The sequence below is a fragment of the Ovis aries genome, chromosome 5, assembly GCF_016772045.2.
Source record: "Ovis aries strain OAR_USU_Benz2616 breed Rambouillet chromosome 5, ARS-UI_Ramb_v3.0, whole genome shotgun sequence".
Lineage (NCBI taxonomy): Eukaryota > Metazoa > Chordata > Mammalia > Artiodactyla > Bovidae > Ovis > Ovis aries.
This window is the reverse complement of record NC_056058.1, coordinates 90,468,317-90,756,674: the sequence shown is the minus strand read 5'-3', so window position 1 is coordinate 90,756,674 and position 288,358 is coordinate 90,468,317. Positions and strand designations below refer to the sequence as shown.

General features: G+C 40.2%; 2 protein-coding genes and 3 long non-coding RNA genes across 25 annotated transcripts in view; 2 read left to right on the top strand and 3 right to left on the bottom strand.

The window, feature by feature from the left end:
- The window catches only part of ARB2A (ARB2 cotranscriptional regulator A), a 407,046-nt gene extending 377,333 nt beyond the window's left edge, over positions 1–29,713 (top strand). For 4 of the 10 annotated variants that reach the window (XM_042250753.1, XM_042250755.1, XM_042250754.1 and 1 more), the window contains 2 exons: positions 17,161–17,237; positions 26,539–29,713. In XM_042250753.1, coding sequence (XP_042106687.1) covers positions 17,161–17,237; positions 26,539–26,643 — 182 coding nt within the window. In that variant the 3' untranslated portion in view covers positions 26,644–29,713. Of the gene's footprint in view, positions 1–6,498; positions 11,703–17,160; positions 17,238–26,538 lie in introns of those variants that run through there. The other 6 variants (XM_060416002.1, XM_027970518.2, XM_027970515.2 and 3 more) reach the window with 3 other exon arrangements.
- Positions 7,017–49,111, bottom strand: LOC121819679 (uncharacterized). Its single transcript, XR_006060035.2, has 2 exons — positions 48,756–49,111; positions 7,017–14,261 (listed from the first exon to the last, which is right to left on the bottom strand). It is a non-coding gene; the product is annotated as an uncharacterized LOC121819679 (long non-coding RNA).
- On the bottom strand, positions 44,500–47,094 carry LOC121819680 (uncharacterized). The gene is made up of 2 exons (XR_006060036.1): positions 46,751–47,094; positions 44,500–45,957 (listed from the first exon to the last, which is right to left on the bottom strand). It is a non-coding gene; the product is annotated as an uncharacterized LOC121819680 (long non-coding RNA).
- Positions 49,112–52,867: 3,756 nt separating the features above from the next.
- NR2F1 (nuclear receptor subfamily 2 group F member 1) lies at positions 52,868–66,974 on the bottom strand. Its single transcript, XM_012179315.5, has 3 exons — positions 62,157–66,974; positions 59,119–59,646; positions 52,868–53,952 (listed from the first exon to the last, which is right to left on the bottom strand). The coding sequence occupies exons 1-3, from the start codon at positions 62,620–62,622 to the stop codon at positions 53,672–53,674; spliced, it is 1,275 nt and encodes a 424-aa protein (XP_012034705.3). The 5' UTR covers positions 62,623–66,974; the 3' UTR covers positions 52,868–53,671.
- Positions 66,975–76,872: 9,898 nt separating this feature from the next.
- Positions 76,873–228,179, top strand: LOC105607625 (uncharacterized). 12 transcript variants are annotated; one of them, XR_009600937.1, is made up of 10 exons: positions 78,207–94,746; positions 95,709–95,810; positions 97,004–97,099; positions 114,785–114,921; positions 116,560–116,699; positions 151,345–151,426; positions 183,662–186,337; positions 187,301–187,377; positions 226,562–226,611; positions 226,782–228,179. It is a non-coding gene; the product is annotated as an uncharacterized LOC105607625 (long non-coding RNA). The 12 variants fall into 12 exon arrangements; XR_009600931.1 differs by lacking the exons at positions 151,345–151,426; positions 183,662–186,337 and adding an exon at positions 205,660–205,738; XR_009600934.1 differs by lacking the exons at positions 151,345–151,426; positions 183,662–186,337 and adding an exon at positions 205,589–205,738.
- Positions 228,180–288,358: the final 60,179 nt, after the last annotated feature.

Genomic DNA, 288,358 nt, shown 5'->3' with positions numbered 1-288,358 from the left:
TATCAGCAGGTTAGAAGCAAAACCTGCATTATCTTGTCATTTTTAGTATTTGGAACTTTGCATCTACATTTTTCAAAAAGCATTTAAAGAATTTTTTATTTTTTTATTTTTTCATAATAGTATATTTCTTTCTCTGGAAAAGAAAACATTTGAAGTTAAGTACTTAGCTCAGAAAATAGCTGTATCTCATTTTTTAAAATTCACCATTACTGAATTCCCACTATTCAGAAGACTCTACCAGTCAGTCATTCACTCAGCAGATGTTCATTGCACTTCCGAGGTGTGCCGGACACTGTTCTAGGCACTGGGATGGATACAGCAGGACACTCAGCAAAGCCTCTGCCTTGAAGGAGCTTGCGTATCACTCAAGGAAGATGGACAGTTAATGTAAAAGCCAAAAAACAAGCTAGTAAGTAAAGAAAAAAATAAGTATTATTTCAGATGTTACTAAGTGTTGTGGTATACATTTAACAGGGTAGAAGATTGGGAGTGACTGGGCAGGAACTAAAGGAGCAGAGATGCTCCTTTAGCTAATTTTTTTTTTCATGCTTCGAGCCTGCCCAGTCCTGCTGCTGCTACTGCCCTTCATAAAACTTTTTGGAAACAACACGTTCTCCTTGGGCGTGCGCGCATGCTCAGTTGTTTCAGTCATGTCCGGCTCTGCGGCCCTGTGGACTGTAGCGCGGCAGGCTCCACTGCCCATGAGATTCTCCAGGCAAGAATACTGGGGTGGGTTGTCATGCCCTCCTCTAAGGGATCTTCCCGAGCCTGGGATTGAACCCACCTCTCTTATGTCTCCTGCATTGGCAAGAGGGTTCTTTACCATTAGTGCCCACACTGGGACGCCCCATTCTCTTTGTACCATAAAGTAGTGTGACATCACTGACTGAGTCGTTTTCTCCAGAAGTGATGAAAACACACTCGTCCAACCACGTTTCCTGCACCTTCCCTCGTACGCTGGTAACTGGTTGAAAAAGATACTTCACACCTATACCCCCTCACTACTTACACACTGTGGTTTTCCCTAAGACTCGGAAGAAGAACCAGATCCTGGACTGCAAAAAAAAAGCAATCTCAAGTGTCCACTATAGATAACAAGTTGAGAATATTTGAAGAGGATACCAGATTTAAAGACTCAAACACTTAGAATGATAGAGTCACTGAACATAGTAAGAAAAGTGAGGGAAATGGATTGGATTTGAGGCAAAGCATTAAGTTTTCCATTGCTAATATATTCTAACTGTAAATCTGTCCTATAAATTGGCTCAAGCCAGTCTCCACTTATATATATACATAGTCATTTATATGCAAATGATAATATAACTGAAAAGTAAGCTCTTAGAGGGAATGTATCTAGAGAGTAAAGAACACAAATATCTCATCTTATCTGAAACTGGCAGATAATATTTCTGTTTGGATCTTACTTTAAAATGTATAAAATGCTTTCACATATAACATCTCATAGAGCCATCAAGAACAATGCTGTGAAATAGGTATCGTGATTATCTGCATTTTATACATGAACAAACCGAGGCTCAGCAAGGTGATCCACACAGAATCGTAAAGCTAGAATGTTAGAATTAGACATTTCACCCAGGGGTTATATCTACAAGCCTGTTATGTTCTCCAGAACACTACAGTTACAAACAGATATTTTCCGGAGGAAGCAGACACAAAAGGAAGGAGTCAGCGAGAAGATAGGATTGAGTCTGAAGCTATGGCTCTCAGGTCAGTGAGAAAGTAATCAACGGTGTCTTTTAGCAACAGAAAACCAGAACAGAAAAAAATGGATCTCACGTTTTAGAACAGAAAAAATGGCTCTCACATTCAGTTAGAAAACTAATCAGTGATTTTTGAAAGGAAAGTTTCCAAACAGCCAAGTGATGGTGATAAAAGTTTTGCAGTTATCAAGGAGGGATTTGATTTAAAAAAAAAAAAAAAATGGAGGGTTCTTATGCCAAGGGTGTGTTCAAGTAATTCTATGAGCAAACAGGTATTAAGAATCAATGTATAGCTAAGATAAGAAATAAAGTTCGGGAAGCATGAGCATGCCAAAAGGAATGAGGATAATGTAATAGAAACACAAAGACATCAAAGAGAGGAAAATACATTTTCGTGTGATTGTCTCGCAACTAAGCATTCTAAAGTACAAAATGCATTTCTGTGATCTGTTGTGGAAGGAAGAATAGGCACAAAGAAAGGAAGATATTTCAAGCTGGAGTTATAGAAACCATAGCAAATGCTTCCTCAGCATTCTCCATTAGCGTGTGGTAGAATACTATGAAGAGGCATAGAGAGGACCACAAGCTTCATCACAGGGGAAGCTCTCCAGATTTTCTGTCTTACACAAAGCCCTTTCTAGGGTCACCAAAACTCCCTTCCAGTGGCCTCTGGGGAAGTAAATGCCAAGAAGCATTAAAGGTCATTACATAGAAAACTACTCAGAATCACCAATTTTCTTTTTTCCTCCCTGTGTTTTTTTGTTTTGTTTTTTTTTCTGAATACAACTAAATGATAAGCTCTTCAAGGACAAAGACCAACATGTCTGATTGATTCATCCTCACACTTGGCACAGTGTATATAGCATTATAGGAGAAACTCAATCCATGTTTACTAAACTGAACTGAATTATTTTAAAATGTAAAATCAGAGTCACTCATTCATTCAGATACTCAGCATACTGACACTAAAGTCAGAAACACAAGTTTGAGTCCAGACACTGCCCACTTGCCAGCTTTGTGACTTTGGGCAGTTCATAATATTACCTCTCTGGGCCTCAGTTTTCATTTCTGTGACTTAGGAATGTTGACTTCTCTATTATTAAGCTCACTAGATTGTTATAAGGACAGAATCTGATAATGCATATGAAGATAAAGCAGAAGTTATCAAGTCCTATACCAAAAAGTGGCATTTTCCTATGGAACCAGTAGTGTCAAGATGCTCCTGTGATTGACAGGTTTCTTCGTCAAGTCTAAAGGCTGAATTCAATAAAGGTAAGCAGGCTTATTATGAGCAGATGTTCTTAGAATCTTTCAGTTGCAAATAAACTTTGTGAAAGTATGAGAATGGGTGAGAATGAATGTCTTTTTAAGACCGAAAGAAAGACTTTTGGTCCCAGTGGGAGAGGGAGAGGATGGGAAGCCTTGAGAGAGTAGTGCTGGAACATGTATATTACCATGTGAAATAGATAGCCAGTGGAAAATTGCTGTATGGTGCAGGGAACCCAAAGCCTGTTTTCTGTGACAACCTAGAGGCATGGGGTAGGGAGGTTTAAGAGAGAGGGGACATGTATATGCCTGTGGTTGATGCATGTTGATGTATGGCAGAAACCATCGCTATGCTGTATAGTAATTCTCCTCCAATTAAAAATCTTTTAAAAAAAAGCATCCAGTTCATGTGAAGTGAAAGTCGCTCAGTCGTGTCCGACTCTTTGCGACCCCAAGGACTATACAGTCCATGAAATTCTCCAGGCCAGAATACCGGAGTGGGCAGCCTTTCCCCTCTCCAGGGGATCTTCCCAACCCAAGGATCGAACCCCGGTTTCCCGCCTTGCGGGCAGATTCTCTACCACCTGAGCCACAAGGGAAGCCCAGTTCATGTGAGTCACATCAAAACACTCAGTAACAGTCGGTCTTATTTTTCAAGGAGCGTCATGTGCCGGGCACTGTCCTTGCATTTTATGTACATGTACCTAAGTTCTCATCACAGACTGCAGTGAATGTGGTGTTGTGATTTAGTCCCATTTTTATGGATTAAAAAAGAAAGAGGAATTAAAGGACTTGCTCAGGATTACAGCTGGCAAATAGCATTTTTACATTTAAGGAAACTAGCACTAAGATAAGTGACTTAAGCAATATTTGCTCTTTCTTTTATTCTCTTTTTTTCACCCTGCTACAACTCTAGTTCATATCTATATTTCCTCAAAGTATTCCAAAGTGTGTTCTGTGAAATAAAATCCACGCAACTCTGCCCAGAGAAGCACACTGGTCAGATATGTTTGGGAGATGGTACACCCTGAAATCCTCCTTTTCTGTGTCACAGGGCACATTAATCCCTCTGAGAAAATCTGCTCTAAGGAGCCTTCCAAAACTGTTAACAGAACCTTAAATCAGCAGCCCTGTTGCTGTCCCGCAAAGTCAGAGGTTGACGGAACGAACTTTTAGAAAGGTTGAGTGTTGTTAATTAGTAAATGCAATAATCATAATGCTAGTTTGTACCAAAAGACGTGGAGCACCATCTTCACCATAAAACATGTAAAGTTGTAAACGCACAGTTGATCTGATAATTTTCCTAAATGAGTTCAACCAATTTCCTAAAGATTTTTCCATGTAATGTTTTCTTAACTTTGATCACAGTTGGGGCTATAACAAAAGATAACAGAAATTCAGATCATTTCTTCAAGTGAGAAACTATACCCTAGTAGACGGTTGGATTTATTCTGTGTTACTGAGAAGTATTACCTTGATTATTAAAAACAAGTGTAAGTCAGTGATTTTAATCTAATGGAGTAAACATTTCAACTTGGAGGAAAAGACAATGACAGAACTATTTCTTCCTCTTCTAAAACCAAGAGGAGAATAAAGAATGTTAATTCATTTAGCTCTGTCAGACCAAGATCCTCAATTGCTTGAGTCATTTAAAACTTCTTTTGAGTAAGAATAGCTTGGTACCCAAATTCATTTGAACATCAAATACTTGTGGATCAACTCGAATAAAAAATACTGTTTTGTCTCTTTTTCTCCTTGGAAAACATAATATGCATTGCCTGTTTTCGTTACTTCGTTGTCGTGTATTTTGTTAAAGTGGCATAGAGTTTAAATTATTATTATATGCCCATTAGTTCTGCTGCCTTGGGATGTAATGGCTCATAATAGTAGTGTATGTAATGAAAAGGGTTGGTGAATTTTTACGGAACTGTCCTTTTGGGACTATAATTTTTAACATTCTCTGGAAGCTTTGCAAATCCTTTAATGATAAAGTGCTCTTACTCTGTCTTTATCATCGACAAGTTCATAAAGACCAGAACTGCTTCCTGCAAATGCTGAACCCAACACCCTGTTGATATGATAAGTTCCACGCGTAAAGAGTCACCAAGAATACATAATTAAAACGTTGCCATCCTAAGGCAGATAAGGTGATCCTGTAATCTTGTTAGCAGTAACAGTTGACTGAGGTCTCTACAATTTATTAGATGTGTTTATCTATTTGAGGTAGTTACAAACACCATGTAATTATTATAGACATATTCTTGTCCTAAACTTTAAATCATTTAGGACTGTAGAAGAACAAAACTGATATAGACTAATTAGCTCAGTTGCTAGTATGTGTTCAGTCGTGTCTGACTCTTTGTGACCCCATTTACTGTAGCCCACCAGGCTTCTCTGTCCAGGGAATTTTTCAGGCAAGAATGCTAGAGTGCAGCGCCATTTCCTACTCCAGGGGGTCTTCCCAGCCCAGGGATCAAACCCATGACTCTTGAGACTCCTGCATTGGGATGCCCATTTTAATTTATATTTCCATAGATTTTTTTTAACCTGTTCCAAATTTCATATGGGCTTCCCTTGTGGCTCAGATGATAAAGAATCTGCCTGCAATGCAAGAGACCCGGATTCAATCCCTGGGTCTGGACAATCCCTTGGAGAAGGGCATGGCTACCCACTCCAGTATTCTTGCCTGGAGAATTCCATGGACAGAGGAGCCTGGCAGGCTAAAGTCCATGGAATCACAAAGAATCAGACACGACTGAGGGATTAAAAAAAAAAAAAACCTCCTATAAATGACATATAGGGCATCTATTCTTTCGTGTTTGACTTTTTTCACCTAACATGTTCTTTTTGAGATTCCTCCAAGTTGTCACATTTATCACTGGCTCTTTCTTTTTAATTACTAAGTATTCATTTTATGAATATTATCAAAACTTGTATATCCATTTATTTCACCTTAATTTTTACAAGGCATGTTTTGATTGGAAGGCGAGTTCTGGGTTGGTGAGGATGTCCTTTTCCCCTTGTTTTGTTTGTTTTTAATAATTATTTTATTGTCGTCTAGCCCCATTGTTTCTGATGAGAAGGTGGCTATCATCCGTATCATTGTTCAACTATATGTATCATGTCCCTTTTCCCCTGGCTACTGTCAGGTTTCTCTTTGTCTTTGGATTTTCGTGATCTTACTACGGTCAGGTTTTTTCTTTGTCTTTTTTAGTGATCTTACTACGGTCAGGTTTCTCTTTGTCTTTGGGTTTTAGTGATCTTACTACGATGCGCCTAATGTGACATCCTTTGCATTCATCCTGTTCAGGATCTGCTGGACTTTGATACATAAGTTGGTATTTTTACAAAATTTGGGGTTCATGGATATTACTTATTTTTGCTGCCCTATTCTCTCTTTTTTCTTCTCTGGGACTCCAATTACATATAAATTAAATGGTTTTATATTGTCTCACAAGTCACTTAAGCTGTGTTCATATTTTTCCCCGTCTTCTTTCTTTTTTTTTTTTAGCTCTGTTGATTCCACTTGATCAGTTTTCAAGTTTCCTGGAGCTTTCTTCTGCTTCAATTAAGTATATCCAGTGACTTTTCCTTACAGGTATTATAATTTACAGTTCTAGTTTTTCCACTTGGTCCTTTTTTAAGGTTTCAGTTTGTCTGCTAAAACACTGTTATCTTTCACTTAATTCGTCCATCTCTTTAAGTCCTTGTGTGTGTGTGTGTGTGTGCACATGGGTGTGTGTATGTGTGCACGCGTGTGCGAGTGCACTTAGTCACTCAGTCATGTCTAACTCTTTGCAACCCCATGGACTGTAGCCCACCAGGTTCCTCTCCCCATGGGATTCTCTAGGCAAGAATACTGAAGTTGCCATTTCCTACTCCAGGGAATCTTCCCAACCCAGGGATCTGCGTTGGCAGGCAGATTCTTTACCGCTGTGCCACCTGGCTTCTTGGATGTATTTATAGTCTTAGTTTTCTGATTCTGATGTCCAGATCATCTTTCTGTTTCTATTGTTTTCCTTCTTTCTCTTTCTTTGGTTCACATCTTGCTATTTCTTTGTGTACCTATAAGTTTTTATTACATGTTAGATATTGTGGAAGATGAATTGTTGTCTCTTGGGATTCCGTCTTATTCTTTTGGCTTTTTTTGTAGTGGGCATGTAAATTATGTATGGATGGTGGATGACCCTGAACTTATACAGACTTGGTTTTGTACTTTGTTATGGTGAATTTTGCCCTTATTTTTAGAATGAACCCTTAGACATGGGACATCACCTTTACTCCTAAGGAATAATCCTTCTGGGTTTCAATGGAAAAGCCCACAGTATTTATCCAGCCTCTATAATTTGATAGGATTCAAACTCTACACTGTCTCTCCTGTGGTGGATAGCTGCTTAAATCTCTGCTCAGCTGTTTCAGCTTTCTGTCCATAGCCTTCTTCTGATTCCTTGGAGTCTTCTTCATGCAAACATTGTTCAAAATTCATCTAAAAACTTGAAAGCCAACCTCTGTGGTTGGCTACTTTTTTCAGGACTTTTCCTTCCTAGTTTCCAGCTGTTCTGGCATCCTAGAATTCCATCTTCTTGACACTTTTGAGCCAATAATTACAGTCTTTTGCTTGGATTCTAGCCACCTGGCACTGTGTAGAAAGGAGAATTCTCTCAAGTTAAGAGCCACCCAGTACAGATCCCTGCTTTGAAGGGTTTAATCTCCTCCAGTTTATACCTGCTTCTGGTTGCTTTCCAGAGCCATCAAATACTTGTATGTTATGTTTTGTCCAGAGTTGATTGTTGCTACAAGAATTTTCAGTATAGTATTTTTAAATGTAATTGCATCAAACTGTGGTTAATTTATCTGTTATTAAAGTATTGCATTTTTGTAAACAAAAAAAGTATGTTTTGCATAGGGAAAACAGCATCTGAAAAAATAGATTTCAGGTTATTTCTGAATGGTGAAATTATTAATGATTTTAATTTTTTTGCTTTTTCTTATCTGTGTTTTCTTCTTTTTCTCTCTAGCAACCATAGGTTGAATGTCATATTCTTTCTTTGTTGTCCTAAGCAAATTTTTTGTTTATCATGCCTGTTTATAATAATACTTGTGCTTCTTCAATGCATTTCATATTATGACTTCACTAGGTTAACTGTCTAATAAAATCCTAGTAATATATCTATATGGTAAACAATACTCTTTCTGCTTTTAGGAATAGATAAATTGAGACAAATCAAAGTTAAACAGCTTATCCAGAATTTCATGCATATTGATAGACTAGTCAGAAATAGATTTAAAATTTTAAGTCCCTCAGTTCAGCTGTGTAAACTATTTCTAAGCCATCAGCAACAATGTATGCAGTTAATTCTACATTCTCTAATGGGTATGGAAGAAAATTATCATAGTTAAATATAAGCCTCAAATATTTTAGAAACTTCACTTTTGTCACTGATTTCAATCGCCTCTTCATCAAATCTTTTACTGGAGCTTCCAGCAAGTTGAGAATTTGACTGATTTTAATTATAATTCGGATTACCTTCCAAGGTCTAACAAGAAAATGACAGGAAGGCAGGCATTGAGATAGGAGTTTTCTTCTTTCCTGGATTGCAAACTTCTTTTAAAAGTACAACCAAATGAGTATCTGTTATTTACTGATAGATATGTAAGCTTAAACTGGAATGTTTCAGTCATTTTCTTCTGTTTTACTAGTTACTGATAGTTTACTAGAAATGTCATAGAACTTAGTGCTAAAATTAGTGTTGTCATTCTGAAGTTTCAACCTTGAAAGTGTCGGTCGCTCAGTTGTGTCCATCTCTTTGCCACTCGTGGACTGTAGTCTGCCAGGGTCCTTTGTCCATGGGATTCTCCAGGCCAGAACACTGGAGTGGGTTGCCATTTCCTCCTCCAGACGATCTTCCCCACCCAGAGATCAAGCCTGGGTCTCCCACATTGCAGGCAAGCTTCTTTACCTTATAAAACTACCTTGTAAAAGATACAAAATAAAGTTATCTTGTAAACATCTACAAAAATGTATGAAAACAAGAATTAATAATTACTAAATCTTAATAGGTTTCCCTATGTGATCCTAGATTGAAATTTTTTTAATGTTTTAGTTTTTTGGCCACGCCACACAGTATTGTGGGATCTTAGTTCCCTGACGAGGAGTGGAACCTGTGCCCCTGCATGGCAGGAGCAGAATCTGAAGCACTGGGCCACGAGGGAAGTCCCTGGATTGGATTTTGTATTAGAAAGTAAAAATGCCATAAGGATAGCTGGCAAAATCGGCATACAAACGGGAAGATAAAAGAGTATCGTACAAGTGTAAATTCACTGTAATTTACATAAGAGGATTTCTTCATTGTTAGGAAATATATTCTAAAGGGTATGACATTTATAACCCACCCAGATAATTGAGAAAAAATAATGTGTATACACAAATATGAGTGTGTTCACAGAAGTGCACAGAGTAAAAGAGTAAAGGCTAAAGCAAGCATAACAGTTATTCTAAAGTTTGAGTACAAAATATTCTTTTGAAATATATAATATGTACTGTACCATCGCTGAGGCAGTTTTCTGCTCTGTGTGCCATGAGAAAATAGCATCAAGACCAGAGCTATGTCTCAGTTTCTTAAGAAACTCACTGTCTAATGAAATTCTTTTTTCAGGAACTGCTTTCTTCAACTATAATTTTAGTTTGTAAAAGATTCACTTTTCTAAATCAGGTATTTCCTCTCTGGTGATAAATCTTGAACTGCTATATTTTGGTCAAATGCAATTCTGAAATAAAGTGTGAAATATCATCAGTGATAAAGCACATGTAATGTTCTGACTTACATATATAAAATGTAAGTTTAAAATTCAGGCAAAGATTATTCCCAAAATTTCAAAACATGTTCTCTAATAATTGCATTAGATACTACATGGCAGTGTCTTAGGCTTGCATCGTCCCAGGATCTCAGCATTTCCTCTATTTCACTTTTAAAGAAGAGGAAGGAGAGCTTTACAGTTCCCATATTTCACTGAGACCCATGCTGTCCCTCATCTTTTTGGCTGTTCTTTTGCGTCAGGAAGAGATGTGAGTTATATAAAATTGAAAATGTTGCTTTCTGTGTGAAAGTCTACAAAAAGCTTATTGTGCTGTGTTGGGGGAAAAAATTCTTCTTTTTATAAATATTGGATCTAGAATGCTTACAAAGAAACCTGATGTTTAGGAAATGACCTATTGATTGGCTATCTAAAGTTCATTTGGCTTATGGAAAATTGATATCTTTCGTCAGCTGAGAATAATATTGATCTTCCCACACTCAAGACACATTCAAGGTGCTGTTTTAACAAAACTAATGATAATAATAATATGGAAATAAAAAAGGAAAATGCAGATTTTTTAGAAGTATCATGCTAACTTATGACAGTAATAGTCTTTTTCTGTATCCCATTAACTGTGTCCATATCAGATCACTGTGGCATGGGTTATTTTATTTGGGGACACGACTACTGTGCAAAACTTCTGTATTTAATGCCCATCTTAGGAAACATAACCAGGAAATGTGGATCTTACAGCAGGTTTTTATCTGGCTTTAAAAGATGAACTTAATGAGGGAATGAAGAGAGAAGGAAAAGCCTACAAAAACTAAATAGAAAAATGCATTTAATGTTTATATTCTTTCTTGCCTGCAGTATACTGGTTACCGATCAGGAAGAAAAATGCTTTCCAGTTTGGGCAATTTTTTTTGTTGTTGGACCATTCATGTGTTCCAATCTCATTCCCCTTTGATCAGTTCAGTTCAGTCACTCAGTCATGTCTGACTCATTGCGACCCCACGGACTGCAGCACACCAGGCTTCCTTGTCCATCACCAACCCCCAGAGCTTGCTCAAACTCATGTCCATTGAGTCGGTGATGCCATCCAACCATCTCACCCTCTGTCGTCCCCTTCTCCTCCTGCCTTCTATCTTTCCCAGCATCAGGGTCTTTTCCAGTGAGTCGGCTCTTCACATCAGGTAACCAAAGTATTGGAGTTTCAGCTTCAGCATTAGTCCTTCCAGTCAATATTAGGACTGATTTCCTTTAGGATAGACTGGTTTGATCTCCTTGCAATCCAAGGGACTCTCAAGAGTCTTATCCAGTACCACAGTTCTAAAGTAGTTGTCTGAATAATATAATAATATAATTGTCTTCAAAAAATATGATTCTCTAAAGAATATATAGGTCATCCCTTCCTTTAGATGTGTATAATTTTATCTCTTGAGCACCTGACTGTCAGGTCACCTAAAATTCATTATACTGATGTCCACCGAGTTTTACTTCTCCCAGGTTGCTCTTTAGTAGTGTGCCATAAGTCTGCATTAAGGATGCAGTGATTAAAAACAATTGTTCTGCACAGCTGGTTTGCTTTTACCACCTCGATGCAGTGAATTATCATCAACTGTGTTGCCTTCTTTGTATTTGTCAATAGAAAGCTCAGTCAAATTTTCTACCATCATCTGGCAATTACACAGGTTTACATATTAGTCTTCCTTATGTGTTAATCTTACCCTGTCCCTGCCTCTATGCTATTTCTATACTGTTTTTCACTTGTTTCTCTTTTGTGCTACTATAATGTATATATAAGTCATCTTAAATGCTTTTTCAATGAAATGTATGAATAAATATTAAATAAGTAAAAGTAACTACTATACTTTTGCTTAATATAATATTATTAAAGTTTTCACTGTAGAGATACAATTTTAGCCCCATTTTTTATATTTTGTAAATATATTTTTTTCTAGTCAATGGGTTATAGCATTCTTTTTTTTTTTTAATTTTTATTTTTACTTTATTTTACTTTACAATACTGTATTGGTTTTGCCATACATTGACATGAATCCACCACGGGTGTACATGCGTTCCCAAACATGAACCCCCCTCCCACCTCCCTCCCCATAACATCTCTCTGGGTTATCACCGTGCACCAGCCCCAAGCATATAGCATTCTTTATTAGAGATTCCTGAAGTACGTTTGTCTTGATGATATGGGTCTTCCTTTATTTTTGTAGGAAAGTTTTTAACAACTCATGATTCTACTAGTAATTGTACACTGTTGTGCCCCCAAACACTGGAATCTGACTAACTGAAGACGTCTTATTGTCAGTAACCAATGTCTTCATGTCTCACTGTACAGATTTATCCTCCACCGTAGTTAACCTTCTCAGTGGATTCACAAGCTTTCCCATCAGTGTGACTTTAAATTTTCTCTGTGGAAGAGAAATAAGATAATAGATGCCATTCACATTCAGTGATGCCCAAAGGATACAGTTGAGATTCTTTGGGTGGTAATTCCCATCCATTGCCACTTTAACAAGATCCAAGTAATAATTGTAACTGATTTTAAAATATTTGGGGGGAAAAGAGACTTTTATGACTCTATAATTAACTTTAAAATGTTGCTTAAAAACAGGGTACAAAGCAAAGAGGTAGGAACAATATGTACTTGTCAAATTTTGTAACACATGTAAAATCTACTTTACATCCATTGCAATATCTCATACCCCAGGACTGCAACTGTTTACAAACCCAAAAGTAAATTTAATTCCAGAGAGGAAAATTTAATTTCTTGAGCAATAATGAAAGATTTCCCCCTGTAAGTCTTCTGGACAGTTGCAGAAAAGCCTATATGGACAGTCCCATTAGAATTTTGAAATGTCTTTTTAGGATAAAGTTTAGTATAGATGCAGTAAGGATTATAATTATAAATAATTTTCATAACCCTTCCTAATAATTATTTAGCTGTATCTATTTCTATTCAGTTTTTAATCATAACTCAGTCCTTAGTGGAACTTAAGGACTGATACTCTAAAACATTATCTGGCATTGAAGTAACCAGTCCTATCTAATATATGCCCACATTATTTTCTAAACTAGGAATAATAGAATTTACTGTGTTTACATGACATATTTGAGAATATATATTTCATTTAAAATCAATGCATTTTTATCTTAATGGGAGATATTATTCTATATGTATTGATGGTGTTGTGTAAATAAGTTCAGGATCCTTTAAGGATTCTTCTCATGTAGAAGGCAGTTGGATTATGTGATTTTTATTGTTTAAGAAAAGGACATTCCGAGAGGAAATGCCTTGGGGGACAGAACTGAGAATAAAATTAAAGTAGTATCAGACAGGTGAGGGCAAATTGTAGACTTAAATTGAAAAAACATCCCAGTGTTAGGAGCATAAGTGATCCTCCAGAAGCTGTATGTCATAAGGTGACCGGGAACTTTCATGACCAGTAGTGAGCGACTAGATGACATTACCTGACAAAACCTTTTCTTTCTTTTAAAGTGCATCATCACAAAATCAATCAGAATAGACAATGTAATAATTTTATGCCAGATTTATATTATTCACAATAATTTGTTTCATGTGAGTTTTCATTTGTCTCTATTAGTTAATGTTCTGAGTACATTTGGAGGCTATTTTGCTTATAGTTCACAGTTTCCTTAAGTTTATGACTAGAAGAGATGAAAGCTCTAAGAATTACAAAAGGAAAAGCTGAAATTATTCAGATATGATTGTTTATGTAGACAATTCAAAATCTACAGATAAATTTTTAGGATGACAAGGGTAATTTAGGAAATTTGCTAGATACAAAATAATTATACAAAAACCAATTGCATTTCTGTATACCAACAACAAGCAGTTAAAGATCTGTGTATGGTAGCATCAAAAACATGTCATACTAAGAAAAGAAAGAAAAACAAAGTTAAGGGACATAGCATGTTCATAAATTCACTCAACACAGTAAACTTGTCTTTTTTCTCCAGATTGATAACAGAAGTTTAAGGTAATTCTTATCAAAATCCCAGCAAGATTTTTTTGTAGATACAAGCCTTTGAGGTTTCCAAGACAACCCACACTTCTGACACCAACCACAAGTAGGCGTCACTAAGCCATCCTCAGGTCTCGTCATTTGCCGGAGCACGCACAGTGCTCACTGCAGGCTGTTATAAAGCTAGTACAGCAGAGGGGTGTAGATTACAATTAGCCAGGGAAAAGCACATAGGGCAGAGTCCAGGAAAGCTCCAAGGATGAATTTCCATTTGTCCTCTTCCAGTCGAGTCTTGGCTAGGGCTATTTTTTCCCAGCAACAGTGTGTAAGAATACACATAGAATAGTGCAGACTGGGGAAACTCACTTGAACCATGATGTCCAGAGTTTTTATTGGGACTCAGCTCATATTGACATGGTTGACCACCTGTATTGCTGACTTTAATCTCCAGATACTTCAGAGGTCCAGCTGAAACCTTTTGAGGCAAGGTCAAATAAATCATTACTGTACAGTAGACATACATAACTTTATTCTAAAATTTACATAAAAGGGGAAAGGAACTAGAATACTCCTAACAACTTTGAAAAAGAAGAATAAAGTGGGGAGAATCAGACTCTCTGATTTTAATACATCACTGGCAAAGATACAAAGAAAACTAGATCACTCACACATTGCTGGAAGGACTGTAAAATTGTGTGATGACTATGGAAAACAGCGAGGGAGTTTCTTGCAAAACAAAACATGCAAGTAATATACAGCCCAGCAGTTGTACTTTTGGGCATTTATCCCAGAGAAATGACGGTTATGTCACAGAAAAACTCATACATGAATATTTAGAGCAGCTTTATTTATAATAGCCAAAAAACTGAAAACAACCCAGATATCCTTTGAGATGTGAATGGTTAAACTGTGGTACATCCATATCATGGAACACTACTCAGCAATAAAAAAGAACAAACTATTGATTCATATAACAACCTGGATAAATCTCCAGGGAATTAAGCTGAATGATAAAAGCCAGTCCCATGAGATTATATACTGCATGATTCTAATTATATAATATTCTTCAAATGACCAAATTCTAGAAATGAACAGATTAGTGGTTGCCAGAGGTAAAAATACACACAGAATAGTGCAGACTGGGGAAACTCACTTGAACCATGGTGTCCAGAGTTTTGGCTGGAAGGAAGGTGGATGTGGCTATAAAGTGAAACATGAGTGATCTTTGTGGTGATGGAAAGTTCTGTAGCTTAACTGTAGCATGTTAATATCCTAGTTGTCATATTAAACTATGGTTTTATAAGGTGTTCCTGTAACAGGAATCATAAAAATTTGTGTTATTTCTTACAACTGCATATGAATCTATAATTATCTAAAAATAAAAAGTGTAATTATAAATGAATGAATCCAAAAAAAATGAGGTGCAAATCCTCTGTGGAGAAACTGATAAACTTTCATAAGAGACATTAAAGATGATCTAAATAGATCGCAAGATGTATCACAGTCACCGATTACAGGATTCAACATTGTAGGTATATCAGTTCTCCCTAAATTAGTGTATATAGGCTTACTACAATTCCAAATCATTAAGTGACTGGGGCAATCTATAATCTCTATCTTACCACCTTGTCTTTCCTTCACTTCCTCTTCCTATTGGCTGCACAGCAGAGGTCTGTGCTTTTGAGAGTCTGACAAAACAATGTAAAATGATGCTGTAGATACAAAGGTTCGTCTGATTCACGTATGTATTCAGAATACCACTAGCACTTTGCTTTGTAAAGTCACTAGTTTTAATTGCTGTGATCTTCCGTATGCTTCCATTTCCTTTATTTCAAAATAAGACCCACCATCAAAATAGTGCAAAAACCATAGAAAACATCTATGAATTTATGTTTTATTGTATCTTAATAGCATCAGGTTTCTGGTGAATTCTGTTCTAGACAGTTTTTTTTATACAACATATATCTATTAAGCCTCAGCTGTGATTTCTGGAATAAAAAGTTTTGAGGCATTACCCTCAAAGGATCTGGAGATAAAACAAGATATCTTCATGCATGAAATGACTAGTTAAGCAAAGTAAGTATATAAGAATATAGTATATGCTATATATACTGAAACATGAAGAAAGGAAGTGGTTGGTGTGGGGTAAGGAATCAAGGAACTCTTATTAGAGGAAGTAAATATTGAACTGAATCTGAAAGTAATAAGACAGATCTTCTGAAAATGTTTTATTATAATGCATAGTCAATTTATAAATATTAACTATATTTAAGCAAAGTGTCGGTATAGCTATGGCCTGTCGCATCTGCTCTGGACTTTCGATTTCTCACTTGTGAAATGGAGCTGTTAGATTAAATTTTATCTTGGGTTCTTTCCACGTCTTTACTATCTCATATTTGCTATGTTTCTGTCTGCATCTAAATTTGAACCAAGCCCACTACGTCTTGGGAATGCAAGCTCTTGAACAGTTAAAGTTTGACTCTTTGCAAGTTCTCAGTTCTGAAACTGTCCTAAACGTCATTTGATGCTAGTAAATTGTATTTACTAGAGAAGGACAGCCTTTTAGCTAAGTAGAACTACAAGATACTCTATACTTATCAGCTAGTTACTAACGGGCTGTGGATCACCTGCACCTACCTCATCAGTTTGTTGAAGAAAGCAAGAAAAACACTCTACTCCTTCAGTTTTGGTTATAGAGTATCCAACCCCTATTACATTCCAATTTTAGAGGATTTTATTTCTAGACTCTAAAAGCTGGTATACACTTCGGTATAGGGTACATTGATCCATCTGTGTTGAAGATGAGTAAAGTTTGAACACTACCTTCAAAAACTTCACCATGGTAATCAATCTCTTCTCTGACTGGACTTCAGAATCACAAATGCCCAGACCCTGAGATTTTAAAAAGGTTTAAAAATTGTCAGTTGACCTGGGCCTGGGAGAATGGGGGATATTTATAGAAAAACAGTTGATGGATTAAACCCAGAAAAGATTCAATCCAGGGAATGGAGGGCTTAAAACCACATGGAGGAATTTCTACTTAATTTGAAAGATTATGAAGAAAATTGGATATGTTTGAGCAGAGAAAGAGGTCTGTGACACAAAGGATACTTTAGAATTGTTCATCTGGTAGCAGGGTACAAGATAGAAGAGGGTGAAGGCAGTGAAGTTTAAGTTAGGAGGAAGTTTCTGGAGGCTAAATAATAGGTCATTAAATCCAGACTGGTAACGGGAATGGAAAGGAAAAAAAAAAAGAGAGATTGGAAAAACTTTGGTGAGGTATAACTGTCAGGATTTGGTAACTGATTAAATCAGGAGTCAGCGAACAAGTAAAAACAAAATCAAAGGCGACTGAGAGGCTTGTCTGTTCATAGAAGCGAAGCAAGTGGGAAAGCCTGCCTGGAGAGGAAGTCCACAGTCACCTCTGGGCGGCCTGCAGAAATGGAACACGGTGAGAGCACATTCCCAGCCTTGTACCTTCCCACCACACACACCAGCCCGGAGGGTCAAGAACCCAGACGCATCAGCGGAGAGGAGCACAGTTGTTAGGAAACTGCTGTTTCTAATCCAGCTACTGCTTTGAAATATTTTATTAGGCTGCCTTTCAACTCTTTAACTGCATATGACTGTTGCCTACTACTGTAACTCACTTTACAGGAACCAGCAGTAGGTGTGTTTTATACTCTGAAGTATGCGGGAGGAGAATGATCTAGATGTGGGAGGAGTTGATAAGTACAATCAGGGAGGGTTAAATCCATCATTCCAGCTCCCCCATAATCCATTCAGTCTTTACCAAAAAAAAAAAAAAAAAAAGTACTCTTTTTAAGTACAAATTATATTTCTCCTCTGATGAATCTCTGTGGCTTGTACTTGGAATAAAATTAAATTAATTCCATTGTACTTGAAATAAAATCAAAACCTTGCACTGTGGCCTGAGAAGCTTCACATGGCTTGGAGGCTGCCCACCTCTCTGAATCGTCTTCCACTTTCCCCTCACCCTCCATGCTGCGGGCACGGACTCTTCAGTTCCTTGAATGTGACTTGCTCATCCCCTGCTCAGATCCACCCCACCCCCGTACCCCCATCCTCCCAACACCCCCTGCCCTTGTTCTCGCAGGACCCTGCCTATAGCATCCTCCCTAGACCTGCATCTGGCTCCCTCTTTCCATTCTGGTCTCTGGTCAGCAGTCTTTTCCATCAAGTGTAAATGGATGACCACCTCTCCTCCTCTTTGTTCTCTTCACCTCCACCATTGTGTGTGTGTGTGTGTGTGTGTGTATGTGTGTTTCCCCCACAGTGCTTCTGACTCTGAAATTATCAGGTTCATTGGTATACCTGGTCATCACTTGTCATCCCCACCAGCACCATATGCTCCAAGAGCAGAGTCTTTGTATATCACTCACAGGACCCATGGAAAAAACTTCCCACAAAATATATCCTCTAGAATAGAATCCACAGTTGAGGGAAGAGGACCATGAAAGACTCAGATATTTGAACTAGTAAATGATTTTATTTTGCGTAGAAATAAAGTATTTTGCAGTCCATTCAATCTCTCCCCGCTTTCTCTCTTTCTCATTCTCTCTCTCCCTTCCTCCCCCTTACTTCCCTTCTCTTACTTTCTCTCCCTTTCTTCCTACCTCTCTCTTACTTACATAGACACACACACACAAAGTCAGACTGGCAGCCATAAGCTGTGGGTAGCTAGCGAGGACCACAGAGAAGCTGGAAGAAAAGGGAAGCCTGACAAGATACCTAGAAAGCTGCACTAGCCCTCGTGATCAGAAGCAGGCCCAGAAAGCTCTTTGCTGCTTGTGTTGGAAATAATATGATCAAATACCTATGGAAACAGCTATTTCATGATTCTCTGCATTCCTTATTTAGAGCTCTGTGCTCGCTCGTACGATCCTCTGGTAAGTTCCGTTCATTTCAGTCATGTCCGACTCTTTGTGACCCCAAGGACTGCAGCATGCCAGGCCTCCCTGTTTATCACCAACTCGCAGAGTTTACCCAAACTCATGTCCATTTAATCAGTGATGCCATTCAACCATCTCACCCTCTATTGTCCCCTTCTCCTGGCTTCAGTCTTTCCCAGTATCAGGGTCTTTTCCAGTGAGTCAGTTCTTCGCATCAGGTAGCCAAAGTATTGGAGTTTCAGCTTCAGCATCAGTCCTTCCAGTGAATATTCAGGACTGATTTCCTTTAGGATGGACTGGTTGGATCTACTTGCAGTCCAAGGGACTCTCAAGAGTCTTCAACACCACGGTTTAAAAGCATCAATTCTTCAGCACCCAACTTTCTTTATGGTCCAACTCTCACATCCATATGTGACTATTGGAAAAACCATAGCTTTAACTGGATGGGCCTTTGTCAGCAGAGTAATGTCTCTGCTTTTTAATATGCTGTCTAGGTTGGTCATAGCTTTTCTTCCGAGAAACAAGTGTCTTTTAATTTCATGGCTGCAATCACCATCTGCAGTGATTTTGGAGTCCAAGAAAATAAAGTCTCTCACAGTTTCTATTGTTTCCCCATCTATTTGCCATGAAGTGATGGGACCAGATGCCATGATCTTCGTTTTCTGAATGTTGAGTTTTAAGCCAGCTTTTTTACTCTCCTCTTTCACTTTCATCAAGAGGCTCTTCAGTTCCTTGTCACTTTCTGCCATAAGGGTGGTGTCATATGCATATTTGAGATTATTGATATTTCTCCCAGCAATCTTGATTCTAGCTTGTGCTTCATCCAGCTTGGCATTTCGCATAATGTATTCTGCATATACATTAAATAAACAGGGTAACAATATACAGCCTTGACATACTCCTTTCCTGATTTGGAACCAGTCTGTTGTTCCTTGTCGGGTTCTAACTGTTGCTTCTTGACCTACATACAGATTTCTCAGGAAGCAGGTCAGGTGGTCTGGTATTCCCATCTCTATCAGAATTTTCCACAGTTTGTTGTGATCTACACAGTAGATCACAGAGCTGGTAAAATCACTTTTGAAAATGACAAGGGGAACCTAGAAAAAGAGAACTTTTGCCCATACCTGGGCTCAGATTTGACAGGGAAACAGTATTCCTGGAGGCCAGGCCTTGTGCCAATACCAAGAGTAGTACATGAGACAAGAATGAAAACCAAACAACGGATTTCCACACCACCTATCTGGGTTTGATGAGCAATTAAAGCAACTAAAATGTGTCCACTTTCTATTGGTTAGGAGAGTGGTACTAGAGAGTTCTGCCAGGTTTAGTGTTGGAGACCCATGGCTACTGCAGGCTCTCTACTCTGCCTGAGAAGTTTGCTTCCCAAAGTTGTCTCCTTGAATCTTAAGCTGCCCAGTGCCCAAACCACCACCCACTCCCCTTCCATAGATGAGAGAGATAGAAAAGATGCCAGAGGAAAGGACAGGCTTTCCCAGAAGCTGCAAATGACCCAGAAGTTTCTACCACTGATTTTTTTGCCTTTGTTTCAGCCTGTTAATCCCTAGTCAAGCTTGAAGACTTGCCTTTAGGGTCTCAACACAATCTCAGCCTTAATGGGTTTGCAGCATTGTTAGCAATCGAAGACTTGCCTGTCTCTTCTTCCACGAGTAATTTAAGCAGGCCATGTGACACATTCAGTGAGCTGCGCTTGGCATTTTCCTCACGCAGTCTCAGTGATCACCCCACTTTGTTTGCCCCCGCCCCCACTCCCACGTGACTGAGTCTCACACCTGTGCCTTCTAACTTGGAGAGTCACTATCAGGAGCCCTTCTGTGTTCAAATATTGGTAGATTTATTCTTTTAAATGATGTTCTCCTTGGAAGCTCTAGAATTCATTTTGCAATGAATTTTAGTAGTAATAGGTTTTCTTTCTTTTTAGAAGGCACATTATTTTTCCATGCTCTAGTATTTCTCTAATTCTTTATAGCTTTCTAAAAATAACCACTGGTGAGCTCATAAATTCATTAGTTAATCCCACTGGGACTCAATAATGCATATTACAGACCTCCTGATTTTTATATATTAGATTTTCTCAAGAATTCCCTTACCTGTTATTATCAACATAGCTATATTGACAGGGTCTTCATTACTTCCTAATTGCTCATATTTCTTTTTCTTGTTAAAGATCAATTTTAAAAATCAAGCCTTGTCAGTTTGAAAGTATCATAGATATGTTATCCTGTTAATGTGTTTCATATCTTTCTGGTTTTTTCCTTTCCCCCTTTATCGTAAGAAGCATATAAAATTTATTCATTATCATTTTATTTAAAAACAAATTATTTTGCAGGGGAGGGGGATGTCAGGGAGAGGGTAGGGAAACATAGTTGTTTTTCCTCCTGAAATAAAGATATTAAAAAGGATATTTCATATTCAGAGGTGACTTTGCGAACAGTGATATTCCCTATTCTAAACCAGACCCTAAAATGTAAATTATGCATAAATTGTTGAAATTATTCCATGACCTTTTGGTTTCAGACCATGTAAAATAAGGTGACTAACAATAACTAGAATAGTGAATGGCTGCCCAAGAAATTCTTCTAAATTATCTTTTCAGTGAGACCTTACTCATACTGTCCATCATATTATAGTAGCAAACCTCGCCTCTGGAAAATCTCTGTGTGTGTGTGTGTGTGTGTGTGCGCGCGCACACGCGCGCATGTGTGATGTCAGTTGAAGACTGATTATTTGCTTTCGCAGAGAATTCTTCACTTTATTAAAAGATTCACTGAAGAAGTAGATAACCTGTTTCTTCCTTTAAAAATATTCTATTTACAGAAATTATATTTACATATAACTTTTTAAGACATCTACTGCATAAAATGAGGTACAGCTTCAGAGTAGTCTACATCTACCAAAGTAAACATCAGGAATTTGGCGGCTAACTCAGTAGCATATTTTGGCGTAGTTTTTGCCAAAAAAAAAACCAACTCTAAGCACTAACATCAAGTGAAGAGGAGTCTGGACAAGGCAGATTTGCAAGAAACACTTGAATTAAAGTCATCATAGGAAGAAGTAAGGGGCATTAGACAAGGCAAAAGACAGCAATGTTTTCTTCTCTCATGCTATTCTTTGGGCATTCCACTGACAGTGCTATTTCCAACTGTTTCTTGTTTAATTTCTAAATGCTGATACATAGCCTTCTTTCTCAGTTCCATTACAAGACACTGTAATAATGTATGGTGTATGTGTAATGTATTTGTATGCATAAAAAGACATGTAGTCTTTTGGGAAGAGGTGACACATGTTAGCAATTTGATCTTCCTCATATGACTTATAGTCTCACCCTTTATACTTAAAGTTTCTAACCTTTTTGACCATGTGTGCTATCTCTACCTCCTTGAAATTTGCTATAGTTCATTTTTCAAACAATTGAGAGATAAAGAATATTCAGTGTAGTGTTTTAATTGGAAGATCCCCTGTCTACTACCTTTTGGTTATTTCACAATGAATAATGTCATTGACAAACAGTATTTGTGGAAGAAACATTAAGAGAAGTAAAAGGCACTTTCTACCCTGTGTAAGGATAAAAGAGCTAGCTGTAGGCAGGGTTCAGGTTATAGTAAAATTAATCTCTAGTGTAATGAAAAAGAATTAACTTCATTTTTATTTAAGCTGACCCTTGATCATCTAAAAACACACTATTTTAACAAATATTTCATCATGCTTTTAACTATCCTTAAATAAATTATAGAGATAACATAATTCACCTACTTACAAGATTGCTAAATTATTATATTCCCTAGTTAACATATGAAGGAAATGGAAAATAACCCATAATAATATGCATATCACTATTTAAAGTGCTCAAGAAAGCCTGCATGGGTCCTGTGCATCGGATCACCAGGAATTCTACATCTACAAATACAGGCCAGTTGCAAGAACTGTGAGCAGTGAGGCTAGTGATGAGATATTTCTCATATAGTAATCCATTCTTGGTAATATTCTGAACAACACAAAGCACAAAATTCCTTCACTTTACATGGTATCTGATTCCTGGAAAATTCTGTTATATTAAAAAATCATGCCAGAATACTTTGTTAAACAAATCTAAATTCTAAGCCCATAATCATAAACAAGTTTTTCAACTACATGAATAGCTGGTGTAACATTTGAAAACCATGTACAGTGCAGAACAATTCTTCTTGCTGTAATGCCCTGCTAACTGAAGGATGTCCATCTCCCTGGCCTTCTCCCAATAAATGCCAAAAGCTGCTCCCAATTGTCTTGACCTCCAAAAAATTTTCCTACAGATTTCCAAAATGCCCTAGAGGCCACTACCATGTCCATTAAGAACCACTGATTATGACTGAGAAAGGGCACTTTTTTGTAATAAAGAACTGAGATCCTGCACGTTTATTTTGGTACTGAATTGATTTTATGGACTAGGAAATTGAATTTGCCCCAAAGGTAAGAGAAAGCCTGCCAGTCTAAAAGGATACCAAAATCAACCTGGGAAAACCCTTTATCTCCTCATTGTGGGAACAACTTAGGAAAATGGGGAGTTTGAAAAGGAAAAAGATGTTCACAGCCCCTAAAAAGAGGAGTTTTTGCTAAGGGTAAAGTTGTGGTAAAGCAAAGACCAGGCCTGACTCTAAAACCATGTTTATCTCCCTCAAGTAACATACATTAGTGCTGACTGGACTAGTTTCCATGTTACTTACACATCACTGCAGTTTATTAATAAATGGCTGCTTTTTTAGTTAGCATAAACTTCCCCCCTTTATTTGCTCTTATGAACACATGATATAATGGCCTTGTGTTCCCATCCTGACAGAAGTTCCCCTAAAGTGGTGTGTTTTTTAATTACTAGAAAACTGCTGTCCGATGTTTCCATTCTGTTAGTATTGCTATGGGTGGATATTCATACTAATTTGTGAATATTTTGATTGACCTTTGGCCTTGAATTTTCAAAAATGGTCTCCAAACATGTTTTTGAAATGTGTATACACAGCCCCAGATGGACATGCAACTACCTAACTTCCAAATGCTATTTTTAAATGGTTAAAAATCTACTTTCAGTAATTTAGAAAAGAAAGCCATTTTTATATAAGATATTTATGTTACCACTCCTTAGTTCAGGGAGAATTCTCCCTCCCCCACTTCATTCTCCATAATTCAGTTTCTAACCCACCTTGCTTATTACTTTACTCCTAGCAATTTCCCTTCCTCTGACAGAGCACACATTCTCATTATTTATTCTCTTAAATTGCAAGGGTAAATATTGAGAGCTAGTGCAGGTCTTCAGTTATCTCAGGGACTTTGGTCTTTTCAGCCCAAGACTAATCAAGCAGAGAGTCATCATAAGCTAAAACTAAAAAGCCTTTGTAGTGACTTTATCACCAGGGAAATTTGTTCATCCTTCAGAAAGACTGTCACCAGGAAAGAAAAAAACATAAAGGAGTTAAAATTGCTTCAGACCATTGACTCTTTAGGTCCCTCTAGATTCATGCATTGAATTGGTTTTCAAGAGGTGGGAGGAATTATGAGATGAGTTCCCTAAGAAAGCTTACAAATTCATCATAGCCTTGATAATATTAGTAAGTCTAAGTGTGATCACTATGGAGGAAATGCCAAATGAGCCTGGAAGCAAGGGAAAGGAAAAGGAAAAGAGACAATTAACACCTTTTTTTCCCCTATTGTGTTTGGGGATGGGTGTTTCCATGTAGTATGCATCAGAGAATAGTCAATACAATTGACTTAAAAATGTTTTTTCATTATAATTGCTACTAATAATTATTATTGAAATGAAACTGGACTTACAAGACTCTACAAACAGGGTTGGTCGTTTCATAAACCGGTCCATAAACTGGGCCCCCTTCTAAACATACCCATTAAATATTATTTAAAGTAGGTATGTCTGAGCTTATCTAGAACTGCTCACAAACTTCTTCTGTATTTGGAGAATATAGATGACTCCAAATTCAAAGGAAGTCGTTCAGACTGTTAGCTGAATAAATCAGTGAAAGTTATATACTGACAATAAATATTGGGAAGTTAAATATATTCTAAAGAACTTGAAATTTTACACACTTATTGATGCAGGCACGCATATATATAATTTTTTCCCCAAGAATTCTACTAAGACATCAAAATCCAGTCAGGCACTTTAGGATTTGCCAGGATAAACCTACACTCATCTTCTTTCTCCCCCTGACTAACATTGAATTTTGCCCAAAATGAGTAAGCAAATGGAAAGATGACCTCATTTTTCAATCTGAACCCAGCAGTGTTGGGGGATATTTCTCAAGGATATGACTTCAGTACTAGATCTTAGTTCCAAATGCAGGTTCATTAGGCCAATCTGTAGCGGACAGGAGGGTAGAGAGCATCCTTCTGAGGACACCTATTAAAAGAAGGACTCTCGAGTAAGGCTAGCTCCCACAGCTAAGTCACAGGCACAGAATATAGCTTCCTGCTCTCTGGTCGAGGCAGCCATAGCATCCTTATTGTAACTCCCAGATTGTGATACTGTCACAAAACTGTTGCTAGGCAACAAATGTGGTTACCAGGACTCAGCGAATAGCTGAAGGGGAAAGCAAAGTGTTGCACCATTGTAGAGTAACCATAGCAATGACCTACTATTACAGACTAAAGAATTATCATTAACAATGTTAAAGTATCAGACAGAGGGCCTCGAATCCAGAGACTTCCAGGCAGTGTCCCTCTGCATAATTGAGTGATCTAGGAAGATATTTCAACCGTTTCAAAACTATTCACTCATTATTTCTAGGGGGACAGTCTTTGTTGCTGTAATTTTCTTTTTTAATTTAAAAAGTGTTCCGTTTATAAAGCTATTAGTAAAATGATGTGAGCTATCCCAAGGAGTCAAAAACAGGTTAACGGCCTCGTCTCTTCTTCTGTCTACATCAGTGTTATTTTTATTTATTTATTTTTTTGGTCTGTATCAAACTGAAGATTTTATTTAAAAAAAAAAATTACATTAGCATGAAACTGAAGCCCACAGAAAAGAAGCTGTAGTAAAATAAAAGAGCTCCATAAACTAGACCACTTAACCTTCATTTGGTGAGTTGCATTCCTCCTGACAACATAGGGGGGCCTAGAGGCCGTTTTACCAGTGACTGCCTTGAAACACTGGAGGGTTTTGTTTAGCTTCTGTAAAACTGTCCCCTAAGATCTGTTAAAAAACAACAACAACAACAACAAAAACGTAAACTGCTGGGACACTAAATTCGGACGTGTTTCCTTCTCTCGGGAAGCAAAGAACCGTGAGTGCTCCGCGGTGGGTGCGGCAGCGGCCGGGACGCCGAGCCGCGCCGGGGAGACCAATCCCCGCGCGCGCCGAGCCTGGGGGCGGTGGGTGGTTTTCCCCGGCGGGAGAGGGAGTGGCCCTTCCCCGCCCCGCGCCTCGATTGGCCCGCAGGGGGCTGAGGCCGCGCCTCGGGCGACCGCTGGGAGACTAACGGGCCGCGGCCGCGCATCGGGGGGCGGGGGGGGGGGCGGTGGACGTGCTGGGGGGCCTCCGGCCCGCGACGGCGGAGTCCCGGGGTCGCGGGCCCGGGAGCCGCGGAGTCGGCCTGCGAGCCTCCCCCCGGGGCGGGGGGTGCCACGTGAGCCCTCAGGTACAGGGGTGGTCCCCAGGGGTCGGCCCCAGGGGGTCGCAGGCCGCGGAGGGGCGGGGGCGGGGCGGTGCCGGGGAGGCCGCGGCCTCCGGGACCGACGATCGGCGGCCCCGTGTCCCCCCGCCCCTCCTCCCGCGCCGGCGGCGCGCGAGGCCACCGCGTAACCCCCCTACCCCTTCCCCTGTCTGCGTTTTTTCAGGCACCGACCGCCACGAGCTCACTTCCTGGAAGAGCTTCCCGTCTATTTTCAAATTCTTCACCGAAGCCTCCGAGGCCAAGAGCAGCTCCCCCAAGCCGGCTCTGACGCGGCGCTCGCACCGAATAAAGCACGAAGAGCTGTAAGAGGAGAGCGAGAGCGAGGACGCGGAGGGGGGCGGGGGGGCGAGGAAGCGCCCCCGGAGCCGGCGTCCCCCGCCTCACCCCTCCACACACAGACCAACACACACCCCCCGCCGGGCCCGGCGAGCCGACTCCCAGCCCCTCATTAGATTGTTTTCCCCCTCGGGCCACAGGGCCGTGATATATATATAGAGACACAGCTAAACGGCGTTCGGCATTATTTCTAGATGAGTGCAACTGTCAAAGCAATCCGGGTGCACCGGTCGCGCCGGCGCTTCCTGCGGGCCGAGCCCGCGGCTCCGCGCCGACCGAGGCTGACGGCGCCTTGCCCGGCGCGGCCCGCGCGCCCCAGACGATCCCGACGGAGCCCGCGCTGGCGCTGCGGGACGAGCGGCGTCCGCGCGGTCCTACCGCCCGCCGTCTCCGCGCCGCTCCCACGGCCCCCGCCCCCCACCTCCGCCACACATACACTTTACCCAGAATCGTGTCCATTTTTCTCTCCGAACCCAAGCAAACTTTTTATTCTAGACTTAAAACTCCCATTTTCAATAGAATCTTCTTTTTTCTCTCTCCGAACCCAAGCAAACTTTTTATTCTAGACTTAAAAACTCCCATTTTCAATAGAATTTTCCCTAAGGACTTCTTAAGTCTTTTTTTTTTTTTTTTAAAGAAGTTATACAGTTCCCTATCCAAAACCAAAGCCAAGTTCAAATTCAGAACATGCATGCGGTGATGTACTGTGTAGTTTGGGGAGGGCAACTTGTGCGCTCCCTAACAATCCTATTTTTGAGACCAGAAGTACACACACACACACACCCTAAAAAACAAAAGGATAAAGTACCGAATCCACGTTATGGCGGAAAATCCTTGCCAGTTGAATATGAGACTTTACACAGGTCTCTGATTGCAGAAGAGAGTGTTTAAACCAGTGCATAACGATGAGCAAATCGTTTAAGTATATGGGTGAAAGGTTTCATTTTCAGTGCAATTTCCAACTTCATCATTAGAATTTACTTTCTAAAATACACAGTGTGTATTGGGTAGCATTGCAATTTAGATAGCATCGTTAAGTCTTGTTTAAATCTTAATGTAGAGGAAGTTTGTTGTTCTTGTTGTTAATCCTAACTGGATTATGTTCTGAGCTTTGGGGGTGGGGGGTTGTTAGGCCTTTTTTAGGGAGATAATTTTTTATCCTCATCAGGAAAATGAACTTGTGTGCTCTTGAACCTTTTCCTTCTGAAAGACTTAGTGGAGCTAAGATGATTCATTTTAGTTTTCTGCTCCAACAGTATGAAAGACTTTTCTCCTCCCAACCTAATGGTATAATTCGTAGTAGTCCTCCTCTTTAAGGTTTTGCCCTACAGTTTCAACAGTTAAGTTTTTTAGTCCAGCTAAGATCTGGCCAACAACACTGTGAAGTATAAGGTAAAAAAAAATAAGTTAAGACTTTGCTGACTTTTAAATTCACATGTTAAATCTTAACATTATCAATTTTTTAATTGCTTGTAGAATTTAATTACCTAGAGAAGATTCTGTTTCGAATAAGTGAGGATCTGAATTTAATATTTTTCCATCCTTTTTTAAAGATATGCAACAATATGCCTGCCTTATTTGAGGACATGATAAAATGTACCCAAAATGACTTAGGACTGTCTGACTCCTCAGAAGAATAACTTAAAAAAAAAAAAAAAACCTCATTGTTTTTATATTATGAATCGATTTCAGCAAGTTTTAAAACTGATAGTATCTGTGTTTGGTACACAAGTGCTTTAATTAGTTCTCATAATTGTAATGATGCTAAGTTAAGGTGATCTTTCTTCAGTAGTCTTATATGAATATCTTTTGATATTATTTTAGCAGAAACAACATAGGTGGAAAACTCAAAACATCATTTTATCCAAGTCCTTGAGATGTATAATTCCAACAATGTCAAGCATGTTGGTCTGCAATCTTTTTCTGCTTTGGAAGTAATGGTGAACTGTGTTAATTAATGGTACCTTCCACAGACAGGCTTTGAGAATTGATACGGACTGTATGTATTTTTCAAAGTGTTACAAATTGTGTGGTGTTTTCAGTATCTGAAAATGTTCACAGGGAACTAATTTTATTGTTTGTTTTTTTTTTTTTAATCAGCACTTGTACAGTAGTCAGTTTGTGAAGCTTCTCCACCTGAATTAGAGCAAATACGCTCGGGTTACAAACCAAATCACTCCCATTCCTTCTCTTCAGTTTTCTCACCTCTCTCTTTAAAAACCTTTACTGGTAACTGGAGTAAATCACTGTTTAAATTGCCTTTGAAACTACTGTGTTGTTAGGCCTTATTTAACTATCTATAGAGAGCTATTTGCAAACTTAAGTTGTGTAAATACAGTTTCTACTTGTGGATCTAAGCTGTTGCCACCGGGAGAGAGCTAAGCAACCCACCCTAGACCTCCAGCTGATTATTGGTAAGATTCCTTGTAATGTGGAATTTTTTATAACCTGTTGATTATAGGTTTCTTAGTATAAGTATAATACTATTATATTCACCTCAATTTTCCCAGAATAACAACAGTTAGTTGGTAGTAGCCCGCCTGCTTGAACGAGATAAGGGTTAACAAAGTTTCTGCTCTGATCTCCCATTCTGATTTCTTTAGACAAGTTTTCAGCAGAGTAGAGGTTTAAAGTTTGGCAGTGGGCTTTTATCTTTCTTTTTTTAATTGTATAGTGAGTTCTTAGAGGAAGTGTAATGGGAAGCCAGGAGTTGCTGATAAATCTAAGGTTCAGAATAGTCCTGTTAAAACTTAAAAGCCAGATCCTGGCTTTGGAGCTTTCTAATGGTACAGAACCATATAGCCATTAAAGGTTTTCATGGATATTTGAATGGGGAAGGAGGAGATGTACTTGTAATAATTGTTCTTTTCTCAAGTTTCTACCTTGTGCTTCAACTTGGATTACATTATTGTTTATACCAAAAGAAAATTAAAGCACAGGAGTTTCCTATATATGATATATTTCTGTTTACTATTTTAAAATAAAAAACAAATTTCCCAATATTCAGTGATGTGTTATTCTTGTTCAGAAGTTCATTTTGTCACACATAGAGGTCAATAAAAGCAGAAATTTAAAAAGAATGATGAGACAGCATTTATCAATATTTTAAACCTTATAGCTGCTTATTATTACTATTATTGCTGTAAAGTAATAACTTCAGTTGAGTCACTCTTTAGGTTGGAACTTTCACAAAGCTAATGTTTTTAAGACCTGAAATATCTCCTTAGCTACAAGGAAATTAGAACCTGTTGTTAAACTATCATTTTATAAAATATACTTTACTATATATGGTAAACAAATGTGTTTTCCAGAAGGAGTCTGCTGAGATTAAATTGCTCCCAAATCCCTATATAGATCCTGGATGTATTACCTCTAATCTAAAAATATCTTGTTTACACGTATTTCACAGCTTTTCCTTCTTTAAAACCTGTAACTCCTTTGAGGGAGTGTGGATAACAAAATAATGTTTCCTGTATTATCAGTGCTAATAAATTAGAATGTTTCATTTTTCTCTGGACTACCTGGGTGGGGGGGTGGGGTTCCAATCCAGACACTCCCCTTGTAATCATAGATTATAACTATAAACTGACAGGTTCCTTTCGGTGTCTGTAATCTTAGTTCATTTCAGAAAGATTACTATTATGGAAAGTCTAAAATTTTCTCAAAAACTTTGCCTATGCCTCTATAGAGAAAAAATTAAAAGTCTTTAAATAAATGTAAGATAGTCTCATTTTTGAAATATGGGTGGCAAAAAAGGATAATAGTGGTAGTTATTTCATGATTACTTATTAGGAGGTATAATAATATAAAATAAAAGACTCCAGGAGGTACCCCCTTTCAAAAATTGAATACTTTCCTTCCTTCCTTCCTTGTATAGTGTGACTGAGTGGGAGTCTCTTGAATTGTTCGTCTTCCTTTTATCTAATATTCTATTAATCTCCAAAAAGATCAGTTTGAGTCTGGGAAAGGGTTTTTAATCAACACTTCACAGAGCTTAAAGCTGCCCTACCTAAAGCGTCAGCTTTGTTAGGCGGTTTTAGATTTAGAGCACTGCAACTGTCATGCACTGTACTAAAAGTAAAGAATGTACACCAAGTGGAAGATGTTGAAAAGAGGAAAATAGCACAAAGTCGATTAACAGAGATTCGAGAATAGAAGTAACCATCAAAGCATTCCAGCGTTTATCTCAAAATCTATGTAGGGTTAAAAAAAAAAGGCAACAATGATAGTTTTAAACCTCACACTTAGGAGGGATGAATGTTGATTTAATTGATTCGTTTGGATCGATGTTTTTAAAGTTTCACACCACTGATCTTTCATGTAGTGATGTCTTTAGCAGTCAGTGGTCTGACATGAGCCTTCTCGGATTTCATCAGTGGAGCTCTCTGTGACATCTGAAATTATGCAACAGCCTGCGCAATGGCAGCTCTGGAATTGGGAGACCTTGATGCCAAAGAGCATGGTTACATTCAAGAACTCCTGTTAATTCTGAGCACAAAGGTTTTAGAGGAGTGGTAATTATAAATGAACCTTAAAGGTTAAAGTCACCAAATACTATGTAGTGGGCTTTAATTGCTAGATAGGAGAAAATCGTCCTGAAAGTTTGACCATTAAGTGGATATCATGCAGTGACCAGCCTTTTCCCTTTGAATGGAAAAAAGCTTGAAAATGGAAATTTGACTTAATCCATGAGGCCTTCCAGGCAACTTTTCCCAGTCCTTTGCCTTGAGATTTGTTTTAAAAAAAAGAAAAAAAAAACCTTTCACTATATGCTTTGTACTGTTGAGTTCTATTTGAAACAGACATGAAACATGTTTCTAGAGAGAAATCTAGAGAGGCCCTGCATTTTTCTTTCCAGATCATTCCACTTTTTCTTCCTTGGCTAATGCATCGGGCAATATGGGAGACTGTCATAGGTAAAATAATGTTGAACTGTACTTTGTAGCCAGCCTGCAGTACCAATACAAAGAATCTGAAATGAAAAGACAACCAACACCCCCACGAATGATATGTCTCTTTTTAAAGTTTACAATTTGAATAATGAACTTGGATAGAAACTTGGCAGGAAAACAAACCATGGCACCATCACATCACCAACCATTTTCACTTTTCTGTCCAATTTCAGAGTGCATGTGTTTGTGAGTATTTCACTAGATCAGTGACAGCTCTTTATTTGCATAATTATATGCTCTGGTCTGAAGAGAAAACTAACCCCCAAATTTCATGGGTCACCAAACTGCAACAATCAATGTTTTATCACGTATGCTAAGCAAAATCTAAGAAGCTATATGAAGTTTCTTGGGGAGTTTTTACTCCTCAGAAAATTAAAGAGTTTTCCCCTCCTGAATAGATTCAAAATCTTTCCAAGTTCTTTGTAACTGAATTCTGTTTGAAGGCAAAACTAGAGATTAACATGTAGATCTGGATCTTAAACTGACTAGCATTACTTCAAAGTGGCTTAAGAAGAGCAGCATTTTTGGAACACTAAACTTATAAATTCTAAGTATTGCCCTTCATGCTATCAGGTAAAAATTATTGGTCAAATTATGATGAGCCAAATTGAAGTCCAAATTAACTGCAATTGAACAGAAAGTTCATTTCCTTTTTTGAAATACTCAGGGTCTTTTTAAGACCTAACAGAAAAATATGTATATATGCATATATGTCTGTGTGTATGTGTACACACATACATGTACATATCCATCCATGGGGTATATATGGCCATTCCACCAGGACAGACAACATATACAGTATGTGTATGTCTCTTCAGTGCAAGTAACCTAGTAGGTATTCCATATATGTTGGTCACGAGGATTGTTTGTAAATTTACTTTCTCTTAAATAAATTTTTCATGTTGAAATTCTGCAAGACATTGTAATAAACATTTTTGAATACCTCAAGTTCATTTGCATCTGTAAATTGTGTGTAAGTGTTTAAGGTTGGCTTTATTTCATTAAAGAAGAGTTGATATAAACCATTGGTGTCTTTAGTTTATAGGCAATCAGCCAGACTTGAAATAAAATACAATACAGAGACACATGCAGAGAGTGACTGTTTGTTATGGAGTTATTCAAAATCCTGGAAAATATGCTTTTACCTAGGCTTTTAAGGAGTATACTAGGTGTATGATTTAATTCTATTGCAAAAGGACTAGGTCTGTATTTCACTTAAAAGCATATAATACAATGCCTTTTTAAAAAGTGACCTGTTAGTAATAATAAATTCACAATTTCTTTATCATGTAATTTACTTTCGTCAAGAAAAACATTAGCAAAAGAGAAACATTGAGCTAAAAATTCTAAGAATTGCATGGTTTTGAAGTATTTTATTCTCTGTCTTGGAAAGGGAGGAGAAGTCTTTAGGTCAGGCATCTAAAATTTCCCAAAGTGTCCCATTATTTCAAGCAAAAAAGAAACCAGTCTCTCCTAAGTTCTTGATTAAAGTTGAATTACAAGTGGAAAACTCTTCTTTTTTAGTGCAAAAACTTAAAACATCTGCTTATCAGGAGCACACCACATCTCACCTTGTTACTGCCTTTCCAAAATACTCTCTCTGCACCACCCTTCATCTACCTCCCCAGAAACTGCTGTTTGTCTTAGATTCCTCTGCGTGAAAATTCCTCAAAACTGAATCTGTAAAAAAAGTTTAGCTTTTTTTGTCAGAATGAGCTGGTAAGCAAATGAGTTAACATTGCTGTCTGACTAAGCAGTAAAGACTGAAAAATAGAGAGTAGAACCCTTCTCAATTACCATTTAAAGATTTATAGGTTGGGGACCTATGTGCCTCTGAGATCAATTTGCATTTTATTTTTAATGTATAAACATAAGGAAAATAATAGACAATGTGTATACTTAATTACTTTTTTTTCCCTCCATGTGACCTTTGTGGGACCTTACGATGAGTTTCAGATAGGGGTCTCAGTTTTCTCTTCTGCCTAGGACACAGAAAAATCTGTTACTTCACACAGAATTCCACACATGGAGCGCTTGCCCCTATAGCTGAAAGGGCTAGCTTTTCTCTTTTTATCATTTTCATTTCTTTTTGCTCAAGTACAACCTAATCCCATTGTGCCTGAAAAAGGTACCTCTGATTCAGTTCATCTTCAGGTACCTCCAAAGAGTTTCCCAAAGGGTTGTTTTCTTCTTTAACTATAATTACATGGCTTTTTTCCAATGAATGTGCCTACCTTCTCTGGGTACTGATAATCAGGATTTATCAACTGAAGAAATATTGATGGTTTGTTGTGGTGGTTTTGGTTTGGAGATTTTGGGGCCGGGGAGGGAGGGGGGGCGTTGCTTTTGCCTTTTTTTTTTTTTTTTTTTTTGCTTTGCCTCAGTAAATTACTTAATATCATCCCCTGGAATAGCCATCTCTAAAAATAACCCTAGCACACGGAGTGTCACAATTTGGCTTTCATACAGTTTCAAAAGAAAACCATTAAAATTGCATTGATCTCACAAATATTGATCTCGTGCTTGATATCAAATATCAAATGAGATGCTGTCAGTTGCTGCTGATCATTGTGTCAGCTGTTTGAATTCTTGTCCCTTCTTCATTGTCACATGGATTCAAGTTGCTAAGGCTAACATTTTTCATGTTAACACAATTAGCCATGTTTTTCACATTTCTGGTTTGACCAAACATAGTTAATATTCTACCTGAAATTTCATCACATAGTTTCACACACACGTTACACACACAAACTTTTTGTAAAAAACATGTATTTTACACATATGTAAAACCTATATATGTTTTTTTCTCTCTTTCTTGAAGTGTGCTTTGCTTCCTAGATAAGCAATGTTTCTATTTAGTTCTTTATTCTAATTTTGAAATACTTTCTATTTGTATATTGCTTTCTTTCTGGACACCTGTCTTTTAAGAAACCTAATTTGTTTTAAGAGAATGCAGTTATTATAATACCATTTTGAAGCTTAAAGTGAAATCAGCCATTTCAGATTCACACACACCCCCACAACGATGCATAAACCACTTCTTTTATTCTTGCTAACAAAAAGCATAACTGCAGTATTTGGCTAGCATGAAGTTTAGAGAATTATTTAAATATATGGTATTTTTAAAAATAATTTCTCAGTAAGCTCATATTATCTAATGGGCTAAGTCATGCTGTTGTATTAATACATGGTATCAAACCTGAAAATAGCTAAGTGCCTTTGGATATGTTTAAAGTCTCAAATCACCCTTTCTTCTTTCCTCCTTCCTCTTTACTTTGTATGTCAGTAATTGATAATTACATTACTTTGAAAAATTGGAACACTTTAAGGAGGAAACCGTCTTGTAATGACCAGTTACCGCTGCTGACTCAGCTGTGCAGAGAAATAGGGTAGAACTCTCGTAGAGAGCTGTTTAAGTTATACATCATTATGCGTATTTTCCGCATTCATGGGAAGAAAAAAAAAATCTCAACCGCTGAAGTTTTCGGTTTCTCCGTCTCTCTCTCTCTCTTTTTTATTTTTTCCCACACCTGAGCTCGGTTTGGGTGCCGCAAAAAGAAGCGAAATGAAGCCGCGTTCTTCCCAGCACCATGGACAGCACCCAGCGGGCCCCCTTCCCGCTCCCCTCCTCCAGAACCCCGAAGTTCCAGCCCTCGCCTGATTCCTATCTCCGACCACCCCCTCACCGTAGGAAACTGGCTCAAAATCTTACGATCTGAGCCCAAAGCGACAATGGGTTTTAAAAGTCTACAGTTCGTGTGTGGAAAGGCTTGCTTGCTCCGTGCCCGGTGTTAGCTAGAGTGCCCCAGAGTTGACACACCATTTGCCTGCTCCCCGAATTTGCATCGACTGTATCATGAAAGCAGCGCCACTCTCAGTCGCTTGTGGTAGAAGTCTTAGCCGCAACTTTGACCAACTTTTCACCACCACCTCTAAGCTGGCCAGAGCTGTACCGGCTCACCGCTTTAAGAGCTCTGTACTATGAGCTTCATCCTCCTCGGGCTGGTGATCTCAGCCACGAGAGACCTGTGGTCCGAGAGCTGTACGTCCAGACTCACTGGGCCCTCGGTCGCACGGCTCTGTCTGGGGCTAGAGCCGTCTCCCCGGGGTGCGCCCAGGTGCTGGTTCATTACCGCCCGGTAGCAGGTGGCTCTGCAGCGGGCGCCCGGTCCGCGGCGTGCTAAAGAGCTTGCCAGAAACTTATCTGACAGCCCTAAAGAGGGGCCGCGCCTGGCTCAGTACCCACCACGACCTCTTTTCCTACTTCCAGACCTCAACTCCAAGATCCAAATTTCCCCAGGTCTACCCTGTTTGGATCTCCGTTTTACCGTAGGGTTAAGCAAAGTACAATAAAGATCACTTTCCGCTGATGTCTTTTCATTGCGTCATCTCCCTAGCAACATATAAGTCAGCACGCTCAAGACTAGTTTTTAAAGATTTCCAACTGCACCTTCCTTTACTGAAACTTGCCTCACTTGTTGGACTTTGAGTGAAATCTCTTCCCTGCCTCCTGAACCCTGTTCTAATCATCTACTCTCTTGAATCGACTTTGAGGACAAAAGTATTCCATTCTGAGTAGGCAAGACAGCCAAAACCAAATTTCTATTAAAATACCGATTGTACAAAAATCGTTTCAAATCAGCTTGATCCAAACTTGATCAGAATGGGCCAGGAAAATGAAAAGGGGAAAGATTTTGGTATCTTACGGTAGGGGGTTTCTTTCCTCTAAAATAGCCTCGATAAACTGATTACAAAACTGCCTTTGTATAGTAACGTGAATTACAATACGTTTCAGGATAAAATGATCCTCTATTTGCCACAATATTACAATGAAAATTTTCTGTGAATTCCTCAGTTTAGTGGTAAGTCAGCTTCAAAACTCTATTGTTCTCTCTCTTAAGACATACAAATATTAAATATTTCATAGGTTAACAATTTAGTCTGTTTTCTCACACAGCGCTGCTTGCACAAAATGTTTGCCCCCTTTTTAGTGTGCAAAGTCACTGCTAAGTTATCCCCAAAGATAATTTTTTTTCTCATAGTTTGCTCAATTTTGTGGTCTCAAGAGTCATTTTGTCCAAACTCTAAGACAAGTCCGTGCTGCAAGAGAAACTCAGCCACGCTGGGAGCTGTTTTACGCTAGCGGCATGACCCTGTGAAAACAGGCAAAGGCAGCGTGGCAGCTGAAGTGTGCAGGATAGCAAAGGGGACCTGTTGAATAATCGTGACTCAGAGATTCGAATATTCGTGACCAGGATCCACCTCACCGTGGTAAAACTACAACTGAAATATCATGATAATGTTTGAATGTCTTTGGTTGGTATGTTTTCCCAGAGCTTATTCTCTGAATTGAGCTTCCATCCTTGGGTAAATTCATTCTTACATACCGAGGTTCGGTAACAAGAAAGGGAATCAGGTGTGGAGGACATGGGGCTTTCCTCTGTTGGTTTGGGGGACTTGTGGAGATTTGGGGGAAGTACAGAGCAGTTACTGAACTCCTGGGTGCCTACAATTTGTTCCCTCAGTCTGGGTTTTTGGGAACTTCTTTCCTTGACTGGAGATTTTTCCTTGTGACCTGGGGACAGAGTGGCTAAGATTCCTAATTTATTAATCAGGAATTTCTTACTTTAAAAAGAAAAGTGTATTCTTGGCACAGTTTCAGAATGACTTTTTTGGGTTAGTCTAAGTAAATCAGAAACTCCCAGACCTGGGTGGATATTTCAGGACCACCTTTGCCAGAGAAAAACGTGGTGAAAAGAAGTACAAGAAACCTCCTTTTAAGGAGACAAATCACAATCAAGACACTGAATGATAATGATTAGGTCTCCCTGAAAGGAGGTTCTCCAGTGATGTTTGCTCACCACCTGTATGTGTTCGATGAAACTTTAAACCATTTTACAGCATAGATGGCCACCCCCTTCCACCTCATTCCAAACTTTTTCTTTAATTCCAATCCCACTCTTCTAGAGGATTGCTTCTGTCCTATTTATTTGTTCTCCTTCAAAGTCATTTAAAATAAGTTTCCTGTCTCTTGCGCATTTGTCAACGTCAAATATACACTATTTAGTTAAAGGAAAGTGTGTGTTTCACAAGTTATAAAAGAACAGATTTCTTTGTTTGATTTCTTGGAAATCAGTAATCTCTTAAACACTTTCCAAGACCCCCTGGGGAGGAGAGCCATGTAAACAATAACTACCAAACTTCAACATGACAATATTAGTTAAAATCTGCAGGATGATCATTCAAATTCAGGTAGGTAATAGGGAGTGACTTCCTATCCCGAGATAAGAAGTGACCCAAGGTGTGTCTTCTGCAACTTGCCTAGGGAGCCAGCCATCTTGGAGAATCCAGAGGTAATTCTAAACTAGCTTACCTGGCATCTTAATAGCTAGGCTGGTCATCAAATGACTGAGCTGGGAGATGGTTGTATGACCACAGGAAGGTTGCAAAATACACTTAACCCATTAAAAAAAAAAAAAAGCATGATTTCAGTCTTTCCTGACATAATTAAAGGTGTGGGTAACACTCTCTTATTTTGTCTCATGCTGTGAAAAAAAATCACCTGCACCTCTGATGAATAAAACTTTAAAGAAAGTTTCCAATAAATCCAACAGTTTAATTTCTGCTTTTTAAAGTTAGTGTGTATGTGAAGAAATAGAAAAGGCATTAAAGCAACTGAGTTACACATTAGCTATCTAGCAGTTTAACATTAGAGAAGAGAATACACCTAGTTTTTCAACTTACCCAACTTTTAAAACTATATGTGTTCCTGGAAAGTAAAACCTGATTGGATTAAATTTGCCAGAGATTGTAAACTAAGCTCTCAAGAAGGTAATAAAATATATTAGCTCTTGGGTAAGTGGTTGGGAGGGATTTATAAGCATTAGAGGATCCGGTGATCCACTGGAAGCACAGTTTACTCAATTTTGAATTTTCCTGATCAACTTTCAACCCTGAGAAAACGAGAGCCATTTGCCTAACTTAATCTGGAACGTATGTTTGCACCAGTAGCAAGTTTTTTGGTTTGTGGTTGGGGCTGATCAAGTTGTAAATTTTCCGCTTTAGGTTTTCAGCGCCTGCTAGTTTCAGCCTAACACCTAGAGAGAGGATTTGCCGGGTTCTCCACCAAAGCAGCCATGGTTTGACAAAAGGTTTCCAAACCACCCAGCTCTGAGTGTTACCGATTTTCCTGAAGATGGGACATTTCTATACAAATTAGTTCTCTGAATCCAAAAGACAAGTAACCAGTTACATTCTCTTTTGTCAAAATGTTTGTAAAATACCTACATGGAGGGTTCCCCCCCCCCATTTGCCTTCCTCACCTGCAACCTTTTCTTTGAGGGACACACAACGGTTTGAGAACAGTGAGTGCTGTGAAAGTGACATCTTCATTCGACAAAACAGTATCAGGTCCTTTGGGCTCATCTTAATTTTTTTTCCATCAGAAACAGAACTGTTGGTATTCCGTCTCTTTGTGCTTCCACACAAAGGGGTTTTTTTTTTAAGTGTTCTGAATATCTGAGAAGAATCACCTCGTGATTAAAATAAATATACATTTAGAATCCACAAATCACCCTTCACAAGCTTTATGGTGGCTTTTATTACTAATATTGAAACATATTTCTTTATGGACCTGAAATTTAGTATTTGGTCTTTAAACAAATGATAATACTTTAAAATCAATGCATGGTATACCATAACGATAAATCAAAGCAGTAAGTTTCCTAAGACTAGCTTGACTCATCTTGAAATGGAAATAGGTATTAGTGGTGGGAGCGGGAGGTTAACTCTTGGTGGTAAACCTCAAAGGCTGTAACTAACTCTCTGGACCTGCTGATTTATCTTCTTCCTGAAAACCTCAATCAGATTACTGGAGGAAAAGTTACCCAAGTGCTTTTTGAAATGCATCAGAACTGGTAATTGAGGCATAAATGTGCCCTAAATTCAGGTGCAGAGTTGCACTAAATTTTATTATTATACAGATGAAGGTGGGCAGCTCCCATCTGGGTGCTACCTTAATCAAAAAGTGAACAAGGCTGACAGAAACAAGGGCAGTTAGAGCATTACCAGCACTGTGCTAATCAAATGCCCACAACTAGTTGAGAACAACGGTGCTAAAAAGCTGCTTTAATTCTGAAATGCAAAGTCCTGAGACACCGAGCGCCATCTAGCAAGCAAAGTTAGAATCAAAGTCAAGCACAGAGCACAGAGCAGCTAGGGAATTGGGAGGTAAAGGGGGGCTTGAGAGGCACTCGCTGCGACTTAACCACTGGCCCTGTCTCACCTGAACCCAGCGCTACTTGCGGGGTTTCTGCTCTTCGCCCCACCAGCCAACTCACACAGACTTAACTACTGAGGTGAGACAGACCCTTTCTGCCTCAAGCTAAGGCTAAAGGACAGCTCCTCACAGGGTTGCTTATTGTCTTTAATTAGAACAAGCGGCCTTGCCGTTTCCATCATCCCACCTCTAAAACCAGCGCCGCAGCTAGCTAATTCTGCACCTTCCTCTCCGGATGGGGACAAAGATCAGTGCCTGAAAGGCTCACCTTGGGCTGACATGACTCTCAGGGCTTCAGCGCAGAGGAAAGCACATCGCTGAGAAATCCTAGCAGGATTTGAGAAGTCATTCTGAGTTTACAAGTCTGCCTAGACGTCTCCTGACAGGCGATTCGAGCCATCTCTGAGTGGCATGAGACACAGATTTCCTTAACAAGGCACGGCTGGTCATGGAAACTGGATGCTGCCTTCAAAATATAAATAATATAACTTATTCTTCTCCAGGCAACCAGGTCTTTGATATCTCCTTTGGCTGAAGCAAAGTCCAAAGGTGGCCAGCAAGCTGCCAAATAGCCCTGTTAGTTTGTAGCTTGAGGGGTGAAAACAGCACTTTCCCCATCTTTAAGGGTTTGAATGATATTACCTAATTATATGAATATTCTGTGGAACTGAGCTAACAAAACACAGCTTCTGAGATTTGTGATGTGAAGGAAATCAAGAAAAAAATCGCTGGTTTCTGGATAGGCAAAAATGCCATATTTTTCCTTTAAACTAAGTCGGTCTGAATTCAGAAGACTAAGGGGTTCATCTCATATCTGCTCTCTAAAGTACTTCTGTTGGTTCTTTCCGGAATTTCATTTACAGATTGGTGGTGGGGGAAATCCATGTACATACACGTTAGCCTTAAACTACTCCTAATTTCCTGCTACTGAATATTGTCTTTATAATAACTCATTGATTCAGAGAATACAGAAGGCAGAGCTTGGGTTTTCTATTGTTCTGTCCCCTGCCCCCACCCCACACATACAAATTTTCCCAGTGAAGTGTTTTGTAAAAAAAAAAAAAAAAAAAAAAAACCTAACCAACCAAACAAAAACCTTAGGAAATGAATATTAAAATATTCCAAATGAGTTTTAAATGCTACCCCAATCTCAGGTTTGCGTCTCTGTGAAAAAAGGCATGGCATAGTAGATATGAAATAGCAATTCTCTATTTTCTGCTAATCTATTTACTGTGCAAAACCACCATATTGAGAATCAAGGAACCGCTAGATAAGAATATACTCAAAATGTTCATTAAAACATCTCCACAGGTTATAGTATTTACAGGAAAAAAAATCCCCTAAAATCATAACCCACTTAACAAACCTAAGCCAGTAAGGAGCTTAAGCAACAATTTACAAAGCATCTAAAATGTTTCTATGAAACCTCCTTGTCTTCTTATGCCTCAAAACACATGTAAAGATCTGAAGATGGAAATTGTAGGTACAATTCACACTGCCTCCTCTTCCCCTTTTCCTCTCTGAAGTTCAGAGAAGTTCCCAGGCCAGTCTTGCCTCAGATCACAATAAAAATTTAACTTTTTTTTTGTTATTGGTGTCTAGTTAAATAGCACATTTCTCCCATCAAGGTCTTCTTAAACACGGAAGCTTCTCCTAGACAGGGTACCCAGCTGTTTAATTTAACATTGATTTATTGCTTTTAAAAGTAAATTTACACACATGCCAGCAGCGCTCCGTTTTGTTTCCCCAGACCCTGAGATTTATTTTCTACTTAGCGCTTGTCTGGCAAAACAATGTCCTTTAACTTTATTACACATCGATGAGGAAATCTGTCTTATTTTTGTTCAGATTTATTGCTGGGTTGTTTGTGGGGACTTCTGTGATCCAGAAAGGCCGAGATCCGAAAATAAATAGAAAATTAAACAGAGTTGATCACAAAATAATAGTCAAAACCTAGAATATGGCCCAGCATATTCTGACCTGCTGGGGGGTGAAGTGGGGTGAAGGATGAAGCTCCCTCTGTGAGCCCAGTCACTCAAAAAGAAAAAAAAAATTATTCTAATGGGCACATAGCATTTGAAAGTTGAGTAGCCAAATCTGTGTTCTATAAGGTCTCCAAGTTCTTGGTTAAAACATATTTGGAATTCGAGGGCAGGGAATGTGGTGTGTAGGCTCCCCACCCCACAGCCGCCTTACCTCCCTGCAGAACTCCCAATTATCACATGTTTGTGATGGCTGAGCCCAAGGGAATTAAGATGGACTTTGAAGCAGCTTTTACGGTACACTTCATCTACATTTGGGTTTTCTTTAGTTCTCATTAAAAGGGCCACTTTCTTCTTTTCATTGATATACTGTCTTTGTGTCCTTCATTTCACACTCTTTAAAAAAGTTCTCTCATCAGATCAAGTGCAAAAAGGAGGGATGACATAATAACCATCATAATCATGATAACAACAACAAACAACTGGAACTGTGGGTTTAAATCTTTTTTTTTTTTTTAAGAAGGTTTTTCTCCTCTCTAAGGCATGGTCCTTCAACAACACTTTAAAAAAAAAAAAAAGCTGAGGTTGAGAATGGACATAATAAACGTGTTTCTAAGGTTAAGTTGGAAATCCAGACAGGCTGCAAAACTTGGCGGGTGTGTGATGATGAGCTTTACTTTTCCAGCCTGATTTCTCAGAGGCATCCAACACCTTCGAAGTGTTCTAATAAGGACACACTCTTTTCTAGGAAGAAGTAAACTCGTGATGGGTTTTGTTATTGGGATGAGGGGAAACTTTCTTACCCTCACATCTTTGAAGACCTTAGTCTGAGAGCTTGACCATTCCACTTTGGTCAGTGAATCCACAAGAACATGTTAAAATGTTTCAATAGTTTTTTACAAACCCCAGAAGATTTTTTTTAAGCTAATGGATCTTTTTGTTTCTCCTCCTGAAACACAGTGAGACACGCTGGCACGCGCACTTCCCACCTTAAAAAGAAAGAAAAAGGGAAAGACAAGGAAAAAGAGATCTCTGTCTTTAAGGAGAGGGAAGGGGTGGGAAGGAACTCTTAGAAACCTTGAAAATTCTGCCCTTCATTTTAGGAGCTTCTCCCCAACCCCCCTGGCCGTTCAGCTCTTTGAAAAGGAGTCCTGTCACTCAGAAAGGAGCTGTGCCTCCAAACCTCCTCCCCATCCACCCACACAGCCGGCCCCCCTCAGCCTCGCCGCCTGGCCCCGGCCCACCCTGCGGCCCTCCCCGCGCGCGCACACGCGCACACACACACACGCACACACACACACACACACACACACACACACACACACACGAGTTTCTTCCAAGTGCTTTTTCAAGTAAGAGCTGGAGAGATGAGAGGTGCGGCTTCTCCAACGCGGAGCCAGACAAGTACTTCTCAGCGCGCGGAGCGCGGCCCGGCGCGCCTTGCACGTCCCGAAGCCCCTGGGCACCCCGGGCAAGCCGGCCCTCCCCGCGGCGCTCCGGCCGCTCAGGCGCCCGCGCCCCGCGCCCCACGGAGCCCTTTGTTCGGCCCGGGTACCCACGCGCGGCCGCCACGGGAAGGATGCTCGGGGTGGGGTGGCGGAGGGTGACCGCGGGGCCGGCCCCAGGCCGACGCCCCAGGCGCCGGGCAGATCAAGATTCCTGGCACTTTGGGGCCCGCGGACCGGGGCCACCCCCCATGTTTCAAACCCGAGGCACAAAGAAGGGGTGAGGGGCCCAGGGCGGGCGCGCTCTGCGCAGGGTGTAACCACTGTACTGACTTCCCTCCTCCACCCCATTCCGCCCCACCAGTTTCTCTCTCTCTCTTTTTTATCTTCTCTTACCCTCTGCCACGCTCAGAGGCTCAGTGGGTGGGAGTGCGTGTGTGTGTAAATGTATGTGTGTGTGCAGTTAGGTGGAAATTTCATAAGAATATGCCCCGCACTTATAAAGTTGCCAGGATGGGGGAGTATGCTCCCGAGCAGTGGGAGAGTTTAAGCGACTTATTTGGGAGGAAATAGGGGGTCAGATTTGGTCTAAGTGGAACATCTGCAAAACATTCAAGCAGCTTATTCAACAAAGAATCTAGCCATTTATTGTAGAAATAATAAAAAGCCACTAATGATTATGGTTCCCACCCCTTCCCCCAAAAGGCCAAACCCTAATGAAATAATTCAAAGGTAGGCCTCATTTCCTAATAGTGGAATTAAACAACAACAAAAAAGAGCCCAACTAAACTTTCCAGCTCTGCCTTCTTAAGGGCCTGGGAACCTTGCTGAGAAATTAGGTAAATAAAAGGCGAGTTGGAATTTCTGTTGAGTTCAGGCTGCAGTGCCCGGACTTGCCGTAGTTCTGCCTTGATACACAATGACAAATTCCTCTTTAAATAATAAAATGTGAAAGACTCTTCAGGATGCGAAGATGTCTGGGGTTAAGTAGCTTTTTAAACCATCAGTTTTAAAATGCCTTGTGCAATGAATACACTACCTTTAAATCCGAAAACCATTATAAATATGCTATACATCTGGGTGCCAGTTTATCTCTCCATATTTCTTTTTAAAATGAGGAACGCATTCATAAAAAGCTACTTGGCACACTTTATTTTAGGAAAGCAGATGTTAATTTTTTCACGTATCATTTTATGACCAAGTACATGTGTAACGTTGGAAAGCATCCAGAACGCCTCTATTATTTGCTAAATGACTGTGAGTTGAGGCATATTATTCTCAGCCTAACCATGGTATAGGTTATATCCATAAAGTAAACATCTGTGATTTTTTTTCTTCTTCTTTAAAACAGGGGATGGGGTGGGTATATAGAGTTACTATAAACGAGGGAGAAAAAAAGAGAGAGAGAGTTCGACTAGGAAGCGCACACCTGCGTGGTAGCAAATAGGATATTTATATTGTTCGGGGCAAAACAAAGTCCACAGTCGGGCACTCGGGGATATTTACATGACAGGAGATAAAGTTGAAAGCCTTTCCCGGTGTGCCAAATGGGATTCTCCCTGTGGCCTTCTGCGTGGCAAGATAACAGGTACCGAGCGCTCCTGGCGGCGTCGGGCCTCCGCAGCCGCCTCCCTCCCCAGGCAGCCGGTCTGGGCCCAGCCCGAGTCGAGCCGGGCGCTCGGGCTCTAGGAATTCCCAGGCTCTGCGGCAATTTCCGCGGGTTCCCAGCCTAGAAATCTGCTCAGGAAGCGTCCTCATTTGCCCTGCGTCGCTCGAGGACGCCGGCGCCCGGGATCAGCCAGTGGCGTGATAATTAATGGAATACAATATTTATGGTCGGATGTATTGACTCGGAGGCAAGCGCGCCGTGTAGACAGTCCGTGGGGGTCTGACAAACAGGGGGGTGAGTGAACAAACATAATGACCGGAGTACTTATGTCTATCCGGTTGACTCACTTAAACCCGAGGTATGGAACATCATGATAAATATTAATATCCACCTAGACAGTCCCGCCGTCCTCCTAAGCTCTCCCTTCCTGCGCGCTGCCCTTTACAAAAAGGCCAGAGAGGAGGTGTTTTTTTTTTTTTTAACATAAAATGCTACAAAATATGAAAAATAGGTCACCAATAAAATTGGTCTCAGCATGGAGCGTAATTGCAACAAAGTGCCGCCGAGTAAAATCGAGGAGTGAGCTGGCTGGGGCGGCACAGTCGCGAACCATCTGGTGTGTATTAAAAGTGGTGCTGTAAATATTGCTGAGAGCTAATGCATTATCGGCTTCTATAAGTGCACAGGGCCTGTAAGCTTTCCATATGTTAGAATATGTAGATCGCGGTAGAGGAGAGAAAGGTGTTCTACCAACCCCGGCTTCGCAAGCATTGTTTTGCCCACTGTTGGTGGAACTGGGGCCCCCCGAGTGTAGAAGACTCATTCCCGTGCGGTCCTCTCTTCCTCCGGTTTGCTTTTTCTCTTTTTCTTTAGCTCTTTCTCCCAGCTCCCTCCTTCCATCCCCTCCTCCTCACTCCCTTCTCTCCAAGGGGATAGGACAGGCCTTGCTGACGTCACTTCACATCAGTAGAAGAGAGTAACTGTTTCAGAGAGAGAGGGAGGAAAAAAAAAATCATCTGTTTTTCATCAGTGCTCAAGTTTTGCCTTTTTAATAGAAATGAGCTGCTCAGGCTGAGTACTCCTTCTGATTTGGAGCTTGTGGGGGGTGGTCCAAGAGATTGGGAGGTGTTCTTCATCTCAGGGGCTGAACCATCCTGGAAGCGGGTCTGAGGCCAGAATGAGCGCCAATTGATGAAACCAATTAAAAAAGAAGATGCAAAGATGATGTCTTCTAGACTAGCTTTCACATCCACACCTCCTAGGCAAACTTTTGCCCAGGAGTGTGGAGGGCTTCTGGTTCCCTGACACCTCTGTTTGGAGTCCTGGAACTTCTTCCCTCCTCTCTGGTTCCTCTCTTCATAATTCCACCCCCCACATACCGAAACCGCCACACACAGCACAGCTAATAATTTTCCTGCTATCACGTTACTTTTCTAGGGAAAGCAGTGAGAGTCCCCCTTCTCCTGATGATACCCTGCTTTCAAGAATTTACCATAATTACCCCTTAATCTCCTCTGAGCCCCCCCAATATTTCTCACTATAAGTTTTTACTCAAAGCCTGTGCAAAGAAATTTCCCTACATTGTCCCACAGATCGTTCTTTCCTTTCCCCCAGCTGTCCTCTTCACTCCGTTCTCCCCACTCTATGTCATCTCTCCCTTCCCCTTCCTCGCCACCTCTCCCTCTTGGGCACACACCTCCAGGAGTTTCAGTGTGGATAAACCTGCTGCTCATGACAATACAAGTTCAATCAGCAAATAAATAAAACTCTTACTTTTTTTTTGGCTGCCGGCTGCATTCCCCCTCTGGCCGTTGCCTCCTTTAATTATAGGAGCTATGTTTCTTCCCTGGGAGACATTCGAGGGGATTTTTTAGTAGGAAACTTGTTTCTGCTGAGTTACTTTGGAGCCAGGACCAGTGAGTGAGTGGCCGGTACTCAGAGGCTTTGAGTGAAGTGCAGATTGAGACATATCGAGTTCCCTCTAAAAGGATCATTTCATGTGGGAGGTTGGACACAAAGTTTGCACTCGTGACTGGCATTCCAGTGAGAGACATGCATATTTTAAAACAACAAAGCATGCTGGAAAGAAGGCTTAGGGGAGGGGAAAAAAACTTGGAAAGAAGTTACTAAGTGACAAACATCTGTCAACATGGGATAATTTGTACACTATCTGCCTCCTTTGATGGTGGTTCAAGGCAGAGGATCTAGGAAAGCAAAGTGGATACATATTTATCCCTGTGAAATATGGTGAAAACACACTTTTCTCCCAAATAGGTGTAAGGTGATTAAAATTGCTTGAATGAATATTATTTTTAAATGTTTCTTAAAATAGTGGAGACCTCTAAAATTGCTTATTTCTGATAGTACAAAAACTAGATCTAATTTAATCTTGAAAGAAGTTCATTTAAACAACGAAGAGCAATAAAGTAATAAGCAGGGTATTTATTATAGAAAATAAAATGAATTTCATAACAACAACAACAAAAAACAAAAGCAAGCTGAAGAAAGAAGAGAAACAAAAAGCTCAAACAACCCCTGGTTGCTATAGTCTAGAAATCTTTTAACTACAAGTACCAGCTTTACATGTGTCTGTGAGCCAAACGTATAAACATCCACCTCTCTGTGTGTCAACAAGGAGAAAAGGCAAAATATTTTTCAGAGGATTTTCTGTCTCATTTAATCTTGGAGTTTCAACAAGCCTATTACAGCAAAAAAGTTTCCTTCTTGGGGATGAAAGTTTCTAAAAGCAGAGTAAAAGATCAGGCGAGATCCTAGGATCTTTTCTTTTCTTTTATTTTAATACCCAGAATCTCCAACAACCAAATGTAAGTTCAGGCTCCAGCTTCCACGGAGAAATCTTTTTCTCCTTCAGATCTGAAGACAAAAGGAGAGGAGGCCTGGTGGTGAGCGGGATATCTCTGTTAGTTGTCAGCGCAGGTCCATGGGTTAGGAATGCTAATGAGCCTCTTGGCCAGCTGAAGACTCGGTTCTCTCTCGCACACCCTCACGCTCACACACACTCAGGCTCATGCATGCCGACAAGCACACAGAGGCTCGTGCACGACCCTGTCTCTCTCCTTTTTCCTCTGAGCCTAGAGATCGATCGCTGACCCCACTGTTGGGCCAACGCTTTATTTATCTGGCTGTGCAATGATATTATCAGCGTTAAACGTTATATACAGCAAATGTCTTCCTAAATCAACACAATAGGATAGCTTGCGGAGACCAGCCTGGTCTGTCTTAAAGAAATCCCTGGCTATCTCTCTCTCTTCCTCCCTCCTCTCGGTTACAGACACCCCTTTCTCCTTTCCACCTTCACTACTGGGGCTCTTTTATACCTTGGGCTTGGGGATTTGATCTCTTTCTCTCAGCTGGGTTGGAGGAGGCCTCAGCCGACTAGGAGATGGATAGACACATTATCCACCCATCACTGTGATCTCCTTCAGGGGTTGCCTTGTCAGCTGGCTCCAACTGCCTGGATCCACTCTATTCCCATGATCCCGGATTGCTCAAAATTGGGGTAGAGGAGAAGGTGAGGTGTGGCCAACCGAGTGTGCAACCTTGCACCGTGTTAATTGTTTTCTTTCCTCTCAATTACATTCATAAACCTATTTTCTGCATTGCCTGTTATTTCTTTGTGCTTCAAAATTGAAACCACGTGCAGCCCTCTTCCCTCAGCACACACAATAAATGCGCTGCGTCCCCCCCCCCAACCCCACCCCACCCCGCACCTCCTCCCCCAGCCCATCACACAACTATTTACATCTTGGTTACTCACTCCGCGCTCCGGGGCCCCCGGAGAAGAAATTGGCCCCACGGGACTAGGTGAGGCTTTGAGTAAAGCATCTCTCAAATCCGGGTCGTATCTCGTATCTCGGGTCCCCCACTCCGGAAGAGAGGCTCGTGAACTCCCCGGGCCGGCCTCCGCCCACCCCTGCCTCGCACAGGTGGTTGTGGCTGACTCTGGGACGAGCTAGCGGGGAGGACATCCAGGCAGAAAGGCAGTTCTGTCGTCTCCGGGCGGGCCCACCCGCCGGCCGCTGGGGTCAGCGGTGGCGGCGAACGCGCCTTCCGCGACCCTGGTCCACGCAGACACCGGGTAGGAGCGGCCACTCCCCTGGGAGCCTTCCAGACCCAGGTCCTCCCAGGCAGAGGAGTCCCCCCCCACCACCACCCCCTAAATAAATAAATAATCCAAAGGGGGGAGGGGGAGCTGGAAAATGGATTCGCTGACAAGGAGAGATAATAAATGAGGGGCGCTTTCAGATAGATATCTCAGACGTGAAATTGCGCCCAGCTGGTTGTGTAAGCAAACAAATAGTTTCATGTTAGGAACTCTCAACTTGGGGCTTGATGAATAGAACACGACAGAGGTAAATGGGTCTTTAACTCATTTAGGAATACAACTCTTTGGCTTTCCGAGCAAAAGGCCCAGTGACGCCACGGATCCGAGCAGGCCCTCTAACAAGAGTTTTATTAGTTCCCCACTTGGGTTTCCCCGCAATCCCCTCCCCAGCGCTCCTTCGTGGTTTCCCACTGCGGAGACGTTCAGGTGATGTGTTCTGAGACATCGAGAAGCTTACGAGGGGATGCTGCCGCTGTAAGAGATAGAAGGGCTGCCTACCAGCGGAGGTGGAGAAGGAGGATTCAAAAAATAAATAAATAAAAATCAACTTTTGCCTGTTTCAAGCAGACTAGCTCAGGTAGCCTTGGGTGCTGGGGTACTGCAGATCCTCGGCGCTCCTGGAGCAGAGTTGGCCCGCGGGGCTTCCAGGAGCGGACCGACCCCCTTTGCAGCCGCCAGAGACCGGTGAGCCTGAACCCCCCCACCCCCACCGAGGGGCAGAGTTCCAGAAGCCCTAGGTGGTCGGGGGAGGAGGGGTGTGGGCCTATCCCCCACCGGAGGGCTTTCGGCCAGGCCTGGTCGCAGGTTGAGTTGTGCGTGTCGGGGGCAAAGGTCAGATTTTAACTCCCTTAGGCCGGTCCTTGTCCTTCCACGGCGGCTGAGGGCCGCAGCCCCGGGTCCCTAGAGATTCCTGGAGGAGAGCCAGCCCCAAGACAGTCTTTTTTTGATGTTTTCAGCAAAGCTGGGTGGCTAAAGTAGTTTAAACCGACTTCAAAGGCCCCTCAGATTCTCAATCACCCAGCAAGTGTTTGGGTTAGAAAAGGGAACGCTTGGCTTTTAGATGTCACAGGTAATTTCCAGAAGGAAGTCACCTTGTGTGGGCCGCTCTCCACCTGTTAAGATGGCTTTCCTCTCGCCCTGAGTGGGCGGGGTGGGGGGCTGTTGGTTCTACACTTCCCCACCCCCCAGTGATACCAGCTCCGCTCTCCGCGCACCCCCAGCGGCCGGTCTGACCTACACCTGCCCGCGGGCCTCACACCCGGGGCCCAGGGCTCCTCCTGGAGCCTTTTGCTCCAACGCGGCTCGCTGCTCAGGGGCCTCCAGGCGACCACCCAAAGCAGAGACGCCCCCGGTCCAGGCGGCCTTCTGCCCACTGGCTCCCAGGGTCTGAGGACGTCCAGGATCTAGAGCACGGCTACCCCGGACTTTCCTGGGCTGCTCCTCCTTGGGGCGACCGGCCCTTACCTCCCCCCCACCCCGCATCCCCTAACAACTCCCCGAAACCCCCGCCCCGCACCGGCCACGGGTCAGCTGGGCCAAGGAGCATTTAGATGGTTGGGAGCTTAGACAAGGCTTCCTGATCGTCGGAAGCCTCAACCGGTGTCTCCGTCTCAGTTCCTAAACCTTCCCTTAGTGCGAGCAGATTCCTGCGGCTGGACTGCGTGTCCCCTGAGAGACGGAAGCCTCCACAGGCGGACAGCGCGGCTCCTGTCCGGCTCTGCGGGGGTGGGGGGGGGGATGCCCACAGGGCCTCGGAGTCCCCAGAAGGTTCCATGTTTCTGGTTGAGATACAGAGACCTCTTAAGATGACTGTCTCCGTATGTCTAATGCAGGCGGGGACCACCCCAGCCACCCAGGAGAACGGCAGATGGAAACCCCCTACCTGCAGCCCCCCAGGTGGGGCTGCCTGAGAACTGAGCAGAGAGCATCTCTTCTCCTTTGCGCCGAGCCTCCAGGTTCCTAGACCAAGCCTGTGAGGGACTCTGTGAGACCCAGGGAAGGCCAGCTCTCCTTCCTATGCTGTGTTGGTCCTCTGCCCACCCGCCCCCACCCAGTTTAGACCCAGGCTTATTTAGAAAGGTCACTGGGATCCTGTCGGCTGTAGGCAATGTCCCTGGCCCTGTCCAGCAAGAGCCAAGTTAGTACTGTCTCCCCCGGACCCCTGGAACAAGTGCTTCCTACACCAGGGCCTTGGTTTCCAGGACCAGTCCCACACTGGGTGCCTTGTACCTCCATATTGAAATTAATTGAAAACTATGTTTCTGACCTAGGAAAATGTTTATCTGTTTTCATCAGAGGGATCACACTGTAATGAATATATTTACATCTCATTTCAAGAAAGGCAGGAAAGATGGGTGAGAGTTTGGAAGCAACTCAGCTCCCCTCCCCCACCCCCAGCATTGCCCCCAGGAAGGCCCGGTGAGACTTCCTGGGAGGTGGTCTACAGCTGAATATGAGTTCTTCCCACACCCCTCCTGCCTTGGGTGCCCAGCCTGCAAAGGATTCAGCCTAGGCCCCCAAAACATTGTCCCTGGGTGTGGTGCAAAGGATGAGGCCCAGACCTGGGTGGGACCTGCAGGAAGGCAGGAGGGACCCAGTGGCCCCAGGGGGGCTTTCCACACCCACACACCTCATCAGTCTAGCTGTCCTAGGGCTCAGGCCCATCCCCGGGCAGACCTGCAGGGGCTTCTTCATAGAAAGTGGTGCCAGGCTGCACCACACCCGGAACATTAAAACTTTAGGTGGACTGGAGCCACCTGGAGACTTCTAGACAGCAAACTTTGCCACTGACTTCTCAAAGTATAGCTTTGGCCTCATCCATGGCTGTTTGGGGCTGGGGGAGAAGGTGAGGGGAGAAGCAAAGAGGTATTATTTTAAAAGACCTGGCTTTTTTAATACATTAAGAAAAAGTTCCCTTGGCTATGTGTGTTCTTGCAGTGCCAACTCGGATCCTGTAAAACATTCATGCTCTGAAAGCTGTTACAGAGAGCACCCTCCCTCGCACCCCCAAGCAGAGGCCTCAAGGAGGAGGTTTCTGCCCTGAAAAGTCCACGAGGACTTCAATGAAGCTTCTCAAAAAAATCAGCAGCTCCAGTCCAGCTCCCGGACCCCCAGGTTCCAGGTCCACAAGTCTAGGTGCCACAGGGGGGGCCCTTCCAGATGTCCAACGGAGCTTGGAGGGCCCTTCAGGGAACCCCTGTCAAAGGGCCTGGAGTGAAGGGCAAAGCATAGCCAGCTCTTCAGCAAACCGTAGGGGGAGCAAAGCCAGGGCTCACAGCTGAGACCCCAATTCTCTTTAGAGAAGGGCTAGGAAGAGGCTGAGCCTCTAGTCACAGCCAAATGCAGAGGCATCTTTCTGTCCTGAAACCCCTATGTCCAGGGCTCCATGCCTCTCCAGCCAGGCATGTTCCCACCTGCAGAGGCTGAAGCTGGCGGCACAGACTCTACCCTACGGGGACCAGGTCTGTCCCAGCCTCCCGGCCAGCTGGGTACGGGCTGCCCACCACCTACAAGGTCGCCATGGCTGCTGCCCACACCTGCACCAAAGGGCGCTCTCCTTGCCCACTCTGTCCCACGCAGAGCCTGGGCTTCCACACTTACAATCCCCAAGCAGCTCCTTGGTTTTAGGAAATAAATCTAGCCAACTTGGTAATGAACCTTAAAGTTGCCCCCCTCTCCCCCCCATTCTAATAATAATTGGAGTGGAAATTAATTGGAGGGTTCTCTTGCACTGATGACATCTGTCAAGCAACCAGACACGTGGGTTTTGCTAAATTCTTTTTATTTTTTGTTTAAATTTTCACTTCGATTTTAATTCTTGAAGAACAGCCTCGACAACATATATCGCACTCATTATAAGAAGCAAAGGGTTATATCAAAAATTATTAGTATAGAATCACAGGAAATCTGGTTTGGAACCAGAAAAAAATACAAAACAGATATAGATACATAGACACAGGACAATTTTTTATAATTATTTGGAAAATGTTATTTTCCCCTAATTCTTGTTTCTTTTTTTTATGTGCATACGATGTTTAAATTTTACAAAAAAATGAAAATAAAGACTAGTATTTTACAAAATGAATAACAATGTCTGTGTGTGTGGTGTGTGTGTCTGTGTGTGTGTGTTTCTACAGAGGATTCCGTCCACTTTCATGGGTGTTGTTTTCTGTACAGAATATATCCACATCCGTCCACAATAAATCCTGGAAGGTCCATTAGTCTCCTTCTGTTTTAGTAAAATTTTCATGGTCCTCTCTTCCCAAATAGGTTTTCTTTTTCTCACCAGACACAAGGGTCTGTTTTCTTTCCTTTCCAACGTGTTCCCGGATCTGATACTAAAAAGAGTCTCTCTCTCTCTTTTTTTTCCTCCAGGTTTGCAGCTTCGGTTTGCCCGTCTGCGCGGTGGGCGGCTCCTGTCGCCACCCCCCCCGGCCCTCCTCCCCGCCTGCCCGGCCCTGCCGCACCCTGCATCGGCCGCCTGGTGTCTCCGCCGCTTTGGAGTCCACGGCCCCCCGCCGGTGCTGTGAGTCTCTAGGGGCTGGGGGCAGGTGGGAAGCGCCCAAGGTCTAGGAGCACTGGATGGACATGTAAGGCCAGTTGAAGCTGCTCCCGGATAGTAACATGTCGCGGATGAGAGTTTCGATGGGGGTTTTACCTACCAAACGGACGAAGAAGAGTTGCTCGATGACCGAGGACGACACGGTGCGCAGCGAGGGCAGCCGCAGCAGCAGTTTGCCGAAGCGGCTGGGCTGGTTAGGGTACTGGCTCCTCACGTATTCCTCCAGCGCGCACTGCGACTTCTCTTGGAGGCTTTCGATGTGGGCCGCATCCGACAGGCCACAGGCATCTGCCCGCGCGGCCACAGCAAGGAGAGACCAGGGGAGGGGCACACGGTTAGGTCAGCCACCAGCAAGGTCACAAACAACACGCCATTCCTTTTCTTTTTTTTTTTAATAAGAAGCAAACGGGTAAAAACAACAACAAAACAACAACAACAAATTGGAGGAAAAAGAAAAATCCTCCCCGTGGCTCCCTACTCCTTCTTCCCTATTTCCTTCCCCTCAGCCCCCAAGACCAATAAAAATATAAATCAAACCCCCACCGAGCCTAGGGGAGCCGAAGAGAGGAGCGCACACTTGCAGACACACTCTCTCTAGTTCTTTGTGTTTCCTCTTTCACCTTTGGGTTAAATAATGTACGATGCTGGAGCCATGTTTGCTATAGGGAGCAACCTGGCCTCCGCCTGCAGGGGAGCATCTTTTCCTCTGTGCTCATTAAAGGAAGGACTTCTGCCCCCTTTGCCCTGGATTTTGGGGGTGTCCAGGAGCCCTGAAGAAATAGGCAGCCTGGAGGCGGCTCTAAAACACTTCTTGGGAGTCCCTCTCTCAAACTCAAAGGACCCCAAGCAGGAGAACCTAGATTGTGTGGTGCACAGAAGACGCATGGGAGGGGGGTAAGGAATCGTAGGCTGGCAGTGCCTGCAATCAGATCAAGTCCAGGCTTTAGCAAGATAGGATTTGCGATCCACTATCTATGCAAGCAAGAAGTCTGCAGCAAATCCTTAGTGAGGGTGAACACTTCTATCGGTGCCTTAGATCAAGTAATTGAAAACTGGTCACATCTCTGTAAGCTGTATAATAATCAGAAGGAATATGGCTTAGTTACTTCAGGCTGCAGAAAGGAGACAACTTCAGCGATCAGACACAAAGCTGGGCTGGGGGCAGCTGCTGCTGCTGCTTGAGAACTGGGCAGTGGGGGCTGAAGGAGGATTTGGGGAGACAGGCTTCCTGTCACAGGACTAAGAGAAAAATGCACTTATATGCAAGGAAACGTCTGAAAACCTGTGTGTTAATCTCATGTCAACCAGCGGCTCTTCTTGGTCTACTAAAACTATTTTGAGACAGCAGCTTATACTGTATCAACTAATCAGAGGCAAGCCAGTGGAGGGGAAGGTGGAATCAGAGGAAGCGAAGGCTTCTTCTCCTAGTTCAAACACCCATGTTGTTTCCTGTATTAATAATAAATATTTAAAAAAAAAAAACCAGGAAGATCACAGAGGAGCCCTTAGCCAGTCAGGAGGTTGACTAGAGATCAAAGGCGGAGTTTGCTAATATATAGATAGATCTGTGAAGAAATGCATGCATGGCGATGCCTGCCCCCCCACCAAAGGACACTGTCTAATTGTGAATGGGCAAGTGTAACCCAAAGATGACACAGAGAATGATTCAAAGCGGAACCTGTGTCTGTTGAGTTTCTTGAGCTTTATGTCTCTATTTCAAGAACTGGGACTTACAAAGCATTCTAACACCTTCATCTACAAGGCTATGGCCTTGAGCAAAAATACAAATAAAACTAGTGATAATTCAAGAACTTCTGAGGCAGGTCTCCTTTGACCCTGGATACAGATTGGGTTCCTCTCAGATGTCTAATGACTCCAGCCAGCCATTCGATTGCATCCACACTAGCCTGACTTGGGAAGTCAGGGAGATTTTATGGCTAGCAGGCTGTGGGCAGGAGCACTTTGGTGCTTCAGTGCTTGGAGAGGGGACCCTGAGGTCTGCCCTTAGCTCTGCAGGCTAACCAGATCCTGCTCTATGACCCCTGGGCAGACTCATATTTACATATATCTTGCTTTACAGGCTTTATCTGCCCCTTATGGCACAGGATCCCACTCAGCCTTAGAGAAAGCAGCATGCAAGGGACTCACTGGCACCCCAGCAGATTTTTCTTTTTTTTAAAGACCCACATGGCATCTCTTTGGATCTGTAAAATATGCATCTGCTGTTTACCCTTAAGGCCCCTAGCGTGCAAGGTCACTACCTGTCCCCCAGCTAGGCAACTCCAAGGGAGCTGGAAAGGCATGCCTGGGCCCTGTGTTGGCTTCCTTGTCAGGGTTCTTTCCTGCTTTGAAGGTAGGATGCCTGTAACTGGGCCCCTGCTGCAAAGTGCCAGCCAGCCAGCGCTGTGGCCTCCTCCAGGGCAGGAGCCCTAGACTGGGTCTGGCTTCCCACTCTAGATATTAATTACTACTCCAGATATTTCTGCCACAGGATCCCCCCAACTGTGGAGCGACAGTGTGAGCTCTCAGACCAAGTAGGTGGTTGAGGTAGCAAAACTAGGTGAGCAGGGGGTGAGATCGAGTATATATTTACACTCCATGAGTTATACCCCAGATAAGAAAAGGAGGCAGAATGTGCAAAATCCATGTCTCGCTTTTTATATGGGAGTGTCAATGTTGGAACCCTCGATATTTCTTCTACAGTGTATGGAAAAGAAATTATGTAAATAAATAACCATTACCGCTCAGGCCGTCCTGGCTTAGCCTTTGTGGTGCAGAGAATGTATTTCATGTTGTGCATTCAGAAGAGTTTAGTGTTCAGGAAATATAGATGTAATCAGCTGCCATAACTAGAAATCAAAGTTATTATTGTGCTGAAAATGGATTTATTGTATTTATGTTAACTAGATGGCTCCTTTCAGGGAAAGTCTCATTTATTTGAGAAAATATTTAGGTGTATGAATTAATGAATTTTTTTTTTTAAAGTAAGTTCAGGTCATGACCTCGTCCTTGGATGCCGTCCAGAATATTAAGGATTAAACATACCATCCGGAGGCCAAATGTGAAAACCACCACAGGGAACCCCCGTGCCAGCTTCAAATACTTAGCCGGAGCAAACCTCCTTGGACAATATGTCTAAAACTGTCTTTTCCATCATTCAAAGTTTGCTTAAAAGTTGGATGACTTTGAGAAGGCTTCCCATGAATTCCCTTCTGGCTAGCAATCAAAACAAGTTTAGTCAAAAGTGGAAATGTGTTATATGGAGGGGGGGGGTGAATTACTACTGACAGCTCTATTTCCATTTTCAGATAGTCTTGCAATTTTCCCAACAAAATAATGTCATTGTTCACTTCTTGGCCTCCCCTGCACCTTGAAGACTTGGTTTAAGAAATGTCTTTGGAAAAACTTTCTTTTTTTAAAAAAAGGAAGACTTTTCACAGGGACAATTTAGGATGGAAAGTTGAAAGAAAAGCATGAATAATTCCACAATCTTCCCTGCAGCCTGCACGGTCCTCGCCTCTCTCTGGGAAAGGGCAGGAGATCAGAAAAGTCAAGGGGGTTCAAAGGACCTTAGGAGGGGACAAGGAAAAGGGAGGGAGACTTTGCTTGAGAAGACCTCTGTCCAGCTCCAAGTCACATTTCTGCTTCAAGACACCTCACTGGGTGAGATTTTAAAACCCCAGCTTCCCCGACACTGGCTTGCTTCCTGATTAATTTGGCTAAAGAGCTGGGTAGTAGAGAGCCAGCCAGGCTCTAGGCCTGCCAGAACTAAAGCAGCCGGGTCGCTACTTCCCAGGCTCTTTGTCACTTTTGAAAAACACGTTTCCATCAAGAAGACTTATTAAGATAAAACGCATTCACACACCGAGGAGGCGATTCAATAAATCTTCCATTTGTTTTAAGGTTCTCACTTTATCCTCTTGCAAAGAATAACTCCCTCTCCCACTAGCAGACCTGCATTTGCACTGAAAGTAAAAGGGGGGCAGTCCAAGTCCACGGCTCAGGCCACCCTGCATACAAATGAGATGCTCTTGTCTAAATAAATTATCTGCTGTTCAGATCGATATTAATACTACATTTGCTACATTACAATATTGTGCAAATTTAAGAGTCATTTTAATACAATGTAAATACGATTCTTCACGCATGAAAGCCAGGAAATATTGATAGATTATACCACTGCTTACTGTTCAGCAAGGCCTTGGGAGAGGGGTTTTGCCATCCCTCCTCAAGAATGGTTTTAATTTGGCCTTTGGAGGTCCTGGCTCTAGGATAGATTTATTAGGATGGTTTATTTGTTCTCTGAATGGAGGAATTAAAAACAATAGCGCCAATAATGGTGGTAAAAAAACGGCAGCTAACTCTACTCACAGTGGGCAAGGCCAGAGACCCAGTCTGAGCAGCTCTGTTCCCCACCATCGTCCTTTCTGGCTTTGTTTATATTTCCCCCCATTACCTGCTGTCCTGGGTGTTTATATGTTTCCCTCTTGCAGGTTACAATAATAAAAGGGGGGCAGTGTTCTCAGAGGCTCAGAGGAGAGCCTTCAAAGGCTACGCTAATGCACTTTCCTGGAAGTTAATTTGAACCATCTATCATAAGAGAAATTGTTAACATGCATGTTACCACTGCCTACATTTAATTTGATATTTTTAACGCACCCTGTTAAATTTCCAACGTTCGTGCACTTTGCATGGGCTATGAGATTTATCTCCGGGCGGGAATCCTCGCATACTTGCCGGTTCTCCGGCATTGCTTTTGTTTTTTATCTTTCTTGTTTAGATCGAATCCATTTTTTACGACCCTCAATAACCTCAGCAACTGCAAACATGAATGGTTTCCGATAAGGGAAAATCAGGCAGCCATAAAGCGGGATTATTTATGATTTATTTGCGCGGATTCTCCTCTTGCCACCTCTCCGTGTGTGTGTGTCTCACTGTGTCGGGAAACTCAACCAGGGATCGTGCCACGCAGAGGAGAAAGCCACATTCCCATGTTCCCTTCCTTTCCTCTCCTCCCCCAGAAACGCCGAGCTCCGGCACACACGCGCGCACACACACATCGCACACACATGCACACCGCACACACGCGCGCAGCCAGACGGATCCACGGCACCGCCTCCCCGTCACCCCCCCTCCACCGCCCGCCAACCCGGCCAGACACGCGCCCGCCGCCGCCGCCGCCCCGCGCGGGGCTCCAGGCCGCTGGACCGGGCCGGGCCGGGCCACCGAGCGGCCCGCAGCCGCACCGCCTCGTCTCCCGCACCGCCGCGCTCCCAAGATGGCAGCGGCGCCACCGGCCGCTTCCTTCGCGCGGGCACCGCAGGCTCCGGGCTCGGCCCGGCCTCCCGCGGACCGACGAGGGCCCTGGCCACCCCGGGAGCCGCGGCGCGGCGCGGGGCCGGCGGGCGGGCGCTCCCAGCGCCTGCCTGGCCCTCCCAGCAGCCGCAGCCTCACCTGACGTGAACAGCACGATGGCTTTGAGGCAGCTGTACTCGGCCGAGTCGACGTGCAGCGCCTTGAGCTTCTCCACCTGCTCCTGGAAGATGCGGATGTGGTCCATGAAGGCCACGACGCGGTCGGCGGACATGGGCGAGGCGTGCAGGCCGGCGGCGGCCAGCAGCGGCGCCACGTGCAGCGGCATGGAGCACTGGGCTGCGTTGAGCACGAACAGCTCGCTCCAGGTCAGGCGGAGCAGGGACACCTGGTCGGTGATCTGCAGGTCCGGGAAGAAGGGGATGTTGCGGGCCCACTCGACGGCGCTGAAGAGCAGGCGCGCGGCCAGCTCGCAGATGTTCTCGATGCCCATGATGTTGTTGGGCTGCATGCACTGGCTGCCGTAACGCGACGTGGGGTAGGGCTCCGCGCGCAGCAGCAGCGAGATGTAGCCGGACAGGTAGCAGTGGCCGTTGAGGGGGTCCCCGTTGGTGAGTGCGTACTGGCCTGGATTGGGTTGAGTGGGAGGCATTCTTCCTCGCTGAACCGCTGACAAAAAGAAAGAGAGAAAAGAGGCAATGTGCATCCAGGGGGCTTGCGAACAGCCCGGGCCGCCCCGCAGCGCACCGACACAATGCCGAGGCTCGTCCCCGCGGCCACCAGCGCCGAGCATCTTCCTTGGCGCTGGCCTTCACTCCCGGCCCACACCCAGAGGAAGAAGGCGTGGGGGTGAAGCCCTCCAGCTCCGTGGCTCGGTCCGCCCGGCCATCTCGGGCGCTCTTGTCCACCCCAGACCCAGGCAGAACTAGGCCTGAGTTAAGGGCTTCCCCCCCAACAGCCTAGCCTGACCGAGAAAGTGCACCCCAACCCCTCGACCACCACAAGGTCACACACAGATTAATGACATCCCACTCACCCCTCCAGAAGGAACCCAATCAGGGTAAAACAAAAACCAAAACCTGGCGAAACCAGAGAAAAGGTTGTGGTTCTAGGCACATGCCTAGCTGCCTCTTCATTTGCAAGCAAGCAGGTTTTATTCAAAACATTTCCATATTCTCTAAAAATGCTATGGAATTATCCTTAAAATAGACAGAAGTTACATACCCTACTCACCACTTACAACTTTTTAATAGAAAACAAGTATCCTGCACCCCTCCCGTATACCCTCCTCCCCATCACCCCACACAAAGTTCTCACTGTTAAAAGCAACAGAAAATTGAAAAAAAAATCAAGAAAGAAGTTGAACTTACAGTAGCCAAACATTATTGAAAAAAGTGGAAAATATAATTAATGTCTGTCCTGTGAGGTGCCACAGCAACCTGCAGCCAGCTTTTGCCCAGTGAATGCACGAGCTTGCAACTGCAAAAACACTGGATTCATTAACCATCTGAATGCAGAACGTAAGCATGCTTTGAGTTCTTAAAGCTGACCAAAGTTTTTTTTTTTTTATGTATATGTTTTACTTCAACAGTGCCAGCATTTTAAATTGCCATGTAAACAAAGACAACTTTAGGAAAAGTTAGGGCTACTGAACTCTCCCCCCCCCCCAACAAATTAATATAGATATGTCCATGTAGATGTAGCTTTCTTACTTCAGGTTGTACACTATTTTCTTAAGTTTGCACTGATTCTCATTTTAATGCAAGCCTCAATGCAATTTAAACTCTTAAAACATAACTGGCTAGAATACTTTTTTCTAATTATAGTTTTGAACTTGGCAGTTATTTTTCAATTAAATGAGAGTACAATTCAAAGTTGCTTTTTTTTTTTTTTCTTCAGATGCCTATAAAATCTCCCTGGAGCTAGAAATGAAGTCGTCATATTTGCCTGCTCCTTGAGATCTGAAGAAATTCAATTTCTTTTCTTGTGGCATATAAAATATAATTTTAAAGTCAATTACAAGAAGAAGTAATCTGCATTCTGCAAAATTGACTGGTTTGCTAATTTGACTATAAGACATCTTTAATGATTGTCAGGAGATAAACTTTAACTGTAAATGGCTAGATATATTTATAAGAAAAGTGCTGCATTTCTTGCCACATGAACATGAAGCATATCTAAATACAACATCAAAAGTTGTGTTAAAAGAAACCAAAGCCATACAACACAGGGATTAAATGATGTCGAAGCTCATGCCAGCTGCAGTCTATGCATTATAGCCAAATCAGAAGGATCGGTAAATGCCGTTGTAAATTGTAATTTGTATGCAGTATTTAAACAGAGGGTGGAGTTTGATGAAGAAATAAAACGAGTATCATGCTTTAAAAAAAAATGACACGACTATGAAAGCACGGTTCAGTCACAAACTTTCCTTTGAAAGTAGAGGGGTGAAAACAAGGCCACAGCTCTGGAGGAGGCGGCCCCAGCTCGGTGGAGAGGAGAGGGAACCAGTGAACAGGCCAGAAGCCCCCCCTCGCCCCCCCTTCCCTCCTAATTAGAACTACAAGTGCAATAAATCTCACTCCTCTTTTTCCAAGCTAAGCTTCCAAAAGGATGATGCAGTCAGGGATCTATGGTTCAGAATCCTCCAGTCTCCTCCAGCCCTCCCCCATCTTAAATAAAGGGCAATGAAGACGTGGAGAGGAAAGGGGAATGAAAAAGAACAAAAACACGAAAACCACAGAAACCGAGTTTTCTGGGGGCAATAAGCAGCCCTCCCCCCAAGTTCATGCCAGCACAGCTCCAAGCATCCTCACGCACACGCGGGAAAGAGACACACACCGAGCACATCCAAGACAGAGGGAGGGGATTTTCCAGCACAGCTCACGATCCTAGGGGCACCGTCCCGAGCAGGCAGCGGGCGGGGTGGAGAAGCCGGGGAGACGAGCGCAGACCGGGAGGGGGAGACAGCGGCAGCGAGCTGGGGTGGGGGTTAGGGGGTGGGGTGGGGGAGACGCCGGGGGAGGAAGGCTACGGGGACCGGGGGGAGCTGGGACGGGCCGGGACCGCAGGAGCCCCAGCCCCAGACAGCAGCCACCCCCGCCAGAGAGGGAGAGAGAGAGAGAGGGCCGGGGAGGCGGGCGAAGCTCCGGGAGAAAAAGCACGGAAGAAATATTCACCTTCCCGCCTCATGCCCACTTTGAGGCACTTCTTGAGGCGGCAGTATTGGCACTGGTTGCGGTGGTGCTGGTCGATGGGACAGTTCCTGTTGGCACGGCATGTGTAAGTTAAGTTCCTGCGGACGCTCCTCTTGAAGAAACTTTTGCAGCCCTCGCAGGTGAATTGGCCGTAGTGCTTGCCGCTCGACTTGTCCCCGCACACCACGCACTCGATGTGCTGCTGGCTCTGGCCCGAGCCGGGCGGGCCCTGGCCCTTGTCCCCTGCCGTGCCGGGGGTGGCGGGCGCTCCGGGCTGGCCCGGGGTCTGCGGCGTGTGCGGCGCGCCCGAGCCCGCCTGCTGCTGCTGCTGCTCGCCGGCGCCGCCGCCGCCGCCGCGGGCCGCCTGCGCTGCGGGGTTGGGGCCGCCGGGGTTGCCCCCGGCCACGTCGTCCTGCGGATCTCGCCAGCTGCTAACTACCATTGCCATATCTTTGGGCCCGGGGAGCGCTGGGGGGAGCCGAGCTGCTCGCCGAGGGCCGCGGGGCGCGCGGGCGCGCTGGGAGGGGAAGGGGAAGGGGAAGGGGGGAGGGGGCGGGGGCGGGGGGCCCGCCCGGCGCCCCGGGGTCGCGGGAGCCGAGCCCGAGCTGGGCACCGGCTGCTGCCTCCGCCGCCGCCGCCGCCGCCGCCGCCGCCGCTACTGCCTCGGCCGCCCCGCTGCTGCTGCTGCGCGCCCGCCCGCCCTGCTGGCGTTTTGTTGTGGTTCCTGCTGTTTTCTTTCTCTCTTTTTGCAGCCCCCCCAGGCTCTCAGGCTCCCCCCCCAACACCCCTGCTCCCCTCGCCCGCTCCCCCCCGCGCTCCGATCTTGGGGGGGCCCGCTCTCCTTCCCCCCCTCCCCACCCCCCCCCCAGCGAGCAAGCTCCCTTCTCTCGCTTTTTTCTTCTTCCCCCAAGTTGCAAAATCAGAAATGGCACAGGCGGCAGCCGGGAGCGGCGCGGGGCGCAGCGCCGGGGGCGGCGGGCATGGGCCACGGCGCGCGCACACACTCACCCTCCGCCTTGCCCGCACCCCGCGCACACACACACACACACGCACACACACTCGCACACACACTCGCTCACCCGCGCCGGGCGCCCGCCCGCCCGCCGGCCGGCCGGCCGCTCGGGCTACGCGCTGCGCGCCCGCAGAGCAGACATAGAGGAAGCCGGCGAGGGCGGCGGCGGCGGCGAAGGAGGAGGTCGCGGCCGCAGGCGCCTCTGGAGCCGCTGTCTCAGCTGCAGCGGCGAGCGCCGCTGGAGGAGCCGGGGCCCGGGCCGGAGTCCGAGCTGGAGCCGGGGCCGCAGTCGGAGCGCGAGCCGGGGATCGCGGCTGCCCGCGCCACCGCCGCCGCCGCCGCCGCCGCCGCTGTCCCGGCGGGAGCCCTCGCTGGGCTCGGGATTGAGGGGAGCGCGGTGAGCCCGAGCCGGGCGCGAGGCGAGGCGGCCGGCGGCGATCAGGGCGCGCTGGTGTCGGGCGGCCAGGTCCAGGGCCGGACGCAGCCAGCCATTCAGGAAGGCAGCGCTGGAGAGCGGGAGGCAGCCAGCGAGGAGGATCACACACTTTGCTCTTTTTGTTGTACCGGTGGCGCCGGGCTCTCGCTGCCTTCTTCTTTCGGGAGGTGACGGAGGGGGAGAAAAACACGAAATAATTCACGCCGGCGACGAATTCACAGCGGAACAGAAAAAATCAAAATCAGAAGAAAAAGAATTGCGCAAAAAAAAAAAAAAAAAAAAAGCGAGAGAGACATCCAAAGTAGGTCGAATAAATAATCCTCTTCTTTTCCTCTTTCTTGCTCCTTCTTCTGCTTCTTCTGCTATAACACACAGAGCTAGTTAAAAAAACCCTGGAGATCGCCCAAAAATGTTCTTTTTTTAGTATTTTAAATAAGTGCTCTTCAGCCGGGAACCAACACCCTCCCTCCAAAAAAAATCATATATGTATAAAATAACGATAAGAAGAATACGAAAGGGGTGCCTCCTCCTCCTCTCTCTCTCTCTCTCTCTCTTTTTTTTTAAGTTTAGCCCTCACTCTTCTGCAGGAATGGAGTAAAAGAGAGGAGGAGGGAGAAAAAGGAGAAAAAGAAGAATACGGGGAAACAACTAATAGAATATGTAAGAAAAGAGAAAGGGGAGAGAGGAGAGAGAAAGAGAGATTGAGAGAGAGAGAGAGGCGGAGGAGAGAGAGAGAGGAGAGAGAGAGAGAGAGAAGAGAGAGAGACCCCAAAATTGAATGCGTTTAAACGGGAGGACTCGCAGAGCAGTGTTTCCGAAAGGGGGATCTGTGCGAATGTCTGTATATAGTGAACTTTGACACTACTATTGAAACTGACACGTTTCTATGGAGATCGCTGCCTTATATGGAGCTCGTGTCAAGGAGCCAAGAGAAGGGCTGCTGGCAACTGATAATCAAAGGCGACTGACTGGTCAGAGCCCTGAATCGGGGGGAGAGAAAATGGGAGGCTAAGGTTAGCCAAGCCTCCTGCACGCCATTGGTTGGAGAGCCCCTCCCCCCTCCTCTTTTTCTTTCTTTCTTTTTTTTTTCTTTCCCCTCCCTCTCAGCTACCTACTGACGGGGATGGCGAGGGGAGGAGGAAAGAAAGTGTGTGTGTGGGGGGGTGTGCTTCTGACAAGCGCAATTTACATTGAGATCGCCCTGCGCTGCTATTTACTCTGAGACCTGATTAGTATGGGTCGTCTATGGTCACACACACACACACACACACGCACACACACACACATACACCAACACCAGAGGGGGAAGGGACGGCGAGGGGAAGAATGCCTTGCAATGGGTAAAAAAAGAGAATCAGGCATTATTTTGTTTTCTTCTGAAAAGTTTTTAAATTTAGCTTTTATGAGCATGAAGACGATCATTGGAAATGTTAGGAAAATTTTAAATGGGAATTAAAACTCTTACCGTTCTAACGAGTCCTGAAAAATATTCTGGGTTTGTATTGTTTTGTGTTTTCACATACAAGCACAGCCCTAGAGTAGATTCTGCTCATTTTATATTCCTTTAAGAAACAAAGTAGGGACTTGCTGGCTTTTTTTCTCCCCCACCTTGATCCAACGTATATTTTGGTTTTAAAATGAAAGGTTCAATTATGACAAAAAGCACTCCTGGAATTCGCAGAAATTGCCCCCCAAATCAGTCCGAATCAATGGTTCCTCTTCATCCCAAAGGTGATGTTTAAAATAAACTCCCCCCCCCCCGATTTTTCCTTTTTTTCCTTCCCCTTTTTGATATCCTCAGGCTGTTTTAACCTCCAAAGAACGCTCCAATAATTGTTAATAAAAGAGTAGTAAGTTCTCATATTGCTGCGGGGGGGGGGGGCGGTCAGTGCGGGCCGAGTCCGAGTCCCAGGAAAAGGGGGAAAAGGGTGAGAGAGAAGGGATGAAGATGGGGAAGGGAGGTGGGGATGAGGAGGGTGGGGGGGGCGAGAGAGGGAAGAAAGGACGGGGAGAGAGAGAGAGAGATAGGGGAAGAGGGAGGGGGCAGAGAGAGGGAAAGAGGGGAGAGACCCCCGGTTCCCAAAGGCGATTGGTCGCCAGAGGAGGCCCGGGCGGGAGGAGCGGGTCCCGCCGCGAGGCCTGCAGGAATCGCTGGCTCCGGCTGCCACCTAGCGGACGGGAGCCGCGTCCCGGAGACGCGCGGTCGGGTCCCCTCCTCCTCCCCGCCTCCTCCTCCCGGCACGCAGCCCTGTGCCTTTTCTGCAAACCAAGACACAGCACTTTGAAAATTCTTTCAATGGATTTTTTTTTTTCCCTCCTCCTTCTTCCTTGAAAGATCGTACTGAGGGAAAATGATACTTCTATTAGTTACATATTCTCCAATCGCACACTCGCATCTTTCCCCCCCACCCCACCACCTCCTCGTTCTGCGATCGCTCCCCTAGGCAGGCTCAGGCGGGCGCGCAGCGGCGCCGAGTGACAAAGCCGCCGCCCGCAGCCGCCGGGGGGTGCGGAGCTGCGCGCCTGCCTGCCGCCCCTCGACTCTGGAGAGCGTCAAAGTTGTCTCAGCTCCAGCACCCCCGAGCCTCCACACGCCCTCAGGTGAAGGTGGGAGTAAAAAAAAAGGCCACGCTGTTATTGCCGGAGGTAGGGTTTGTGTGTTTTAATACTCGTTCTCCCTTTAAATGTCATCAGGGAGGGGGTTTGGGGGAAGCGCTGCCCCTTCGGGGTGCGTTTTGCGCTTCCCGGTCTCTCTCCAGTCCTACTGAGAGTCAGGAACCTGGCGACCGCTTAGTGTCGAGCGACGATGCGAAAGAGCAGAATAAAGGCTTTCCTGTGTCTTGCCCCCCCGCCCCGCTGCCCCGCAGCCCCTCCAGTTCGAATAATGAAGGGACACAGTCCATGCACTCTGCAAGCAGCCGCCCCATTGTACGCTTCAGGGGAGGCGACGGGGGGCCAGCGAGAGCTCCTTGCCCTTTCTCGTCTCCCCAAATAATCGCGCCGAAGTCTCCTGGTCAGTTAAAAGGTGAAACGAGAACACGATTAAAAGAACAAAAAAAAAAAAAAAAAAAAAAGGAAGGAAAGAGGAAAAAAAAGAAGGAAAGAAGGAAGCAAAAGAATGAGTTTTCTCATATGAATTCTAAATGTTCCTACTCATAGAGTACAAAGGCAGGCAGTCGAGGGCAGAGGAAGCAGGCAGAGAGGGAGACCGGGAGAAGGAAAAGAGAACTTGGAAAGAGACGGAGCGAGTGCAAGAGGCAGCGCGAAGCGAGCGCCAGGGAACCGGAGGCTCCCCGCGCCTGGACGCCCTGCTCTCGGGCCCGGCCGCCCTCGGACCCAGGACCGGAAGTCTTGGGCGCCAGAAGCCAGAGCCGGCCCATCTCTGCCGCACCAGGCAAGTAAGGCGATGATTATCGTTTCTTTTGAACTCGGGGTGGTTGTTGCAACGCGGACAGGCCGGGAGGCAGCGATTGCTCGCACGGGTTCCGCAGGCCGGGGGGCGGGGGCGGTGCCCTCGGTCTAGCCAGAGGGGAGGGTCGAGAAGAACTTATCGCGGGGGGGCCTGCTCCGGAGCCGCCCTCCCCCCGGCCTCTGTCCCGCGGCGGCGTGGAGAACAGGGATCGCTGCCCGCGGGGCCGCCCCGGAGCTGAGGATCGCGCCCCACCGAGCATCGGCCCAGATTCAAAACTGATTGCCCTCCCATCTCCATTTGCCACCCTCCTCCCCACCAGCGGGAAGAGGCTGCGGAGCCTCTTGGAGGAGGGGGGGCAGACGGAGGGTCCACAGGTTGGGCAATCCGCGCCGCCGCCCCTCAACCCCCGCCCGCCCCAAACCCCCTTGGCGGGTGCCAAGCCGGAGCCGCTGTGGAGTCGGCTCGTAGCCCGCGCCTTGCCCGGCTGCAGCCAGGCCCGGGTGAGCTCGGCTCCCGCTGCCCACCTGCGGACGCCGTTTGCAACGGGATCCCCCTAATGTAACGCGATCGATGGCTGACTGTTTGATGTGGGTGAGAGCGTCAGCGGATTAAAAGGGACCCCCAAGCCGCTCTCCCGAGCGGAGAACCCGCGGCGGCGGCGGCGGCGAGAGAGCCCGAGATCTGCAGCCAGCCCAGCAACCAGGGGACGGGGCCGGGGGCGGGGGCGGGGGCGGGGGCGGGGAGGGGTCACTTCCCCCGGGGGTGAGGACTGAGCCCGAGTGCATGAAAGGAAGAGCCGCAATTAAAACCGACCAGCGAGCTCTCCGCGCAGGGCAGGGGCGCGCGTTTGCGTCAGAGGGCGCGCAGGGCGGGCGCGAGGGGGCGGGAGGAGCCGACGCCGGGGGCCGCGCCCGAGGGCTGGGTGGGCGCGGGAAGGAGCCCGCGGAGCTGCCTTGGCCTTCCCTTGGCCGGGCGGGCTAGGGGCTAAGGCGGGGCTGGAGGACGAGCGGCGGCTCCCCGAGAGCCGTGGGGGCCCATACACCCTCTCTAAGGGGCTTCTTCCTGCCGGCCCCCCTACCCTGAGCTTCCAAACTTGGAAGAGGCCCAGGGGGGATCCGGCGTGCCCCGGGGGTGCTGGGAAAGAAGTGGAGGCCTCGAGAGGCTTCAGGCGAAGCCTCCTGCCTCTCCGGAAGGAAGGGAGGGAGGGGTGCGCCCCCGCCGCCCCCGGCCCCCCCCCCCCACGGCGGCCTCAGTTACGGAAAGGGGGTCGGGCGGCTGTTGGAGATGGTGCTCTGAGCCGTGGAAACTCTCGGGTTTTCAAAGGAGGGGAACAGATCCCGCTCCTGCAGGGCATATGAGAAGGGGCAAGAAGAAACCGCAGCTTTTCGAGAAGAGGCGCTTTCCCCTGCTTGGACTCGAGAAGTCCAAGACTTTTCCCTTTCTTGGTCTCCAGCCTAAGCGGCACTCTAGGCTCAGTTTCTCTTCGGGACCCTATGGTTCTCCTATCGGCTTTGCGCGCCCGCAGAGCGCCTCCACTCGGGCTCAACACCCCACCCCAGCTCAGGTTCTAGGGAAGCTTAGGCTTTGTCTCTGCGAGGCTGTAGTTTGTTCCTAGTTTAATTTGGCACTCTGGTCCTTAGGCTGGAAGCGCCCCACACTCAACCAGGAGATAATGGTATCTGTTGTTGTTGGGGAGGGCACTTAAGAGAAAGTGATCATATTTTGCGGGAGCAGGTAGGTCCTCAAAGTGTGAAAAATCCACCCACGGGATTTTCAGGCATGCTCAGCTGCAAGGGCAGAAAAGCATTTGGAATTTGCGTCTTTCTTCCACTCAGCCTCTTTCCCAGATCGCTCTCCCACCGTTCTCCACCAAGGCCTTGTTTGGGGCGGTGGGGCGCGGGGAACCTCTAACTTGAGTCTCAGCGTGTGGCCCTTGTCTCAGCACCCTCCTTAAGACTGCCAGCGTCGTGGCCATATATAGTCAGCCCTCTCCCAGGTCTCTGAGCCTGGACTCCCAGGCCTCCCTTCTAAAGCCATCCTCTGTCCTCCTAGTCCTCATGGCCTAATTCAATGCACAAAGTCTCCGTGTGTCTCCCCAAGGGACATGAAAAGGTACTCTCCATTTGGGGAGAGAAATCAGGCTTATTATACCTCTTGTGGATTGCTAGCATCAGAGCTCAGCCTTACTCACTTTTTAAACACCTTCCACACAACAGTTGCTCTCTTCTAGCGTGACAACCAATAAACAGTTGTGACCTGGTGGGAGAAGGAAAGACGCAGTGGCTTCACAGACAACATGACTTGCATTCCAGGCCCCAGAGTCCAGATCTATGCAGACTTTCTAGTTGATGAACAACCCCCCTCCCCACTATCTTTCTTTCTACTAAGGCTGGAATCATTCTTCACTAATCCCGTGACCTCTTTGATATTGGTATTTGGCTTTCCCCAAACTCAATGGATCATTTGTTTTGGTTTTTTGGTAAATCATACTGAAAAAAAAAAAAAGTGCCCTTGTAAAAACGTTTTCTCAATCTAGTTCAAGAGCCCCTACAAATGACCAGATATGTGTAGAAAATTCTTTCCTGTATATGTTCCCTATCCCCTAAATCGTTACAAATGGTACTCTTCTGTTTTGAGAAACCATAGAGCAGCAATAACCCCGTTTATCAGGCCCATCTGGAGAAATGAACATGCCTGCAATTGTTGGGAGAAAGGTCAGTTGTTCTGATCTTACTGCAGACCTTTCCCAAAGAGCTGATTTTAAAGGTGCCGAATCAATTAGTCTCCCTTGGTATGAGATTAAGGCTGTGAAAAATGAAGTTGAAGAAGATGTATTTAAAATGATCTTGCATAGGTCTTTTGAAGAAAAGGGTGAAGAGAGGCATAGTAATGCCTGCCTAATGTTTTGTGATTGTTTTAAGAACAAAATCCCAAACAAACAAACAAACAAAAGCCTTGCCTATGTCAGAAACCACCCCCTCTTGCAAGACTGAACTCAGTCTGTATTGTGGCTGCCCAGCTGTAAAAAGGTCTGCCTTTGTCAATGTGAAAACAAGGGTGGAAAGGCCAAGTTGGGAGTCAGACTTCTGATGGACTGCCTGCTCTCAGCCTGCCTCTGTAGTTGAACCAGGGATCCAGCAGGCTTTTGCACTCACTAGCACACTGGTATGTCTGGGTACTACTTCTTGGTCACCTTTGGGCCCAGACAAAAGTGCTTTACCTTAAAAAGCAGTTTAGTTTTCTATCACAAACTGGCCAGTTAAAGCATGTGTTTTGGAAAAGAGAGATAAGGGAAGCACTTCCCGTTTTTTTGCTTGGGCCCCCAGTTAAAGGGCCCAGGAGTAACCTCAGGAAAATGGCAGGAGAGCAAGTACTGACCTTTGGATGCAAATCAAGCCTTTTGTAGGAGGAAAAGTGACAACAGTTCCTAGCCCCGAGCCAGTGAAACCAGGGACAAATATTTACTTTTTGTAAAAATCAAGCCTTAGCTATGTGAATGGATTATGCAAAAATTAAGAACTGGAGACTTTGTATTAGGAAATGTATGTATATATTTTGAATGTCTGGCTTGAGTGAAGAATAACTGTGTGGCTCTTCTTCCTAGGGAAAATGACTTGGCTTTGGAAGAAAAGTTCAAGTTTGAAATAAGTTTGAAACTTGTTAGAGTACATTGGCAATACAATTAACTACACTCTGTAATACTTTCCCTTAATAGTTACCTGTCAGGGCACCTATTTCTTTTACGCCAGGATTAGCCCATCAGAAGTAGATCTAAGTTGGACAGTCACTGATTAAAAGCTGCTGGAATATGTTTAAATCTTCAATGCCACTTTCTTCACTGCCTATAAAGTAAACCAAAGTAGTAGGAAAGTATTGGCTCACAGAGCCAGCAGATCTGTCGGTAACTATGGTCATGCTGCAATCCTGTTTTACCCATCAGAAGTTTGATGTAAATAAAAACAATATTTCTCTCTAAACTGTCAGTGGAAAGATATGTTTATTACAGTGTCCTCCATTAGTGGGGGAGAGGGCCTTTAGGTAAAGTTCAAATGAAAAAGCAATGAGCATAGTACACCACTGATACAAACCACATGGAGCAGTAAATAATTATGCCCTGTTTTGCTGTATTTTATTTACCCACTTCAGAGGTGGATAATAAACCTAGCCCATCTGTGGGAGGAGTTAATAAAGTATTCCCAATGCGTGAGCTAACAAACTTGGTGATAGTTCTATGTTTTATTGTTAACCATTTGCGTGAAATCTTCTGAAGCTGAAAAGAGAAAGGACAGGGCTTTTGTGTTGGTTGATCCTTGGCTATTCTAGGGCTCAGGTTGGTGTGAAAGGGACGAGGAGGTCACTTGAAATCTCCTTTTATCTCCTCTTATTTTCTCTCTGGATCAGCAACTTTGAATAGACATCATCTAATCGCGCTTAATGGAAAGAAACTATGGGGAGCAATGAAAATGCCTTTACTCCAGAAGTGAATACATGTGTGTGGACAGCTAGCTGAGCTTGCATAGGAATACATCTCTGTACACATGTGCTTAGAGATTTTTGGGGGTGTAAGGATGTTTACTTAAATGTGTCCCATACATTTTGGATTTGGGTGGGATTTTTTTTTGCCCTTACACATAAGTATGCATACACACATTAGGATTCTCTACCAAGTCCAAGTGATAGTGTCAGCTGATTCTTTTTTCAGCTCCCCCGACCCTACTCTCTAGGATGTCATATTTAAGTCCTGAAAAAAAAAAGCAAGTAATTGAGAACACGATGAACAGTCTTTTAGTGAAGACATCTTATTTCCTTTCCACTTTCAACTGGAAGCCACACTGACAGGAGAATTTCTCTTTAGAGGGTAGAGAGTGTATGACAGGTGGGAAGTGATGGGGTAAGATGAGACCATTACTTTCGATTTCTACCCAGTAATTTTTTTAAATTTTTATTGGAATTAAATTGGCTAAAACAAAAATAACTGGAAAACAAGAGCCTGACAATAAGCAGTTTAAAAGTTTGCTTTTTTTTTGGCTATAGATATTTCCAAATTTTTCAAGCTGAGTAACTGATTATAATTTGTTCTGAAATGAGAATTGTTATAGTAAGTCTCACATGTTGACTACAATACTATTTGAATTGTTTTCTTAGCCATTGTTACATGTCCTTCATAAAGGAGAAACAGTCTCAGGTTGTTAGTTATGAATGGCTATCAAGAAAAGGACATTTGATTTCTAGGGCTGAAGGCACTGGGCTTTACTTCCTAAGAAACCGTTCTGGCCCCCACCCCCCAAACCCAAATTCTTCTAAGTAAAATTCGCATTGCTCTCAGAATGTAAATTCCTTTAAGGGAATACTCGGTTACCAGGGCTACAAGTTCCCATCTAGCCTGGCAGCCTCCCCGCCCCCTGCTCCAGACTGCAGAGACCCTTGGCTGTCACGGCTGGGACCTTGGGCCCCCTCCCCTAACTCCAGCCTAGCGGAGATCGCAGTTCCAAAGTTCGAGTTTGGGTGGGAGAGGATTAATCCCTCTTTAACTCCTCTTCCTCCCGCCCTGAGTTCTGAACCCCAACGGATCCGTTTCCCGGGGTTTCTTGGTGAATAGAAGCGTAGGAGCTGCCCTGTCCAATAAAGATTAAATTAAGTAGAAGAATCCCAGCCGCTGGATATTTGGGAGCTCCGGTGGGGCGTCAAACCGACGTTTAACACATTTTTTCCACTCACTGTGCACAAATCTTGGACCTGTTGGGCTTAACTTTATGAAAGGAAAGAAGAAAAAAGGTTAAGAAAGAAGGAAAGAGAGAAAGAAAAAGAAAAAGCAAAGAAAGGAATTCATGTAAACCCACCAGCTTCAAGGGGACTTTACACTCAGAGAGGCTGAAGGCAGAAGCAGGGCTTTCTAGTCTGCCTGACCTTTCTAGTCTTTTCTTTCACCAACCACTCTGAGAATTGAAAGAATTGAAAGATCCCTCTCCCCCGACCTGGAAGAGGGCTCGGGGTTTTGCTGTTTTGGAGTCTGAGTCTACTTTTATCCTTTAGGGACAGATAGGTGGCCCAGGGTCACAGCTTCGTGTGCAGCAGGAAAGGTGTGCCCGCAGAACGCAGTCACCTCCTCTATGCTGATTTTTTTTTTTTTTTAACACTCAGTTTTTGGTAGCACAAACTGAGAACTGAGCAGTTTCTTTCAGTTACTGCCCAGCAGGAGAAACAATGGCTTTCTCTGTCGGCGGCAGCGCTTAGTGCGCTGGACACTGACCTTGAAGCTGAGGCCGGGCCAGGCGCTTCCTCCCCTGGGAACCATCCTGACTCCCCAAACATCGACCCCACTCCCACCTGCTCTTCTAGTCCCAGTGCAAGTCTGGTGGGGGCAAAAGACAAGTCCCTTCATAGCAATGGTTCCTCTGTGCAAATACAACACTGAATAAATTAACCTCAAACCAGCTAGTTGGGGTGTAGTAGTTTAGCAGGACTAATTGCAGACAATGGAGCTGAAATGACTTTTCCAATTAGCTGCTGGTTGGAGTTTAGTTGGAGGAACTGTCAGCTCCAACGATGGGTAATTGCTTTATTGCTCACAAAACTATCATCTATTTAGAACATATGTGCTAATTACTCTGGATGGGCGTCGAAAAAGAGACCATAAATCTAATAGCACTTTAAAAAGTCTATGGTGCTTGTAAGCAACCCCAGTCCCTTGCACTTGTTTCTCCTGCACAGGTTGGCGTGATGGATGGCTATCTTTCAGAAAGGCTAAGGTTTGGATTGGAGGCACCGACGGGAGGCCCTGGTCAAATCGCGTGCAGGAGAGCGAGCGGCCAGGGCCCGCTGTGCCGAGGCGATAAATCACTGTCATCAAAAGCAGTCCACTCTTTAGCCAGCACTTTTTTTTTTTTCATTTTCGCAAAAGATTACTTTAGAAATCTTTTAATTGGATTATGCCGGGAAATTAATCTCCTCTAGCCTTGGCTAAATTTATTGTGCCCACTGTCGGGAGGAAGGCCCTGTAACTGCAGCGAGGGCCACTTCCCCTTGCTCCCCATCCCCTTTTCCTCCGCTCTCCAGGGTCTCCCAGCCGCGTGCGGCAGGACAGCCGCGTTCCAAGTCCCCAGGAGTGAGGAAGAGTGGAAAGGCACATCACGGCGGGCCGTCTCTAGTGCACCTCCTTTGTCCTAAACGCCACGTTTCCGTCCAGGATTCCCTAGCTCCAGCTCTAGCATCTCCATAGCACCGCGCTTTCCTCCACAAGGAGTCCTGGGGGCCCGCCACCAGGGAGAAAGGAGGCTGGAGTGGAGGGAAGAGGAAGTGGGGTGTGCCGGTGGAGGGTTGCCAGCCAAAGTCACTACTTTGCCCTCTTGCCACAACTCCGCTGTCCCGGTTTCGGGTCTCCGGCCCGGAAGCTGGGGCTTCGCTCACACTCTGCACTCTACTTTTCTGCGTAAAGACGCACGGTTAGCTCTTGGCGTTTTTCCTGGCGTAACTCGGGAGACACTTCCCCTTGACGGCTCAGCGGTTGAGGTCCGAGGGCCAGGGCCCTACCCCGTTCCCCGCGGCTCCTGGAGCGCCAGCGCAATGTCGGGCGGGGACCTCCCTTCCAGCCCCTGGAAACCAGAGTCCGTAGCCTGGTTCAGCGCAGCTCCGGCGGCTGCGGAAGCTGCGGGTCTGGCCCGCCCGCCGCTTATCTCCGCGGGAGATGACAACATCTGCCCGAAACGGGATACCTACTTTTGCAGCTCAATTTAGCTCTTAATAGCAGCCCTCTGAGGTGTGGTTAATTGACGGGGGATGAAGGCATAATGACTGGACGGGGAGATGCCAATGAGCCTTTAATATACTTTTAAAAGAAACAACAACCACCCCCCAAACACCGGCGAGTCATTGCCCGCTGGGAGGATAAGACCCGGATCTGGAGGCAGTAAGAGCGACGCCAGTGCTGTTTGTATCTAGAGGCTCGCGGTGAGGGGTGAGTCCTGGCTCTCTGGGCTGGGGCACCCAGGAACCGCCAGGGCGCGCAGCTTCGGCTGGCAGGGTGTTGTCGCGTGGCCGCGGAGAGCGGAGCGTGGCGAGCACCCGGCAAGCTCGGGATGACAGGTGACCCGACCTAGTGGCGAGGAGGAGAGGCCTGGGAAATGGAGGACGCCGCCCCTCCCCGGGCGCGGCCCCTCGATCAGCCCTTACCCTGCGCGGGGCTGGGTGCTCACCGAGACTGGCGCCTTCGTCTGCCCTCCCTCCCCGGCTGCAGCTACCCCTGCATCCAGCTGAGAGCGAAATGGCCAAGTGGCGGTGCCACGCGGACACCTGCGGTGTTCCCGGGCCTGAACAACCTCGGAGAAACCTCAGGACCAGGAGAGAGAGATGCATGCGTCGGGTGTGTGTGTGTGTGTGTGTGTGTGTGTAGATCGCCGAGAGGCAGAATCAGAGTACAGCAGCCCCAGCACGTGGCCGGATTCTGCGGGGTCTGCCCAGAGCCGGGTGGCCGGCGGTTCTGGGATTCACCGCGCGCACCTGGGTCCCGCCGCCCTTGCGCAACCACCCACTCAGACTTCTGCCAGCCACTCTCTCCAGGGCACCTTCCCTTCCCCTTCTCCCCATCCCCCTTCGCTCAGTTCTAGTTTAGTCTCCAGAGGGTCAGAGGAGAGTGTTACACTGCACAAGCCCCCAATTTAGGTTCACACACAAACACACGAGAAGGAGAACCATCGGGTCGTCTCTCTGTTGGCAAAGGGGACCCCCCCCCCCCACCCTTCAGGTGTAGGGCGGCGGTATTCCCAGCCGGTTTGGCGAGCATCCTGTTTCACACTTAGGGATAACCTTGAGGCTTCAGGTTTGAGCTCCCTCTGGAAGCGGAAGGAGAAATGACTCCAATCACCGTCCATATATATATTTTTTATGGTATTGAGAGATCGCAGGTGTTTCAGCTGCTGCTATTATTTGTCGGACTTCCTCCCAGAGCAGACGTAACAGGAGTAAAGAGGCCCGGGGAAAGTTCCTTTCCCTGAACCGTCTCGAGGAGCGGGCGGGCGTTGTCAGAGGGCAAAGCTCTGAGGTAAAAGATTTGAAGAAGGGCAGTGAAGTGTCCTCGCTCGCCGAAGTGTGCCTGTCTCGGGGACGGGAGGTGCTTCTGTCTTTCCACCGTCACTGTCTAACCTCGTCTGCTGTGATTCTGCCTTCTGTGATGTCTAGGAATTAGGGACTCACGGTGGCCTAGCCGTCGAGCCCCCTGACCGCCACCCCTCCGCAGCCGCAGGCAGGGAGGACTGCCAGGCCGCGGTCTCCAAGGCCGTCGGGCGCCCCCAAGGCCGTCTGGCCCCCAAGCGCGTGCCTCAGGTACTCAGAGTCCCAGATCGAGGTCTGTGTCCTGGTAGGCAGGCGACTCCAGCTCAGGACCTCCTTGCACCGGGGTGAAGTGTGTGACTTGGCGGCAGGTCCCAAAGAGGCCTTCGGGGGCCCGCCGGCGGTTCTAGGGTGATGGCGGCGGCCCCTTCGTCCGCCGAGGCCCTCGGATCTAGCGTGGACCTCAGCGCTGCCGACGCCGGGCGCCGCCTCAGGGGAGGGAGGCCCCTGCCGGAAGCCCGCGCCGTCCCCACGGCCGTCTAGGGCCCTCGCTGCCCCTGTCTCCTCACATTCTTCACCCCCACATGGGGGTCCCCGGGGAACGAATTCTGCGCTCTGCGCACCCGTTTTCCCTTCAGGCCCCCCCCTCGGATTCCTTCCCACCCATTTTCCCTTCAGGGCCCCCCTGGGGATCCTTCCCTCGAGGCCCGGGCTCTCGTATAGGAGCTGGGCCCGAGGTGGGCGGTGGGGTGGGGAGGGAAGGCCTTCCCGGAAGCGAGGCCCACATCCGGGCACAAAGGCCCGCTCGCGGGGTGGGGCGGCCGGGAGCTCGACGAGAGCCGGGGGCACTCCGCGCGGCCGAGGGGCCCGGGCCGTGCCGGGATGGGCCGCGTCGGGCCCTCCTCCGAGCAATGGAGCCGCGCCTTCGCGGGTGCCGAAGGCCCCCCACGCCTCGTGGGCGGGCCGGAGAGACCGAGGCCCCGGGCCCGCGCGGCGTGGAAGGTTCAGGAAGGAAGCCAGGCCCGACTGGGGGGTGGCGCACGGTCCCCCAACCCCGGGCGCGCGCCCTCGGTCGGTTCCGCGCCGCCAGCCTCTCCGAAGTGGACCCGGAAGGAGGGAGCCGGCCTCCGCCAGTGGACCCGGAAGGAGGGAGCCGGCCTCCGCCCAGCTTTGTAAGGTTCTGAGGGAAACCTACCGTCGAGCGAGGCGCCTTGTGCGAGCCTAACTCCCTGCGCTTCTCGCTTCTCTCCTTTCTTGGGCCCGGAGCGCCCTGGGCTGCCCCACGGGTTGCTCGTCTCGGCCCGCTGGTCCTTTTTAGGTGTTGGGTGTAGTGACAAGGGGATAGGGAGCAAGGTCCTGGGGGGCAAGGCGGGGAGACCTCAAACCCCAGTTTCTAGTGTAAGAGGGAGCTTGATTTTAAGAAGTTGGACAGTCACTGGGAGTTTACGTTGTGGCCTTCGGCAGCGTGGAAAACATCTGTCTACAAGGCGGGAAACAGCACAGAGAAACTTGTGCGTAGTTAATTAAATATGATTTTTTTTGAAGCCCCGTATCTGGGGAGTGTTCCCGGAGATTGTTTTATCATCTCTCAGTCTACAGAGTTGCTGTGTATCTCGCCTCTGGTACACTGAATAGGATCTTCCTTCAGACAGGGATGGAGAAACAGAAACACCACCACCCTGGAGCCGAACTTTCTGGACTGATGGGGGGCCGAGGGGGGTAGGGAAAGTCCAGATGTTGCACTAGAGGCGCTGCAAGTGTGAGCAGGTAATGCGGAGAAGAGTGACATTGTTAACAGAAAGCGTCTAATTAACAATGACTTCATTTGATTGGAAGGATGAAAAAGCCTTTTTAAATCAATCCAGATTCACTGGCCTAAAACTCAGCCAATTTATGAATATGGAGCCTGACTGGGGTCTGCTTTCTTTCAAAGATGTCATCTTAGGGGTAATAGCATAGGTGAAGTCATTTGGTTACACTGTGGAAACTTATAGTGCCTTCCTTGGGAATTTAATTCAGGGCTTCTTCATTTTATTAGGAACAGACCGACTCCATCAACTGTGCTCTCCCTGTTTGGAGGCAGGACTGCTTGAAGCAATTAGGTTCACCAATTAGCATAGTTTTACTGACCCCAGCAGCAGCACTGCTCCTTAGATTATCCATTTCTTCAAAGTCGGGGAAAAGCTGGAGCACAACACGCTTCCCAGGTGTCCAGGTTGGGGAAAGAAGCCCACAAGCAGGGTAGCGGAGCAGTGCAAAAAGCTTTTTAATATTCCCCAAGTGTCTGTTTCAGCAACTTTGGTGGATTTCTTTCCTCCTCTCTGATTCTGGAGCCTATAGTATCTCCATCTTTTGACATAACCTGTAAAGCCTCTCTCTTTTGGTTGTATTTTTGGCAGAATTGCTTTTGAGAAAGTGAATTGTCTCCTTTCTTTTCTGTCTGCCTGCATGCTAATGATGTCCTGGACAATGTTAGGGGCCAAAAAGGAAACTGCTGAAGGGCTCCTTTAAACCCTGAGGTGAGGAGGTAAAGGCTCAGGTCATTGAGGGTGAGTGCATGTGTGTGCCTGCAGGCACCTCAGAACCTTCGAGGAGAGGCCAGAGGGTGGCTATGGGAGATAAGTCCTTGCTTTCCCTAATATTGAAGGTTTACCTGCAAGACTTTGTTGCAGTCTCTTCATTTTGACCTCAGCTAGCTGGTGGCCAACATTGTTAGTACATATCTGGAGCCCAAATCAGTGTGAGAGAGAAGGGGCTTTGGTCTTGTCACCATCATGGTTATTGAAGGGATGACATTTACATAGCTATTGCCTCCCTCCTCCCTCTCTCCCTTCCCCCACCCACTCCCTTCCCTAAAATATATATTCCTCTGTTAGATTTCACTAGATTAAATTGCTGACAGTTCATCAGTAGCAGCAACAATGTAATACCTCTAACCTTATTAAATCAATAAATACTAGATCCTTGCATTGAATTAAAAATGCATCAGCAGGTCCAGGAATTGCAATCATATGGCCGTGGACCTCAGAATCGAAGATGCCACTCAGAAATCGACTAGTTAGCATTTATTTAACTTTATTTTTTTTCTGATTCAAGATTAGGTTTTCTGAGTTTTAACATTTCAGGGACCATTGTGACAGGTTTGTTTCTGTTTTGTTTCTTGAAAATTCTTTTCTTTCATTAACTTCTCTCATTTAGCTGTGAAAAAGATGCATGCATTTAACAATAGTAATACACTGTGACTTTATAGTTCTTGTCATTAGTTTTCATCTAGGGAATATACTTCACTCAGAATACGTTGCTCTAGGATGACACACTCAGGTGCATAAATTTCTCCATAGGCATAAATAAATTTAGATACATATGTTTTTGTGTATATATAAACAAATACACTTAGTGTAAATGTATTGCTGTACATTGATTATAAGTTTATTTTTAACAAGAAACCATATTTATCTCTCATTTTCTAGTATAAGCCAGAGAGCTGTTTATCATGATAGAGCAAGTTATTTATTTATAATCTGGTTGGCTTGTTGGACTTTATACCATAAGAAATGAAATTAAAATTTTCATGCCTTTAGACTTAACGCAATACTTAGGAAGTTGTATATATCTTATACTTCAAATGTGGTTTACCAGGAATTGGTCAGTTAAGTTGTAGATTAATAGGTGAATTTACAGTTAGTCCCTACCTATTGCAAACAGAGAATGTGTTTAACACCTAGAAATTTGATGGAAAAAGTAATATTACTCTATCCAGATATTTTTTCATACTGATTAATGATGCTAATTATTTTAAAACACCCATCCCTTATTGATGTCAGCCAGCATATATGGTACTGAATTCTGAAGATACAGTCATCAGGCCTTGGATTCACCACACTGTGAAGGAAAAAAAAATCTTTATTTGATGAAATAGGCAATCAACTGAAATCTATCCTCTTTAAATAAACTGATTCCTCAGTATTTTCCCAGTGTTGGTGTAAGTTGTTGTCTGTTATGTCCCCCAGGGCTCTCTGCTCTGCTCTCTGATTTGGTATATAAAAGCAGCTCTGAATGATGGATTACTGTGTCATTGCAGCCTGCGAAGGATTAATTTGTTTCATTGATTTCTCTTTAGGCAGATTGCCAGAATTTGCTGCTTCCCACCTTTCCTCAAGACTTCTAGAAGTAATAGACAGTAATAGCCTAAGACAAATCAGCTCCTTCTTGTAAAAATAGAATCATGAAACTAGGAATCCTACAAAAGCTTATGGCAAACTTTTGATTTGCATTTTGGGAGAGCAGTTAATAGGCTACTTAATATGCTTTAGAATTATTTTTAATTGAAAAATTTCCTTGATTTTGTGACTTAAAATACATCATTTTAATAGCTGTTAAGTAAGTGTTTGTAATGTTTGTTCCATAAAACTTTTCCTTAATTTGTGAGGAAAAAAAATGTTTAACTCAGGAAAAAATGCAATGTCTATGTGACTGACAAATACTTTTCTTTCTATGCTAGATTTTGGGATCGAACAACATGTCAGCATAACTTTAAGTCCATTTACCTATAAATATTTATAAGAATATTTGACCCAAAGAATTTTTAGAAACTTTGGACAAGGACAGAGAGTATTAGAGCATGGAAATAGAATTGTTTAACTGTTTAAAGAAAAATATATTATTTTCTGATTAAAAAGGTAGTATCTGCTCAGAGAATTTGAAAAAGTTAGAAATGACATTTTGTATGTTTTTCTAAGAGTTTTTCCCCCAAACATTTTGTATATATACTGTAGTTATAGACATAAACTGTCCTGCTTTTCTTCAGTTGGTGTTATACAATGAAAATTTTCTTATATAATTAAAATTATCGTTAAAGTCATATCACTGTATGTTTTAACATATATGATTTAAGTAACCATTGGTCTACTATTAGTTACATTTCTACTTTTCCATGATTAAAAATAAAATTATGAAGAATAGCATTTAAAATAAAACTATCATCCCTCTGGTTAATTTCGTTACAATATATCATTAGCAAAGAAACTACTTGGATTGAGAGTATAGGCTATTTTTAAAAAGTCTTGATAGGAACTGCCAAATCGTTTTTGGAAAGGTTCTTCCAGTTTATACTGGTACTGTTTAAAAAATGTTCTCTGTGGAGGCAGCATTTTAATTCATGTTACATTAGCAAAGAAAACAGAACAACACTTTTCCTTGTGTTCTGTAAGCAGTGGTAGCATTTTGCATATACTTAGTCTCTCAGAAGTATTTTCCCAACTGCAGATGTGAAATAGGCTGGTTATACAAATCTATTTGTTTCCCTTCTGTAGTGCTGAAAATTATATTGATTTAATGATCTCAAGTTGTACTTTTTATGCAATTAGTTGTGTAGTAAAAACTAATATTGTCATGTGCTAACGTCTTTTTTTCCTCTATTGTGCTATGGTAGTAGTCCATGCAGTATCAGCAAGTTTATGCTTTTCCTGTGCTTTGCTGAAAGGAAAAAGGAACATCTGTTTCCATTATATATCTGCATCATAATGATAACAATTAAATAGCTATTATAGTAGTGTATAGTAAATATATTTTGCTGAATGACCTACACTTTCTTGTTGGAAAATTTCAGAGATTTCAGAAGCACTTAGTTTTTACAGGTAGGTTCCATGTTGAGGTTTAGAAAGGCCTTAGCTTACTTTTGGTAAGCCATTTCAGTTCCTGTTTGTCTCATTAACAACAAATAAACAAAGAATCCTGATGATTAAACAGTAGACCCTCAGGTGAGACTCTTGAATCTGTTTCTCTTAGGCATATACAAATTATTGGGTATTTCATTCACTATGCTTAAATGGATTAATCAATCTACTAGTAATACAGTTTCTTTTATGTTTTGTGCCATTTGTGTATTTTTAATATTTTACTAAGCTGGAAATATAGCCTGTTTTACTCTTGTGTTCTTATATTAGGAGGCATAGTGATATTTACCTTTTAAACTCAACAGGAGAATGTTTAAAATAGTTTCCAGAGAAATATCACTTATTTCATTCAGATTTTGGTTAAAGATGTTTTGGTGGTTACTTAAAACATTACTAGAAAACATTCTAGACAAAAAATGGTATATAAACAGAAACAAGCATTTTTGTACTCTAAACTAATTTTGAGAAATAAAATGCTACCAGAACAACTGATGCTCTTCCTGATTTTATTCCCTTATATCTTGAAGAGATAATCACCATCATCCTGAATTTGGTAATTATCAACCTTTTTTGCCTTTTATTTACTTTTTTCACGTGGCCTAAAAATTTGACATAAGTTACTTGTCATTTTAAGTAAATTTTAAAAATTGGAGCTGCAATGCCTGTTAGAACCCTTCTTATCTAATTGCCTATGGCTGAGTATACTTCTCTGCTTTACTGTCCTCATCTGTGAAGTTGGAAATGGGTCTGTGTGATCTCTAATATTTTCCTAGGCATAATTTTTAAAAGTTTTTTGATTTCCTCTTGTTTTCCCCGTGAAACAAAATAAAACAATGAGCAAGAGATAGAGGTCCAGAGAGGTTAAGTAACTTGCCCAAGACCATGCAGGTAAATCACAGAGCTGGGAATAAAACTCAGTTCTTTTCACTTCCATTCAAACTCTTTTCTTCGGCTCACATTGTCTGTCTTCTTTGGGTACAGGCTGGCGGACTGCTGCTCTAGCCTGTGATTAAAGACGATCCACAGGCTTGCATGATTTTGTGATTGTGCATGCTGGAAAGGTTTTTTTTTTTTTTTTTTTCCTCTTAGAATATCTTTTCTGTGGGGAAAAACACTGAAGCCATATCACCCTGAAAGCTACTTATAGAATGAGAGACTCTCTGCCCTGCAGTGCCCGTGATTCCCTTATATATTTTCTGGACTTTCTGGGAAATAATGACCTTGGATATAATGAGACTTTCAATAGGCTCCTTACCCTATCGTTAATTATCTGATTTTTGTCACGGGGTAACTGCACCAGGAAAATAGGGAGGGGCACACACAAGTGTTTGCACGCACTTGTATCTACATTGCAATATATTTTGGCAGTCAGGACCTTAACAAATTACTTCTTCCTTCTTTATGTTGCTTATGCTATGGTCAAATCACAAATGACTTTCTTTTTGAAAATGAGTTCATTTCTTGTTTCTATTTAGCAGCCAACTTACCAGAGCACTAAAGTGAAAGTAGTGCAAATAGAATAATGTAGAAACATGTTTTTAAAATCTCTTTGGAGCAAAACCCCATTCTAAAAATGGCAACTTTGAATTACATGCATCTTCGTTCTCTTTCAGGTTTTTACTCTAACAAATTTAATTCATTCTTAGTTAAGATGAGTAAGCTTGAGTCATAATATTCACACAGACAGTGCCATGCCTCTCCTATGAAAAAATAGCAGTGTAACTAGAAGTGAGTTCTGTGTCCTATTGTAAAACTGTCTTTCCCCAAATCTGTTGCTTCAAGACCAAAAAGTTGGCTTAATAAATTGTTTGCTTCCCTCTGTAAGTACATACTTGGAAACTTGTAATAGTAGTTAATTCTTTTTAGGGCCAATGAAACTACTAATAGTAGCTTTGTCAATGCTATAAATATTCTCAAGGTGGTTGTATTTTAACAATAAGCCAGGTAACACATTTTTCTCTGAGTGTTTTAGATTAATTAGCTTATGTGTTCAGCAGCTTCTTGTAGGAAACGTCCCATAGTATGTTAGGTTGGGTAGGAGAGACCCAATGTGATCAGACACCAGCATTTAGTGCCTCTTTTATTTAGCCATTGCTTCATGTGATTATACTCACTGAATATGATTTCTTTAATTTCTGTGGCATTTTGGTTCAGAAAAAGAGCTGTGGTATGTGTGTATGAAGTATTAGTTGCTCAGTTATATCTGACCCTTTGCGACGCCATGGACTGTAGCCTGCCAGGCTCCTCTGTCCATGGGATTCTCCAAGGAAGACTACTGGAGTGGGTTGACATTCCCTTCTGCAAGGGATCTTCCCAACCCAGGGATTGAACCCAGGTCTCCTGCATTGCAGGCAGATTCTTTACCAGCTGAGCCACCAGGGAAGCTCCTGTTTATATGTGTGTGTATTTCAAAAGGCAGTTCTTATCTAATTGAAAGTTCTGGTGAACATCTGTAGTCTGTAGTATAAAGAATTCTCTACACTGGTTAAATTCCCCATATTGCTCTAGCAGGTAGGTGAAACTCGAGAGAAAAGGTGTGGGTGAAGGAAACTAGCTCCTGACTAACCCATTTTCTTCCTGACCACAGGATAAATCTGGATGGTGGTGGTGAGTAGACAGACTTTTAACCATCAAGCCAACAATGCTAATATTAGAAAGACCCCAGTAGACACAAGGATGTATAGTCTATGCATAGCCCACATTTACCACCTTACTTATAACAGCTTATAATGTAGACAGATGATGTGCTGCTTGCAAAAACATCAACCACGTATAGTAAAAAGAGAATTTTCTTTTGGCCATATAGACTACCAGGATTATATTTAGGTCCTTTGATGTCTGCACTGATTCTCCTCTGTTCTTAATGACTTCACTTTATTTATTAAGATTTTAAAAAATTGAAGTATAGTTGATTTACAATGTCATGTTAGTTTCTGGTGTCTAGAAAAGAAATATATGTGTGTGTGTGTGTATATATACATATATATATACACTTTCCCATTATGGGTTATAACAGGATATTGAATATAGTTCCCTGTGCTATATAGTAGTACCATGTTTGTTTTATATTTAGTGGTTTATATCTGCTAATCCCAAAAGTGAAGTTGCACAGTCATGTCCGACTCTTTGCGACCCTGTGGACTGAGGCCACCAGGCTCCTCCGTCCATGGGATTTCCCAGGCAAAAATATAAGCTCCTAATTTATTCCTCCCCAACCCCTTTTCCCTTTGGTAACCATAAATTTGTTTTATATGTCTGTGGGTCTGTTTCTGTTTTGTAAATAAGTTCATTGTATCTTATTTTAGATTCCACATGTACATGATATCATGTGGCATTAACCACAAAAAAGAATGAAATAATATTTGCAGCAATCTGGTAGCGAGTATCATACTAAGTGAAGTAAATCAGAAGGAGAAAGACTTCACTTTAGGCCAAGTTAAGATTATTATAAAACCAGCATTGACTGTATAGCTTCTCTTGACACAGCCAGTATACATTTTCCATCTGTGACCTTGGGATTTGTCTGTGGGTTACAGGGGGTAGAATTTTCTTCTACTAATATTAGAATTTGCACGTTGTAAAATTTTGTTCACAGCCTGTTTTGAATTCCCAGCTCTTTAGAATTTTCCTATTATTTGATTCTTAGAAGAGTTGTGTTACAGTTGTGCTTATCGTTCTTGAAGTATAGTTAACGTTTATTGAGTTCTTTTGCTTAAGCATGTGTAGTAGATAAAAGCATAGTCCCTGTCTTCAGGGGGATAATAATTGATAGTCATAATTTAACATATTGCATTTTCTTAATATAATGAATTTGTGTGATTTTATAGTATTAGGACATTAAAGGAAAAAGAAAATATGCTTAGTTTTCTGTTCCTGTTCTTTACCTTTTGAGAAGATTCTTAGAATTATAATTTGAGCTCAGCCAAAATGATATTTTCTTATTTTTTATTATGCAAGTATGGCATTATAATGTGACATTTGTATACATGACAAAGTGATCACTACCATAAATCTAGTTGGCCCCTTCATCCATTTCACCCACCTCTTCTCGTTCACTTCTTCTCTGATAACTGCTAATCTGATTTCTATATTTATTAGCTTGTTTTTGTTTTATTTTGTTCTTTTTTTTTTGATTGCACATGAGTGAAGTAGTATGATATTTGTCTTTCTCCATCTGACTTATTTCAGTTAGCATAATACTGTCAAGGACCACCCATGTTATTGCAAAGGGCTGGATTTCACTCTTTTTTTATGACTGATTAATTTTTCATTACATACAAGCGTGCATCACATCTTTTTCATTCATTCATGTATCATTGGGCACTTTGATTTCTTCCATATCTTCGCTATTATAAATAAGCTGTAATGAGCATAAGGGTACATACATATTTTAGAAATAGTGTTTGCATGTTCTTTGGATAAATACCCAGAAGAGGAACAGCTGGGTCATATGATAGTTCTATTCTTAATTTTTTGAGGGATCTCCACTTTGTTGTAATACTATGTTATTCTTTATTTTTTATTGAATTACAATAAAATTGTAATTTGAATTTACAGTTGAATTACAATATTGTGTTAATTACTGCTGTACAACACAGTGACTCAGTTATACATATATACACACTCTTTTTCGTGTTCTTTTTGATTATGGTTTTCCACAGGATACTAAATATAGTTCCCTGCTCTATACAGTAGGACTTTGCTGTCTATGCATTCTGTATATACCAGTTTGCATCTGCTAATCCCCAACTCCCAGTCTAACCCCCTCCCAGGCTCTCCCTTCACAGCCATCAAGTCTATTCTCTATATCCCTGATCCTATTTATGTTTCATAGATAGGCTCATTTGTGTCACATTTTAGATTCTGCATATAAGTGATATCATCTGGTATTTGTCTTTCCCTTTTTTGCCTTGTTTTACTTAGTATGTTAATCTCTAGTTGCATGCGTGTTGCTGCAAATGCCAGTGTTTCATTCTTTTTATATGGCTGAGTAGTACTACATTGCATATATGTGCCACGTCTTCTTTATCTGTTCACCTGTTGAAGTACATTTAGGTTGTTCCCATGTTTTGGGTATTGTAAGCAGTGCTAATGTGAACATAGGGATGCATGTAGCCTTTAGAATTACTGTTTTGTCTGGATACATGCCCAGGAGTGGAACTGCTGGATTGTATGGTAATTCTATTTTTAATTTTCTGAGAAACCTCCATACTGTTTTCCACAGTGGCTGTACCAACTTACATTCCCACCAGCAGTGTAAGGGTTCTCTTTTCTCCACACCCTCTTTAGCATTTGTTATTTGTAGACTTTTTACTGGTGGCCATTCTGACTGGCATGAGGCATTACCTCACTGTAGTTTTGATTTGCATTTCTCTAATAACTAGTCATGTTGAGTATCTTTTCATGTGCCTGTTGGCCATCTGTATTTCTTCTTTAAAGAAGCATCTCTTTGGGTCTTCGCACATTAAAAATTTTTTTTGTTGTTGTCAAGTTGTATGAACTGTTTGTATATTTTGGAAATTAAACCTTTGTTGGGTGCATCATTTACAAATTTTTTCTCCTGTTCTGTAGATTGTCTTTTCATTTGGTTTATGGTTCTTTTGCTGTGCAAAAGCTTGTGAGTTTGATTAGGTCCCATTCATTTATTTTTGTGTTTACTTCTATTGCCTGAGGACTCTGATCTAAGAAAGCATTTGTACAATTTATGTCAGAGAATGTTTTGCCTGTGTTTTCTTCTAGAAGTTTTATGGTGTCATGTCTTATGTTTAAGCCTTGAAGCCATTTTTCCAAAGCAATCCTGAAGGAAAAGAACTAAGTAGGAGGCCTGGCCATCACAGACAATACAGTATTATAAAGCTACAGTCATCAAAACAGCATGGCACAGAAACAGGCAAATGGATCGATGGAGCAGAATAGAGAGCTCAGAAATTAATCTACACACCTATGGTCAATTAATTTTTGACAAAGGAGGCAAGAATATACAATGGGAAAAAGACAGTTTCTTCAGCAAGTGGTGTTGGGCAGGTTGGCTAGCTGCATGTAAATGAAGTTAAAACATTCTCTCACCATACATAAAAATAAGCTAAGAAAAATACTATCTTAATATAGTATTTTGCATCAATAGAATATGGCATTAGCTAACTTTAAGTTAAAAAATAAGATCTAAGAATTTCTTTATACTCTGTTTATATTAAATATGCCAATCTGTCTAAATAAAATATAATTACATAATAATATTTTTTGAAAGGTGACCTCCATTTCCTTATTTGGCAAGAAGCAGATTCATTTTTTAAAGAAACTCAATTACAAAGTCTATTTGAATTAACATTAGGACATATATTAAGTATGAAGGCAAAACATATTTTATAAATGTTTAGAAATATACATATGTTTGGTCTGACCTCATGTTATCTCTAATATTATTAAATTTATTACAGCATTGAACATATTTTTATTTGTTGTTTTTCAGTCACTAAGTTGTGTCTGACTCTTTGCTACCCCATAAATTGCAGCATGCCAGGCTTTCTTGTTCTCTACCATCTCCCTGAGTTTGCTCAAACTCATTTCCACTGAGTCAGTGATGCCATCCAACAATCTCACCCTCTGTCTCCCACTTCTCCTTTTGTCCTCAATCTTTCCCAGCATCAGGGTCTTTTCCCAGCATCATCACAGTTTTATACGTCACCAAATTTTATTAAGAGTACTATAGAATAATTTACTATTTGGCCTTCTCACAAGGAGAAGTGTGTTGTTGGTATGTTTTCTAACAAATTTGACCAATGTAGATCCTGCTGGCTCAGTGGTAAAGAATCTGTGTGCCAATGGAGGGAGATGCGAATTCAATTCCTGGGTCAGAAAGATACCCCAGAGAAGGAGATGGCAACCCACTCAAGTATTCCTACCTGCGAAATCCCACAGAAAGAGGAGCCTGGAGGACTGTAGTCCATGGGGTTACAAAAGAATTGGACATGACTTAGCACCTAAACAACAACAACAACAGATGATAACTACTTTAGGTGAAAAGGTTAACAAAAAAATACCACCATTCTCTTCGTAGTAGTTTGTCTTTTTTAGACTTTTAATTATGTAGTCTCTTTTTTTTGCCATGCTACATGGCTTGTAAGATCTTAGTTCTCCAACCAGGAATTGAACTTGGGCCATGGCAGTGAAAATGCCAAGTCTTGACCACTGGAATTCGAGGGAATTGTCTTTTATTTCTTTATATATAGATGTGTAAGTGTCATTTAAGTATAAATATTGAAAACAGTGTCAAACTATTCCTTTGGGCTCCAAAATCACTGCAGATGGTGATTGCAGCCATGAAATTAAAAGACGCTTACTCCTTGAAAGTTACAACCAACCTAGATAGCATATTCAAAAGGAGAGACATTACTTTGCCAACAGAGGTCCGTCTTAACAAGTCTATGGTTTTTCCAGTGGTCATGTATGGATCGGACAAGGCAATGGCACCTCACTTGAGTACTCTTGCCTGGAAAATCCCATGGATGGAGGAGCCTGGTATTCTGTGGTCCATGGGGTCTCAAAGAGTTGGACACGACTGAGCGACTTCACTTTCACTTTTCATTTTTATGCATTGGAGAAGGAAATGGCAACCCACTCCATTGCTCTTGCCTGGAGAATCCCAGGGACAGGGGAACCTGGTGGGCTGCCGTCTGTGGGGTCGCACGGAGTTGGACACGACTGAAGTGACTTAGCAGGAGCATGTATGGATGTGAAAGTTGGACTGTGAAGAAAGCTGAGTGCTGAAGAATTGATGCTTTTGAACTGTGGTGTTGGAGAAGACTCTTGAGAGTCCCTTGGACTACAAGGCGATCGGTCCTGGGTATTCTTTGGAAGGAATGATGCTAAAACTGAAATTCCAATATTTTGGCCACTTCACGCAGAGAGTTGACTCATTGGAAAAGACTGAGGCTGGCAGGGATTGGAGGCAGGAGGAGAAGGGGACGACCGAGGATGAGATGGCGTCACTGACTCGATGGACGTGAGTCTGAGTGAACTCCAGGGGTTGGTGACGGACAGGGAGGCCTGGCGTGCTGCGATTCATGGAGTCACAAAGAGTCGGACATGACTCAGTGTCTGAACTGAACTGATTGCAGTGAGCAGTGGAGGTATAATTTGTATCTTTTGAAGAGTGTTTGCATGATATAACAAGATTCTTTTGAATTTTGGTAATCAGTTGAGTTTTGCATTATTTAAAAAAAGGCAAAAACACGTCAGTAATACCTGATAGAAAGTTATAATGGACAATGCCATACTATTAGAGTTAACCTGATGTCAGTCTAAGTTGTAAAGGTAGTTTGACTCTTTGCGTGTCTGACAGTTTGTGACCCCATGGACTAAACCCCACCAGGCTCCTCTGTCCATGGAATTCTCCAGGCAAGACTATTGAAATGGGTTGCTATGTCCTCCTCCAGGGGATCTGCCCAGTTCAGGGATCAAGCCCCGATTTCCTGCATTGCAGGCAGATTCTTTACCAGCTGAGCCACCAGGGAAACCCCATGGGATGCTATCATCCTCCAATGTAATGCTATATGTATAAAGGTACTATATAGGATGAAGATTGAATCATATCCCATTAGAATTTTTTGGCACCAGGTTGGTTTAGGTGCTAAATAGCACTTTTGCTATAAAGTTTAAAAATGAATAGGAAGAAATTATTTCAGATTTGCATTCTTTCTTCACAGTGTTTTCATCTTTAGTGACTTGCAAAGGAAAAAAATCAGTTTCCCTTAGTGGATGTGCGGTTTTGCTAGGGCTGCTGTAACACAGCACCACAAATGAGGGTAGCTTCAGTTCAGTTCAGTTGTCACTCAGTCGTGTCCGACTCTTGGTGACCCCATGAATCGCAGCACGCCAGGCCTCCTGTCCATCACCAACTCCCAGAGTTCACTCAGACTCATGTCCTTCGAGTCAGTGATGCCATCCAGCCATCTCATCCTCTGTCGTCCCCTTCTCCTCTTGCCCCCAATCCCTCCCAGCATCAGAGTCTTTTCTAATGAGTCAACTCTTCGCATGAGGTGGCCAAAGTACTGAGTTTCAGCTTTAGCATCATTCCTTCCAAAGAAATCCCAGGGCTGATCTTCAGAATGGACTGGTTGGATCTTCTTGTAGTCCAAGGGACTCTAAAGAGTCTTCTCCAACACCACAGTTCAAAAGCATCAGTTCTTTGGCGCTCAGCCTTCTTCACAGTCCAACTCTCACATCCATACATGACCACAGGAAAAACCATAGCCTTGACTAGACGGACCTTAGTCGGCAAAGTAATATCTCTGCTTTTGAATATGTTATCTAGGTTGGTCATAACTTTTCTTCTAAGGAGTAAGTGTCTTTTAATTCCATGGCTGCAGTCACCATCTTTAGTGATTTTGGAGCCCCCCAAAATAAAGTCTTTGACACTGTTTCCACTGTTTCCCCATCTATTTCCCATGAAGTGATGGGACTGGATGCCATGATCTTTGTTTTCTGAATGTTGAGCTTTAAGCCAACTTTTTCACTCTCCACTTTCACTTTCATCAAGAGGCTTTTTAGTTCCTCTTCACTTTCTGCCATGAGGGTGGTGTCATCTGCGTATCTGAGGTTACTGATGTTTCTCCCAGCAATCTTGATTCCAGCTTGTATTTCTTCCACTGCAGTATTTCTCATGATGTACTCTGCATATAAGTTAAATAAGCAGGGTGACAATATACAGCCTTGATGTATGCCTTTTCCTATTTGGAACCAGTCTGTTGTTCCATGTCCAGTTCTAACTGTTGCTTCCTGACCTGCATACAGATTTCTCAAGAGGCAGGTCAGGTGGTCTGGTATTCCCATCTCTCAGAATTTTCCACAGTTTATTGTGATCCACACAGTCAAAGGCTTTGGCATAGTCAATAAAGCAGAAATAGACGGTTTTTCTGGAACTCTTGCTTTTTCCATGATCCAAAATGCCAGGTTGGTTGAAGCACAAGCTGGAATCAAGATTGCTGGGAGAAATAGCAACAACCTTAGACAGGCAAATGATACCACTCTAATGACAGAAGCCAAAGAGGAACTAAAGAGCCTCTTGATGAGGGTGAATGTGGAGAGCGACAAAGCTGGCTTAAAACTCAACATTCAAAAAATGAGATCATGGCATCCAGTCCCATACTTCATGGCAAATAGATGGGGAAAAATTGGACGCAATGACACAGTTTATTTTCTTGGGCTCCAGGTCATTGTGGATGGTGACTGAAGCCATGAAATTAAAACATGCTTGCTCCTTGGAAGAAAAGCTGTGACAAACATAGACAGCATATTAAAAAGCAGAGATGTCATTTTGTTGACAAAGGTCCGTCTAGTCAAAGCTGTAGTTTTTCCAGTAGTCATGTACAGGTGTGAGAGCTGGACCATAAAGGAGACTGAGCACCGAAGAAATGATGCTTTTGAACTGTGATGTTGGAGAAGACTCTTGAGAGTCCCTTGGACTGCAAGGAAATCAAACCAGTCAATCCTAAAGGAAATCAGTCCTGAATATTCATTGGAAGGACTGATTCTGAAGCTGAAGCTCTGATACTTTGACCACCTGATGCGAATGACTGACTCTTTAGAAAAGACCCTGATGCTGGGAAAGACTGAAGGCAGGAGGAGAAGGGGACGACAGAGGATGAAATTGTTGGATGGCATCACTGACTCGATGGACATGAGTTTGAGCAAGCTCCGGGAATTGGTGATGGACAGGGCAGCCTGGCATGCTGCAGTCTATGAGCCTGGCATGCTGCAAAGAGTTAGACATGACTTAGCAACTGAACAACAATGAATGATGAGGTTAGGATTTAGATAGTCATTCAAGGTAAGAGGAAATTACAGGAGCAGAAAGGGAATGGGTTTATGTTACGATGTAGGCATGAGTATTTTATGTCTAGTGGGCTGTGGTTGTGAAGGGAGCCTTTGAAGTCAATTATGTTGGCAAGGAATCCTGGCACTGGCCATTTAGGGTTAATGCCAGTTGTAGCTTTTATGTTTCAAGAAATTGCCCTGACATTTATTTTTAATTCTAATGTGTGGGAAATTTTGAACATATTAGTAACAAGAAGAAAAGTATAACCTGTAATCCCAGTACCCTGAGCTAGTCATTATATTTTGGGATCTTGATATAATTTCTTTGAAATTCCTCCTCTGCTGTTTGGTTGAGGTTATATCACGTAAGCAGTTTTCTAAAATAAATTAGAATCTGTGAAAGTGAAAGTGAAGTTGCTCAGTCATGTCCGACTCTTTGCGACCCCATGGATTGTAGCCTACCAGGCTTCTCTGTGCATGGGATTTTTCCAGGCAATAGTGCTGGATTGGATTGCCATTTCCTTCTCCAGGGGATCTTCCTCACCCAAGGATCAAACCCAGGTCTCCCGCATTGTAGACAGACACTTTACCATCTGAGCCACAAGAGAAGTCCGTAAATCTGTAGTAGTCTCTAAATGTATATCTAAATTTAAGATCCACTGGGTAACAAACCCATGAACTAGGTCACCATAGTTTTCATAAACCATTAAAGTCAAGTCATCTTTGTCTCATGGTTTGGTCCCATGCCTCTCTCGTCTTGTCTTCCCTCTTATCTTTCACACTGCTGCCAAGGTCTTTTTAATGGTCATGTCATATTCTTGGCTTATCTCCTTTAGTCGGGACAGAGCTGTAGCCTTTTAGTATCATAAGGCATCTCTATAATCTTGTGTATGTCTTTTTTGCCCCTCATTTGCTACTTTTCCAAAAGCTTCTCAAAATTCTCAATATATTGTGTACTCTTTTGCATATCGATAATTTTTCACTCTTTTGCTTAGAATGCCCTTTCTCTGTTTATCCTTCTGTTCAGCAGCTACTTATTTGTTAGTACTCATCTCACATGACATCTCCTCTCTAAAGCCTTTGTTCTAAGCCAGTTTTCCTCCCTTTTAGTATCTGTAGCACTTTCTATTAAACTTTTATAAACTGATTTCAGTGTATTATAATGGCTATTTTCCTTCTTTATCTTTCTTACTAGACTGAGTTATTTAAAGGCAGGGATCATTTACACTAATATACATGGAAGTTAACATGGTACCTAGTAGGTGTTTGAGCAAAACATTTGTTGAATTAATAAATCATTTTCTTTTCATCTCATACTGTCCTGCCAAGAATGATGGGTGTAGTTAGCATAAATGACGATTTTGTAGGTGACAGGTGGACAAGTAAGAGGACTAGTTCAGTTCAATTTACCAAACATTTATTAAGCATTTAAAAATTGGAAGGTGCTCTGCTAGGCATTGTGGAAATGGGAACCACAATGAAGAGGAAGTTTAGGAGTTTGCAGCCTAATTCTCAATTTTGATGAGTTGGTGAGAGAGGATGGTAAGGAAAATAATGAAGAGTTGATAAGGAGAATGACCTTTTAAAACAGAATTGTGACTGGAAACAGTTTAGTGCCTTAGAATTAACAGTTTGTTTGTTTACAGGTGACAGTAGACCCCCGTCACAGGTTGTAACAAATTTTCTCAGCATTCCTATTAAAATTTCCTTATCTCCATTTGCAGGAGAAGCCCCAGAACCTCATCCCTGTGGTAGCTAACTTGTTCTGGTATGATGCTGTGCTCTTCTACTTCGTCCTTCCTGTTCTAGCAGAGGACCTGGGTTGGAATTTAGCTGTTTATTATTGCAGGAACTATGTAGAAGTGGAAGTGGGGAATGTTTCAATAATACTGATACTGTGATTTCTTTGAGATTGTGTACTATGCCTTGTTTTTTTTATACTTGATATGGAACCCCCAAATAGACTCAGAGGCTTCCCTGGTGGCTCAAAATCTGCTTGCAGTGCAGGAGAACTCGGTTTGATCCCTGGGTCGGGAAGACACCCTGGAGAAGGAACTGGCAACCCACTCTAGTATTCTTGCCTGGAGAATTCCATGGACAGAAGATCTTGGCGTGTTACAGTTCATGGGGTTGCACAGGGTCGGACATGACTGAGTGACTAACACTGCTCATCATAGGTACTTAGCATCATGCTTTTGTTTAAATTGTATACAGCTGTTAGCTGCTGCTTATTTTTTCTTTTTTTTTTAATTAAATTTTTTAAATTTTAGTTTTTTGGCTACTTTGGCCATACCACATGGCTTGTGGGATTTTAATTCCCTGACCAGGGAGCAAGCCCACGACCCCTACATTGGAAGCACAAAGTCTTTACCACTGGACCTCTAGAGAAGTTCTGCTTCTTACTGATTTTTAACAAATATTAATCTCTTACTTCCTTAAATAACAAAGAAGCCCATACATTAATTTTACTTCTACTATAAAGTATGTCTTCAGCAATGTTTAGCTAGCTTCCTCAACTCTTATGAAGGAGACTCATCTGGCAACTGATTAAATTCTGTATCAGGAATATTTAATTACAAAACCTCTGTTCTGCATTAACATGAATGAACACTGAAGCTAGTAACGAAAGTACTTTTTCTTCATGAAAAGTAGAAGTATTTTTCAGGATTCTGGGAAATGTTGAAATAATTTTGGTTGTAGTCATACTGTTTTTAATGCTATTGAGAATATTGCTAACATTAACAAAAATATTCTGTAATTTCCTCAGTTATTGCTACTGGTGATGAGGGATGTAAAGTTGGCATGCTTTCATGTTTTGAGCATTTTCATTATATACTTCAGGTTTTACATGTCAGATGCAATTTTTGTTTTAGTTAAGATGGCTGAGAACATTTTTACTTAGGGATAGAGGTCAGGCTGTGATTATTTGTATTTTTAGGTCAGTGATATATAGAATACAATAAATAGAGTAAATGCATATGCAGTTTTGTTTTTAAGTATTATACAGTATTTATATATTTTTGTGACTTCATTTTTAGTTCATCAAAACAGTGGTTGGGACCAAGGCATAGGTTTCATTTCTATATTGATAATTTTATTTTGTTACTTTCTGTGACTATTGGTAACACTTATCTTGCAGATACAAGCTACTATTCACCAGGGAGCTTTGGCAAGAGAATGGCTGTATCAGGAAGTCTATCTTCACTGTGGAAAATCAGCTTGAACCTCGTCTTTGTTGACGGTGAGTCAGTATCATCTTCATACAGGAAAGATCATACTAGCATTATTTTATATTTTCAGTATTATTAAACAACTATTTGGTTTAAACCTTTTTTGTGAGACATTATTAGGATTTTGGGGGTGACAGAGGCTCAGATGGTTGAGTGACATAACCAACTCAAGGGACTTGAAAGTGAAAGTCGCTCAGTCATGTGGGACTCTTTGCGACTCCATAGACTGTAGAGTCCATGGGATTCTCCTGGCCAGAATGCTGGAGTGAGTAGCCTTTCCCTTCTCCAGGGGATCTTCCCAACCCAGGGACTGAACCCAGGTCTCCTGTATCGCAGGCAGACTCTTTACCAGCTGAGCCACCAGGGAAGCCCCAGTGGGTTTGAGTTTGAGCAAACTCCTGGAGATGGTGAAGGACAGGGGAGCCTAGCATGCTGCAGTCCATGGAACTGCAGAGCTGGGCATGACTGAGTGACTCCACAACATTAGAATGGTAAACCACAGTGCTTCACTACTTGTGTCTAAAGGATTGCGTAAAATTGGAATGGAAGTAATAATTTGCTATTCATGAATATACCTAATAACAGTAGTTGATTAGCTTCTTTCTCTCACCTCTGTTCTTATTTCTATATAACACATGCTAGCTGACTTATAATTCATGACTTTTATTTGAATAAATATGGGCAGAATAGAATCACCTGTATTACATGCTTATTTTAAAATATATTACTGATTTTAGGAAATTTCAGAATAATTGCAGTATAATTATAAAGATTCTTTTCCATTTTCAAATATATAGATTATGATTTTTCAGTGGGTACCTGATGTTAATGCTTGCCGCACATTTGCTATCTCAGAAACACAGTGAATGATTACATATATATATTTAATATTATCATAAGAGTTAGTGTATCTATATAGCAATCTGTAGTTCAGGTTAATATCATTTAATGCATATTTAATAATCATAACTTCATTTTACTATAGTAATTACATTTTTGACTTGACTCAAATTTACCTAACCTTGAGTATATGTATAAGTAATTTGATACAGTTACCATGTTGCTTTGGCTCTCTATTCTAGTTATTTTCATTTGAGTCAGCTCTATTGTCAGACTGTCAAAGTAAATTTTCTTTTACAGTCTTGCTTTACTAGTATTCTACTTTTTTGTTGCTTTATTGTTATTATCTTTTTTTTTTTTTCAGGTTATAAATAGATCCCAAGATCAGAGACTGTTAGGACTGATGCTCACCAAAGTCAGAAAAGACCTCCACTCTAGGGAGAAGATCCTTATATTACAGGTACATGTCATTATGTGATTATAACCAGCCTCATCATCTGTACTAAATCTTTTAGTAAGAGGCAATGAAATTCAAAAAAGGAATGACATGGCACTGTATTTGGAGAAAAGATTTGACTGTAGTTTTCCTTTTCCTGAAAGAGGCTCCCAATAGTCCTATAGTGATTGGACTCACCGTTCCCATGCTCTGTAAGTAATTAATTATAACTTGATGAATTTTTCAAAATCTCTTTCCTTTAAAACATTGTTTTTAGATGATTTTCTCATATTATTATTTTCACATTAAGCCTACATCAAATATTTTCAGTTGGACTAGACTTTGGAAATTTCTTTAATAACTATATGCAAATAAACCAAATTTTTTTAGTGTATCAATGAGTTTATCACAACTAGAATAATTTCTATTCTATCTGTAATAATAAGATACTATTTATTGAATAATTAATATTTGCTCAACCCTGTGCTAAGTGCTTTCTGTACTCATTGTATCTTCATAACAGTGTTGTGGGACAGGAATAATTATCCCAGGCTTATAGATAAGGCAACTAAGACTCAAAGACGTTAATAATTTGTATAAAGTGAAGTGAAGTCACTCAGTCGTGTCTGACTCTTTGTGACCCCATTGGACTGTAGCCTGTTGGGCTCCTCCATCCATGGGATTTTCCAGGCAAGAGTACTGGAGTGGGTTGCCATTTCCTTCTCCAGGGTGTAAGATTGTGGCTAATCCAGGATTCCAACCCTGGACTCTCTGACCTCAGAGTTCCTGTTTATAAATGCTGCATTAAGCTGCATGAAGCTTTTATGTATGCAATTCAGGACTGGGGTACTTTATTTTGAAACATAGTCTGGCTAGTTCATAGTGATTTTGTACTACTGATTGAGGTACACCAGAATGTGTCTATGTTAAACACTTGCTTTCGTGACTTTACATGGACATAACGTTTGAAAGTCAGTATATTATCCGTGTCATGTGTGTATGCACATACATATATCACATGTATGACTTCTCTAAGTAGAATCTTGATATGCTTCCTTGGTAAACTTGGTATGTTTTTAGTGTTTGCCACACTCTTCAGAATTGCTGTTCAATTCACAAGTCTGCTAGAGTCTGAGACCCTTGTTTGGGGAGATTATTTACATATGAATATAAAATAAGTAGGACAAAATAGTGGTATTCGTTCTCCATCAGCTACATAATAAAATGCAAAATGTTAATTTGACCATTGTGAAGGAAGCCAAATACATAAATTGTTTAGACATTATGGAAACCTATGGCCCTGTGATTTTTATGCTTAAAGTTCTTCAAAAGTTTCTATTGTTTATAAGACATATATTTTGTTAGTGTACAAATAGAACTTTTGTTATTGATCTGTTACATACTATTTCAGGCTTACTTCAGGCTCACTTCTGGTGGCCTTCCTCCTCACCACCCAACTTCATATATTTTCTTTACATGTCAACTTCAGTTAAACTGAGTAGCTTGTGGTCACCCTATGGTAATTAGCTATTTGGCACTTCTTTATTAATATTCTCCTTCTTACCATTATGATCTTTTCTCCTTGCTTCCTGGCGAATAGTGACTTTTCATAAAGATTCAACTTTGTTATCTGTCTCAAGCTTTTTGTGACTACTGACCTCTGTCACTGTACCTTACATTCTTTGAGTCTTTCCAGTACATAGATCTATTCTAGAACCTTTATTTTATTTGTTTACGTGTATGAATCTTTCTAACTAGATTATGGGTCTCTCAAGGGTGAGTACAAAGGCTGTGTGTTTGATTCATTTTTACATCCCCCATTTTTAGCACAGTATCTGACACATAATGGGTGCTTATTATTAAGCATTTGTTGAATGAATGGTTAAACTCTGTAGGAAAGGGAAGATGATTCTTACCTAATGGTGATAAATTGAATTCCAAGGTAGAGTGCTGCTATACTTCTCAGGGACTATCCAGAATGAAAAACAGTATCTTTCCTGAGGTCTCACCATAATTGTCCTTACTTCTTGGAGTCAGTATAGTGTATGCCTGGAATTTTGTTATCTTGAGCATTTATTATGGGAAATTAGTCCACAAAATTTAAATAGTTGAAGTTTTCATAAGTATTAGATTTCAATAATGAGTACAATAGGTCTTGACTTAAGGACTTATTACTTATAAGGAGAGCCACGGGTGGTCTGGTGTTATAATCAGTCTAAATTTGGATAAAGACTTTTTTGCTTGAAAATTATGGAAAATACAACAAAGAATGAGCCTATTTGTTATCACATTTAAAGTTCTATTTGCTTTACAACTGTGTAGTTCTTATGTCATGCCATCCTTATAACATGCTAATAATAGCCAATATTATCAGAGTGACAAATTCTTACATAATTTAGTATTTTTACATTTTGAAAAACACTAATTTATCATATTACCCCTTTAGTGATATGCCAAGCTGTAAGTTGGTTTATATTTTTTATATTTGTAATTTAATAAGATTATACTAATAACTATAGATATATCTATCATATAATTCAATATGACTGTATATTATAATAATTAATATTATATATATTTAGCAATAAATATATATTATTTAATAACATATGTTAGAGATCAAAAGTTCTTTGGCCATCAGCTTATGTTATAGTTTTAACTGAGGAAATAGTATGCAATGACAATATTAAAGGAGGTTTAAGGCTTCTGATATTAACAAAATTCTGCTAAATGATTTTAGACTATATAGAAACAACTTGAAAAAGTATTCTGAACTACAATAAGCTATCCAGAAATAGCATTTTCACGAAATAATTTAAATTAAATAAGGTAACTGTTGAGGGAGTTGGAAGATAATGAAATTTTCTGTGATAAAGCTATAGTCACTAAGACTTTTAATTTTGTAGGGAGACATTAAATACTCTGGTCATTCAACTTGTATATTCTTTAGCCTATTTAATAGTCAAAAACTTCTAAGTAAATATGTGCAATTTAATTTGTGCTGCTGAGAAACAGCGATCAAAAATGGCAATAAAAGTCATATAATGAAATAAGAATACTAAAAAAAAAAATCCAGGGATTTTACTGTGGCTCATTATTCATTCCATTTCTGGCAACCTTCATGATTACAAATCACTTGATTGACTAACTAGGCATTCTCAAAGTGAATTATGAATCAGGTTCATTTTTCCTGGTTGATAGTTGGCACATGCTGTAATTCATACTTTGTGATATATCAAATTCTTGTAACAGTAATAAGGGATATAATCAACTCTTTACTTCAGGAAAACTAAATTGCCTTTTCAAAAAATGAAATGCGGTTGCTAACATTTTAACAACACAATGTAATTCCCGCTTCTGTATCCCAGGGTGGAAATCGCAGTGATGCCGTTATTTTTCAGATAAAAAAAAAAATCTTTAGAATGATTTTCCATCAGGTATAAAACTCCTATTGATATCAGTCCCCCATAGGCTGCTTGGGCAGTTGCCTGAGCCTAGGTTGCAGAAAACAACAGTTACATTTCTTTCTTAGTATTTAAAAAAATGCATGTTGGAGAAACTGTATATTTTTGTACAATTCTTTGTAGGAAATGCGTTTTCTCCTAAATACCTAATTCATAATGAAGCAATGATATTGCAGACTGTAAAATGTGAAGCATTTTAATGCTCATTAATAGGTCTTTTTTTGAGTAGGGAAAAGTGACCTGAATCTTGAATCTTTTCATTTGTAAAACCAAATAAAGGGGGTCAATTCTGCTTTCAAATGTATTCTGTTTTCTTTTGACTTAGAGTTCTTCATGCATAACTACACTGGCAATTGAATGGTGGAAAATTCCTGAAATATAATTGCATTTCCTTTGATTCTATCCACCCAAGCAATTGAAAAATAAAATGAATGCTCCATAATGTGATATATTCAAAATTTGAGAATTTTGCACAAAATTCAGTCATTGCCATAGTAAAAGCATGGTCCCTTCGTTGAAAACTCTGAGGCTTGAGTATGGAGGGCCTCAATTGCTTAACAGTATTATTATGAGATTCTCTTACTAATAAAAATATTATATATGATGAAGTAATTCTTGCTTATAAAGGCAAAATCAAAGTTAATGGAAGCTTTGCACATAGAAGGGTCATGGAATTGTACTGTCATAATTTCTCTCTATGTAAATGCACAGTAATTAATATCTTAAGAGTTCCAATGCCTTTTAACTTTCTTTGCTTATTCTTTTATGAATAAGATTCATTTAAATTAGAACCAAAAATTGTTTTATTGCTCTTTCATGGCCTTTAAAAATGTTTTACAAAAGTTTTTTTTCTGAATAAAATCTTATGTTATATTAATTTATGTGAAAAGGTGGATAGTAAGTTATAATTACATATAATTTTATAAACATAGCTATCATCTTTTAGTTTTAATGTTGTGTTACTCTAGAATTGTCTGCAGTTCTTGAATTTATGCTTTAGTCACCTTGAAATTTAATTTTTGTCCCCTAACACCATTAATTATGTGCTTAGTAGTTAAAATTGCTATTAAACATCTTTTATGGGATTAAAGTTTTATTCCTGATTAGGCAGTGAATTATATATTTAATCAATTATTCATTTAAAAATTATGACCAAAAGATTAATTCTCCAAAGATGTTTTTAACAATATAAACCATTCTAGTAGAATTGAAATTGCAGAATTAGTAATTAGAAATGAGAAGGCAAAGGATCAACTTATTAATTTTATCAGTAGAGAAACAAACTTTAAATCTTTTATGACTTTGGTAGATTTTGTGAAATGACCATAAACTAAAGTGAGGCCATAAAATACTGTCATTTTCCAGCGTGGCTCAGTGCTTTTTACTTCTGTGACATAGCTGTACATTTGAAATCTAGAAACATTGATTATATTTCTTTAGGTATACTGAGGTAAGCAATAGATGGTAAAATGGGCTTTTGTTGCTGTGACCTGGCTATAAGACTTAGGACTAGAAGAAGACTAGCATGGAAAGGAGGACACAAGAACATTTTTTAAAGTCACAGAAATGGAATTATTTTAATCATTTGTTTATGTTGACTAAGTAAAATAGATTTCTAGATTGTCTACATTTTGTGATACATAACCTGATTGCTTCTATTAATTGATTCACTTGAAAAATTTAGCATTAGTAGAGTGAGAGAGAATGGAAGTGTCTGTAAATTATGGGAACAATGAAGCAAAATACATAAGAATAAATTTCTGGTGTTTACATTTCTAGATGAGTATTTAACAGGGCAGAATGTTCAGTGTAAATAAAATACGCCAAAGGCTTTTGTTCCAGTTTACACTTTAACCCTTGACATTTAATCTCCAATTCTTTTATCACTAAATGTACATATAGGAAAATAAAATTTGCATTTTTGTAACATGTTCCAAGTATCTCATATTACATAAATATATATTACATTTCTCACTATCAACATTACATTGGTGTACCTTTTCTAGTTTTGTACAATAAAAGTAGCAGTTTTTATCCTAATAATATAAAGTGAACCGTTAGCATCTGATGTATTCAAATATATGGCCCTTTTGAATATTTTTGGTTAAATCCTTCCTTGGCATAGATTTGATAAGCTCTTTATTTCTCTCATGTAGGTATATGCTGAGGAGTGGAACTAAGGATTAATAGGTGTGGAGTACATGTGTTCCCCATCCTGAATCCCCTCCCACCTCCCTTGGTGGGTTCATGTCAATGTATGGCAAAACCAGTACAGTATTGTAAAGTAATTAGCCTCCAATTAAAATAAATAAATTAAAAAAACCCCCAACCAACCAAACAAAAAGTAGGTGTGGAGTACACAATTATATCTTACTTTTTATTATATGAACACTAATAGGGTATTAGTGCATGTTATATGATTTAAGTCTTAGGCTATTAATGTTATGGATAATCTTTAAAAGAATTTTTAAAGAAATTCCTTTCTATTGGATTTAATGACATATAGTTAAAAAATAGTACATGGTTTTGATACTGAGAAATCTCTATCTTATTATGCAAAAATGTTCAAGGGACTTGAATTTTGAAGATGATAGATGCTGGTTGGAATCAGTACTTAAGCATTGATATCAAAGAAGAATAGAAGAGACACATTTTGTTTTAGTTAAAACTGTAGGTCGAAAGCAACACACAATATTATTTTTGGTGTATTCTACTTTTGATGTTGACTTAGTACTTTAAAGCCTCAAACAAATCATTCAATTCAGTGGTGTATTAGTCAGGGCTCCCCAGGGAAACAGAACCTATATATATATATATATATATATATAAATATATATATATATATATATATAACGTATATACGTATACACACATACATTTATGATTTATCTTAAGAAAGTGGCTCACTTGATTGAGGGGACCGTCAAGCCTAAATTCTGTAGGGCAAGTTTGCAGAAGATAGGCAGAAGATAATGCTGCAGTCTGGAGGAAGAATTTCTTCTTGCCTGGGACCTACAATTTTTGCTCTTAAGGCCTTCAACTCATGGGATGAGGCTCACCCAAGTTACTGAGGATAATTTCTGTTACCTAAAGTCAGCTGATTGGAGATGGTAACAAGATTTACAGAATACCTTCACAGTAACACCTAACTTAGTGTTTGACTAATTCAGTTCAGTTCAGTCGCTCAGTTGTGTCCAACTCTTTTTGATCCCATGGACTGCAGCACGCCAGGCTTCCCTGTCCATCATCAACTCCTGGAGCGTTGCTCAAACTCATGTCCATTGAGTCAGTTATGCCATCCAACTATCTCATCCTCTATCATCCCCTTCTCCTCCTGTCTTCAATCTTTCCCAGCATCAGGGTCTTTTCTACTGAGTCAGTTCTTCGAATCAGGTGGCCAATGTATTGGAGTTTCAGCTTCAACATCAGTCCTTCCAACGAATATTCAGGACTGATTTCCTTTAGGATTGACTGGTTTGATCTCCTTGAAGTCCAAGGGACTCTCAAGAGTCTTCTCCAACACCGCAGTTCAAAAACATCAATTCTTCGATGCTCAGCTTTTTTTTATAGTCCAACTCTCATATCCATACCTGACTACTGGAAAAACCACAGCTTCGACTAGACAGACCTTTGTTGGCAGGGTAATATCTCTGCTTTTTAATATGCTGTCTAGGTTGGTCATAGCTTTTCTTCCAAGGAGCAAGTGTCTTTTAATTTTATGGCTGCAGTCACCATCTGCAGTGATTTTGGAGACTCCAAAAATAAAATCTCTTACTGTTTCCATTGTTTCCCCATCTATAATTGAGTATTATAGCATAGCCAAGTTGACACATAAAATTAGCTGTCAGAGTTGGTCATTTAAAAAACCTGTTTATGTCACAAGTCACAGAAATGCATAGAGTCAAACTATCACTGCAAAATATATTAGACAACGTTCTTGAAATGAAAACTATCAATTCCAGAGATAATAGGTGATACCCATTTTTTGATTAACAAATATTGAGTGCTCTGAATGTGTCTATGCTGGGAAAGATGGCATGGAAAACCATGCATGGACTCTTCCCTTATGTAGTTTACTGGTTAATGTTTATGCTTAGGAAAAAGGCAAAAAGTGGTTGTTAACCCAAAGATGAACCCACTTGACAAAAGCCCAGTTTTCCTTTGACTTGGCCTTATGCAAATGTATATACACAAACCTTATGATTTGTGTCCAATAGTCAACTTTCTCTTCATTTATATTACTTTTGTTCATATTTTAGTTCATTGGTACTGTGGAACTGACTATACTTTAAGCACGATACACTTTGATCTATAAGTAGAAACTCCTCTCTGTATCAATTTACATTGCCCCTATGTTTATGAGTAGGTGCTATAATAATAATAATAACTCTTTTTTTAATTGAGAAATTATTATATGCTAGATACTTTATAAAACATCTCTCTAATTCCTTCATTCATACTTCTGTTTTAGAGATGAGGAAATTGATTTCAGAAAGGTTAAGTAACTTGCCAGGTTTGTACAGACTGTAGGTGATGAAAAATGTTGTTGTTCAGTTGCTAAGTTGTGTCTGACTCCTTGTGACCCCATGGACTTCAGCATGCCAGGCTCTCCTGTTCTTCAGTATCTCCCGGAGTTTGCTCAGATTCATGTCTATTGAGTCGGTGATTCCACCCAAACACCTCATCCTCTGTTGTCTCCCTTTTGTCTTTCCCAGCATCACGGTCTTTTGCAATGAATCAGCTCTTTGCATCAGGTGGCCAAAGTATTGGAGCTTCAGCTTCAGCATCAGTCCTTCCAATGAATATTTAGGGTTGATTCCCTTTAGGATTGACTGGTTTGATCTCTTTGCAGTCCAAGGGACTCTCAAGAGTCTTCTCCAGCACCACAATTCGAAAACATCAGTTCTTGGACACTCAGCTTTCTCTGTGGTCCACCTCTAACATGTGTACATGACTACTGGAAAAGGCAAAGTGATGTCTCTGCTTTTTAATATGCTGTCTAGGTTGGCCATAGCTTTTCTCCCAAGGAGCAAGCGTCTTTTAATTTCATGGCTGCAGTCACTGTCCACAGTGATTTTGAAGCCTAAGAAAATAAACTCTGTCACTATTTCCACTTTCCCCCATCTATTTGCCATGAAGTGATGGGACAGGATGCAATGATCTCAGTTTTTTGAATGTTGAGTTTTAAGCCAGCTTTTTCACACTCGTCACTCACCCTCATCAAAAGGCTCTTTAGTCCCTCTTTGCTTTCTGCCTTCTGCCATTAGAGTGGTATCATCTGCATATCTCAAGTTGTTGATATTTCTCTCAGCAATCTTGAATCCACTTTCTGATTCATCCAGCCTGGCATGGAATATGTCTGAAACTCAGTTCTGTCTGAATATGCTGCTGCTAAGTCGCTTCAGTCGTGTCTGACTCTTTGCGACCCCATAGACGGCAGCCCACCAGGCTCTGCCGTCCCTGGGATTCTGCAGGCAAGAACACTGGAGTGGGTTGCCATTTCCTTCTCCATGCATGAAAGTGAAAAGTGAAAGTGAAGTCACTGAGTCGTGTCCAACTCTCAGCGACCCCACGGACTACAGCACACCAGGCTCCTCGGTCCATGGGATTTCCCAGGCAAGAGTACTGGAGTGGGGTGCCATTGCCTTCTCCTGTCTGAATATGAGGCCCATGTTTTTCTCCTATCGTACCCAACTTGTATTTGTATGAAGCTTCTTAAGTTGGCTACTGGATCTCTTGGAACAGCCTATATAATTATATATTTCTCAGAATATAAGGCTCTCTGTTCATTTTCATTATACTTTAGGGCTAAATGAGTTTGTGTGTTCTATTGAATATACAATTTTTGGTAGGTAGGTGACTAAGTTGTGCTATTTCCCTTTTTGCCTTGGATGCCTATTAGCTCAAGTTTTAATACTGATACTACTTACTTTTAGTGATTTCCTCATGTGTGGTTGCTTGTTTAACCATGTTCTTGTTGCTGTTTAGTTGCTACGTTGTGTTGAACTTTTGTAACCCCAGGGACTGTAGCCCACCAGGCTTCTCTGTCCATGGGATTTCCTAGGCAAGAAAACTGGAGTGGGTTGCCATTTCCTTCTCCAGGGGATCTTTGACTCAGGGATTGAACCCACATCTCTTGTGTTGGCAGGCGAATTCTTTACCCCTGAATTTGTTCATGTAATTATTGAGCTTCCTTTGTCTTTAATTTTATATTAACCTGTTTTATAAAATGTTTTTAATTATAAATAAGCACAGTCTTTTTAAAAGGGAGGAAGGGATTATAGATAGATGAAAATGAATACAAAATCAGTTCAGTTCAGTCGCTCAGTAGTGTCCGACTCTTTGCGCCCCCATGAATCGCAGCACGCCAGGCCTCCCCGTCCATCACCAGCTCCTGGAGTTCACTCAGACTCACGTCCATTGAGTCAGTGACGCCATCCAGCCATCTCATCCTCTGTTGTCCCCTACTCCTCCTGCCCCCAATCCCTTCCAGCATCAGAGTCTTTTCCAATGAGTCAGCTCTTCGCATGAGGTGGCCAAAGTACTGGAGTTTCAGCTTTAACATCATTGCTTCCAAAGAAATCCCAGGGCTGATCTCCTTCAGAATGGACTGGTTGGATCTCCTTGCAGTCCAAGGGACTCTCAAGAGTCTTCTCCAACACCACACTTCAAAAGCATCAATTCTTCAGCGCTCAGCCTTCTTCACAGTCCAACTCTCACATCCATACATGACCACAGGAAAAACCATAGCCTTGACTAGATGGACCTTAGTCAGCAAAGTAATGTCTCTGCTTTTGAATATGCTATCTAGGTTGGTCATAACTTTTCTTCCAAGGAGTAAGTGTCTTTTAATTTCATGGCTGCAATCACCATCTGCAGTGATTTTGGAGCCTAGAAAAATAAAGTCTGACACTGTTTCCACTGTTTCCCCATCTATTTCCCATGAAGTAATGGGACCAGATGCCATGATCTTCGTTTTCTGAATGTTGAGCTTTAAGCCAACTTTTTCACTCTCCACTTTCACTTTCATCAAGAGGCTTTTTAGTTCCTCTTCACTTTCTGCCATAAGGGTGGTATCATCTGCATATCTGAGGTTATTGATATTTCTCCCGGCAATCTTGATTCCAGCTTGTGTTTCTTCCAGTCCAGTGTTTCTCATGAAACTTATATACTCTGCATATAAGTCAAATAAGCAGGGTGACAATATACAGCCTTGACATACTCCTTTACCTATTTGGAACCAGTCTGTTGTTCCATGTCCAGTTCTGACTGTTGCTTCCTGACCTGCATACAGGTTTCTCAAGAGGCAGGTCAGGTGGTCTGGTATTCCCGTCTCTCTCAGAATTTTCCACAGTTTATTGTGATCCACACAGTCAAAGGCTTTGGCATAGTCAATAAAGCAGAAATAGATGTTTTCTGGAACTCTCTTGCTTTTTCAATGATCCAGCGGATGTTGGCAATTTGATCTCTGGTTCCTCTGCCTTTTCTGAAACAAGCTTGAACATCAGGAAGTTCACGGTTCACGTATTGCTGAAGCCTGGCTTGGAAGTTTTGAGCGTTACTTTACTAGCATGTGAGATGAGTGCAATTGTGCAGTAGTTTGAGCATTCTTTAGCATTGCCCTTCTTTGGGATTGGAATGAAAACTGACCTTTTCCAGTCCGGTGGCCACTGCTGAGTTTTCCAAACTTGCTGGCATATTGAGTGCAGCACTTTCACAGCATCATCTTTCTGGATTTGAAAGAGCTCAACTGGAATTCCATCACGTCCACTAGCTTTGTTCATAGTGATGCTTTCTAAGGCCCACTTGACTTCACATTCCAGGATGTCTGGCTCTAGATGAGTGATCACACCATCGTGATTATCTTGGTCGTGAAGATCTTTTTTGTACAGTTCTTCTGTGTATTCTTGCCACCTCTTAGTATCTTCTGCTTCTGTTAGGTCTATACCATTTTTGTCCTTTATTGTGCCCATCTTTGCATGATATGTTCCCTTGGTATCTCTAATTTTCTTGAAGAGATCTCTAGCCTTTCCCATTCTGTTCTTTTCCTCTATTTCTTTGCATTGATCGCTGAGGAAGGCTTTCTTATCTCTTCTTGCTATTCTTTGAAACCTTGCTTCAGATGCTTATATCTTTCCTTTTCTCCTTTGCTTTTCGCTTCTCTTCTTTTCACAGCTATTTGTAAGGCCTCCCCAGACAGCCATTTTGCTTTTTTGCATTTCTTTTCCACCGGGATGGTCTTGATCCCTGTCTCCTGTATAATGTCACGAACCTCATTCCATAGTTCATTAGGCACTCTATCTATCAGATCTAGGCCCTTAAATCTATTTCTCACTTCCACTGTATAATCATAAGGGATTTGATTTAAGTCATACCTGAATGGTCTAGCGGCTTTCCCTGCTTTCTTCAATTTAAGTCTGAATTTGGTAATAAGGAGTTTATGATCTGAGCCACAGTCAGCTCCTGGTCTTGTTTTTGTTGACTATATAGAGCTTCTCCATCTTTGCCTGGAAAGAATATAATCCATCTGATTTCGGTGTTGACCATCTGGTGATGTCCATGTGTAGAGTCTTCTCTTGTGTTGTTGGAAGAGGGTGTTTGCTATGACCAGTGCATTTTCTTGGCAGAACTCTATTAGTCCTTGCCCAGCTTCATTTCACATTCCAAGGCCAAATTTGCCTATTACTCCAGCTGTTTCTTGACTTCCTACTTTTGCATTCCAGTCCCCTATAATGAAAAGGACATCTTTTTTGGGTGTTAGTTCTAAAAGGTCTTGTAGGTCTTCATAGAATCGTTCAACTTCAGCTTCTTCAGCATTACTGGTTGAGGCATAGGCTTGGATTACTGTGATATTGAATGGTTTGCCTTGGAGATGAACAGAGATCATTCTGTCATTTTTGAGATTGCATCCAAGTACTGCATTTCAGACTCTTTTTGTTGACCATGATGGCTACTCCATTTCTTCTGAGGGATTCCTGCCCGCAGTAGTAGATATGATGGTCATCTGAGTTAAATTCACCCATTCCAGTCCATTTTAGTTCGCTGATTCCTAGAATGTCGAAGTTCACTCTTGCCATCTCTTGTTTGACCACTTCCAATTTGCCTTGATTCATGGACCTGACATTCCAGGTTCCTATGCAATATTGCTCTTTACAGCATCAGATCTTGCTTCTATCACCAGTCACATCCACAACAGAGTACTGTTTTTGCTTTGGCTCCATCCCTTCATTCTTTCTGGAGTTATTTCTCCACTGATCTCCAGTAGCATATTGGGCACCTACTGACCTGGGGAGTTCCTCTTTCAGTGTCCTATCATTTTGCCTTTTCATAGTGTTCATGGGGTTCTCAAGGCAAGAATACTGAAGTGATTTGCCATTCCCTTCTCCAGTGGACCGCATTCTGTCAGACCTCTACACCATGACCCGACTGTCTTGGGTTGCCCTGCGGACATGGCTTAGTTTCATTGAGTTAGACAAGGCTGTGGTCCTAGTGTGATTAGATTGACTAGTTTTCTGTGAGTATGGTTTCAGTGTGTCTGCCCTCTGATGCCCTCTTGCAACACCTACCATCTTACTTGGGTTTCTCTTACCTTGGGTGTGGGGTATCTCTTCACGGCTGCTCCAGCAAAGCACAGCCGCTGCTCCTTACCTTGGATGATGGGTATCTCCTCACCAGTGCCCTTCCTGACCTTCAACGTGGGATGGCTCCTCTAGGCCCTCCTGCGCCTGTGCAGCCACCAGTCCTTGGGTGTGGGGTTGCTCCTCCTGGCCGCCACCGCTGACCTCTGACACGGGGTAGCTCCTCTTGGCCGTTCCTGTACCGTCACAGCCTGGCACTGTCGGCTGCTGCTCCTAACCTCAGACATGGGGTAACTCCTCTTGGCCACCGCCCTTCGGTCATGGGGTCCTCCTGGCTTCTGCCCCTGACCTTGGACGTGGGGTAATTCCTCTTGGCCACGCTTAGCACAGCCGCCTGCGCTTAGTACGCGGGTTGCAGCCGCCTGCGCTTAGTGCACCTGTCGCAGCCTGTTTATTATTCTGTAATCTGATTGCTTTTTTTCCACTGTTGTGTCTATGTACTTAAAATAGTACATAACGCATAGTAGATGTTAGTGAATCAGTGGATTGAATTAATATACCTTCTATCAGACATCTAGTTGATTCTAAGGGTTTAAATTTGATCACATTCAATGCATTTACTGATGTGGTAGGCTTTGGTGTCCAATTTTTCACTTTATATTTGACGTGTCTTTTCTGTTTTGCTCTCTGTTTTTGCTTTCTTTTGGTTTGATGTGATGATTAATTTAATGAGTCAGCTTGACCAGGCCACAGGGTGCCCAGATGTTTTATCAAACATTCTGAATGAGATTAACATTTGAGTTGGTAGGTTGAGTACAGTATATTGCCCTCCTCAATATGGGTGTGTCTCATCCAATCTGTTAAAGATTTAAAGAGATCAAAAAGGGTGAGTAAGAAGGAACTCCTACTGCATTATTGCCTTTGAGCTGGGACATTTGCTTTTTCCCCACAATCAGACTCAACCTGAAACATCTTCCTATGTCCCAAACCTACTGGCTTTCAGACTAGAATCATATCATTGACTTTCCTGCTTCTTAGGCCTTTGGACTTGGACTGGAACTATACCATCAGCTCTCCTGGGTCTCCAGGTTGCTGACTGTAAATCTTGGGTCTTGTCAGCTTCCATAATTGCATTGGCCAGTTTCTTATAATAAGTATTTCTTTCTCTCTCTTGACACACACATGTAACACACATGACAAACCCTACTGGTTTGGGTTCTGTTTCTCTGGGTAACCTTGACTAATACAGAGTGCTGTCTTCTGTGCTTAGTCGCTCAGTTGTGTCCAACTCTTTGAGGCTCCATGGACTGCAGCCTGCCAGGCTCCTCTGTCCATGAGATTCTCCAGGCAAGAATACTGGGTTGCAATGCCCTCCTCCAGGGGATCTTCCCAACCCAGGGATTGAACCCAAGTCTCCCACATTGCAGGCAGGTCACATTGCATCTCTCAGATTCGTTACCATCTGAGCCACCAGGGAAGCCCTACAATGGATAATTTTTTAAAATGATTTTATTTTCCCTCTAATAATTTAGAAGTTATACATTCTGTTTCTATTCACTTATTGGTTACTCTGGAAGTTATAATAAACGTAACTATCAGAGTCTCAAGTTATTATTGGAGAAGGCAGTGGCAACTCACTCCAGTACTCTTGCCTGGAAAATCCCATGGATGGAGGAGCCTGGTAGGCTGCAGTCCATGGGGTCGCTAAGAGTCAGACATGACTGATCGACTTCACTTTGGCTTTTCACTTTCATGCATTGGAGAAGAAAATGGCAACCCACTCCAGTATTCTTGCCTGGAGAATCCCAGGGACGGTGGAGCCTGGTGGGCTACCGTCTATGGGGTCACACAGAGTCAGACATGACTGAAGCGACTTAGCAGCAGCAGCAGCAGCAACAAGTTATTATCATTACTTTTAGCTTCCTTCTCGATAATATAAAGACACTTTAACCCCAGTTCCCCCTCTCCTGAAAATTGTTGTTTAATGTTTATTTTTAACCCCATGAAACTTTATTATTACTAATTTTTATACTTGATATTTATGTACATATACTCACATATTTGTCACTTTATTTGTTGCTGGTTCTTTCTTGCATGTTAGCTCTTTTGTCTGGGAGCTCATTCCTGCTTGTTGTTGTGCGGTTGCCCAGTCATGTCTGACTCTTTGCGACCCCATGGACTGCAGCATGCCAGGCCTCCCTGTTCCTCACAATCTCCCAGAGTTTGCCCAAGTTCATGTTCATTGCCTCGATGATGCCAGCCAGCCATCTCATCGTTTGATGCCCTCTTCTTCTTCTGCCCTCAATCTTTCCCAACGTCAGGGATTTTTCCAGTGAGTCATCAGTTTGCATCAGATGACCGAAATACTGGAGCTTCAGCTTCGTCATCAGTCCTTCCAGTGAATATTCAGGGTTGATATCCCTTAAGGTTGATCTCCTTGCTATCCAAGGGACTTTCAACAGTCTTCTCTAGCACCACAGTTTGAAGGCATCAGTTCTTTGGCGTTCTATCTTCTTTGCAGTCCCAGCTTCCACTGGGAGGACCGTAGCCTTGACTATACATACCTTTTCAACATGCTGTCTAGATCTGTCATTGCTTTCCTGCCAAGAAACAATTATCATCTGATTTCATGGCTGTGGTCACCGTCCATAGTGATTTTGGAGGCCAAGTAGAGGAAATCTGTCACTATTTCCACTTTTTCCTCTTTTATTTGACATACGGTAATGGGGCTGGATGCCATGATCATAGTTTTTTCAATATTTAGTCTTAAGCCGGCTCTTTCACTCTCCTCCTTCACCCTCATCAAGAGAATCTTTAGTTTCTCTTCGCCTACTGCCATTAGAGTGGTATCGTCTGCATATCTGAGGTTGCTGATGTTTCTCCTGCCTAAGTTGATTCCAACTTGCATTTCCAACTTGCATCCAGCCCGTCATTTCTCATGATGTGCTCAGCGTATAGATTAAACAAACAGGGTGACAGCAGACAGCCCGGTAGAACTCCTTTCTTGATCTTGAGCCAGTTATTCCATACAGGGTTCTAACTGCTGCTTTTTGACCTGCATACAGGTTTCTCAGGAGGCAGGTAAGATGGTCTGGTATTCCCATCTTTCTAAGAGCTTTCCACAGTTTGTCATGATCCACGCAGTTAAAGGCTTTAGTGTAGTCGATGAAACAGAAATAGATGTTTTTCTGAAATTCTCTTGCTTTCTCTATAGTACAGTGAATGTTGGCAATTTGATCTCTGGTTCATCTTCCTTTTCTAAACTCAGGTTGGACATCTGAAAGTTCTTGCTTTGCATAATGCTGAAGCCTTGCATGCAAGCATTTAAGCATGACCTTACTAGCGTGGGAGATGAGGGTGATTGTCTGATGGTTAGCTTAGTCGCTCACTTCTGTTACCTGTAGTTTATTCTTTAGCACTTCTTCTAGAGTATCTGCTGATTACAAACTCCAGTTTTATTGTTCTGAAGGCTCTGTGTGTGTGTGTGTGTGCTTAGTTACGCAGTCTTGTCTGACTCTTTGTGACCTCATGGACTTTAGCCCACCAGGCCTCTCTGTCCAAGGGGATTCTCCAGGCAAGAATATTGGAGTGTGTTGCCATCCCTCCTCCGGGGGAGTCTTCCCAACTCAGGATCTCCCACATTGCAGGCAGATTATTTACCATCTGAGCCACCAGAGAAGCCCAAGAATACTGGAGTGGGCAGCCTCTCCCTTCTCCAGGGGATCTTCCTGACCCAGGAATTGAACTGGTGTCTCCTGCATTGAAGGCAGATTCTCTACCAGCTGAGCTATCAGGGAAGCCTGAAGAAGTCTCTGTTTTGTGTTAATTCTTTAAATATATTTCACTGGGAATAAAATTCAGGGATGGCAATTTTGTTTGTCATCGTGTATAAGATCTCAGTGTCTTGTTTTCTGGTTTTCACTGTTGTTTTTGTGACATGAATTATCAGTCTGATGTTCATATATGTATATATGTATGTATAGTCATATATGTTTATATACATATATGTATGTATCTATAGCTTTGGAGTATATCATTTCAGCCATTGTAAGTATTTATTTAATGACTTTTCTTTTTTAGTAAATTTAACAAATTGTGCACCCTTCACCATTGATCAGATTTCAGGCACTTCTGTCACCTCTATGTTCATTAATTGTTAATCTCCATTCCCTCTCCTTTTTCATAAGTTTAAGTACAGTTGATTCACAATGTTGTATTCCAAGTGTACAGAGAGTGATCCAGTCATGTGTGTACATATGTATATTCTTTTTCAGATTCTTTTCTATTGTAGATTATTACCAGATATTTAGTACAATTTCCTGTGCTATATTGTAGGTCCTTGTTATTTATCTATTTTGTATATAGTAGTGTGTATCAGTTACTATGACTTCCCCGGTGGCTCAGACTGTTAAGTGTCTGCCTACAATGTGGGAGACCCGGGTTCAATTCCTGGGTTGGGAAGATCTCCTGGAGAAGGAAATGGCAACCCACTCCAGTATTCCTGCCTGGAGAATCCCATGGATGGAGGAGCCTGATAGGCTACAGTCCATGGGGTCACAAAGAGTCGGACACGACTGAGCGACTTATCCCCCATGACTTTCCCCTTTGGTAACTTCTATCCATTCTTCTTACCCTGGACAATATTAATCTATTTTCTTTCTCTGTAGATTTTTCTTTCCTGGAAATTTCATATAAATCAAATCACATAATATGTGGTCTCTTGTGTTGGTATTCTTTGACTTAGAATAATACATATATGTTTCCACACTGGAAGTCTTTGATGTCTAACTGTTCGGTGTACTCAGTAAGTATTCACTATCATCATTCATTTATGAAAACTATGAAAGCTTCTGAAATATTAAAATATGCTTAAGTATGAAAATAACTTCTATATATGATAATTTCATTCGGATGATTTATTGCACTTTCATTTGTGTAATGTTACTGTTACTGTTTAATATTAACATTTTTATGTATTTTCAATTTTTATTTCTATTAAAAAATTTTTATTTTATATTGGAGTTAATTAACAGTGCTGTATTAGTTTCAGGTGTTCAGCAAGGTGATTCAGTCATCCATATACATATATTTACTCTTTTTAGAATTCTTTTTCCATTTAGCTTATTATAGAATATTGAGCAGAATTCCCTGTGCTATACAGTAGGTCTTTGTTGGTTAACTATTTTGCATATAGTAGCATGTACATACCAATCCCCAAATCCCAGTCTGTTCCTCCCCCACCCTTTTCCCCTAGAATAATATTTTTCAGGTTCGTATGTTGAAGCATGTGTTAGTAATTTGTTCTTTTTATTGATGAGTAGTGTTCCACTGTATGCATATACTACATCATGTCTGCCCATTCATCAGTTGATGCACATTTAGTTTTTTATAGTTTTTGACTATGAATATGAATAATGCTGCTAAGAGGATCCATGTATGTCTTTCTGTAAATACATATTTTCATTTCTCTTGGGTAGATACCTAGGTGTAAAATCGTTCAGTCATTTGGAAAATTTATTTTTAACTCTTAATGAGACTGCAGAACTTTCCAAAGTAGTTGCATTATTTTGTGTTCCTACCAGCAAAGTATGAGGACTCCTTTTTTCCACATCCTTGCCAACATTTGTTATTATCCTTTAAAAAATAAAAGCTATTACAGTCATCCTAATGGATATGAAATTGCTTCTCATTGTGATTTTAATTTACATTTTCCTAAACGAACACAGAATACCTTTTTGTGTGTTTATTAGCCACCCATATATCTTCTTTGGTGAAATGTTTTGTCAGAAATTTTACCCAATTTTTGATTGGGTTGTCTTGTATTCAAAGAGTTCTTGGCATATTTTGTACACAAATCCTTTATAATATATATGTTTACCAAATATTTTCTCCCAATCTGTTGCTCATCTTTTAATTTTCATAATAGTATCTTTTGAAGTGTAAAGGATTTGAATTTTGATGAGGTTTAATTTACCAGATTTTAAAGAATGCACCATATTTTTGGTGTCATATTAAAGAAATTTTTGCTTAACCGAAGGTATTGAAGATAATCACCTGTGTTTTCTTTTAAAAGTTTGTTTTGGCTCTAACATTTAAATCTGTGATTTATTTTGTATAGTGTGAAATAAAGGTGTAACTTTATCTTTTGGCATATGCATATACAGCTTTCCTAGTACTGTTAATTAAAAAGAGTATCTTTTCCTTCAGTGAATTTCCTTTGCACCTTTATTGAAAATAAGTTCTGTTCTAGTGATTTACATGTCTGTCCTTGTGCCAGTACTACATTGTGTTCACAACTACTGAAGTAGCTTTATATCAAGTTTTGAAATTGGGAAGCATATGTTGTCCAGCTTTGTCTTTTTCAAAATTGTTTTGGCGTTCTATATGAATTCTATATAAATTTTGTAATTTTATGTAATTTGCAATTCTAAACACATTTTAGGATCATCTTGCCAATATCTGCTAAAAGACTGCTGAAAATCTGGTAGCAATTGATATATGAATCAACCTGGGGAGAATTACTATTCTGAACATTATTGAACTCTCCGCTCCATGAACCTGGTATCTGAGCTTCTTTTGAAGGTAATCCTCTGTCCCTCGCTCTACTGTGCCCTGATGGCTTTTAAGGTCTTTCTCTTTCCTTTTGGTTTTAAACAGTTTCACGATAATGTGTTTTAAGTGTGGATTTCCTTTTATTTATACTGCTTGGGAACTTTTGGCTTCCTGTATACATGGATTGGGAGAAGGAAATGGCAACCCACTCCAGTATTCTTGCCTAGAGAATCCTGTGGACAGAGGAGCCTGGTGGGCTGCTGTCTATGGGGCTGCAGAGCAGACACGGCTGAAACGACTTAGCAGCAGCAGCATACATGGATTGATGTTTTTCATCAGTTCTGGAAAATTCTGTTGCTCTCTTATCTCTTTTTAATTAAATATAAAATATCATCAATTTTAAGATGTAGCATTTATATACCAATAAAAGAAAAAGAATATACGACTAATGCCTTAATAATAGTTAATGAAATAATTGGTCATATTGACCCTAATCACTTAGAAATTTATGATTTTCTCAAACGATCTGGCAAACATTTCCTCAATTTCATTGCTTGATGTAGAGTCTCACGTGTATCATTGTAAGAAAGCATACCACAATTTCATATACTTGTATCTTGTTTTCTCAGATTCTGTAACTAGTTAGTTGTTTCTTTGCAACGTGTTCAAGTCAGTTCAAAGTACTGTAACAAAATGCTATAAACTGGGTGGCTTAAACAACAGTTATCTCCTACAATTCTGAAGGCTGGGAAGTCTCATATCAAGGAGCTGGCATAGTCTGTCTGATGAAGACCCTCTTCCTGCTTTATAGATGGCCATCTTCTTGCTGTATTTTCCCATGGTGAGGAAGAAAGATTCTTTCTCTCATGTCTCTTCATATAAGGGTGCTAATTCCATTCATGAAAGCTCCCTGCTCAAGACCTGATTACCTCACAAATGTCCTACCTCTAAATACCATCAAATTGGGATTAGGACTTAAGCATATGAACTTTGGTGGGGCAGACACAAATATTTAGCCCATATTATAAGAATATAAGGGTTTCCTGATGGCTCAGACAGGAAAGAATCTGCCTGCAGTGTGGGAGACCTGGGTTTGAACCCTGGGTCGAGAAGATGCCCTGAAGAAGGAAATAGCTACCACTCCAGTATTCTTGCCCAGAGAATTCCATGGACAGAGGAGCATAAGAAAATAATCACCACTCATTTATGGCCATAATTTCAGTTATGAATATTTGTTTCACTAATGTCTGATTGAGAAATGCCTCTTGAGAAACCTGTATGCAGGTCAGGAAGCAACAGTTAGAACTGGACATGGAACAACAGACTGGTTCCAAATAGGAAAAGGAGTATGTCAAGGCTATATATTGTCACCCTGCTTATTTAACTTCTATGCAGAGTACATCATGAGAAATGCTGGGCTGGAAGAAGCACAAGCTGGAATCAAGATTGCCGGGAGAAATATCAATAACCTCAGATATGCAGATGACACTACCCTTATGGCAGAAAGTGAAGAAGAACTAAAGAGCCTCTTGATGAAAGTGAAAGAGGAGAGTGAAAAAGTTGGCTTAAAGCTCAACATTCAGAAAACAAAGATCATGGCATCTGGTCCCATCACTTCATGGCAAATAGATGTGGAAACAGTGGCTGACATTATTTTTCTAGGCTCCAAAATCACTGCAGATGGTGATTTCAGCCATGAAATTAAAAGACGCTTACTCCTTGGAAGGAAAGTTATGACCAACTTAGACAGCATATTAAAAGGCAGAGATATTACTTTATCAACAAAGGTCCATCTAGTCAAGGCTATGGTTTTTCTGGTAGTCATGTATGGATGTGAGAGTTGGAGTATAAAGAAAGCTGAGCACAGAAGAATTGGTGCTTTTGAACTGTGTTGTTGGAGAAGACTCTTCAATCCTAAAGGAAATCAGTCCTGAATATTCGTTGGAAGGACTGATGCTGAAGCTGAAGCTCTGATACTTTGACCACCTGATGCGAATGACTGACTCTTTAGAAAAGACCCTGATGCTGGGAAAGACTGAAGGCAGGAGGAGAAGGGGGCAATAGAGGATGAAGTGGTTGGATGGCATCACTGACTCGATGGACATGAGTTTGAGCAAGCTCTGGGAGTTGGTGATGGACAGGGAAGCCTGGTGTGCTGCAGTCCATGGGTCGCAAAGAGTTAAACATGACTGAGTGACTAAGCTGAACTGAATATTTGGATGCATGTATCTTTTTGAATTACGGTTTTCTCTGTATATATGCCCAGGAGTGGGATTGCTGGATTATAAGGTAGTTCTATTTTTAGTTTTTCAAGGAACCTCCATACTGTTCTCCATAGTGTCTAAACCAATTTGCATTCTCACCATCAGTGAGAAGGGTTCCCTTTTCTCCACACCCTTTCCAGCATTTACTGTTCATAGATTTTTTTGATGATGGCCATTCCTAGCAATGTGAAGTGATACCTTATTGTGGTTTTGATTTGCATTTTTCTCATAATTAGTGATATTTCATGTGTTTCTTGCCCATGTCTATGTCTTCTTTGGAGAAATGTCTGTTTAGAACTTCTGACCATTTTTTTTTAATTGGCTTGTTGATTTTTTTTTTTTAAACTCTTTGTAACCCCATGGACTGTAGCCCACCAGGCTCCTCTGTTCATGGGGATTCTCCAGGCAAGAATACAGAAGTGGATTGCCATGCCCTCTTCCAGGGGATCTTCCCAATTCAGTAATCAAACCCAGGTCTCCTGCATTGCAGGCAGATTCTTTACTGTCTGAGCCACCAGGGATACCCAAGAATACTTGTGTGGATAGGCTATCCCTTCTCCAGGGGATTTTCCCAACCCATAAATTGAACTGGGGTTTCTTGCATCACAGGTGGATTCTTTAGCAGGTAAGCTACCTGAGAAGCCCAGTAATTAGTGATGAACATCTTTTCATGTATTTTTTGGCCATCTGAATGTCTTCTTGGTAGAAATGTCTATTTAGAACTTCTGACCATTTTTTTTTTTGATTGGGTTGTCAATTTTTTTTTTTAATATTGACTGCATGAACTGTTTGTATATTTTGGAGATTAATCCCTTCTTGATCACTTTGTTTGAAATATTTTGAAATATTCCCATTCTATGGGTTGTCTTTTTGCTTTGCTTATAGTTTCCTTTGCTGTGCAAAAGCTTTTAAGTTTAGTTAGGTTCCATTTGTTTATTTTTGTTTTTATTTTCATTACTTTAGGAGGTGGATCAAAAAAGATCTTGCTTAGATTTATGTCAGAGAGTGTTCTGTTTTCCTCTAAGACTTTTATAGTATCTGGTGTTAAATTTAGGTCTTTAATCCATTTTGAGTTTTTTTTGTGTGTGTATTGCGTTAGGGTGTGTCCTACTTTTGTTGTTTCACCTGTAGCTGTCCAGTTTTCCCAGTACCACTACTGAAGAGACAATCTTTTCTCCAGTGTGTGTTCTTGCCTTCTTTGTCATAGATTAGTTGACCATAGATGGATGGGTTTATTTCTGGGCTTTCTATCCTGTTCTGTTGATCAATATTTCTGTTTTTGTGCCAGAATCATTCTGCTTTGATAACTGTAGCTTTGTAGTATAGCCTGAAGTCAGGGAGCTCGATTCCTCCATCTCTGTTTTTCTTTCTCAAGATTGCTTTTGCCACTGGGGGGCTTTTCTGTTTCCATACAAATTGTAAATTTTTTGTTCTAATTCTGTGAAAAATGCCATTGATAGTTTGATGGTATTGCATTGAACCTGTAGATTTGTTTGGGTAGTACAGTGATTTTGACTATGTTGACTCTTCTAATCCAAGAACATGGTGTATCTTTTCATTTGTTTGTGTAATCTTTGATTTCTTCCATCAGTATTTTATAGTTTTCTGAGTACAAGTCTTTTGCCTCATCAGATAGGTTTGTTCCTAGGTATTTTGTTCTTTCTGTTGTGATGGCAAATGGGATTGTTTCCTTAATTTATCTTTTTGATCTTTTGTTGTTAGTGTATAAGAATGCAATAAATTTCTGTATATTAATTTTGTATTTTGCAACTCAGATTCACTGCTGAGCTCTAGTAGTTTTCTGGAGGCATCTTTAGGATTTTCTGTGTATAGCATCATGTCTGTAAACAGTGACAGTTTTACTTCTTTTCCAATTTGTATTCCTTTTATTTCTTTCTCTCCTCTGGTTGCTATGGCTAGAATGTCCAAAACTATGTTGAATAAATATGGTGAGAGTGATATCCTTGTTTTATTCCTGAGCCTAGAGGAAATGCTTTCAGTTTTTCACCATTGATCATGATGTTTGCTGTGACTTTGTCATTTATTGATTTTATTATGTTGAGGTAGGTCCTCTCTATTCCCACTTTCTGGAGGATATTTTTATCATAAATGGGTGTTGAATTTTGTCAAAAGGTTTTCAGTGTATTGAGATGATCATATATTTTTAATCTTCAATTTGTTAATGTGGTGTATCACATTGGTTAATTTATGTGTACTAAAGAATCCTTGCATCCCTGGGATATCTCTCACTTAATCATGGCCTATGATCCTTTTAATGTGTTTGGGATTCAGTTTGCTAGTATTTTGTTGAGAATTTTTGTGTCGTATTCAGCAATGATATTGGCCTATAATTTTCTTTTTTGTGATATCTTTGTCTGGTTTTGGTATTAGGGTGATAGTGGCCTTGTAGAATAAGCCTGGGAGTGTTCCTTACTCTGCAGTTTTTGGGAAGAGTTTCCGAAGGATAGATGTTAACTATACTCTAAACATTTAATAGAATTTGCCTTTGAAGCCATGTGGTCCTGGACTTTTATTTGTTGAAAAAATTTTAATCATAGTTCCAATTTCAGTACTCGTGATAGGTCTATTTGTATTTTCTTCTTGGTTCAGTCTTAGGAAGTTGTACTTTTCTAAGGATTTGTCCATTTCTTTTAGGTTGTCCGTTATTGGCATATAGTTGCTTGTAGTAGGCTCTTATGATTCTTTATATTTCTGTGGTGTCTGTTGTAACTTCTTATTTTTAATTTCTAATTTCACAGATTTGAGTCTGCTCCCTTTTTTTCTTGATGGCTCTGGCTAAAGGTTTATCTATTCTGTTTATTTTCTCGAAGAACCAGCTTTTAGTTTCTTTGCTGTTGTTTTCTTCCTGTTTCATTTATTTTTGCTCTGATCTTTATGATTTCTTTCCTTCTACTAACTTAAAAAATTTTTTTATTTATTTATTTTTGGCTGTGCTGGGTCTTAGTTGTTGCAGGGGCTTCTCTGTAGTCCAGGTGAGTGGGCTCTGCTCTTCTTTGTAGTACACAGGCTTCTCATTGCAGTGGCTTCTCTTGAGGAGCATGAGCTCTAGGGCACGCAGGCTTCAGTAGTTGCCATGCATGGGCTCAATAGTTTTGGTTCCTGGGCTCTAGAGTACAGTCTTGGTATTTGTGGTGCGCAGGCTTAGTTACACCAAGGCTGTGGGATCTTCCTGGACCCTGGATCGAACCCATGTCTCCTGCATCGGCAGGTGGATTCTTTACCTCTGAGCCACCAGGGAAGCCCTAACTTTGGGTTTTGCTTGTTATTCTTTTTCTAGTTGCTTTAGATATAAGATTAGGTTGTTTATTTGAGATATTTTTGCTTGTTTCCTGATGTAAGACTGTATTGCTATAAACTTTCCTCTTACAACTGCTTTTGCTGCTTCGGTAGGTTTTGGATCATGTTTTCATATTCATTTGTCTCTAGGTATGTTTTTAATTTCCTCCTTGATTTCTTTACTATCCTTTGGTTCTTTAGTAACGTATTGTCAGTTTAAGAATTTTTTACCTTAGTGAAAATGAACCAAGATAGAAGGTAAGACAGAGCCTGCAGGTGGAGGGTCGGAGCATTGTTGAACCCCTATGAAGAGTTGGGGAAACCTGAGGCAAAACAAATGAAGTGAGAGGTATTATTGGAAGGCATTTTGAGGCATTTATTTCTAAATTGTTAAAGTGAGAAACCCATTTTCTTTTATTAAACCAGCCAATCATGTGTCATCAAAGCATTCATATACCTTCGTATACAGTGGAACAGTGACTTATCTTCCTTTATTGATGTTCCCAGGTTTTTCCCTCTAGAATCTCTTAATTCCAGTCACGTCACAAAAATTTTACTGTGTTTTTTAAGTGGATAAAAAATGTCCACTTGTGAATGTGTGTGTTTTAAATTATTTTGAAAGGAAAATTCTTTATCTCAATGCTCATTTCTAGGATATGTTCTTTAGTTGTCACTTCATATCATAAATCTGTTAAAACTAATGTCTGTTTGCATTATAGAGGAAACACTAAGGTCTTCAAAGCTAATTTTAGTGCTGAAATGTCAGAAGTAAAGGAATTTTAGCAATCAGATAGGATTCCATAAGGACAACCCCTTGAGCCTGTTTGATAGAGCATCAGAGCTACAAAGAATGATGGGCTTTGTAATCAGTATCTGTGGAGTGAGCTGCAGCCCTTGAAATAAAGAGAAAGGGAATCCAGAAACATCTATAAGTCTGTGAAAGATCTTATCTTTTTTCCTTTTTAAACAGATGACACACACTCATCAGGCATATTCTTCCTTGGTGGAAGAGGGCTTTCAACATAGATAACTTCCCATTTTTTTTTCTTGGCACATTTACCCCCTAGCTCCCAAAATACCATTCTTTCCTGTATGTAAAATTATTAACAACTATAATATATATTTTTGAAATATTCTAGTGATGATTTAAATATAAATATATCACATAGCAATTTAGTAAGTTAATTGGGAGCCCAGAGTACATTCATGGTCATGAGGCATATTTGAGAAGCTTTTTAGATTGCACATTATAGACTTGGCAAAAGAGTGTTTCATTGATTAATCCATAAAGGTCTTAAGATACTTTGTCATCAGCCTAATTTTCTTTAAAAATCTTTATTTCTTATTCATATTTATTCATTCATTTTAAAAAAATTTTACATTTTTTAATTTAAATTTTAAAGTTCTCCATTTATTTATTTTTACATTCTTTTCTTTTTCTTTTCTTTCTCTTTTCCCTCTTACATTTTTCTTTGCTTTTTTTGGAGGGGGTAATGACTGCAACTATGCCGCAGACTTGGCCAAGGAGAGTCACAGATGAGAAAAGTTCAGGCCTTATTCATTCGATTTCTAATAGGTCTCTGCCTAAGGATGGCCTCATAGCACTCTTTACTCTAGTAGCATGTGGGCTGACTTTCCTTATTGTACTTCCTACTCTGCAGATGTCATATTCAGTCTTTCGGAAAAGATACTGCTTTCTAAAATTGCATACCATCCGACTCTTAGAGATATCTGTTTTAAAATCTATGATTACTGAAACAGTTGTTGGCTTCTAGACAAATCGAGAACCAAGAGCTGGGAGAGTACCTCTTGGGAAATGATCTTCCGTGTAATATGCCTAGCGTAACCTTCACTGTCACTTTTCACTTTCATGCACTGGAGGAGGAAATGGCAACACACTCCAGTGTTCTTGCCTGGAGAATCCCAGGAACGGGGGAGCCTGGTGGGCTGCCGTCTGTGGGGTCACATAGAGTTGGACATGACTGAAGCGACTTAGAAGCAGCAGCAGCAGCAACCTTGCTAATAATCCAGGTGATGGTGAATCCCCTTAAAAATGTTCATGAGAGAAGGATTGGTAGAGGTTCTAAGTCAAACTCTTAGTACAGCTATTAGTACGCTATTGATCCTCTTTGTTTGGTAGGATCATGGGAGTAACCTTTGGGCCCTTTTAGCTCTTTTTCCTCATTATTTGGATTAAGAATGTATTTATGAATACTTAGTAAGGAAAATGAAAAATCTCACTACTAAGAATTACATGATTTTAAAATATGGAAATGAGATTTATTTTCACTAATATGTTTTATTATAATACTGCTTTCTTTTAATGTTAAATTGAGAAAACCTTTACTTTCTTGTTTTAAAATGTCATTCTTATTGGGAAGTCTTCATTCTACTTGTCATTGAGTGAATAATATCTTAGGAAAGATTTTAGTGTGGAATAAGGAGAGTAATTATAGTTGGAAAAATGTAAGACATAATATTTCCCCTCCAGCATTCTTGCCTGGAGAATTCCACGGATGGAGGAGCCTGGTGGGCTGTGGTCCATGGGGTCGCAAAGAGTTGGACACGACTGAGCAGCTAACACACACACACACACACACACACACACACACACACACACGACATAATATTAAAAGACCAGGATTGGCATCCTTATTCCATTATTTATTAGCCAAGTAACTTTGGAAAAGTCAGTTTAGCTTTCTTACCTTTAGTTTCTTCATTTGCAAAATAGGAATGCTATTACTTCACAGGATTATTATAAGACTTAAATGAAATATTTGTGATGGTATTTTATAAAGTATAAAGTGATATTTAAGTTTTTAATATTCTAAGTAATAATGTGTCATTTTACTTGTGTACTTGGTAAGTTATTTTCTAAAGACCATGGTTTTAGAGACAGTAAAGTCACATTGCTTTAAGTTCAGATTCAAAATCTTCCTCTTGCTAGGAGTGTGGCCTGATCTCTCTTAGCCTCACTTTCCTCATCTATAAAATGAGAGTGATAATAATATCTATCTCATAGGGTTGTTGTGAAGACTAAATTATCTAATTCATGTCAAAATCCTTCCAGCAGTGTTCGGCACATTAATACATGTTACCTATTGTCATTATTATTCTTAGATTTTAAAAAAGAAACTCTTTTCCTAAAGTAATGACCATCCTTACCAGTTTTCAAGTGGCCATTCTGTTGTGACATATCCAAGCAATTAACTCAATTTTTCCTTAGTAGTAGGTACATATGTGTGGAGAAGGCAATGGCACCCCACTCCAATACTCTTGCCTGGAAAATCCCATGGACGGAGGAGCCTGGTAGGCTGCAGTCCATGGGGTCGCTAAGAGTCAGACACAACTGAGCGACGTCACTTTCACTTTTCACTTTCATGCACTGGAGAAGGAAATGGCAACCCACTCCAGTGATCTTGCCTGGAGAATCCCAGGGACGGGGGAGCCTGGTGGGCTGCCATCTATGGGGCTGCACAGAGTCGGACACGACTGAAGTGACTTAGCAGCAGCAGCAGCAGATACATATGTGAAAACAGTGGTGCAGTTTTCTTCAGTTAAGAAAACTCATTAACTTTATTTCAAATGTTGGTATCCCTGATAAGTTGTATGCATATTTTGGCAAATGTAATTATATTTTGGATGTGTGTCTGTGTTTAGTTGCTCAGTCATGTCCAACTCTTGTGACTCCATGGATTGTAGCCTGCCGGGCTCCTCTGTCCTTGGGATTTCCCAGGCAAGAGTACTGGAGTGGATTGTCATTTCCTTCTCTTGTATTTTGGGTATGGTAAGGAAATTCAGAAAATAACTCCTGAAAATAAATTCATTGAATAATAAAGGACCCTTTGAAATGTGATTACTCACTATTTTATTCATTCTTGAAATCAATTTTCACTTAAAAAGGGAAATCTGGCTATATTTATACTCACTAATAATTTGGGGGAATTAATTATATAATCTATTTGAAAAGGATCACTGAAATGATCAAAGAAGCAGCCTTGAAGAATTAGTTAAAACATGCTGGAGATAATGAAATTAATGAAGTAATTTCTTCAGGTAAATGCTTAATATAAAGTCTGACTAAAACAGAGGCTAGAGTTAAAACATACAAAAACACACACACAGTTAGAGTTTTGAAAATATATGAATAACTTAAAGATTCTGTGATTTTTGTTGTGTGCTGATAAGTTGAGCAAGATCTAGGGCAGAATAATATTTGAGATCAACTTGTAACATTTAGGTTAAAAATTTATGCTTTTTCTGTTCTCTGCTGAAGGCATGGCTGATTCTCCTTATAGTTCATTTGTGACTGCTTTCACATTTTGTGTGTTAATACTTTGGTGAAGTATATAATATACAGGTGAATTAAATGTTTGAGGATTGCTGTAGAGTTCTACACTCATTTCATCAGTCAGAATGTTGCAGTTTTGGCTTAATTGCAAAAAGAACCCAAGTCTCATGGTTTCTGTGACAACCTAAGGTCAAGTGACCTGGATATGTCCTGCCAAGCTGTTTCTGTGGAATAAATAGGCTGTTTGTATACAGCATGGCTAAGCATTCTCTCACAAGATTTCAGGTTCACAAAGTATGAGGCAACTGGGTAAAAGGTCAGAGGTTAAAGGTAGTAAGTCATTTTGGGCCTGTTCTTTTATGGACTCTTTGGCTGCCTTTCAGACTGAGGTCTTGGAAGTAGTTCACACACAGGCCTTTTGCCAAAAGACTACTGAGAACTGGCTCAGGTAGGATTCTATTACAAAATTCTCTCTCTTTCACTCTCTCCTTCTATCTGAATCTTGCCTTGTGAAATTTATAAAAATGCAAGGAATTTTTAAAAAGTAAGTATATAAGTGAGGCAACCAAGTAAATTCATGTTTTAAAAGTAAATCTAGAGTGACTTTTTTTCTTGGGGACAGAGGTCCACAAACTGAATTTATTATAATAAATTCTTGGAAAATGAATTGCCAAATAACATTTTTGAAAAAAGAGAAGTATATAGAAATAACAAATAAGATTAAAAGTATTGGCAGAAAAACTTGGGGCAATTGTAGGCTTTTTTAAAGAGGCAATAAATATCTGTTCCACCTAAGCCACCAGAGGCAGTCTTTAAACAGTCTAGTGAGATATTTTAACTAATGAGCTCTCCTACTATTATATGTTATGCTACTGAGTGTTAAGATTTGCTGTGTATTATGAAGAAAAAGGTATAATTAGGTTTCCTCAGTGTTTGTTTCCCTTTAGATTTATTGCTGTTGTTATTCTTGCTCAGAGTAGGAATTCATTCCAGGAACAGAAAAAACAAAGTGAATGTTAGATTTACCTTCTCTGACATTAAATCTTGGCTTTAAGAGCTTTCTTCAGCTTCTTGGCTATCATATTTGTCTACATTATTCGTTTCCTTCTGTTTGCACACTACTATAGATTTACAATTTTTATCTTGGTCAATTTTGGTATTCGTTCTTACTTGGATTTGAAATATGTTGTTAATGAAGATGTGGGGACTGGATGTTCTTAAGGTAGAAAAAGGTAGGGCAAGGGACAATGAAAAAATGGCAGAAGAACTATTCCCAAAGACAAAGTGCGAGCCACAGGTCATTTGAACTGTAAAACCACTCTTCTGTGGGATGGTAGCAGCTACAAAGAAATAACCCAGATAAAGGGAAAAATAAAAATCTTTCATTGGGAAACTTAATGTAACTCCTAGGAGAAACCAAAGCACACAGTTTGGATCCTAACCAGGGATACCTTGGCTTTCAATATTTTATTGTACTGATGAGGATAGGCTTGGGAATGATGGGACTTTCCAGTGTGCTTCATAAGTCCAGTTTCTTTTTTCTCCTTGTATTGCAGTCAAACAAACACATTTATCTCTTAGACAGAATTTTTCTGAGAATATCTTAACTCACAGGTGGTCTTGTTTTTACTCTCTTCGGGAAAAAAAATTTCTCTGAAGTTCTGTAAGTCATTTGCCTTTTTCTTTACCTTGAATTCCTTAATATCAGGAACATGCTGCACTATAAGGTATTATATATGTTGATAAACAATTTTCTGTTTTTTATTAAATAAGAGGACAAATGACTTCCAACCAGACTGTGTTGGAAAAATTAGAAAATTACAACTTTTAAAAGAACTTATTTTTGAAAATTTAAACAGATCTTTACTTCTTTTTCCATGTAAAGGTTGTCAAAAAAAAAAAACTTTAAAAATGTGTATTTACTCTTTTAAAAATATTAATTTCAGAAAAGTAATCTTGGACAAGTCACTAAGTCTACCTGAATCAATTTTGTCATGGAGTCTAGAATTTGATCTTTAAGGTTTTCCCCAACTCCAAACTAAGTTGCATCTTACCAGATGTTTGTAGAATTGAGGAACTGACTTGCTAAATTTGTTATTTCTGTCATTTTTCTCAGTGAATAAAATGTTAAGGAGAAAGTGAATCAAGACCTTGAAGTGCGAAAGATGCTGTGAATCCATTTAAAAAAGGCAATTACCATTGTATTCCCTTGTTTGCCTGCTTCGCTTTGACCCTTCTACTACTGTTGGAGCTAATAGTGTTGGTCCTGCTGCTGCTACCTCTGATGAGAGGGAAAGACTAGGCTGGTAAGGCCAGCGAGTGGACTTCTCTAGGGCCTAAAGGAGAAGGCTAGGTGATCTCTAGTGGAACCAGAGATTCATATTTCTGGCACAGAACTCTCTAATAAGAGTCATGAATGAAATGACCACTTGAAAACCTCCAAATCAGGAAGGACTTTGATTCTAATTAAAAATACAAATATTAGATTTCTTACATTTCTTGATTATTATAAATAATGCTGCAAAGAACACAGAGTGCTGATATTTCTTCAATATCTTTGTTTTAATTTCCTCTGGATATATTTCCAGAAGTGAGATTACTGGACCATATGGTAGTTCTACTTGAAAGTTTTTTGAGGGACTTTTATACTCTCTTCCATAGTGGTTGCACCAATTTACGTTTCCACGAATAGTGCACAGGGTTCCCCTTTCTCTACATCCTCGCCAACTCTTGTCTTTTTTATGATCAGTGCAGTTCAGTTCAGTCACTCAGTTGTGTCCAATTCTTTGCGACGCCATGGACTGCAGCATGCCAGGCCTCCCTGTCCATCACCAGCTCCCGGAGTTTACTCAAACTCATGTTCATTGAGTCGGTGATGCCATCCAACCATCTCATCCTCTGTCATCTTTTTCTCCCACCTTCTATCTTTCCCAGCATCAGGGTCTTTTCAAATGAGTCAGTTCTTCGCATCAGGTGGCCAAAGTATTGGAGTTTCAGCTTCAGCATCAGTCCTTCCAATGAATATTCAGGACTGATTTCCTTTAGGATGTACTGGTTGGATCTCCTTGCAGTCCAAGGGACTCTCAAGAGTCTTCTCCAACACCACAGTTCAAAAGCATCAATTCTTTGGTGCTCAGCTTCCATTATAGTCCAACTTTCACATCTATACATGACTACTAGAAAAACCATAGCCTTGACTATACGAGACCTTTGTTGGCAAAGTAATGTCTCTGCTTTTTAATATGCTGTCTAGGTTGGTCATGGCTTTTCTTCCAAGGAGCAAGCTGCTTTTAATTTCATGGTTGCAGTCACCATCTGCAGTAATTTTGGAGTCCAAGAAAATAAAGTCTTTCACTGTTTCCGTTATTTCTCCTTCTATTTGCCATGAAGTCATGAGACCTGTGGAGAAGGCGATAGCACCCCACTCCAGTACTCTTGCCTGGAAAATCCCATGGACAGCGGAGCCTGGTAGGCTGCAGTCCATGGGGTCGCTAACAGTTGGACACAACTGAGCGACTTCCCTTTCACTTTTCACTTTCACGCATTGGAGAAGAAAATGGCAACGTACTCCAGTGTTCTTGCCTGGAGAATCCCAGGGACAGGGGAGCCTGGTGGGCTGCCATCTGTGGGGTCGCACAGAGTCGGACACAACTGAAGCGACTTAGCAGCAGCAGCAGCAGCAGCAGCAGTAGCAGCATGGGACCTGATGTCATGATCTTCGTTTTCTGAATGTTGAGTTTTAAGCCAACTCTTTCACTGTCTTCTTTCACTTTCATCAAGAGACTCTTTAGTTCTTCACTTTCTGCCGTAAGGGTAGTGTCATCTACATACCTGAGATTATTGATATTTCTCCTGGCAATCTTGATTCCAGCTTGTGCTTCATCCAGCCTGGCATTTTGCATAATGTACTCTGCATATAAGTTAAATAAGCAAGGTGACAATATACAGCCTTGACATACTCCTTTCCCAGTTTGGAACCAGTCTGTTGTTCCATGTCCAGTTCTAACTGTTGCTTCTTGACTTGCATACAGATTTCTCAGGAGGTGGGTCAGGTGGTCTGGTATTCCCAACTCTGTAAGAATTTTCCGTAGTTTGTTGTGATACACAGAGTCAAAGGCTTTGGCGTAGTCAATAAAGTAGAAGTAGATGTTTTTCTGGAACTTTCTTGCTTTTTTGATGATCCAATGGATGTTGGCAATTTGATCTCTCGTTCTTCTGCCTTTTCTAAATCCAGCTTGAACATCTGAAAGTTTATAGTTCACGTACTGTTGAAGCCTGGCTTGAAGAATTTTAAGCATTACTTTGCTAGTGAGATGAGTGCAGTTGTGCAGTAGTTTGAACATTCTTTGGCATTACCTTTCTTTTTGATGATAGCTGTTCTAAATAGGTGTGAGGTGGTGTCCTGTGGTTTTAATTTGCATTTTCCTGATGATTAGAGATGTTGAGTGCCTTTTCATGTACCTTTTGGCTGTTGGTATGTTTTTGTAAAAATGTCTGTTCAGTTCCTGTGCCCACTTATAAATCAGATTTTTTGGCTATTGAGCTGTATGGATTGTTTATATATTTTGGATATTAACTCTTTATGATATGTATGATTTGCAACTGTTTTTTTTTCTTTTCATTGGTTTCCTCTTCATTTTGTTCATAGTTTCCTTTGCTGAGCAGAAGCTTTTGAGTTTTATATAATCCTTTAAAAAAAAGTTTTGCCGCACCATGTGGCAGCCAGGATTTTATTTCCCCCTACCAGTAGTCATGGGGTTGCAAAGAGTCGGACACAACTGAGTAACTGAACTGAACTGAACCAGCGATCAGACCTACGTGCCCTGCAATGGAAACATGGGGTCTTAACAACTGGACCACCAGGAAAATACCCTCAATTGTTTATTTTTGCTTTTCTTGCCTTTGCTCTTATATTGATAGCTTATAGTGAACCGTGTCAGATTTGTGATCTCCGAAGGAGAAGATTTAGCTTCAGGACCAGGGACCAGGCCTGATCACTCAAGAGCTTTGGTGTAGCAGAGTTTTATTAAAGTGAAAAAGGGACAGAGAAAGTTTCTGACATAGAAATCAGAAGAGGGACAGAGAGTGCCCCCTGGCTAGTCTTAGCAAGGGAATTGTATGCTTTTTAAATTGGTTATTCAGTTCAGTTCAGTTGCTCAGTCGTGTCCGACTCTTTGTGACCCCATGAATTGCAGCACGCCAGGCCTCCCCGTCCATCACCAACTCCCGGAGTTCACTCAGACTCAGGTCCATCAAGTCAGTGATGCCATCCAGCCGTCTCATTCTCTGTCGTCCCCTTCTCCTCCTGCCCCCAATCCCTCCCAGCATCAAAGTCTTTTCCAATGAGTCAACTCTTCACATGAGGTGGCCAAAGTACTGGAGTTTCAGCTTCAGCATCATTGCTTCCAAAGAAATCCCAGGGCTAATCTCCTTCAGAATGGACTGGTTGGATCTCCTTGCAGTCCAAGGGACTCTCAAGAGTCTTCTCCAACACCACAGTTCAAAAGCATCAGTTCTTCGGTGCTCAGCCTTCTTCACAGTCCAACTCTCACATCCATACATGACCACAGGAAAAACCATAGCCTTGACTAGACAGACCTTAGTCAGCAAAGTAATGTCTCTGCTTTTGAATATACTATCTAGGTTGGTCATAACTTTTCTTCCAACCATCTTTAGTGATTTTGGAGCCTAGAAAAATAAAGTCTGACACTGTTTCCACTGTTTCCCCATCTATTTCCCATGAAGTGATGAGACCGGATGCCATGATCTTCATTTTCTGAATGTTGAGTTTTAAGCCAACTTTTTCACTCTCCTCTTTCACTTTCATCGAGAGGCTTTTAGTTCCTCTTCACTTTCTGCCATAAGGGTGGTGTCATGTGCATATCTGAGGTTATTGGTATTTTTCCCGGCAATCTTGATTCCAGCTTGTGTTTCTTCCAGTCCAGCGTTTCTCATGATGTACTCTGCATGTAAGTTAAATAAGCAGGGTGACAATATACAGCCTTGACGTACTCCTTTTCCTATTTGGAACCAGTCTGTTGTTCCATGTCCAGTTCTGACTATTGCTTCCTGACCTGCGTACAGATTTCTCAAGAGGCAGGTCAGGTGGTCAGGTATTCCCATCTCTCTCAGAATTTTCCACAGTTTATTGTGATCCACACAGTCAAAGGCTTTGGCATAGTCAATAAAGCAGAAATAGATGTTTTTCTGGAACTCTCTTGCTTTTTCGATGATCCAGCGGATGTTGGCAATTTGATCTCTGGTTCCTCTGCCTTTTCTAAAACCAGCTTGAATAAATCAAAAGAATGTCTCAAGGTTGTAAAGATCTTAATAGACCCACTCCCACAATTTACATTTTAAGATAACAGGGTTAGAACTAACAATAGAAAGATCTTCCTTAGACCCATTCTCATAATATACATTCTAAGATAACAGGATTAGTCAGAAGGTTAAGAAGGAGAAACTGTCCTCAAGCAGGATACATTGTTATATATAACCTTTACTAAAGAATGTAGAAATGAAAGTTTGTCCTTTCCTCCTCTTTGAGAATTCTAGACTCTGTCTCCTCCTTGAGAGCCCCAGACATCTTTTACCTCCTCACAGACCCCGCACTTCTCATCAACCTGCCTAGGAATTGACTCTCAGTATCCAATCCAGAAATTCATTACCAAGACCTGATGTCAATGGGCTTTAGTCAGTTCAGTTGCTCAGTGTGTCTGACTCTTTGTGACCCCATGGACTGCAGCACGCCAGGCTTCTCCGTCCATCACCAACTCTTGGAGTTTACCCAAACTCGTGTCCATCGAATTGGTGATGCCGTCTAACCATCTCATCCTCTGTCGTCTCCTTCTCCTCCCGCCTTCAATCTTTCCCAGCATCAGGGTCTTTTCAAATGAGTCAGCTCTTTGCATCAGGTGGCCAAAGTATTGGAGTTTCAGCTTCAACATCAGTCCTTCAAGGGAATATTCAGAACTGATTTCCTTTAGGATGTACTCGTTGGATCTTCTTGCAGTCCAAGGGATTCTCAAGAGTCTTCTCCAATACCACAGTTTGAAAGCATCAATTCTTCGGCGTGTCAGTGAGCTTACCTTCTGTGTTTTCTTCTAGGACTTTTGCAGTTTCAGGTCTTTGTTCAAATCTTTAATCCATTTTGAGTTGATTTTGTGTATGGTAGAAGACAGGGGTCCAGTTTCATTCTTTGCATGTACTTAATGCCCAAACCATACTGTTTTGATTACTATAGATATATTGTTAGAAACCAGGAAATGTAGATTCTTCAGCCTTGTCCTTTTTTTTCCCTCAAGATTGCTTTGGTTACTTGAAGTCTTTTGTGGTTCCGTATGTATTTTAGTTGTTTTTTCTGTTTTTGTGAAAAATACCATTGTTATTTTCATAGTGACTGCATTGAATCTGTAGATTTCTTTGAGTAGTGTTGACATTTTAAGAATATTAATTTTCCAAGCCATGAACACTGAGATTCTTTCCATTTTTTTATGTCTTCTTCAGTTTCTTTCATCAGTGTCTCATAGTTTTCAGTGTATAAATCTTTCACATTCTTGGTTCAGTTTATTCTTAGGTATTTTAGTCTTTTGATGCAATTACAATTGGGATTATTTTCTTAATTTCTCTTTCTGATATAAAAAATGTACAGAAATACAGTTTATTTTTATATTAATTTTTGTATCCTGCAACATTACTGAATTTATTGATTAGTTTGTGTGTAGTGTCTTGAGGATTTTCTGTATGTAATATGTCATCTACAAACAGAGACAGTTTTAATTCTTCTTTCCCATTTGAATGTCTTTTTTTGTTCTAATTATTGCCAGATAGCTCTGGGTAGGACTTCCTGTACTGTGTTGAATAAAAGTGATGAAAGTGGGCATTCCTGTCTTGTTCCTGGACTTAGAGAAAAGCTTTCAATTTTTTTGTCACTGAGTATGATGTTAGCTTTGGCTTGTCATGGATGGCCTTTATTAGCTTGAGATATGCACAGTTAATACCTAGTTTGTGAGAATTTTATCTTTAATTGATGTTAAATTTTTCAGATGCTTTTTCTGTATCTATTGAGATGATAATATGATTTTTATCCTTCATTTTGTTAATATTGTATATCATATTGATTGATTTGCAGACATTGAACCATTCTTGCATCCCTGGCATAAATCCCATTGAGTCATGGTTTATGGTCCTTTTAATGTTTTGTTGGACTTGGTTTGCCAGTATTTTGTTGAGGATTTTTACAACTGTGTTCATCAGGAATATTGGCCTGTAATTTTCTTTTCTTGTAATGTCCTTGTCTGGTTTCAGTTACATGGTAGAGATGGCTTCATACAATGAGTTTGGAATTGTTCATTCCTCTTCTGTCTTTTCGAAGAGCTTGAGAAGGATTGGTATGAATTCCTTAAATGTTTGGTAGGATTCACAGTGAAGCTGTTCAGTCCTAGACTTTTTTTTTTTTTTGGAGGCTTTGATTACTGATTTATTGTTTGTTCAGATTTTCAGTTGTGATTCAGTCTTGGTAGGTTGTATGTTTCTATTCATCTAGGTGGACTAATTTTTTGCTAGAGAATTCTATACAGAAGTCTCTTATGATCCTTTGTATTTGATATCAGTTGTAATATTTCCTCTTTCACCTATTATTTTATTTGTTTGACTCCTCTTTCTTTTTTCTTGATAAATTTTAGCTAAAGGGTTATCTATTTTGCTTATCTTTTCAAAAAAACCAGCTCTTAGTTTCACTGATGTTTCCTTTTTTTATTGAAGTATAGTTGATTTACTTTATTGAAGTGTAGTTGATGTTGTATTAGCTTCAGATGTACAGAAAGTGATTCAGTTATACAGATATGTATTTATTTATTTTCACATTGGAGAAGGATATGGCAACCCACTCCAGTATTTCTTGCCTGGAGAATCCCATGGACAGAGGAGCCTGGTGGGTTATAGTCCATGGGGTCGCAAAGAGTTGGACTGAAGTGACTTAGCAGCTGTGCATTTTCACATTGTTTTCCATTATAGGTTTTTACAAGATACTGAAGATAGTTCCTTGTGCTGTACAGTAAGTCCTTGTTGCTTATCCAGTAGTTTGTATCTGTTAACCCCATGCTCCCAATTTATCCTTTCCCCTCACCCTTCCCCATTGGCAACCGTAAGTTTGTTTTCTGTGTCTCTGAGTCTATTTTGTATATAGATTTATTTGTATCATTTTTTTTAAGATTCTACATGTAAGGGATACTATATTTGTCTTTCTCTAATATTTCATTCTTTTTTGTGGCTAATATTCCATTGCACATTTATGCCATATTTTATTAAGCCAATCATCTATTGATGGGTACCTGCGTTGTTTCCATGTCTTGGCTGTTATAAATAGCATCTCTGTGAATACTGGGATGCAGGTATCTTTTTGAATTAGAAATTTAATCTTTTCTGTTTATATACCCAGGAGTGGGATAATTGCTGGACTATATGGTAGCTCTGTTTTGTTTTTTAAGAAAACTCCATATTGTTTTTCATAGTGTCTAGACCAATTTACAGATGGCCAAGAGGCACATGAAAAGATGCTCAACATCACTATTAGAGAAATGTAAATCAGAACCACAGTAAGGTATCACCTAATACCAATGAGAACAGCTGTCATCAAAAAGTCTACAGGTGAGTGCTGGAGAGGGTGTGGAGAAAAGGAAACACTTCCACACTACTGGGGGGAATATAAATTGGTCTAAGTGATGTTAAGCATCTTTTCATGTGCCTCTTGGCCATCTGTATGTCTTCTTTGGAGAAATGTTCACTTATCTTTTCTGTTGTCTTTTTAGTCTCTGTTTCATTCATTTCTGCTCTGATCTTTGTTATTTCCTTCCTTCTACTAACTGTTAACTTAGTTCTTCTTTTTTAGTTCCTTGAGGTATAAACTTCGGCTGATTATTTGGTCTGCTTGATCGTGCCCTATAAGTCCTTTAAGCTGTCATCACTCTTTTTCATTATTTTTTCTTTTGCTCCTCTGATTGGATGCATCCTACTGCCCTATTTTCAAGTTCACTGATCCTTTCTTCCATTTCATCTAGTCTGCTGTTGTACCCCTGTATTGAAATTTTCAGTTCAGTTATTGTATTTTTCAGCTCCGTGATTTCTATTTGGTATATTCTTGTGTTAACTCTTTGTTGAAATACGCAGTTCATGCACTGTCCTCCTGGCCTTGGTGAACATCTGTGTGATCATTATTTTGAACTCTATTAGGTAATCAGTTATCTCTGTTTCATTAATACCTCTCTGGAGTTTTATCTTCTTATTTAGTTTGGAACATATTGCTGGTTCCTCAGAATTTTTTGCTCTGTATGTTGATTCTGGTCTTAGGTAGAATAGACACCGTCCAGTGATGGAGTGGCCTCATATAGGAAGATAAACCTTACTGTTCTGCTGGCCCAAGTTCTTGGTTGTTGCTCAAACCTTTGTGATCATCCAACCTACTTTATTTGTTCTTAGTGCTTCCCAGTGTTTGAGGATGTGCTGATACCTGTTTTAATGTGGATATTTTCTTGTTTACCTGATATGAGTGGCACTCAGCTAGTTACTGGATTTTTTCAGAGGGGATTACTTTGGGTATAACTGACTTTGGTATGCTTGTGGGAGAAGGTGAGTTCAGGAGTCTCCTGTGTTGTCATTTAGACTAGAATTCAGAAATAAGTTTTAATAGAAAATTTAAAGGTTCTGGACATCATCTGTATGCCACATAACTGGTGTTCCATCCTGCTTCCAGCTCTAGCCAGGTCAGCTCCTCTCCAGAGGAGCTCAGAGTGTCAGCAGTTTTTGTTTCTCAGTGTCCATCAGTGGGACTCACCCACATGGAATGTTATTCAGCTACGAGAAGAAGGAAATCTTGCCCTTTGTGAAAAGTGGACCTTAAAGGCATTCTGCTAAATGAAATAAGCCAGACAAAGATAAGTACTTTATAATATCACTTACACGTGAAGTAAAACAAACAAACAAACTTCAAATTTATAGAAACAAAAAGTAGAAAAGTGGTTACCAGGAACTGGAAGGTGAGGGAAATATGGAGAGGTTGATAAAAGGCCACAAGATTTCACCTGTGAAATATGTAATGCCTAAGATCTAATATAAACATAGTGGCTATAGTTGATAACCCTGTTAAAAATATATAGCTATTCCAGATATTGGAATTTGAATTTCAGACTGTCAGTTATGAATTCTATGACTTATTTTTGGGCAAATAATTTAACATATTTGAATCACAATTTTTAATTTGTAAAATGAATATAAGGCTGATGTAAGAATATAGTAAGTCATTTTTTCAAAAAAGAATCTTGTGAACTATAAACTTATTACAGAGTTACCTACTGTTTTTTATAAGTATGAAAATTGTGACTGTTTGTACAAAATAACTTTACCCCTTTTTCTGCAACATAGCAATTTATTGTTTATATTTTATACTAACAGATCTACATGAATAAAAGTGAGGTTTTTGTTATAGTATAATATTAGTTCTAGGTTCAGAGCTAGGATTCCTGGTTCCTCAGTGTCTCCATAATATGAATTAATTTCTGTTATTGAAAATGAGGCATCATGTAATTAACAAATTCACCTATGACCACTTTGGCTTTTACTCCCCCAGAAAAGAGAAGTGGAGAATTGTAGATACTTTGAAATAAATAGACTATTAAGGAGAAAATGACGAATAAAAATTTTTTGGTACAATTCTGTCTCAAGATAACTGCCAAATTTTTCACTGTTTCTGTTATCTAAGTGTTACTGAGTCAGTGGTAAGTCCTGATCAGTTTTAACCTCTTTGATGTCTTTATCTTTCTTCAAGTCCTATGTATAGGGATTTGTCCCCTTTCAGTATCAATTACCAGTAACTTTGGTGGTCTTATACCTTTAATATGGGACTACTTCAGGAAAACTTTATTTCCTTATTTCTCCAGCACTAATAACAGCAGTTTTTCCGACTGTTATTTGCTCTATGTGAGATATAAATCATCCTTCAGTTCAGTCGCTCAGTTGTGTCCGACTCTTTGCGACCCCATGAATCGCAGCATGCCAGGCCTCCCTGTCCATCACCAACTCCTGAAGTTCACCCAGATTCGTGTGCATCGAGTCAGTGATGCCATCCAGCCATCTCATTCTCTGTCGTCCCCTTCTCCTCCTGCCCCCAATCCCTCCCAGCATCAGGATCTTTTCCAATGAGTCAACTCTTTGGATCAGGTGGCCAAAGTATTGGAGTTTCAGCTTCAGCATCAGTCCTTCCAATGAACACTGAGGACTGGTCTCCTTTAGGATGGACTGGTTGGATCTCCTTGCAGTCCAAGGGACTCTCAAGAGTCTTCCAACACCACAGTGCAAAAGCATCAATTCTTCGGCGCTCAGCTTTCTTTACGGTCCAACTCACATCCATACATGACCACTGGAAAACCATAGCCTTGACTAGACGGACCTTTGTAGGCAAACCTCTGCTTTTTAATATGCTGTATGGGTTGGTCATAACTTTCCTTCATCATCCTTAGCACCATTAATTCAGGCTAGCCAGCATATGTTGAAGAAGACTACACGTGATGTACATACACATACGTTACTACATACGTTCGTACATGTAATTTTCTTCTTAATTTGTATTCTGTTTTGAATTCTGCTAGCCAAAAATAAGAATTACCTTTCAAGCTGTTCATTTCTTATTAATGGCTGTATTTTTAAGAGGTGGAAGTAGTTATATCTTCATTCTTTAAATTCACAAGTAAGCAAAATGTAGAATATTGCAAATTCATATAATTGAATCATTCCTCTCTGTTATTTAGAGAATTCAAAATATATAATATTTATAAGTATTATCACCTCCTGTGTTTATTGATGAAGTATTGTGAAAATAAGCATTTCCAGATGTTTATTTTGCAATTTAAATTTTTATTTTGATTAAAAGAAATATAAAAGTCATATTTTTTTTTTTAGAGTAGGAATATGTAGAAGCTTTATTTTATCATGGGAAGGGAATACTTTGTTGTTTGGATGTTTCAGCTTTGACTGTCATTTAATTTTGTTCATGTAAACAATTTCCTTTGTTTTAATGGATGATGAGAACTTATTTGGGTTCATTGGAGTGTCAATCACATCTGGTGCAAATTCACTTAAGAACAGGCTGCATTACTCTTAAAAACATTCTTGAAATTAAGATTGAGAATCTGGTCCTTGATTAAATATTTTATAATTTAGATCAAGTTATTCTGCACTCAGCAGAACCTATATGTTTCTTCTGTTGAATGAAAAAGGAGAATATTAACACAGTATTTTTTGTTTGATCTTATTAAAATTTCAATGGTTAGTCTACTTGTCTAGGCATTTTTCGTTGGTTAATTGAGTATGTTAAATATGTGAAAATGACACTGGATTGACAGCTTTTCCAGGTAGATCTGGCATTCTTTCTTCAGAAAAAGGAGAATATGGAAACTAACAGAGTGGAGACTAACCAAATTATTTCCAACTTAAAAGATATAAAAGTAAACAACTAAAACTAAAAATTTTAACTTTCTTTCCCTCCTTATATATATATATGTGTTAGTTACTCAGTCATGTCTGACTCTTTGCAACCCTATGGACTGTAGCCTGCCAGGCTCCTCTGTTCATGGAATTCTCCAGGCAAGAATACTGGAGTGGGTAGCCATTCCCTTTTCCAGGGGATCTTTCTGACCCAGGGAGTGAACCCGGGTCTCCTGCATTGCAGGCATATTTTTTACTGTCTGAGAGTGAAGACTAACCAAAACTAATTATTTCCAACTTAAAAGAGGCAAAAGAAATAAACAACTAAGACTAAACATTTTAATTTCATTTTTCTCCTTACATATATAGTTTTATACAGTTTTAAAGATTACTCCATTTACAGTTATTACAAAATATTGGCCATATTCCCTGTGTTGTACAATATATCCTTACAGACTATCTTAAAGCCAACAGTTTGTATGTCTCATTCCCCCATATCTATATTGCTGGTAACCACTGATTTGTTCTCTATGAGTTTGTAAAAAAATAAAATTTTAAACAATTTTACTTTTTGAGAATGTGGAAAATAATGAATAATATATATATGTAATTTGGTTTTTAAATAGGTAGACCACATTTTTCCTTTTGAAGTATGTGATTTACGTAGAGTTTAATAGGATCTATTTATTACTATAAATAATGACAAATGTGAATTTGTTTCTTAAAAACCCTATGAATCTTAACATTGAGACTTTATAGTAATGCTCAATTTGTCTTTTTATAAATAGGATTTTAGAAACCTTAGCTAGGAGAAATGTCAATTTGTACTTAGTCATCACTGATGAGTAATATTCTAGAATTTTTTCTCTTAGTTTAGACTTTTTAAATGTTATTTTAATTTTTCAGATGCATTATATTTAAGTGTTACATTGAACAAAATATGTAGCAGCAGTTATTGATTGTAGAATCATTCTCTATAAAAGATTGCACATTTCTTTTAATCAAGGTGGATATTTTCCTTTATGTCAAACATTAAGAATCATCGGACAATGACAACAGACCTGGGGCTCTAACATGCTTGTCATAATAGAAAGCATTGTTTTATAGGCTATTCTTTTGGAAAATTTAATATACATTTATGTATACATCCATATTCCTTAATGGGGATAACATATAGCCTAACAAGTAAGTTATTACTGAAATATGCAGTGTAGAAAGGGAAGTTAAGGGTTCTCTCAGCATCATAAAGTGTGGCAGTTTTTGAGTACGTTATTATTTCTACATATATGTGAATATTAGTATGGGTATATACCTTTATGCTTTCTATTTTAGTGACTTCTACTAAATTTATAGTATAAATTTACTTTACTTAAATGGCACCCCACTCCAGTACTCTTGCCTGGAAAACCCCTGGACAGAGGAGCCTGGAAGGCTGCTGGCCATGGGGTCGCTGAGGGTCGGACACGACTGAGCGACTTCTCTTTCACTTTTCACTTTCCTGCATTGGAGAAGGAAATGGCAACCCACTCCAGTACTCTTACCTGGAGAATCCCAAGGACGGGGGAGCCTGGTGGGCTGCTGTCTCTGGGGTCGCACAGAGTCGGACATGACTGAAGTGACTTAGCAGCAGTTACTTAAATACATATATGGAAATTTAGTCAAAGAGAGAAATTAAAATATTCTCCCCAATAAATGTAAGTTGGAAGTGAATGTGAGATGTAAATCTTCTTTGCCTGTCAGTCTCATTTTTTTTTTTTAATGTGAGCTGGGATGAGTGTGGTGTTCTAGAGTTTCAGTTCAGTTCAGTCGCTCAGTCGTGTCTGACCCTTTGTGACCCCATGAATCGCAGCACGCCAGGCCTCCCTGTCCATCACCAACTCCTGGAGTTCACTCAGACTCACGCCCATCGAGTCAGTGATGCCATCCAGTCATCTCATCCTCTGTCCTCCCCTTCTCCTCCTGCCCCCAATCCCTCCCAGCATCAGGGTCTTTTCCAATGAGTCAACTCTTCGCATGAGGTGGCCAAACTATTGGAGTTTCAGCTTCAGCATCAGTCCTTCCAATGAATACCCAGGACTGGTCTCCTTCAGGGTGGACTGGTTGGATCTCCCTGCAGTCCAAGGGACTCTCAAGAGTCTTCTCCAACACCACAGTTCAAAAGCATCAAGTCTTTGGCGCTCAGCTTTCTTCACAGTCCAACTCTCACATCCATACATGACCACTGGAAAAACTATAGCCTTGACTAGACGGACCTTTGTAGGCAAAGTAATGTCTCTGCTTTTTAACATGCTATCAGGTTGGTCATAACTTTCCTTCCAAGGAGTAAGCATCTTTTAATTTCATGGCTGCAGTCACCATCTGCAGTGATTTTGGAGCACCCCCAAAATAAAGTCTGACACTGTTTCCACTGTTTCCCCATCTATTTCGCCTAAAGATATGTATATATTTTTAATGTAACATGAAATGCAAGCTAACTAATTCTTCTGGTACTCAATCAAAGAAAAAAAACTGACTATGAGAGACAGTGTGTCCATCTTCAGTGTGCCATTGACCATATGCAAATTTTCCTTATATGCTGACTTTAGATCCTAATCCCTGAGAAGTCACTTAGCTAGTGATTTTTTGGTTTAATTTAAAATGTTAATAGTCTACTAGACTATTTTAATCTACTTTAAATATAATTTAATAGACTTTTGCACCAGTCTCTGTCATGATTATTTCTCACATACATGTTATAGGGAGCCCACAGGAACACAATGCTGTGGGTTAAATGATTAGTTCTGAGATCTTGAAGCCCAGACCAGTTTCTTTACTGTTACCACCCTACCTTTGTGTATGGATGTTTTGCTTTTATTTTTATACAGCATCCAAAGTACTTTCACCATGCGTGTCACTTAACCTTGCCTGTCATGTAATTGTTATTAAATTTTTGAGGAGTAAATGAAAAACTGTTGCATTGAGTCATGGTTCCCACTTTCAAGATGAAGAAACAAGTACAGGTGAAGACAAGTGTATTACCTTGGAATGATAAGATCTGGGTTCATATTCCATTTTTGAAATTATATGGATTAGGATTTGGAAAAAACTCTTTCGAGTCTCTGTTTTTTCACCTGTAAAACGGGGTTTTGAGGACAACTGGGAGGGTTGAATGAAATTACTTATGTGAAAATGTTTTAAACTGTAAAGTTCCATACAAATACAAAGTCAGGATTACAGTATTCTACTGCACTGAAAGTAAAGTTGCGTCCAACTCCCTGGATTATACGGTCCATGGAATTCTCCAGGCCAGATTACTGGAGTGAGTACCCTTTTCCTTCTCCAGGGGATCTTCCCAACCCAGGGATTGAACCCAGGTTTTCTGCATTGCAGGCTGATTCTTTACCAGCTGAGCCACAGGGGAAGCCCAAGAATACTGGAGTGGGTAGTCTTTCCCTTCTCCAGGGGATCTTCCTAAACCAGGAATCGAACCGGGGTCTTCTGCATTGCAGGTGGATTCTTTACCAACTGAGCTATCAGGGAAGCTTATTCTACTGCACTACTACTTGTAAATCCATCATTTTAATTATATGTTTGAAAAGACCAGCTCAGTGCTCTTTCTACTGTTCGCACACAGCTTCAGGTCTGGAGATACTCGGTCTACTTACTGCTAGGTCTGTTTCATGTTACTAATATTTATCATAAATTAAGTTTTTCAAAACTCTTGTTCAAACTTCAAAGGTCATTTTATGCCTATAATATATTATAGAAGTCCTTTGAATGAATGTTTCTTTTCTTCTCCCCTCCAACCGAAGTTCAAACTTACTCACATTTGTAAACTATGAAGAGTTAGGTAATAGGTTGTCCACACAGTTTCATTCTTCCTGCTTTAACTTAGTCTTTCCCAGAATAAGAGAGAAAATTCTTGGTGACTAGTTTGTTTATTTCATTCCTGTCTTCTGAAAAGACAGGAATGAAAATAAATAAACTTAAAATAAATTTAAAATTATAAATAATCAGTTACAAATAAACTTAATTATAACTAATCAGTTATGACATTTAAGTTTTATAGTGTGAGTATATGAAAATAAATTATCTAATTATTATTACCCAGTAACATTCTAAATCTATAAAAGATATTTCATATTTCTTAAATTTGTTTCATCTCATCCTGAGATATTTTGAGGATATTGTGCAATTGCATAGCTCTTTTTCTTTGCCTTAAATATCCAATTTATTGTACTTTGAAGCAATGGAATTGTAGTCTGAAACCTACTGTAAGTAAATAAGCTAACAAAAACTAAACTACCAAGAAGTTCCCTTAGGGTTTAGTGGCCCGAGTTTGATTCATGGTTGGGGAGCTGAGATCCTGCAAGCTGCGTTGTGTGACTAAGTAAATAAATAAAATAAAAAGACTCAATTTAAAAAATTAAACCATTACAGAAGAAAATGTGAAATGGAAATATGTAGTTGAATAAATAAGGATTGTAGAGGACTAACAAGAGATATCATCAGTGTGTTTCTTACTTGGTAGTTGTTTTCTTTTAGGAAAAATCTTATCAGCTGGAGAGGGTTACTCTTTTCTTTGAAGCTAGCTCTGGTTTCTCTGAAATCAGATTTTGTATTCCCAAGGCTCCACTCTGCAATGCCAGCACAAACATACATTAACAGCTGTACAACACTTTAAAATAAAGGAGTGGAAAGAAGGTATCAAGCAATTGCTTACTGTGCCTTAGAACCTTTAGAAGTTTTCAAAAAGCTTCTGGAGTTTTAGGGAGGGGGAAAATAAGAGTAAAAAGACTTCATGAAGAGCATATATCAAATAATAATGTAAATTAATTGAAAAGACTATTCTATCAGCGAGAGATTCAGGAAAATACTCCCATTATATTTTACAAACTATGTACATGATGGTTTGTGTTAGCTGTGTAATTGAGTAAATCTGCTACATGGTTTCTTTTTGTAGTTTGGTAGATACGTGCTGTTCTTGTGAATCTTTCATTAACTAGTGCATTGTGTAGTGAAAGAAATGCAATAACTCTAAATAAAAAGTGAGATCTCTTGTTTTGATGTGAAGTACTCAGATTATTCCGTTCTAGTTCCTTAACTTCACCGAGGTATCCTGCTAGTTTAATTTTAGTATTGCTGCCTTGCATTTCAAGTATCTCTAACTTTATATTATTATTTGTGGTGGCAGTATATTTACATGTAATGCGTATAAACTTTGTGCATACCAAAATACTGCAGTAGGCACCCTAAGAGGTAGTGCCTTTTGAGGAGAAAATGTCATTCATTTTTTCATTCCTTTGTGTGCTGTTTGTGTCAGGTACAAGTTAATTGCCCAGGTTCTAGTATTAGACTACACTAATTATGAAAACTTGGTCATCAATTTGTTCATGGCGTAATTATTAGTTTCATACTATGTGCCTTTTCTACAGATTCTAGAAATCACTGGATATAGATATTAATAAGGATGCATTGTTTTCAGTTTATTACCTTACATTTAAATATAAAGAGACAAAATTGATATACAAAAGAGATAAAAATGATATATTTCTTGGATATATAGCTGCGCTTTGAGGGAATTCTTCCAGCATTATCTCCATTCAATCACCTATATGTTGAGGACCAGTTTATATATAGGAGATGGATAGATTTTCTAAAAGTGAAAGAAAACAATATTTTGTTAATAGCACCCATTGATTAACATGTATTTATTGATCATTTGCTCTCAGTCAGATATTGTGCTAGATGCTGAGAATAAATTATACTTACTTATAATCTAGTGGAAGAGATCGACATTAGTCAAATAACTTTAGAGTTAAATTTTGAATTAATTCCTAAGGAGAGGTAGGTTTGTGGGATCTTATGAGAAAATACAACATTTGAGAGAAATATGAAAATAATAGGTACCTATTTGAATGATAAAAATGATGAAAGAGTTAGGAAACTACCCTTAGTAATTGATAACAATTATTACATGTGTCTTATATATCCCAGAGTTCTAGTGATAAGAGTTTTGATAAAATTATGGGTGGGAGTAATTTTCCATTGCCTAAGTGAGCTTAAACAATTTTAATGTAATAAAGAACTATGTAAAATAGATGATAAAATGATGTTACATGTAAAATCTGGACCATTATAGAAAACCCCATGGTTTTATTTTATATGCTTGGAATTGGTGTAATAAATTCATATGCTAAATTATTATTTTTTTACACACTTTCTTACACAGTGTTTCTTTGCCTTGAAATGCAGGAAAATATAGCAACTTGGAAACTATGAAGATAGCCAAAATATAATTCCTTTTCATAACATTTTAATGGAAACATTAAAATTTATATCATTTTTCATTGCTGTTTTTAAGTTTTTTGAAACTTAACTTTATAAAGGAAAGCCATTAGCTTCACTTTAAATTTGTCAGTTTTGCTTTGTTACATGAACTATTCATAATGATGTTTAAATTGCATTTACTATAAGAAATTTAAAAAATTAAAAATGACTTTTAGTTTTATAAAATATTTCTGTTTATTTTCACAAAGTATACATTTAAAATTCCTTAAAATTGGCTGTGTAGCATTTTTTAGTTCTAGTTGTTATTCAGTCACAGTTGTGTCCAACTCTTTGTGACCCCACAGACTTTATCACGCCAAGCTCCTATCTTCCACTGTCTCCCAGAGTTTGCTCAGATTCATGTCCATTGAGTCAGTAATACTATCTATCTCATCCTCTGCCACTCCCTTCTTTTTTTGCCTTCAGTCTTTCCCAGTATCAGGGTCTTTTCCAATGAGTTGGCTCTTCACATCAGGCAGTCAGAGTATTGGAACTTCAGCTTCAGTAACAGTCCTTCCAGTGAATATTCAGGGCTGATTTCCTTGAAATGACTGGTTTGATTGCCAGTCACTCCTAAAGGAAAGTTCTAGTTACACTGTTATATAATGTCAAATCTGCCTCCCTAAGTTTTTAATTCAATCTATCAGAAATAATTGCCCCTACTAAAGTATTTCTCTTCCTTAAACAGAAAAAAAGGGATATAACAATGTTTAACTTCTTACTAGTTACTGAATGGTAGGTAATTTACAAATAATCTCAAATTTATATACTATTAGCATTTCCTCTGTTTGCAGGGAAACTGGCCAGACTTTATGACAGCACAGAACCTCTCATTTCATTACACAAGCTCCTTGAATGAATTTCATTTTTTAATGATGCTGGAGGTAAAAATCCCTTGGTGGGTTGGAAGCTGAGAGAAGAAAAACATATGCCTTTGGATTGTATATTTTAATTATGAGGATAGTGCCATTTATGTTCATTCCCCCCACCCCTTTTGGCTATTTTCAATTTAGATTTATCAAAAAGTAGCAATTTGCTGCATTTATAGTTTTTGGTATAGAATATTCAGTACTGGGTGTTACTAGAAATACCAAGCGGAAATATTTTCTTCTCTCTTCTCTCTCAGTCCTTGGATTTCAAACAAATGTTCCTTTAAGTAGTCTTGAATTCAACATTCAGCCGTGTTATTTTGGCTTTGAATATACAGTAGAACATGAAAGAAAAGTTGAGTGTTTCAAAGTAAACTGTATATACTCAAATTCACTGTAATCTTATCTATAAACTCCTAGTTTATAATGGTCTCCGTGAGGGTCAACTGTTGCAGTTAGGATTAATGAACATAAAATGCTCTTCTCCTCTTTGTGTAGAGGACATGCTCTTCCCTATTTCTCAATCCTTGCGCTCTCCAAGCTTGAATTTTCCTTTATGCTAAAAAACAATAGTACTTAGGTACAGTAAGAATACTGCCCTTCCCCTCATCATGGTTGAGAAGTGAATCACAGAAGACATTTATTAAGTTCTATACATATCTTATGAAAGGTGATAAAAGTCAGAAATGTCTCAGTAATTTTGCCACAAAATAAACCCAAAAGCAAGAGATTATTACTACCATTTCCTGCTGTTTGTACCATTATTCAAAATAATTTAACCCCAGAACCTCACAACTTAATAATAGTCATGCAGGTTAAACTTCTCCAATCTGGACATTTCTTTCACAGAGTTAGATATAGCATAGAGGGACCCAATTCTTTCACATTCTCTGAATGCATAATGACATGGGGAAAACACTGAATGAATTGAGATCTCTGGTTAATGTAAAATAAAGCAAAATGTGCTTTGGAACTAGGCATAAGTTTTATACTTTTATGAGTTGAAGAAAATTCATGTGAGCAAAGACATAGCTTATGTAGAGAATCACATTTTCTGTTGAGGATATGCGATAAATGTGATTTTCTGTTGAGGAAAAGAAAAGCAACCACCCAACAGGAAAGCTTCAGGCTTTAAAAAGTGAGTTTTTCTTCCCCAAATACATAGCCCAACAATAGCAAAAAACAAACAACTCAGTGAAAAAAATGGGCATAAAGTTTACATAAGCACTTCTCCAAAGGGAACATACAGATGGCCAATAGGCACATGAAAAGGCGCTCAGTGTCACTAATTACTTGAGAAATGCAAATCAAAACTACAGTGAGGTACCACTTCATGCCAGTTAGAACGGCTGTCTTCAAAAAGTGTACAAATAACAAATGCTGGAGAGGGTGTGGTGAAAAGAGAACCCTTCTACATTGTTGGTGGGAATGTAAATTGGTATAGCCACTATGGAAAACAGTATGGAGGTTCCTCAGAAAACTAAAAATAGAATTACCATATCATCCAGCAGTCTCATTCTTTGGAATATATCTGGACAAAATTATAATTCAAAAAGATATGTGTACCCTTATGTTAATAGCAGCACTATTCACAATAGCCAAAGACATGGAACCAGCCTAAATGCCTTTCAACAGATAAATGGATAAAGATGTGGTACGTATATACAATGGAATATTACTCAATCATTAAAAAGAGCAAAATAATGCCATTTGCAGCACCACTGCATCCAGCAACATGGATGCAATTAGAGACCATCATACTAAGTGAAGCAAGTCAGTAAGGGAAAGACAGATACCACATGATATCACTTATTTGTGAAATCTAAAATATGACCTATCTAAAAATGAATCTGTCTATGAAGCCAGAACAGAATCAGGGATATAGAGAATGGACTTGTGGTTACCAAGAGGGAGAGGGATGGTAGAGGGTTGGATTGGGATTGGGTATATATAGAATGGATAAGTGACAAGGTCCAACTATATTGCACAGGGAATGTATTCAATATCCTAGGGTAAACCATAATGGAAAATAATATAAAAAAGGATATATATATATATATATATATATACACACACACATATACGTATATAAAAGTTGCTTTGCTACGCAGCAAAATTAACACAATTTTTAAAATCAACTATACCTCAATAAAAATAAAGAAAAATGAGGTTTTTTGAAAACCACGGATCATTAACTAGCTAATCATGAATTTACTTTTTTTTTCTGTTTGATGGACAATAGGAGGTAGAATCAGACAGTGATAAGGTAATGTGGATTTCAGATGTGCAGATATTTTGACACTTTGATACAAAGGAATGATTATTCTAAATTATATATTAAGTATGTATTTGAAAGAAGAAAGAAAACTCAAAATTTCTAATCTTAAAAAAAATTGACAGTGATTTCAGTCTCCTAGTTCATCCTGTACAAATGAGGAAACTTGGGTAAATAGAACACAGAATGCAAATGTAAACCAGTACTAGAAAGTTAATATAAACTACCTTGACCACCCTTGGTCCAATGCTATTTTCAGTGTTTTATTCAATATATTTATAATAGTTCTAATATATCAATGAGATAAATACTTGATTTTCTCCATTTTATTGCATTTAGAATTTAAAATAACATGTTTTTGAAATATATTTGTTGGCCTTTGAAAACTAACGGTAAAATCATCTAAGTTAGGAGCTATACTAACATCAGTTCAGTTCAGTTGCTCAGTCGTGTCCAACTCTTTGCAACCCCATGAATCGCAGCACGCCAGGCCTCCCTGTCCATCGTCAACTCCTGGAGTCCACCCAAACCCATGTCCATCGAATCGATGATGCCACCCAACCATCTCATCCTCTGTCACCCCCTTCTCCTGCCCTCAATCTTTCCCAGCATCAGGGTCTTTTCCAATGAGTCAGCTCTTTGCATGAGGTGGCCAAAGTATTGGAGTTTCAGCTTCAACATCAGTCCTTCCAATGAACACCCAGGACTGATGTCCTTTAGGATGGACTGGTTGGATCTCCTTGCAGTCCAAGGGACTCTCAAGAGTCTTCTCCAACACCACAGTTCAAAAGCATCAATTCTTCAGCATTCAGCTTTCTTTATAGTCCAACTGTCACATTCATACATGACCACTGGAAAAACCATAGCCTTGACTAGATGGACCTTTGTTGACAAAGGTCTGCTTTTGAATATGCTATCTAGGTTGGTCATAACTTTCCTTCCAAAGAGTAAGCGTCTTTTAATTTCATGGCTGAAATCACCATCTGCAGTGATTTTGGGGCCCCCCAAAATAAAGTCAGCCACTGTTTCCACAGCTGTTTGCCTTGAAGTGATGGGACCGGATGCCGTGATCTTTGTTTTCTGAATGTTGAGCTTTAAGCCAACTTTTTCACTCTCCTCTTTCACTTTCATCAAGAGGCTTTTTAGTTCTTCACTTTCTGCCATAAGGGTGGTGTCATCTGCATATCTGAGGTTATTGATATTTCTCCCGGCAATCTTGATTCCAGCTTGTGCTTCTTCCAGCCCAGAATTTCTCATGATGTACTCTGCATATAAGTTAAATAAGCAGGGTAACAATATACAGCCCTGACGTACTCCTTTTCCTATTTGGAACCAGTCTGTTGTTCCATGTCCAGTTCTAACTGTTGCTTCCTGACCTGCATACAGGTTTACTAACATATTATGTCACAAGTTTGCTCTGTAGTCTGCTTTTTTCAGTGTTACATATATTCACTGAGACTAACGTGAAAGTGGAAGTCACTCAGTCGTGTCTGACTCTTTGAGATCCTATGGACTCTATAGGCAAGAATACTGGAGTGGGTAGCCTTTCCCTTTTCCAGGGGATCTTCCTGACCCAGGAATAGAGCTGAAGTCTCCTGCATTGCAGGCGGATTCTTTACCAACTGAGCTCTCAGGGAATATATGATGGTTGATCTCCTGTGTTTTTAGCTCTCTAGCCATGATAAAGATTTAAATATTGTTTGCTTTGAAAAAGTTATTTAAAAATAAAATTAATATATATTTCAAAAAAACCAAAAAGAAACTTTTAAACTAGGAAATATTAGAAAAATTAAATTAGGATGTATTTCATGCAAAAAATACATTTATGAGACTAATTTAACAGATATTAGCATTTTGACGTATTTATTGTATATATTTTTGTTGTTTTAAGAAATAAAAGGTCACAGAGACTGCAGAATCCCTTCACATCCCGTTTTAGCCTACTTCACTTCTCCAGCACTATCCTGAAGTAGGTGTGTATTCTTTTTCTAAGATTTTATATTTCTATGTATGTATGTACCCATAAATGATGTATACCTGCTCTGCCAATATGGTGGCCAACAGCCATTTAAATTAGAATTAAAATACAATGAAATACATTAAATTCCTCAGGATCACTAGCCATATTACAAATGTTCAGTAGTCACACGTGGCTTAGGGTATTGTGTTAGTGCAGATACAGAACAGTTTCATCATGGCAGAAAGTTCTGATATATACCATTGCTTTCACGTTCTTAAACTTTATACAAATGATATGACACTATTCATTTTCTGGAACTTGTTTCACTCAGTCTAATGTTTTTGAGATTTATCTATAATGACACACTGGTTTATGGGCATTTAGACTATTTCCAACTTAACCTGCAGTGAGCCCTTTTATGCTTGTTTCTTTACACATGTGTGTATGTTTCTTTAGGGCATGCATTTATTGGTTGTAATCATTATCAACTTTATGTGATGTTGCCAACTCAATCCCTAAAGTAGCTATACCAATTTATACCTCAACCAGTATAAAGATTTTCTTGCATACTTGCTGATTTTTTAATTTATTAGACTGTAGTGTCAAATGTTATTTTGTTTTAATTTACATTTTTCCTAATATTAATATTTTGAATGAGCAACATTTCATATGTTTATTGGCTATTTGGATTTTGTTTTCTGTGAATTTGGTGTTTATATTCCTTCTTTAAAAATGTTTTTTTCTTTTTGATTTAGAAGTTCTTTATAATAATTTATTTTTGGTTATATCTATTATAAAATATCTCATTTTATGGCTTATCTTTTTACTTTGTTAGTGATGTTTTGATGTATAGAAGTTTTACAATTGATTGTGTAACTTTTTTTAGCCTTCCCTTTAATACTTGTACTTTTTTGGCTCTTGTTTAAGTAGGCTTTTCCTGTTTTGATGGCATATGGCTAATTTCCTCCTTTTTCCTCTAATAGTGTTATAATTTTGCCTTCTAGATTTAGCTTTTTTTAAACCCACCTGGGATTTATTTTATGAGACAGTGATCTAGTTTTCCCCCCATTTGTATAAATTAATTTCTCAGCATCATTTAAAAAGTAATTTCTCCTTTCCTCAGTGACTTGTCTTGCTAACTTTTTCATCTTCCAAATTGCCATCAGTGGGTGGATCTGTTTCTGGGTACTCTATTTTGTGTGGTTAGGTTTGTTCATCTCTGTGCCAGTATCATGCCATCTAAATAACAAAGCTTTTTAATATGACAGTGGATGGTGGGTAAAACTTGTTGATCTTCAGAATTGTGCTATTTTCAATCTGTACTCTCATGTGTGAATTCATGGGGTTATTTTGTCAAGATCTGTTAACACTGTTCATGAGATTTCTACTGGAATTGAATTTATAGAGTAATTTAGTGAGAATAGACATTTTATGAAACTCAGTCTTTCCATCCACCAACACGGCATATCTTTCCACTCATCTATGTTTCTTTTTATGCCTGACAATAAAGTTTTATGATTTCCTTTATAGAGGTCTTACTCAGATTTTGTAAGATATTTTCTTAAGTATATTATGATTTTGTTTCTATTGTGAATGAGATCTTTAATTATAGTTCTACTTGATTGTTCTTTGTGTACAGGAATGCTGTTAATTTTTTGTGTATTGAACTTGTATCCAGTAACCTGTTGAACTGTATTATTAGTCTTGACAATTTTTAGATTCTCTTGGATCTTCTGTATAATTATATTATCTGCAAATAATAACTGTTTAAGAAATCTTTAATAGGCTTTCTTATATAAGGTTGAATAAAGCAAACATTTTCATCATGTTTCTGACTTCAAATACAAGTTTTACTATTAATATTAGATTAAGGAGATTTCTTTGTATTGTTAGCTTGCTAAGAGGTTCTCAACAAAAGGTGATACAGGCATGCTGATTTTTTTCCTGTTGATCCTTCTGATCTTTTAAAAAGATCATACGATTTTTTATTAATATGTTGATGTGACAATTATATTAATAGGTTTAAAAATTTATTTATTTGTAATTGAAGGATTATGGCTTTATAGTATTATGTTGGTTTCTACCGGGTATCAACATGAATCAGCCATAGGTTTACCCATGTTATAAATAGGTTTTTAAGTGTTGGTCTTTCCTTGAGTTCCTGGAATAAACTTGGTCATGATAACCTAAATGGGCTTGCTTTTGCTGACTCCCAAAATCCCGAATCTGCTGTTTGATCCTCAAGACAATGCCGTCCTGCTCTGGGCTCAGATTCTTGGGTCGGGAAGATCTTTTGGAAAAGGAAATGGCAACCCATTCCAGTATTCTTGCCTGGAGAATTCCATGAACAGAGGAGCCTGGTGGGCTACAGTCCATGGAATTGCACAGAGTCGGACACGACTGAGCTACTTTCACTCACTCATACTCACATGTAGCTGATGTACAGACACATAGTCTGCATTATTAAATTGATTAAATTTGCTAATACTTTATGTAGAATTTAAAAAACCTGGGTTAGTAAATGAGTCTAGCCTATAGTTTTTTTCTTTTACAGTTTGTGTCTGACTCTTTGAAACCCCATGGACTATATAGCCCATCAGGCTCCTCTGTCTGTGGGATTCTCCAGGCAAGAATACTGGAGTGGGTTGCCATTCCCTTCTCCAGGGAATGTTATACTAGCCTTATAAAATGAACTGAATAGCTTTTTCTATTTTTCTGTTCCCTAAAATGTCTTGTTTAAAATAAGTGTTACCTGTTTCTTTAAGATTTGATAGTACTTTCTATAAATAGCCTTGGGTTGATGCTTTCTTGTGGATAGATATTTGACTGCTGATTTAATATTTTGATATTCATGAATATATTAAGGTTTTTGATATTCTTCTTGTGTCAAATTTAGGTTGCTTATATAGGCTATTCCAAAAGTCTTACTGTAATTTTAAATTTGAATAACTTCAAGAGTATAAATGCCTCAGACTTGTACAATTACTTGGAAGTTTATTTAAATGTATTGTAAGTTATATGGTGTTTTAATCATGAATAAACTTATTTTTCCAGCCAGAGTTTTTAATCTTTAATCACAGGAACTGAAATAAAACCTTAAAATTAAACATTTATTATTAAATTTCTTTACAGTTTCCCCTTTTTTTCTTATACCATTTATTTGTTGATGAATTCAGTTTATTAATCTGTTAAGTTTCCCACTGTGTTGGGGCTTCCAAAGACCACTCCTAGGTTCAGTGACTCACTAGGAGGACTCAGGGGTTCAGCATACAGTTGTATTCATGGATATTTATTATAGCAAAAGGATACAAAGTAATGCCAGTAAAGGGAAGAGACAGATGGAGTACAAAGTGTGGAGGAAACCAGGTACAAGTTTCTAAGAGTCTTCTAGTAGAGTGCCACAGGATGTGCTTAATTTTAACCCTCAGGAAAGAATAGTGACAACACGTATGAAATACTTTAAAAGAAGAGCTCATTAGAGATTCAGTACCAGGGTTTTTATTGGAGGTTGACTATGTAGGTATCCTCTCCCTCGCATGTACCAAAATTTAAGACTCTGAGAAGGAGAGCAGGTGTTCACCATAAACCACATTGTACAAATAGTTTAAGCACATCGAACACTCTTACCGGTTTTGGGAATGGTGGGAGCCCTACTGAAATCTGAGCTCCCAGGCACCAGCTAAGATCCAACCTTGCAAACAGGTTTTTCTAAGGATAGGATTTTGGGGCCTGCTTTGTTAACTTTTTTCTGCACACCTACATTCAGGATTTTGATGACTGCATCCTCAGTCAGTTCAGTTCAGTCACTCAATCGTGTCCGACTCTTTGCGACCCTGTGACTCATAGCATGCCAGGCTTCCCTGTCCATCACTAACTCCCGGAGTTCACTCAAGCTCATGTGCATCGCATCAGTGATGCCATCCAGCCATCTCATCCTCTGTCGTCCCGTTCTCCTTCTGCCCCCAATCCCTCCCATCATCAGGGTCTTTTCCAGTGAGTCAACTCTTTGCATGAGGTGGCTAAAGTACTGGAGTTTCAGCTTCAGCATCAGTCCTTCCGAAGAACACCCAGTACTGATCTCCTTTACAATGGACTGGTTGGATCTCCTTGTAGTCCAAGGGACTTTCAGGAGTCTTCTCCAACACCACAGTTCAAAAGCATCAATTCTTCGGGGCTTAGCTTTCTTCAGAGTCCAACTGTCACATCCACACATGACCACTGGAAAAACCATAGCCTTGACTAGACGCACACAAGAGAAGACTCTACACATGGGCATCACCAGATGGTCAATACCGAAATCAGATTGATTATAGTCTTTCCAGCCAAAGATGGAGAAGCTCTATACAGTCAGCAAAAATAAGACTAGGAGCTGACTGTGGCTGAGATCATGAACTCCTTATTGCCAAATTCAGACTTAAATTGAAGAAAGTAGGGAAAACTGCTAGACCATTCAGGTATGACCTAAATCAAATCCCTTATGATTATACAGTGGAAGTGAGCAATAGGTTTAAGGGCCTAGATCTGATAGACAGAGTGCCTGATGAACTATGGAATGAGGTTCGTGACATTGTACAGGAGACAGGGATCAAGACCATCCCCATGGAAAAGAAATGCAAAAAAGCAAAATGGCTGTCTGAGGAGGCCTTACAAATAGTTGTGAAAAGAAGAGAAGCAAAAACCAAAGGAGCAAATGAAGGATATAAGCATCTGAATGCAGAGTTCCAAAGAATATCAAGGAGAGATAAAGCCTTCCTCAGCGATCAGTGCAAAGAAATAGAGGGAAAGAACAGAATGGGAAAGACTAGAGATCTCTTCAAGAAAATTGGAGATACCAAGGGAACATTTCATGCAAAGATGGGCTCAATAAAGGACAGAAATGATATGGACCTAACAGAAGCAGAAGATACTAAGAAGAGGTGGCAAGAATACATAGAAGAACTGTACAAAAAAGAGCTTCACGACCCAGATAGGCACGATGGTGTGATCACTCACCTAGAGCCAGACTGCATCCTAGGTGTTGTTAAATATGTTATTCTGTCTCCTGTTTCTGTTAAACAGTAGTTAGATGTAAAGACTTAACTCAGGCTTGATTTTTTTTTTTTTCTGGCAAGAGTAATTTCGTAGGTGGTGATATATACTTTCTGTTGCATCATACAAGGAGGCATGTAGCATCTGGTTGCTCTTTTTCTCGTGCATTGGTAAGGTTAGATTGATGAGAAGTTTCAGCTATTGTCAGTCTGATCCATACCGTATACAATTCCCATTCCTCACCTCCCACCTACTGTTTGCCTAATGATTTTAGCACCCATTGATGCATCTGATTATGCCATTAAGAGCTGCAAAATCTAACTTTCCTTTTTATTTATTAGCTGAAGAATTTCTATAAAGAACTTGTCCTCATCAACTATTCAGTTACTTTCAGGTATAGTTAATGAAGAAAAGATAGTAAAAATAATGCAGGATTCATTCCTTTTACTTAACTGATTTTCATAATAATAGTTTGGTTCGCTCATGTCCTCCATTCTCCAAAAGGTGATGGAAGTTTTCATTTAAAAAAATTTTTGTGAGCACATGGATTTTCAACATATTTAGTATTTCAGTACTTTTAAACATTGTATCTTTTTCCTTAAATTGTTCTATCTTTTGCTGTCTTTTCAAGTTAGCTATTGAGTCCCTTTGCAAAGCCTTTGACTGTGTGGATCACAATAAACTGTGGAAAATTCTGAAAGAGGTGGGAATACCAGACCACCTGACCTGCCTCTTGAGAAACCTGTATGCAGGTCAGGAAGCAACGATTAGAACTGGACATGGAACAACAGACTGGTTCCAAATAGGAAAAGGAGTATGTCAAGGCTGTATATTGTCACCCTGCTTATTTAACTTCTATGCAGAGTACATCATGAGAAACGCTGGGCTGGAAGAGGCACAAGCTGAAATCAAGATTTCTGGGAGAAATATCAATAACCTCAGATATGCAGATGATACCACTCTTATGGCAGAAAGTGAAGAAGAACTAAAGAGCCTCTTGATGAAAGTGAAAGAGGAGAGTGAAAAAGTTGTCTTAAAGCTCAACATTCAGAAAACAAAAATCATGGCATCTGGTCCCATCACTTCATGTCAGATAGATGGGGAAACAGTGAAAACAGTGTCAGACTTTATTTTCTTGGGCTTCAAAATCACTGCAGATGGTGACTGCAGCCGTGAAATTAAAAGACGCTTACTCCTTGGAAGGAAAGTTATGACCAACCTAGATAGCATATTAAAAAGCAGAGACATTATTTGTCAACAAAGGTCCATCTCGTCAAGGCTATGGTTTTTCCAGTAGTCATGTATGGATGTGAGAGTTGGAGTATAAAGAAAGCTGAGTGCAGAAGAATTGATGATTTTGAACTGTGGTGTTGGAGAAGACTCTATTTTTTTTTTTTTTGGAGAAGACCCTTGAGAGTCCCTTGGACTGCAAGGAGATCCATCCAGTCCATCCTAAAGGAGATCAGTCCTGGGTGTTCATTGGGAGGACTGATGCTGAAGCTGAAACTCCAATATTTTGGCCACCTGATGCGAAGAGCTGACTCGTTTGAAAAGACCCTGATGTTGGGAAAGATTGAAGGCAGGAGGAAAAGGGGACGACAGAGGATGAGATGGTTAGATGGCATCACCGACTCAATGGACATGAGTTTGGGTAAACTCTGGGAGTTGGTGATGGACAGGGAGGCCTGGAGTGCTGCAGTTCATGGGATCGCACAGAGTCAGACACGACTGAGCAACTGAACTGAACTGAATGGGCTTCCTTGATGGGTCAGTGGTAAAGAATCTGCCTGTAATGCAGGAGACACAGGTTCGATTCCTGGGCAGGAAAGATCCCTTGGAGAAGGAAATGGAAACCCACTCCAGTATTCCTGCCTGGGAAATCCCATGGACAGAGGAGCATGGTGGGCCATAGTCCATGGAGTCACAAGAGTCAGACATGACCCAGCAACTAAACCACCACCACCATTGAGCCCTTTTACATAATATCATTAACCTTCACTTATCTTACTGTTTTCTGGTATAGTAAGATATTTCAGGTTCATCTTGTGTGTTTCCTACCCTAGATCTGATATCAGCTGTTCTAAGTGAACTTAGTTCTTTTGGTGCAAAATGGTATTTGGAGATCACAGTTTGGATGATGGGGTGCTTGGTGTTCTGGATTTGCCATTTTATGTAGGCCTTTTTAATGTAATATGAAGAGCTAGGCAAGGTGATTTTTTTAAGAGAAAAATGTCTCATGAATTTATCCTGATATTTCTGCTCAAATTTGAGATTACAGGGTTTTTACTTAGCTTCTTTTATTTTTGTGTGTTGACTCATATGCTGAAAACAGTGTTTTTTGTGATATTAATATAATTATTTGCTCTATGTTAATCAGTATAATAAGACCAATGCCATTTCTAATAATATGGTTACTGAAATAGTTTAAAATTTCTTTTTAGTTCTTTTGGTCTTTGTTGTATCCTATTATAGCAACTCACTTCAGTGTTCTTGCCTGGGATATCCCATGGACAGAGGAGCCTGATGGGCTATGGTCCATGACACGACTTAGCAACTAAACCACGTTAAGGATTTACAATCAATTTACTCGGGTTTGAAACCACTTGAAATAATTGCTCTCTGTGTTTTTGAGCCTCATCAACTCGATACCTAGATTAGTTTGTTTCATTTTACTTGTATATTTTAGGAATCACTTTTAAAATTTCTTGATTCAATTTTGGTTTATAATTAGATGTTATATGTTTAGATAGTTTCAAAGTCAAATATAGAAAATAAGATAAATTTGGAGAAGTCTAGCTTCTATTCTTCTCCCTTCCACTCTTTTTTTTCCTTTTCCACAGGCAAATAATTTAATCACCTGTAATCCCCCCTTTTTTTATTAAAGAAAATAGAACCAAATGTGTGTTCTTTCTTAGATAAACATATGCATACTCTTCACATGTTCAGAGCCCAGCTTTTAAAAAATTTAATAATGTTCTTGGACGTCATACCATAATAGTATAGTATGTAAAAATTCTTATTAGGCTCTGTTTTTTTAATTTGGCATGGGATTACCATACCATGCATGTAATGCAAATTTGAACCCCAAATCTATCTTTAGGTTTTGTTCTCTCATAGGAAATTTTTTACTTATTTTGAGTTTTGGCAGAGAGTCAGCTTCCTTGCTGCTTTCCAAGCTTGTGAGTAGAGATTATATTTTTGTTTTTAATACCCCTTTTTATGGAGTGAGCAATCTCTTATTATCTGAATTTTTTACTCAAGTATCTTAGCTCTTTTCAATGTTCCTACTTGTGTGGGCCCCAATCTGTGTATTTTATCCTCCCTACACAAGGACCTTAAAGCCTCAGCTCCTGGCTCTTAGGTCCTATTTCTACTCTGTACTTCTTAAATTATCATGCTGTCAGTTTATATTCTTGTCACTCTGGCTTTGAGTTCTCTTTGTTTCTGGTGCCTGGATATTTCTAAACTATGTATTTTTTGTTTGCTTGTTTGTATTTCTTCCAGACCTTCTTTGTGTTTGGAACAGGAGTAATTCACATTTCATCTTGCCAGAAGTAGATCAACAACAGTTATTTTCTGTCACCCATGTCTATCATCCCTTTCCTGTACTTAGCTGGCTGAAGGAACATACACGCTCAACATGTGAAACAATTTTATAAACTCTATCTTATACCTAAAATTATGACATTTCCTACCAAACGTTCTCTTTCTTTCACTTGAAAGTATTGATGTTCTGTTGTGGTTATTTTAAGGTGTTTTTAATATGTTCTCTTCCTTTTTCTCCTCTCTGCCTTGCTTATTTTTCTCTCTCTTTTAGTCAAAGAAAAATTTATGTAAGGAACCTAGGTCAACTAGTCTTACTGCTTCTTTCAAAATACCAAGAAATAAAGTCATAGGGCTTTTAGACAACAGCATTATAGTGAATATAAATTATTTTTAGTAAAATAGAAAACAATTGCCTAAGTATAATTTGTGGACTCTAGTACAGATTATTGGTTTAGGGTATTTTTTGAGTGTTTGAAAAATCTTTTATCTAATGACATTTATTTCTGTTTTTATGTCTTTTACTTGTATTACCTTCTACTTGTGTCTTCCTGTTGCTTTCTTTTACACATCTCATTAAAACTATAGTGTTAGCATGTCACATAGAAGATCTTTTGTATTTAATACATTTGAACTGGGTTTTTTACAGTATGGTTTTTCAAGTTAAAATATAGAGGCAGTATGAATATGCATTAAATAGTTTAGAAGTGTAAAGTCATAGTTAAATCTTCAGATTCCTCAAAGAAATCTGTAGCTTTCAGAATAATTCTCCTTTGAGGATGAGATGTTTATTAGAATTTTGAGCAGAGGTAAGAACTTTGCCACCTGGGTTTCCCAGGTGATGCTAGTGGTAAAGAACTTGCCTGCAAATGCAGAAGACATAAGAGACGCTGTTTTGATCCCTGGGTTGGGAAGATCCCCTGGAGTAGAAAATGGCAACCCACTCCAGTATTCTTGGTTGGAAAATCCCATGGACAGAGGAACCTGGTGGGCTACAGTCCATGGGATTGTAAAGAGTCAAACATGACTGAAGTGAAAGAGCACAAAAATTTTGCAAAAGAATGATAAAAGTCGTTTCAAACATTTTCCAGTTTCTTTTCCATTGAAAGAATTTTTAAAAATTCAATTAAAATTAACATACAATATTATATTAGTTTAAGGTGAACAGAATAGTGATTTGATACTTTTGTACATCATGAAATGATCACTGCAATAAGGCCAGTTATCAGCAGTGACCATATAAAGTTGTTATAGTATTATTGGATAGATTCCCTATGTGTTCATTGCATCCTTATGACATTTATTTCATAGCTGGAAGCTTGTATCTAATCTCTTTCAATTTGTTTTCTGTGTTTATGAGTATATTTCTGTTGTGTTTGTTTATTTGTTTTGTTTTTCAGATTCCGCATATAAGTGGTTATCTGTTTTGGTATCAGGGTGATGCTATTCTTGTAAATTGAGTTTGGAAGCATTTTTCCCTCTGCAATTTTTTGGAATAATTTGAGGAAATCAGGTGTTAACTCTTCTTTAGATGTTTGGTAGAGTTCATCTGTGAAGCTATTTGGACCTCGACTTCTGTATTTTTGGAATTTTTTGGTTATTAATTCAATTTTGTAGGACTTCCCAAGTGGTGCTGGTAGTAAAAAATCCACCTGTCAGTGCAGGAGAGGTAAGAGATGCAGGCTTGATCCCTGAGTCTGGATGACCCCTGGAGGAGGAAATGGCACCCCACTCCAGTATTCTTGCTGGGAGAATTTCATGGACAGAGGAGCCTGGTGGGCTGCAGTTCATGGGGCTGCAAAGAGTTGGACATGATTGAGGATCAGTTTTGTTAACAGTAATCAGCCTATTCAGATTTTCTATTTACCCATGATTCAGTTTTGAAAGATTATATCTTTCTAGGAATTTTCCCATATCTTCTAGGTTATCTAATTTCTTGGCATATAATTATTTATAGTATTCTCTTTTGATCTTGTATTTATGTGATTTCAGGTGCAAATTCTCCTCTTTCACTTCTGATTTTATTTATTTGGCTATTTTTTTTTTTCCTGATGCATCTGGCTAAAGGTTTGTCAATTTTGTTTGCCTTCCCCAAGAACCAACTATTACTTTCATTGATATTTTCTATTGATTTTTTAGTTTTTATTTCTACTCTGTTCTTTATAGTTTTCTTCCTTCTACTAACTTTGGGCTTTGTTGTTTTTCTAGTTCCTTTAAATGTACATTTAGATGGTTTACTTCAGATTTTTCTTGTTTCCTGAGATAAAGCTATATCACCGTGAACTTGCGTGTTAGAAGCACTTTTGTGGCATCCCACAGGTTTGGACTGTTGTGTTTCCATTTTCATTTGTCTCATGGTATTTTTTGTTCTTTTAAGCTCCTCTTCGATTTGTTTGTCAAAACTGGTCTTTTACTATCACGTTACTCAGTCTTCCTGTGCTTGTGTTCTTTTTTTCTAGTTTTCTTCCTGAGATTAATTTCTAGTTTCATTCTGTATGGTCAGAAAAGGTGCTTGATATGGTTTCAGTCTTCGTCAGTTTATTGAGACTTATGTTTTGGCCTAACATGTGATCTATCCCAGAGAAAGTTCCATGTGCACTTGAATAGAATGTACATTTGCCGCTTTTGGATGGAATGGGGATAGTAAAGCTCCCTAGTATTATAGTATTGCTGTGTATTTCTCCCTTTATTTCTGTTTACATTTGCTTTACATATTTAGGTGCTCCTATGTTGGAGTGCCGTAACTGTTTTCAAATATTACATCTTTCTGTTGGACTGAATTCTTAATCATTGTGTAATATCTTCCCTTCTCTTTTGTTACAGTCTTTGTTTCAAAGTTTATTTTGCCTGATATTAGTCTGGACACCTAGCTTTCCTTTGTTCCCATTTGCATAGAATGACTTTTCCGCCCTTTCCGTAGACTTTTAGTCTACGTCTGTTTTTATATTTGAGCTGAGTCTCTTGCAGGCAGCATAAAGATGACTCTTGTTTTTTATCCATTCAGCTACCCTGTGTCTTTTGATTAGGGTATTTAGTCCATTTATAGTTAATTATTGATAAGGATGTACTTACTGCCATTTTGTTAATTGTTTTCTGATTTTTTTAACAGTTCTTCTCTGTTCCTGTCTTTTTCTTTCTTCTTCCCCTGTGGTTCAGTGGATTTCTTTAATGTTTTGTTTGTATTCCTTTCTCTTTATTTTTTGTATATCTATTGTTGATTTTTGGTTTGTGTTTACCATGTTGTTCATATATACTGACCTGTATAAATATCCATCTGTTTTCAGTTGATAGTCCCTTATGTTCAAAGACATTCTAAAAGTCCTACATTTTTTAACCACTCCACCCCATTTTATGTGTCTGATACCAAGTTTTACATCTTTTAAAAAATTTTGTGTATCCCTTAACTGCTATGACATTGTACCAAAGTTGATGGTACTACTTTCCTCTTTTGTCCTTTTTTTGCTAGCTTTTTAAATGGCAGATCAACTTGTCTTTGCTATATATTTGCCTTTACCAGTGAGATTTTTTTTTCCATATATTCTTATTTATACTTATAGCCTTTTCTGCTTAAAGATGACCCTTTATCATTTTCTGTAAGTCCAAGTTAGTGGTGTTGAACTCCTTTAGCTTTTGTTTGTCTGGGAAACTCTTTATCTCTCTTTCAATTTTAAATGATAAACTTGCCAGATGGAGTATTCTATGTTATAAGTTTTTTCCTGTCAGCAATTTAAGTATATCCTGCCATTCCCTTCTGGCCTGTAAAGTTTCTGCTGAAAAATCATCTGGTAGTCTTCCCTTGTGTGTGATTAGTTATTTTTCTCTTGCTACCTTTTAGATTCCCTCTTTAACTTTTGCCGTTTTAATTGTGCGTCTTGGTGTGGGTCTCTTTAGGTTCATCTTGTTTGGGACTCTGTGCTTTCTATGAGTAGATATCTGTATCCTTCCCTGGGTTAGGGAGGTTTTCAGCCATTATGGCTTCAGGCAAGGGTTTTTTTTTTTTTCTTGTCTCTTTCTTTTTTTCTCCTTCTAAGACACTTATAATGCAAATATCCACATACTTGATGTTATCTCAAAGGTAGGTCCCTTAAACTGTCCTCATTTAAAAAAATTTCTTTTTGCTGTTCTGCTTGGGTGATTTCCACTCCTCTGTCTTCCAGATTATTCATTCTTTTGTGTCGTCTAATCTGCTGTTTATTCCCTCTAGTGTATTTTTTATTTCAATTATTGTATTCTTTAGTTCTGACTGATTGTTCCTTATATTGTCTAAGTTTTTGTTGAAATTCTCTTCTCCTGAATTCAGTGAAAGTGAGTGAAGTCACTCAGTTGTGTCCGACTCTGCGACCCCATGGACACCATGGCTCCTCCGTCCATGGGATTTTCTAGGCAAAAGTACTGGAGTGGGTTGCCATTTCCTTCTCCAGGGAACTTTCCGACTCAGGGATCGAACTCACGTCTCCCACATTCTAGACAGACGCTTAATTGTCTGAGCCACCAGGGAAATCATTGGACATCCTTATAACAGTTTCTTTGACTTCTTTATCAGGTAAATTACTTATCTCCATTTCTTTAGCATTTTTCCCCCATCAGGTTTTATTTGTTATTTTGTTTGAAACAAACAAACAAAAGTTTGTTTGAAACTTTGTTTCTCTGAATTAGGTGAAACAGCTTCTCCTGGTCTTGAAGGAGTGGCCCTGTCTGGCAGTGCCCCCAGTGTAGAGTAGACTAGAACCTGATGGCTTTGGCAGGCTTGCTGGAGCAACTGGCCAAGGGCAGGCCCCGGGGAGCACTGCCTCTGAAGCTGATTTGCTAGGGCAGCTGGGGCTGGAGCAGGCTTCAGTTCAGTTCAGTCGCTCAGTCGTGTCCGACTCTTTGCGACCCCATGAATCGCAGCAGGCTTAGGTTGGGGTTATTCCTTGGGGAGTGCTGTGCCGAAGATCATATTGGTAGGGCAGTTGGGTCTGAAGTGTACCCTGGCTGGGGGCAGTTTCTAGGCCAAAGGTTTCTTGGTGCAGCTGGAGCCTGGATCAGGTGTGGGCACAAGAGTCTTAGGGAGACTAAATGATGGCTCTCACTGATCCTTTGATCTCAGAGAAAGCTCCAGCAGTTCTCTTTCCATTTTGCAGAAGCTCTAGGATTAGTCAATGAATTTCTTCCTGTGCACTCTGGGTGCCCTTTAAAACTGCTATTTTTTTTTCACTGTCTCCCAGGGTGTATGATTCTGCGCTTAGGGCCCTAAGTAATTACCCTCCCTTCTGCAAATTGCTGTGTCAGGAATGGGATTCCCATGGATTCTGTGTTTCTGTCTTTCCTGCTCATTTCTATGTGGTCCTTCTATGTGCAGAGGTTGTTCAGTCAGCCTATAGTCTTTTCCAAGAGGAATTGCTCTATATGTAGGTATGGATTTGATGGTCCATGGGAGGTGAACTTAGGGTCTTCCTTAAACATCATCTTGTACCTCTTCAATCTCATTTTTGAGTTTCTTAAGTGATAAAAATAATAGTAATTTTTTTGCTACTTATTTTTGTTAGCTTTTATCTTATGTTACATACAACATTTTAACCCAAGAGAAAAACAATGGAAGAAATACAATTAAATCTTTCATTAGACTACTTAAAGTGACTCTGTAACCAGAAAGGGTTAATTTTGAATTTACACTGGATTTGCTTCTGTGACTTTAACCCTTTTTGTTATTATAAGCATACATAAAGGCCTAAGGGTGATAACCTGACCCCACCCATCTGTGAAGGACTGTGACATTCTTGAGTCCTTTGTGTGGCAAATAAAGCCCAGGGCCCCAGAAATTTATATTCCATTTTACACCACCCATGAAATGACTGTAAGGAAGTGAAACAAACACATCCCCCTCTCTGAGGCTTGCCATTCTAGGAGATAATTTTGCAGAAATTAAATAGTCTTTTTACTTTGTTTCCTCATTTCCCCCCATTTCCAATCCTTAAAAGAATCTGACATCTAGGCCCTGACAAGATGGTTATTTTGAGGCACTAGCTTGCCATCTTCTTGGTCAGTGGCCTCCCTTTCTAGTCCCAACACTTCATCTGGGATTCATTGACTTATCTTGCAGTGAGCAGAACAAGCTTGAACTCAGTTACAACTCTAATGTATCCTAAAAGATATTAATACTATTAATACTATGGTTCTCTTTTGTGTTATAAGGCTTATTTTTAAAGAAAGTTTGAAGCATCATACTTCAGTTATTTTTTAAAAGAATACTTAGAAAATCCAGTGTGAAAATGGTGTAATGCTATTTAAACTTGTATGGTGATCAGCAAAGTTAAAAATGAAATGTTTTCTAATTGACCCTTAATTGAGGTCATAGAGGTTTACTGATGTCAGTAAATGTCTAACTGACATTTACTGGCATATTTATGAAGACATGAGGAATGTGAGAAACTTGGTGAGAATCTTAATATTGACTTTTTTCATACTTCAGGCTATGACATTCACCGTCATTTTCTTTATATATTCATCTGTGTCATCCGTGTCATCGATGTCATCTGTGTCAAAGTTATATCAACTTTTATGAATATGTATTACATTAATTTTACTTGAAATTAGTATATACATTGAAAAACAAATTTAGGTGGAGACAATAAAACACGTTAATTAATAAGAGAAAATGGAGTTCAACAAAGTAACAACCCAAGGTTCTGTAGTTGTCACTGTTCCGCAGTGATGTGGAGTTAAGAGAAAAAAACTAAATGTTTCGTCTGATTGCATATGGAAAAGCCAGTCTTTTATCCACATGTTTAAAACAGGAGCACGTCTTTTTTCAGAAACTGTAAACCAACTAGTTGAAAGATTGACAGCTGAGTGAAGAGAACACAGCCTTATATTTGGTTTCAGGTAGCTGGAGTTGTAATCACAGTTCTGGTGATGAGGGGAATGGAAAGGTTTGCCTTTCACACGGCAACTTTAACAAACATAGCATAATATCTCCAATGCTATCCTAGTAATTTCCTGCTTTTCGGTCTTCTTCATGCACATTCTACACATTGCATTAATAGAAACTATATCAGAAAACTGGGCTTTGAGCTATTTGACATTTATCACAGTCTACAGGAATGACTAGATAAAGCAGCTACTAATCACTGAAGCAGTGTAGAAGAATTATATCTTTAAAAAGATACTAAATGTATTACAAAAATTTAAGTGCTACATCTTAGAAGTCTCATCATTTAGGCAGAGTATTCAGAGTCATTGAGTTTCTTCTCATGTAGTTTTCTTTGTATGTAAGTTGCCTTATTGAGAATTGGCGCCATTTAATGCAGGTATGTGTATCCATGGTAAAAAGGAAGCTAACTATAGCAAACACTTAGTAACCTTTGTACCTGCATATAAGGTATCTTTCTTTTGCTGGTAAGGAACAGACAGTCATCTTTTTTTCATGTACCCATAGATTTTGACTCCTTTAGAGGGATCAGAATTAGTTGAAAAGTTGTTATTCTTTGAGATACCAAAGATGAATATTCAGTTAACAAGAACAACAAGAGAAAAGTAACACAAAAGTCATGATATGTAAATTAAGACTGCCTGGGATCAAGTATTTAAATGGCAAAGCTAGAAAGACACTAAAAACACCTTATGTTTTCTTTTGTTTTCAACCCATGAACAAATAAATGTAGAAAACATGTTTATCTGTTTAGCAGGGCAAACAGTTTCCATAATGCATATATTGAAAGAGAATGTCTATTTCAGAATACTCAAGGAGATACAGTAAAAAGAGAAGGGAATAATAGAATTACTTGAATAAAAGCAGTTTTGACAAAGTTGAGGGTGGGGTTTCTCCTGTAAGTTTCAAGCCATGATACGTCCCCAGCTCTGATTTCTTGAGTAGATGTCATATGAAAAAAATTTCCCTTGGATTGTAGAATTCATAGATTGGGCTTAGTAGCATCATTAACATCAGAGCAGTTTATTTTCCTCACAGACAAGCCTGCTTGATCAAAATAAGATATAAATTGTTAGAATGCTTTGATAATTATTTATATAAAGACAAAGATAATATGTGGGTTTTGTCTTTATTTCATATTACTGTCTATGAATGGAGGAATTCAGAATTTATTTGTTCACTTTGATTTTATTAACTTTCAGGGATACATAGCAATATTTGAAAAATGGATATTTAGTCTTAGAGAAATAATTTATTCATTTTTTCCTTCTAATTATTCAGCATGGGGATATTGAGTTTCTTCTTCATACTGTAGTCTTCAAATCATAGTCATGATGTAAATTTAGCAATGATACTGTCTATCTTCTACAACAGTTTTGAGAAATATATACTGTATTTAATTTCTAGTATCCAAAAAACACTCTTCCTGATTTTAAAGTTGTAAAATAAATTTAGAGAACTTGAGGAGAACTTTCTAAAATAATTTATAACTAGTTGAGTGCTTTGAAATGAATTTATTTCCCTTAAAAATTAGATGTCCAATAATAGCCATATTTGTATACACAAATAAGCCTTATTTTACAAATTTATATAGTATGCATTGTTATATAAGATTACAAATGATGGGAATAAATTGTTTTTTCCAAATAGAAGACAAAAGTACATATTATTTTAGGATTGCTAACTTACCTCCATTACTTGGTCTTGACTAAAAGCCTAGTTTTTCCTTCCTGTCTTTTGGTGAAAAGCATATAAATATTTACATTTCATTTTGGAAACTGTGTACTTTTAAGTGTCATCAGTTCAGTTCAGTCACTCAGTCGTGTCTGACTTTTTGCAACCCCATGAACTGCAGCACACCAGGCCTCCCTGTCCATCACCAACTCCTGGAGTTCACTCAAACTCACGTCCATTGAGCCGATGATGCCATCCAGCCATCTCATCCTCTGTCATCCCCTTCTCCTCCTGCCCTCAATCCCTCCCAGCATCAGGGACTTTTCCAATGAGTCAGCTCTTTGCATGAGGTGGCCAAAGTATTGGAGTTTCAGCTTCAGCATCAGTCCTTCCAATGAACACCCAGGACCGATCTCCTTTAGGATGGACTGGTTGGATCTCCTTGCAGTCCAAGGGACTCTCAAGAGTCTTCTCCAACACCACAGTGCAAAAGCATCAATTCTTCAGCACTCAGCTTTCCTTATAGTCCAACTGTCACATCCATACATGACCACTGGAAAAACCATAGCCTTGACTAGATGGACCTTTGTTGGCAAAGTAATGTCTCTGCTTTTGAATATGCTATCTAGGTTGGTCATAACTTTCCTTCCAAGGAGTAAGCGTCTTTTAATTTCATGGCTGCAGTCACCACCTGCAGTGATTTTGGAGCCCAGAAAAATAAAGTCAGCCACTGTTTCCACTGTTTCCCCATCTATTTCCCATGAAGTGATGGGACTGGATGCCATGATCTTAATTTTCTGTATGTTGAGCTTTAAGCCAACTTTTTCACTCTCCTCTTTCACTTTCATCAAGAGGCTCTTTAGTTCCTCTTCACTTTCTGCCATAAAGGTGGTGTCATCTGCATATCTGAGGTTATTGATATTTCTCCCGGCTATCTTGATTCCAGCTTGTGCTTCCTCCAGCCCAGCATTTCTAATGATGTACTCTGCATAGAAGTTAAATAAGCAGGGTGACAATATACAGCCTTGACAGACTCCTTTTCCTATTTGGAACCAGTCTGTTGTTCCATGTTCAGTTCTAACTGTTGCTTCCTGACCTGCATACAGGTTTATCTTACTTAAAATTTTGGAGAGATTGTTACGCTTTGTGCATTTTCCCCATGTACTTCATCTTATTTTTTTACTTTAAAATAATTGTAGTGTATAACTAGATTTGGATGTATAATTGTACTTTTTCTTAATGGGAAAAGATAAAAATCAAGTATTAGAGATGAGATTAAAGCAGAATTAAAGAAAAAGCTAAAATACTGAAAAGGAGAGCCACATACATGAAATTCTCTGGAGATTATAGCTTAAATCTGTGTAAGTACAGTATCACTATTTGAAAAGCATGTGGTATTTGAAAGGATCAAAGAAAGCCCACACACCTTAAAAGCAGTTATTTAAGTAGACCATATAACATGTGACCTTTTGTGTCTGCCTTCTTTCAGTTAGCATAATGGTTTTGAAATTCATCAAAGTTGTAGCAGATATCCTTTCTATGTCTGAATACTCTGACACACACACATACATACACATAAGGCTCAATGCACACACGTACATACACAATACATACATTTCTCAATCTGTTTATACATTTATCCTCTGATGGGCATTTGGGCTCTTCTATATTTTGGCTGTTATGAATACTACTACTATAAACATTCATGCTCAAGTTTCTATATGGACATATGTTTTCATTTCTATTAGGTAGGTACATAGAAGCAGCATTTCTGTGTCATATGGTAATTGTGTGTTTAACTTTTTAAGGAAGAACAAATGTTTTTTCCATTGCAGCTATACTATTTTACATGGTCACTAGTAATATTCAAGGTTTCATTGTATTTTTCTACATATTTGTCAATGCTTATTAGTTTTTAGTTTTTGATCGAAGTTGTCCTAGAGGGAATGAAGTGCTTATTGAGTATTTATATATCTTCTTTAGAGAAATGTCTATTCAAGTCTTTTCACCAATTTTAAAATTTGGACTACTCTTGTTTGTTGAGTTGTAAGAGTTCTTTACATATTCTGGATATTAATCCTCTATCAGATATGTGATTTGCCATTTTTTTCCTCCATTCCTTCACATCATTGGTAACGTTCTTTAATGTACAAAAATATTTTAATTTTTATGAAGTATAATTTGTCTATTTTTTATTGCTCATGCTTTTGGTGTCAAATCTAAGAATCCATTGCCAAATCTGAGGTTATGAAGATTACCCTTGTGTTCTCTTCTGATAGCTTTATAGTTTTGGCTCTTAGCTTTAGGTCATTGATTTACTCTTTTTAGTTTTTATATAAGAAGTAAGGTGTGGGTCCATCTTCATTATTTGTATGTGGTTACCTATTTTTCCTTGCACCATTTGTTGAATAGATAGTTTTTCCCAGTTGAATGGTCCTGTCAAAAGTCAGTTGGCTATGGTTGAGTTGGTTTATTTCCAGACTTTGAATTCTATTCTTTTGGTCTCTGTATCTGTCCTTATGCTGATACTACAGTCTTTTGGTCACTGTAGCTTTGTATTAAGAAGTAAATTTTGAAATCGGAAAGTGTGAGTCCTCCAACTGTGTTTCTCTTTCTCAGTATCGTTTTGGATATTTGAGGTTCCTTGCAGTTTCATATATATTTAAGGAACTGTAGTTCACTTTGTGGAATACTGTCATCCTAACAATATTAAGTCTTTCCATTCATGAACATGGTATATATTCCCATTTGTTTAGGTCTTCTTTAATTTTTTTCAGCAATATTTTGTAATACTTAAAGTATAAGTCTTTTGCTTTCTTGGTTAAGTTTATTTCTCAGTATCTTGTTCTTATAAATGATATTGTAGATGGAATTGTTTTCTTAATTTCCTTTTCAGATTACTCATTGCTGCTGTATGGAAAGAAAACTGAACTATGTATATTGATCTTGTATCCTGCAACTTTACTGAATTTATTTATTAGCTTTGGTAGTTTTTTTGTGGATTCTAGGGGATTTTGTATATATACAGTCATGTCATCTACAAACACAGTTTTACTTCTTCCTATTTCTAAAAGACATTATGAATTTAGATGCATTTTCTTTCTTTTTCTTGACTAAATGCTCTGACTAGAACTTCTAGTAAAATGTTGAATAGAAGTGGTTAAAGTGACATTTTTGTCATATTCCTGATCTTAAGGAAATGCTTTCCTTCTTTTACTATTGATTATGACTGTGACTTCCTTATAAATTCTCCTTATCATGTTAGGGAAGTTCCCTTCTAACCTAGTTTGTGGGTCTTTTTATCGTGAGAGGGTGTAGAATTTTGTCAGATGTTCCATTTGTGTGTTTTGAGATGATAATGTCATTTTTTTCCCCTTTCACTGTCTCAATAGGGCTTGTACTACATTGATTGATTTTCAGAAGTTCAACCTCGATGGAATTCCTGACTTAAATCCCATTTGGTGATGGTGTATAATTTTCTTTAAAATGCTTTTAGATTTGGTTTGCTAGTGTTTTGTTGAGGAATTTTGTGTGTTTATTCATAAGACATATTTATCTGTGGTTTTCTTATGATATCTTTGGTATTAGTTATTATTATCTTTGGTATTACTGACCTCATAAAATGTGCTAGCTTTGTCAGTGTTTTGGAAGAGTTTGAGAAGGAATCATGTTAATTCTTCTTTAAATATTTGATAGAACCCACCACTGAAGTCATATGATCCTGACTTTTCTTTTTGGGGAGATTTTTATTAACTGATCCAATCTCTTCTCTTGTTATAAGTCTGTTAAGGTTTTCTACTCTTGGGCCTTCCCTGGTGGTCCAGCGGTTAAGACTCTGCACTCCCAATGCAGCAGGCATGGGGTCCATCCCTGATCAGGGAGCTAAGATCCTGTAGCCACATGGTGAGGAAAAAAAGATTTCCTTCTCTTTTGATAACTTGCATTTTCCAAGGAATTTGTCCATTTCATCTAGATTGACTAACATGTTGGTATAAGTCTATTCATAGTATTTTCTTACAATCCTTTTGATTTCTGTGAGGTCAGAGGTAGTTATTTGCATCTTCTTTTTTTCCTAATCTTGTTAAAGGTTTGTAATTTTTGTTGATTTTTTTTGTTTTCAAAGAACCAAGCTTTGGTTTCATTGATTCTCTCTGTTGCTTTTCTCTATTTTGTTTCTCTCTGCTGTAATCCCTATTATTTCTTCCTTTCTAATGGCTTTGTGTTTAGTTTCTGCTTCTTTTCTGGTTCCTTAGAGTGTGAAGTTGGGTTGTTTATTTGAAATCTTTTTTTTAGTGTAGGTGTTTATAGCTACAAACTTCCCTTGGAGCAGTGATTGTGCTGTATCCTTTAAGTTTTTGGTGTATTGTGTTTTTTATATCAAAGTATTTTCTAATTTCCTTAGTATTCTTTACCTGATCTTATATTGCTTAAGAATGTTATTTAGAGTTTTTAGTTTTTCTTTTGTTATTGATATCTAGGTTTGTTCCCTTGTGGTTGATTCCATTGTAATCACTCATTGTATGATTTTGGGTATTTTGAAGTTTGAGAATTCTTGTATGACCTAACATATGGTCTATTCTGGAGAATGTTCTACATGCAGGTGAGAAGAATATATGTTTTGCCATTGTTAGGTGGCATGTTCTATGTTGGTCTGTCAGATGTAGTTGATTTATAATGTTATTCAAGTCTTTTATTAGTGATTTTCTGTCTACATGTCCTCTGCATTATTGAAAGTGGGCTTTTGAAGTTTCCAACTATTATTGGAGACTATTTCTTCCTTCAGTTATGTCAGTGCTTGCTTCATACATTTTGAGGCTGTATTGTTTGATATATGTATATAATTGTTATATCTTCTTAGTGCATTGATCCTTCACTGTAAAATGTCTTTCTTTGTCTCTTGTAACAGTTTTATATGTAAAATCAGTTTTGTCTGATATTAATAAAGGTAGCCAGATTTCCTTTTGGTTGCTGTTTATAAAAATGAATTTTGTCTGATATAGGTAGCCAGGCTTCCTTTTGGTTGCTGTTTGCATGGAGTTTCTTTTTCCATCCCTTGACTGTTAACCTGTCTGTGTCTTTGGGTCTCAAATGCATCTCTTAAAAGCTGCATATAGCTGTATTATGTTTTTTAAAAAAATATTCTGCCAATATCTGTCTTTTAATTGTCAAGCTTAACTCATTCACCTTTAAAGTAATTACTGACAATGAAGGATTTATATCTGCAGTTTTGCTATTTGTTTTTTGTATTATTTTTTGTTATTCCTCAGCTTCTCTAATACTGACTTATTTTGTGTTTGATTGATTTTTTTCCTGTATATCATTTCCCTTTCCATTTCTTTTTACATGTATTTTTAGGTATTAGTGGTTACCATGGGAATTACAGTTAACATCCTAAATTTATAAAACTCTAGTTTGCATTGATACCAAGTTAGCTTCAGTAGCATACGTTGACTCTACTCCTAACTGGCTCCATCTTCCCCTTTATGTTCTTACTGTCATAGATTGTGTCTTTATGCATTGTGTGTCCATTAATATAGATTTATGATTATTGTTTTATACATTTGTTGATTAAATGAAATAGGAAATAAAAAAGAAGTTACATAGCAAAAATATAGCATTATTAGGTTTTATATTTATCTGTGTAGTGGCCTTTCTCATTGTTCTTTATCTCTTTGTGTAGCTTTAGGTTACTGTCTAGTATCCTTTTATTTCAATCTGAAGGACTTCCTTTAGCATTTCTCATAGAGCAGATAACTAGTAATGAATTCCCTTATCTTCCATTTAGCTAAGAATGTCATAATTTCTTCTTTATATTTGAAGGGTTGTTTTGCTGAATGCAGAATTCCTGGTTGACATGTTTTTCCTTTCAGTCTTTAAATATATTGTTCTACTGCCATTTAGTCTCCATGATTTTTGATGGGAAATACACTGTTAATCTTTTAGAGAAGCCATTTGAGCAGCCACTGATGTGATCAATCGCTTTTCTCCTGCTGCTTTCAAGTTTCTCTCCATCTTTGTCTTTTAGCAGTTTGAGAATAATATATCATGATGTGGATTTCTTTGAGTTTGTCCTGCTTGGAGTTTGTTGAGGTTCTTGTGCTCAGTCGCTTCAGTCGTGTCTGACTCTTTGCAACCCCATGCCCTGTAGCCTGCCCATCTCCTCTGTCCGTGGGATTCTCCTGGCAAGGATACTGGAGTGGGTTGCCATTCTCTTCTCCAGTTGAGGTTCTTGGATGTATATATTTATGTATTTCATAGAGTTTAGGAAGTTTTTGGATAATATTGCCAATATTTTTTTCTGCCTTTTTTCCTTTCTTTTCTCCTTCTGGGACTCTCGTAATATGTATATTGATATGTTTGATGGTATATCCCATAAGTCTCTGAAGCCTTGTTTATTTTTCCTGTTTTTCTTTCTACTCCTCACACTGGGCAGTTGACTCCTTCTTGAATCTGTTGTTGAATGTGTCTTGTGAATATTTAAATTTTACCTGTAATACTTTTCAATTACCAAATTTCTACTTTGAGTTTTAAAAATAATTTAATTTCTTTTAATTCTTTGTCTATGATTTTCTTTAGCTCTTTTAGCATATTTAAAGCAGTAACTTTCAAGTCTCAGTCTTGTAAGTTAATGCCTAGACTTCCTCAGGATGGGTTCCATCAATTTCTTTCTTACTTTTTATGTCCTGTGAATGAGTGACGCTTTCCTACTACTTCTTTGTGTGCTTTGTAATTATCTTGTTGCGATCTGGACATTTTGAACATTGTAATTCTGAAAATCTGGTTCTCCTACACCAAAGACTATTATTATATGATGAAGTCTGCAGTTGTTCATTTGTTTAGTGACTTTTCTACATTTTTTTTTTAAAAGCTTATATTCCTTGTCTTGTGTGGTCACTGAAGTCTATGTTTTGTTATCTCTGTGGTCAGCTAGTGACCTGACAGAAATTTCCTTAAATGTCTGGATACAATAAGAGTTAAAAAAAAAGTAAAAGGAATTCTGTCTCTTTAAATTCCATGGTGCCAGGGAAGCAGTTCAAACCATTAAGCTTGAATTAATAGCCAGCCTCTGTGCTGGCCACTTAGCGACCTGCCAGGTCACAAAACACAGAACTCTGGTTTTTTGAAGGAGAAGATCTTGCCTTGGTGCCAAAAGATTGAATCAGGAGTGGAGGATTATTGCTGCTTATGCATGATGTTGCAGTTCATGAAAATTGGCTGGCTGCTTTGTTTGTCAAGCACTTCCCTGGATGCTCCATGTGTTCAATTAGACCCCAGAGTTCTAAATTCTAGCAATTCTTGCAGCTCAATAGTTGTTTTGGTGAAGGGGCTGACTCTAGAGCTTTGTACTCTGTGATCTTCCATAATATCACTCCCTTCCATGGTCATTCTTAAAAGTGTTCCAGTTTGAGCAATACATTTTATTGTCACCCATTGGTAATTAAACGACAGGAGCAAGGGAAAAGATGAAAACAAGTTCTTACAGAGAAAATAAGCCATGAGAATCATCAATAAATGTCACTTGCTCGAAAAGTATAAACTGTCAAATGAATGCTACAGAGTTTTCCTAGTATCAGTTCCATATAGCTCCTCCCTTTAAAGAAATTTTTATTCTAGCCTAGCATCAATACTGTGAATGAAAGCCTTTGTTGGAAGCCTTGACAGATGACATTGATTTCCATTGTGAATTTAGATGTGGAGTATTGTCACTATAACATGTGAACTGAGATGTAGAGTCTGTGGGGCAGCCTTATCTCTTCCTGCTGACATGGGTGCCATATTGTCTGTCTTTCTACTTGCTCCCCTTTCTCAAAGCTGTGGGTGAGTCCTGAACAACTGCTTCATGGCTGTGTGAGGCCTTGTGTTGTGGAGGCCTGTTACAGACAATGCTCTTTAATTGGGCAGAAAAGGTGCTGCCTTGGCTTCTCTCCCATTTCAGAATGCTGAGAACATGATGTCACTGCAGCCTTTCTAGTCTATACCAGCTTGAGGAGCAGGATCCTAGGACTGAAAATCAAACCAGAGGCTTGGTATGTGGTGATAAGTGGCATTGCTTTTGGACTTTCAAATCTGGTTATAATGTAAGGAGGTACTTTTTTGAACATGGGTTAATATGTACTTACTTATTCTGAAAATTCGCTAGACTTCAGCTGCTGAATCCCACAAATGGTGATGCTCATCAAAGTTTTTGGTAACTACTCAGAAGAGAATAATAGAGTATATTAGGAAAAAATATTTTCAATAAGAGATCTTGGGTTGACTGGCAGGCTGACTGTCTCTCCAGCTCTTCTACACATACTCAGTGCTATAGGTATTAGCAAACTTAATTTTTAATAATGTAAGTAAATAAAAATGGAAATGACTTGTTTCCCTTCTTTTTGATCTATATTAAACATGCATAACTAATTTTGGTAAACTTGGGTGAAATAGTTTGCTGTGGTTGAATTTTAAATGCTAAAAAAAGAGGGTTATGAAAAAATGCCTATCAAAATATTAGCTATATCATGTGAAGGACTGAACATAGTATCTTGATAGTATAAAAAATTTCTTTAAAAATATTTTATTATACTTAAAATATCTAAATTATAATTATCTATTAAGAAACAAATAGTTTTAATCTTTTCCATAGTTCTCTATGTGATGTTAATGCAGTGTTCATTTATATTGATGCTTGAGTTTAATATTACTTTCTCTAGTATTAACATTGCCAATACCATAGCTTTGGTAATGCACATTTGAATATTTAATTATGTTTCTATAAACAGTTTCTCTAATGCTACATTTTCAGTGAATATGATGGGCCTTCTGTTAGTTCTGGCATTTGAGCGATCTTGCTTTCTATTTTTCTGTTACATATACAACGTGAAGTATTCCCACCTGAGATTTCCCTGAAGTTTCACTTGGGAAACAGAACCTAATTTGAAAGATGTTTTCTGTTGTATGTTGCTCAGATCAAGCTTTGCATTGAATCAAGCCAAATGATGAAAACAGTCCAGCCTTCTTTCCAGCAGAATGCAATTACCTCTAAGGCCTATAGTAAAAGACCAACTAATTGAGAACACTTGTCTTTGTTTTCAGTTAGCCAAGATTCTTACTAAGAGTGTCCATTTTTTAAATTCAAAAAGGTGGGTTTACTTTTAATGAACTAAGAGTTGGGAGATCTTAAAATTAAAGCATGTGCAGGTTATCCTCTTCCTCAAGGGGACATACACTACTCTTGTGCTCGTGTGAAGTAATAATGAGATACCATAAGCAAACAGTAGATGATTCATGTCAGATGGCTCTTCAATAACGTTAGGGGGGAAAAAAGCAGCTGATGTATGGGATATTGAAGGCAGATTAAGTTGTTAATGTATATTAGTATATTCTTAATTTCCTTTTAATTGAAAAAGACATATTGACTTTAATTAGAACCATTTCACAGGAACTGTCAATTAGCACATGTCAAACTAGTTAATTCAGAACAGAATTCTTTTAATTAGGGTCTGCTTTCCTTTAACTATGGGGCCAATGAAATCAGCCTTTCCTTATCTAGATTTTAAATGTCTCTAAGACATATAATACAAATGTAGACTCTTATCTATTATTAGAAGCCCATATGGATAACATTAAAATGATGATGCTGGCATTGTTCATGCAGCACAAATCAGAGTCCTTTTATGACTGTTAGAAAAAAAAAATGGCTTTGAACAAAGACTATTTTAAATACCAGATTTATCCTACTTTAAAGAGACTACAAAATTTATGACATGCATGTTCACATTTAAAGTATTATTTAATACGTCTGCTCAAATAAATGGGCCTATTCAAACGTTTTGTGTGTTCTGTCAGCCGAAGACACATAAAACATTGTCAAGCCATACAGCAACATTTTTCCCTTAAATGAACTGTAATCAAAAAGGGAAAACAGACTGAATGAATTTTTTTTGCATGACATAAAAATAGCATTGTTAACTTTCATTGCATCCAGAGATTTAATACCAATAGTTGATGCAGTGACTAAACCACTGGTAGTGAGCTAATGTGATCTTAGTAATCAGACAGTGTAAAATCCGCAACTTGGCTCTTGCTTAATGTAATGATGTGGAATTATAGCATTTTAGTTACAGTTGGCATGAGGATTGGCACATAGAATAAGCTTGGTGGGGCAGGGCTGTGTGGTGTTCACCTACAGAATAGGTATGCTTATAATTTTAAAAGAAGATTTTAAATTATATGTAAAGAGAGAGTTAATAGGAGATCCAGCTTACTTTATCATGTGAGGTTTAGTCACTATTTTACTCAGTTATAGCAAGCAAGGGTTACAGAAATTAATAAAAAGTATATTAATAAGTTAACTTTGAGATTCTAAAAATAATTATCTAGTAAGATATTATGTGTAACCTCAACTTGTTCATCTTATTGTAGGCACATTTAACTTCATAACAGTAGTGTACCTTTCTAAAGTATGCTATACTGTAACTATATCAGTGATTACATTTGTGAAACTGAATTAAATGAAGAATTGTAGTAATTTTCTAATATTGATCGACACAGGCAAAAGAACAAGGGCAATAAACAAATGAAAAAATGCTACCAAAAAACTCTATTCTTTTTCTTCCAGAGCTGATCGTTCTCTTCTGAACTGTTTCTAGAGCTACCTTACCTCTCTGTGTTTGACAGTGACAAACCCTCTATTTGACAGTGACAACCTGCATTCAGCATGTCCATATTTTGTTTAGATCTGTAGCTTTTAACTTTTTGGTGTCACTTGAATCTCTGATGAAAGATATTAATCCTCTTCCCAGAAAAATTCACATACTCATACATGCACTAAAATATTCAGGATGGGAAATCTTAACTTCTTAAAAAACAATCTGGCAAAACTTGCTAAAGGATGTAACCTCAGTTTGATATAACTAACGACTTGTAGTTTTGCAGAGCCTATACTTGGTTCTGGGAATATAACAATGAGTAAGATAAAACCTTAGCATCTGACTCACTGTGACAAGTTATTAGCACATTTTCAGAAATTACTGTATGATTCTTATTTTAACCGCTTTTACTCTCTGAACTGTTTAAAGTTTTATCTGTATTTACAAATCTTGTACAAGTATTCAATCTGAAGAACAATTTTACGTAAAAATTGTTTGACAAAAGGACTTCTTTGGTGGCTTAGTGGTAGAGAATCTGCCTGCCAGTGCAGGGGACACAGGTTTGATCCTTGACCTGGGAAGATCTCACATGCTATAGAGCAATGAAGCCCACGCCCCACAGCCACTGAGCCTGTGCTCCAGAGGCTGGGAGCCACACTCCTGAAGCCTGTGCACCCCAGGGCCCATGCTTGGCAAGAGAAGCCACCACAATGAGAAGCTGAAGCACTGCAACTAGAGAGTAGACCCACTTGCCGCAACGAGAGAAAAGCCCATGCAGGAACGAAGACCCAGCACAGCCATAAATAAATACAATTATTTTAAAAATTGCCTGAAAAATATAATTACTAGATCATTAGTGGAAGTTAATTTTATGGCTTTAACTCAACAGATTTTATTGATCCTTTTAATCTTATTTATAATTCTATTTTGTTTAATAATCATAGATAATACTAATATCCTAATTTGGACCCACCTTTTAGCTCTGTTTATTCATTTAATTATTTACAAAGAAGACATAAAGCATACTAATATCATTTTTATAAGTTAGTCTCATTTAAGCTTAAACCGTTGGTAATGATTTTGGGTGGCAGTGCTAGTTAATTTCTTGATTATCCATGATAGGTTGGCTGAGCAAGGTCTGTGCTGTATGTGCTAAGTTGCTGCAGTCATGTCCAGCTGTTTGTGACCCTGTGGACCGTAGCCCACCAGGCTCCTCTGTCTATGGGATTCCCCAGGCAAGAATACTGGAGTGGGTCGCCATGCCTTCCTCCAGGGGATCTTCCCAACCCAGGGATTGAACCTGCATCTCTTATGTCTCCTGCATTGGCAGGTGGGTTCTTTGTCACTAGCACCACCTGGAAAGCCCAAGATAGGTCTACTTTCCAGGAATATCAACACACCCAGTCTTAATTCCTTTCTATCTTAAAAGGGGTATATTTTGGGTCTTTAAGAGTGTACTATAGCATTATTAAATAAATATATAAAAATATAGATAGATATAAATATTTTCTTATATATATTTATAGATATATACATAAACACATAAATATATAAATGTATAAATAAATATATAAATATACATATGCTTAAGTATACTTATGTTCAGTTCAGTTCAGTTGCTCGGTTGTGTCTGACTCTTTGCGACCCCATGAATTGTGGCACGCCAGGCCTCCCTGTCCATCACCAACTCCCAGAGTTAACTCAGACTCATGTCCATCGAGTCGGTGATGCCACCCAGCCATCTCATCCTCTGTCGTCCCCTTCTCCTCCTGCCCCCAACCCCTCCCAGCATCAGAGTCTTTTCCAATGAGTCAACTCTTCGCATGAGTTGGTCAAAGTACTGGAGTTTCAGCTTTAGCATCATTCCTTCCAAAGAACACCGAGGGTTGATCTCCTTTAGAATGGACTGGTTGGATCTCCTTGCAGTCCGAGGGACTCTCAAGAGTCTTCTCCAACACCACAGTTCAAAAGCGTCAATTCTTTGGCACTCAGCTTTCTTCACAGTCCAGCTCTCACATCCATACATGACCACTGGAAAAGCCATAGCCTTGACTAGGCAGACGTTTGTTGGCAAAGTAATGTCTCTGCTTTTCAGTATGCTATCTAGGTTGGTCATAACTTTTCTTCCAAGGAGTAAGCGTCTTATAATTTCATGGCTGCAGTCACCATCTGCAGTGATTTTGGAGCCCCCCAAAATAAAGTCTGACACTGTTTCTACTGTTTCCCATCTATTTCCCATGAAGTGATGGGACCAGATGCCATGATCTTCGTTTTCTGAATGTTGAGCTTTAAGCCAACTTTTTCACTCTCCTCTTTCACTTTCATCATTTACTATGTTATTTTAGTCCAAATTTGCTCCTTGATTATCTGTAGCAATTTAAATTCCTTTGTCTATTTTAGCTTTTGAAAAACTGACCCTTAGTGTTTTGCCAGCAACAATTCTGACCTTACGAAGTTTATAGAACCCATGGGCCTTAACTTAGTTTAATTATCTTAATGGTATAGTGGTAGAGGTTTTATATATTGTGAAAAATTGGCAAAAACTATTCACATCATGTGTTTGTGAATCAAAACCATAGCCTTTTAACTCTGACTTTGTTAGCAGAATTTTAACAAATTATTTAAATTATTAAAAGCTATGATTTTTAATAGTTTTATCCAAACAGGAATATTCTAGAAGTCCCTAGAATGCTTCATTTAAAGGAAAGTAGCATTGAGGTTAAAATTTTTAGTGGTTACATTTTAAGAGTTAAAATAGAAACTTTCTCAATTACTTTATCTCCTTTCTAGATCCTTAATCAAGTTGTATTGATTTTATTAGGAGCTACATGCATCATTGTGTGTGGGATTTATGTTTCCTCTGTAATATACAATCCCTTCTCCATTTCTACCTAATGATAAACAGTTGTCTGGCATAAATTAATTATATATTGTAATATTTATTTATCTGTGGCTGTGTCAGGTCTTACTTGTGGCACGCAGGCTCCAGAGTGCATGGGCTTGGTGGTTGTAGCATGTAGGCTTGGCTACCCTGAGGCCTGTGGGATCTTAGTTCCCCAAGCAGGAATAGAACCCATGTCCCCTGCCTTGAAAGGTAGGTTCTTAACCACTGGACCACCAGGGAAGTCCCTATTACATTATAATTTAATAAATTTAATGTTTTGTAACTTGAGTGTTTTCATATAGCTTTTGGAAAGTGATAGATATTTGTTTCTATTTTTGTTTTTATTAGCCAATCTCAATTAGTTTGGTTCAATACTGTATTTATTGAACATCTATAATTTCCAGACACAGTTAATGTTAGGTATTATCTTATTGAATATTACTTGAAGCATTTATTTGCTTTTCTCTTGGTTGTGTGGAGTCTGTTTATTATTAATGTTCAGTGAATTAGCTATTGGCTGTTTAAAAATTATTTACTTATTGTTTTACAGTTGAAATATTTTCAAGGCCATTATCTTATGCAGGATGAATAATCCCATCATTACAGTTTAACTGTTTGCTTCACTGATATTTTTAGAAGGTTCTGCATATGGAAAAGCTTGTTCAAATTCTAGTATCACTATTTACTAGCTTTGTGTACTTAGATAAGTTACCTAACCTCTCTGAGCCTCAGTTCCCTCCTCTGAAAAATAATAATACCTACATTACAGTATTGTAAGGATTAAAAGAAATCTGTAAGTGTTGAAGTATGTAAAGCTTTGGTTTTTCCAATGGTTTTGTACAGATGTGAGAGTTGAATCATAAAGAAGGCTGAAAGTGAAAGTCACTCAGTGGTGTCTGACTCTTTGCAACCCCATGGATTGTAGCCCACCAAGCTCCTCTGTCCATGGAATTCTCCAGGCCAGAATACTGGAGTGGGTAGACATTCCCTTCTCCAGGGTTTCTTCCCGACCCAGGGGGATTGAACCCAGGTCTCCTGCATTGCAGGCTAATTCTTTTTTTTTTTTTTAATCCAGAAAATGTGTAATTAGAGATTGTATGATATACATGTTGAAAATCCAAAATAATCTACAAATAAATTATAAAATTATTAAGAAATATTGTTAGAGTTGCCAAAATGCATTGAATTCTAATTGAAAAACAATAAATACTTTACAAATGACATTTAAAATAGTATGAAAAATAATCACACATCCAGATTAATTTAAAAATATATGTAAGAACTTTAAAAATATATATCTTATTATTTTTAAAATTAATTTAAATTTATTTATTTTAATTGGAGGCTGTTGTATTGGTTCTGCCACACATCAGCATGAATCCACCACAGGCGTGCACATGTTCCCCATCCTGAACCTCCCTCTCACATCCCTCCCCGTACCATCCCTCCGGGTCATCCCAGTGCACCAGCCCCAAGCATCCTGTATTGAACCTGGACTGGCGATTCGTTTCTTATAGGATATTATACATGTTTCCATGCCATTTCCCCAAATCATCCCACTCTCTCCCTCTCCCACAGAGTCCAAAAGTGCAGGCTGATTCTTTACTGTCTGAACCACCAGGGAAGCGTGAGTGCCGAAGAATTGATGCTTCTGAATTGTGGTGCTGGAGAAGACTCTTGAGAGTCCCTTGTACAGTAAAGAGATGAAACCAGTCAATCCTAAAGAAAATCAGTCCTGAATATTCATTGGAAGAGCTGCTGTAGAAGCGCCATTACTTTGGCTATCTGATTTGAAGAGCTAACTCACTGGAAAAGAACCTGATGCTGGGAAGGATTGAAGGCAAAAGGAGAAAGAGCAGCAGAGGATGAGATGGTTAGATAGCATCACCAATTCAGTGGACATGAATTTGAGCAAACTCTGGGAGATTGTGGAGGACAGAGGAGCCTGGCGGGCTATAGTCTGTGAGGTCTCAAAGAATCGGACATAAATTAGCAACTGAACACCACCAACAACAGAAAAGCATTTAACATCATGTCAGTTAACATATTGGAGAAGGCGATGGCACCCCACTCCAGTACTCTTGCCTGGAAAATCCCATGGATGGAGGAGCCTGGTGGGCTGCCATCTATGGGGTTGCACAGAGTTGGACAAGACAGTGACTTAGCAGTCGGACATGACCGACTTTCGCTTTTCACTTTCCTGCACTGGAGAAGGAAATGGCAACCCACTCCAGTGTTCTTGCCTGGAGAATCGCAGGGATGGGGGAGCCTGGTGGGCTGCCATCTATGGGGTTGCACAGAGTTGGACACGACAGTGACTTAGCAGCAGCAGCAGTTAACATACTCAGTAAATATTTGTTCCTATCCCATGCAAGTTTGTTGTACTAACTGTCTTTACTGGGAAAAACAGCTATCTGTTAAATAAATTCACCCTCAGATGGAAATACAAATTGTTAACATGAGTGCTCTACTAATTTGATTGCTGATGGATATTAGCAATGTTCCTGGTGCTTGAGGAAAAGCTAGCTGATGACAGTCATCTACTTTTGACCAGCCGTCTTTTCTTCTCTGTGCTTGTGAAATGTTCTATGACTGTCTGAAATGGCTTCTAACAAAACCCCTTAGTTTATAATAGTTCAGTATAGGATATTAAAATATTCTTGAATAGCAGTATTAGCTCCTGAAAATACAAAAGAGGTATATAAAAATAGCCTATAATGATGCCAACCACAGGTAATTGCTATAAATATTTTGGTATGGTTTATGTATGTGTGCTGAGAATTTTAAGTCATAACATTTTATTCATAATTGTGATTTAAATGGCTGCATGGTGTTTATTTTAAATCTAAGCTTTGTTTTGAGCTTTGCATTTTTTTGTCCTTCTGCTCTAGTAAGTCATGCTGGAATACACATCTTTATATATATATATAAACTTTATTTCTGATTATTTCTTTAGGTTAATTCTTAGGAATAGAGTTACTGGCCAAAGAGAAGAAACAGTAATATGTTATAAATGTTATCCCAAATTGCTTTCTAGAAAGGTATCAGTTTATACCCTCATGAACCCCAAGTGTGACATTCTGACAGAAGAGAGTTACTTTTTTGAATATACAGTTTGGCTGGTAGTTAAGACAGTTGATTTGTATATAGTTTTTTGCTAATTGATTCTTGTGTAATTGATTCAATCTGGCACTTATTTAGGAAGAGGCCAAATAACATTCTAATGACCAATGGGATCTTGCCTGAGATTTTTAAAAAAGATGGCTTTTAGTTTAAAAGTAATGATTAAAGTAATATTTGTTAAGTGGTAACTGGTATGCCAGTGTGCCATAGTCATATCTTGATTTTTTTGTATGTGTTATGAGGTCTCTTCAGGGCTAAATGCTATAGTGATTTTTAGAGGAAAATGAGATTCTTCTAATGTGCAATTAAAATATTTGCATTATTGGCAGTATACATTATAGAGGAACTTGAGGGTAAAAATCAGCTCATTTTATTTTGTAGTAAAATAAAAAATAGGAAAAATGTGCTAACATGATAATATCTAATGAGGGAAATGTTCTGTGCAGATGTCTGTTTTTCTATTAATCCCTAAAATGACTATATACTTTTATTTATATGAGTAACATCAGATACAAACATGTTGCTAGGAATATCTATCTACTTAAAAAAAGATAAACACAACATGAGTTTAGAATTTTAATACTGTTTTAAAGGTGATTTAAACCATTGGATAATGTAAGATTTGAGATTTCAACAAAGATCTAATATCTATGTATGCCACTTCTGAGAGTTATTTAGATATTTTTCTCTTGTTTAACTGCATTTAGTACAGCTTCTAACACAGAGAAGTAAGAACTGAGTCCTGTATGATGTATCATTTATGGGGCACTGGGAAAAATAATTTTACTTGATTATTTACTTGCACCTTCTAGGTGCACTGGCAGCCAATTTTATTATATATATCTTTATATATATATTATATCTTTATTATAGTATGTAGATAACAAGGTCATATGCTTTTCAGCTAACACAAAGGGCATATAAAAAGAAAAGAACTATTTTTGTTTTGCTTTTGTCATTAGTGTTAGTTGCTCTGTTGTGTCTGACTCTCTGTGACCCCCATGAACTGTAGCCCCCCAGGCTCCTCTGTCCTTGGAATTTCCAGGCAAGAATACTGGGGTGTGTAGCCATTCCCTTCTCCAAGGGATCTTCCTGACCCAGGGCTCGAACCTGCTTCTCCTGAATTGGCAGGTGGGTTCTTTACTGTCTGAACCACCAGGGAAGGAGTTTTCACATTGTCTTTGTACACTGGACACCTTTTCATGTTTATTATACTATGCTAATAGCAGTGTCACATTTCATCAACACCAAGTTAGTGGAAATGAAAAGCAGAATGTTTTGTTGCTCTTATTATTGTTTCAGATTTTTGTCCTGTAAATACTTAACTTTAATGGTAATGAATTATTTCAGAAGGGGAATGCTTTAGGGAGATATGTTCTGTTTTAAGACAGATTAGGCTGCTAACCTAAATTTGGACCTTTCCCTTCCAAAGTTAATATATTTTGTGATACTAAGACGGATAAATAAAAATAGTTGTTGTATTTTGCACTCTTGAATGTCACTGAAGGCACAGCTTCATTGAGGAGTGGGAAGAGATGTACATGTACAAATGATCACCCTTTTGCATTGAAATTGGCATTCTTCAGTCCTGGAACTAAGCAAAATAAATAATAAAGTCACACTGCTAGCTATACATATTTTACACTAACTTCACACTAACCCTATTGGACTTGATAGTATGGGCTTGAATGTACAATGACAGAGACAGGGAGTGTGGGTTTGGAGAGTTGGAGAGATGAAACAGGGATATGTGTAGAGGAGATTAATACCCTAGGCTTTTGATTTTTAATTTGTATAATTAACTTTTTTCTCTCTCAAGTCTTGAATATAGAATTGTAATTGTAATTAATTTAAGCATAGTTACCAAAATAATGGAATAAATCATTTAAGACAGGGTATCTTGTTGTTGAATATATTGATTAGCTTTAAGTAGGTTATCATGTTAGTTTATAAATCTTAATGCCTTGTCATTTGTAAATATGCTTGATATTAAAAACATTTCTCCTCACTTTGATTTTCTTTGGTATCTAAAATTAATGGGCAAAACATGAACTTCATTATGAATTCCTCCTAAATTTTTTTTTTTTTTTACAGTTTACTTTCTCAAGACTCCTTTTGGATTACAGAGATCATGTTCTTCCTGTAGACTCCTGTGGAGGAATTTAAAATGAGTAAGTTGATGTTCTGGGGTATTATATTTGGAGAGGTATTTGACTGAAATTAATATATATTATTATGTTGGCTGCTGCTAATGTGTTAGAAATGATCCTTCAAAGAGTCAAGTTGAACACCGAGCCCAGTGTCATTTGATGAGAGCTGAAAAGAGGCACATGTACACAATCATTTATGTGTCTGATGAGACTGCTTGTCAGTTTTCATTTATTTTAACTTGAATCAGCACCGGGGTCAACTTAATAAAACAAGGTAATGCTAGGCCTTGGATTTTAGCAAACATACTTTAGTGGATGTGTCATGAGTTTTTAAAAGCAATTTGAGGATAGAAGTCAAATATGTTGAGTGTGTTGTACAGCACAGTGCCGATAGCTAAAAATATGATAGTGTGCACTTTAAAATGTTAAAGATACATCTCATGTTTTTCACTTTCACTTTCTTTACGTGCTCTTACAACAGCACAAAAGCACAAAAGAATACAAGGAAATTTTTGGAGATTCTAGATAGGTTTGTAGTACCTTAATTGTGGTGATGTGTGCACATATGTCCAAACTCATCAAAATATATACATTAAATATATGCAGTTATATATATGTCAGTTATACCTCAGTAAAACTAAAAATGATGATTATGTTTTAAAGATATGTTCTGGAGAAGGAAGAGAAGAAAATTAAACAGATGAATTCCCAGAGCATTCAGGATTCTTGATGTAGGAGGTGAAAGGGATTGGCTTCATATTTCTTTTTTTCAGTCTGTTGCATTGAGGATGAGTACCTGATACTGATCATCAATATACTGATCATCAGTACTGATACTGATGTTTATGCTGATGTTGGTGTTCTTAGCATCTAAAGAACATCAAATATACTCTTAAGAGTTTCTCATTAGAGATCTTTTCTTTTACTCAGGCCACTGATTCACAAGAAAAAACTCTGTGAAGGCAATATACAAGTGAAAAACAATTTATGACTGAGGAAGCAAAAGAGGAGGAGGAAGAGAGGTGGCAAAAGTGGGCACACAAGGGCTTCCCAGGTGGCACTAGGGGTAGGGAACACACCTGCCAGTGCAGGAGATATAAGAGACACGGGTTCGGTGCCTGGGTCAGGGAGACCCCTGGAGGAGGGCGTGGCAACCCACTCCAGTATTCTTGCCTGGAGAATCCCATGGATGGAGGAGCCTGGAAGGCTACAGTCCATGGGATCACGAAGAGTTGGACATGGCTGAAGCGACTTAGCATGCAATATTGCTAGAGGAAACGTGAGAGGAAGGAAAATGACAGGGAGTGAATGGGATTATAAAAAGAGATTTTTCTCCATTTTGCTCAGGCTTCGGCCATCTGAGGCCTGGTCTTATTCTTTTTCCTTCCATCCTGCCTGCTATCCTCTAGCTATTAAAAATCTTACTCTAATTCTGATGCTAATCTAGTTCCTTCAGCCTTCTACCTTTCCATCTGTGAATATTCTAGATTCACATGGCCATCATTACTATTACTGGTCTTCTCATTCCACTGTCAGTTGCATTTGCTGAAAGCGTTCCTTGAATAGTCAAATCCTTCACATAGTTAATTCAGTAGATTCCCTGTCAGTGATAATGCACTGTTGCCAGGCAGTGTTCTAGGCTCTGGGGATAAAATAGTTACTGAGATGAAATCTTGGTCCTCATCACACATATATATATTGCAACAGATGAGTAAATACACATTTGATTTGCTGGGGGAAAAAAAAGCAGATTAAATGAGTAGAAAATCACATAGTATCCTGCTTTAGAAAAGGCAGTCAAGGAAGTTTTCTCTGTGGAGGCGATATTTGAACAGAAATCTAAAGTTCAGAAACAAACCATATGAGTTTCCCATATCGGAAATGTAGCTGAGTTTCCCAAACCAGTTACATATCGGAAGTGTGTAGCTGGAAGTGGAATGACTCAAGTGCAGAGGCTTATGTTTGATATCTTCAGGAGTTAGTAAGAAGCACAGTAGGTAGAGGAGGAGAGTGGTAGGAAATGAGGTTAAGAGTTAGGCAGAGCCACAGTACAGCCTGATCAGGACCACAGTGAAGCCCTTGGACTTTATTCTAAGTGTGATGGCAAGTCATTACTCTTAGCGGATCGAGAGCAGGGAAAGAATGTGGACTCACTTCCCTTGAGGAGTATTTTTTCAAATGAAAGTAGAGATGCAAGGTATCAGGAGAATTCTTAGGTGTGTATCCAGTTGCATTTATTAATATAAACACTTCAGTTGGAATGGGAAGCAGTTGTTCAGGGATAGCCTCCACTGGATAACACTACTCCAGTTCTGTTTTACCTTTGGAAGAATGCTACAGTGCTGTAAGGTACTGTTTTCCTAGAAAGATTTTATTAATTAGTACTTCCAGAGACCAGTGGAAGTGAAGTCAGTGGTGGGTGAACGGAGAACCTAACTAATATCCTGCCTTCCTATCTTTTTCATTAAGCCTAGTATATAGAAGTGCAAGTAATATACTTAAGCTTATCAGTTTGTTACGAAGGGTTAGATTTTTCTTGTTATTTTGTATAGCCATTCCTGTCAGACTTTTCCCAGCCACATCCATTCACTATTGAAGATAGATGAAAGAGCCATTAGACGAGCCATTATCTTTGTGAGATTGAATGCACTGCACTTAATTACAAAGTTTTGAGTATATTAAAGCCAGGAAAGCTTTATTAATGGTTTATTAATGGTCTGCAAGGTGATAATATTATTTTAGAAGTTTTAGTGAAATTTATTGTAAGTAGGAGTCAGCAGACTGTTTCTGTAAAAGGCCAGATAGTAAATATTTTGGGTTTTGTGGGCCATATGGTCTCTGTTTTAACTCTTGTTGTTACTCTGCACAACTTTGTCATTGTAGTTCAGATGTAGTCATAGACAAAACATAAACTAATGATTGTGATTGTAGCCCAATAAAACTTTATTTATAAAACAGGGGTGGACAGGTTTGGCCTGCTCAGTTCAGTTCAGTCGCTCAGTCGTGTCCGACTCTTTGTGACCCCATGAATCGCAGCACGCCAGGCCTCCCTGTCCATCACCAAATCCCGGAGTTCACTCAGACTCACGTCCATCGAGTCAGTGATGCCATCTCATCCTCTGTTGTCCCTTTTCCTCCTGCCCCCAATCCCTCCCAGCATCAGAGTCTTTCCCAACGAGTCAACACTTCACATGAGGTGGCCAAAGTACTGGAGTTTCAGCTTTAGCATCATTGCTTCCAAAGAAATCCCAGGGCTGATCTCCTTTCAGAATGGACTGGTTGGATCTCCTTGCAGTCCAAGGGACTCTCAAGAGTCTTCTCCAACACCACAGTTCAAACGCATCAATTCTTCAGCACTCAGCCTAACTCATGCTATAAAGAATCTTGTGAAGATTATGACTGCCATTTATTGAGCATGAACAGAGTAGTGGGTAATGTTATGGATACACTGTATTGTTATTTAATTAATCCTCACCACAAAAAGGAAGCTGAGGCTCAGAAGTTTTAAAATTATTACTCCAAGTTCATACAGCAAATTGCAGGGTCATTACTAGAACCCAGATTTGTCTGTGAGTGTGATGATAGTCTTTGTTTTTCTTTCTAAAAATATTCATTTATTTATTTATTTGGCTGCATGAGTCTTGGTTACTGCATGTGGGATCTTTCACTGTGGTGCACAGACAGACTCTCTAGCTGTGGCCTGTGGGCTCAGTAGTTGTGGCACCTGGGCTTGATATACTTATTCTTTATATGAAGGAAAATGCTCTGTGAGTTTAAGAACTTTGCTTTCAATAATCTAAAAGAACCATGTCATTAAAATATAAGGTTGTGCTACAATAATCTTACTGAAAATCATTTTATAACTGATAATTCAGCTATTGGCCAAAGAAAACTCTGAAAATTTAAATTAGGGTAACCAATTAGTGATTACCAGGACACCAGTGTCTCTCTAAGCTATTCACACTGCTGGGATCATAGGCGTTCTTAAAACCGACTGTGCTATACCAATTGCCTTAAAGATCTCTCTTTTTTGTTATTTGAGGGGCTACATTGGCTGCTCTGGGTAAAGTCTTGGAAGAAAGCTTAGCAGCATTTTAAATTTCTCTTCTCAAAATTCAAACCAGGGGCCAAAAATACCTCTTGGAAAGGCTAGTAAGCAGATGTGAGGATCTTTCATCCTAAAGTGTTGGATGAAGTAATTGTCCAGTTAAACTGTCATCTTAGCTTCACCATGTTTGTGCTCCTGGCCTGGAAGCAGACTTGAGTTACATATAGATTACATCAAAATCTGCCTTACATGAATAAATCCTTGGGAAAAAATACATTTTCTCTTTTTCTCATGAAAGCATCTAATGGCTCTGTAACTTCAAACCTCGGAGTGGGAGGGTACTGAAATTAGGAAAGCTTTAGTGATTTGTCATGTCAGTATGTGTGTATGTGTGTTTGAGTATGTGTTAGAAGATAAGAAAAGCTCTGCAACCAAAATCCCTTTCCTTCGGTTTCTTTCCCTTCAAGATTACAATTTCCTTTCTGATTTTTGAAAGTGTGATCTGATTATATATTTAAAGTAAATAATTATTTATTGGGTACCCACTATATGTCAGGCATGATGATATAGCATAGAGGGTATAGATAATGAGTTAAACACACTGTCTTCAAGGAGATTACCAGAGATTAATACTGAGTATTATGGCTCGGTGTTAAAGATTCTGTCTGCCAACCAGATGTGGGGTTTGATCCCTGGGTCAGGAAGATCCCCTGGAGAAAGAAATGGCACCCGACTCTAATATTCTTGCCTGGGAAATCCCATGGACAGAGGAGCCTGGCAGGCTACAGTCCATGGGGGTCTCAAAGAGTCAGACACAACTTATTGACTAAATAGCAACAAGAAGAAATTAAATGCTAAAACATGAGTAAGCACATAGGAAAGACATGTAACCGTACTTTGGGAGTCAGAGAAGATTTCCTGATAGAAAACCTGAGCTAAGTCATGAAAAAAAGGAGCTAGGCCAAACGAGAAGCAGGATAATCTTATTTGAATTTTCCCCAGTTCAGTCAACATGATATATCTGAATTAAGCATGCTTAAAATATCATTTAAAAGGAAAAAAAAGAAAAGAGACCTGTTTTTTTGAATGCCCTGAGCCAAAAGAAAAGATAGATTTGACACCAATCACCTCTTCTAAGTCTAGTAACAGGAAGGGCATGTTTGCTTATAGCCTGAGCATTCTCTTCATCAGAATAAGTGTGGCTGGCAAAAAAATAAAAATGGCCCTTCTTGACTGTGTTGGACCCCCTTTTCATTACCAGTTCTAACAGAGGAAAGTCTTAGAGTTCAGCTATGCTCATGAATGAGGAAGAGAGAAGTTTTGATGAATTAACTAAGGTCTACCCCACCCAACTTACATTTTGCTCCACAGTTTTTAATGTTAGAAGTGGGCTAATCTTTCTTTCTGTTTTCCTTCCCCCCTCCTCCCAGTAATATAGTCACAAATAGAATTCCAAGAAACATTCGACATAAGTTCTGACCTTAAAATACTTTGTAATTTTGACAAGTTTGGGCTTTATCCTGAGGGCAGTAAAATGAGATAACCAGATCATTACAGCAGCAACGTGAAGAATGGGTGAAGTAGGGCAACACTAGGGACACTGACACAAATTAGGCATGTAGGTGAGCGCGGGTAATGATGTGAACCAGGGTGAAGGCAGGGGAAATAGATATTTAGATGGTAGAATAATTCAGACATGGTGACGCTCTGGATATGGTGAATGATGGGCAAGAGTCAAGATTGATGGTCGGGTTTCTGACTTGGGCAGTGGAGTAGATAGAGGTGCTTGTCTGAAGACTGAGGACACAGAGGAACGAGCAGCATTAAGCAGCTCTTAAGCGGCTGCAGCTGCTAGGCTGGCTCACCACACTTCTGTAGATTCCTCTAAGAAGGAAACAGTGAACCCAGTCAGATAGATTTAGACAGTTTATCGCTCATAGCAAAGTGGTTGGTATGATCTGCATGTTCACATTGGTTCCCCAAGTCCTGTAGTACAGAATGAGGCTCGGGGTGATGCCATGCCCTCAGACGCAGGTGGATCTGTGCCCTCCCAGGCTTGCAAGAGCCTACGAGCAAAACTGGCCAACCTTGTCTCAGAGGATGACATTGTCTTTATTATCCTTGTCAGGGAACAGTATGCCCTCTAACCTGGAGGGATAAACCATTTCTACTCTGAGACACACAGAAATACCATAGAGAATTGACTCCTAACAGCAAGATAATGATTTCGGTTTTGACATAATGAATTTGAAATGCCCATTATATCTAAATCAAGGTATTCAGTAGACAGTTAACTATTTATAAGAATATTCAATATAGTACTCATTGAAGTGAGGTAATAAAAAATAAAATCTATGAACTTTAGCTATGTAAAAACAATACTATTGATAGTAATTTTAAAGACAGTTACAGCAGGTGGTTACCAAGTTACCTAATTAAACACTATGATATCATTAAATGTGTAGATTTATTATTGTATTCATTACAAACTGAGTTCACATAGACTTAGTCTTCTGTTGCTTGTGGGATTTGATTATCTGCTAATAACCTCAGAACCTTAGAAAGTAGTATAGTTGCAGGATATTTATGATACACTGTAGAGCTGGCCTCTGACCGTGCCTTTTGTCCGCTTTAGTCTAAACAAGTCCTCTCCAGTAGAAATAAAATATAAGCGAGACTTCCCTGGTGGTCCTGTGGTTAAGAATCTGCCTTCCAGTACAGGGGACATGGGTTCGATTTCTGCTTGGGGAGCTAAAATCCCACATGCTGCTAGGCAGCAAAGCCTGCACACTGCGACAAAGACTCAGGACAGTCAAAAATTCAAATAAAATAAAATGTGAGCCATGTATGCAATTTAAATTTTTTAGTAGCCACATTAAAAAAGTAAAAAGAAGTAGATGAATTTAATATTTTATTTAACCCAATATGTCAAATGTTATTTCAACATATAAGTAACATAAAATTATTAGCGAGATATTTTATATTTTTTTCATACTAAGTCTTTGAAATCTAATGTGTATCTTACACTGATGTGTGTCTCAGTTTGGACTAGATATATTACAGAGTGCTCAACAGATATGTGTACCGGCTACCATATTGGACAGCTCAGGTCTAGGCCTCAAGAACAAGAAGCTGTAATTCATCATATGTGATGAATATAGTTCTTCTTTGTATGTTAGAAGACTAAATACTATGCTGTGCCTTTTATCTTAGATAATTGAGTACTATAGGATAACTAACATTATAATGAAAAAGCAAATGGCCACTGAATTTATATGATATATATATATATATATATATATTTTAGATCGTGAGTTTCACTTAAAATCAGTTCTTGCAGTGCTTAAAAATAGTTATCTTTGTAAGTGATTTAGGTCTTTAGATGTATCATTGGTAAATCACTCAAGGATTTTACTAGATGGACTAGGTAGCCAGGAGGTTTAAAGTATAGTTTGGGGTACATGACTTACTCTTCAAAAATCAGTTATATGTTAGAATTTATTCTATCCTATTATGTTATATAATGAGGCATCTCATCATTTTGTGGCCTGTAAGCATTTACTTATTTACCACGTTGAAAAATGTATTGATTCCTTTATACAGAAGCATCTTGAAAACCTAAAAAATGTCTGTTATGTAACTTAATGAAAAATAGATGTTGAGGGCAAAGGAAAGCTGTCTATATGCCTTCAGTATAGGAGCTAGAAATAATATACTTTGGAAAGGCTGAAGTATGTTAATAGTTTTGGAAGAAGACTAGGTAAGTAGCTTGACAAACTTAAGATCTTCTAAGAAGCTGATGATGCATAGTAATGACTTACTGAGCTTCATGGACCTTGCTGTGTATTTTAGCAAGGACACTTTTAACTCTAATCTGTGAAATGCACTCACATTAAGTTGTATATTGAAGCAACATGCTCAGGGAAAAGTGAGTTTTTCTGCTGAATGTGAATGAAAGCACCTGATTACTTGTAAAGACTTGGATATCTCTTTGATGGTGATTATTATCTGTGATTCTTTGTTGAGGGTTTTTTACTTGTTTTTTAAAGACTGACTTGGGATAATCAAATGTTAAATGTTACATAGTTTAAAACATATTCTTTTAGAGAGCAGTTCTGTAAGGCAAATAGTTCTACATTATTCTAGTTTATTAATACTTTTATTTACGAGTAAACAGTTTTAAAAATTAGACTGATTCATAGCAAAATGATAGAGATGTGGATATGCTGTGTGTAATAAGGAAGTGAACTGAATAAGTGGATCAATAAAGAATCTTCGGCTCTGCTCTCAGAAGCAGCAGAGTGGGTAGCATCTGTTTTGTTTTAATGACCCAGAAGGGCTATGCGTATACCGGTAAACACTTTAGAAAGTTTGTCAATTGACTGTGGTAAAATAAACCAGTGAGGGTTAAGATCATGTTTCTGACATAACCATTGACGGGTTAAACCGATTGTTATTTTATATCTTGCTTTGGAATGGAGCTTTGGGAATGAAGGGGTTACCATCAACAGTTTTCAGAGGGTGTTTTAAAAAGTTTGAGAACCTTTGTTCTGTTGTAATAAAAGTGGTCAGTGGAGGCCTCCCCGAGAAAGGGATGTTTGAGCTATGGCTTAAAGGAGACGTGGGAACAGCTACAGAGCTGCCTGGGGAGGAAGCTCCCAGGCCAAGGACACAAGGGATGCCAGGCCCTTAATGCAGGAGCATGCCTGGCAGGTTGAGGGATGGCATGGTGGCCGGTATAGCCACAGAAACAAAAGGATTACCATCATTTATTCTCCGTCTTCTCTGTATTCTAGATACTTTTTATACAAACCTGACTTGAAATAAGGAAAATTGGAGGAAACAGTATTATAGCAGAAAAAATGGGTTTCAAAATTTTAAAACTATCGTTTGGAAACAAATCCCCAAATAAAAATAAAAGTGATGTTAAAGCTCACAAAATAATAGGGACGTGTCCAAAGGCCTCAGTAGTCAGATCAGAGGGACTCCCGCTGGCCAAATCTGAGAGAATTCAGCTTCACAATAATGAGATTGAGTGTGTGCTAAGTTGCTTCAGTCACATCTGTCTCTGTGCCACCATGGAGTGTAGCCCGCCTGACTTCTCTGTCCATGGGATTTCCCAGGCAAGAATGCTGTAGTGGGTAGCCATTTCCTACTCTGGAGGATCTTCCTGATTCAGGGATGGGACCCTCATCTCCTGCAGCTCCCACACTGCAGGCAGATTCTTTACCGCTGAGCCACTGAGGAAGCCCAATGAGATTAATAAATGCTAAAAACATCCATGAGTTCATACTTACAGTAAACAAGAGAATAAATAAGGGGATAGGATACCATATAAATAAATGTAGCAGGAATGATAGTGTTAGGAAATCACCATTTTGCAACCATTTTAACCACCAGGCAAGGGTCATCAATGGATGCTAAAACCAGTGAGTGAGCAGTGGATGAGGGCTAAGATATTTACAAAGTTTTAAAAATATCTTTCCATGAATTGTTCTTTAATTACTAAGTAAAACATATTTTACAGTGGAGTAACCTTGTAGATACTACTTTAACTACTTAAGTAAGTAAGCAAAGTCAGTATCACCAATAACTGGACAAACCATATTATATGCTTCCTGATGTGATACACTGAAAAGAACACAATATCATTTATATAATGTTTCTGCCAAAAGTGTATAACCTAAATCTAATTATGAGAAACTAGACAACCCAAACTGAAGATTCCTTTTACAAAGAAAATTGTTTGTACTATTTATAAGTGTCAGTATTACAAAAGGCAAAGAAAGGCTGATTTTGGACCAGAAAAAAAATTGCTGTAAAAGGAATTTTGGAGACAGTTGAAAATTTTAAGTAAATTGTATAGATTAGGTAGCAGCATTGTGTCAGTATCAAATTTCCTGATTTTTATTATCATGCTGTAATAATATAAGTGAATATCTTTGTTTGTGCGAAATCTACCTGGAAGTATTTAGAGGTAATGGAACAATGTTTTGTAACTTTCAAACACCTCAGAAAATAAAAGATGTATACTTTGTAAAGAAAGAAGAGGAGAAGAGAAGAGGGAAAGGGTAGGAAAGAATGATAAAGCAGTTGTGGCAAAATGTTAAAGTCTGGGTTAAGCACATACAATAGTTCTTTGTACTGTGCTTGTAATTTTCCTGTATATTTAAAATTATTTCAAAAAAAAGTTGTAAACAAAAAGTGATGGTGTTCTGGATGAATTAGTTCTTGAACACCTTCTATATGATATTGCTCCTTCATTAATTTTCTTCTAAAAAGAACGTCTGAGGCACCCCTGAATACAATCTGAAATCACTGCTCTTAAAATGATCATTCCTTCCAGCTATGAAAACAGAGAAAGTAGAAAGTTTTACATATAATAATGATATTATATATGCAAGAGGATAACTGATATTTTGCTGGCTCTGCATTGGAGAAGGAAATGGCCACCCACTCCAGTGTCCTTGCCTGGAGAATCCCAGGGACGGGGGAGCCTGGTGGGCTGCCATCTGTGGGGTAGCACAGAGTTGGACACGACTGAAGCGACTTAGCAGCAGCAGCAGCAGCAGCAAGAAGCTATTTGCAGAGATTGTTGGTAATTATTGATGGACAGGTTTTTTAAAAAAGAGCATATGGAAAAAAGTTAGGCAGTAGAGCAAAGTCTATATTTGGCCCAAGGGTTCAAGGCAGAGACTATTTGTAGGTAGTTAGGAAGAAGATTTTTAAGATAGCTACAATAAAATTTAGTTTCTTTAAGGTTTAAATTTACCATTGAAATGAGGTTTAGGAAGGCTTAGAGCATGTAAATTCTAGTTTATGTTTATGATTGTGGTAATGTGGCTGCTATCACTAAAGTGAACTTTGTAAATTTGAGGACAGATGATAAAAAAAAGACTCAGGATAGATATGAGAGCAATCAAAGGAGCAGTGTGAAAAGTATTATACCTGAGACCACATTAGCTGTGGTACTGAGTTAGTACCAGTTAGTCCTTCTTGGAATCAATATCCATAATGTCAGAGAAAAGCCCTACCTGAGCTCTGTATTTCCTTATAAAGTTAACAACATAATCCCTATAGTAGATAGTACTTTAGAGAGAACAGAATTTAAATGTCTAGAAAACATTGTGAAGCCACTGAAATTATGAATTGTTATAAGATGCGAGCAGCAAATGAATCATTTTAGTTTGGCTGCAAGGGAATTCTAGTTTTCTTAATGGAAAAAGAAAACCAACAAAGGAGAACAAAATAACTTATCTACTTTTCACCTATTTGTGAGCTAAATACTAAAAGCTTGTAAGAGATGAGGAATGGCGAAAGAGGGAAAATTAGTGTATAAGATACGAAAGAACATTGTTTTTAGACCTGCCACAATATATTGAAACTATCAGGGGGTAGTTTTGGCATAGAAAGCAGACAAAGAAAAAATGAAAATAAACTTTGTTAAAAGTGGTAGCTGTTCCCTTCTCCATGGGATCTTCCCAGCCCAGGGATCAACCCAGGTCTCCTGCATTGCAGGTAGATTATTTACCAGCTGAGCCACAAGGGAAGCTCAAGAATACTGGAGTGGGTAGCCTACCCCTTCTCCAGTAGATCTTCCTGACCCGAGAATTGGACCAAGGTCTCCTGCAATGCAGGCAGATTCTTTACCAGCTGAGCTATCAGGGAAGCCCCTCGAATTATGCATACATCAAAGTGAAGAAGAGCACTTACAATATACTGATGCTTATATATGCAGAACCTGTAGTTTCTTGGCAATTAGGAAAATAATAAAATGAAAGATGGCTCCTTATGGATAAAGGTGATACGTGAAGTGAAAGTTGCTCAGTCGTGTCTGACTCTTTGCGACTCCATGGACTATATAGTCCATGGAATTCTCCAGGCCAGAATACTGAAGTGGGTAGCCTTTCCCTTTTCCAGGGGATCTCCCCAACCCAGGGATTGAACCCAGGTCTCCTGCATTGTGGGTGGACTCTTTATCAGCTGAGCCACAAGGGAAGCACAGTTGGTATAAATTGGTATAAAATGAATTTTTCTTAGATTTTCAGAAAATACAAACTTAAAAAGGGATGTTAAATGGAAAATGATCTGCACTTTTAATCTTTATGGGCATGATATTAAAATAAACAGAACTAACCCAAAGAGGAAAGCATGTTAACAAAAGGAACTGTGGCTGTTGACAGTGTATAGATGGGGTGCTTTATGGAGCTTTCATAGACCCACCAATGCAATGGTTCTGTACAATACAGTAAGTATAGTGGTGGTTGGAATAAAGGAGTAGAAGAATGGGTAATTTAATGACCATTTACAATAGGTGTTACACTCTAAGTATGATAAAAGCAACCAAATCCAGCACTCCAGGGCACAAGATGATTGGCTAAAGGAGTTGGGAAGATGTTGTCCTAGTTGGTGGGCCTTTGCTTGGCTGTTCAGGGAACCTTTTTCTCCAGATATATCTGCTGCTATCTATAGAACTCAAACATGGAAGGTTCAGTGGTTCGCTGGTCTCTAGAACATCGTGTATTTTAATGATCATGATAAATGCTTAAAGAATATAGATATGTTGGTGTTTCTGTGGAATTAATGACTACATATGTCTTCTGATTGGTGTTTTCATTTTAATCATCATTTAAGTGATTTCCCAGTCACAGATTTTATTTAAAAGCTTGACTGTATGTAACATCTGACATTTTCGTTATTATAATGGACTAGGTTTTAAACACTGGGACTACAGTTCTACCCAGTGGAAAGCACAGGTGTTCTAACAAGCAATAATAGCAAATAAGATGCGGTGTTTTTATTTTGTGAAACAGTATGGACGTGTATAGTACACACAAGGATCTAGAATATCAGGCTGTTTTAACGGCAATCAATTTTAATAGAATTTACTTGATTTAACATCTTCCTTTTAGGTTGGAATATGTTTTCTTAAAGAGGATCAGACAAATGACTCATTCTGGGAACAAAGACTTTTGAAAGCTGACAGCTTACTGACAGTTATGATGAGCATTTTATTTCAGACTTATAAAACATATTAATCATGCTTGTTCACAGTATGGTGGTCCAAAGAGGGTTACATTATTTTTGAGAGATACTTCAAGTAACTGAAGAGCCGGCGACACGTCTTCCACAAGTACAAAGCTGCAGTTTTGTTCTTTCCTTCTAAATGAGTAAATACTTTTCTCAGGTTTAAAGAAGGAAGAGTACTGCAGGAATCTGTTTATTATCAGACTATTTGCAAAAGACCTCTGCACCATCCATTGAACCTTGAAAAACACTCAAAAATATGGGTTGCATTTGCAAACTTCAGTGTATGACATGGAAAGCTGGCAAGCTGCCTGGCTTCTACTTAAAGAATTGTCATTCTGGGAAAAATAAATTTCTCTAACTAGACAAAAGTCAATGTTTTCATGTTTTACTGCAATCAAACTGATAGAGCTGACAATTTAATGTCTCAACACTTAAAATATCTGTGGATAATCAGTTACCTCAATCAATCATAAACACAAATCCTTCTATTTTTGAAGCTTGTGTGTCTGTGACTAAGATATAAGACAGTTGGGTGAGCCCCTTCCCCGACAACACCTCATCATCTACCCCCCACCCGCCGCCAGCCTCCTAATATTCCTGATTTGTCTTTAGCTATGCAGATATTTATACACATTTTGCATCTGGAAATAACTTTTAACAACTCAAGTGTGATCAAATTTAGAAACTTTTATTTCACTGTCCTGTTTTATTTAATTTTTATGGGTAGTTTGTAGACTGTATGCCTGTCAGAAAAATGTGGAAGTGTGCTGGCACTCCCGCTGAAGACATCATTATGAGTGGAAAAATGCTCAAGGCTTTTTCAAAGTGGGTGCTGAAACATACATTTCCTTTCTCTGACTCCAGGGGATGCTGGTAGCTACCCCAAACAGACAGGTATTTTGGGGTCAAATGGTGTAGTGCCAGGCCCTTAGGATTTCCTGGCAAGCACACTGAACAGCTCACTTCTAGAAACTAATCATGATGATGACGAGGATAAAGCAAGGGAGGCAGTGACAACAGCATAAAAAGCCGCCTGAGGATCTGGATTCAGGTAGCTCTAGATTTGGCGGAGCTGACAGTTCAGTTCTCTAGGCTTTGGTATTGATAATGACGGGAAACTTCAGATGGTTTTAGAAGTCTGTTTCTATTAAGCTATTCTGTGGTGTTTCTGCAACTTGAGGACAAGTTTACTGGGGCACACCATTTTTCTTTCAACATGGTAAGAATTCATGTGATGGTGTTACATTCCTCACAGATAATTACTCTGAGCACGCAATAAGCCAACTTCTTTAAAGTATTCTTTTCCATATTTTTCATGTATAGTGTATATGTGGGTATATGTATATATAGGCAAACACATTCACCACCACTGCCTCCTTTTTGTTTCTTTGATTACTTAGGGCTTTGCAATCAAACTAAGCAGAGTTTTAGGACCCTTGGGGCAGCATCTTTTAGTTCCACGTCAGGCAGCGTTGCAAAACAATCAATCTCGCTCTTGCACTCACTTGGCGGAAGTGCCACGACACGGATTGTGCAGTGCTTTGCTCTTGCCATGAAGCCTGGGTGACAAAAGTTTTTACAAGAAGCTGACTGTATTTGAGGTTATGAATATGCAATGATTCTCATTAGTATTGAAGCACCAGAGCAGGGGCTGACATCCCCCGCCACTTTGAGTTGCTGCAGAATCAGCTAATGAATTGTCTTGCTTTTTCACGCACACAGTCTGCTCTTATGGCTTCTAAGTTCCAAGGGGAGTTGCCCAGTTTGAGTAGACCATTGACTGCAGAAATTAATTGTCAAGAACTGCTCGTGATTTTATGAAATAATATTTAAAGAGTGCTTAGATTGTCAAAACAGAAACTTTGTATGATAGTATTATAAATAGGAAGATTTAGAAAGCTCCATGAGAATGTATGTATGTTTGTATATACACAACTGTATATAGATATGCTTCCATCCTAGATTACTGTACAGTAAATACATCTAAATATAGATGAAATCAAGTAATAGAAATCTGACGTTTTGCTGATTTGTCTATTATCCTCCCATACAGAACAAACAGAGATGATAGAAAATTCCCCAAATGAATAGGGTTGAAACACAAAGCTATTCCATCAACTCTTTACCATATTCTTTCTTTCTTTTTTATTCCTGGGTCTCTGCCAAACATTTTGCAGCTCATACACATACCATCTTTCATGAATATGTTACTGATAAGGATACATTTCTAGCCACTGATTAAGATATCTGAGCTGATTTGCAGTGTGTAAGGAAATGCAGAAGTGCTCAGACATCATCTAGAATGGTCCCTTTTCAATAGGATAAATTAAATGTGTTTTTCTACGCTCCTCCTCCCTTCAAATTTCCTTTCAACTAAGAGGAAACTTCTGTGGCTTGCTGCAGATTGTAAAGAATGGATTCAATTGAAGTGGATAATATATGCTAAAAGGTAAGGGGATATGTTACAAACTGTGCAAGTAAGGTAATGAACAAAGGGTAAGTTTTTATATTAAAGAGCTTGCTCTACGTTCATGTAATGAAAAGGCATCCCTTGCACCGAAACAGGTATGTGTTATTTTTGTAGAGCTTTGAGGAGAGTGTTATTACAATTGTCGTATATATTCAACCCCTTATCGGAAATAAGACCAAAACTAAAACCCAGGAACATAAACATGTAAGAATACTAAGTATGAGCATAGCTTAAAATAGATGCAGTCTGACAGAAGTGGCTCAAGTATTGTATATCAAACACTTGTCACCTCTGCTGGCCTTAATGCCTTCACATGACTAAGAACAAATCAGTGGTAAAATTTCAAGAAAGATGAAACCAGTCTATGCCTTTGCAAATACCATCAGTCCTTCCACAGAGCTGTGAAATTGTTTGTTCATGTAATCTTGGCTTCCTATTTAATGGACATAACACACCAAAGCCACCAAGGGCAATCTTTTTCTTCTTATTTTTTTTTAATTTGAAGATTTTATTTTCTTTCTAATTTTCCAACTTTTTTTTTCTGTTCCCAATGTATTTTATTTTATTTTTAATTTAATTTTTAACTTTATTTTGCTTTACAATACTATATTGGTTTTGCGATACATTGACATGAATCCACCACGGGTGTACATGAGTTCCCAAACATGAATCCCCCCTCCCACCCCATATCATCTCTTTGGATCATCCCCGTGCACCAGCCCCAAGCATCCTGTATCCTGCATCGAACATAGCCTGGCGATTCGTTTCTTACATTCTTATTTTTTTAAATTGAACACAGAGAAGACCAATCATATCTGATCATGTAACAAGCTACTAAATTATTTAATTTTATTCCTAAATTTGCATTCTGATTGTATTTTACTGTCAGTATAGGATTTATTTTTTAATTTTTATTTTAATTGGAGGCTAATTACTTTACAATATTGTAGTGGTTTTTGCCATACATCAACATGAATCAGCCATGGGTGTATAGGTGTTCCCCATCCTGAACTCCCCTCCCACCTCCCTCCCCATCCCATCCCTCAGGGTCATCCCAGTGCACCAGCCCTGAGCACCCTGTCTCATGCATCAAACCTGGACTGGTGATCTGTTTCACATATGATAATATACATGTTTCAATGCTATTCTCTCAAATCATCCCACCCTCACCTTCTCCCACAGAGTCCAAAAGACTGTTCTGTACATCTATGTCTCTTCTGCTGTCTTGTATATAAGGTCATTGTTACCATCTTTCTAAATCCCATATATATGTGTTAGTATACTGTATTGGTGTTTTTCTTTCTGACTTACTTCACTCTGTATAATAGGCTCCAGTTTCATCCACCTCATTAGAACTGATTCAAATGTATTCTTTTTAATGGCTGAGTAATACTCCATTGTGTATATGTACCACAGCTTTCTTATCCATTCATCTGCTGATGGACATCTGGGTTGCTTCCATGTCCTGGCTATTATAAACAGTGCTGTGATGAACATTGGGGTACACATGTCTCTTTCAATTCTGGTTTCCTCGGTGTGTATGCCCAGCAGTGGGATGGCTGGGTCATATGGCAGTTCTATTTGCAGTTTTTTAAGGAATCTCCACACTTTTCTCCATAGTGGTTGTACTAGTTTGCATTCCCACCAACAGTGTAAGAGGATTCCCTTTTCTCCATATGCTCTTCAGCATTTATTGTTTGTAGACTTTTGGATAGCAGGCATTCTGACCGGCGTGAGATGGTACCTCATTGTGGTCTTGATTTGCATTTCTCTGATAATGAGTGATGTTGAGCATCTTTTCATGTGTTTGTTAGCCATCTGTATGTCTTCTTTGGAGAAATGTCTGTTTAGTTCATTGGCCCATTTTTTGATTGGGTCATTTATTTTTCTGGAATTGTGCTGCAGGAGTTGCTTGTATATTTTTGAGATTAATCCTTTGTCAGTTGCTTCATTTGCTGTTATTTTCTCCCATTCTGAAGGCTGTATAGGATTCAAAAAACTCACAGTTTTAAGGTGCCTGTGTGTGTGTGTGTGTGTGTGTGTGTTGTGTTAGTCGCTCAGTCATGTCTAGCTCCTTGTGACCCCATGGACTGTAGCTTGCCAGCCTCCTCTTTCCGTGGAGTTTTCCAGGCAAAAATACTGGAGTGGGTTGCCATTCCCCTCTCCAGGGGATTTTTGCGACCCAGGGATTGAACCCATTTTCTTCTGCATTTCAGACAGATTCTTTAACGACTGAGCCACCAGGGAAGCCCCTTTAAGGTGCCTATGTAATCAGAAATAAAGTACCTTTACAATCACTCACAAGAGTTTTCTGATTTCTCTATGCTAATTTCCTAGGTATCCAAACATTTGAAAAGGTCTACTTGGTTATGTGGAAATTAAGTATTCAACTCATGTGGAACACATTCAGATTTTAAAATATGAAAGTGGGAAAAGTTTAGCTGAAACATTTATATTTAAACATGAAATGTTCAAATTTAATGGAAATATTAACCGATATCTGTTTCTGTGACTGTGAGAATCATAGTATAAGTGAAAATAGTTCTAATTGTATAGTTTTATAAAACTATGGAGGTTTTACTTTGGCTTGTAATTAGCATATGCATTCTAGACTTTATGATGGCCATGAAAACATTATTTATAGGTTTATTCAAATATAATTTGGTGCTTATTGCTTTTACCAGATATTGAAGTCTGATGAAATAAAATGCAAGGAACTTGTGCTTCTGAATCCTTTTGTTGGTTGTTGTTTTAGTTGCTAAGTCATGTCCTACTCTTAACGCGACCACATAGACTGTAGCCCACCAAGCTCTGCTGTCCGTGGAATTTCCCAGGTAAGAATACTGGAGTGGTTTCCTGTTTGCTTCTCCAGGGGATCTTCCTGATCCTGCATCACCTGCATTGGCAGGCAGATTCTTACCACTGAGCCACTAGGGAAGCCCTTCTGAGTCCTTACTGACAATCATGTATCACACCTCCTTTTCTGTATGCAACTATAATACAACAGCAGACAAAACAATATATTATGTTGTTTCTATTCTTATTATGCTAAGCTGTCCTGCTACATATCTGTAGTAGAATTTGGACCTTGCAAGGAAATGGCTAATATACATATGGATTTAGGCAATTATCTGATTTCCTTTTTCTAACTCTATAACCATATATATCCATGATTAATATTCTGACATGGTGTTGTGCAGTGGACCAAGAACTGGAGTATCCTAAGGCAGACCAAGCATCAGAGACAACACGATTTCTCTCTCTCTCTCTTTCTGTCTCTGTCTCACACACACTCACCTCACAGGGGAAGGGATGAGAGAAGAGTTGAGCCTTTGATGAGCTTACCTAAAATTTTGCCAGTAGAAGTTACTTTACTTTGAATACATATGTTCAAAGCTGCATCTCCCTATCAGCCATAACATTTATTGAGGACAGTCTGGGTGCTGGGAGTGGGGAGAGATAGATTAGGAGAATCCTGGGGATCAGGAAGTTTACAGTGAAACTGGGGTGAAAGATAGCAGGAGGATGTTGGGGATTCATTTATGGAGCTTAATATCAACAAATGTAGATCGATCTAGTGCACATTTAGTGCCAAAGTGTTTCAGAGCTGCCATTGCATTGTGAGAACAACCTCAGCAGGGACTGCTGTAGAGACTTCCTACAGGAGACAAGTTCCTATTTGGATTTTGGAAGTTTAAAGATTCTATTAAAATGTATTAAATTTGGCTTAACTTTGGACTAGGACTTCAGTGTATCTAAATTCACTTTATATTGATTTCAGTGGTCATATTTTCTTTTGAAGTCATATAGTTTGAAGTTCAGAATTATATTTATAATGTGCTTTTTTTTTCCACTTAAGCACTATTTCTTTAAGTGGGCTTCCCTGATAGCTCAGTTGGTGAAGAATCCACCTGCAATGCTGGAGACCCCGGTTTGATTCATGGGTTAGGAAGATCTGCTGGAGAAGGGTTAAGGCTACCCACTCTTAGGCTTCCCTGGTGGCTCAGCTGGTAAAGAATCTGCTTGCAATGCGGGAGACCTGGGCTTGATCCCTGGGTTGTGAAGATCTCCTGGAGAGGGGCTATCCACTCTTATAGAAGGGCTATACGCATGGACTGTGTAGTCCATGGGGTTGCAAAGAGTCAGACACAACTGAGGGACTTTCACTTTCCCTTTTTCCTTAAGTAGGGAGGAAAAAAAACCTTGTTTACCACAACCACCCTTTCCCCAGCATCCTCCTGCTATCTTTCACCCCCATTTCACTGTGAACTTCCCGATCTCCAGGATTCTCCTAATCTACCTCTCCCTACTCCCAGCAACCAGAATGTCCTTAATAAATGTAAAAGGAAAAAAGTGAAAGTGGCTCAGTTGTGTCTGACTCTTTGCGACCCCATGCCTATGGGATTCTCTAGCCCAGAACACTGGAGTGGGTAGCCTTTCTCTTTTCCAGGGGGTCTTCCCAACCCAGGGATTGAACCCAGGTCTCCCACACTGCAGGCAGATTCTTTACCAGCTGAGCCACAAGAGAAGCCCCAGTGGTTTGTGAGTGGGAGCCCTCACAAAGGAAAAAAGTGAGGGAATTAAAACTATTAGCGCAATATCATTTTAAACAACTCTGTTTCATGACCCAGATATCACGATAGTGTGATCACTCACCTAGAGCCAGACATCCTGGAATGTGAAGTCAAGTGGGCCTTAGAAAGCATCACTAGGAACAAAGCTAGTGGAGGTGATGGAATTCCAGTTGAGCTCTTTCATATCCTGAACGATGATGCTGTGAAAGTGCTGCACTCAATATGCCAGCAAATTTGGAAAACTCAGCAGTGGCCACCAGACTGGAAAAGGTCAGTTTTCATTCCAAACCCAAAGAAAGGCAATGCCAAGGAATGCTCAAACTACCGCACAATTGCACTCATCTCACATGCTAGTGAAGTAATGCTCAAAATTCTCCAAGCCAGGCTTCAGCAATACGTGAACCGTGAACTCCCTGATGTTCAAGCTGGTTTTAGAAAAGGCAGAGGAACCAGAGATCAAATTGCCAACATCTTTTGGATCATCAAAAAAGCAAGAGAGTTCCAGAAAAACATCTATTTCTGCTTTATTGACTATGCCAAAGCCTCGGACTGTGTGGGTCACAATAAACTGTGGAAATTCTAAAAGAGATTGGAATACCAGACCACCTGACCTGCCTCTTGAGAAACCTATATGCAGGTCAGGAAGCAACAGTTAGACCTGGACATGGAACAACAGACTGGTTCCAAATAGGAAAAGGAGTACATCAAGGCTGTATATTGTCACCCTGCTTATTTTACTTATATGCTGAGTACATCTTGAGAAACACTAGGCTGGAAGAAGCACAAGCTGGAATCAAGATTGCTGGGAGAAATATCAATAACCTCAGATATGCAGATGACACCACCCTTATGGCAGAAAATGAAGAGGAACTAAAAAGCCTCTTGATGAAAGTGAAAGAGGAGAATGAAAAAATTGGCTTAAAGCTCAACATTCAGAAAACAAAGATCATGGCATCTGGTCCCATCACTTCATGGCAAATAGATGGGGAAACAGTGGAAACATTGTCAGACTTTATTTTTGGGGGCTCCAAAGTCACTACAGATGGTGATTGCAGCCATGAAATTAAAAGATGCTTACTCCTTGGAAGGAAAGTTATGACCAACCTAGATTGCATATTCAAAAGCAGAGATATTGCTTTGCCAACAAAGGTCTGTCTAGTCAAGGCTATGGTTTTTCCAGTGGTCATGTATGGATGTGAGAGTTGAACTATAAAGAAAGCTGAGCGCTGAAGAATTGATGCTTTTGAACTGTGGTGTTGGAGAAGACTCTTGAGAGTCCTTGGACTGCAAGGAGATCCAACCAGTCCATTCTAAACACTCTCAGACATAAATCACAGCAGGATCCTCTATGATCCACCTCCCAGAATGCTGGAAATAAAAGCAAAAATAAACAAATGGGATCTAATTAAAATTAAAAGCTTCTGCACAACAAAGGAAAATATAAGCAAGGTGAAAAGACAGCCTTCTGAATGGGAGAAAATAATAGCAAATGAAGCAACTGACAAACAACTAATCTCAAAAATATACAAGCAACTTCTGCAGCTCAACTCCAGAAAAATAAACGACCCAATCAAAAAAATGGGCCAAAGAACTAAATAGACATTTCTCCAAAGAAGACATACGGATGGCTAACAAACACACGAAAAGATGCTCAACATCACTCATTATTAGAGAAATGCAAATCAAAACCACAATGAGGTACCACTTCACACCAGTCAGAATGGCTGCGATCCAAAAATCTGCAAGCAATAAATGCTGGAGAGGGTGTGGAGAAAAGGGAACCCTCCTACACTGTTGGTGGGAATGCAAACTAGTACAGCCACTATGGAGAACAGTGTGGAGATTCCTTAAAAAATTGCAAATAGAACTACCTTATGACCCAGCAATCCCACTTCTGGGCATACACACCGAGGAAACCAGAATTGAAAGAGACACATGTACCCCAATGTTCATCGCAGCACTGTTTATAATAGCCAGGACATGGAAACAACCTAGATGTCCATCAGCAGATGAATGGATAAGAAAGCTGTGGTACATATACACAATGGAGTATTACTCAGCCGTTAAAAAGAATTCATTTGAATCAGTTCTGATGAGATGGATGAAACTGGAGCCGATTATACAGAGTGAAGTAAGTCAGAAAGAAAAACACCAATACAGTATACTAACACATATATATGGAATTTAGGAAGATGGCAATGACGACCCTGTATGCAAGACAGGGAAAGAGACACAGATGTGTATAACGGACTTTTGGACTCAGAGGGAGAGGGAGAGGGTGGGAAGATTTGGGAGAATGACATTCTAACATGTATACTATCATGTGAATTGAATCGCCAGTCTATGTCTGACGCAGGATGCAGCATGCTTGGGGCTGGTGCATGGGGATGACCCAGAAAGATGTTATGGGGAGGGAGGTGGGAGGGGGGTTCATGTTTGGGAATGCATGTAAGGATTAAAGATTTTAAAATTTAAAAAATAAAAAACTAAAAAAAAAAAAGAAAGCTATTGCCAGCGTAACTAAGGAAAAAAAAAAAAAATGAGACCAGTCCTGGGTGTTCATTGGAAGGACTGATACTGAGGCTGAAACTCCAATACTTTGGCCACCTCATGTGAAGAGTTGCCTCATTGGAAAAGACCCTGATGCTGGGAGGGATTGAGGGCAGGAGGACAAGAGGGCGACAGAGAATGAGATGGCTGGATGGCATCACCGACTCGATGCACATGAGTTTGGGTGAACTCCAGGAGTTGGTGATGGACAGGGAGGCCTGGCGGACACGACTGAGTGACTGAACTGGACTGAACTGAGCTGATTCTTCCGTAACTCTCTCCCCAGTCGTCTTGCCTAAGCATATATGTAAATATTGACTCCATATTGATGCCCAGCAAAATATACAGAGTCATAAGTGCTATATCACCAGATGTAATCACTATATATTCTGGGAACTTTTATCCCTTCATGTGGTCCCTAAAAACTGATGTAATTATGTAATTACTAGCCACAGGTCTGGCTCTCAGTTAAATTGTGAAGTTTTTACTATGACCCCTTCCTTTATTTCTACACTGTTCTTCTTCTTACCTCTCCCCACCCTCCACCAGCCACTTTTCTCAGATGTTAATTATAAAGGCTTGAGTTTACACCATCCTAGGTCATTCGCTTTCCTAATAGGAAACTCTGCATTTTGATATGTTTTGGGTTATGGCAAGGCACTGGGTCTTCTATGCTTGGAACCCTGAGACCATATTGTGAATGAGGCCAGCCTATACTACTGGGAGATATGTAGCCACCTGCAGGAGAGCAGAGGCTCTGTCTAATTGTTGGCTAACCCCTAGACCTGTGAGTGAGAGCATCTTGGATCATCCTAGCTACCAGCTGATCCACCATTGACTATGAACAGAGTCCCATAGTCTTAGGGAAATCTGTTGTCATCCTGGATAGGATAACCCAACTGAGTTGCACAATTAGGAACTAAATAAAGTGTTTAGCCACTAGATTTGGGGTGTTTTGTTACTAGCTAAGCTAATCCACAAAAGATCTGAGTAAAATGCAGGGAATGTAGGAAGAAGTAACTGAAGATGATGTATAACATTTGTGATATCATGGTAAGAAATTCAGACCTACTTCGTAGGACCAGGCTTCCCAAACTGCATTGACTAGTGTACCATTTTTATCTTTTAAAAAATATCTGCATACTCCCTGAGTTAGATTTTTATTTAAATTGTCCAATTTTTATACCAAAAACTTACTTTAAAAGTAAGCTTAATAATTCCTACTTTTCTAAGCCTATTAAAATATATAAATATAAAAAAGCTGGTCTAAAAAATCAAATTTTTGGTATCAAAAAATCATCTTGAATATTTTGAGTGCCACATTCTAGAATTTTCTGCTATAATCAGTAGAAATCAGGATCGCAAGGCAAAGAATCTGGAGTATGGAGAGGCTGCTGGCAAGGAGAAGTGAGGAGGCTATGCTACCATGGCGGTCCAGGTGGAATATGGTGCGAGATTGACAGACTAAGATGTATTCCTGAGGAAGAAGAGGAGATGTCTGGAAACAGATTTGTTGTATGTGGGGTGGGAATGGAGAGTATGAAGTATCCACTGAGTAGATACTAATAAGAAAGGGAAGAAAAGAAAAAAAAAAAGGTGATAGATCTGATGTACTTACTGAGTTTGAATTAATATGTCATTTGACAATAGAGGCTTACTTTTTTTTTTTTTTTTTGGCACCACATGGCTTGCAGGATCTTAGTTCCCCAACCAGGGATTGAACCTGGGTCACTACAGCAAAAGTGTTGAGTCCTAGTGACTGAACCAGCAGAGAATTCCCTTAAAATGTTACTTTTGAAGTCACCAGCATATAGGTGACAATATTATCAAGAGGAATTGTTTAGTACAGAGATTTTCAGCTTGCATTTGTTTTTCTCACCCCCGAAATTTTACGGCACACGATTTACTCCCGCTAGAAACAGTGATTCAAATAGGTGATCATTCTCAAATGGGGGCAGAAAGTACTGTTTCACTTGAAAAATAATGCCTCCATATGATTCTGATACACTGCCCTCCACTCCTTGATTTAGAGTGAGCAATGAGGACAGCGCTGTGGAAGAGGAATCAGGAGAAAGGGACAGAGCGGGCTAAGAAGTCGGCTCCCTAAGAGGGAGAGAACTTTCACATATGTGAAGGGACCTAAAGACAAAGGGCCGTGGTACTGAATTCTGTAAAGAAGTTCAGCAGCATGATTCTTTAAGTAAAACTGGTTTATCACAGTATATAGTACTGGGCATAAAATAAGAGCACAGTTAAATATTTAGGTGAATGACTTATATAGAACTCTTTTGTGCTTGAAACACTTCACAGGCCTTAAATATCCAAGGCAGACAGGATGTGTAATAATTGTACTGCTTTGGGCTCCAAAATCAATGTAGGGGTTTTAAAATTCTGTTTCTCTGTCCACAATCGGTGACTTAGAAATATGCTCACTAGGGCACCATGGTCCTGATCCCAGCGCAAAGCGATGTTTGAGGCTATTTGCCAGAACTAGTGTCAGTTGGCACTTGCTATGGCCACCCCGCAGGTGGGCCTCCTAACCTCTATCAGCGATGGCCCCCAGGAGTAAATTATTTGTCTTAACAATCTGGGTTGATGGAGTGAATTGACTTGCCTGGCAGACCAGGAATGCCATCAGCCTATCTGTATCACAGGTAGGTTTTACATTCATAAGAGCAGCTCCTTTTATCACTGCTGTTGTGCTTTAAAACAACATACATTTCTATCAGAGCAGGACAGCAGAGTTTGCTCAGACCACGGTTTGGTGCCTGCGTGGGATGCTCAGAGCACGCTCAGCAGCACACACCGGCTTGACATCTGGCATCCATGCCTCCCGTGAGATCGGCTTCCCTCTGGCTGTGCCCTGAAAGCTTCCCCACTGGGCCCCTTCTGTCCCACAGTGTAAACACATCATAGGAAACGAACATGTACAGATTCAACTTCTCCGGAAGGAACGGAGAACCCTCTCCCAGCTGGAAACCCGCGGTGTTTCAGTGTCCAGGGAGTCTGACCAGCCTTTAGGGTAGAGGCTGTTGTCTGTGGCACCTTAGTCCCTTTCTCCTCTAAGCTTCCCACATGCTTCCTATAGCCTTGTTCTAAGTCATCCAGCTGAGGAAAATTGCTTCAGGACATTTAAATTCTGAAATAAGGCTTGCTTGTCTTTGACTGTAGATTCATTAGTGCCAATGGATTTAGTTATTTACAGTTGTAAATTTGGCACTGTTTTTTTTTTTTTTTTTTTTTACTGAGGTAGGGGACTCTCTAAAAGAATTGAAGCAATATAAAGTTAAACCTGTAAATAATTATTCACTTCGGCTTGTTTTAATATGAAGATAAAAATATTAAAACCGTTAAAGAAAATAGTTATATAATGAGGAAGTTAAGACCCCAAAGTAGAAGTAAGAGGGAAAAAACCTTTCCACATTCCCCTTACCATCTTCTCAATTCCATTTTTCACTCCAGTCTAATGAATGCATTTTACATAAAATTCTCACACTTCCTTTGCTGTCTTCCTACCACTGCAAATATCAGCACAGCCCCTCTTTCACATCCACTTCAAGGAAAGACAGACTTGAAAGACTCTCCCCCACGGTTTTGTCTGAAGTGGCTGCCATCCTGCCGCACATACACAGGACCCAGTTGCTGGGCTGGGGGAATCCCAGAGGCGGGTGGAGGGAGTGAGCTAGACCAACCGACTGATCGCTTAGCCGAGTGAGTCAGGCAGGCCTGTGTGAAAGGATGTAGGTGAGCCAGAAACTAATGGGAAAAATAGGGGGTCGTCACTCATTTTGATGTGGGGGAAATCTGAAAGGTCCTTTTGCATGCCAGGGTATTTGAATATTTGGCAAACAGCTGGCTGGGCTCTGGGAGAGGGCCTCTTGATTCGCCTCGTCAGATGTTCAAAGATAAAATAAGGCAGCCAGCACGCCGGCACATAGCTCATAGCCTTGCAGTCGGATGTGAATGTAGATTTTAATTGTGATATCAATGTCATGGTGGCACATGCTTTGAGAAAGTACTCACAGAGAATAATTGAAAGATTCAGTGTGAAGCTTCTGAAAGTCATAATTTAAAGTTCCAGAAGCCTCCATATTACTCTCACCATTAAAATTTAAAATGACAGCAGCCCAATTATGTATGGTTATTTTCTTAAATAAAATCGTATTTCTACTCCGAGTGAAAGATTCATTGCTGCCCACTAATCTCTGTCAGGAGAGCCAGTCCCAGTTGCGTCCAGCGTCAGCAGCTAAGATGGCTCGCTTTATCCTGGAGACAATGAAGCAACTGGGGGCAGCAGAGCTGGAAGGCCGACGGAGGAGCCGGACTTGCAGGAGGCTGATTTGCATGATAATCACCATCATGGATCCTCTCTGGTGCCAGCCTCCACACTTAACCAAATGCCAGTATAACTTTAGTAGCAGCCAAGAAGCCCAACCAAGGGCCGTAGCCCCCACTTTAGAAAACCAAACCTGAATGACGTCAAAAACTGCTAGTTAAGAGGTGGCAACTGGTTGTAAAACTAAACCACATTGACGACTGGAGTCTTGGAACAGAACTTAAAACCTGATAAAGAATATAATTTGGGGGACTGTTGAAAGATACAGAGCTTTCTGTCTTTTATTTTAAACTCACAGAAAACTGTTTACCAGAGGAACCTGTTTGCTAGAAGGACTTCTACGGCCATGGAAACCAAGGCATGAAAACAGACCAGTGGAAATAACAGAAACTTTTCCAGTGCAGAAACTTGAGTCTCGATCAGTTAAAAATATGGGGCCAGACTTTTAGACTAGGAATCTTTCCAGCAGTTTCTTTGGTCTGTTTGATTTTACTTCATACTGCACTGTGATTTGGGGAATATGGTGTAATAGTAGCCAGAATTGCAATGAAAAACTGCACAGGGCCAGTCAAGCTTAAACCATTGTTATTTATCAAAACCTTTATTCTTTAGTGTTCCCAGGGACAGAGGAGCATGTGAATTACTAATATGATGCATGATGTTGAATGATATAGAGTATATATACATCAATAGTAATCTAAGCAATGTCTTATAAATAATAGAACACATAATTTCTCAAAAGTTTCACAGTGTGATAAAACATTTATAAGTAGGTCTTGGTTCTTCTGAGTTTTGTCATGACTTTAGTACAGCCAGTCCTGTGGCAGTTTGCAAGTTTAATTCTTTCAGCTGGCTTTAGCCCGAGAATCTGTCCACCTTTTTATAAAACTAATCCTGTGAGATGAACTCAGTTTTCTTCCTTCTGCTCTGCCTCAGATCACCATGAGTTTTACTCTTTCTCCCCTTTTATTTGTGTCTCAGTAACGGGATTCAATGGACATGGGTTTGGGTGGACTCTGGCAGTTGGTGATGGACAGGGAGGTCTGTCATGCTGCGGTTCATGGGGTCGCAAAGAGTCGGACACGACTGAGCGGCTGGACTGAACTGAAGAGGTGTCCACCTTCCCTGTGTAAATGGTCCCGTCACTGTCTGTGCTTAGATTCTTGGTATAAATTATATGGACTCTTCAACTTTCCACATTGACATCTTGTTAGCCTCGTCCTTAATAACTCTTTCTTAAGTTCCCTACTGTTTCCTTTCTTTCAATCCTTCCCGACTTGTCTACTTTCTTCCTTCTGTCTTCTCACCATTTACACTTTAACCTCTTGCAAAGTAGATTGAGCCATCCCCAATACTACTCTCTCAGACAGAGATTATATTCTTTTTTGGCAGACCACCTTTCTCACTCTGCTCTAGAGGAAGCGCAACTTCCCTAATTAGTAAATTTGGAGTAAGTAAGTGGGCCAGCTCAGCTTCCTGCCACCCTCCTTCTAGCTGTAGAAGGGCCTGTCCACTGAGAGCCATGTTCTAACGAACCCCGGCCCAGCACCGGCTTGGCTTGTGGCGATGGCCCAGTTTTGTAGTTTAGACAACTAGGCTTGGTTTGGCTGTCACCCTAAGCTACTTCCTTCACCCTGGTCTCAATCAGTAATACAGGTTGTAATCAAGCCTCTCATCTAAAATTTTGTGCTACTTCTGAACTTGTTTGGAATGCAGGAGAGGAAGGGTATCTCAATTTTGGGGAATTGCTTAGAAATCTAAATAAATACAATAATGTGTGCAAGTGAAAAGTTAAAAGTCATCCTTTCCTGATCTCACTTTCCAGAGATTTGGTCCCTCTCTCTCTCTTTCTTTCCCCACTTTGTAAGGACACAGCAAAAAAGGTGGCTGTTTATAAGCGAGAAAGCAGTTCCTCACCAAGAATCAGATCTGCTAGTACTTTGATCTTGGACTTCCCAGTCTCCAGAACTATGAGAAATAAATGTTGTTTCTGTCCCCCAGGTCATGGTATTTTGTTACAGCAGCCTGAGCTGACTTACTCTTGCTGATGTTTCTATGCATGTACAAATGTGTGTATATGTAAGTATGTAAAAGAAATGTTTTTACTTAAATATCACATAAAAAATACATAGCTATATATTTACATTTCTCTAAAACAGATCTTTTTGTTTCATACATCTCCATATTCTCCATATATATTTATTTATATACATACACAGTTGTATTTTCCCGTCGTAAAACACTATATGTTTTGTTCTGCACCTTCCTCTTTTCCCTGAACACCCTTTCATGTCAGTAGAGACCTATCTTATTATTTCTAATGGTTGCATAGCAGTCTATGGCTTGAATGGTCCTTAAGAAATCATTCTTCAACTGTTGGCCGTTTAGCTCATTTCACATTTTTGCAATTACAAGCAGTGCTGTAGTGAAAGTGGTAGGGTTTTACATTTGTATCCAAAATCACTGCAGATGGTGACTGCAGCCATGAAATTAAAAGATGCTTACTCCTTGGAAGAAAAGTTATGATCAACCTAGATAGCATATTCAAAAGCAGAGACATTACTTTGCCGACTAAGGTCCATCTAGTCAAGGCTATGGTTTTTCCAGCAGTCATGTATGGATGTGAGAGTTGGACTGTGAAGAAGGCTGAGCGCCAAAGAATTGATGCATTTGAACTGTGGTGTTGGAGAAGACTCTTGAGAGTCCCTTGGACTGCAAGGAGATCCAACCAGTCCATTCTGAAGGAGATCAGCCCTGGGATTTCTTTGGAAGCAATGATGCTAAAGGTGAAATTCCAGTACTTTGGCCACCTCATGTGAAGAGTTGACTCATTGGAAAAGACTCTGATGCTGGGAGGGATTGGGGGCAGGAGGAGAAGGGGATGACAGAGGATGAGATGGCTGGATGGCATCACTGACTCAATGGACGCAAGTCTGAGTGAACTCCGGGAGTTGGTGATGGACAGGGAGGCCTGGCGTGCTGCAGTTCATGGGGTCACAAAGAGTCAGCCACGACTGAACGACTGAACTGAACTGAACTGAAACGTGTTAGTATTTCTGTAGGAAAGATTGCTGGAAGTGGACTTGCTATATATCTCATAACATCTAATTGATTGATAACAATCAGAGACTCATAGGGCTTCCCTGGTGGCTCAGACAGTAAAGAATCTGGCTGCAATGTGGGAGACCCAGGTTCAGTCCCTGGTAGGGCAGATCCCCTGGAGAAAGGACTGGCAACCCAGTCCGGTATTCTTGCCTGGAGAATTCCATGGACAGAGGAGCCTTGCAGGCTACAGTCTGTGGGGTTGCAAAGAGTTGGATACGACTGAGCGATTACCACTAAACAGACTCATAAGTTGGGAAGAATTCTGGGAGAACTCAGAGTTCATCACATGCTGCCAGGAAGGATGTTTTCTTTTTCACTGTGACTTTGAAAAGTTCAGAGAATGAGAAGCAATGCTCTTTGTCACAAATGCCTTGTAATCACTTGAAATCGACTGTGAAAGAAAAAGTAATAGTTATGATGCTCCGGCTGAGTGAGTTAGAAGTGAAAGACTGACTCCTCAGGTTTAAATACTTTGGTGAGCCTGGTCTGCATGCCAGTCAAGCATCGCAAGATACAGGATTATCAGAGTTATGTCAGTTGCAGATAGTTGGATCAATTAACATTCACATAGTAGGGTAGTTAGTGTCTTGTAATAGGAGGTTACTTCACTCAGTTTCTGAGACTGCTGGTCTATCCCTTAAGATGGCTCTCAGCCGACCCACTGTCTCTAAGCCTTGCCTCTATCCCTAGGAAGCAGGTGACCTATTGAGAGTCTAGCCAGACTACAACATGAACTTAAATCTGGTTCAACAGTGCATCACGCCTGAATGAATAGTTGGGCTGCCCTTCATTTTTGTCTCAAGGCTGTTTCCCTTGCAGAGAGACACGTGGCAGCTTCTTTACAAGCTGATTTAAAGAAAAGAAAAAAACATGATGTACTATGACAGAGTTTTGGGATCCTGATCATTTTAGGTAGCTCCCTTGATGCAGGTAGGATTTGTTTAAAATCTTTACAACACTGTGATGACCTCTATGGAAAAACTCTGTGTGTTATGAACTTGACTCCCAGAGTGGACATGTGCTTGACTGTCACAGCTTGTACATTGTTGCCACTCAGGGTGCACATGGAAGCATGTCTTCATTAGAAACAAGTGCAGCGTGAGAGGTAAAGACGACCATGTTAAACAGCCAGGAATTTTCACCTAATTGCACATTTGTACAACACTGCAAAAAGGATCAGGCAGCGTGGCTATGTTAGACATTTCGCTGCTCACCAAAGAGATTTGAAATGGACTTTTAATTATTATTGCCGATTTGCTATGGTTATATTCCTTAATATGGACATCTGATTAGGATTAATTTTCTTTAATTGATGGATAGAGCTCTTACACATGTAAGGTTCCATTTGTTGATACATATTGGCATATGTACTGTATTGTGGTATTGGCATATGCTATGTATTGTGACTTTTTGCTGGACTACAAATTACAGGCACCTTATCTGTTTTAGTTTTGAGGTCATTTTCCTTCCTTCACCTTTGTGTGGTTTTCCAGATTTGTTCATGGAGATAGAGCAGGGCTAAGTGACTATTAAACTCTTTCCTATATGCAGTAAAACTCATTAACATGGACCTCACTAAATTTGGAATTTATGATAATAAGGGCTTGAGTTAAAGTTTACTTTTGGATTGTCTCTGAACTAAAGCTTTGCTGAGCTAATAGTGTACATATAATCCCAGGGGGATGGCACTCCTACTTCAAAAGCAGCCTTTCCTAGCATGCTAGAGAAGAAGCTTTGCAGAAGAGGCAATAAGGTAGTGTGGAGATGGCCTAGTACAGAGATTGTGCCACATACTAGCTGTGTGACCTTGAACTTACTTAGCTTCTCTGAGTATCTTTTCCCTCATCTATAAAATGGAGACAGTTATCTAATTTGTGGGGTTGCTGTGAGGGTTAGATTTAATGTAAAGTGCCTGGTGTCCGGTATGTGCTTCATAAGTGGCAGATAATTATTACCAATCTAAAATAATTAGTGAGCTAATTTCACATACTTCTCATTTTTGTAAGTAATGCAGGGTTCCTTGGCACTAAGGCAGAGTTTTGTTAACCTAATCTGAGATATTGCTTTATTATTCTAATTGATTAAAGGAAAACCCCAGCAGATTGGTGTGGTGGTAAAGAACATGAGCTTTGGAGCCAGGCAAACTGAGGTGTGAAAGTAATTCTATCACTCATTAGCTATGTGGCCTTAGGCAAGTTACTTAATATCTCTCAGGTTTTGTTTTCTAATTTATAAAAATGGGATGGTAATGCCTGCTCCAGGACTTTCATAAGGACTTGGTGAGACAATGCTTATAAAGTGTTCAGCCAGTGATTTTCTTGTAGTAAACTCTCAAATACCAGCTGATATTGCTATTATCAGCTAAGATTGCTATTATGACGATTTTTTGGACAGTAGTTCTTATGTAGACTTTTCATTAATTCAGACTTACCTTTTTCAGTTCACTTAATTAATGAACTTCATTCGAGACAATCTCCATTCTAGATGAAATTTTCAAGTATGTAAGTAAAAAAAAGTTATGGAGAAGGAGAGTTGCTAATTATGTGGGGGTGAAAGCAAAAAAATAATATTTTAAAAGTGGGGGCATAAGGTCTCAAGTTAGATTTAAATTATGTCATAGTCACTTTTGTGCATAATCTTTGCATTCTTTGTAAAAGGTATTTTATATTAAAACTAAAACTTTACATAGACGTAGTAGAAAGTGTGGACTGGTGATCAGCTATCATTCATTGGTGAGAGAAGCAGTATGTCCTTGTTCAACTTTGTTTCCATCTTCTTTCTTTTCCTTTATGTTTCATAGGCTATGTGGATGAGAAATGTAAGCAGTATAATGTCCTGCAAGGAGACTCTAATCTATCCTCCCCTTAATGACAGGCTTACACAGTTTGTCAGAATCCATCATCTCAACAGATCAGACTGAATTACTTCAATGACTGGCAAACAGTACCACTTGTGGTGAAATGCAAGCAGCTAAGGGTGTGTGTGTGTGTGTGTGTGTGTGTGTGTGTATTAAGTGCTCTTCAATAGGAGAAATGTATTTTACTGAAAACTCTATCCATGCTATTTTTGTAGAGGCAAGCAGTGTTCATCTTCCTTGGGGAAAATAAAAGGATTATTTTTTTGGAGATTCTGAATGGTTACAATACAAAGTCACAACCTTGAATGAGTTTTAAAAATCAGGTATTTTTGTGCATCACATGTATGCACAATGGAACCTTGTAATAAAAGCTGGAGGGGATAGAACCAATAATACTCTTGGGGCTACATGCCTTTCACTTTCCAGGGCTGCTCAGTTTAAGCAGATACTTTTAGATAAGGAAAGTCAGTTCATTAAATTGACAACCAATGGTTTAACATATAAAAATTTTCACAATAATAAATTCACAAGTCAGAAAGAAAATCTTTTGTCAGACCACGTTTTCTAAGTTTGGGCCAGAAAATGCGATTGCTCTAATGTACTCCCTGTTGATTAATTGCATTATTTCAGATATTTACTAGAAGTACCTAATGGTTGGTTGTTAAGCTATGGCATTATTTGTCTAGATAGCAAGAGGAACAGTAGTAATAACTAATTTTTATTGAATGATTGCTGTATACAGACACTGCTAGAAGCTGGGGATATAGCAGGAAGCAAAAAAAAAAAAAAAAAGACACAGCCTTATGTTGTTAACAGAAACCTATGAAGTATGTATAGATAAATAAACAAGTTCATGCCATGCTGTGCTCAGTCATGTCCTGACTCTTTGCGACCCAATGGACTGTAGCCCACCAGGTTCCTCTGTCCATGGGGATTCTCTAGGCAAGAATACTGGAGTGGGTTGCCATGCCCTCCTCCAGGGGATCTTCCCAACCCACGGATCCAACCAGGGTCTCCTGCATTGCAGGCAGATTCTTTACCAGCTGAGCTACCAGGGAAGCTCAAACAAGTTAACAGAGTGTATATAATTTGTCCAAAGGTGGATAGCTAGTAAGTGGCAGAGCTTGAATTACGGTGCTGACTTTGTTGCAGCGGTCTAACCTGTGCTCCACTATGCAGTGACTTAAACAAGCTGGAAGGAGCTCCTTGACACAGTAGGGGAGCCATTTCAGCCATATCAGCTGTGGACTGCTTATGCATAGGCTGTTGAACAAGGCAGAAGTAAAACTTCTCTCTTACTATTATGCTTTCCCTCGGCGTGAGCCTCATTCATATGTCTGAAGTTTGCTTTAAAAGCGTTCCTTAGATGTTGCACCCCTAACTTCTACTCATATCCTACTAGCCATACCTAACTGCCAAGAAGGCTTGAAAATATAATCTTTATGGTCACGTACATCTGAAAACTCAGAGGTTCTATTAATAAAGGGAAAAAGGGGAGAATGGATATTACAGGACAAATTGACAATCTCTGTATCATATGATAATTGAGAGCATTGTTTCAGACTTGGACAAGTGACCAATGATCTCATGACTTTGCATCCATTTTCCATTTCTTTCCAAGTAGTATATCAAGGTGGTATGTGCATATATATATATATATATATATATATATATATATGTATATATGAGTATATATGTATATAATGTGCATGATATATTTAAATGTTCAAAATACGTGAGATATCATGAATATTACATGATTCTACATGATTCTAGTCATCATCTGTAAGTATTAATTCAAAATTTCACAATAGAACAAGGCCACTTGCTTTAATTTTTGGCAGAAAGCCTTGCAAAACCCTCAGAATTTGTCTTGCCTGCATTCTTACTCTCACAAAGATCCCACACGCAGAGATCTATGTTGTAAGATGTGTACTTGTAGAGAAATGGCTTTATAGAAATAAAATTACCTTAAGCTTTTGAGTGAGGCAGGTATTTCATACATAAATCATAAACAACTGTGACCCAGAACTTCAAGGTTTCAAAATTCCTGGTCTCTTCTGATAAAGTTTAGATATTTACTATAGAAAAATCAATTAATGAATATTTATTCAGTATATACTGTGTTTAGCAGTTATGTGAAATGGACCCACAGACTTTTATCCGGGTATCTCCTGGGGCTACAGGTAGTGGGAGGAGATAACAATAGGTTAGACCTTCAGTACATACACAGATCTTACTTGTTAGCTGGGTGCTGCCCTACCATCTGCCGTCACCTCTCTCCCAAAACTACTGCAGTTTCTGACACACTCAGCTATCCATGTGGAGCTGCCTGGAAATATTGTGTCTTGCACACAGGATAGTCCTCATTGGTCCCTTTCTCCTAGTGGCTAGATGAGGCAGAAGGAAAAAAAGAAAGGGACAGTTTAAGTTCAGTTCAGTTCAGTTGCTCAGTTGTGTCCGACTCTTTGCAACCCCATGAATCTCAGCACACCAGGCCTCCCTGTCCATCACCAACTCCCGGAGTTCACTCAGACTTGCGTCCATTGAGTCAGTGATGCCATCCAGCCATCTCATCCTCTGTCGTCCCCTTCTCCTCCTGCCCCCAATCCCTTCCAGCATCAGAGTCTTTTCCAATGAGTCAACTCTTCCTCATGAGGTGGCCAAAGTACTGGAGTTTCACCTTTAGCATCATTCCTTCCAAAGAAATCCCAGGGCTGATCTCCTTCAGAATGGACTGGTTGGATCTCCTTGCAGTCCAAGGGACTCTCAAGAGTCTTCTCCAACACCACAGTTCAAAAGCATCAATTCTTCGGCCCTCAGCCTTCTTCACAGTCCAACTCTCACATCCATACATGACCATTGGAGAAACCATAGCCTTGAATAGACAGACCAATATGCTATCTAGGTTGGTCATAACTTTTCTTCCAAGGAGTAAGCGTCTTTTAATTTCACAGCTGCAGTCACCATCTGCAGTGATTTTGGAGCCCCCCAAAATAAAGTCTGACACTGTTTCTACTGTTTCCCCATCTATTTCCCATGAAGTGATGGGACCAGATGCCATGATCTTCGTTTTCTGAATGTTGAGCTTTAAGCCACCTTTTTCACTCTCCTCTTTCACTTTCATCAAGAGGCTTTTTAGTTCCTCTTCAGTTTCTGCCATAAGGGTGGTGTCATCTGCATATCTGATGTGATTGATATTTCTCCCGGCAATCTCGATTCCAGCTTGTACTTCTCATGATATACTCTGCGTATAAGTTAAATAAGCAGGGTGACAATATATAGCCTTGACATACTCTTTTTCCTATTTGGAACCAGTCTGTTGTTCCATATCCAGTTCTAACTGTTGCTTTCTGACTTGCATATAGGTTTCTCAAGAGGCAGGTTAGGTGGTCTGGTATTCCCGTCTCTTTCAGAATTTTCCACAGTTTATTGTGATACACACAGTCCAAGGCTTTGGCATAGTCAATAAAGCAGAAATAGATGTTTTTTCTGGAACTCTCTTGCTTTTTCCATGATCCAGCGGATGTTGGCAATTTGATCTCTGGTTCTTCTGCCTTTTCTATAACCAGCTTAATAATAATTAGAACTGGTCTAGGTGTTATCTAGGTGGGTGGTGGTGGTAGTTGGCTGAAGTGACCTGTTTTGCCTCACCGGCCACATGGAAGTAGAGAGAAGCAGTCCAGAGTGAGTCCTAAAAGGTAACTGCAAAGAAACCACAGAAGCCTGCAGGTTAGAACTTTGTGTTCTTCTCAATATAGCAAAAGCTCCACCCCCTTTTAAGTTTAGTTGAACCTAGTAACTTGAGTCAGTTACCTTGTCTCTTTCCCTCCTTGGCTGTGGGGCTGGGAAGTGGACTAGGGGTAAAAGAGATGGAAGTAGAGCTTTGCTCTCCTGTGAGAAGGTCACCGTCAAGTACTTTGGAGGCTCCATCACAACTCTTAAGACACAGCCTTTATCCCAGTTCTCAAAGACTGACATTCTGGGAAGCTAATGTATATAAAACATGTAGTGAAAACCAAGCACTTAAACTGTGTGATATTGATCATTCCAGAGGAATCCAGATAAGGGATAAGTCAATGTGGATTTGTTTCTTGGGGAAGGCTTCTTAGATCATGTCACTAGTGAGAGGATGAAAGGAGCTAATTAGGAAGGAAGAAAAGAAGGGGCGAACAAAGACTCAGAATGAGCTTAGAGGTCAGTAGACTTGTATGTCTGAATCACAGACTTCATGTTGGAGACTAGGAAATGAAATGAAATAGGAAAGTGGAATACTTCAAAAATCAGGCAGGGGTAATCATGTAAGGTTTTTTTCCCTTTCTTTTTTTAAAACTGTCAACCTCATTTTTAATGGAATGAAGTGAGGATAAATTGGTAAGTGATGAATGAATAAAAAATGAATATTGTAAAGACATTTTAGTGTTAGAATTTGTGTAGGCTAGGAAAAGGGGGTTCCTATGCAGGACCTCAGTAACACAGGTTGCCGGAAAGCAGGAGGAAGTGAAGACGAGGTGTGTGAGGGTCTGCGAGCCTGGCTTCATTAGGGTTAGCTAGCAGATCAGTCCTCAGAGACCAGGAGGATGTGATGGTCTTGGGATGGTTTCAGGGAAGATGCTGGATCTGTGGAAAGCCAATTCAGCAGGAGATTTGGGCAACTAGAGGGTAGATAGCAGGTGAGATAACAGAGTCAGGAATGGTGGTATCATAGCAGTGGGCAGTCTATTCACAGCTGAACCCCGGCCAGCACCGGGAGTCCTGCAGTAGAATCTGGGGAAAGTTGTATCAGGGTCTCCATCAAGTAGATTTTGGGTTCTGGGAAAGGCACAAGGCCTTGCTGGAAATGGGAAAGCTAGGGCAGAAGCAGTTCAGAAGATTGGGCCGGTGTGTCTGGGGTTGGTAGGGAGACCAAAGGAAAAATGATGGTTAAGCCGTTTAGCGTGAACTCAGTGCAATTCAGCACATTTGTGGCCACGGAGGACCGAGTTGCTTCTCTTTTGCCTTCCTGTTGATGGACTGAAGGTCATAGCTATGCTAAACCTCTTTTTTTTTTTTACTTTTTATTTTGTATTAGGGTATATCTGATTAACAATGCTGTGAGAGTTTCAGGTGAACACCGAAGGGACTCAGCCATGCATACACATGTATCCATTCTCCAAACTCCCCTCCCATCCAGGCTGCCACATGATATTGAGCAGCGGTCCCTGGGCTGTAAAGTAGGTCTTTATTGGTCACCCATTTCAGATGTTACGCTAAACCTCCTAGGAGGAGATTCCAGGGCCCCAACTCAGGGGTCTTGGGATGAATGGCTGAAGAGGAGGCCCAGCGGAAGTAGCATCACTTAGAAGGAGTTGAGACATCAGCAGAGGAGACAGAGGCACAGCCAGGAGGTTGTCATAGTCCAGGCAGAGGAGAATAGGCCTATCAAAGCAGGGGAATTTTAGTAGCAATTCAGAAGAAAAGGGGTCTGCAAAAGACATTTCAGATTAAGAAGTAACAGGCTTCAGTGACAAGTTTGATGTAATAGAGAAGGGAGGACCTGAAGTGACTCTTGGTGGGTTTTAAATGCTCATGTAGTATGACATTTTTGTGCATGAGCTGAAGTGTGTTTTAAACACATGTGCAATTACTTTTGGCCAATTTTTAGAAACCCAAATAAATAAATTAGTTAACAAATTGCATGTGTTAAGGCTAAGCTTACTTGCGTGTTGGTCGGCTTTCTATCCCACTGCAGTGGGACGTCTCCGAGAGACAGTCACGCTTGAGCATGTAAATGAGTAAACATTTCTTGCAAAGATGTCTTTCTTTTCGGGTGTAAGATTGTGTTGCTCATATACGTGCATAGATATGACTGAAAAGCCTAAGGCGGGACCTGCCTGCATCCTCCCAGGCTGTTTTCACGGGGCCTCTGCCGTAGAGCTGACCTTGACGTGTGCATGCGTCCTGCTTCTACGCACCTGGTTAGTTCAGAGGTTTGCTGAAGAAAGTGTGTTCCTGCCTGCCCACACTGCTTCACAACGGGCTTCTCTTTGTATAACTGTTGTGTCCCAGCCAGACACTTTGGTGCTTCTCGTGGGACACAGGTGGGAACACATTGTTCACGGAGAGGTAGGGCTCTGAACCTCAGGAGAGGTTTTATTGCCATTTATCAAAGCAAAGAAAAACACACAGAATCTTTACCTGGGTAGGGAACATTTGTTTTCAAAATGCACAAACGTGGTATTTCTGATTTTATTAGGCTTGGATCTGCACCTGGGGGTGGCATGGATTTCAAAGTCATTATTTAAGGTAAGGAAATAAAACTTTAAGCAACATTATCACCCTGAAAGATCCTGGCTGTGTTTTTGAAATGTTGAGCTAAGTAATTTTAGCAATCAGCAGAAGACCAACCATTGTACTTCTGAAAAGTTGTTCTTTGAAAGGCTTAGATTAATAATTTGTTTCCATTTTGTTCACAGGTGTGCCGTCTGTAGGGTGGAGGTGGACCGAAGACCTGCCTCACCGGATACTGGCTTCAAATCACCTTTCATATTTTCTTGTTGGGAAGACAACTGTTGGAGAGTCTTCTTGTTATCATCAGCAAAAAATGGAAACAGATCAAGACATTAAAAATGCCACAGTGGCCAGCAGTTAATGATGCCAGAGTAATGCAAGCTTTGGCAAAGGAATTTTTCAAGACCGTGCGCTTCTCCAGCCAGGAATCAGGAAAGGCTGAACTATCCTTTTCGTCTCAGCTGTTTCTTATATCAATGCAACCCCTCCAAATTAAAGTGAATTGAGACATTCATTGCCTTTTCAACTTAATTGAGTGCTTACTATGTGTGAATCACTGTACAGAATAGGGGAGGGAAAATGAGGGAGGCAAATAAGGTGTGGTCCCTACCTTGAATGTATTTACAAGAGACAGTTGTTTTGTGGGGGGGGGGGGGGTGTTTCTGCTCCTAAGTGTGTCCCTAAAATAGGAAGCAATATTGGAGTGGGTAGCCTTTCCCTTCTCCAGGGTATCTTCCCAACCCAGGTCTCCCACATTGAAGGCGGATTCTTTACCAGCTGAGCCACAAGGGAAGCCCTAAATTTCTTTAATACAAAACAAAACTCTTAATGTGGGTAACTCAGGGCATCTTAATTCCATTTTTTTGGTCTTCTGATAGTTAGGACCCAATTTATTGATTTAATATACATTCAGTAGGCTTTAGAAGTATTAATACATTATAGTTGGAGTAAATTTGAATAAATCCTTCCCCTCTTAGATGTAGACTGTATATTGGAGAAATATATTGTGTTCATACATTTCTTGGGGAGCTGGGAGGTGAATTATACCTGTTGTCTCTATAGGCCTCTGCCTCCCATGCCCTCAGGGCCTGCCATTCTGAGTGAGTTATTAGCACAGAGAAGGGAAAGGTTTGGCTTAAACTTGTGGGTGCTGCTCATGGACCCAAGACAGGGCAAGGAATGTGCAAAGGCTCTGTGTAAGAATTCGGCCATTTCAGTATTCATTGCGTTGTTGTCTGTATTCCATGAGTTGGATGACTATATAATTTTCCCAAAATGTTATTTCTGATCTGGGAATAAGTCGTGATTTTTCCAGTGTTAAGATGCTAATATGACTGTAGACACAAATAGTGTCTGTGACACATTGTAGTATTTATGAGCCAACAATAGACATGTCTTTGTCTTGAGTAATGTCCACATCTGAATTGAAAATGTGCCAGCTTTTTTTTTCTTTAACATCATCAACAGACTTCTTAATTAAGCTGCCAATACGTGCCATCAATAGCATTGTGTGCTGTGTGTCAAATGAATTGTGTAAGTGCTGTTTCTCTCTTATTTAATAAACAGTGTTGTTCCCTATAAAATGGATTTAAAGTGTTCTTTTAATGGAGCATTATATCAGTCCCTAAAAAATTTGATGAAAATTCTCAAATCATTCTTTTTTATTTAATTTCTAAACACTGTTATTCGGCTCCTGAGTAAGGAATAAACCTAATCTGACCAATGACTTTAATTATATGGTTCATCCTTAATACAATGTATTGTCATACCCGTAAACTCCTGATGGTGATACTGGATATTTGATGTGTCACTTTCAGTTTGTGTAAACTAACTTCCAGGAAGTCTGAGTTGTGAACTTGTATGGTACTAGACTGTAGATGTTTATTTACTGTTCTGAGAGATCTAGAGGGACTACCTGTGTATTCCTTGTGCCTAGGACAGTGCCTGGTACATAGATACATGTTCAGCGAATATATGGTGATTAAGGCATATAAAACCTTTTTTTCACCTATGAGTTGTAAAGCTGTGTAAAGGACAGAGGGGTCTTGCTAACAGAGTATGCACCTCTGTTGGTTTGTAGTTTACAGTCAGTGTACTTAGAATGAGTCCAAATTAGCTGGATACTTTGTTTATCATCCAGTCCATTGGTCTCTTAACTGGTGGCTAGGGTTCACCAGTCCAGCCCTGTCATTGGTACCAACCTCCTCTCTGCGTCCCCTGACCCTTGCCCCCCTCTGCACTGGGGGCATGGGGATGGGGGTGGGCAGGGCTGTTTTGCTTCTCCTCTGGCTTGTCCACCAGTGGGAGAGCAATCACTCTGTTCACTGGGTCCTTGTGGTGTGCCAGGGGCTGAGCTCGGTGCTTTCACGTATCCTCTTACTCAATTATCTCATTTAAACCACACAAGGACCACTTGAAGTGAACATTATCCATTGCAGAGACATGCATCTTAAGTCATGAGATCTAAATCCAGATCTCTTAGATTGCAGAGCCTGAACTATTAACCCCTACTCTGCTGCATCCCAGGGGAAAATCCCGCTGCCTGGGCGTAGGGGAGGGGGTCACTTCAGATCTGGTTATAGTCCTAGATTCACTGCATTCAGTATTCCTCAACAGCAAACTGTCTAACAGATAAAACCCAGCGAATCACAGTTGTTTGGAGAATGGGGGAGGGCAGAGCAACTGGCAGAAATGGAAGTTGGAAACAAACCAATTTGAGTCAAACCTTTAGCCTTTGCCTCATAATCCTTTTTCCTTGGTAAACTTTCTTTTCTTGTTTTTTTTTTTTCTTTTTTTCTCTTTTTTTAACGTAGCCTGACACCATGTGATAAATCAAAGCCTGACTTAATTGACCCAGAATTGATCCCCATATGTCTTTTGGGGGAGCATGTTTTAAGTCTGGTTGTTGATGCTGAGAAATAATTGCCACCCTAGAAAGGTAATTACATATGCCATTGTTTATATACATAATAGGCTCTGAATGCACGTTCTGCGCAGAGGGGAAGAGAACCCAGCTTGCACATTAGGGGTGTGCGCTCTGAATTGTGTCAGAATGCCACAAATAGCATTTGAACTGCTGCCGATTACTGTTGATTTCCCTGGTGTGTGTGTGTGTGTGTGTGAGAGAGAGAGAGAGAGAGAGAGAGAGAGAGAAGGAGAGTTCAGGAGTGAGGAAGGGGACTGTTGGTGGAAGGCTGCAACATCTTCTGGATCTGATTCATTTACCTTGGTCTGCTTAAAAGGACTTTTCTTCCTGCTTGGCATATGCTTATTAATGAGTTCTCATATTTCTTTTCATCAAGGGCTGTTTACTTTGTGGAAATACAAAGTGAGAGTCTTTCCCCACAACATCCTCCTAAATGCCCTGGTTTTGACCACCACTTTAAGTACACCAAGTGGTCAGCTAAAATAGTAGCCAGTGCCTTTCCTCTCACTGTGCTTTCTGGTAAAACATAAATGGGACTTAAACCACAAATGACCAATTAAAGCACTTCATGCCTTTCCCTTTAGCCATGAGATGGTAGTTATCCGAAGTAAATACAACAAACAGGCTATTTTGTGGTATCTAAGCCTAGGAGTATATATATATGTATATATATATGTGTATATATATATATATATATATTTTTAATCAAAGCCTGAAAAAGCGAAATGTCATGCCTTTTTGTAGTGCTGCACAATGAAAGAAATACATATGTATTCCAGTATGGACCTGGGCATTTTCTGAAGCTGAAGCTTCATCCTGGGCCATTCTCTGCCAGAGTGTCCAGCAAATTGCATGCCCTGCTTGTTAGGGCTTGACAACAGTGTTTGTGCCTCACAAAGGCCTCCGCAGCACTGGGCAGCAGTGGAATGTCAGAATGAGCACACTTCACACACAGATGTGCAACCATAATAGCCCGTAAGGAGATGCATGTGGCAGGGAGCGCAGGGTGGGGGCGGGTGGTGGAGGGGTGTGCGGTGTGAGTATGTGGGTGGGGAGCCGGGGGAGGGGGAGGCCAACAGTTAGCAGTAGGGATGTGGCCCCACTGACCACATTTAATCAGCCCTCTGTAAACAATCCAACGTTTTCATTGTTCTCTAAAAACTAATAAAGAGAAACAAGCACTTTTCATTCATCTTGAAGTAATTTTCTGTCAGGTTGGAGCCCCTTGTGGCCTCCAGCTTGTGCAATGCTAGCTGTGTGATACAACAACTATTGCAATTTATTTTACAAACTCTGGTCATTCACATGTCAGTTAGTGTTCACCAAGCCGGCATCTGAAATTGTGCAGTTAACGAGTTTTACAACATTTCTATCAAGAGAAACTGTTTAGCATAACTGACTCTTAAGGAGTTATTATACCTCTAAAAATCCATTTTAAGGGGCATTATTTAAATAAAATAGAAAAACGGTTCACTGCCTTTTAAAGGGGCTACAAAAAAAGTCCATCAGCTCCAGTGCAGTAATCCTCAGCTTAAAGCACTCTTGAGAGCACTTCTGGGAATTGTCAGCATAATGAAATGTTTTGTGAAATGTCCAGATAGATTCCTCTACTCAACAATTTTACGGCACCATATTTATTTTCCTTCCAGTTTTTAAAGAAGTAAATTACTTTTTGAGAGGATGACTCTATGTTGTATAGATTAACTGAGCACATTATTACCCAGGTTGTAGCAAAAGAGATGGTTCCGTTTGCAGTGTCATCTATGTGCATCTTCAGACAGGGGCAAAGAAAGAGAAAAGCGGCTTTCCCCCCATTAGTGCTTTTAGCTACAATAGAGCTAATAGAGTTTTGCATTTTCCCCATGCCACATTTTTTCAGACTTTTAAACAACTTTGGTATGTGGTGGCATCTGTAATTGCATTCTTTAAACTTTACAAAATAGACTTTTCTTATCCTAAATGAATGCAGGAAAACCCATGCCCATGGACACTGGCATGTGTATAATGATACATATCATTTTAATCTGGCCCCCTTCAATAGGAGATGCTTGAACATTTTGCTTAAAGGATAGAGTCCTCACATTCACTAAGACGGCCGATGACCCCAAACCAATTAATAGCTAGAGTCCATAATGGAGCACTAGATGGCTTAGCAGCAAGTTCATTTAGTGTATTATATTACCTACTGGGAGTAGGAGCCACCACTTGTAATGTCAATGGCTTAATAGTTCCTTCTAGGATGACCAAGACCAGGAGAAAAATTATGTTCTGCTGTAACAAGAGATATTTCATATCTTCAGGAGGTGTAACTGTAACATGGCACATTTTCATTTTGCCACAAACGGTCCCATAATTCCTTAGACTGATGTTTGCGCACACAACTTTAATTTTCTGAGGGAGATGGGCAGGTGTTCTTTGCCTGTTAGCTGTATCTGCTCATAAGAAGCACACTAACATCCATGAACCAAATACAATTTGACATAATTTATGCCTTTATTACCTCCTACAGAATGATATTATTTCATGCTGGCACATTAATGTTTCCAGCATGTTAGTTTTATTCCTGGAAATTTTACCTTCTGAAGTTCAAATATTGAGGCATGAGTTTAAAATTTTTCTCAGTGCCTTAGATTTGGGGAAAACGCAACTTACTGAAAATGCAACTTAAAAAAATTTTTTTTGATATTTGGTGGCACTGCACAGATGATGTTCCATTAATGGGCAAAAATCATATCTGAAAACTCTCACCTTTTCTTGGCCAAATAGCTTCTTTTCATTCTGTTTCCATTTTTGCAAACAGTATTTCATCAGCTTTGCTGCTAGTTATTCCCCTGGTGGGCTGCCATCTGTGGGGTCGCACAGAGTCGGACACGACTGAAGCGACTTAGCAGCAGCAGCAGCAGCAGCAGCAGCAGCAGCAGCAGCAGCAGCATTCCCCTAGTGGTGGGCACTAGGGGAACAAGTAGGAGTTGTTGATCAAAAAATGTTTAAGTGTTGGCGGATACATGTTGATATATGGCAAAACCAATACAATATTATAAAGTAATTAAACTCCAATTAAAGTAAATTTGTATTTAAAAATAAAATGTTTAAGTGATTGCAACTTGAATCTATTTGGTGAAGTACTGAGATGTGTCTTAATCTTCAGAATCAGGGCAGAGGGAGTGTGTAAACTTCTCACTGCTGCCATCACACATTGTCACAAATAAAATAGCACACGCTTATTATCTCGCAGTTCAATAGGTCAGCGGTCTCCCTGGGCTAAAATCACTTGCTGACAGAGCTGCATTGCTTCTGGAGTCTCTAGGGGCGACTCTCTGTCTTTGCCTTTCCTAGCTTCCAGAGACAGCCTGCCTTCCTTGGCTTGTGGCCTCTTCCTCCGTTTTTTTAAGACTAGCAATGCTGAGTCAAATTCTCATGTCGCATCTGTCCAATTGCATTCCATTGTCACATCTCTCTCTCTCTCACCGCAGCCAGAAAAATGTCCTCTCTCTTCCTTTGAGGACTCATGTGATTAGATTGGACCCCCCCTGGGTAATCCAGGATGGATGCTCTTCCCACCTCAAGACCCATACCCTAGGTGGCATCTGCAACATCTCTTCTGCCACACAGGTATCATAGTCACAGGTTCTGGAGAAAAGGACCTAGAAATTCTTGAAGAGGGAGCAGGGCAGTAGTCCGCTTACCACTTGAAGTTTCGGAATTCTTTCTCATATTAATATTTGAAAGGTTAATAGCAATCACCAGCCTAGTAGCCTCTAAGCAATAAAAATCATGCACAGAAATAAAGTTTTTGATTATGCATTTCAATATATACACATTTCCTTCTAAACTATAATATTATCTATATTAATAGTGTATATACTAGTAGTAAATCTTCCATTTCTTTTTAATATATATATAGATATAGATAAATAAAAGCAGATCCTCTAATGGTTTCTTTGTACTCCAGTGCATCAATTTGTGTGCCCCTTACACATAACACTTAATTTTGGAAAAGAAAGGAAAAGGGTGAAGTTTTGATTAGCTTGTAAAAATGTAGTTCTTGACTCTTTCAGACATGTAAGGCTTCAATGTAAGGAAGAGACAGCAGAGACCTTTATGGGAGCCTCTAATGGTGTTTCAAAGTGAGAAACAAAGTTATTTGTTTTGCTTATGTGCCTAAAACTGTCCTGAAAGTTAAGAGATGCACATTATAGAATTATGAGACAAATGCCATCTTATGAAAGACTAGGAAGAGGTTGTTTACCAGAAATCTCCAAAACATGAGTTAGTCACTTGTTTAGAATAGGGCCAGATCTCATCAGAAGAGCTAGTCATGTCAGTGCCCTTGAGAATCTCAAGAAGCCAATCGTTCAATGACTGCTCTGGACACCCATGCTGCTAAGCTGCTAAGTCGCTTCAGTCATGTCCGACTCTGTGTGACCCCATAGCAAGGTCTGTATGAAACTGGGCTGGGGAAAAAGGTGATTCTGTTAAGTTCACTTTAAGTCATATTTTCAACTTTGAAAAACATCTTTATTACACACCAGCCACATTTGATTTCCATGGCACTTAGGTTTATTTCAGTGTAGGAAAACCAGATATTGTAACACACGCCAACGATTTAAGTCCCGTTGTGTTATTTTCTGAGATGTTTTCAGAACAGTCAGCCTAGAAAACGGGATATGGCTAAGACATGCTGACACACCTCTGAAATAAAAAAGAGCTTCTGCTGGCGAAAGAAAGCAGGTTGCCACAAAAATGTACATCAATTAGGAAACAAGTCAACGAGTGTTTGCCAAGTGCCATAAGTGTCCTGGAGGCAGTCTGGGCAGTATATTTTTATTTGACTTGCCCCAGGCCACTTCCATTCTCTTCCTGAAAGATGGACAGGTAGTCTCCTTAAATCCTTCGCTGTTGGTTTCTATCAGTGGTCTCAAAGTGTAACTGCTAACGTATCAGTGATTACTGTACAAAGAAGTTAACCATTACAGCTGAATTTCCCCACTGAAACCCAATCCAGGGATTAGCAACAATAGGGAATCTGTTTTATTTGCATTTAATTTGTACCTTCACACTATTATCACCAATGTTTTAGTTTCAGGAAATGTGGTCTCAGGCTATTATAACCACATTTCATGCTGCTGTTGCACTGTTATTTGATCTCTATGGTTGGAAATGACTTACTGAAAAAAATAAAGCTAGCATACTTTATTTTAATTATACCAGTGCAGTGTCTAAATAAAAAATGTACTTTATATTTAATGTGGAGCACAGATTAACAGTTTTATGGGACATAAAATCTATCTATATCATTTTCTATTTACACATCAGTTATATATCTTTCTCTCAGCAAAACAAATGCCTATGGTGTGAAAACGAGGAAGGCAAGCATCGAAGTTACAATCACATGGGCAGTAAATAACATCTTAATTGGTCTGGAATGCCGGAGTTTGATTTTTTTTTTTCCGCCTGGCTTTTATTTATTGATCTCTATAGCTTATTTATCTTCCCAGTGATTTGTACAAGTCTATCTTCTTTCCTCAATAAACCAATCTATGGTGGCTTTATATTGCAAATCCCATCTGGGGAAATAGTCTAGTGAGGGAAGTACACTTGCTCCTGGAAAAGCCATTATTTAAAAGCTTTTGTAGAGGTAAGGGTAACGGCTCAGTTTTTACACTTTGTCTTCTGGAAAAAAGAAGGAAAGAAGAAGTGCAGCTATTACAAAGTTGCCACCCAATATATGTTTCGACAATTCTTTTTACTCTCCGCTTGTTTGGCAGCACTGGGGAAACAAAGAAGGATTTAGTGTACATGGGGACATGTCTTCTAAATTTTCCTCTGCACGATTTAGATCCTAGTGAGGGTAGCAAACAGGAATGGATTGTGTATGTCTCATACATCACATGTAAACCCTGGATTTTCTTCTGTATGCATTTCTACAGCTCTGTTCCTAATACCTTTTTTTAAAATAGCACTTTAGGATAAACTACACTTCAAATGACACATTATGCTCCATAGTGCAGTTGAGAACTGGCAAATGTAGCCCTTCTCAGGAAAGCTGGTTGGCAAAAACTCCACCGCTTTTCCTAGCATATAGATATCCAAAGCTGAAGCTAACCCTGGAAAATTAGTGATTCTTCCCCCCCTCCTAAATCAGTGATTCCCTTGTTCATCAAATCAGCACTTCCAGCATTCGTAGTGATTCTGTTTGGTTGTCTTGATCTCACAGAATATTAGAAGAGTGCTCTGAAAGATTTCCTCTGTCGATAGCTGAGGGAAAAACAAGTTTACAGATGGCAATGCTATACTTATGCTAGGCAAGTGATGCTTTGCAAAGTGATTCTATAAACATATTCCAAAGAGGAGACTCTGATATCCCATCATCACCCTAATATAACCTTAAGTGCCTTTAAATGAGCTAATGAAAATGTGGGGCAGGTCTTTTAGAGAATGCATTTGCATTTGCCATAATTAGTGGCAGGCAGATCTCACTACATCCAGGGGGAATCTCCAGACAACTGCTTGGGCGACTATTAGTGCTTAATTTCTGAATGTCAAACCCTGCACATCTTAATTTCTAGAGAATAAGCTCAATTGAACTTGCTCCCCAGTTATGCAAAAACTGCTCAGATAAAACCAAGTGGACACCAATGTAATGAATGTGGTTATTAAATTGTTTCAATTGAAAGAACCCTATTCTTACACCATCATAATGGGAACAATTTATCCCCACTGATCGGCCTGTCTCTCTCTTTCTCTCTCTCTCTTTTTCTGAGCTCTCTTTGATCTTGAAGCATATTGCGGTGGTGTGTCCTATTGAAAAGCGAAACTGGGGCAATTTTAATGCTTTTGTACCTTACCAGTGCTCTATTTTTTCGCTGTTTAAAAATAGCTGTTAATTATAAGTGCAGTTTAAATGTCTCAAGTGACCCAGAAATGCAGGTTGGAATGAGACAGATTGTGTGTCTCATATGAAACAGATGTATTTTCACAGAGCATTCTGAATTCAGTCTTCCCTCCGTATCCTCCTCTTGAGTTATTTCAATCAGGTATTGAGCTGGTCTAGTACTGTGCTACGCAATCCCACACATTTGAACAGGGTGAAAGAAAAGCGGATCTCTTTTTTGTGCATGTGTGTGTGTGCCACAAAGAAAAGCCTCTTTGGTAAATCAGTCCCTCCTCTGTGAGTGAATATGTGAGGCTGGTGTTAGGTCAGGGGACAAGGGCCACTTTCCTGGCCAGGAAGACCACATGACTTTCTACAGCTCTCCTCCAACTGTCTCTTGGGTCATGGGCTTTGAGTTTAAAGAACACTGCTGGAGCGATAAACAGGACCTCAACTGAGGTCCTTCTTCAGCTTGATTCGATAGTATGATTCAAGTGTATGTCACTAAGTCATGTCTGACTATTTGCAACCCCATAGATTGTAGCTCACCAGGCTTCTCTGTCCATGGGATTCTCTAGGCAAGAATACTGGAGTGGGTATCCATTGCCTTCTCCAGGGGGTCTTCCTGACCCAGGGATCGAACGCAGGTCTCCTGCATTGCAGGCAGAATCTTTACTCTCTGAGCCACCAGGGAAGCCCCAGTTCAAAAGTGCCTGAGGACAAATTAATCTCCTACTAGACTGCAAGATCTCTGATTCTTCACTGGTTTCAGAAACTTGTGTTTTTAGTTCCTTGCTAACTTGTAACCATCCTGGAGATGGTTATCCTGCTGGTGATGTTTGGGGGACCAAGGCTTTAATAAGTCATGCATTAACTCAGTCAAATCACATTATTCACTTATTCTGCTATGGCCTGAACAAATCTGGTACTCACCTAATTATATGTGCTTATATACTGCAGGTTCGAAGGCGCTCCTCCTATCTAGTGCTGTTCCGAGAAATGGTTTCAAAATTGAATTTAAAACGGACTGCATTCCAGTGGTTTAATGATCTTTTCCAGGTTTCTTAAGATCTTTGGTAAACATCCCAAAGCCACCTGGATCTGAACATTTGCACTGTAAAGGAATTCGAGACTCGTCGCCCTTCCTCCACTTGGATTCAGATCTGTGATCCAGTCTCCCTCACTATCTGGATGAGAGCATGTCTCAGTGAGGGGAGGGCAGTTTATATGCATTGTCTGCCTACCTGCTTATAATTAGAAATGCCCAACAGAGGAGCTCTTCATTGCTATATAGCAATGGTATTGAACAGTTATGAAGGGGGCTCAGGGACTGACTTTTTAAAAGTTCTTTCTAGAAAATGTGTAGATATTTTCATCAAATTCTAAATGCAGGTACTGATTTGAACATTTTTTCACAGCTAATTTTTCATCAGTAGTTTTAACTTGATTGCTTTGATTCTAATGTAGTCATTCTGATTCTAGTTGCTCTAATTGTCCAATAAGATTTCTATAATTTAGTGTTTATAATCTTACAAGTGATAGTCTACTTGGGTTACCATTTCATGACAAGCTGATGGTTTATTTTCAGGAAAAGGAGAAGGTTTGGCCTCAGGCAAGTTTAAATGAATTTATAGGATAGAATTGGAGCTCAAAACAAATTCAGAAAAAATATTCTTTAAATCCGTATCTTAAAAAAAGATTCGACTCACTGAGCTACATTTATATTGCTGTTGGAAGAAGATGATAACACATTTAGAGACAATACAAATTGTATATTTCTAAGTAGAGTAACTCTGAAAGTAGAACTGTTGGGAAAGGCATTCTCCTGTGGACCTCATTCATCCTCATAAGAGCGACCTTGGGCCTGGAAACTTCCTTCCCAAGAGAGATGAAATCCTTGCAGCCTGTGCTGGACTGGCCACTTCGTAGGGCACATCTCTTCCTGTTTCACACTCAGTGTGTGCTCCCTTGTTCTGCTCAAGCATGTGTGCCATATGGTACCCGGCTAACCTCACCACTATGTCTATCCCTGTAGAGGATGGAGCCCTTCATTCTGCAGCACAAGAGGGATTCGTGCAGGCCAGTGGTGCTGTGCCTGCCGCTGCTGCTCTGTCATGACCTCTGGCCATGCGGGACCGACGCCAACTCCCGAAGCTGACATTGCTCTGTCTCTTCTTTACGTGAGTCAAGTGTCGCTGCGTCCAATGCCCAGCTGCGTTGCATGTTCCTTGGTGACTTAGATACCAAGATGCAGTGGGCAGTGGTGTTCTAACTTCTCCTGGTGAAAAGCGACAGATACTACTTCTCAATAAGAACAAACTACTATATAAGATAGAAGGGCTGGGAAATGTCTTTGATCCTCAGTTTCTAACCAGGCTATGGTAGAAGTGGAAAAGAGACTGCTGTCAACCTGAGGATGTTGATAGCTATTGATTGCAGACATTGAATGAACAGGACTGTGAAATCCAGATCTGGATAAGAGTCCTCATAGATGGTAGGTGTGGTTAGACTCTGGGTAAAACCTGATTTTGAGAGATCAGCAGGCTGGCATGGGGATGTCCTAGTTGTGAAAGCCAGGTGTTAGAATTATCCATGAAAACAACAACAACAACAAAAAATGAGGATCAGAGCAAGCAGTGAGCTGGGAGCCAGGTAGTCATTTAAGGGAAAGGGAGCCTCTAATTCCAGATGTCCAAATGAGGAAGTGGTCCCAAACCAGGCAATCGCCAGCAACCCAGTGCCTGCAGAGTGAAAGAGGAATGGTCAACCAAGCAGGGGCACGGTATGCAGCTTTGGAAATGGAAAGGGCTATGATGGATGAGCAGCTTTCTGACTTCAGGTGCCAGAGACAGGGAGGACCCTTAGTCAGATACACAGGTGGACCAAAGTGGGAGGGAACTGGATGCTGGCTGTGCCAAGGTGAGACCTGGCTTCTGGAAGGCAGATGCTGAGAACCGGTGCGCCTGAGACTACAAGAACTGCCTACTAGCTTCCCTCTCTGTGCCTTGAGCCCTGTCTCTCTGACCGTTCTTGTCTTCCAACTCCCTCAGAAATGTCCCAGTAATAACCTGATATAAGGGGCTTTCCAGATGGCTCGGTGGTAAAGAATCCACCTGCCAATGGAGGAGACACAGGAGAAGTAGGTTTGATCCCTGGGTAAGGATGATTCCCTGGAGAAGGAAATGGCTCCAGCATTCTTGCCTGGAAAATCTGATGACTTAGCAACTGAGCACATATGTATCCTGATTTAAGCCTTTCTCAGACAGGCCACCTCATACAAAGGCAGGAAGTCTCTACACCCAGATATACGCAAAGGTCAAGGGAAATTGTAGGTGATTTTAATTTTCTTTTCATTTGTTATTGGTATTCTGTACAGTGATCCTTTATTACCTATGTAAGAGTCTAAAATTTAAATTCAAGTTAATTTCTATATAACATTATACTGTATAAGTTTAAGATGTATAAAAATTATTTGATAAATGTATATATCGTTAAATGATTAGCACAATGAGTTAATCCTTCAGTAGTTACAATTTTTTTCTTGTGATGAGAATTTTGAAGATCTATTCTCTTAGCAACTTTCAAATATATAATACAGTATTGTTAACAACAGTTACCATGTTGTATAATATATCCCCAGAAGTTATCTTATAATTGGAAATTTATACCTTTTGGCCATCTTTACTCAATTTTCCCACCTCCAAACCCACCCAGGGCAACCACCAATCTGTTCTTTGTTTCTATGTATTTGGGTTTTTTAGATTCCACAAATAAGTGAGATCATATAGTATTTGTCTTCCTTGTCTAACTTATTTCATTCAACATAATGCCCTAAAGGTCCATTCATATTATTACAAATAGCAGGATTTCATTTTTATGGTTGAATAATATTCCTCTGTGTGTGTAATAGTTTCTTTATTCATTCCTCTGTTGATAGACGTGTTGTTTCCATGTCTTGGTTATTGTAAATAAAACTACAGTGAACATGAGGGTGCATATCTCTCTTTGAGACAGTGATTTTATTTCATTTGGATATATAGTGGAGTTGCTAGATCATGTGATGATTAGGATTCCCTGGTGGCTCAGAGAGTAAAGAATCTGCCTGCAATGCAGGAGACTTGGGTTTGATCCCTGGGTCAGGAAGATCCCCTGGAGAAGGAAATGGCAACCCACTCCAGTATTCTTGCCTAGAGAATCCTATGGACAGAGGAGCCTGGTGGGCTACAGTCCATGGGGTCTCAAAGAGTCGGGTATGACTGAGCGAATAACACACACATGGTAATTCTGTTTTTAATCTTTCTAGGAAACTCCATTCTGTATTCTATTTTTTTAATTGAAGTATAGTTGATTTAAAATGTTGTGTTAGTTTTTGGCATACAGAAAAATGGATCAGACATATATGGGCTTCCCAGGTGGCGCTAGTATAAATCACCTGCCAGCTAATGCAGGATAGGGAGGAGGTGCAGGTCCAGTCCCTGGGTCGGGAAGATCCCCTGGAGAAGGGCATTGCAACCCACTCCAATATTCTTGTCTGGAGAATCCTATGGACAGAGAAGCCTGGAGGGCTACAGTCCATAGGGTCGCAAAGAGCTGGACATGACTGAAGCAATTTAGCACACGTACACGTGCACACACACACACACATATGTACATATTTATAACAATTTTCCATTGTACGTTATTACAAGATATTGAATAAAATCCCACAACAAGTAAGACCTTGTTGTGTATCTATTTTTTTTTTAATATAGTAGTTTGTATCTGCTAATTTCAAATTCCTAATTCATCCCTTCCGCTTTCCCTTTTGGTAACCATGTTTGTTTTCTATGTCTGTGAGTCTGCTTCTGTTTTGTAAATAAGTTCATTTGTACCATATTTTAGATTCCACATATAAGTGGTATCATAGGATATTTGTCTTTTCCTGTGTGACTCACTTCATTTCACATGATCGTCTCTGGTTGCGTCAGTGTTGCTGCAGATGGCCTTATCCATTATTTGGATGGCTGCATAGTATTCCATTGTGTGCGAGCACCACGTCTTCTTTGTCCATTCCTCTATTAACGAGCATTTAGGTGGTTTCCAAGTCTCGGCTATTATAAATAGTGTGGCAGTGAGAACTGGGGTGCATCTATTCATATTCCCACCCAGATATGTGATAACAGACATTGCATGTATCATTGGCAGGTGGATTCCTATCCCCTGAGCCATCAGGGACGTCCTAAAACTGACATTTTAATTTACATTGCTGTGATCCTTGGGTCTTATTTCTTAATTGGGTCCACACTCAGAGTGACAGTAGCCAGCAAACAATACCGAGAAACAAATACCGTCTATTTGTGCTTCTAACTCCTCCATAGCTGCAAGGCTTGAAAGTCATATGTGAAGTGCCTAGCCCTGTGCCTGGTACATAGTGGTGATTAAAGAAATGGAAGTTGATGGTAAGTGTCACCATCACAGTTGTTCTCTTGCCATCATTAATGGGTCGTGGGCGCATCACCAGGCCTGTGGGCTGGCAAACGTTCCTCCTCCCTGTCTCATTGTGCAGCAGCATGTTATTTCCCGAGATCCACCCTTCCTTCTGTATTACTACGACAGCTGTTTCCTTACCTTGTTATCAAGGGCCATTTCTCGTTAGTGGAAAGGGAAAACTTTTTTATCTTCCCAGGGCCCTGTGGCTGTCTTTGGACTGTTTGGATATGTGAAAGCACCAAATATTAAGAAATGCTATTCCGGGTGTCAGAAGCCGGAGAGCAGATTTGTAATGATCCCACTCCCCGCATGCCTGAGCTCTGCTGGAGCTGGCAGGACTGATAACCAGTTCTTTTTCGGAGGACAGTTTGTGTTTGGCTGACTCAGTACTATTTCCTCCTCCTGTTCTCCTCGAGAACCCACCTTTGGGCGATGGATCCTCCCTGCTTCCTGTTGCCGAGGCTCCAGTTTGTGCAACTGCTCTGTGAGCTGTCTGATCACTTTCTCTCCCACACTGCCCTTTCATCGTGCAGCAGTGCAGGGGCTCGGGTCTCTGCCTCCTTTGTTCCTGCCCCCCTGCACTTGCCCCACCGTGGTGGCTTAGAGACTCAGCCAGGCCCCCGAGCAGCACAGCGGCCCATCACCAACCTCCTCCTTCTCCCCGCTTGCCTGGCACCTCTCGCCCTCAGTCCCTGTCTGGCTGTCTTCTTCCCCAAACTTGCTGTCCACGACCGCTCAAGTCACCTGCCGTTTTTCAAGAGCCCTGCCCAGATCCCATCCTTTCCTGCTGACCCTGCTCCCCTGTCTCTCCTGATCCTTCCGTGTGCTCCCCTTCCGCTTCCTCAGCAGCACCTCCACCACCTCCCTGTCTAAACTCTGCACTTGCCGTCCCTGCAACCTGCAATATGCTTCCTCCTGAAAGTCTTTCAGACCTTTCAGGTGTCCATTCAAATTCTAACTCCCCAGAGAGGTTTTTCCTGGACCCCACTTCCATCCTTTCTCACTCTTCATGCCTCTTCTCTGCTTTATTAAAAATAATAAAACTTCTTTTTCATCGTACCTTTAACCAGCAGATAGTCAATTATACTTTCATTTGCTTGCTTCTTGTTTATTACCTATATCCACCACCCCCACACCCTCTGGCTCCATTCCGGAATATAATCAAGCCCTCTGAGAGCAAGATTTTTTTCTGTGTTTTGTTTGCTCGGGTACAGAACTTAAAATAGGGACTGGAACATAGTAGGTGCTCAGTGGATCACCCTTCCCTGGGTGCTGAGTCGTGTCTGACTCTTTGCAACCCCCATGGGCTGTAGCCCACCAGGCTCCTCTGTCCATGGGTTTCTCCAGGCAAGAATACTGGAGTGCCCGGATCTTCCTGACCCAGGGATTGAACCCAGGTCTCTCATGTCTCCTGCATTGACAGGCAGGTTCTTTACCCCTAGCGCCACCTGGGAAGCCCTCACCCTACCCTATGGTAACACAATTCCATCATGATAACTCCATGATAATTCCATCTTGATAACCTTAGCTGGTTATGAATTAACACTTGTTAATACATGTGTCAGGTATAAAAAGAAGAATGTTAATTTAGAAGTATAGACTTCTAATCTCTTCTGTGAGAAAAGTTTTCTTCTTTTCTAGCAAGTTCATTTGCCCAAAACCTTACCTGAGCTTGTATAGTGTAAGTATAATATTTATTTGACTCAATAGGACTCTTCTTATATTTCACTGCCTACATATTAATGTGCTTGATTGCAGGGTGCTTTTCCAGACACTGAATGCACCATGCAGTTTGTGCATTATCCTAATCTTAGAATTTGAAAAGTTCTGAGTTTCTGAATACATCTGGCCCTAAGGATTTCAGATAAAGGAGTGCAGACCAATGTTTGCAATCCTTTTTTGTTGTTGTTGTTCCCTTCTAAAGACGGTAAAGGGAAGAGAGAGCGGTAAGGAGGTGAAGCGAATTAGCACAAGGCGAGATGGGGAAGTAGTTTAGGGGAATTTGTGAAGAGAAAGAAAGGGAGAGAGAGCTGCCTTTAAGAACTTTGGGATATGTTAGGAAGATTTTTAAGGAATTAGGTCTTGCTGCATATTATGTAAGGCAATTCCTCCATGCTACTAACTCCAGATCGACAATAAAAACTTCCATTATATTTTAGTGTTTTATGTACATAGATTTTTATTTTGGATGCATCATAGTGCTGAGATAAAGTTTGAGGGACACCCAGTACCTTTCTGATTCTGTGCATGAAGTGAAAGTGAAAATCACCCAGTCATGTCTGACTCTTTGTGACCTCATGGACTATACAGTCCATGGAATTCTCCAGGCCAGAATACTAGAGCGAGTAGCCTATGCTTTCTCTAGCTGATCTTCCTGACCCAGGGATTGAACCCAGGTCTCCTGTGGGTGGATTGTTTACCAACTGAGCTATCAGTGCATGTTTGTATCATGATTTTGTGCATGTTCAGAAGAAATTACACATCTATTAGTGGTTTTTACTGAAATGTGAACACTTAAGTGTATTCCTGTTCTGAGAGTTCTTTTCTTTTCAGAGCGCAAGAATATGGATAGGTCCTTACCAGAATATAAATAAAACCTATCTAGATGGTTATAAGATTAATTACATAAATTAATACATGGGATACCAGTTGAAGATAAATTTAGGTTGGTGTTCAAATATTATCTGTTAAGCAGTTGCATTAGGTACTATGCCAGGAACTGTCACCTATGTCAAATTCTAAATTCTAAGGAAATCTGAATGATATTTATTTCTCTGTTGTGTTTTAATCAAATGTTAGCATATTTCCCCATCCCCTGTATGGTGTTGTCTTTTAGTGTGGAGTAGAATTGAAGGTGTTTCTGTTTTGCTTTGTTTTTGCCATATAATAGTTAATTTCCTGGAGTGAAATATCAAGATGATTGCATTTGTCATTTTTCTTCTGGACATTTAGCAACATGTAAACATTGACTTAATCATAGTTTATCTGGGTTGTTGGGAAATTGTCTCAACATTATTGCTTAAAATTTTCTCACTGGTTAAAACGATTAGATTCTATCTTTGTCATGCTTTCTTTGTTTCTAGTACTTTACAGTGTGGTAAGCAGGAATTGCAAAGCCCTGTTCCTTCAGTGGGTGTTTTCTGCCTTGCTCTTGGGCAGAGCATGACTTTCTGCAAATCAGGGGGAGAAGGGAAAGATTCATGCCAGGAAAATTAGTTACCCTATGACCAAAGAGCATCCAAACCCTATGAATGGGGGAGTTAAAATAAAGAAAATCAGAGTTCCTGAATCTGATGATGTCTTGATAATATTAGGTTACTGTTCTAAATTAACAGTAGTTGGTGTATCGGAAAAAAAGATTTGATACACTAGTGGCAGGAATAGTGTGGTTAATTTATATAATATGACAAGATAACTAGTATTTTGAAACATATTGGTAATTATTAAAGTAATTTTTGCATCTCCTTTCACACTATCTTGAGTAAATAGCTTTTGGGTATTGCCTAGGTAACAATATTTTAATTTCATTCAAAATGATTACTATTATGATAGTAAAGATCAAATTTCATTAAATCTAGACACATCGTACTTTTCATTTTAAGACTTCAAAATATTTTCTCTTTTTAAAGGAATACCCAATCCTATTTAAAAGTTATAATGCAAATACAAAAATCTTTACATAAACTTCATAATTACTAAAAAGTTACATTAAGTACCTACTGTGTGCCAAGGTATTGTGCAAGGGGCTTTAAATGTATTCTTCTAAGTCTCACAACAGTCCTGAGAGAGGGGAACTGTTAAGCTCATTTAAGGAACATGCTCACGGTCATCTAGGTAGTCAGCAACAGATTCAGGATTTGAATGTGAGTGTATCTGACTGTCAAAGCCTTTGAAATCTTCCAAAATGCCATGCTGCCTTCTCCCTCCATGTAAACAAATGATGGTAGCTCACAAGACGCATTATGTGTTGAGTATGTTTCAGAAAAAATAAAAAGCCTAAATCCAGATGATGACAGAAAATGACAGCCTATAAAATGTTCCAACAACTTGTAAACCACGGATGTTGTTTTTAAAGCTTCATGACTTAGAATGACTAACAAATACCTGGCAACAGTTGCAGAGACAATTGCTAAGATTTAACTATTTTTAAACTAGGAGAGGTCACATGTTTCTCTCTGCGATTTACTTAGGCTTCTTTAAAGATCATGAGTATTCGGTGAGTGTGAAGCGGATTGGAATTCTGGACTTTGATCAATGAGACTACTCTGGCATGACTATAGATTTTTCAGGTGAGCAGTAGCATACTCTCCCTTGTATTGCTAGCTCCAGTGTCATGATGGCAGCACAGGAGCCTGTGGTTTGAAAGCAAAATCTTACTATTTCCATTGTTTCAATTCAATGTCAATAATAATATTCATTTTGCTCTGAATCTAATATAGCCTTCTGCAGACTTACTGGAGCACAGAGGCCTCTATGGTAGACTTGCTTCTTAGGGTGAGTTACTAAGAAAAACAAGCATCTTATAATAGTAATGCCTTTATAATGTGGTATAAAATACAGTTTAAAAAGTTAATACATAAATTGATAATTTCTTCTGTAACCAAGAAATCCATTTTGAAGCTTCTAAGTACAAGTAAAGTACCTTATAAGGTAGAAGGTTACCTGAACCCATCTTAATCATTAGTCCATTTGAATCTCCTGTGAACACTTGGGCCATTTTCATGGCTTTTGGTTAGTTCCGTGTTTTCTATTTGTCATAAGCCACTGGTAACAGTGCACTAAACCCCAGGCATTCAGTGTCTTCAAGTGATTCATGGTTCCTTAGAGCACAGGGAAGTTTATAGTGGTCAGGTGTCAAATTTCTGCGTTGGCTCTCAGATCTTTTCTGCTATTTTGTGCGAAGTCTTGATGTGTACTCACTTCCCTTTTCTCTCAGGGAATTGAGCTGCCTTTTATAAAGTGGAGGCACCTTATAAATATCTCTGTTGCTGCCCTGTCACTTCTGACTCCAGTCTGTTTCCTTCACCATGGGATATCTCCTGGCTTTTTCTAAAGGGATCATACCTTCTACTCTCGGATTCAGAAGTAAAATCAAAGGTATGAGAGCCGTATAATTAAGGAGGGGGAAAGGAAAGAACTGACATTTGCTGAGTACCTGTGACCTGCATGCTGGCTGGGCCTTACGTATGTTATCTTATTTGGTCTAGATAGACCCTAGAGACCTTAAATCCATTGCACTTATAGTATGCTGATGATGGCGTCAGCTCAATCTCAGGCTCTTCTGATGGTCTTTCTGATGAAAACTTTTGTCATTTGCTTTGTGTATAATTGAGAAAGAGTTGGGGGCAGGGGATGTGTTTGTTGTTCTAGTTGTGCTACATGTTGACAGATTGTGGTTGGTTAGTGCAGTGGGGGTCAGGATGTCTCCAGAACGGCTTTGTTTCTGGGTGTGACACGGTGAGAGCCATGTGGATGGCATATGGAACCTTGGGGCAGCCTAAGTCAGCTCTTGGTGGGCTGGGCCTGGTGACTGCTGACATAATGAACAGACAAGGAGTAAATTGGATGTTTCAACCACCTGGTTAACTAGATATTAACTTGATACTCCTTTCCCAGTATGGACTATAGTTCTCTTGAAAGGCTATTTGCCACAGCTCCAGGTGAATCCAGCTTTGGGGCCCAGTCTGGCTTGTCACTATGCACAGGTATCAGGAGACAGTATAGTGTAATAGAGAGGGTCAGCGTGCTGCTTCTGGAGGGAAGCTGCCTTGTACGCATCCTGGTCCTACCTCAAACTGCCGTGGGGACCTTGGATAAGTCACTGAACCTCTCATAGAATCAGTTCTTTCCGACTGTAAAATAAGAGCAATAACAGCACCCACAATGCATGTAGAGTACAAAGCACAGAGCCTGGTATATTGTTAGTACTCATTCGTAATTTTTTTCATACTAATTGGCTTCCCTGGTGGCTCACGTGGTAAAGAATCTGCCTGCAATGCAGAAGACCAGGGTTCGATCCCTGGGTCAGGTAGATCCCTTGGAAAAGGGAAAGGCTACCCACTCCAATATTCTTGTCTGGAGAATTCCATGGACAGAGGAGCCTGGCGGGCTACAGTCCAAAATGACAGCAACAACACTATTATTTTTAAATCTATAGCCCCAATAAGAATAAATCAACTTAATGACTTCAAGGAAGCTAATGCCATTAACATCATGGCCTCTTAAATTTCCATATAATGCTGATTTATGCACTTAGTGATCTTAATTGTCAGGAAACTTTTCCTCATTTTTAACCTAAATCCTAAATGCTATAGATAGGTTCTCATTCCTCTTGAACTACCCATGGAGATTGTTTTCCTTAGAGTCTTCATTCTCTATAAAATTTTCTCCATCCTTCCCAGAAGGCCCAAATTTCATTAGATTTTTGGAGGACATGGAATGTAAGTTTAACCCTTGCAATAGCATCATTTTAGTCTATTTTGTCACCTCAAGTAAATTCTTCAGAAGAAAACTGAAGTTATTCCCCTTCATTTTTCATGACTCTTTTATAATGGGAGGAGCCGTATGGATATAAGCATTGGGGCAAAATCATTCTTTGGTAAGGGCAGTTTGAAACCAAAGTTAAATCTATTTAGTGGGATATTTTGGAAAAGAGAAAAAGAAAAGTCATGTAATCCCAAATTTTGTTTTGGGCATATTTAGGTGACAAAGTTATTTTATAGGAACTGGTTTTACTTTCCTTAGTCTTTCCTTAATGTGGTTGCATAATTCATGTTCATGTTAAGTGTTATTAAAATAAATGTAACTTTTAAATTTGATAAGCACATAAATTCTTTTCTTTCAGTGGAAGCATATATGCCGTGAAAAATTTCACTGTCAGACAATTCATATGAGCAGAGACAGATCTCATAAGATGTCTTCTTATTTCAGCTACAAATCAGAAAGGCTGCGTGCTGTACTGCCGAGAAGACGTGCGCATGCATTATAAATTCTCTTTCACATTCTAGAAATTACAACCAGGGACTTTAGGTAGTGTTGAAAGCTCTTTCAAATTATTAAATGCTGGAGACCAGAACTTTTCAAATTTTAATAAGTGGAGGAGTCACCCAGCAGATCTTGTTGGAATGCAGATTCTGATTTAGTAGATCTGGGGTGGAGCCTGGAAGTCAGCTTTTCTAGGAAGTCGCAGATGATGCTGACACTGCTGGTCCTGGGAAACATTAAGATTGTGGACTTCCCTTCCTGTTTGCGACTTCTGCCCATCTCAGAAACTCTGCAGGGTATTCTGTACCCAAAACGTAGGGGGGCAACTGAAGTTAGTGAGAAGGGATGATAAAACAAACAATCACATAGGTAAATACAAGTCTCACGATAAATACTTGAGTCACTATAGTTTGTGGTCTCTCGGGACAGCAAGTGTGTCTGAGTCAGCTCTTCCGCGTTGTGGTTCCATTCTCCCAAGATTCATTATTCACTATTATGATTACCATCACTTTGCCTCTGCCATTTCTATGTTTAGTTTCTTTCACCAAGGCTGGGAAGACAATGCAGGCTGCAAGATCCAAGGAGGTTCTGAGCTCAGAGAAAGATGTAGCCTTCATAGGAAAACCGGTATCTGCCCTAAAATTTGATGGTTTTGTGTGTGTGTGTGTGTGTGTGGGGGGGGTGTTTACAAGCATACATTACCTTCTACTATTTCTATTTATACCAGGGTGCCTAAAATAGTGTCAGATACATAGGAGGTGTTTGATACAGAATTTGGTGGCTGAATCCTACAGTGATATAAGAATGCTCATTTGTGCTAGAAAACGATTCTGAAGGAGGATGTGAGGTCTGTGCATTAAAGGAATAGCATTCTCTCCATTAGGGGAGAATAGGTTGGCATGGCGCCTCACTTCTTCAAACCCAGCAGGGCTGGGGGATTTTTGTGGTTTAAATGTTAGTTAAATACTGGCCCACACTGTCCTTCATGTTGAAGAGAGAAGCCAAGTTGAGAGGTATTAAACATCAGAATTAGTTACCAAAGGCAGTAACCCTGGAAAACATGAGAAAACTACCACATAACTCTATTTAAAAAGAAAAAAAAAAACTTCAACTTTCTCTTGGTTCGATTTTGTTGAAAGTTTAGGAAAAGGGATAGCCGCTTTAAAAAGGCTGTTCTAGTTTTTCAGTGTATGAGCTGCTCATAGGGGGCTGGTGGAAGATTGTCTCATTTTGGCCATTTGAAAGGGAGCTGCTGGGAGTCAAGCTATGTAACAGAAGTGTGCCTGTGCAAAAGAGCCACAAAGAGACATCCTTCCGGGAAGATAATACAAGAATCAGGGACTCCCGATTATACAGAGTGAAGTAAGCCAGAAAGAAAAACACCAATACAGTATACTAACACATATATATGGAATTTAGAAAGATGGCAATGATGACCCTGTATGCAAGACAGCAAAAAAGACACAGATGTGTATAGCGGACTTTTGGACTCAGGGAGAGGGAGAGGGTGGGATGATTTGGGAGAATGGCATTGAAACATGTATACTATCATGTAAGAATCGAATTGCCAGTCTATGTCCGATGCAGGATACAGCATGCTTGGGGCTGGTGAACAGGGATGACCCAGAGAGATGTTAGGGGGAGGGAGGTGGGAGGGGGTTCATGTTTGGGAACGCATGTACACCCGTGGTGGATTCATGTCAATGTATGGCAAAACCAATACAGTATTGTAAAGTAAAATAAAGTAAAAATAAAAATTAAAAAAAAATATCAAAGATTAAAAAAAAAAAGAATCAGGGACTCCAGAGCCATCCTTTTCTTCACATGAGTGTGTGTGAATCATAAACTGCTGTCACAGTTATTTCAGTTAGTCCAGATGGTGGACCAAGTTGCCACAAACCATGAATCTCTAGCAGGTACTGTTTTCTGTTGTTGGTATTATTGTTTGTTTGTTTTAATGTGGAAAACAACCTGTGTTTTTCTTAGGGAAGGATAATGTTAGAGTAATAACTGATAATCTTAGTTTGGGCTGGTATAACAAAACTACCATAGACTGGGGGTCTTCAACAACAAACATGTTATTTCTCACAGTTTTGGAGGCTGGGAAGTCCAAGATCAAGGCACCAGCAAATTTAGTGCCTCCTGAGAGCACATTTCCTGGTTGATAAGCAGCTGTCTTCTTGTTGGGCTTTCACATGGCAGAGGGGGTAAGGGAGTGCTCTGGGGTCTCTTTTATAGGGAACTAATCCCAAGCCTAAATGCAGGTCAGGAAGCAACAGTTAGAACTGGACATGGAACAACAGACTGGTTCCAAATAGGAAAAGGAGTGCGTCAAGGCTGTATATTGTCACCCTGCTTATTTAACTTCTATGCAGAGTACATCATGAGAAACGCTGGGCTGGAAGAAGTACAAGCTGGAATCAAGATTGCCGGGAGAAATATCAATAACCTCAGATATGCAGACAACACCACCCTTATGGCAGAAAGTGAAGAGGAACTAAAAAGCCTCTTGATGAAAGTGAAAGTGGAGAGTGAAAAAGGTGGCTTAAAGCTCAACATTCAGAAAACAAAGATCATGGCATCTGGTCCCATCACTTCATGGGAAATAGATGGGGAAACAGTGGAAACAGTGTTAGACTTTAATTTGGGGGGCTCCAAAATCACTGCAGATGGTGACTGCAGCCATGAAATTAAAAGACGCTTACTCCTTTGAAGAAAAGTTATGACCAACCTAGATAGCATATTAAAAAGCAGAGACATTACTTTGTCAACAAAGGTCCATCTAGTCAAGGCCGTGGTTTTTCAAGTGGTCATGTATGGATATGAGAGTTGGACTATAAAGAAAGCTGAGTGCCAAAGAATTGATGCTTTTGAACTGTGGTGTTGGAGAAGACTCTTATAAGTCCCTTGCACTGCAAGGAGATCCAACCAGTTCATCCTAAGGGAGATCAGCCCTGGGTGTTCATTGGAAGGACTGATGCTGAGGCGGAAACTCCAATACTTTGGCCACCTCATGCAAAGAGTTGCTTCATTGGAAAAGACTCTGATGCTGGGAGGGATTGGGGGCAGGAGGAGAAGGGGACGACAGAGGATGAGATGGCTGGATGGCATCACTGACTTGATGGACATGAGTTTGATTAAACTCTGGGAGTTGGTGATGGACAGGGAGGCCTGGTGTGCTGCGATTCATGGGGTCGCAAAGAGCTGGACACGACTGAGCGACTAAACTGAACTGAATTGAATCCCATTCATGGGGGCTCCACCCTCTTGACCTAATCGCCTTCTGCAGAGCCCACCTCTAACTACCATCATATACGAGACTGAAAATTGAGTCTCTCAGTCGTGTCTGACTCTTTGCAATGCCTTGGACTCTACAATCCATGGAATTCTCCAGGCCAGAATACTGGAGTGGGTAGCCATTCCCTTCTCTAGGGGATCTTCCCAACCCAGGGGGATCACATCCAGGTCTCCCGCATTGCAGGTGGATTCTTTACCAACTGAGCCACCATTAGGTTTTGGCATATAAATTTTGGGAGGACACAAACGTTCAATCTATAGCAAGTAATATTTAAAGACCAGAAAATAACAAAGCCAACTTTTAAGAACTGGTTTTAAATTACATTGTAACCTAGGTTTATTAAACAAAAGTTAGCATCTGTGTTATATCTTTAATATACATTTTCATTTGTACATAATTGTAACCATATAGGTTTACTTCTTGTTTCTGACGTCCATGCTTGGCTGACCTCTGAAATGGAAGCTTAACCTCCTTCTTTTCCTTATGGCATTGTCCCTAAATGAGGCATAGAACTCACAGGAAGGATCATGGAAGGACTCTCTCTTTACCCCAGACAGTTTTAACAGGCTCTAAGCCAGTTCCCAGGTGGCGTGGTGGTAAAGAATCTGCCCACCAGTGCAGGAGACACAGGAGGGGCAGGTTCAATCCCTGGGTCAAGAGGATCCCTTGGAGTAGGAAACGGCAACCCACTCTTGTATTCTTGCCTGGAAAATTCCATGGACAGAGGGCTGTGGTGGGCTACAGTCCATGGAATCACACAGAGTCAGACACGACTGAGCATGCACACACGTATGTAGGCAGAAGGCAGGGTGAGTGGCCTATGAGTGGGGTTCTTTCGTTGCAAGTGACAGAACTAACCCTAGATTATTTGAGGAAGAGGGAATTTATAGGAAAAATGTGAAAAGAGGCAAAGCTCAGCAGGCAGTCTGGAACTCCCAAACTTGGAAAAGGATAGACTCAGAGCAGCTCTAGGGGTTTGGGCAGCAGGCTCGTGGCATCATTGCTGGAACAAGAGAGTTATCTGACTTTGCTCCTTGCATCCTCCTGCTCAAGACTCACTTCCCACAAAAGTAAGCATGTCCTCAGCCCTTTAGCTAAAGATGGTGGAAGACACTTTGTTCCCCAAAGACTTTATGCCTTGGGGGAGCAATAGTTCCCTAACACAAAATTGAGATGCAGTCATAGAAGGAGGAAGGAGGTCAAGTGGGTGAGAAAAACAGATGTACAAAGTTGCAAAGAATAAGCAGGGACTGAGGAGATGGTTCTTCTTCATTTCTTTCTGATGCAGGAGGGATTTTGAGTCTATAATCTAGTTGTTGGGCTCTGAGGGCAGGCCTCTTTAACTGTGTTGCTCACGTGTTCAGCTTTAATAACTGTTGTTTTCTCAGTGGGTACCATTGCTGAGAAGATGCTGATTATTTATTTATTTTTAAAATTTGATTTCCATCTTGAATCCTGGAGATTTGCCAGCCTTGTAAAGAAAACCAAGGAAAGATGTCAATAACCTTGCTTAATGCCCCAATAAGTAATATTTATTTGGTCATTTTGAAACCATTTCCTTCTCCTTGGCCAACCTTTGCATTCACAGTCGCATGCATACATGTGCGTGTGCATACACACACACACACACACACACTTCTGGGAAATGTTTCCAGACACATGGTGGAAACAGTGAAGGCGATGACAGAACTGTTTCCCAGGTGCCATGAGCATATTAATCATCAAAGAGGAGAAGGAAAAAAAAAATCTGAATTTTTGTGATCCTTGAGCCTTCACTTGCAATTGATTAGGCCAAATGGATTTAGCATGATTGGCCCTGCTGGCAGTTTTAACTATGTAGTTGATGATAAAGAAAAAATTCTTTTTTATTGGAATTCATACACACATTACCCTATCCTAGTCTGCAGGATGTATGCAGTGTGTAATCACATAGAGTCATTTTTAAAAATCGGCAAATCCTCTTTTAATTTTGTGTAATTCTAAGCAAGTTTTAGTTTTTTAGCTTAAAACAAAATTGTTGGCTAATTGCTTTTTGAAAAGCTTGTGGCAGTCACAACCCAGCTGAGAACAAGTGGCATAATTCTAAGGGTATTAGGGGAATATATAACCTCAAAAAATTATTTCCATCATCCACAGGTGACCGTTTCCCTTAGTAACAAAGGTTAACATTTATTGAGCATTCTCTGCCAGGCACTATGATAAATGCTTTTCATGAAAAAGGGAGTTTAATTTCCACAAAAATCTTAAGAGTTCTGAAATTTTACTATCTCAGTTTTACAGATGAATCTGAGGCCCAATGAGATAAAGTAATATTTAACAATGAAGCCTAGATTTAAACTCAGGAAGCTGACAGACTTTTGTTTAAACACCATACTGTGTTTCTTCTCATGCTGTGGGATAAAATTTAGAAAACAAATTGGCTTTTATTTTTTCCATTTATTTTTATCCCACAATCCTTCTCCCATTCAAGTTGGAATCTTGTAGCATTTGGTGCTTGGGAAGGGGTCATTATAGTCAAACCCCTTAGGAGAGTAGCCATGGGAAGATAGTCAAATTGTTGACTTTAGAGTTTCAGAAAGATTCAAGCATGGGATTGGATGATGTGAAATGATACTAAGGATATTCTGTTAGAGTCAGGACCTCCCACTCTTATAATGTTTGCTGACAAGGGAGGGACCATGTATAAAAGAAAAGGGAATCAAGCTGAAGCTGGAGGGATACTTCATCCTCTAGGGTAGGTTTTGAGAAGGGGATTTGAGGATTGAGTCTTAATACAGGGGTGAGAGCCATTGATAAAATGCTCAGATTTGCCACTTTGTAAAAGAAGGGTTTGAAATAGATACTAAACTCTCTAAAAAGTAGAAAAGTCCTGTATCTTATACACCTGAGTTTTGCTTGAGAGTTACTCCCTCTGAACTCCAGTAAGTCTACCAAGTCCTTTGCCTAGAAGTCTTATAAAATCCACTAAAGCAGGAAGAAAATACCCGATGGCTCAGTTCAGTTCAGTCGCTCAGTCATGTCCGACTCTTTGTGACCCCATGAATCGCAGCACGCCAGGCCTCCCTGTCCATCACTAACTCCCAGAGTTTACTCAAACTTGTGTCCACTGAGTCAGTGATGCCATCCAACCATCTCATCCTCTGTCATCCCCTTCTCCCGCCTTCAATCTTTCCCAGCATCAGGGTCTTTTCTATTGAGTCGGTTCTTTGCATCAAGTGGCCAAAGTATTGGAGTTTCAACTTCAGCATCAGTCCTTCCCATGAATATTCAGGACTGATTTCCTTTAGGATGGATTGCTTGGATCTCCTTGCAGTCCAAGGGACTCTTAAGAGTCTTCTCCAACAGCACAATTCAAATGCATCCGTTCTTTGGCACTCAGCTTTCTTTATAGTCCAACTGTCATGTCCATACATGACTATAGCTTTGACTAGATGGACCTTTGTTGGCAAAGTAATGCTGTCTAGCTTTGTCATAACTTTTCTTCCAAGGAGCATGCATCTGTTTATTTCATGGCTATAGTCACCATCTGCAGTGATTTTGGAGCCCCCCAAAATAAAGTCTGTTACTGTTTCCACTGTTTCCCCAGCTATTTGCCATGAAATGATGGGACCAGATGCCATGATCTTAGTAATTATTTCTTATCTTTTTGTTAATAGCTATTCTAATATCTGTGAGGCCATAGCTTATTGTGGGTTTGATTTGCATTTCCCTAATAATTCGTGATGTTGAACACCTTTGCATGTGTCTGTTGGCCATCTGTAGGTCTAAGTGTCCTTCGGTGGATGATTGGATAAAGATGTGGTGCATAAACAGAATGCAATACTGCTAAGTTGTTAAAAGAATGGAATCCTGCCACTTGCAACAATGTGGATGGACCTTGAAGGTGTTATGCTAAGTGAAATAAGTCAGACAAGGGCAAATATCATATGATCTCACTCATATGCGGAATTTCACAAAACATAACAAAGAAAACAAACTCATAGGGATCAGGCTAGTGTTTACTAGAAGAGAAAGGGGTTGGGAGTGGGCAGAATGGGTGGAGGGGGTCAAGTGTATGGTGATGGACTTCTGGTGATGTTCACTCTGTAGTATATATAGATGTCAAATTATAATTTTTCATGTATATATATGAACACTATGATCAGTGACAGTGGTCATGTGATGAGTCACTGATTAGATGAGCCTTATGATCAGTGACAACCACCTCACTTTATTCAGTGCTTGTCACGGATTGCTCGCTGTGCATCTTACTCAGTTCATGCACAGATAGCAAAGTGCAGAGTGATGTTGTGTCTTTGTCATCCAGGGATAAGCTCGCATGACTTTTTATAAAACTAGATCCTTGAAACAGGGAACTGGCCAACAAAGATGAAAGTGCTGTGAAGAAACAAACAAAAGACTCTGGAAGTAAAATTGGAAAGTGGTTGTGAACAATAGGAAAAAGATGTCCCAGAGGAAGTGACGATGGTTAAAAAAAAAAAGCTCAAAACAAAAAAGCTCACATTAAAGACCTCTTTGAGATATTATGTGATATTTAAATCAAGCAACAAAGAATGAGAGGTTAGAAGTTGACCCAAACTTAGAAAAGAATGTAATAACTCGATAAGACAGAAAAGATATTTGCTCCATATCCTATCATACAATGAAAAGGCAAGCACTGTTTAAACTACTTTTGATGAGATTCTTACAAAAAATTTAAACACATTTATTTACATTTAAACACATTTATACATATTTAAGCACAGTATTTCTAGTGTTTTAAATTACAATGTATAAAATAAATATTTATTTTTCTTTTGTTTTAATTTCCCTATGCTTTTATAACTGACAGTAAGAGGTGATATATCATCTTGGCAAAAACTTCTAGAGGTGACGAAGCATCAGAGTTTCTCATTGATTAATAAGATGACTTGCATGGTCATTTATATGGTCTCACACCGTGTAACGTGAAGACTATCAGTATCCAGAGATGTTCCTTTACCTACATATTTAAAACCAACCTCAAAATATCTCCATCTCAAAAAACCGTGCACCTAAAAATTCTCATGGTATTCCGCAGTGGGAGAGAAAAATGTGCTGTGACCTATGTTCTGAGGCGTTAGAAGTCCTCTAGGAGCATGCTCAGTGAGTGCCTTCTCTCCGACAAGCCTTCGGTGTCCAAGGGTCCCCCTCGGCTTTTTAATAGCTCTATGTGGTTGCAATTGCTCATTTTTGGTGTTGTTAGCACATTGTCTCATAAGTGAACCTATGGTCATTGTGTGGGATGTTCACAAACCCAGTCCCTGCACTCCGGTCATTGCTACTCATTCTCCCCGTCATGCTTTATGTGGGAATATGCCTTGTGGGATGGGAAACAATCAGACACTTATATTAGCAGAGAGGATAACAGATGTGCTCTTCTTTTATTGTCTCTGGGGTTCTTTTAGATCATCTGAAAGGGCTACATGAAGTTTAAAAATATTTCACCAAAGATGCTTAATGCAAGGAAAAGTTGTGCTTTCCACACATGATGTTTCTCAAGACAACCTTCAAATGCTCTGAGAAAAAAGAAAGGTTAAAACTTTTAAATAGAGGGTTTACTAGGTGGAAAAGTATTCCCTAGAAACTCTTTAAGTATGCTTTTAGGTGTAATTATCAGTGACTTTAAGGAAAGGAAGGAAAAACAAGAATAGAAATTGAGGAAATGGATATTTGTTAAGTAGCTTATAAATCCTAGTCTTTTACAAGACTGGTAAGTTGGTTTTATAATTTCATGACATGCATATACTAGGTATTGTGTGTGTATATATGTGTGTGTGTGTGTGTGTGTGTGTGTTATAAGACACCACTGAGAAAAGTCATGCAACAGGCTGAAATAAATTAATTAAAAAGATATACCTATCAAACATTTTAACAAGAAGATATAAAAAGCTCCTGCATATCAATAAAAAAAGACAAGCAACTTTATGAAAATGGGGAAATGATTAGGTCATGCACTTCAGAAAGAAGACAGGCAACTGGACAATAAACATGTTAAAATGGGATCCAAATCATTTGCCATCAGGGAAATGTAAATTAGAATCACAATAAGACAGACTTTCGAAATGACTAGAATGGCTTCTGTTGAAAAGGACTTACAATACCAAATATCTGTGAGATATGCAGAAATTGGATCTTCTAAGCATTACAGGAGGGGTATAAGATGGTATAACTACCGGGGTCCAGCCCCGGTGGATCCAGGGTAATTCAAAGGGGAGACGGAGTAGGCGTCCTAGGAAAAAACTTATTTAATTACAGATATATAGAGAGATTAGAAATGGATAGTGTAGTAGGAAAATTAGTGGAGAAAAGGAGGCTGAATAACTTGGTTTACGTGGAATACCAATCACCACCTACGTAGGCCACAGGCGTCTTTCCATTCTCCCGAAGGAGAGGAGGCACTGAGGCCTCCCCGATTCGATCTTAGAAGCCCAGGCAAAATTAGGAGGCTTGGTGAGTACCCATGCCCCAGATGGGAATTCAACCAGAAAAACGGAGAACAAGAAAGAAAGACATGGGGGGAATCAGTCTTTCCAGAAACGGATCCGATTTCTTTATTTTTTAGGTTTGTTTATATACCTTTTGTTATACGTAAGGATGAATACAGAGTCACGTGGGGGTCAGCAGACCTGACCCTTGTCACAATCAGGTGCTTCATATAAAATTATACAAAGGTCTTATGGGTTTTACATCATCTTCTGGCCATGAGGCCTGCTGACATTTTATGATCCTTTCTTTCTGATAACCAAAGAACTTATTTTTTCCAAGGGTGTTTTTTTCTTAAACCAGGCACCACCCCTCTGAAGGTAGCAGATAAAGTTGCATTCCTATAGGGTGAAGGTGTAGTGGGTTACAATCAAGAAAGGAACTTACTTAGCCTAAGGTTTAACATGATTAATCTTAAAGGTTAGTACTTATTTTTCCTATATGCTAGTTATATTCATTGTAAGAGCAGGGAATATGGAGATTTAGCAGCAAATATTGGCTCAACAAATGAAAACCCTTCACCAGTGTTCCCCTTAAGATCTATTTAGTCTTCAGTTCAGTTCAGTTCAGTTGCTCAGTCATGTCCGACTCTTTGAGACCTATTTAGTCTTAAGATAGTGATAAAGTTTCATTTTTGCATAGCAAGGACACAGTGATTTATAACAAAGTACAGTGATCTATAACAAAAGAGAAAATTCATTAACTCAAAAAGTCTAGTATTGCTAACATCAAAAACTACTATATTTCCTTTTCTATATTCCAAATACATTGATTAATATATTCCCAGGTGCCTAAGGATATGGAGGCCTGGGAGCAATCATTGACTCAACAATGAGAAAAGCCCTATGCTAATTAAGACTTTCAAAATACTCCAAACTCTCTGTGCTGTTTATGGTTGAGAGGTTGTCACACAAGCTAGTCTGTTAGCAGAGAGGTTTGACCTGAGACACCCTTGTCACACCCAGGGCAAGGAATTAGCAGTAATTATTGGCACAATAAATGAAAAACCCTTCACCAATATAATTCCTAATCAACCCACTATACTATACTAATAATTTTCTAACTTTTCAAAACAGTCTGTATATAGAAAGTTTAAAGCATCTCATGCCTCTCACGGTTGGGAGGCTGTAAACAATCACATGTGGCCGGAGAATCCGCTCAGGCAGGCTAGAGAACCTTCAGAGGAGTTTGTAAGTTGAAACACTCTTGTCATGCCCAGGAATTTTTATTAACTGGAGCTGCGAGTTAACTCCTTCTCCGAGAGAAATGGTGATGGGGGAGAGCCCCCCGTAAAGTCAGAGGTATAGATGAGAGCATAAAACAGACTCTGGTTTTGGGGGTAGATGCTCGGGAACAGGGGGTTTCCTGAGGCTCGATCCTGCCTTTGTGTATGCAAAGCCTCCTTCCTCATGACCTTTGCCAAGGCCGGAGTTCCTCACACTGGCTCCCGGCATACAACAAGTTTGAAAACTGTCTGGTACCTTTTTACAAAGTTAAACATAAATACCTATATTTGCATAATTATACTCCATTGTTTCCTACCCAAGAGAAATTAAAACTCACATCCACAAAAGACTTGTACAAGAATGTTCATAATGGTTTTATTCATCAGTTCAGTTCAGTTATTTCAGTTGCTCAGTCATGTCTGACTGTCTGTGACTGCATTCCATGGAGGCTTCCCTGTCCATCACCAACTCTCAGAGCTTCCTCAAACTCATGTCCATTGAGTCGGTGATGCCATCCAGCCACCTCATCCTCTGTTGTCCCCTTCTCCTGCCTTCAGTCTTTTTCAGCATCAGGGTCTTTTCCAATGAGTCAGTTCTTTGCATCAGGTGGCCAAAGTATTGGAGTTTCAGCTTTAGCAGCAGTCCTTCCAATGAATATTCAGGGTTGATCTCCTTTAGGATGGACTGATTTGATATCCTTGCAGTCCAAAGGATTCTCAAGAGTCTTCTCTAACACCGCAGTTCGAAAGCATCAATTCTTTGACATTCAGCCTTCTTTATGGTCCAACTCTCACATCCATACGTGACTACTGGAAAAACCATACCTTTGACTAGACAGACCTTTGTTGGTTTTATTCATAATAGCCCCAAATTGGAAATGTCTCAATGTTTAACAACAGAAGAATAAATAAATAAACTGTGGTATTTTCCTACAATGGAGTACTACTTAGCAAAAAAATAAAAAAGAATGAACTAATGGTGCTTAACTATATGGGTGAATCTCAATATGTGGAGCAAAACATTCCGGACTCAAAAGAGTACATACTGTGTGATTCCATGTATATGAAATTCGAGGAATGATAAAACTAACATTGTGAGATTTTGAAATCAAAACGGTGCTTGTCTTGTGGTAGGAGGATGTATGAGAAATTTTCATAGAGAGATGAAAATCTATATTTTTATTTAGTTGTTGGTTACATGTGTGTTTGGAAGGACTGATGCTAAAGCTGAAACTCCAATACTTTGCCCACCTCATGCGAAGAGTTGACTCACTGGAAAAGACTTTGATGCTGGGAGGGATTGGGGGCAGGAGGAGAAGGGGACGACAGAGGGTGAGATGGCTAGATGGCATCACCGACTCGATGGACATGAGTTTGGGTGAACTCCAGGAGCTGGTGATGGACAGGGAGGCCTGGAGTGCTGCAGTTCATAGGGTCGCAAAGAGTTGGACATGACTGAGCGACAGAACTGAACCGAACATGTGTGTTTACATTTATGTATTTAACTTAAGGATTTCATAGCATGTAAATTTCACCTAAGTAAAATTAAAACTTTCATTGATTCAAAGATTTCGCATTTTTTGTAAGTAACAATGATCAAGAAATTAGATTTTAAAGAGTAGTAGTTGCTTGGTTACTAACACCTGCTTATATCTTATTATGAAGTTTCCCTGTCAAATTTAATCTTTGTGGTTTTGTTTGAAATTTGAATGGGGTTCTTCACAGAATAAGACTCTGGTGTCAAATCATAAATTGCAAATCAAGATAAAACAACATAATCTAAGTTCTGGAGCTGAAAAATTGGCATTTCTTTGGAACATTTGCAAAATATGTGAAAAAAATGTTTAATCTGTATGAGCCTTACCCACAAGCACTGTTCAGGGAGTTGATAAATACCTGGAAGTTGCCATTGAAAAAAGGTAACAAGCACAGAGCAGCTATTTGAAATAAGCATCCTTTTTCAGTTCCACCCCTAATTTGATCGATAAGATCAGTGATCTTATTCAAAGGTCCAGGGGCTTTTTCCATGTCAGTAATGGTTCTGTGTAGTCCATGGTTCTATTTTATTGAATGCAAAAAAGAAGATGGGCGAAACAAAGTGGATTCATTCTGTTTGGGTGCAAAGAACAGAATGAGTAGAGACCAGTTATCAAATCTGTCTCATTGCTTGGCTGAAGCTAGGGAAGAAGGCTGGGTAGGTACTGATGCAAGGAAAAACACTCTACAATCTTCTACTGAGTACAGACTAGTGTCTTAGAAGGCTCGACATGATCTCACTATGTCTTATCTTTCAAGTGTCTTCCACTCACCTTTACGTCAATCACGCTGGCCTCTGCAGGCCGGGTATGCTCTTATCCCAGTGCCTTTGCCCTTGCTTTGCCTCGAATTCCTTTCCTCTAGATAACCATGGAGCTCACTCTTTCATCTCTTCGAAGTCTTTGTTCAAATGCCATCCTCTCTGCAAGGCCTTCCCTGACCCCAGTAGTTAAAATTGAACATCTCCTCTTTATTGGACACTCTGTGTTCCCTGTTCTTGTTAATGTTTTTTCCTTAGTACATCACCTCCTCATATTTTATACCATTTACTTATGTGTTTAGTTTATTGTTTGTCTTCTCACGCTAGAAGGCAAGCTTCACAAGGATGAGTACTGGGACAGTGCTTAGCTTAAAGCAGGTACTCAGCATGTATCCAAAGACAGAGTGAGTGACTATAGCTGGGAAAGCGCCTGTGAGGAAGCCTGGACACTCCTGATCTAGACTGTCTAGGTGGAAATCTGACTCTGCTAGTTCCTGGCTATGTAACCTTGATCCGGTCACCTAATATCTGTCCCTCAGTCAAATGGGTATCTTCCTCACCTGACTGTGGTGAGGATTAGATAGTGTAGAACATTTTGGACAGTGTCCGGCATGTTTAGGCTCTACAAATATTAGTTATTGCTGATAGTAATCTATGGATACATTTTCTTCAGGTCCTATGTGCTGTTATAAGAAGAATTTAAAATGAAGGTGTCTAAGCGTCTGAGAATTTAGAAATAAATTTTCATATAATTCCATTTTCCCAGAAAGCCCTTTCACACACTGCCTATTGCATTTCAATTTATTCTCTCAAAAAAATTCTCACATTTGAGACCCAGCTCAAATGTGACCTTCTTGGTGAGGCCACCCCAGTTTTTCCAGGTAGTGTCAGCTCTCTTTTCTTTGAAGGCAAAGCATTCATTTATTCATCTGTTTATTTTGCAAGCATTTATTGAACATGTAATTGTGGGCCAGACGAGGCACTCGGGATATAGGGAAGACTAAGATGTGGCTTTGACTTTGAGGGGTATGTATTTTGTTAGCAAATGCAGACATACCCAGAAAAAAGGGCACAGTGGTGTCATCTATTGGCAGATAGAGTGCTTATCTGTTTAATCTCTCTTCTGTCCCCTGGAATGTAAGCTTCTGTAGCCAGAATGTCTACATTTCAGTTATTCTTTGTGCCACAATTCCATCTAGAGTGCTGGTCTGGCACATGACATGTACTTAAATGTGCTTATTGAAAGAATTCATGTAGTTGGGGAAAAGGAGAAATGCATAACAGTAAGATGAGTAAAAGAAATGATGATGTTGTTGATATTAACAGCTAGTACTTACTGAGTGCTCACTGTGGGTCAGTTACTGATCTAAGTACTTTGCATATTTTGCTTCGGTTTAACCTATATAACAATGAAATAGCAAGGTATTATCATTTGTATTCCATGGATGAGGAAACAGGTTCAGAAAAGCTAAGCAATGTGTCTGGGGACAGAACAATGGTTACAACTCAGCATGGTTTGCTTCCAAAGATTATTTTTGCCTGCTAGTCTGTACATCAGTAGGATGTTAGCTGGTGTCATTCTGGAAACTTTTTGCGGGCAGATACTTGTATCTGAGTATTTGATATTTCTTCTCCTGCTATTTTTCTTTCCCCAGACTCTTCAGACACAATTATGGACACAAAGATTGTGGACGATCGGCTCTAGGGAGTCGTGTTTCAGTTAGCAAAGTTGAGGCCAGTGTGCTCAGCCTTCTGGATTCTGACATACCTCTTCTCTTCTTTTCCTTTTTTTTTCAGTGTAGTTTAAAATGTGCTGATAGAGAATTAGACTGCTGACAGTAGCACCAACCTACCCATCAAAAAGAAGGAGGCAGTGGGGAACAGTTAGGGAGAACATAAAGATATTCCTTTCCATTTCTTAAAAGCTTTTACTGGCGGAGAGAGAGCCAGAATGATAGGAGATATTCCAATGGGGCCTTCCCTTTCATGAGTTTAAAGGTACTTAGTGTGGGGGGGAAAGTTATTTTTCTTTTTTGGCTTCTCTAAATAAGGATAGACAGATCATATTAGAAAACAAAGGAGGATTCCATTTCAGCATCTGATGCAGTGTTGGGCTTGGAAATTATTGTATACTCTGATATATTTTAATGAGTATCTATTTAGCCAAAATTTATAAGGAAACATAAAATCAAGTAGTTTCAATATTCACAATTAGTTAAAATCCCTATTTTCCCTCTCAAATCAGCTAGTCAGGATGAGAACTTGAGTTTATTTTAGCAGACTTACCCCAAGAACACTGACTGCAAGATGCCAGTGGCTAGCTGTTTGAGGAGTCAGTACACTCAGAACAAAATAAGTATCTGCAAGGATTTTGGGGGAAAAAATCAGCTATTTCTGTTACATTAGTTAGGAATAGAAATAGCAGCATTTGACATTTTAAGCAAACCCAAGAATGGGTTTACTTTGAGGCCAATGCATGATCATCTTAAGCTTGATAACTTCTTCAGCCCTGATATGGACCAAAAAAATCAATTAATTTAGACCACATTCCAACAGTCAGCTTGTAAATTGTGTTCTTATTATGATTTCCCCCAAGAAAATCTAAATATATTAATATTAGCAGAATTATTGTAAAAGGGCAAATCTGATAACACTAAATGAAATGATAAGACTTCTGATAGTAAAATTAGAGTTATGCATGGGGGAAGATAAAGCAATTCTAATGTAATGGCTATTACAACATCAGGATTGTTATTATCTTAGAATTGATATTATATCAATTATATGTTTTTTGATAGCAAATCTTAATAATTTATTAAGATTCGTTATCAAAAAGTATATAATAACTATGCGTTGTCTATGTTAAGAGACTGTTGTACTGATATTATTTTTGTATTTTTTGTAGACAATAAAATTATGTTCTTAAACATCAGATGCAAGCATCTATTTATAAGCTTATATTAAATCCAGCTTTAGCATAGTTAAAGTAGTTAAAGTCTGACTGACTCTGATTTGAAGATTTCCATGACCATTTCTCGTAGAACTCAGCTGATACTCTTATTATATTTCTTTCCATTTACTTTATTATTCTTGGAGCAGAACTATGTTAATTATTTATTTTTATAACAGAATACAAGCAGTGTGGGATTATAGAGTACAGAGAGCGTGATATGTCTTTTTGATGTCAGATCGGAACAGGCATTCTATAATATTTGCTGAATGAATGAATAATAACTTGAAGGTACATCTTCCTATCTGGTAATCATAATCATTATATTAACCAGCAATTACTGAATAGTTGCCATATCTTAGGCATAACATCTTTGGCTTTTTATATATCATTTCTCACAGAAAGGGAAGATTAGAGAGTTTTAAGCACCTCATCCCAGATCAGACAGCCAGCAAGTCTAAGCTCAAACCCAGCTTCTCTTAGCTGAGTCTTGCAGAAGCTGTTCCTTTTGCTTGTTCTGCAGGATTTTTCCCACCCCTTTTCTGTTTAGTCTCGTAAGTAGCAAGCTCTGCAAACTGGACACTGCTAGTTGAGAGGGTTGTCCCAGCCCTGTTCTCCATCCCTTCTGTGGGGTCTGATCTCCTCCTTAGCTCCAGGGCTATGAGGTGGATTTATCAGCCCTGAGTCATTCTCCTTCAAGCTGTTGCTCACTAGTGGCCCCTGTGATCTACAGACACTCTCTTTTCCTCCTTCCCTGCCTGTGTACTGAGCTAATGTCTTCCAAGCAACATGATGTTTTTCATTAGCACTTTCATCCGATTGAAGGGAGACTCTATTGGAACTGCTTGGCAAATACCATTTTTACTTGGAAGTCTCTTTGACTTTGCATTTTTAATTGTATTAACAACAGTGGATCGGAGTGACTTAAAAAATGTTTATTACTTGACCTAGTTGAGGCCTTGTTTACTAAAAAATATTGAAAACCTAAAATTCACCCTTAAATCTCCCTTTGCCCTTTGAGCCAAACCAAGCCAAACCACCGAAAAGACCAGGTTTGGGTTTTGAATCGAAAGAAATAACTTACTTGTTCACTTTTAGTATGTCTGTTTATGGTACTACATTCCAGTGCCATTGTTTTGAATGTGTGCTTTCATGCATATTTACTTACACGCTTGGCAGAGCACGAGGTCTCAAACGTGGAGGAGACTGCTTAGGATTATGTGATGTGGGACATGGTCTTGGCTTCTTGCCTTGTGTTTCAGTGCATGAAAAACCTTCAACTCAATATAGAGTACTCTAGCTCTTAAGTATATCATATTAGTGATACATAAGTATTAAGAACAAATACATAAATATTAAGAACAAAATGTGCTATGAAACTGTTTACTTCAACACACTATCAAGTAATGAACAGTAAAGGTTTTAGTCTGTTTAATTTACTCATGACAGTTAATTCCCCATTAAAGGACAAATCAATATGACTCTCCCCATCTCAATATTTTTTACCCCCAAACAGAAAACACTTAATTTAGGTAGAGTTTTCCCTCCACCTGGGATGCTGCTGGACTGAACCTATAAAGAATGAAAAGTAATTGGATAATACAGTTATTTCATAAATTGAGAAACATGTTGCAGCTGGGCCAATATTGCTGACTCAGCATTCCCTTGCTGCGTCGAATCCCGTTTTCACTTGCGATAAAAAGCAAGTTCAGATGTTCATACCTAAAACAGACTCTTTTTGGAAAATGATATGAAGACACGAGCCTGCTGCCAGAGGGAGCAAGACCCACTGGTCCTGTTACCATAAGCGCAGGTTGTCTGGAATGCCGGACAGTGAGGAACATAGTTGACAAAACCAGCCCTAACTTGGTGTGAAGGCTCCAGGCCGATGAAACACCTCTGGAAATGTGCCCAGTGGAAACTCATAATGGCATGGGTATGGTTCCATGCCAAAGATTTTTGGGACTGGGGCCAAAAACATCTTCTGTAAAAGGAAATGAAAGAGGAAATGACTTGTTATTCCAAAGGAGTGAGAGGTTGGGTGAGAGCTGAAAGAAGGGTTGAAAAGAGAGAATGAGAAGTGAGCAGAGAGGGTGAGGATATGCTGAAGAGGGCAAGGGAGCAGTTGGGGCTGGAAATTTTAATAAGCTCACAAAGATAAGGAGGAAATAGGGGCTGTTTAGAAGGTAAACACACCGTAAGGCAAGGAGAAGCCTTGCCAAGAATAACAACAGCAAGATAATTAAAGGAAAAGGGCTAACATAAATGTGAGGAAAAAGAGACAACGCTGAACAGGTCTTAAATATAAGAACATTCCAACTCAGCATTTTGTAACTGACAACATAAACAGGAAAAGGAAAGAGAGGCCTCCCACAGCTACGCACACATAGAGCCCACACCCTGTGATCTTGTATTATCACTCAGATTTCTGTTGACTCAGGTACAGTGGGATGTACTGGGTGGGGTGAGATTATAACCTCAATTGTTTATTTTTATGAGTCCTGTATGTTTTGTATGTTTGTCAGAAAGCCATGATAGCAGGGTACTTAATTTCCTGAATTATATTATTTTGCAGTGTTAATATCTGTTATTTAGTACTCCATAAAATCAAGTCATAACCTCCTTTATCCATTAGACTTTTTTGAGCTTGTTTCATTCTAATTAATAGACTACCTGAGAAACAATTTTAAAAGGTGATCAAGGGAAGCCTGGCATGCTATAATCCATGGGTCACAAAGGGTCAAACACAAATGAGCGACTGAACAACAGGTTTATTAAGTGAAGTCACTCAGTCGTGTCCCACTCTTTGCGACCCCATGGACTATACAGTCCATGGAATTCTCCAAGCCAGAATACTGGAGTGGGTTGCCATTTCCTTCTCCAGGGATCTTCCTAACCCAGGGATTGTACCTGAATCTCCCGCATTACAGACAGATGCTTTACTCTCCAAGCCACCAGGAAAGCATGCTTCAGTTCGGTTCAGTTCAGTCGCTCAGTTGTGTCCGACTCTTTGTGACCCCATGAACTGCAGCAGGCCAGGCCTCCCTGTCCATCACCATCTCCCGGAGTTCACTCAGACTCACGTCCATTGAGTCCGTGACGCCATCCAGCCATCTCATCCTCGGTCGTCCCCTTCTCCTCCTGCCCCAAATCCCTCCCAGCAGCAGTCTTTTCCAATGAGTCAACTCTTCGCATGAGGTGTCCAAAGTACTGGAGCTTCAGCTTTAGCATCATTCCTTCCAAAGAAATCCCAGGGCTGATCTCCTTCAGAATGGACTGGTTGGATCTCCTTGCAGTCCAAGGGACTCTCAAGAGTCTTCTCCAACACCACAGTTCAAAAGCATCAATTCTTCAGCACTCAGCCTTCTTCACAGTCCAACTCTCATATCCATACATGACCACAGGAAAAACCATAGCCTTGACTAGACGGACCTTATTCAGCAAAGTAATGTCTCTGCTTTTGAATATGCTGTCTGGGTTGGTCATAACTTTTCTACCAAGCAGTAAGTGTCTTTTAATTTCCTGGCTGCAGTCACCATCTGCAGTGATTTTGGAGCCCCCCCAAAAAAGTCTGACACTGTTTCTACTGTTTCTCCATCTATTTCCCATGAAGTGATGGTACCAGATGCCATGATCTTCGTTTTCTGAATGTTGAGCTTTAAGCCAACTTTTTCACTCTCCTCTTTCACTTTCATCAAGAGGCTTTTTAGCTCCTCTTCACTTTCTGCCATAAGGGTGATGTCATCTGCATATCTGAGGTGATTGATATTTCTCCCGGCAATCTTGATTCCAGCTTGTGTTTCTTCCAGTCCAGCGTTTCTCATGATGTACTCTGCATAGAAGTTAAATAAGCAGGGTGACAATATACAGCCTTGACACACTCCTTTTCCTATTTGGAACCAGTCTATTGTTCCATGTCCAGTTCTAACTGTTGCTTCCTGACCTGCATACAGGTTTCTCAAGAGGCAGGTCAGGTGGTCTGGTATTCCCATCTCTTTCAGAATTTTCCACAGTTTATTGTGATCCACACAGTCCGAGGCTTTGGCATAGTCAATAAAGCAGAAATAGATGTTTTTCTGGAACTCTCTTGCTTTTTTGATGATCCAGTGGATGTTGGCAATTTTATCTCTGGTTCCTCTGCCTTTTCTAAAACCAGCTTGAACATCAGGGAGTTCATGGTTCACGTATTGCTGAAGCCTGGCTTGGAGAATTTTGAGCATTACTTTACTAGCATGTGAGATGAGTGCAATTGTGTGGTAGTTTGAGCATTCTTTTGCATTGCCTTTCTTTGGGATTGGAATGAAAACTGACCTTTTCCAGTCCTGTGGCCACTGCTGAGTTTTCCAAATTTGCTGGCATATTGAGTGCAGCACTTTCACAGCATCATCTTTCAGGATTTGAAACCGCTCAACTGGAATTCCATCACCTCCACTAGCTTTATTCGTAGTGATGCTTTCTAAGGCCCACTTGACTTCACATTCCAAGATGTCTGGCTCTAGATTAGTGATCACATCATCATGATAATTTGGGTCGTGAAGATCTTTTTTTTGTACAGTTCTTCCGTGTATTCTTGCCACCTCTTCTTAATATCTTCTGCTGCTGTTAGGTCCAGACCATTTCTGTCCTTTATTGAGCCCATCTTTGCATGAAATATTCCCTTGGTATCTCTAATTTTCTTGAAAAGATCTCTAGTCTTTCCCATTCTGTTCTTTCCCTCTATTTCTTTGCATTGATCACTGAAGAAGGCTTTCTTATCTCTTCTTGCTATTCTTTGGAACTCTGCATTCAGATGCTTTTATCTTTCCTTTTCTCCTTTGCTTTTCGCCTCTCTTCTTTTCACAGCTATTTGTAAGGCCTCCCCAGACAGCCATTTTGCTTTTTTGCACTTCTTTTCCATGGGGATGGTCTTGATTTGTCTCCTGTACAATGTCACGAACCTCATTCCATAGTTCATCAGGCACTCTATCTATCAGATCTAGACCCTTAAATCTATTTCTCACTTCCACTGTATAATCATAAGGGATTTGATTTAGGTCATACCTGAATGGTCTAGCGGTTTTCCCTACTTTCTTCAATTTAAGTCTGAATTTGGCAATAAGGAGTTCATGATCTGAGCCACAGTCAGCTCCTGGTCTTGTTTTTGTTGACTGTATAGAGCTTCTCCATCTTTGGCTGCAAAGAATATAATCCATCTGATTTCAGTGTTGACCATCTGGTGATGTCCATGTGTAGAGTCTTCTCTTGTGTTGTTGGAAGAGGGTATTTGCTATGACCAGTGCATTTTCTCGGCAAAACTCGATTAGTCTTTGCCCTGCTTCATTCCGCATTCCAAGGCCAAATTTGCCTGTTACTCCAGGTGTTTCTTGACTTCCTACTTTTGCATTCCAGTCCCCTATAATGAAAAGAACATCTTTTTGGGGTGTTAGTTCTAAAAGATCTTGTAGGTCTTAATAAAACCGTTCAACTTCAGTTTCTTCAGCATTACTGGTTGGGGCATAGACATGGATAACTGTGATATTGAATGGTTTGCCTTGGAGACGAACAGTGATCATTCTGTCGTTTTTGAGATTGCATCTAAGTACTGCATTTCGGACTCTTTTTTTGACCATGATGGCTACTCCATTTCTTCTGAGGGATTCCTGCCCGCAGTAGTAGATGTAATGGTCATCTGAGTTAAATTCACCCATTCCAGTCTATTTTAGTTCACTGATTCCTAGAATGTTGACGTTCACTCTTGCCATCTCTTGTTTGACCACTTCCAATTTGCCTTGATTCATGGACCTGACATTCCAGGTTCCTATGCAATATTGCTCTTTACAGCATCAGATCTTGCTTCTATCACCAGTCACATCCACAACAGGGTATTGTTTTTGCTTTGGCTTCATGCCTTTATTCTTTCTGGAGTTATTTCTCCACTGATCTCCAGTAGCATAGTGGGCACCTAATGACCTGGGGAGTTCCTCTTTTGGTATCCTATCATTTTGCCTTTTCATACTGTTCATGGGGTTCTCAAGGCAAGAATACTGAAGTGGCTTGCCATTCCCTTCTCCAGTGGACCACAGTCTGTCAGGCCTCTCCACCATGACCCACCCGTCTTGGGTTGCCCCGCAGGCATGGTTTGGTTTCATTGAATTAGACAAGGCTGTGGTCCTAGTGTGATTAGATTGACTAGTTTTCTGTGAGTATGGTTTCAGTGTGTCTGCCCTCTGATGCCATCTTGCAACACTTACCATCTTACTTGGGTTTCTCTTACCTTGGCGTGGGGTATCTCTTCACGGCTGCTCCAGCAAAGCACAGCCGCTGTTCCTTACCTTGGACGAGGGGTATCTCCTTACTGCTGCCCTTCCTGACCTTCAACGTGGGATAGCTCCTCTAGGCCCTCCTGTGCCTGTGCAGCCACCAGTCCTCGGGTTGCTTATTAAGGTTTATTAAGTAGTGTGTTAATCACATGCAGCATCGTATGGTATAGTAACACACTCCATTCTGTTCTGTAAATAGTTAATGTTATACTCTTAATTTGTGTTTTCCTTTAGTTCTTGAGCATCTCACAACCTTCTTTCTAGAATAACAATTGTTCAGAATATAGGATATATAAACAGGGAGTTATTAAGATGATAGACAAAATTAATATATACTTTGTAGTACAGAGAGTCAAATTAAGCTTCTAATTTAGTCAAATGAAAGAAATGTGGGGGTCACTTCTCTAAATCATTACCCCAAATAATACATATGTATAACTTTGTTTATTATGAAAAAATATAAAAAAGGACACACATATATATGTATTTTCCTATGTCATAGAATTTACCAAATGTAGTTTTACTTCAATACTTGTCTTTAACAAAATTCTCCCAAAGATTGTTCTACGTGTATCTAGATTTACGGTACTGAGTCATGCCTTCCCAAAAATGTATATTGATATATTGAAAGTGAAGTTGCTCAGTCGTGTCTGACTCTTTGATCCCATTGACTGTAGCCCTCCGGGCTCCTCTGTCCATGGAACTTTCCAAGCAAGAACACTGGCGTGGTTTGCCATTTCCTTCTCCAGGGAATCTTCCCAACCCACATTGCAGACAGACTCTCTACTGTCTGAGCCATCAGGGAATCTTATATTGATATATTGGGTTGGGAAGTTCATTCAGGTTTCCCAAAAGATGATATTGAAAAACCCGAACAAACTTTTTAGCCAACTCAATATAAAACCCTAGGAATGATACATGACTAACCAAAGTAATCATTGCTTTCTTTCCTCTCTTTGAGGTAACTTTTTGTCAAATTTAACGTCATTTGGTTCTTTAAAAATGTCTTCACTAGATGTTTTATTATTGTTACCTAGAATTCCTCACAGTAGATCATAAAGTCTTAAAAGTTTGACATATTTCTCCTCCTTTGCCAGGAGCAATTGGTGACAAATAAAATGGAATTCCTAACCTTGGCTGTTTTACCACCATAGGAGCCCGATTATCTATCACTACTGTCTGCATGTTTTCAAAATTTTAAGGCCAAGAAAGCTGATGTTTGAATAACCTTTTTTCTTTCTTTCTTTCTTTATTTAAAAAAGGCAGGATTGCTATTTGATGATCAGATAGGTATGTGCCCTGGAGCTCTGAGACAAAGTCTAGACCCGGCTTTGTCACAAACCACCTGTGTGGAGAAGGGAGAAAAGGAAAGGTTGCCGTCTGGCAGGGCTGGGGAAATGAGTAAAAGGAAAAAGGAGAACAAGTTCCCTGAGGACACTGGGAATTGAGGAACAAGTTATTCACATCCACCAGGAGAAAAGAACGTGGAGGGAAACCTGGAATCCAGTTAAAGGAAACAGTAAGAAAACGTGGCTGCGTTTCTGTGTACAGAAAGAGTAACCTAGCTTTCCATGAGGAGTTGTAATGAGATTGCTGTTGGATTTTGGAATTGAGAATGTAGTTTTCGACCACCGGGCTAGACTATTAGTACGAGAACTTGATTGACTGGTTATAGATGCCCTCTGGAAAGGGAGGTGTACCTTATAATTTTTAGTTTTTAAAAGAAGAATGTTGGTTTTAGGATTATTCTTATTGCATTTGAGGAAATCATTTACATACTTGATTTATATATATATGTATATATATAGTATGTACATACAGATAAATATTTATGTCTATCTCTATACGTCTATATCTATCCATCTAGCTAGCTTTTGAACTGTGATCTCAAAGAATTAGAAGTCCCTTTGCAACACAATTGAAAAATTTAGGCAAGTTCTCCATTATTTATGGTTCTGGATCAGCAATCATTGTTATCAGCAATTCTTACTAGAAGGAGAGGGCGTAGAGGCCAACAGATGCTCAGTGGAGCCCATAATGTCCCCACAGCAAAGCAAAGTATGAGTTGCATATTGGTGACTATATGCTTCCTTCTATGTTTATCTTAGAAAAAGTTTCTGTTAAGACCACTCAAGGCAGGTGATTTATTAATCACTGAGCTTCATCCCCAATGTCAGCATCTAGCTTATTTTCTTGTACACAGTAAGGGTTCAATATTTGTTTGATATATCAAATTGAACATAGAACTCAGATGTGTAAGAATCAAATCTCCCTGTTCATGGTAAATTTTTAACTGTACAGAATTATATAAGTAAACCAGTCCATCCTAAAGGAAATCAGTCCTGAATAGTCATTGAGAGGACTGATGTTGAAGCTGAAACTCCAATACTTTGGCCACCTAATGTGAAGAACTGACTCGGCAGAAAAGACCCTGATGCTGGGAAAGATTGAAGGTGGGAGGAGAAGGGGACAACAGAGGATGAGATGGTTGGATGGCATCACCGACTCAGTGGACGTGAGTCTGAGTAAACTCTGGGAGCTGGCGATGGACAGGGAGTGCCACAGTCCATGGGGTCACAAAGAGTTGGACATGACCGAACGACTGAACTGAACTGAACTGAAGATTAACTTTCACTAAAAATCTCTGGGATGGATACACTGAATTCAAGTTGTAGCTTTCCTCCAAGTGGGATCAGGGAGAAACAGAGATAGGCACTTGTCTGGACACATGAACCACACTTTCTAACAACTCATGAGGAAGGTGGGCTGTAAAGGATAGAGATCTCCAGACTTTCATGTTCTGGCCCCATCTTTAAGGTGTCCAGACTCTCCTGGAAGAAATATATTTTTCATGAGTTTCCTAAGGACGTCCTGACAAAACTTAAATGATTCTGTTTTTTATTTCTGGGAGCAGATCTTCTCTTGATGTCATGATCTTATTGTTCATCAAAATGTCACAAGAAAAAAAAAAGTATTCGTAAAGCAATTTCTCCCTTTTACTTCAGAGTGTGATCAGCTGCCAGGATGCATGAGGGGAAGTTTGTGGGAATGGCAATTATCTAATAACAGCATCTTAAATACATCCTTATTTTATGGGTTGTGTTTGGAAACCACTTCCTTACACTGTAGGTTTTATTAGTACTTAAAAATAAGCTTGAATTTCCCTGCTTCTTGGGCATATAAAAAGTGCAATCTTAACTTAGTCTGATTACCTTTTTATTGTATGTAAATTTTGAAAGGATTATTTTAATTTTAATTTAATCAAATAAAACATAAAACATTCACCCTAGTGCATGTGAATCTTCTCTTTGGCTCTCTTAGAGGGGGATGAATAATTCTCCGGTACAGTCTGAGAGGTTGCTCTGGGTTGGAATAAACTATTGGCGGGATCTCTCAGAAGACCCTTTTCTCTGGTTCAGAAATCATAACTTGATTTCTGCCTTCTCCTCTCCAAGATAGAAGGGTTGATAACTTGCCTTCCAAGTATCAGAAAGGAGAAAATAATTGTGTGTTTCCTGTTGCTACTATGCCTAGTGACCACAAACATAGTGACTTAAAACAATACAAGTGTATTCACTTCCAGTTCGGGAGGTCATTTTTACTGGGCTAAAGTCAAGGTGTCAGCAGGACCATGCTATAGGGGAGAGTCCACGTCCTTGCCTTTTCTAGCTTCTGGAGTTGCACTCCTTGGCTCCATCTCCAAAGCCGACGACTAGCATCTTTTTCTTGATTTGGCTTCCCTCTGCTTCTGTCAGCTTCTGTCTTATGGACTTTCTCTTCTGTGACCAAATATTTCTGTGGTGTCTTCTTATATAGACACATGTGATTACACCTGGATAATCCGTGATAGTCTCCCCACCCCAATATCCCTCATTTAATAATGTTTTCAAAATCCCTTTTGCCATATGGAGTAACATTCACAAGTTCCAGGATCTGGGTAGTTGGGGGAGCCCATATTCAGGCTACCACAACATTTTTTTTCAGTCTTTTCTAAGAATGTAGTGGGCCCTTTCCTAAATTTTTGTTTTTGCTCCTGTGAAAATTTGTAATAGGAAAACAAACGTTTCAATGAGGGAAATAAGGAACTTTTGAATCACAAAAACATAACTGTTTCTCCTATAGGAATTTAGGCTATAAAGGTGTTTCCATAGTTATAAATAAATTTTCAGGAAAACTAAGAAGAGCCAGATTGGGGGAATGAAAGGACTTCTGTTTTACAGATAAGGAAAGTGAGGTATAGTGAGATTATATAACATGCCTATAATTTGTCACACAATTAGTAAGTGATTAAGCTTGGATTGAAACTCAGAGCCCATATTTTACCTACTAGACTAGAATGAAGAATGGAAGGTGATGCTAAGAAGAGATCAGTATCAACAGAGGTGGGAAATACTATTGGCTTCTAAAGTCAGAAACATAAATCTCATTGAGTTGGAAGGCAGCTAGACTTGCTAGATTTCCTGGGCGGTACCTTTCAATCTGGTATGTTGGGCGGCAAGGATCCTAGGTTAGTTTTTTGTTGTTAATATTATGAAGAGCAGTCAGCATAAAGAACTTTGAAAACACAAGGCTTGTGCCTGCTAATGATAGAGATAGAAGTCAAGTGGGGGCCTGACCCTCCTTCCATCCTCACCGGCTCCAGATCTTGTTCCATCCGTTATTTCCTTCTTATGTTATCAACCCCTCTTCTGTTCTGGTCCTGTTTGATCAGCCTACAAACATGTGAGATCTTTCTTTTTAATTTTGGCACATCCTCTCCATCATCACTCAACTTCTCTCCTTCAATTTACCACCAAATTTCTTGGAAGAGGAATTCAGTCCTGCCAAACTTACTCTCTCCACACCCACTCATTCTTCCCCCCATTGCAGTCAGAGCTCCATGCCCATGGATCCACTAGAACCTCTCTCAGGGGTCACCAGGGTCTTCCTAGTTACCAAGCCTGCTGATCTATTTCCAGTTCTTATTCTCAGTGACCTCTTCTGAAATATTTGAGAATATTGACTACTGTCTACTTTTTGAAGTCCCCATTTCTATGTCTCTCCCTTCTGAGTCTTTTTTTTTTTTAATTTAATTTAATTTTTTTATTTTTAGTTTTTATTTTTTTAAATTTTAATATCTTTAATTCTTACATGCATTCCCAAACATGAACCCCTCTCCCACCTCCCTCCCCATAACATCTCTCTGGGTCATCATGCATGCTGCATCTGCGTCAGACATAGACTGGCGGGTCAATTCTTACATGATAGTATACATGTTAGAATGTCATTCTCCCAAATCATCCCACCCTCTCCTCTCCCTCTGAGTCCAAAGGTCCGTTATACACATCTGTGTCTCTTTCCTGTCTTGCATACAGGGTCGTCATTGCCATCTTCCTAAATTCCATAGTATACTGTATTGGTGTTTTTCTTTCTGGCTTACTTCACTCTGTATAATCGGCTCCAGTTTCATCCATCTCATCAGAACTGATTCAAATGAATTCTTTTTTACGGCTGAGTAATACTCCATTGTGTATATGTACCACAGCTTTCTTATCCATTCATCTGCTGATGGGCATCTAGGTTGTTTCCATGTCCTGGCTATTATAAATAGTGCTGCGATGAACATTGGGGTACATGTGTCTCTTTCCGTTCTGGTTTCCTTGGTGTGTATGCCCAGCAGTGGGATTGCTGGGTCATAAGGTAGTTCTATTTGCAATTTTTTAAGGAATCTCCACACTGTTCTCCATAGTGGCTGTACTAGTTTGCATTCCCACCAACAGTGTAGGAGGGTTCCCTTTTCTCCACACCCTCTCCAGCATTTATTGCTTGCAGATTTCTGAGTCTTAAAAATTTTTTTAATTGGAGGATCATTGCTTTACAATGTTGTATTGGTTTCCGCTATACCACAACATGAATCAGCTCTATGTGTACATAGATCTCCTCCCTCTTGAGCCTCCTTCCCTCTCACAGCCCCCACCCCACCCCTCTGGGTCATCACAGAGCCCCGAGCTGAGTGCTCTGTGTTATACAGCAACTTCCCACTAGCTATTTTTCACATGCTAATGTATATATGTCAATGGTACTCTTTCAACTTCTTCCCCCCTCTCTTTCCCCTGCTGTGTCCACCAACCTATTCTCTATGTTTGCGTCTCTATTCCTGCCCTGCGAATAGGGTCATCAGTACCATTTTCTCTAGATTCCATATGTATGTGTTAATATATATTTATTTTTCTCTTTCTGACTTACTTCACTCAGATAACAGAGTCATCCACCTCACTAGAACTGACTCAAATTTGTTCCTGTTTATGACCGAGTAATATTCCATTGTTTATACCACATCTTCTTTATCCATGCATCTGTCAATGGACATCTAGGTTGCTTTCATGTCCTGGCCATTGTAAATAGTGAACCCTGGGCTACATGTGTCTGTTTGAATTATGATTTTCTCTGGGTATAATGCCCAGTAGTGGGGTTGCTGAGTCATATGGCCTTCTGAAATCTTCTCTTCATTTTTTTTCCATTCCCAGATGTTAGAATACTGAGGGTTCTGCCTCTGGTCTTTTGCTCTTATTTCTACACACCTTCTCCTTGCGTCCTCTCCTCTGCTCCCATTTCTTCAGCTCCCATGAATGTGGGAAAGATGTATCAGTTCTAACCTGCAGCCTGACCTCCCTCCTGAGATGAAAGCTCTTACTTTCAAAATCTTCCCCAGTATCTCCTTCCGCATATGACCTGCAGAACTGCAAACTCATCATCTCAAAACAGGACTCGGTGTCTTACTTCCTAGATTTATAGTGTCTCGTCTGTTATTTGTCTTGTTTTATTTGGACACCATCTTCCTAATATAGCAAACCAAGAAGCATGGTGTTATTGCCTCTTTTTCTTTCTTTCATGTCTCATTAGTAAATTCTGGGCCCTTGGCATCCTCATTACTACTTCCTTATCCTAGGCCTTTTTTCTTGCCCTCTATTCTCCAGAGATCTCCAATAACCATTCTGCTCTGAAGCGATCTGTAATCAGTCACTGTTGAGAATGAGTGCCTTGTGTCCTTCACAAAGTCCTTCCAAGTCTTCCAGACCCATTTGGAATGTGGAACCCTTCTCTGTGGAGGAGGAATTGGCTGTACCTCATTCATTTCTGATCCTTGTGAGACCCTCCTCCCCAGTGGATTGAAGGTATACAGGGATTTGTCTTGGTACCCTTAGAGCCTGGAACAGCAGCTGGGTCACAGGAAGTGCTCATGAATATCGGTTGGATGAACTGTGGGAGACATGATGAGATGACTTGAGGGGTGAATCAATGAAGTGATGGAAAGATGATCTTCAAAATGAATAAAGACCCTTTTCTATGTCATAATATTTTCTTTTCCAGTTTCAATGTGGACTTTAGGGTTCACTGACTGAGACTATTCCTTTCAGTACCATAGTAAGGAAAAAAAAATTGGAGAATAAGGTAATTAAATTAGAAGTCATTGTTTCCTGGCATGGGGTTAAGCTTTCACCCCATTAGCTCCCAAACAAATTTTTCAGCAAGCCTCACTCATACTTTAGTTGAGAAAAAACATCTTTACTTGGCCTCCTAGTAATTCACAGGTGATTTGGGCTTCATTTATATCTTTGATAAGATACGCACTTATAGGCAGTGAAATTCCAAAGCATTTTGAATACCAGTTGAGGTCCTCTATTGGAAATCTCACCATACATTATGAGAAAGAGGAGGCAGCTGTCAAGAAGAAAAGAAACTAATACTGAGTCACAGATACCTGGCAAGCACTCTCCTAAGTGCTTTCACAAACATCTCACATCTTATGCCTTTGCCTGGAGGGCAAGACAAGACTGAGATGAGCAGCCAGGACCTCTGCGTTCAAGTTAACACTCTCGAAATATTTAGTCACATTTCTATAAAGACTAAGTGGGCACTGGGTGGGAAAAACTGAGAAAGGAGATGTTACACAGACTCAGCTTCCACTTCATTGTTCACAGCAATTCCTCTCTGGTTGAAAAAAGCAAAGCAAAACCCTGCATTACCTAGATCTTTCGTCCTTTGAAGGCAGTTTATGCTCACTTATTATAACTGAAGAACACCTCTTGTGTGCTTACACCCTACCTTTCCACTGCACATGGGACTGTGGTAGTTAGAACGTAGATGAAGCCCCGCGTGAATGCATGCTAAATCGTTTCAGTCATGTCCAACTCTTTGCAACCATATGGACCGGCCCACCAGGCTCCGCTGTCCATGGGATTCTCCAGGCAAGAATACTGGAATGGGTTGCCATGACCTCCTCCAGGGGATCTTCCTGACCCAGGGATGGAACCCACATCTCCTGTGGCTCCTGCACTGCATGCAGAGTCTTTACCACTGAGCCACTAGGGAAGCCCCAGAGACCTAAATTGAAACATAACAGTCCAGTATGTAAGCAGTCTGGGTTGGAGTGGTCTCTCTGTGGTATGAGAGAGTCAGGCAACCTCTAGCTTGTTGCTGTGCCTCCCCTAGAGAAGGATATTCATGTTCATGGTCCAAGATGCTTTCTACCATGTCTGCATTCCATCCAGTGGGAAGGAGAAAAGGGGCAGGGGAAGGAGAGGCCACTCCCCTTCATTGGGCATGGTTTGGAAACTGCAGATGTTTATTTGTGCTCACACCTCATTGGCCAATACCTGGTCACATGACTCAATTAAGAAACTTCAGCCTTCCTAGCCTGACCACATGAAAGAAGGGGAAAATGGGCATTAGATATCAACTCTTCCCTGCCAGAGGTTTATCCAATAATGTATTTCAACTAAATGTGATACTCTTTATAGGAAGAGGTCTGTATCCACGTTTCTCCTTCTAGTTATAAAGCTGCAAATGATAGGAAGGTTTAATGCCCTTTTTAGTTTGGAATCTTTGGCCTTTGCCCTGATAGCCCATCCCTTTCAGACTCAGTTGTAGATGGTATGTCCCCATCTTACGAATGAGATCAGAGAGCATTAATGAAATGGAGGTGGTTTAGTTTTCTTTGAGCTTTCCCTTGTTCTTTCTTATCTTTGTGCGTGCTCAGTCGCTCAGATATGGTTGACTCTGTGACCCCCAAGCCTACCTGGCTCCTCTGTCCATGGAATTTTTCAGGCAAGAATACTGGAGTGAGTTGCCATTTCACTAAGGGGATCTTCCTGAGCCAAGGATTGAACCTGTGTCTCTTGCATTTCCTGCACGGGCAGGCAAATTCTTTAACACTGAGCCACCTGGGAAATCCAAATAGCTCCTACAGTCACACACTAATATAACCTTTATATGCAATAACTACTTTCTGGGTTATTCTTACAGGAGAAGACAATGGCACCCCACTCCAGTACTCTTGAAAAATCCCATGGACAGAGGAGCCTGGTAGGCTACAGTCCATGAGGTTGCTAACAGTTGGACACAACTGGCTTTTCACTTTCATGCATTGAAGAAGGAAATGGCAACCCACTCTAGTGTTCTTGCCTGGAGAATCCCAGGGACGGGGGAGCCTGGTGGGCTGCCAGCTATTGGGATTGCACAGAGTCAGACATGACTGAAGCGACTTAGCAGCAGCAGCAGCAGCTTACAGGAGAACTTTCTGGAAGCTAATAAAAAAATGACACCTTGTGTTACCACTGATTAGGTTTAAGTGTCTAACAGCTATTTTTTGTTGTTACTCAGTCTTAGCCAGTTCTCTCTTCTCCTTCCCTCCATATCGGTGTCTAAGGAAAAGTTCTATGTTTTGGGGCTCTCAAGCAGTTGTAGGGTGAAGCAATTGAGGAAACAAATGTGTAACCAGTGCTTGTCAGTTTTGGGGGACCCAGTCACCGGGCCCCACAGTTCATCCAGAAGCAGAGGCACCAAGATCAGGTTCTGTGGAAGTCCAACGACAAGCGTTTTCAAAGGCATACGCAACAGTGTCTGCTTGTTTCCTCTTTTCCCCCCAAACTCCTTGTTCTTTTTCCCCCTCTTCATCTTTTCCTGGAGGACTTTCTCAAGTTCGGATTTTCTGAACCATCTGAAACAGCTCTGAATTGTGCTAGCGCTATGCTAAGAGCTTTACCTCTCTTAGCCACTTAATCCTCACTGGCTCGGTGGTTAAGGATCTGCCTTTAATGTGGGAGATGCAGGTTCAATCCTTGGGTCAGGAAGATGCCCCAGAGGAGGAAATGGCAACCCACTCCGATATTCTTGCCTGGAGAATCCCGTGGACAGAGGAGCCCGGTGGGTTACAGTCCATGGAGTTGCAAAAGAGTTGGACGTGACTTAGCAACTAAACAACAACAACAAATAATATAAGCACTGTTAAAACTCCCATTTATAGGACAGGACATTAAGGCAGAGAGAGGTTAAGAAACTTGTCCAAAGGTACGCAGTTGTTAAGTGGCAGGATTTGAAACAGTTATTGTCCCCATTCTGTTTATTTAGAAAGCTATGGCTACTAGAGTTTCAGCAACTCACCTAACTGCTGCGCAGGTGGCACAAACCGGGCTTCAAGTCCAGGTCTCAGACCCCCAGTTCTTCTTTCCCACAATGCTTAGTATAGAATATGGTCCCTAGTACTGTGGCCACCTAAGGGGAGGGCAGGGCTCCTTGGCTTGGTCTGTGCTTCTTCTAGAAGCCTCCCCATGCTCCACCCCCAGGATGGAAACACTGGCTTTATCTCGGCAGAGCATAGAGGCAGCTGGTGCCCATAGGCTCCAACATAAGGCGCTACAGAAGTATTACCTATATTTCATCTCCTTGTTCAAGTCTCCACTCTCCCATTTACCTGCCAGCATAAGGCGTGTGCTTTTCTTTTGCAAGAGGATAATATGAAATGCTACTTTTGCATCAGAAAGCTAAGAGGTTCATATATCCTGCCTGGATGGGAATGTTTTTCAGCCTCAGAGCCTATAAAAATACCGTGGCACGAATAGTTCAGCTCAAACAACAGAATGCTGGGAAAATGAGTCTGCACAATGTACTTGAAATATCAGTCATCAACATGGTATAAAACACCACTTCTCCCACAGAGGGAGGCCTGTGTCTGCGAGCTAAGTACACTTTCACCTGCAGGACCAGCTGGGATTTTAGGTTTATGCTTTGCACAGTCTTAACTACTCAAACCCATCTACTAACATGAAGATTAAAGACTGGGGAATGTGTCTCATTCCTCTGGGCTCCCTGATATATCCTCCAAGGTGATAGAAAGCGGAGGGTGTCCTTGCACTGTCAAGGGATTGGAATATATATTAAAATTATGTATAAATATTATATAAAATGTATGTTTACATGTGTATATCATATATGAATGGAATAAATGTTGCATTTTTATCTTTAAAATGTAATATATGTTTTCTATAATATAAAATTCTATTTATATAGATACATTTATAGATATATCTATCATACATTTTTATCTATATACATTTATAGATATATATACATTTATCTATCTATATACATTTATATATAGATATATTTATAATTTATAAATATAAATTGTATATATAGCTATTTTATATGACATGTAATTTATATATTATATATTTCATATATAATAAATATGTCATGCCTATTATTAGATATATATTAATATTATACATAAATATAATGATATATTATATATCATTTGGTGACTCAGATGGTAAAGAGTCTGCCTGCTATGTGGGAGACCTGAGTTCAATCCCTGGGTTGGAAAGATCCCCTGGAGAAGGAAATGGCAACCCACTCCAGTACTCTTGCCTGGAGAATCCCATGGACTCTAGCCTGGTGGGGGTCACAAAGAGTTGGACATGACTGAGTGACTTCACCACCCATATACAAATATAATTTATTTTATCTACATTTCATATAAATATAGACAGTATATTGTATGTATGCACATATAAGCCAGGGGCGCAATATTTGCTTTTAAAATAACCTGGAAACAAAAGATTCTCTAACCTTTATTTCAATAAAGATGTTAAAACTGAAAACGGAAGTAAAAGAAAAAACGCGAAAGATATTAAAATTTGCTGAGGGCATTAGTTTGGGTGTTTTGCAGAGATGTGGATCCGGCAGAAAGAGGGTATCGCTTTCTATATAACTGATGATTAAAAATCATTAAAAAAAAATTCCCTTGAGGGTTTCTGCAGAATTTCAGCGCAAGTTACAAATATTTCTGTTATTAGGGAGACTTCTTGTCCTAGTTTGCTTAGGCAGTAGCTTCAGGTTCCACACATGCCTTTTGGGCAGGAGAGTCCAGGTTTCACACACATGCCCTGATACCAAGGGAGCTCTCCCCCTCACGCTGCAGGAGGATTACTGGACGGGTACCTGGCTGGGCAGGCTCGGTGGCATGGGAACCTGGGGACCCTCTCCTCCCTGGCCAATGCCTGCTGCCTCTGCAGTAGCTCAGAGGCCAATGTCTGCAGCTCAATTGGACCTTTTCTTTTCCCCCCATGGTATGGTCATATTTATTTCTTTATATTCTTGAATACATTTGTGATTGTATAAGTGAAGGTGAAAGTTGCTCAGTCGTGTCCGACTCTTTGCGATGCCATGGACGGTCCATGGAATTCTCCAGGCCAGAATACTGGAGTGGGTAGCCTTTCTCTTCTCCAGGGGATCATCCCAACCCAGGGATCGAACCCAGGTCTCCTGCATTGCAGGCAGATTCTTTACCAGCTGAGCCACAAGGGAAGTGATTGTATAAATTATCTTTTAATTTTTAATACATACTCTCAAGCCATTTTATTGTTGTTTTTCTGTCGCTAAGTCAGGTCTGACTCTTTGTGACCCCATGGACTGCAGCACACCAGGCTTCCCTGTCCTTCATTATCTCCTGGAATTTGCTCACATGCATGTCCATTGAGTCAGCGATGCCATCCAACCATCTCATCCTCTGTCATCTGTTTCTCCTCCTGACTTCAATCTTTCCCAGCTTTAGGGTCTTTTCTAAAGCCATGCTGTTATATTTTGTTTTATTTTTTCATTTTATACAATTTTTAAAATAAAATACAATTTTCTTTTCCTTTGCAATTATTGCAGAATATTGGCTCTCTTTCCCATGTTGTACAGTACGCCCTTGATCCTATCTTACACCCAGCTGTATGTATTGCCCGCTTTCCCGTTACCCCATAACTCTCCCCACCTTCCACCACAGGTAACCACTAGTTTTTCCTCTGTATCTGTGAGTCTGCTTCTTTTTTTTGTTGTTGTTGTTCTGTTCTCAGTTTGTGGTATTTTCTAGTTTCCACATATAACTTGACTCATTTTTATAATCTTGGATCCAGAGAGCCTGAGTGAGCGGACAGCACTGGATCCCCGAGAGCATTCTGAATACAGGAGAGGGATGCTCGGCTCTAAAGAGCAGCCTCATGGGTCCCTGAACGTCCCCACATATTTTGCCATGGTGGGTACATACTTCTTTTAAGTAAAGGGCTCTTTTGCAAGAGTCACGTGTCAGCCTAGCACATTTCCTGGATGTTGGCCGCTTGACCATACGTCAGGGCGCCAGCATTTGGTGACTGCAGGTAATGGATTTCTGTGTCTGCTTTATGAAAACTTCCGTTCAACTGCTTTGAAGAACTTTGGCAGCACTTAAGTGAAGGCAGCTCAGCATGTGACATGAGGTTGGGGGCAGCCACCCAGCCAAGCAGCGCCTGCAGCCTGCTCCCTCCCTCCCGGCTTGGTGGTTACTGGAAGCCCAAGAGAACTGGTCCGTCTGGCTGCACAAGACACCGCCTTGCCCCCACACAGGCAGCTGGCTCTCAGAGTTGTTCTGTGCACGTGGGCCAGGCATCATTTCCGAAGTCCGGGGCTGAGACTTGCTGAGTGGAGGATATGCCCACAGAGGTCCCAGAGGTACTGGGGCCCAAGTTAGATCCAGTACCCAGAGGCTTTTCAAGGTTCCAACCTTAGACCTTTTGGCTAAGAGTCAGCACTGCAGCCTTCTCTCTGGTGCATCTCAGCGCAGGCCTAGGCTTGTGGAACGAGCACTGGACTGGGAGTCCTCAAGGGGCAGGAATCTGGCGCTTGCTCTGTATCTACCCGGATGTGTGACCTTGGCCACGAGCATCCACACTTAGCTGTAAAATGCAGCTGATGGACAAAAAGTTCCTTAGGGCACTGGGGACGTGGGCAGGGAGTGGAGGGGTGAGGCAGATTCACACAGGCCCAGCAGCACACCTGTGGAAACACAGAGGCTGGTTCCCCTCATGTTTCCAAGATTACAGGGAGTGCCTCGCATGGGCATAGCACGCAGGAGAGACCTGGTGAAGTGTGATAAATGAAAAATTCTAAAAAGACATTTACTTTTACAAGTCATACATTTAAGTGGGTCCTTTTTATGGAGCATTTTCAATTTTTATATCACCTAAGAGACTTCTGCATTTCTTACAATTCTTCTGCACATTAAAAATGAATTATAGTCCTATCCATTTTAAGAAAAGAATTTGGGGGAATTTGTAAAACAGACAAAGGCCACATATGCCCTGAGACAGTCTAATAACCTGAATGAGTTTCTCTCCTTGATTGATATACTAGTACTGGTGACTGAGGAAAAGGCATTAAATGTCAATAGTTCAGGTATGAACTGAACTGTGTTTGGCTTCTTTAGTAAATATTTTTACCACCTCTCCCGCTGTTTCATGCGTTTCTTAGTGTTTGTTTGGGGAAAGTCCTACGGACAAAAATCAGCAAGCCGTGGATGGATGTTCTGAGCCCAGACTGCTTAGACACTCCTCGATGCATCACCAGGCTCAGTGCTAACTGGTTTGAATGTCCCAACTCATTCAGTTCTTGCAACAGCCCTATGAGGAAACATTGGGTTATTTTCTGCATTTTCAGATGGATGCTCTGAAAGGTTAAGGAATGAGTGAATGTGGAGGGTCGTGAACCTGGGTGTCCTGGTCCAGACTCCTTGCTGGGTACCACTGTGCTGCCCTGCCTTCCCCTCTATTTTTCACTTCATGGGGTCAAGACTGACATCCCACTGGGTTGTGTGTGTGTGTGTTAGTCTTTGCAACCCTACAGACTGTAGCCCATCAGACTTCTCTGTCCATGGGATTCTCCAGACCCTGTAAGCTATCCTATCTGTGTAAGTTTCTTGAGACGAGGATCCAGTTTGACTGAAGGTACTGACGTTATACTTGCTGGATAACTGAGTTGAATCATGTGTCCTCTCTGCACACAGCACTCCAGCAAAGCATTTGAGGGGGCCGGCTTTCTACCCTGGCACACAGCACTAGTGGGGGTCCTGCCATCCTCCCCTGGCCAGATGAAGAGCAGCAGATTCTAAAATCTGGCCACCGTTCAGCTAATCAGGGCAATAGTAATGGGTAGGGTAGAGAGAAGGATCTTTATTTTGGAGTTATTTGAACTGGGAGAAAATTGCCCATGGCTCCTGCAACTGGTGCTTAAACTAGTTCTGGAATTCTGTTCTCTTCCAACACTGTCAGACGTCTTACACAAATTAGAGGTGTCCACAAATTAGAGAGCCCCAGGAAGGGGGAGCCAGGCCTGCGAGGGGTCTGGAAACCACCAGAACAGTGGAAGTAACTGCGAATATCTAGCTCAGAAAGAAGCTTTTACTTGCATTAGTAATATTGTAATTAGTGTGATCTTTGATGAATAGAAAATTAATTTATAGACTATTTTGGCTTACAAAGTCCATTTTCCCAGCATTCCATGGCATATTTGAAATATGGGACAGGGCACTCTTATCAGTCATTTTGAGAAGTTAGAAAGCAAATACCATAAACCTATACCAATTCTCTGGGCTTCCCAGGTGGCGCTAGTGGTTAAGAACCTGCCTGTCAATGCAGGGGATGTAAGACAGAGGTTCGATCCCTGGGTTGGGAAGATCCCCTGGAGGAGGGCATGGCTACCCACTCCAGTATTTTTGCCTGGAGAATCCTATGGACAGAGGAGCCTGGTGGACTACAGTCCACGGGATCACAAAGAGTCAGATATGACTGAAGCGACTTAGCATGCACACATCCAAGTTCTCTACAACAGGGGCAGGAATTTGATTCTCTAGCTCACAGCTCTTTCCTCAGCACTTAGAACAGTGCCGGGCATTGTTCAGGTGCTGGGAAATATTTGTTGAATGACTGTGAATGAATGAACTGTGTAGGTTGCTTAAAAACCCTGCCAGTTCCCGACAAATCTCATCACCTTTGCCACTGATGTTTTCTTTTAGTGGTTTTAAATATAAGACAGAAATTTTATATGAAACTTGAATATATAAATAAAATGTTTTAAATTAATAAGTTCAAATATATAACTTTCCCTTATTTTACAACTACTCAATGATAACAGTGAAGCAGTTATAATGCCAAACCAAAATTTGAAATCCAGGACCGTGACAGGTGCAGACATATAGCAGCCTCAAATCCAGGATATTTCTGTCTTCTGTTTGCTTGCCTGATAGAGTATCAAGAAAATACTGGTTCACAGAGAAGTCTTTTGTCATGCAATCTTGGGATACTCTTCAATGAAGCTTATTTGGGAGCTTGAGAGAACTCATAAGTGTTTGTTTTAAAACTGAATCATTAACGAGGCATTATTTGTTTGTTCTTAAACCACATCATCAGCGTGATAGATCAGATGTTCTGCAAACTTTACCCAAGAGCTAAGGGTATCTGTGATCTGCATATGTGCAAGGCACTCATTTGCTATGAAGGGAGGCTGGGTGTAGACTGGCTGTAGACTGGCTGTAGACTGGCTATAGACTTCCCAGGTGGTGCTAGTGGGTAAAGAACCCACCTGTCATGCAGGAGACCTAAGAGACCTGAGTTGGATCCCTGAGTCGGGAAGATCCCCTGGAGGAGGGTATGGCAACCCACTCCAGTATTCTTGCCTGGAGAACCCCCATGGACAGAGGAGCCTGATGGGCTACAGTCCATAGGGCTGCAAATAGTCAGACACGACTGAAGCTACTTAGCCTGCGCAAAGCTGGCTGCAGGTGTGCTGATCCTTGCTGTAGGCAGTGTCCTTGAATGTCTGCC

What these genes read in the sequence shown, in the direction of transcription:
- NR2F1 (XM_012179315.5), bottom strand. Translation starts at nt 62,622, where the DNA reads ATGGCAATGGTAGTTAGCAGCTGGCGAGATCCGCAGGACGACGTGGCC. An exon ending in AGTGGGCATGAGGCGGGAAG is followed by an intron (nt 59,647 to 62,156) that starts GTGAATATTTCT and finishes TCTTTTTGTCAG; the next exon opens with CGGTTCAGCGAGGAAGAATG. An exon ending in CATCGTGCTGTTCACGTCAG is followed by an intron (nt 53,953 to 59,118) that starts GTGAGGCTGCGG and finishes CCGCGCGGGCAG; the next exon opens with ATGCCTGTGGCCTGTCGGAT.